The 258,505-nt window shown below is 40.7% G+C and overlaps 2 protein-coding genes across 2 annotated transcripts; one reads left to right on the plus strand and one right to left on the minus strand.

Annotated features, from left to right (window-relative positions):
* Positions 1–8,792: 8,792 nt before the first annotated feature.
* ADAMTS12 (ADAM metallopeptidase with thrombospondin type 1 motif 12) lies at positions 8,793–191,517 on the plus strand. Its single transcript, XM_070935961.1, has 23 exons — positions 8,793–8,919; positions 14,941–15,302; positions 82,141–82,312; positions 111,138–111,334; positions 113,717–113,800; positions 115,274–115,398; positions 122,537–122,686; positions 125,394–125,537; positions 128,289–128,433; positions 135,701–135,793; positions 137,601–137,746; positions 138,706–138,875; positions 140,788–140,921; positions 145,898–146,018; positions 159,315–159,559; positions 161,679–161,820; positions 163,700–163,826; positions 174,257–174,467; positions 180,754–181,788; positions 184,316–184,468; positions 187,946–188,119; positions 189,110–189,263; positions 191,276–191,517. Exons 1-23 carry the CDS (start codon positions 8,793–8,795, stop codon positions 191,425–191,427), a joined length of 4,563 nt encoding a protein of 1,520 aa, XP_070792062.1. The 3' UTR covers positions 191,428–191,517.
* Positions 191,518–199,027: 7,510 nt separating this feature from the next.
* Positions 199,028–236,723, minus strand: TARS1 (threonyl-tRNA synthetase 1). Its single transcript, XM_070938910.1, has 19 exons — positions 236,626–236,723; positions 233,327–233,407; positions 229,234–229,424; positions 226,988–227,111; positions 225,630–225,751; positions 223,620–223,737; positions 221,046–221,110; positions 219,869–219,947; positions 218,856–219,002; positions 217,099–217,197; positions 214,108–214,274; positions 209,529–209,691; positions 209,024–209,161; positions 207,733–207,810; positions 205,208–205,308; positions 204,676–204,780; positions 203,701–203,773; positions 202,218–202,332; positions 199,028–199,513 (listed from the first exon to the last, which is right to left on the minus strand). Exons 1-19 carry the CDS (start codon positions 236,644–236,646, stop codon positions 199,365–199,367), a joined length of 2,136 nt encoding a protein of 711 aa, XP_070795011.1. The 5' UTR covers positions 236,647–236,723; the 3' UTR covers positions 199,028–199,364.
* Positions 236,724–258,505: the final 21,782 nt, after the last annotated feature.

The following is a 258,505-nucleotide window of genomic DNA, read 5'->3' on the forward strand; positions in this document are numbered from 1 at the left end:
TAAAACTAAACAATTAATAACCATTAAAAACTAAAAAAGGGGGGCGGGGTTCACGCCAGCCCTGCTTGCTGGAAAAGAAGAGTTTTCAGGGCTCGGCGAAAGACCCGAAGATCCGATATCCTTCTTAGCTCAACTCTGACCCTATTTCCCCCCCTCCTCTCAAGCTGTGTCATAAATCACGTTCTCCAAAGAGGCACTTTCGCAGGCTGTAGAAAACATGCCTCACAAGCCGGCTCTAGTAATCTGAGATCTAACCTTGGAGGAAGGTAAAGACCCCTTAGAAATGGGGTGAGGTCAACAGTAGACAGTTTAAGGTTAAAGTTTGGGGGGTTTGGGGAAGAAAATACAGAGTCAGGTAGTGCATTCCAGGCATTGACCACTCTGTTACTGAAGTCATATTTTCTTCAATCGAGTTTGGAACGGTTTACCTTGAGTTTGTATCTATTATTTGCTCGTGTATTGTTGTGGTTGAAGCTGAAGTAGTCATTGACAGGAAATACATTGTGGCAGATAATTTTATGTACTATGCTTAGGTCAGACTGAGGTCGGCGAAGTTCTAAGTTGTCTAAGCCCAAAATTTGAAGTCTGGTGGCATAAGGTTACATAGTATGCCCCAAAACAATTGTTTAAGCAGCATCTTTGAACATGTTTCAAATCATGATAATCTGCATGGAGAGAACTTCTCTGGGTTGGAAGAGTTTCAAAGGAAATGCACCCCAGTTTTTCTTTTATCTCTTCCTGTGCAATGAGAAGCAACAGCTTGCTTGGTTCATGTGGAAAGCAGCTTTTGCTGAAATCTGGAGTTATTAAAAGAGGATGTAGAAAAAAAAATCTGGTTTTTCCTGTGATGCATCCAGAAAGGAAAATTGTTCTTCCGAAGTTTCAGTTCTGTAAAACAGTCAATTATGGAAAGTCCTTCTTTTCAAAGTTATAGTTGTTTAAGAAATCCCTTTACCTTTGTGAGTTTATCCATTTCCGCACACTCCATAATTTTTCTAATCACCTTGTCTTCTGATGGTATGTCATTGTTTTTCCAGTTTTGTGCGAAAACTATTTGTGCTGCTGTAATTGTGTGAATAATTAAGTATCTTATTTCTTTTTCATACAAGAAAAAGATGAAACAGAATATTACTTAGTCTGGGAGAAATAGTATAAATGGTTGGAGGAGAAAGGGGGGTGAAAGGAGGATAAAAGAAAACTAAACAATGGTTAAATTAGGTGGAGGAATATGGAAACAAATGGGAAGATATAAATTGTGGAAAGGAAATTAGGTACCTGTTTATGTTAAATGTAAATAAAATATTTAAAGTAAGAGAATATATTATAACGGTATATATATCTATATCTATATCTATATCTATATCTATATCTATATCTATATCTATATCTATATCTATCTATCTATCTATCTATCTATCTATCTATCTATCTATCTATGATATACTAGAAATATATGTATAAAAGATATATTAAGATAAGAAAGAGAAAATGTATAAATATGGATTACTGATGTGAAGATGTTGAAAAGAAGAAGATGTAAATATCTGGTTTTATTTGTTTGTTTTTGTTTGTTTGTTTGTTTTTAAAAAACTGTTTAATAAAAATTATTAATAAAAAAAAGAAATCCCTTTATCACTCTATTCCCGATCTCAAATGCCCACATTCATCTGAATTATGGCCCCATGCATATTAAGCCAACATGACTAAAATGGTTTCCATCCATCGGTATAAGATTTTTGCCAGATGTAAACAAACAAGGGGCTGAAAGTCTGTAGAAATTCTCAGTCATCCACGTCATGGTTAAAGAGCCTTGATAGTACAAGGGTTTAGTGCACCCTGTTATTAACACAGCTGCCTGCAATTTCTGCTGGTTCGAATCTCTCCAAGGCTCAAGGTTGACTCAGCCTTCCATCCTTTCTAAGGTAGGTGAAATGAGGACCCAGTTTGTGGGGGCAATAAGCTGACTTTGTATAAAAATATACAAAAGAATGAAGGCTATTGCTTAACACATTGTAAGCCGCCCTGAGTCTCCGGAGAAGGGCGGCATATAAATCAAATTTAAAAAAAAAAAAATTGGTTATCCCAAAGCTTTTTCAGGAGACAACTGGACTTGCTTTTTTTTCTTTTGAAGACATTTCGCTTCTCATCCAAGAAGCTTCTTCAGCTCTGACAGGACAGTGGGGAATGGAAGAAGCTGCCATATCTTTAGGAATTGTGAAGGAAAGAATATTATAACTGCTGCTTTTTTTATTACAGTAAACCCACTGTACTTTCTGAAATATTATCCCTCCGCATTCAGAATCCTTTCCCATTGGCTATGCTGACTGTGGCTCCTAGGTGTTGGTAGTAAAAACTAGCATCCAGAGGTCCACAGTTACTTCTGCTGTAGTGTAAAGTAATCTTATCTTTTCTTTTATGTACACTGAGAGCATATGCACCAAGACAAATTCCTTGTGTGTCCAATCACATTTGGCCAATAAAATTCTATTATATTCTTCTATTCTAAAGTAAGAGCAAGTTTATATCATTATATTATATCAGATTATATCAGCAGAACAAAGCTTCTCTAAAACCAAATAAGGCAACATTTAATAAATAGGATTAGAAATATAACCAGCTTTGTTTTTCATCCCAAGGGTGGAATCAAAACACAGGACTCAAAGCAAGTAATCAAGGCCCACTGAAATGATTTATTAGACAGTACTACTGGAAAGAGTTCTCCCCCAAAACGAATAGTAGGAGATACACCCCTGAAAACAAAGAGAGGCACTCATATTTATACATCTCAGAAAGGAAAGGAAAATAGCGCAAGCATACATATTCATAAGCAGTGATGGGATTCAGCCAGTTTGCACCACTTTGGGAGAACCGGTTGTTAACTTTCTGAGCAGTTTGGCAAACTGGTTGTTGGAAGAAATCATTAGGGCAGAGAACCGGTTGTTAAATTACTTGAATCCCACCATTGTTCATAAGTAATAACATAATAGATCTCAGGTTAATTCCTGTTTTTCTGTTATCTACACGAAACAATGGTTTTAGTTGGGTGGGTGGGGGCAAAATGCATCTTGAGAATCAGGGGTTGCTATGGGAACGTCCTGATAAAATTTACCACAGGTTGCGGTGAGCTACAAGGGCACATTCCTTACGTCTTAATTTGTCTGTTAAACAGTCCCATTGCTGCCTGTGTAGATTTTGACCTTGAGGGATGCAATAAACCAGTTCAGTTGCTGTGTGTATGGACTTTTAGCTGCTCTATTAAGACAGTACATTGTCCAGGGTATCATAGAGGTACCTTTCATACCCTAAGTGTAACATTATCCCATTGTGACTCTATGGCCCCGTAAACCATTATTTGGGTTTTATCTTAATATTTTATCTCACATATTGTATTCTCCACATACCTTATATATATAGATTTGCTGATGCTTTACTTATAATTATATTCATGCACCTGTGATTGCATGACCTCTTAGGTCATGCAGGAGTGGGATTAAAAAAATTCAGCAACTGGTTCACTGCCCAGTCGTGGCCATGGGGGCACGGCCATGGGGGCACGGCCTACTCGACCTCCTGTACCGTGGCGGAGGGTGGGGTGTTTTCACGCTCCCCAGGCTCCGGAGGCTTTCCTCGAGCCTCCAGGAGGGTGAAAACAGCCTCCCCCAGGGAATCAGAGGTCCTCTGGAGGCCGGAAATGGGCCTGTTTCCAGACTTCCAGTATTTATGGTAGGCCTGTTTTTCACCCTTCCCAGGCTCCAGAGGCTTTCCTTGAGCCTCCAGGAGGGCGAAAACGGCCTCCCCAGGCACCAGAGGCCCTCTAGAGCCGGAAACAGCCCGTTTCCAGACTTCCAGTAGGCCCATTTTTCACCCTTCCAGAGCCTCCACACATGCCCTGCACTTATGTGGCATCCAAAATGGGCCACGTGGAGACTCCTGGGAGGGGAGGGGCTGGGTGGGAGGGATCAGCCAGTCCTTGGAACAACTGGTTCAGCGAACCAGATTAAAATTAACATCCGGTTCACCCGGACCAGTCCTAACCAGCTGAATCCCACCCCTGCTTAGGTGCCACATGGTAAATAAACAAATAAATAAAAACTATTCCATTAGTCTGAAAATTGTTTTTTCCAAACCAATACACCCAGCTCCAGATCAAGCATCTGGAATATGATAACAATAGGTTCCACTCAAGCCAACATGGTCAGTAGTGGGAGATGCTGGAACAGCCATTTGAATGGCCAATGGTTCTTTGTCCTGATCTCAGAATTAGGAAAAGGAGCAGATAGAAGCAAATGCTAGTCTAGAACTCTTGTCGATGTGAAAAGTGCCACTTGCACTCTCTGCCATGCATGAATGTCCAAGACTTCCCTTTCATTTAAAAATGTCCCAATTTTCACGGTAAGCTTGCTTTTATCTCAGCCTAATTAAGAATTGGCACAGCAGAAGGAAGACATTTCTGTTACATAAAGTCAGCAGTCACTGAAAATAGGCAAAGGTATAAAAAAGCAAAGAGTTTAGTTTTGAAGGCGAGGTCCCAAACTGCTTGTTAATGATTCTGGAGAGAGATTCAACAAGACTGAGCAAACAGGGAACTGGGAACTGGGAACTGGGAACTGCTATCAACTTGTTTTAATCCCATTAGTCTAATTTCTTAGTTCGAGTCCTTAAATGTCTATGAAAATGATAGGAGCTTATTAGATAGTATGAATGATTTATAGCAGGAAATTTGGCTTGGCTTTGTGCTCTGTTTTTTTCTCCAGCCACGAACAGAGTTGTAGAAGGTCATCTTTGGGGGGGGCGTGTTTGTAAACTAGAGGTGGTATTCAACAGGTTCTGACCAGTTCTGGAGAACCAGTAGTGGAAATCTTGAGTAGTTCGGAAAATCGGTAAATACCACCTCTGACTGGCCCTGCCCCCATCTATTCTCTGCCTCCTGAGTCCCAGCTGATCGGGAGGAAATGGGGATTTTGCAGTAACCTTCCCCTGGAGTGGGGAGGGAATGGGGATTTTACAGTATCCTTCCCCTAGAGTGGGGTGGGAATGGAGATTTTACAGTATCCTTCCCCTGCCATGCCCACCAAGCCACACCCACCAAGCCACGCCCACAGAACTGGTACTAAAAAATTTGAATCCCACCACTGTTGTAAACACTTTCACAGATATACTGTACTAATGGAAAGCTATATAATAAATGTCTTTAGAGTTTCCTTGAAGGGATTTAAGCTGATAAGCAAGCATGGTTTCTCATTGTGAATTTTATGGACAAAGCATACTTGGTAAGCATACAAGCTTGAGCTGATGATCTCTTGAGTTCATATTTAGAGTGCCGAGGACTGCACTGAATGTAATCTAAATGTGTTGGCAAAGCCAGCATAGAAATGGGGCATCACGTTCACACAAGATAGCAAAGCTGAGGCCTGAGAAAATGAAATCCCGAGCAGCATTTTAAAGGCTGTCTACTCACGTCATTATTGGAGAACTCAACACTCCATTAATCCAACCATATTTTCCATATATGGAAGTGAAGTTGTGCCCTGGTGTATCATCTGTAACAATCCCAGAAGGACCAGAAAAGTAATAAAAACTTGTGAAGTTCGAAAGTTTTCAAAGCAATTTAATTTAATCGCTGGAAAATTAGTCTTCTTCAATGGTTGGTGAAGTCAAAGTTTCACTGAATTGCAGTACACTTTCAAACTTTTTGCATCACTCTGATCTATTTGTGTTGAGATTATATAGATCTAGGTAAGATACTTCCTAAAATTTAATGTAATGTTCAGTCCTTTAAAATCCATTAAATCCCACCAGTGTAAAGGCATATGTCCTAAATCTCCTCCTAAACTATCGCAAGGAAGAGGGCGATTTTCACTTTTGATTATTTCTCTGTTTAGGGATCACCATAATTAACTATTGATGATATTGAAACATATCTGTGGGTGGGATCTGCAAAATATCTCCCACTGAGAAAGTAAGAGTGATGGAGTTTTGTCAGATGCAAAGAACCAGAACAACACAGCGAGCTGATCAAAATGGCTTCTTTATTGTTGCTTACCTACTTCCAAGAATCTCACCAGACTGACTAAATTCTCTTGGGAACAGGCAGATAAAGGCTGCAGGAATTCAGGGTGGGGTGGGGCTGTCTGGCCTCTGTCATTTCCTTCCATGCAAAGACTCCAAGCTCATCAGTCTTTTCACTCCTGTTCCCACTCTAGCTGGAGATTTCACCACACTATTCTCTACTGAATTAGAATGAACACAACTTCACCAGTAGGTTTCAACTGGAAGTTTAACTATCCAAGTTACTTTGTTTGAATGACAAAAACATATTAATCTCACGACACATGGCTAAACTCACCAGGATTTCAATTGCAAAACTGTTAGCATCTTAGACAAAGTCAAATAAAAAAATATTAGAGAATTCATGATAGCTTGGCATCCAGATAAGTCAGCCATCAACAGACACATAGAGATAAACCACATGTACACGCTATTAAAAAAAGACAAAACAAAACTAAGAAAAAACCCAGAAAGACTACAAAGCATCCTCTTCAGTTGCTCACATTTAAATAAGGAGGGACCAGACAAATAATCAGGCAGAAAACAATACAGTAATTAAGAACTCAAGGAAGAAATTCCCCCCCACTCCAAAAGGGAGGTTACCTGGCAGGGTAACCTATTGCATATCAATTGGCAGTAAACTCACACTGATGTTGATGTTGGGTAATGAAATCAGCCAAGTTGGTCTATTTGTTAAGGTAACAGACTAGAAACCAGGAAACTGTGAGTTCTAGTCCTGCTTTAGGCATAAAAACTGGCTGGGTGACTTTGGGCCAATCACCAGGAGATTGGCTAGAACACCAGGAGTTCTAGTCCCATCTTGGGCATGAGAGTCTGCTGGGTGACTTTGGGCCAGTCACTCTCTCTCTTAGCCCAACCCACCTCACAGAGCAGTTGTGGTGGAGAAAATATGAGAAATAAGGACTCTTTGTTTGCTCCCTCGAGTCATTTATTAAAAAATGATAAAAATGAAATAAAGACAAATAAATGTCTGCAAGCAAAACATCTGAGTTCTGGAAGCACCCAGAACTCCAATGCCCACGACTTTTCCTGAGTACAAGCTGCAAAATAAATAAGTTAAAGGAAGGAATATTTTGGTTAAAGATTAGGAAAAATATCCTCCTAGCAGGTGCAGCAATTTGGCAATGAAACCAGGCACCCTTGGTGGGGCCTGGCTTGATATTAATATAATATAATAACAGAGTTGGAAGGGACCTTGGAGGTCTTCTAGTCCAACCTCCTGCTTAGGCAGGAAACCTTACACCACTTCAGACAAATGGTTATCCAGCATCTTCTTAAAAACTTCCAGTATTGGAGCATTCACACATCATGGCTTAGGACCTGGTTATTTACGGGACTGCCTGCTACCACCAATAGCCTCCCACCGGCCAGTACGCTCCCATAGAGAGGGGCTCCTCCGGGTGCCGTCGGCCAAACAATGTCGGCTGTCGGCCCCTAGGGGGAGAGCCTTCTCTGTGGGGGCACCTACGATTTGGAACGAGCTCCCCCCGGAGATACGTAGGATCCCGGATCTGCGCACCTTCTGCCGCGCGCTTAAGACTTTTCTATTTTATCAAGCTGGCCTGGCCTAAATCTTCCCCCTTTTTAAATGTGGAAATTTTAAATTTTAAATTCGTCTTATTATAGGGTCATGGGTAAGGCGTTTTAAATTGGGGAGCCATTTTGGATTTAATTCTGTTTTAAACGTATTTTAATGTTTATATTGTATGTTTTTTAATTTTGGCTGTTCACAGCCCCGAGTCCTTTGGGAGAGGGGGCGGTATAAAAATCTAATAAATAAATAAATAAATAAATAAATAAATAAATAAATAAATAAATAAATAAATAAATAAATAAATAAATAAATCTGGAGGCAAGTTGTTCTACTGATTAATTGTCCTAACTGTCAGAAAATTTCTCCTTAGTTCTAGGTTGCTTCTCTCCTTGATTAGTTTCCACCCATTGCTTCTTATCCTACCCTCAGGTGTTTTGGAGAATAGCTTGACTCCCTCTTCTTTGTGGCAACCCCTGAGATATTGGAGCACTGCTATCATGTCTCCCCTAGTCCTTCTTCTCATTAAACTAGACCTACCCAGTTCCTGCAACTGTTCTTCATATGTTTTAACCTGCAGTCCCCTAATCATCTTTGTTGCTCTTCTCTGCACTCTTTCTTTCAAGAATAATCATTCTGGATATTTTAAGCCGAACTGAAGAAACTCTGCAGCCCTCCTAACTCTGTGTTTCTATGATGCTTTGGATTTTAGCCAGGAGGAAACATTCCCTAAGAATGCACCCCCAACCTTGGCAATTCTGGGATTTGAAGTCCTCCAGGTTTAAAGTTGCCAAGGTTGGAGTCCCCTGCCCTAGAAGACAAGCTGAAATGAGGTGGGTGGGTTTCTTTTCCTTTTTTGGTCCAGCAGCCCTGCTTTCTGCCACATGTGTATGAAAAAGGACTCCCTACCAGCTGCCTCTTAGACCCTCCTTCTCCCCCGAAATCAGACACCAAGACTTCTAATCACTCCTCCTGCCAGGAAAAAAAAAAAAACAAACCCCAACCAACTCTGTCTTTTCTCTTTAAGAACAGATTCTTCTCCTCTCCCTCCTCCACCCCCCCTTTTTTCTTTGAGCATTAATTTTCACCGTCCTTGGCCATACAATGTGACTGGATGCCTTCCTCCCCCCCACCACTCCTTAGTCATTTTTAAATAAAGGAAGGACCGTTTTGGGTTTCCTGCATCCAAAACATGTCATGTACCCAAAGAACTTGGATTGCAAACTTTTCCTTTTGGGTTCACCTCCTTAGTATCCAGGCGTTTTGCTATGCTAGAAATCCTCCACCCGGGAGATTTGTCTTCCCAGACCAGAAGCAAGGTCAGTAGCTTTTTGTTTTGATTTGTTTTGTTTTAAAATTACGATCGCTGGCTAAAGCGGAGGAAAATGGGGCATCTTTTCTTCCACATTCCTGCGCTCTGGATCTTAAGTTTTTCAAAACAAAAGGACTCCCTCAGCAAGTAAGTCGCTAAAATTTCTCCTCCTCCTCTGAATGCATCTAAGTTCTTTGGATTTCTTTGGATTCTGGATTTATTTTATATTATGTAACTTTTTTCTTCTTCTGTAAAAAAAAAAAAAAAACAATCACTGCCCACCACAGCTTGTTAAGTGGAGGCAGAAACATTGTAGAAGATTTAAACCACAGAGACATTCACAAATCATTTCCCCTCCTACAAAATTGGAGCTTGGTTGAAATTGTAATTATTATTACCCATCCTCTTTGCAGCCAATTAACGGGTGACCTTGTCTCTTCCAAGCTGAAATTACAAAATAATTAATAATAATAAATGAAATGCTCATTGATGATCATTTTCCTTAGAAAAATCAGCTTCGCTCCAGAAATCACTCTGAATGGGATTTTGAGCAACTGTTTTTCCGGTTGCTGTTTTCTAAACTCAGACTGAGTTTGAGCAGTTGATTCATCGGTCTTTTTTTTTTAAAGTATCTGACTCAAGGAAAAAGTAATAATTAAGAAAAGGGCTTTTTGTCTTCCAATTTCGGTTCCAAGAAACAGTTTCATTATGACGAAGTCTACAAATTGCACAAATCCAGCAAAAAGCGACGCGAGAGCTGTTTATTGTTCATAGCCATTTTGCATGAACGAGGAATTGTTTTGACATTTTGAGGCCCTCAGTTGCAAGTCCTGGGACTTGCACTTAAAAATAATATGGATGGGGCTGGCTGATATTTTCACAGCTGTTGATTGTACAATGTGAACAGAATGTATGACAGTCAGGTGCTCTGGGGATGTTGCACATTGTAATGGATTTGATTCTGCTAAGAATCATCTGCAAGGACCACTCCATTTCTTGAGTTTCGTACAGGTAATCCTTGATTTACAACAGTTCGTTTAGTGACCATTCAAAGTTACAACAGCATTGAAAATAGCAATAGCACTTCCTTATATACTGCTTCACAGTGCTTTGCAGCCCGCTCTAAGCGGTTTACAGAGTCAGCATATTGCTCCCAACAATCTGGGTCCTCATTTTACCGACCTCAGAAGGATGGAAGGCTGAGTCAACCTTGAGCCACTCAGGATCGAACTGCTGGCAGAATTAGCCTGCAATGCTACATTCTAGCCACTGTGCCATCAAGGCTCCTAAACGGTGACTAAAAAGGTAGCTAATGGCTGTTTTTCAGACTTACAACCATTGCTACACTTTGAACCACGTTGTACAACAGGTCACCCAATGGAGCTTGCGGTCTCTAAAAATGCTAACTGTCCAGAACTCCTGGATGCTCTGTCAGTAATGCCAATATATTAGCAATGTTTACACATGTGTTCTTCAACTCCCAGAATTCTCTGTCATGAAATGTTGGCTGGGGAATTGTGGGATGTGCCAACATTGAAAAACACTTTGTTAGATTTTTATAAAGAAATGTTTCTCAATCTTGGCAGCTCAGGATTAGGGTTAGGGTTTAGGGTTAAGGTTATGGTTAGGGTTACGGTTATGGTTATGGTTAGGGCTAGGGTTAGGGTTAGGGTTAGGGTTAGGGTTTAGGTTTAGGGTTAGGGTTAGGGTTAGGGTTTGGGTTTAGGTTTAGGTTTAGGTTTAGGTTTAGGTTTAGGGTTAGGGTTAGGGTTACGGTTAGGGCTAGGGTTAGGGTTAGGGTTAGGGTTAGGGTTAGGGTTTGGGTTTGAGTTTGGGTTTGGGTTTGGGTTTGGGTTCGGGTTAGAGTTTGGGTTACGGTTATGGTTACGGTTACGGTTACGGTTAGGTGGTGTCAGTGGCCTAAACTGTATCAGCTTAAGCAATAGCAATAGCATTTAGATTTACAGGACTCTCTCAGTGGTTTACAGAGTCAGCATATTGCCATGTCTTAGGTCCTCATTTTACCAACCTCAGAAGGATGGAAGGCTGAGTTAACGTTGAGCCAGTCAGAATCAAACTCCTGGCAGTGAGCAGAGTCAGCCTGCAATACTGCATTCTAACCACTGCACCACCATGGCACTTGTTTTCCTAGGGTAGCCTTAGAAGAAAAAGCAAACTTTATATAGTACAAACTACACATTATGAACTCTTAGAACAAGGGTTTAGCATTAATAGATTAACAGAGTTGGAAGGGACCGTGTAAGTCATCTAGTCCAACCCCTCACCCAAGCAAGAAACCCTACACCATTTCCGACAAATGGCAGTCCAGTCTTTTCTTGAAAGCTTCCAGTGATGAAGCTCCCACAACTTCTGAAGGCATCTTCAGTTGCCTCTGAATGCATTGGCTAGAATGCATAAATGCTTAGATGTATTTCTAATTGAAGGAGCTAATCTATAACTAGCTTACTCTGACTTTTGCCAACCTGCTGCCTTTCAGATGGGATTGGGACTGTAATTGCCAGAATTCCCAAATAGGGTAGCATGCCACTGGGAATGTTGGCAGTTGCAGCCCCAACATATTTGAAAAGCTGCATTAACTTCTGTGCTACACCAGTGGTGAAATTCAGCTGATTCTATCTGGATCGCATGATCTGGTAGCACCAGCTGCAGAAGGCTCCGCCTATCCGCCCGGACGTCATCACATACCATTTTTGACCCTCTGAGCATGTGCAGAAGGCTCTGCGCATGCGTGGAGGCACACGTTCACATTTGCGAACCGGTAGCGATAGTAAGTGAATACCACTCCTGCGCTACACCTAGAAGACTGGAAATCACCATTATTACCAATATCTGGTCCTTGAACTTTTGGGGCCAGCAGTTACTACTAGAGGGTATCAGATAAGAGAATGATGCTCCAAGTAGTTCCTACAGTATGTTGTATGTGCAATACAAATACATACAGATTAGATCTGTTCATAATTTACTATTAATACACATAGCATTCTGTTTACTAGCCTCAGAAGTGTTATAATCATATAGATCAGGGATCTGCAACCTTAAACACTCAAAGAGTCATTTGGACCCGTTTCCCACAGAAAAGAAAACACCGGGAGCCACAAAACCCTTCTCGTGCCTGACTATTTCTTGAGCGGCCACAAAACTAGCATATGTAGTTGAATTAAACGTTCTCTTTTCTTCTGAAACTTTTCTTTTCTTGGATTTATCCATGGTTGTCCTACCAGGGATTGAAAAGCTCAATAAATCGTGTGCTGGTGGGTGTCACGCATTGGCAGTTTTGACGCATATTTTGAGTGACAGGGAGCCACAGCAGAGGGGTGAAAGAGCCACATGCGGCTCCAGAGCCGCAGGTTGCTGACCCCGATATAAATAGAGGACTTGGTGTATCCCTCATGACTGATTTCAACATGTATTTGAAAGTGGGACTAGATGTAAGAAAACAGAAGGAGAGATTCCTTTCTCCATTTCTTTTAGTTCTGATGGTAAGTACTCAAGATGATTTAAGAATAACTCAGCTAAAGAAAGGTTTAGGAGTACTTAGCATCAGTATTCATCTTTGAGCTGAACTCAACCCTTGGTGATTTCACTGGCAACACTAAGTCACTGCCTTGTTTGGAATGTTTCTTTTTATTTCTCAGTCTAGTTCTGGACTTTCACAGTTGTCTCTCACTGAAATATTACTCAAATAGAACCCTGATTACATTAGTGAGATTATTCAAGGGCAACTGGGTGCTCCCATTTTTTAGAAACCTAGCATGAACTACATAAGAGGAAATTATGCAAAGAATAACTTTAGATGGAATTCATCAAAACAAAATGACTTGATGAGGACAAGCTGAAGTTCACGGGGTCATCATGAAAGTATTTTCTTTATATATTTGAAATGAAACTTAGAAACAAAATATTCTCATGATGACCCCATAAGGTTCATCTTGTCCTATACGTTATTTACATTGTCCTTTAGGTAATGTAGAAAATAAAAACAGTTTAAGAATTCATTATGCCAATTTAAAAAATCATTAAAGTAGAAAGTAAAACACAAAACTATTACAAAGCTTGGCTTGTCCTCCAGATATGTTGGCTAGAAATTCTGGAAGCTGTAGCTCTAATATTATCTGGAGGATCATAAGATGAGGTTAGCTGACCTTAAAGAATGAAATATTTCCTAGAGATGAATTCCAGACAATGAAGAAACTATGCTAAAATTAAAGTGTAAAAAGCTAATCTTTGTTACATTGATTATATCCATAATTTATATATTTATCTACCGCATTTTTCGGAGTATAAGACACATCTTTTTTCTCCCTAAAAGGGGGTGAAAATTTAGGTGCGTCTTATATACCGAATGTAGCCCCGCCCACCCACTGGCCCCCACCCTTTGGCTTCTGCCTTGCAGCAGTTACCTCCTTGCAAGCAAACAGCAAGAAAAAACAGCTCCTGTCAGCTTCAGCACAGCCTAATTAGCACAAGTTGATTGGATCGGTGTCCCAACTCTCAGCTGATATGCTCTCAACTGATTTGCACAGGGCTCTGCTGCCTGCTGCAAAGAGGTAAATTGCTGGAGCAGATATTTTTTCCCCTTGTGCTAATCAAGCTATGCTGAAAATGAAAATGAAAGTAAAGCAGGCTGCTTGCTGTTTGCTGCAACGAGGCAAAATTGCTCAGAGGCAGAGGGAGATTTCTTTTTCTTCTTTTCCTCGCCAAAAAAGGTAGGTGCATCTTATACTTTGGTGCATTTTATACACCAAAAAATACGGTATTTGTTAAATTTATTTGCTGCCCATCTCATATCTCGCTGTGAGGCTATTCTGGGCAGCTTACAACAATAATGCAGTGGGGGGGGGAGATAAAACATGTAAACATAACAATAGCAAAGGAATAAAACAAAAATAAAAGATGAAAATAGCAATAACAATAGCACTTAGATTTATATACCACTTCACAGTACTTTACAGCCCTCTCTAAGCGGTTTACAGAGTCAGCACATTTCCCCCAACAGTCTGGGTCCTCATTTTACCCACCTCGGAAGGTTGGAAGGCTTAGTCAACCTTGAGCTGGTCAGAATTGAACTGGTGGCAGTCGGCAGAATTAGCCTGCAGTACTGCGTTCTAACCACGTGAGCCATCACGGCTCTTGTACAATAATATGAAATTAAAGAAGATGGCGGAGCAGGAGCAGGAAACAAAGGTGGGAGGTGGGGTCAGCTAATTAGTCCAATAGCCACCTCCAGTGTGGAACTCTCCAAGGATGAAGTTCAGCAGGTTCTGACAGGTTCTGGAGAACCAGTAGCGGAAATTTTGAGTAGTCCAGAGAACCGGCAAATACAACCTCTGGCTGGCCCAAGAGTGGGGTGGGAATAGAGATTTTGCAATATCCTTCCCCCAGGAGTGGGGCGGGAATGGAGATTTTGCAGTATTCTTTCCCTGCCATACCCATCAAGCCACACCCACAGATTGGGTAGTAAAAAAATTTGAATTCCACCACTGGAACTCTCCCATTTGGTCTCTAGGCCAACTAGAAGACCCAGGCCTTCAGGCCCTTTGGAAGGATAGGAGGGTGGGGGCAAACCTCCCTCTGCGGGGGGGGCAGGATGTTCCAGAAGGCTGGTGTTTCAGCAGATAAGGTTCTTTTTCAGTCAGATTTCCTTGATTCACGGACCAATAATAAATGAAAAGTTTCTGAAAACGTTGGGCATTTAAAAGTAACAACAATCTTGCCTCACAGCTAACTGATCTTGCTTAGGAGCTGCCACATGGCGCCCTGAGGAGAAAGATCTCATTTACCATCGACCTATTGGAAATCAGATCACAATTAATTTATTTCAATAGACATATTTTAAGCAGGATATAAACCCAACATCTCAAACGTGCTTCAATGGTTCAAACATTGACTTTGGCATGGGAATAATGGCATAAATGTTATACACTGTAAATATAATACACTCTAATATTAATAGTGTCACTTTTTTAAAAAGCTAAGTTTTGACTCTCTTTTTTTTTTTATTCCCTAGATCAATTTGTTAAAGCGCTGGAAGATTACCAAGTGGTTAGCCCAGAAAAAGTTGATGGAGATGGACATTTTCTCTCCTACCATTTACATCTCCATGCTTCAAACTTCAGAGGGAAAAGAGACTCCAGGAGAAGGGACAGTAAAGCATATTATAAAATTAGGCACAAAAACAAGGATCTCTTCTTTGACTTAACTCTTCACCGAGAATTACTGTCCAATAATTATGTTCTGGAAAAGCGCTATGGCAACTATCTTGGTGCTAAGATCACTCCAAGCGTAGCCACGTCATGTCACCTTCTTGGGACGGTCATGGATTCTGATTCCCGGAGTGGAACAGCAGCGATCAGTACTTGCAATGGGCTAGTAAGTGACTGAATTATTTCAAAATCTTTATCACCCTTTGTAATTGTAAAAGGAAGATAGTCTGAAACCAGCCCAACCTTAGGAACTATGCATAAAAAAAGAAACTGATTTTAAAATTGACCAAAATAGCATTATAGGAAGAATTACCTGATACCTACAACTGGATTTTGTAGAAAAATTTTATCTTGAGGCCAGTTTAAATTACTGTATTTTTCAGACTATAAGACACACCTTAGTTTTTGGGGAGGAAAATAAGAAAAAAGCTGATTGGGGGTGGATCGGCCTCCTGGAATACCCCCAAATCAGCCGTTCCCAGAGGTGAACTTTAGCAACAGGTTGGTTGGTTGTGAGTTCTGCGCTTTGCTTTTTTTTCAGCCTCTGAAACCTCCGTTTCAGTGGCTTTTTTCCCAGCCTCTCAAACGGAGGTTTCAGAGGCTTTTTTCAGCCTCTGAAACCTCTGTTTCAGAGGCTGGGCGGGGCTACATTCGAACTATAAGATGCACCCAGATTTTCACCCTCTTTTTGGGGGTAAAAAGGTGCGTCTTATACTCTGAAAAAATATGGTATGTTAAGCCATAAGAATTGTGTAAGAATGTGAGCAATTTTATGTACTTGATGGCTGTTGTCCTAGGATTGTTAGACTTTGGGGGCTGGTAGTCATCTTTAAAATTCAGAGAACATCACTGCTTTCATAAAAGCACTGAGGGAGATGAGTGATTTAGAAATAGGAAGTAAAAACAAAAAATAATAATAAAATAAATAATTGTTGTTATGGAAGGGTTTCTCCGGTACTATTAAAGAAGCCATGTGGATTGAGATTGTGAATATATCACATCCATTGGGGGTATTCAGCCGGTTCGGTCAGGCGAACCGGTAGTGGCAACCTGCAGCGCTATGCCGTCCCATTTAGCCACGTTTTCTAAGCTGCCCGCATGCGTGCAAGCCATCTGTACGAGCAAAGCGCATGCGTGGACAGCCGCATGCATGTGCGGAAGGTGCATACATACCTCCCCAGATGCTTGGCAACTGACTCATATTTATGACGGTTACTGTGTCCCGGGGTCATGTGATTACCTTTTGCGATTTTCTGACAAGCAATTCCCATTGGGGGAAGGCAGGTTCACTTAACAAGCATATTGCTAATTTAACAACTGCAGTGATTCACTTAATAACTGTGGCAAGAAAGGTCGTAAAGCGGGGGGGAAACTTAATTATCTGACTTAGCAACATAAATTTTGGGCTCAGTTGTGGTCATAAATCGAGGGCTGCCTGTATTTGTATCAAATATAAGAATAGCTGTGTAAGATTGGAGTGGAATTTCACGGAACCTGTCTTTAGGTGACCAATGAGATAGTTTTTGAAAAACTTGAAAAATCAGTGATCAAAGGCCCAGCTGACCCATGCTTCCAGCTTGAGGCTCAAATGAGCTCTTCGATTTGATGCAATATAGCTTCTATAAATCATAAGGAAGGCTGAGCGCCAAAGAATTGAGGCCTTTGAACTATGGTGCTGGAGAAGACACCTATGAGTACTTGAACCGCAAGGCGAACAAACAGGTCAGTCCTAGAGGAGATCAACCCTGAATGCTCTTTAGAAGGCCAGATCCTGAAGATGAAACTCAAATACTTTGGCCACCTAATGAGAAGGAAGGACTCACTGGAGAAGAGCCTAATGCTGGGAAAGATTGAGGGCAAAAGAAGAAGGCGACGACAGAGAACGAGGTGGCTGGATGGAGTCACTGAAGCAGTAGGCATGAACTTAAATGGACCCCAGAGGATGGTAGAGGACAAGAAGGCCTGGAGGAACGTTGTCCATGATGGTCACGATGGGTCAGACATGCCTTCACAACTAACAACAAGCTTCTATAATGTTATCCAGTCCTTTCTTTATAGTGACTTAAGATCATCCTACCATGTCTTAGATTCCTTTTCTGTTCTTTCCTTTTCTTCTTTTGTTCCTTCTTTTCCTCGTGTATAAGAACTAGAGGTTCTGCTACATAGCTGCTGATCCCTATTTTTGCAGCTTCTGGAGATGTTAGCTCTTCATGGTAGACAAATTTAGGTAACGGGGGTTATGAGAAGTCTTGAAATATATTAAGTTTTGGGGTTTCATAACAGAATATTGAAAGCCTGTCAAAGCTACTCTCAGCTTCAACAGATACCCAACACAATCAAGATAGAATTGTGCTAAGTTTCTTTCCCACACTTTTTACTTTCCCAGGACTCAACGCTCTTTTCTGTAACCGCCAGGCATTCCCTTCCTCCTTCTGTGAGTCAAACCTACATTCTGTCACTGGGACCCATTCCAGCCTTAATTACTGAAAATCCATGATTTCTGTTCTTTTAAGACAGGAAACATGAAAAGTCACATAAGACCAATAGGCTTAACCTCAAATTCCCAAGAAAAAACAAGAGAAGAATAATCATGCTTGGCTCAGTCATTAGACTTAGTCATATACCCTCCTTCATCATCTGATGGATGTCCTGATAGCCAAAATAAGGAGCCAGATTGTTGGGGACAATAGACTCATATTGTAAACTAACCTGAGAGTGCTGTAAAATACTGTGGGGTGGTATATAAGTCCAAGTGCTATTGCTATTGTTTTTGCCATCATCTTTGTGGTTCTCAAGGAAGTTTGTGATGTTTCTGGCTCTACTATAAATTGCTGTTCCCCTTTCTGTCATCTCCAGATACTTGGGGATATAGCAATTGTAATAATCACTATACAGTAAAGGTTCCCCTCGCACATATGTGCTAGTCGTTCCCGACTCTAGGGGGCGGTGCTCATCTCCGTTTCAAAGCCAAAGAGCCAGCGCTGTCCAAAGACGTCTCCATTGTCATGTGGCCGGCATGACTAAATGACAAAGGCGCACAGAACACTGTTACCTTCCCACCAAAGGTGGCCCCTATTTTTCTACTTGCATTTTTTACGTGCTTTCGAACTGCTAGGTTGGTAGAAGCTAGGACAAGTAACGGGAGCTCACCTTGTTATGTGGCATTAGGGGTTCAAACTGCTAACTGCCGATCTTTCGATCGACAAGCTCAGCATCTTAGCCACTGAGCCACCACATCCCCTTTATTGTTATTGACATCATCTTAAATCATTGTTGTTCTTGAGGAAGCTTGTGATGTTTCTGGCTCTACTATAAATTGCTGTTCCCCTTTCTGTCATCTCCAGATACTTGGGAATGTAGCAATTGTAATAATCACTATAGGTATATAGGCATTTGGAGGAAACCTTAACAATACCATGTGTATCATAATGTCATTGTGAAATTGCACACTTCATGTCAATTGTGCAATCATGTCATAACACATGTGACATCCTTTTTTCTCCAGAGATGCCCAGGATTAAAAGTTTGCAGTTCCAACCTATTAGGGGTTGTCAGATTTGGGAAAATGTACCCTTATTTTAACATTGAATGTCAAGGGTCCTTTGGTGGCCATGCATTTCTTTGACAGTAGAGATACCTCTAGACAATTTGGGTTTCTATCACCATAGTAACCTGGTTTATACGCTCTGAAAACTTAAGAGACATGTCTTCTGGGGCAGGAAAAGAAAGACGGAATTTCTCTTGAATTTTCAAAACAAGGCATTCGGCTTGGCTCAAGGCCAGCCAGAATATCTGGAATATGGAGAACGATTTGAGTTTTGGCCTAGTCCGTAATAAAAAAAACGGAGAGAGACTGCGCTTAGTGAGTTGGCAAGCAGCTGCAGCCTGCCAAATTCCAGCCCCAAGTATGTTCTTGATCCTTAGCTCTTCCTTCTTTCCACAGATTAAACAAAGCCAATGTAAATATTTGAGAACATTCCCCCCTCCCTTTTGGCTTCCACCCCATTAGAGAGAAATGAAAAAGCTTTGCTTCCTGGCAGGTCTGTAAAATCTCCTGGAGCTGTGTTCAAAAGCATACTTGAAAAGAGGGCCTGATATGGATGGAAACATCGTCTGTCTTGTTAGCTCTGTACAGGTAACTATCATAAAAAGTATCTGGAGAAAACCTTCAAATAAGAGTATCAAAGAGTTCCGTGTCAAACATTGCCAAGAAAAGGGGCCAGGAACAAAGTGCAATGGCAAAGACAGCCCCTCCCAGTCTGGGGCACTCCAGATGTGCTGGACTACCATTCCCATAATTTTCAAAATAGTTGGAGAAAACTGGCATAAGTTTTATTCTGCACACACCGCAGACTGAATAACCAGGCACTTATTCCTGTCTTCTGTTAGTAACAAGCCTCAAGGTTTTCAAAAGGATTCTGAATAAAACTGAAGTTTTTAAAATTTGCAAGCCAAATTTTTAAGGGTTCAATTATTGTTATTGTTGTTGTTGTTGTGATTGCGGTTGTTGTGGTTGTATAGTGTTGTGGCAATAACCAGGAGACCACAATGCTATTGAAGAGTAGTAGCTTGCTAAGGTACTGTTGTGACCTAGGCCCAAGTAGTTATTACCAGACGGTCATAAATAAACGTATTTTATTAGAACAGCTGAGAATTACTTCATTCTCATCTTAGTCCAAATTAATTCCAAAACAAGTCCTTCAGAAAACGTCCTTCAGCCTTATCACAAAACTTTTTGTCTTCTTTGGCACCCTGCCAGAAGCTTTTCTTGGCAAAGCCCCATGAAGTTCAGAAACAAGAGCCGTTGCTGCTCTTTTAAGCCTTATGGGAGGGCCCAATAATCTCCTGGCCTTACTCCCGAGTCATCCTTTTTGCTTTAGCTGCTCTTGCCTTCTGGCAGTTCTTCGCATGCGTGCACTAGGAACAGGATCCTCCTGTTCCACTGCCTCTCTGCTGTCCGCCTCTGGAGGCTCCGGAGTCCGCACATCGCTGGCAGATCGCCCTGGCCCCATCTCTGCCTCTGATGCAGACCCTCGTCCGGGCTTTCCCCTGACTCCAGGACTGGCCCATTGTCTCCCCAGCCTCCTCACTGTCTGACTCTGCTGCCAGCTCCGCAGGCTGCTGGTGAATCACAACAGGTACCAGCCCTGTTATAGTAGTAGCTTGCCAAGGTACCAGCCCTGTTATAGGAAATGCTTGTACGCTTTCCAAGGAGGCCAGAGGAAGGTAAGCTAGTTTCACACCAGAGAGAAAGAAAGACGAGTGGCTCTTCCTGCAGGGTCAGCCAAGGTCCCCTCCCTTCCCGAATCTGCCTTGCAAGCAGATGCCAGAACAGGAAAGTTCATGGCCATCAGATATCTGCCTGCCTGCACAGAGCACCAGCTCGTCTCCCCACCAAAGTGGTACCTATCTATCTACTTGCATAATTGTTAAGTGGAAAGAAGCTGACGCGAGTGACAGGAGCTCACCCTGCCACACAGTGCTTGGGCTCAAACCGCTGGAGCTGAAAACATCTCCAGCGTCAATAAGCCACTGAGCTACTGCGCCTCTAAAGGGCACAATGTACACATGGCTTCCTTGCATGCTTCTTTGTATCTTTAATTTCTCTTTCTGTCCATAAGAAATCTATTGCTTCTTAGCCTTGCTATTTCTGCTGCATATTTATTTCTTTGTTTGTTTATGTATTTATGGAAATTTATATTGCTGCTTATTCACACATGGCGACTCAAGGCGGCCTTATACAGGAATATAAAAACCTCATATATAAAACAATAAAACTAATAAAAGAGAGAATCATATAATAAATTAATAAAATAATATAATAAAATAACTCCCCACCCACCGCCCCGGCAACAATACATCACACGAGCCATTTAATGTAAGGTGACCAGATTTTAACATTGGTAAAGAGGGACATTGTGGGTGTGGCTTATTTTGTGGGTGTGGCTAGCTGGTCATGTGACTGGGTGGGCGTGGCTAGCTGGTCATGTGACCGGGTGGCCATGGCTATGTCTATAGGGTAAGGTGAACAGATTTTAACATTGGTAAGAAGGACACCATTGTGGGCGTGGCTTATTGTGTGGGCGTGGCTTGGAGGCCATGTGACTGGGTGGGCGTGGCTACCTGGTCATGTGACCGGGTGGCCATGGCTATGTGTATAGGGACTACTCAGAGGGCTGAAAAGTCATTTCTGACAGGTCCTCACACTTTTGACTGGTCCTCACACTTATGACCATCCTCACATTTATGCCCGTGCAGCATTCTTAACAACCATGTCACTCATTTCACAACTGCTTCTCTTCAACAAGGTGACAAGATAGGGCAAAAATGTAAAATGTGAGGACAGTCGTAAGTTCGAGGACTGGTCAAAAGTGTGAGGACCAGTCAAAAATAACTTTTTCAGCCCTCTGAGTAGTCCATATGCACAAAAGGACTAACCAGAGGGCTGAAAAAAAGTCATTTCTGACAGGTCCTCACACTTTTGACTGGTCCTCACACTTATGACCATCCTCACATTTATGCCCGTGCAGCATTCTTAACAACCATGTCACTCATTTCACAACTGCTTCTCTTCAACAAGGTGACAAGATAGGGCAAAAATGTAAAATGTGAGGACAGTCGTAAGTTCGAGGACTGGTCAAAAGTGTGAGGACCAGTCAAAAATAACTTTTTCAGCCCTCTGAGTAGTCCATATGCACAAAAGGACTAACCAGAGGGCTGAAAAAAAGTCATTTCTGACAGGTCCTCGCACTTTTGACTGGTCCTCACACTTATGACCATCCTCACATTTATGCCCGTGCAGCATTCTTAACAACCACGTCACTCATTTCACAACTGCTTCTCTTCAACAAGGTGACAAGATAGGGCAAAAATGTAAAATGTGAGGACAGTCGTAAGTTCGAGGACTGGTCAAAAGTGTGAGGACCAGTCAAAAATAACTTTTTCAGCCCTCTGAGTAGTCCATATGCACAAAAGGACTAACCAGAGGGCTGAAAAAAAGTCATTTCTGACAGGTCCTCACACTTTTGACTGGTCCTCACACTTATGACCATCCTCACATTTATGCCCGTGCAGCATTCTTAACAACCATGTCACTCATTTCACAACTGCTTCTCTTCAACAAGGTGACAAGATAGGGCAAAAATGTAAAATGTGAGGACAATAGTAAGTTCGAGGACTGGTCAAAAGTGTGAGGACCAGTCAAAAATAACTTTTTCAGCCCTCTGAGTAGTCCATATGCACAAAAGGACTAACCAGAGGGCTGAAAAAAAGTCATTTCTGACAGGTCCTCACACTTTTGACTGGTCCTCACACTTATGACCATCCTCACATTTATGCCCGTGCAGCATTCTTAACAACCATGTCACTCATTTCACAACTGCTTCTCTTCAACAAGGTGACAAGATAGGGCAAAAATGTAAAATGTGAGGACAGTCGTAAGTTCGAGGACTGGTCAAAAGTGTGAGGACCAGTCAAAAATAACTTTTTCAGCCCTCTGAGTAGTCCATATGCACAAAAGGACTAACCAGAGGGCTGAAAAAAGTCATTTCTGACAGGTCCTCGCACTTTTGACTGGTCCTCACACTTATGACCATCCTCACATGTATGCCCGTGCAGCATTCTTAACAACCATGTCACTCATTTCACAACTGCTTCTCTTCAACATGGTGACAAGATAGGGCAAAAATGTAAAATGTGAGGACAGTCGTAAGTTCGAGGACTGGTCAAAAGTGTGAGGACCAGTCAAAAATAACTTTTTCAGCCCTCTGAGTAGTCCATATGCACAAAAGGACTAACCAGAGGGCTGAAAAAAGTCATTTCTGACAGGTCCTCGCACTTTTGACTGGTCCTCACACTTATGACCATCCTCACATTTATGCCCGTGCAGCATTCTTAACAACCATGTCACTCATTTCACAACTGCTTCTCTTCAACATGGTGACAAGATAGGGCAAAAATGTAAAATGTGAGGACAGTCGTAAGTTCGAGGACTGGTCAAAAGTGTGAGGACCAGTCAAAAATAACTTTTTCAGCCCTCTGAGTAGTCCATATGCACAAAAGGACTAACCAGAGGGCTGAAAAAAGTCATTTCTGACAGGTCCTCGCACTTTTGACTGGTCCTCACACTTATGACCATCCTCACATTTATGCCCGTGCAGCATTCTTAACAACCATGTCACTCATTTCACAACTGCTTCTCTTCAACATGGTGACAAGATAGGGCAAAAATGTAAAATGTGAGGACAGTCGTAAGTTCGAGGACTGGTCAAAAGTGTGAGGACCAGTCAAAAATAACTTTTTCAGCCCTCTGAGTAGTCCATATGCATTAAAGGATTACAGCAATAGAGAGGGATGAAGGAATGGAAATTAGAGTAGGAGTGAGGGTAAGAGAGGGAGGAAGAGAGGAGGAGAAGGAGAAAGAAAGAGGAAGTAGGGAGGAGAAAAAGTGGGTGGGGGGAAGAGAAAGTAAGAAGGAAAGAAAAGAGAGAGGTGGTAGGTTTGAGGAGAAAGATTGCTGTACAATAAAAAAGATGAAAGGGAAGAAAGCCAACCCCAAGCAAATATAAAGATATTAAGATAAAGAATGAATTGTTAAACTTTAAAGAATAAAAGAGAACAAATATGAATAAATAGCAATAATTAGAAACACACATACAAACATACAATGTATTTTCTTTGAACAGAATATTTGGCTGGTTCACAAATTTAAACAGCGTTTAGTCATTTCAATTAAATTTACAATTTCTATATTTCCTTTTTGCCATATTTATTCCTCATCTATTTTTTAAAAAAACCAATATTACCCTTCATCCTCATCTCTAATCTTAATCAAATTCAAATTTTCCCTTCTATTCTATATTATACCCCTTCCCATTGTCATCTATTTTTATATCCATCCTCACATTGTTTAATTATGTAATTATGTAATACAGTTGTTTAATACAAATTCAACATTTTAATATAAATCAATTAGTTATAAAACTATCTTTTTTGTATATTAATCAATATGAACATGAATATTCCAATTATTTCCATGCAATCCAATTTCTTACAAATCAATTAATTATATTTACCAATAATAATAAACCAAATAATTTCTCCCATATATTCCTCCGAACCACAACTTAACCATTTCTGCTTTCAACACAATATACAATTAATAGTATCTCAATTATTACAATTCCCTAGTTAAATACAGCTTTTTTTCCTTTGTGTTTTAAAATCTTGAACTCTCCTCCTAAATTTCCTATTGTTTGCAGTTTTTCACCTACCTTTTTTGGGGAGGAAAAATAAAAATAAAAATAAATCTCTCTCTGCCTCATTTTGTCACGCTGCACCAAAGACCCTGGTTTCGGTTTCGTTTTCGTTTCTGAAGCTTAGCTAGGGGAAAAAAAAACTGCTTTACACTGATTGCCTGTAGGACGGCCCTTTGAAGCCCCGGGCAAGAGTTTAAACAGTTTTTTTTTTCTTTTAGCCATCAGCTGGGGCTCAAGAAAAATCGGGACTTTTTTGAAACGCCGCGGGACGCGGGACAAATTGCTCAAAAGCGGGACTGTCCCGCCAAAAGCGGGACGTCTGGTCACCTTAATTTAATGGGCTCCATCCCGCTCTGGGTTCCCCAGGCCCGCTGGCAGAACCAGATCTTCAGCGCCTTCCGGAAGACGGTTAGAGTGGGGGCCATTCTAAACTCTGGGGGAATGATGTTCCAGAGAGAGGGAGCCACCATGGAGAAAGCCCTTCTTCTGGGTCCCACCAGGTGTATCTCCCTAGGGCAGTGATGGCTAACCTTTTTGCCATTGTGTGCCAAAAGTGGGGGAACATGGGGGGGTTTCACGTGTGCGCATGCCCACACCCATAATTCAATGCACCCCACCCCCCTGCGCATGCCCATACGATCCCATGGAGCTCCCCCCGCTTTTGATATGCGATGGCACGGTGGGCATGGTAGGCCCATTTTTTGCCCTCCCCAGGCTCCAGAGGCTTTCTTGGAGCCTAGGGAGGGCGAAAACGGCCTTCTCCACCCCCACCCTCCCAGAGACCCTCTGAAGGCTGGAAACAGCCTGTTTCCCGACTTCCGGTGGGCCCGGAAGGCCCAAAAATCAGCTGGCTGGCGTGTGCATGCGCGCTGGAGCTGAGCTAGGGCAATGCTTGCGTGCCCACCAATATGGCTCCACGTGCCATTTGTGGCATGCGTGCCATAGGTTCGCCATCACGGCCCTAGGGGATGGGACCCGCAACATTCCCTGCCTTCCTGCTCTGGTATCACATGTCAGTCACAAGTCTAACAGAGAAATTTAAACCTACAACCTAAATATCCTTGAAATATCTGGGGAATACCACTCCACACATACACAAATGAATACACACGCACACAAATACACACATATAAACATGCATGCATGTGTTCCTCGACATATGCACACCATTGGGACCGGAATTTCCATTGCTAAGTCTAATGAGCTGTCTGATTTTTATGATCTTTTTTGTCATGTTTAAGCAAATCACTGCAATTGTTAAGGGACTTAAGTGATTGTTCACTTGCCCCATTGACTTTGCTTGGTGGAAACCAGCTGGGAAGGTTGCAAATAGCAATTAGGTGACCCCAGAATGATGTAACTGCTGTGAATTCACCTCAGTTGCCAGGTGCCCAAATTTTGATTGCGTTATCGGGGATGCTGCAATGGTCATAAGCACGAGGACTCATCATAAGTCACTTTTTTCAGTGCTGCGTAACTTCAAATGGCTGCTAAACAAAGTCGTGGGCTACCTCCACAACCCCGCATACATATACACACGCTCAAACCTTGATTTAGAATACAGGTAATTCTCGAGTTATGATCACAATTGAGCCCAAAATTTATGTTCCTAAGTGAAACATTTGTTAAGTGAGTTTGCCCCATTTTACAGGTTTTCTTGCTACAGTTGTTAAGTGAATCATTGCATTGGTTAAGTTAATAACATGGCTGTTAAGTGAAGCTGGCTTCCCCCTTGCGTTTGCTTGTCAGAAGGTTGCAAAAGGAGAATCGCATGACCCCGGCCGGGACACTGCAACCGTCATAAATATGAACCACTTGCCAAGCCTCTGAATTTTGATCATGTGACCATGGGGATACTGCAACGGTCGTAAGTGTGCAAAAACGGTCATAAATCACTTTTTCAGTGCCTTTTAAACTTGAATGAATCCCCCAACAGCAGCGCTGGCTGGGGGATTCTGGGAGTTGAAGTCCACCCATCTTCAAGCTTCCAAGATTGAGAAACACTGCTTTAGGGTTTCCTGCCTAAACAGGGGGTTGGACTAGAAGACCTCCAAGGTCCCTTCCAACTCTGTTATTCTATTCTAATTCTATTCTTTTTTTTAAAAAAATGCATATTAGATTTCCTAATTGTCCTCTTAACATCTCTTGAACACCTGCCTAGCCCAGACCCAACGCTGTTAATTCCAGATTATGAAATCTATTTGTAAATCTTCAGTAGGCAGGAAAATAATCTCTCTACATGCTCATGGACACTCTCTGTCAGCACTTCAAGCTGCATTTACTCTAGTGTTGACATAACAAGGAGAGGCGGAGGCGTCTGGAAAGGGACGTTTGACTTTTCACCTACTTATTTTCCCTGGAGATAATATCCCCTAGGAGATGGGATGGGAGGGGGGAAATTCCTTTGAGCTGGAGCAGTAGATTAGGGGTAGAATGACTTGGAAGATGGCCAATGAGTACAGGGGAGTGGGGAACAGAAAGGGAGGGTTTGGGGTCTGGAAGTCAGTGTTGGCTTCGATGGAGTCGGGTGTAAAATGTCGTGCTTAATAAATAGGAGTTTTTCTTGAAAGACTTTGTTTGAAATGCAATTTATTTGAGACGACCTCGAAACCTGACACTCTTGCTATATTAATGAATTCCCCTCAGGTAATCTAGTAGGCAGTAGGACCTGTGTATTTTTCAAGAATTCAATTTGCTAATTAAAGAAATGCACAGTTCTAATATTTCAATGGTTCCCATGTTTCTGTTTCTGTTTTTCATGATAGTAAATGACATTTAACCAATGTTTTCCCTCCCTTCCCCATAGAGCAAGATCGAAGTGGTTTATATGGTATAAAAATGTTAATTTAGTCTTGAAGGAATAATCAGTAAGGGGCTGTTTCCTAGGTAATCCTTGCTTTCTGAGCTAAATCTTTGCAAGCATTTCCTACCCACTTCTGTATACTCAGTAGGCTTTGAAAAGTGGTGTTGAGTGGGGAAGAGAAATCAACCTGTGGGAAGAAATATCCACCTGGTTCAGTTCCAACCTGGGAGAAAGACACTGGAAACATGGAGACTGATTGGAAAGATGATTTAATGATGAAGCAGAACCACCAAGCACATGGTTCTAGTGCAGTTGACCACATGGAGTTGAGAGCGGGGGATTTTTATACCTTCTCTTGGGCTTTGCACTTGAGCTTCCTGTTCCTGTGCAAGAACATGTATTCTATTGGCTGTTGTCAGATTCCCATGGGGCCATGTAGGGGTTACGTAGGGGTCATAGCTGGCTCTATAGGCAAAGTACAAATCCTAGATGTTTGTCTGAGCTACGTTTTGTTGATATTTTTGAGGGTGATGCAATGAAGGGTTGTTGGGCAATTCCTATTATGGTTGAGGTCTAATCCTACCTTTGTTCAGAATTTGCTGCAGGGAATTTCAAAATATCCTGCCTTGAATGGATTTCTGCCTGCAGTATTTGCTTTGCCTATGAATAGAGCTACCTAGATACTTGTCTTCTTTCAATAAGCTCTTTATCTCTTAAGTGCTGACATCTGTTGAGGGCTATTAAGAAAGGTGGGGGCTGCTTTCTCCCTCTAAAAAAACATGTTTCTCCATTTCTCATCCAGGGAAATATAATATTCTGCCTTTTTAAATATTTCTCAAAATATTTCATTCTTCTAGGAGAGTGGTGGGCGCTAACTTTCTACAAACCCCACAGACCTTTAGCCGTAGACCTGCTTCTGAGATTTGAAGGCATGAGAATAAAACCTTGCATGCAACGAGACCGATTACTGTTGGCCCTTACGTGGTTTATATTGTTGAAAAAAGATGAATCCTCTTGAATCGTTTTCCACGGTCACAGCAGTGGTGGGTTTCAGCAGGTTCTGACCAGTTCTGGAGAACCGGTAGTGGAAATTTTGAGTAGTGCGGAGAACCGGTAGTAAAAATTCTGACTGGCCCCGCCCCCATCTATTCTCTGCCTCCCAAGTCCCAGCTGAATGGGAGGAAATGGGGATTTTGCAGTAACCTTCCCCTGCCACGCCCACCAAGCCACGCCCATCAAGCCATGTCACACCCACCAAGCCACGGCAACAGAACTGGTAGTAAAAAATTTTGAAACTCACCACTGGATCACAGTTGGATAAACCATGGAAATTGACAAAGAGGCAAGGGCAAAGGTCACATTCCCTATCTGTCCTTAGACATTTTTGATCATGGAAATGAAAGATTCAACTTTTCTTCTCTTTTTTTGGATCTGTGTCACAGAAGTCTTTGCAACAACCCAACTTTTTTTTTTTTTTTTTTTTGGAAACTACTTTCCCCAGGAGGTGAGAGTTATTTTCCGAATGAAACACCCTTTTCCCTCCCTCTCTCCCTGAAAAATTCAATCCCAGTTCACAACGGTTATCTTGCCATTGTAGCAGCTCCCATCAGGTCTATCTCCAGTCTCAGCGAACAACTTGGGAGCTCTATTAGTGTGTAAGAAAAGAATTATGTGGCTGTGAGCTGTTAGGATTTCCAATTGAGGGTGCAATGCTGAGAGTCGGGTGAGATAACTCTCCACGGACACATAACAAGGGCTAGTAGCTGCAAGCAATTAGGATTCATCCTAGTGCAGGGCAATACCATTTCAAGGCAAGGAATTGGAAGGCCAAGATTTTTATTTTTTTATAAAAAGTTTGTTTTTATTAAATATACAGTTAAAAACATTGGACATAGTGCGACTTCTCTGGTTCCAACATTTTCATCAAATTTTCCCTTACAACAATTATAATTATATATTGTGTATATATACCTTTGTACAATCTATCAAAATTCAGCTACATAAATCTCCTCTTCTATAGAAATTACATTCGACACCAATACAATTCCTACCTATCACATAATACTAACATAATAATTCTTAAACTCTTGATTTATCCATATTTCTCTATCCCAACATTTCTCCTCCTCTCCAACCATTGATACATTTTATTCCAGATTTCGTGATATTCCGTTTCACCCTTGTCTTTGAGTTCCAGAGTCAGCCTGTCCATTTCTGCACAAATCAGTATCTTATTTATTATCTCTTCTTCAGGAGGAAGGCCAAGATCTTATTGTAACATGGTTGGTTGTGCAGCCTGTTTTCTCAGTGGAGAGGATTCTTGGTTCACTCCCCCATCCAGTGATGGCTAACCTTTTTGCTGTCGCGTGCCAAAAGCGGGGAGGAGCGGGGGAGGGGGTCGCGCACACGCGTGCCCACACCTATAATTCAATGTGTCCCACTCCCCCACACATTCACGTGCAACCTTGGTAGAGCCTTGGTAGTACAGTGGTTTAACGCACCCTGTAATTAACACAGCTGCCTGTAATTTCTGCAGGTTCGAATCTTACCAGGCTCAAGGTTGACTCAGCCTTCCATCCTTTCTAAGGTAGGTTAAATGAGGACCCAGTTTGTGGGGGCAATAAGCTGACTTTGTATAAATATACAAAAGTATGAAGGCTATTGCTTAACGCATTGTAAGCCGCCCTGAGTCTCCGGAGAAGGGCGGCATATAAATCAAATCAAAAAAACAAAACAACAACAACAACAACAAAAAAAAACCCGCACTCCCCCTGCTTTTGGCACGTAATGGCACAGTGGGCCCGGTAGGCCTGTTTTTTTTGCCCTCCCCAGGCTCCAGAGCCTTTCTAGGAGCCTGGGAAGGTCGAAAACGGCTTTTCCCACCCCCCCAGAGGCCCTCTGGAAGCCGGAAACAGCCTGTTTCCCAACTTCTGGTAGGCCCAGAAATCCTGAAAATCAGTTGGCTGGCGTGCGCATGCACACTGGAGATGAGCTAGAGCAAAGCTCACATGCCCACCGATATGACTCCATGTGCCACCTGTGGCACGTGTGCCATAGGTTCGCCATCACAGCCCCCATCCAACTTTGGTGAATCCACTGTGGCAGCATAGCAGTGCAATTTGATTTAAAAGACCCAGTATAGGCTTGTTATCATGCTAGCATTAAGAATTTGGAGGGCATCTGAGTTTAGTCACTGCAGCAATTGTAGAAACATAGGGAGTTGCTAGAAACCAATACTTTTATTGTTAGGATGGAGATGTGTGTTTAAGATACAGCTCTGAAGAGGTGGAATAAGGCATTCAAGTTATTGGCTGGCAAAGGTTGACCATTTTCTGTGCTCAAATGTTGGTTCCAATGCAGTGCTAAATGGACAGTGATTCTCTGTGACAGACTCATAAAATATATATGCTTGATGTCTTGATGGCCAAATAAATATAATAATGGTCAAGCCAGTCCGGATCACTCTTTAAAACAGTCTGTGTTTTAAATTAGAAGAAGAAATGAAGGAAAAGTTGATCACCTGGGAGAATCCATCATACATGCAATCTTGCTAGTTAATTCTCTCAGCTGCAGGTTTCCCCCCCAAAAAAAACAATTCCAGTTTTTCCAAGAACAATTCTCTGGTTTCCTCAGGAGAATGGAATTCCTGTATGTGATGGAAAAATCATTATCGCAACTTCTAGGTTTTAGAGAAATTTTGTTAGATAAATTGATCGCATGCACTTCAAGCATTCTGTAAGCCTTGCTGGCATAACTTTTTGCTGATATTTAGAGGTTAGATACAAGTCAGTCAGTTCAATAACTGTTCTGTCCCCGTCTCACACACAGACACAAACAGACAGCCGGGGGTTAAATAAACTGGCAGACAACCAATTCTTCCGATAAGATGCTTGGCAGCAACCCAGTAGCTGCTTGCCAAGAACTTTTACTCAATAAACAAAATACCCACAGTCAAGAATTGTCCAGTTCGTAAAATAAATCCAAGGCCAATAATGTTGTTTCCAAAGGTGCAATGTGACTCGATAGTAGTTAGTTTTGTCCGTCACAGAGTCTGAATGGCCACCTCACCCCCTTTTATATCCTGTGGGGTGTGGTCCAGTGACTCAGCCTAATCTCTGGCACGCCTTTTCTTCTGTTGCGCGCGCTTATCTCTGCGACGCTGCCGAGGATCCAGCCAAGACTCATTACTCTCATCACTGTCCACCTGTGGCTGCGTGGACATGCTTGGCCCCCGGCCCTATCTCTTGCCCTTTGGCGGACACCGAAGGCATTGCCAGAGAGGAGGGTCCTGGAGAGGGAGGCCTTGCCAACTCCTCTCCTTCACTCTCGGAGTCCTCTCCTGCCGATGACACAGGCTCAAGTAACGGAGCCACAACAATAACAAAGAATATGAAAATATCATGAAGGTGAACTTCAGGTTTTTAAGAACTGTTAAGTTCAACCAGTTCATAATTTCTAATCTTTATGACAGTTTTGGAGTTCTACCGAGGACGTCATAATGAAAACTGATCTGGGACTTCATTAAAATTTATTATCATGTTTGCAGGTTCAAATTTGTGAGCATACGGTACATGTTTGCCCCTTCTTATTTCTCTCAGGTACAGAGACAATTAACAACAGATGGTATTGTGGCATTGCTATATTATGTGAACTTATTTGAGAAGAACCAGACAGTAGAAGGAAGTTTGTTTTGTTCACATTTTGTTCTCTGGGTTATCCTCCTTCAAATAAACAAGGGTTCTTAGTTTCCATTATATGCTATATAAAGCATGCTGAGCAGTGGTGAAATGTAAAATTTGTTACTACCGGTTCTGTGGACGTGGCTTGGTGGAGGGTAATGTGACTGGGTGGGAGTGGCCTTTTTTTTTCTTTTAAAAGCATTTTTTCTATAACCTCTTGAGCTTGTCAAAAAAATGCTTTTAAAAGGCTCTGACGATCCCAGCTGAGTGCGTGATCATCAGAGGCTTTTTTTTTTTTTACTTTTAAAAGCATTTTTTCTACAACCTCTTCGGCCAAAGAGCAATTTTATTTATTTACCAGCTGCCAAATTGGTGCCTGTACTTGCATCTGTCAATGTTTCTAAAATACCAAAATATATTTTTCACATTTCTCCTCTAAGTCTGAGCCTTGGTAGTACAGTGGTCTAAAGCACCCTGTTATTAAGACCAGCTGCCTGCAATTACTGCAGGTTCGAATCTCGCCAGGCTCAAGGTTGACTCAGCCTTCCATCCTTTCTAAGGTAGGTAAATTGAGGACCCAGTTGTGGGGGCAATAAGCTGACTTTGTATAAATATACAAAAGGATGAAGGCTATTGCTTAGCACATTGTAAGCCACCCAGAGTCTCCGGAGAAGGGGGGCATATAAATCAAATTAAAAAAAAAATCTGCAGTTCTTTTTTGTTTTGGGCATATTTAGTAATAGAACAATTGATCAGAATCAAGAATGGACACAATGAGATTGCCTATCGATAAGTATCTAGACAACAGACTGATTTTTCCCCCCTAACTGGCAATCAATGAACCTCCTGCTAATAAAACATATTCCGTCACCAAAATACGATAAATTTCATCTATTTTTGTCCATGAAATTTATTCTGGTGTTATATAAAATAGAAATAATAAAGCAGAGGAAAATCTTTTTGCATAATAAGAGGTTTACTTACTTAACAGTGAGTCTATTTATTTACTAAATCCATAACATCTCTCAGAGGCATGCAGATTTTAAAAACAGAACATTTAAATGAAGGAAAACATCCCCCAGAACACAAATATTCAAACTGACTTGTGAAATCCCATAAGAGGCTTTTTGCTGTATAACCTAAAGCCTAGAGGAAACAGCCAGATTTTCAAAGACTTGTCAAATGCTGTCATAACAATATTTTAGGTAAATTATATAATGATACCTGGACTAGCATATATACACCAATATTGTTTTCTCCTGTCCATTAGTGGTGTGTAAATACTTGTCCTTGTTGCAATATTTTCAGGATCAGACTCAATAAATTATATAAGAGTTAAGAGTTCAAATATATTTTCTTTTATTTACATAAGGCATTCTATATTCACTGAATATTCACAGATAGAAGCAAAGAAGAGAGTGTGTGCAGCTCCTTATATATACAATGGGCGGAGCTAGGTATGGGAGTGGTGAAATATGAATACATTAAGAAGTGAAGAATAAATTAACCCCTGATATCCCGTTCATATACTATTTACATATTAGAGAATAAGGCATTTACATGTGACAAATCCCCCTCTAAATGCCGATTCGATATGCTACATCTATTACATTCAGATTCAGAACAATATAATACATATAACTTGGAAGTCAAGTATTTATGTTGTTTAGATGGCAAAGGCTTTGTCAATATGTCAGCTAATTGTTCTGATGTCTCACAATGCACTGCTTTAATAAATCCATCTTGAGATAATTGTCTCACATGTTTAAATTTTATGTCTATATGTCTAGATCTCTGTCCAATAGCGTCAGATCTAGATATTTCAATGGCTGCTTTATTGTCTTCATGCATGACAAAAGGTAGGGCAGGTTTTTTCCAAACATCAGAAATTAGATCATTAAACCATACAAGGTTATTTGCTGCTTTAGATAAACAAACATATTCCGCTTCTGTCGTTGAAGTGGCCACTAAATCTTGTTTGCCAGTGTACCAGTAAACTGGACAACCGTTTAGGAGAAATAAGTAACCAGATGTACTTTTTCTGCATGAAGTGTCTCCAGCCCAATCTGCATCTGCGTAACATGTGAGTTTCGGTTCCTTGACATTATTAGGTTCTAACATTAAGCAAAAATCTAAAGTATTTTTTAAATATCTTAATATTCTTTTAACAGCTTCCCAATGATACATTGTTGGTTTGCTGACATGTCTGGACAATAAATTGAGGGGTAAAGCGATATCAGGTCTTGTCCAATTAGAAATGTAAAGAAGTGAACCTATGATTGATCTATAGAACGTGTTATCTTTGAATTCAGGGGATGATTCATCAGCATTTCTTAGGAAATCAGTTTGCATTGGAGTGTCACAGGGTTTTGCATCATTTAGATTACATTTGTTCAAAAGTTCTATGATCTTATCTTTCTGAGAAAGCTTGAATCCCCTTCTAGTTTTACTAATTTGAACACCAAGATACTTATTTACTTTACCTAAAGATTTCAATGAGAAATGTTCATTTAACTTTGTTACAAATGTTTCTCTTCTTTCTTTATGTTTACCTATATATAAAATATCGTCCACATAGATTAATACAAATTCTATGTAATCATTACCCTTTTTAACAAAGAAACAATTATCAGCAGTAGTAGCATTGAATTCCATAGTTTTAAGTACTTTCACTAAACAATCATACCATCGTTTACCAGATTGTTTTAACCCATATAGACTTTTGTTTAATAACCAAATCTCACCCTTATTTGTGTATTGACTGTGAGGTGCTCTTACATATATTTCCTTATCTAATTTTGCGTGTAAATACGCAGTCTGTATGTCATACTGGAATACATCGAGATTGAGTGCTGATGCTACAACTAGAGCCGTTTTGACACTTTCAGTTCTTACTGTGGGGGAGTATGTGTCAGTATAGTCCTCTGGATATTTCTGTGCATAACCTTGTGCAACTAATCTAGCCTTGTATAGAGTATTGCCTCCCTCTAAATTTTTAATTTTATATATCCACCTAGTGCCAATAATTGTTTTGTCCTTTGGTGCAATTGCAGGTGTAAATACATTTAATCCTTGTAAACTTTCCATCTCTTTTGCCATTGCTAATTCCCACTTTTCTTTTTCTTTAGGAGGAAGTTTTAACACTTCCTCATATGTGTTAGGTGTCGTAGATTCTCCATCCATATGCATTATATAATCTTTGTATTTGTTTGGCATTTGGTTTCTAGTGTTTCTAATTGTTTTCTCAGGTTTACTATTATTGTCATGCAAATATCTTGCTTCCTTTTTTGTTAATGTATCTGTCTTTATTTTGTGTTGACTGTTTGTCCATGTTTTAGTTTTGTTTCTATATTTGTTGTCATTTTGCTTTTCTACAGATTTTTTCTCTTGGGATTTTGTATCTGTGTTGTTGCTTGGGAATATTTCATTAAGATGTATTTTAGACCAGTTGGCCTGTTCATGAAACACAGCTGTTCTGGAAACTATAAATTTGTTATTATTATCAATGAATCTGTATCCTTTTGTACCTGTCTCATATCCCATAAATCTAAGTCTTCTAGACACATTTTCTCCCTTTCTTCTCAATTGTTTAGGTATGTGTACGTCTGCGGTGACTCCAAATATATGCATGTGTGCTAATTTTGGTTTCCTATTATACATCACTTCATATGGTGTCTTATTTACAATGCTGGACCAAGTTCTATTTTGTGTGTAATTGGAATATTGTAGGGCTTCTGACCAGAATTGTTTGCTTAAGCCAGCATCTTCCAATGTGCATCTAATCATGGTTTGTAATGTTGAGTTCTTCCTCTCTGCAATTCCGTTCTGGAACGCGGAAAATGGGCTAGATGTGTAATGTAACATTCCTCTGTCCTTCAGCCATTGGGAGAATTCCTTAGACATGAATTCACATCCCCTATCTGTCATTATTTGTTTTATTTTGATATTGTGTTGTGTTTCTACGCGTTTGTAAAACTCTTTAAATTTCTGAAAGGTTTCATCCTTGTGTTTTAATGTGTAAACAAATCCATAGCGACTATAGTCATCCACAATAGTTAAGAAGTAACGTTTTTTATAAATGATTGATGGAGTTAGTGGACCAACCAGGTCCATGTGTACTAAATCAAAAATTTTGTTAGTTGACCTTGTTGATTTTCTAGGCCTGGGACTAGTTTTTAGTTTTGTAGATTTACATACTGAGCATTCCAAATAGTTTTCACAATTTTTTATTTTAACACCTTCTGCGTGTTCAGTCATTTTCTGTACTACAGGAAAACTGGCATGTCCTAACTTCCTATGTAAGACATGAGCATACTCATCATGAATTGGCTTACCTATTTTTGGTTTTTTCTCATTATGTGCATCCTTGTTATCATGAGCTATTTTACATTCATCATTGTCACTGTTGCTAATGTTTCCATTATCTGGTTCAATACAATCTTCCATATTTGAATCAATGTTGTGTAACCATTTCTCCTTAGTTATTAAATAAGGTAGGCCTCCTTTAATCATTACTGTACCTATATCTGTTTTATTTTTCTCCAAAGTTGCTTTTCCTTTTGAAAACACAATATTAATATCTGAATCTCTGCTTAGTTTTATGGCACTTAATATGTTATGAGGTATCTCAGGTATCAGTAATACCCCCTCTATTTTTCCTAGACCAGGTAAGGTTACATTCCCTCTACCTAATACTTGGACCTTTTCTTGGTTAGCTACCTTTATTACAAATTTATCTTCTATAAATGAAGATAATATATTTTTATTATTAGTGGTATGATTGGTTGCTCCAGAATCAATAAGCCAATTATTATCCTCAGTTTGCTGTATGTTAGTGTTGTCTTGCTTGTTTAGTCCATTTAGTGAACCAGATTTTCTCTCCTTTGAATTATCTCTGCCCCCTCTATACTCTTTGTAATTTGGTGGGCTTCTATATCTATGTCTATCAATGGAAGACTGTCTATAGGTGTATTTGTTTCTGTGTTCTGACCTATGTCTTTCTTTTGTAATTTTGGGACAATCTCTTCTATTGTGTTCCCTGGATCCACAATTGTGGCATCTGAATGTTTCATTATATCTTTCTTGGAAAGCTACTTTTCTATATGGTTTGTGTTCTATGTGATTGTTAGAGCGACTCTTCCTTGAATTGTCTTCAGCTATTAACTTATTGGATAGACTTTCTATGGATAAGTATCCTAGATTGATTGTGTCTAAATGTGACATATAATTGTTCCATGATGGGTCAAGTGAGTTGATGATAACACTTTTCATTGTTTGGTCTGAAATCACCTCCCCCCTTAAATGCAGTTCAGCTCTTATTTTGTTTAAAGATATTAAATGTTCACTTATGGAAACCCCTGGTTTTATCCTAGAAGAAAAGAAATCTTTAGACATTCTTGTGGTGGTAGCTACACTATCACTGTGAAACAAATTGAACATGCATTGAATAATTTCTGAGACAGTCAGATTTTGCTTAATGCTGTGATACATGGCAGGAGATACACTAGAAATTAATAAGAAAAATGCTCTATGGTGTAAGCAGTCTAGCTTTAGAGTCCAAGGTCTTTTTGGGGGATTAGTGATGAAAAACAGTAAGTTTTCTTTCATAAAGACAACCTGGAGCTGCTGATACCATTCTTGTAAATTAATGCCATCTATTCTCAACTTTGGGAAGTCACTGGGCAAGTTTCCGACATTATTAGGTCCATTACTTACAACCGGAGGTAGTCCGTGGTCTTGTAAATGGTGGAAATTACAAAACGGCATGGGAATGCTCGCGATGAGTCTGCAGGGTCCTTTCAGCAACTCATGTCTTCCCGGGCCGTCTGCGTAGTCTCGCGCATGCGCGTTGCTCATTTCGTTCCTGGAGTCGTCGTGAGAGGTTCTCGTCGTTGCGGCTCGCTCGTTCAGCTCCTCCTCAGATGAATCGGTCTCTGGCTCGATCTTAGGGGTTCTGACGATGGCGGTTGTTCTTTTTCTTCTCTTGAGAGCGTTGGTGCTTGCATCGGTCTGCGGTGTGGGACGGTATTTGCAGGGCTCTCTTGGTTCAGGCGTCGGTGCTCTCGTCGTCAGGATGGGAGTGGGTAGATTTTGAGACGTTGGCTTGCTCGTCCGTTTTCTGGTTGACTTTTTGGTAATTTTTAGTTTTGGTCCAAATGCAGCAAAAGCGTCTTCATTGCTGACTTTATTTGAGTATCTGTTGAATCACCTTCACTTTCTGATTCTGATTCTTCTGAGGTGTTTGATTTTTCTTTTTCGTTTTCATTATCTAGTAGTGCCTTTCGCGCCAGAAGTTTTGAATCAAGTTTTCTGATTGGCTCTGCTTCGCTCACTCTGGAGGTCTGTTGAAACCAAGATGGCTGCCATTCAAAATTTTGCGCGGGATCACCGTTTTTCTTCTTTATAGCGTTCTTTTCTGTAGTTGTATCACTTACTATTTTTGAGTCTTTTGACTTTTCGGTAGCAATGTGCTTCTCTCTCGCTGCTCCGCTGTTTTTCAACATGTCTTGGAGGTTCGCGATGAGGCTTTCATCGTTTTTCTGGCTCTTTAACAGTTTTAATATTTCTGACCTGAGTTCGTTGTTTTCTATTTTAATTTCCTCTCGGTCATCATCTTCATCTATTATTTCTTCTTCTTCAGTCGTGTATTCTTCAGATTCTCTCGAAATTGCATTTGTGGACTCATCTATTATTTCTTGATCCGTTTCCATTTCTTTGCTGTATGCCCTGGTGTTGGGCCTATCTCTCTTAGACATATTTAAGTTTTTATTGAGTCAATTCAACCATCCTCTGCTACCAGCTTGTTGCAATATTTTCAGGATCAGACTCAATAAATTATATAAGAGTTAAGAGTTCAAATATATTTTCTTTTATTTACATAAGGCATTCTATATTCACTGAATATTCACAGATAGAAGCAAAGAAGAGAGTGTGTGCAGCTCCTTATATATACAATGGGCGGAGCTAGGTATGGGAGTGGTGAAATATGAATACATTAAGAAGTGAAGAATAAATTAACCCCTGATATCCCGTTCATATACTATTTACATATTAGAGAATAAGGCATTTACATGTGACAGTCCTTTTATTCAGAAATCTATGTAATTCAAGAGAACTATATACCACTAAATCTCTTGTGTCTATTTGTTTGCGACCTTAATTGGGCAAAACGGTGTGTCATAGGGCAACAATTATAGAACCAAGTCACTTCAAATTGGTTAAATTACAGAATGCTGGTTGCTTCAGAGCTGCCATGCTGGGGCTGCTTCAGCACCGCTATTTGACTTTCAAGTTCTTTCAAAATTCTGTTACAGTATTAAACTGCCTCAAAATGTAGAGTAATCCTTGTGGAGTCTGTTTACTGACCTGGCATTTCTACTGATATTTATGCAATGCATGATAAAGATAAGAAACTTGTCATGAAGCCAAGTGGGGGAAGGAAAAAAAAAGAGCAGTAGAGAATGTCATTTCCTGCCACTTAGCACTTCCAGCAAGTTCTGGATTTTAGCAATTTGTCAAACCAACCCAGCGTGGCTCTTTCTAGCTGTGCTCTGATAGATCTCTGGAGAAAACGTTGCCAAGATTTATTCTTTAACTAGAAATATCAGAGCTTGGGGCTGAGATTTGTTTTTTTTTTTAAAATAGCAGTTCAGTTCTTACAGCTGAATTTGATCCATGCACTCCAGAGGTGGGTTTCAGCAGGTTCTGAACAGTTCTGGAGAACCGGTAGTGGAAATTTTGAGTAGTTCGGAGAACCGGTAGTAAAAATTCTGACTGGCCCCGCCCAGGGGTGGGTTCTAAATTTTTTTACTACCAGTTCTGTGGGCGTGGCTTATTTTGTGGGCGTGGCTTGATGGTCATGTGACAATTATTTAGGATTTAGCAGAGGTACTGGTCTACCAGGCTGTACCGATCTACCCATTTATTTTTGCAGGCACTGGTCTACCCATTTACTTTTGCAGGCACTGATCTACTCATGTATTTTTGCAGGCACTGGTCTACTCATATATTTTTGCAGGCACTGATCTACTCATATATTTTTGCAGGCACTGGTCTACTCATGTATTTTTGCAGGCACTGATCTACTCATATATTTTTGCAGGCACTGGTCTACTCATGTATTTTTGCAGGCACTGGTCTACTCATGTATTTTTGCAGGCTCTGGTCTACTCATGTATTTTTGCAGGCACTGGTCTACCTATTTATTTTTGCAGGCACCAGTCTAATGATTTGTTTTCTTTTAACACTGATCAGCTGTAGGGTGGCCATTTGAAGCCCCCTGGCAAGAGTTTAAACAGTTTTTTCCCCTCTAGCCATCAGCTGGGACTCAGGAGGCAACAATAGATTGCGGGTGGGGCCAAATAAAAGGTAAGAATAATGCGGGGGGTGGGGGGGCAGAACCGGTTCGGTGATGTCATATTGTCACCGCTACCGGCTCGGCGGAACCGGGCAGAACCAGGAGGAACCCACCACTGGCCCGGCCTCCATCTATTCTCTGCCTCCCAAGTCCCAGCTGATCAGGAGGAAATGGGGATTTTTTCAGTATCCTTTCCCTGGAGTGGGGTGGGTATGGAGATTTTACAATATCCTTCCCCTGCCATGCCCACAAGCCATGCACGCCCACCAAGCCACACCCACAGAACTGGTGGTAAAATTTTTTGAAACCCACCACTGATGCACTCGTGTTGCCCCTGATTCATTACAAAATATGCAATAGTTCATGTTGGAGAGTTGGTCTTCTTGAAGCAAGATCCCTCGGTAGAAGGTATAGCTTTGAGGTATGTAACTATTCATACTTTTTCCGCTGCTGATTCCTGAACATTTTGGGGTCACTCTTGAAAACCTAAAATGGGAATAGAGGTAATCCTTGATTTACAACAGTTCATTTAGTGTATTCTGACCCAGCTTCCCAAACACGACAAGCCCTCTATATTTAAACCAATGACATTAAAAAAGATTTTGCAAATAACCAAAAAAACAAAAATAAAAAGGAACATCTTACCCAAAGTTTTTTTTTTTTTTTGAAATGGCAGAAGAATTAAATCTATTAGACATCTGGAGATTTCGTAACCCAGAAGAAACAAAAAATACTTTCTATTCCAACCCCCATAGATCCTGGTCGAGAATCGATATGGCCTGGATATATGGAGATTTAGTTAAAGATGTTGAAACTGTAGAGGTAATGCCAAACATCTGGGCTGATCATAATCCTCTCAAAATAATATGGAAAGGGCAAAAAAGAAAGAAACGCAGATGGACATTGAATCCACAAATTTTAAAAGAAAAAGAATATGTTCAAAAGATTCTAAAATAATTGGAATTATTTTTTAGAGACAACAAAAAACACCACACCTCATTGTAAAATCTCTGGGACACTATGAAAGCATATTTAAGGGGGATTACAATAGCATATATTGCAAAAAGAAATAAAGATAAGTGGAGTAAATCAATGATTCCTTTATTAGGAACACTAGTAGGCACAGCAAAGTAAGTCCGTCCGGCCAGAAGATGAATAGTTGTCTGCCACATCTATTCATCTCCATCCCCTCCCTTTTATCCCCAGAGCTATGTTGGGGCTTCGATAGCAGTGATGGCTCTTCCGTCCCAAGGATCGGCCCATAGATTTCCGCTGCTCTCCTCTCCTCTGCCTTCTGCGCATCTGCATGTCAGAACTGGACCCAGCTGTTCCTCCTCTTCCTCATCAGCCACCTCCAGATCTGGGGGCTATTGACTCTCCATCTGAGGGCTGACGGACGGCCCAGGCTCCGCCTCTCTCTCTCTGCCAGCTCTCTTCCCCCTTGGAGCTCTCAGGTTGCCTTGATGCTGACCCTGACTCCCACGCCTCCTCCTCATCTGATTCAGCTGCATCCCCATGGATCACATGATCAAAATTCAAATGCTTGACAACTGACTCGTGTTTATGACGGTTGCAGTGTCCCAGGGTCACGCGATCCCCTTTTGTGCTCCCCTGACAAACAAAATCAATGGGGAAGCCAGGTTCACTTAACCGCCTTGTAACTAATGTAACATCTACAGTGATTCACTTAGCAACTAAGTTGTTAACTTCACTTTACAAGTAAGATTGTAAAATGGGATAAAACTCAATTAACAAATGTCTCACTTAGCACAATTTTGGGCTCATTTTTTTTTTTTAATTTTGATTTATATGCCGCCCTTCTCCGAAGACTAAGGGCGGCTTACAATGTGCTCAGCAATAGCCTTCATCCTTTTGTATATTTATACAAAGTCAGCTTATTGCCCCCACAACTGGGTCCTCAATTTACCTACCTTAGAAAGGATGGAAGGCTGAGTCAACCTTGAGCCTTGGTGAGATTCGAACCCTGCAGTAATTGCAGGCAGCTGGTCTTAATAACCAGCTTAATAACAGGGTGCCTTAAACTCCTGTACTACCAAGGCTCTTGGTATGTCATCTTTATGGTCATAGATCAAGGGCTACCTGTATAATATATCTCTAGAGGTAAGCAGTTTTCACACATGCTCATGATCCAGAATTTTCTGCAGTAAATTCAGGTGGGGGACCTAGATTTGTCTACTGCAGGGGTCTCCTACCTTGGCAACTTTAAGGCTTGTGGAGTTCAAGTCCCAGAGTTTCTCACCAAGCAAAGCTGGCTGAGGAACCCTGAGAGTTGAAGTCCATAAGCCTTAAAGTTGCCAAGGTTGGAGACCCCTGGTCTATTGCAATGTGTAGATTTTCTCTTGGTATTGAACAGATGAGTGCAGAAATGGTCTCTACTCAATATTGTTGAGGATCAAGCATGTAAATTACAAAATGTTACATCACAGGATTAGCATTCAGATTTCTTTCCGTCAAGAATGAAGCACAGCTGCTTTGACAGCTACTGCATACCTGACTGACAGCCCAAATATTTTCACAAAAAGTTGGGATTTAAACCTAACCTTGGGTCTAAAGCTATAATTATTCACTTCCAACAATGTCAGTTCTACGTCAGTTCCTATCAGTTTTAATTTAGCGTTTTATATGTATGGTTAAGCTATTCACCACATCTGATAGGAAGTGAAACTTTTCTAAGTCTCGAAAACTGAAATATTTCCAGGGATTAATGGCCTTATAGAGGATTTCCAGACAAGGCTTTAGGTATGGAATTGCTGTATCTCGTTTATGGAATTTTTATGAGGCATCCAGACCTCCTCATCTTACATTCAGAATTCACTAGTGTTTTCTTATTGATTCCTTTGATTTGTGTGTGTGTGTAGGGAGGGAAAGTAACAGAAAAAAAACCCTCACCATGGAAGGAAAGAAAATAGCTGCATAATGTCTTTAGGTCAATACATTGTAGATAATGTTTGAGTTCCTGAAAACATTTAATTGCAATAGCAGTTAGACTTACAGTATATACCGCTTCACAGTTCTTTAAAATCCTCTCTAAGCTGTTTGCAGAATCAGTATATTGCCCTCAACAATCTGGGTCCTCATTTTATTGACCTCGGAAGGATGGAAGGCTGAGCCAACTTTGAGCTGGTCAGGATCAAACTCCTGGCAGCAAGTAGAGTCAGCCTGCAGTACTGCATTTTAACCACCATAGCTCTTAAACTTTATAGCTTTATAAAGTTGTACTTTATACTGAGCTTATTAAAAAGATTTTGGAGGTAGATTGCTTAATCAATACAGTAAATGTCTATGGAGATTCTCAGTCATCCAGGTCATAGTTGTCCCAAAGGTGTTTTTTCAAGAGGCAATTGGACTTTCTGGATTTTCTTTGAAGACGTTTCGCTTCTCATCCAAGAAGCTTCTTCAGCTCTGACTGAATCCTTCCATTCCCCACCATCCAGTCAGGGCTGATGAAGCTTCTTGGATGAGAAGCAAAATATCTTCAAAGAAAAGCCAGAAAGTTTAGCTGCCTCTTGAAAAAACACCTTTTGGACAATCAATACAGTATTGTATTGAGCCTGAATAGCTCAGCAGACTAATGCATTGTAATTTAACTCCAGCTGTCTGCAATTAGTAAGTTCGAATCTTGCCAGGCTCAGGGTTGACTCAGCCTTCCATCCTTTCTAAGGTAGATAAATCGAAGACCCAGTTTGTGGGGGCAATAAGCTGACTTTGTAAAAATATACAAAAGTATGAAGGCTATTGCTTAACGCATTGTAAGCTGCCCTGAGTCTCCGGAGAAGGGTGGCATATAAATCAAATTAAAAAAAAAAAATTGAGAAGCTGAATTGAGTAATTGGTCTAAAGTTTCTATGTGAGCTGAAGATGAATCAGTTATTAGGTGTGTTGCATTTTAGTTTATGAAACCTTTAAACTTTTCTCTGTAAATGCTTTGAATGAATACATGAAATCCATAAATAAAATATGACATGAGTGGAAGATAGAATGTCAGTATAGGTAGTCTTTGACATACAACCATTTGTTTCGTGACCGAAATTACAACAGCACTGAAAAAAGTGACTTATGGCCGTTTTTCACACTTATGACGTCCTGGGTCTCCGGAGAAAGGCGGCATATAAATTGAATAAATAAATAAATAAATGACCGTTGCAGCATCCCCATGGTCACATGATCAAACTTCAAACGCTTGGCAACTGGTATGTATTTATAGCAGTTGTAGTGTCCCAGAGTCATGTGATCACTTTTTGTGACTTTGTGATAAGTAAAGTCAATGGGGAAGCTAATTTTGTTACTAACTTAACAACTGCAGTGATTCACTTCACAACCGTGGCAGGAAAAATCGTAAAATAAGCAAAACTCACTTAACAACTGTCTTACTTAACCATGGAAATATTAAGCACAATTGTCAAGGACTACCTTTATCAGATTACTTCTTAATGGCTGGGCTGAAATATTATGCTGAATACTAAGTAGCTTGTGATTTTGACTTTGTCAGAAATATGAATCTAGCTCTTGCCTTTTGCAAAGCATATTGATGGCTTAATTATCTAAAGAGTTATTATCTAAATCATTGTTTCCCAAACTTTTGACATATGTGTACCCCTTCTATAATTTTCGTAACGCTGAGTACCCCTCATAAAAAACATATGGTACCCCTGGGGGTACGCGTACCACACTTTGGGAAACACTTAGATAACACTGCGATTCTCCGGCGTTTAAACAGCTCCGCGGCTCAACGTCAACTGTTAATGTTCCCGCAGTTTAAAAATGGCCGAACCCGAGCTGCGCGAAGGATGCGCAGAAGTTCCCGCCATAATGAGTTGCGATACGATGTACGATGGCCCCAGTTCCCGTGTAAAAACTGCGATACGCGCCTATTTCTTTCCTTGTTCTGTGGGCGCAGCTAAGCACGGTGCAGTGGATATTCCCACGTGATCCCCACCAAACTCCGATGCAACGCATACCCCCACCAAACTCTTCCCGTACCCCTGGGGGTACGCGTACCACACTTTGGGAAACACTGATCTAAATTATCTAAATCTAAGGCCACACTTGGAATACTGCATTCAGTTTTGGTCGCCACGAATTAAAAAAGATGTTGAGACTCTAGAAAAAGTGCAAAGAAGAGCAACAAAGATGATTAGGGAACTCAAGGCTAAAACATATATAGAATGGTTGCAGGAATTGGGTATGTCTAGTTTAATGAAAAGAAGGACTAAAGGAGACATGATACTCCCAATATTTCAGGGGTTGCCACAAAGAAGAGGGAGTCAAGCTATTCTCCAAAGCACCTGAGGGCAGGACAAGAAGCAATGGGTAGAAACTAATCAAGGAGAGAAGCAACTTAGAACTAAGGAGAAATTTCCTGACAGTTAGAACAATTAATCAGTGGAACAACTTGCCTCCAGAAATTCTGAATGCTCCAACACTGGAAGTTTTTAAGAAGAGGTTGGATAACCATTTGTCTGAAGTGGTGTAGGTTTTCCTGCCTAAGCAGGGGGGTGGACTAGAAGACCTCCAAGGTTCCTTCCAACTCTGTTATGGTTCCTTCCAACTCTGTTATTCTATTCTATTCTATTCTATTCTATTCTATTCTATTCTATTCTATTCTATTCTATTCTATTCTATTCTATTCTATTCTATTTTTAAATTATTGTAGCTTCTGAACTGTGTGAGCCCAGCCAAGAGTCTTTCTATTTTCTTTCTATAAACAACGCCTTTCTGAAGTTTTTGTTTTGTAAATAAGGGCACCCTGGATCTATTTGAGAATAAGCTATAAGAAGCAGTCTTAACACTCTGCAGTTAATACTGGAGTATGAGAACTATTGAAGCAACTTATTAATAATTCAGTATATTATTCATTTTACTGCCAAGGGGAGGAATGACCCGGATTTGACTGGCTTTCATTAATAATATAATGTTTGTATATTCTTGTAAGCCTCCTTGAGTCGCCATGTGTGAATAGGCGGCAATATAAATTTCCTCAATAAATAAAATAAACATTTGTTCTTGCACTTCAGGCAAATACTATGGACATACTCTCCACCTCATTTATGGCTTTGAGTCTCTGAAAATAATCTGTGTAATTTAGTCTCATACACCCACCAGATATGTTGGAGTTCAACCAGGTTGGGAAAAGCTGGTAGATCAAATGCTCAGTTAAAGTTCCTGGACCTGAAGCTGCCCAGAGTTGCTTCAAGAGTGAGATAGGCAGCATATAAATGTAATGAATGAGTGAATGAATGAATGAATGAATAAATAAATAAATAAATAAATAAATAAATAAATAAATAAATAAATAAATAAATGGAGTAGAAATGATTCCTCTTTATCTCACTGGCAAGCTGGGGTGAAATGTTCCCAGTTTGGACCGGATCACCCGATCCGGTAGCGATAGAGGCGGGTGATTCAGAGGACCAGTAGCAAATATCCCTGCCCCCCCCATTGCCCAGCTGAGCCGCGCAATCATCAGAAGCTTTTTTTTAAATTTTTAAAAGCATTTTTTCTACTACCTCTTCATCCGAAGAGGTTATAGAAAAAATGTTTTTAAAAGGAAAAAAAGCCTCTGCCGATCAGGCAAGTCAGCTGAGATCGTCAGAGGCTTTAAAAAAAAAAGCTTCTGCCGATCAGGCAACTCAGCTGGGATCGTCAGAGGCTTTAAAAGCATTTTTTTACAACCTCTTCAGCCGAAGAGGTTGTAGAAAAAATGGTTTTAAAAGTTAAAAAAAAAAAAGTTGGCCACGTCCACTCAGTCATATTACCCACCACCACCACCAAGCCACACCCACAGAACTGGTAGTAACAAATTTTACATTTCACCACTGCTGGCAAGTCTTGTATAAGACCCATGTTCAGCCATGTGAAGGTACTTATAAATTTTTTAGGGGACTTTCTCATAAAATAATAGCCAAAATAATCCTTCCTTCAGTTTTTGAAGGCCCATGGACCAACAACAGAGACAGCATAATTTTTTCCCATCAAGTGAAGCAGTTAATACATAAATGAGTGGGAAAGCAACAGGGTCTGAAAACAGGCCCTTGCTAAGCAGAGGAATCTGTTTATAACCATCCTGTCTTTCACAGCTGTTTTAGGCAGATCAAGGGACTGATACATGAAATAACATTGTTAGCCAGGATGTGTAAGATGTCAAGCATCACACTAGAAATGAGACATTTAGAGACGTGGATGAAAAGATCTACCTGTCACAGAACTGTTTGTTAGAAACATTTCTAATTAAAAATGACAAGCAAGAAGAAAACAGTTTTTGCTTCAGATCAGTGTTTTTTCAACCTTGGCAACTTTAAGACATGTGGACTCTCGGAATTCCCAAATCAGCATGCAAGCTGGGGGATTTTGAGAGTTGAAGTTCACATGTCTTAAAGCTGTCAAGTTTGGAAATCACTGCTCTAAATGCTAAAACAACATAGGATACGGTTTCTGAATTTTATAACATTAACAGTTGCATTCGGCATTGTAGCACCAAGTGGTTTATCAACATGGTTCTTCATACAAATGGTCAGTTATCAGTAGCAAGAGTGTTGCATAGCCCCCTATCCTTTTCCTAATTTTCTTTCAAAATTAAAGTATAATCCCATTAACCTAGGAACTACTGGCTTTGTGATTACCACCAAAACCTTTCCTGAGTTATCTATGGAGATTCTCAGTCATCCAGGTCATGGTTGTCCCAAAGGTGCTTTTTCAAGAGGGAACTGGACTTTCTGATTTTTTTTTTGAAGATGTTTTGCTTCTCATCCAAGAAGCTTCTTGGATGAGAAGTGAAACAGCTCGGAAGAAAAACCAAGAAGTCCAGTTGCCTCTTGAAAAAGCACCTTTGGGACTTTCCTGAGGTATAAATTCTTTTGTTTTCTCTTCCTGAAGCAGTGCGATTAGACTGAATGTGGAGAAAATAAAGAACAGCATCGACATTCTGTAAACATTCAAACAATAGATGAGCTTTTATTCATAATTTAAAATGGAATGTAAACAGGTTCCCTCAATATTTCAATGTATCTCTGGACTGTCAATCACTGCCTTCCTTGGAACTAAACATAAACCTGTCACTCTCTGACAGATGAAATTTCCTAGCCTGGGATGGCAAGCTTCCTTCGTACCTATCTACACCTCCCAAATTTTTCTCTTCATTTCCCCCTTGCGATTAGGAAAATAAATTAAAAGGGGGAGGGGCTACATTAACCTGTTTTGAGTGAATGTTATAACACCCAATCAATCATCATCATAAGCATTAACTTGGTATATTCAGAAAGAGAAACAAATGAATCAAATTAATTCAGAATTAAACTCCTTTGCCAAGGAGAAATCTCATTCCACTCAGAACTCTTCCTCTTCTTGTTGTTGTTTTTTTAGTTTTCCTTGCATATACAGGTAATCCTCATTTAGACATAGCCTCATTTAGTCACCATTTGCAGCTATGATGATGATGAAAAAATAACTTTATGACCAGTCTTCATATTTATGAGCTTTGCAGGTCTGTAAAATGAAGAAAAGCTGAAGGAAGATTAGAAGCACAGTTGCAGTTCCATTTAGTGACTGCTTTGCTTAATAAGAGAATTTCTGGTCCCAATTATGCTCATTTAACCAGGACTAACTGTACATCACTGGCTTTTTTGGATGAAAATAATGTTTCACAATGTTTTCCCTCCTTTGAGTCATAAGTATGTGCAATACACAAATACCTTTAATGTATTCAGTTTTCTAACTCTGAGATGATAAGTATACAATCAGTCACCTGTCCAAATATTGTCAGATTTTCTCTGGAATCATTAGTTACATGAATTTGCAAGCCTTTCTGTTTTGCAAAGAATTTGTGAATGTGATAGGGATTAAGGGTACAGCCAATCATTTTGAACCATATTTAATCCTGCCTGTAGCTTTAGGTCAAAAGCAATAATATGGGGTATATCTTGAAAGAACTGATTGATCATAGGCATTGAGACATGCAAGATACATCACACCAATTAAAAACCAGGATCCACGAATGCTGGCTGGCAGTCAAACACCACCATCTCAAATCCTTAATTTCTACCCACACCGGCACCAAACAGCATGAGTTCGATTGGAGCAACACAAAGACCATCGACCACGCTACTACACGCCATGCTCGTGAGTTTATCAAAGCCTGGCATTCCACAAGAAATTCCCTCAACAGACTCATTGACCTACAACCAGTCTACGAACCCCTCAGAATCCAAATCAACCACACAGCCAACCAGAGACAGCACCAACCCTCAACCAACCCATGCTATTCCCCCCCACCAGGAGTTCACCTCCCAATGACCATGACCTGAGGTAATCTGACAATATTCTGACAATTTTCCTGACCGTTAGAACAATTAATCAGTGGAACAACTTGCCTCCAGAAGTTGTAAATGTTCCTACACTGGAGGCTTTTAAGAAGAGATTGGATAACCATTTGTCTGAAGCGGTGTAGAGTTTTTTGCCTAAGCAGGGGGTTGGACTAGAAGATCTCCAAGATCCCTTCCAACTCTTTTATTCTATTCTAGTCTGTTCTGTTCTGTTGTTCTGTTCTGTTTGTAATTGTTGATTCACCCAGCACACATTCAAGGAATTGAGCAGGATTCATAATATAGAAAAAATCTTCTTTATCTACTTTATCTAAAATTTCTTTATCAGGAAATTTCTTAGTTCTAGGTTGCTTCTCTCCTTGATTAGTTAACATCCATTGCTTCTTGTCCTGCCTTCTGGTGCTTTGAAGAATAGCTTGACTCCCTCCTCTCTGTGGCAACCCCTGATTCATATAATGTATGAAAATTCCTCTGGTCTCTGCAGTTTGAAGAAAGACTGAATCCCCCCTCCCCCCGGGAACTACAACCTGGTTAGCAGAGGAGGCATCATAGTCTCCATGAGCAATATCAGAGGGAATTATTTCAGCTCTGTTGTCTGTTTTTGTGCCATCTTATAAGAAGTGAGTTGCAAATCATAGGCAGGAGTTATACAACATAGCATACTCAAGAGCCTGAGAAGAGAACAGCTTGTATATAATAAAAACATTATCTTAAATTGTTCCCTTTGCAAGTATAATCACAGGCTGATTTTTCTGTTTTGGTTTTGGATCCTCTCCATCTCATCAGACACTTTTGTTTTAATGATATAGAACTGCCGTATCACAGAATAGCTAATTTACATAACTTACTTTTGTGGTGTGTTCTGCTGCTTTTTCTAATAGCTATTGGTGTTGCCAGCTTTTTAAAAATGGTACCCTATTAAAGTGAGAAGATAAAATAAGAAAGCACATAACGAACTTTTTACATGCTATCTGGAGCATAAAAATACAGTTATTTATGGGAATTAGTACTGCAGAAGGATGATGAGGAGGAGGAGGAGAGGAAGAGGGAGAAGAGGGAGAAGAAGAAGAAGAAGGAGAAGAAGAAGGAAGGAGAAGGAGAAGGAGAAGAAGAAGAAGAGGAGGAGGAGGAGGAGGAGGAGGAGGAGGAAGAAAGAAGTCAATTCTTTTTTTTTCCACTCCCCCATATGTGTTACACATTGCAGCTGAGACTAAATGAAGTGATCAAGAGCCTTAAAATGTCTACTTCAGCCCTGATGGTTGTCATTAAGTTGTGCTCTGTACAAAGATTCATCATTGCTTTTGAGAAATAAGTTCTTTTGTTTTGGATTGTTTTCTCTGAAACCAAGTCAGAAAATGCTGCTAACTATGCCCAGACAGGATGGGCTGTCGCATGAAATCCTGTGGGACCTTCTTTCAGAAGGATGTGTCTCTGAAAATAACCTGTACTTGTCCTGCCTTCAAGAATGTCCACCTATAGAAATGATTCTTAGCTGTATGTGCATTGCCTGAAAATCCCAATGGTTTATAATGCAGAACCCAAAACCCACAATGCAATACAGTTCTGCATAGAATAAACAAGGCTATTAATCTCCTTGGTTGTAAATGGAGTTTTTGTTGGGAGATTCTAGCCTACTTGGGGAGGGATTTGAGGGGGTATTTTGTAGAACATCAAGTCTCTGATATGTGATAAGTAGAGCTCAGCTGGAATTTAGCCCACCACATTAATATATAACAAATTCACTGTTATTGTAGAATTGTAAGGTTAATTCAGTGACAGTTCATAAAAGAAAAATATGCATACCTATGATTAAATGTACCTAGGTGTTGATGATTCATTTGTCTGGCTGGGCAGACTTCAAAAGCAGGAAAATATGTATTAGATTAAACATGTGTAATCAATCTTGGCTTTGCAAGCTCTGTAATCGTCACTTCTAAGCTTCTGAAGGTCCCTCAAGACTTGCTTATGGCAGCAGGCCAGGAGACTCCAGGACATGATTAACTAGTGAGGCAGGTCCATTGCTATCATTTTTCTCCCTTTAGCTTTTTAATAATTTTTTAAAAATATTTTCAATATTTGTTAAAGATGATGGTTTTGGATATTAGTTGTTTTAGTTGTGTTTGTATGCTGCTCGGAGTAACCTGATTGTGAGATGGGCAGCTCTATAGATGAAATAAGGAGAGAACCAACCTAGAAATAAGAAGAAATTTCCTGACAGTGAAAACAATTAATCAGTGGAATGACTTTGCTTCCAGAAGTTGTGGGTGCTCCATTACTGGAGGCTTTTAAGAAGAGATTGGATACCCATTCATCTGAAATGATATAGGGCCGTGATGGTGAACTTATGGCACGCATGTCATAGGTGGCATGAGGAGCCATATCTGTGGGCACACAAGTGTTGCCCTAGCTCAGCTCCAGCATGCATGCGTGTGCCGGCCAGCTGATTTTTGGGTGTTTTGGGCCCACCGGAAGTTGGGAAATGGGCCATTTCTGGCCTCCAGAGGGCCTCTGGGTAATGTGGATAAAAGAAAGGAATCATACAGAGTCAGATACATGAGCTCTAAAGGACCCTCTCTATTCACATTATTATAAGGGGAAGACGTGTTTAGATACATGAACTCTGAGAGACCCTCTCTATTCACATTATTATAAGAGAGAAAAGTGCTTGCTTGGAGATTACATTAAAAGCAGCTAAACCCCATTAAGTGGTAATATATCTTCTGATGAGACCTAGATGTCATGGAAGGACAGCCATATGGAAAACATCTGAGTGACCTCACTGTGAATGACACAAGGATATATATGTTATAAAGAGTTACTTAATCCAATAAATTTACCCAAGGACAGTAGTAAATTTCCCATTAGCAACCACAGCACTTAAGAAAGGTTGTCTAGCTAAAGATAATCTTATAAACTAAAATTAATGATTTAGTAATTAGATGAACATATTATCAAATGTATGTAACCATATAGGGAAAATCGGATGTATGATCTCATGTTAACCATATATGGAAAATGCATGATCTCACCGAATCCTTTGTCTTGGAAATGTATAAAAACAGAGATATCACAGTTCTTTCCTTGTTCAAAGCTTCAGGTACAAATCTGGCTCTGAACCTTGCACAATAAAACTGTCTCTGGCTGACCCAGGAATGTTGTTTGGTCCCTTCATTCTACAACATGGGGGGGGGGGGTTGGGGAAGGCTGTTTTCACCCTCCCCAAGCTCCTAGAAAGCCTCTGGAGCCTGGGGAGGGCAAAAGGCAGGCCTACCGGGCCCACCAGGCCATCACGTACCAAAAGCAGGGGGACCGTGGGGGGGGGGGTCACGCATGCATGCACGGGGGGGGCATTGAATTATGGGTGTGGGCACGCACGCACGCGACCCTCCCGCGGTCTCCCCCACTTTTGGCACACGACGGCAAAAAGATTAGCCATCACTGATATAGGGTTTCCTGCTTGTGCAGGAGATTGGATTAGAAGGCCTCCACGTTCTTTTCCAACCCAGTTATTCTGAAGTTGGAACTTAAATAAATAAATAAATCCCAAGCTTAAAAATGAATCTTAAACTAAGGACCTATACCCTTCATGGATGTACTATCAAGTAATTATTTTATTAGAAATTTTGTTGTTTTTTTCAAGTGACTCAGAAAACATTTTTCCTCCACACTGCATCAGAAAAACAGCCACAAAAAATACCGTTCAAATGAATGACTCTCAAACGTACAGTAGAGTCATAAATGAAATTCTGCGTATGCGGTATTGATTAAGGACATAGTGGAATGATGACATAATAAAGCGGTTTCTCTGATGATAACATTTCTATTGATTTTAATTTGAGGCCAGAGATATTCAAGCCAAGCTATCTGATAGGAATGATCACAAAATTGCTACTTTCTTTTCTCTTTTTCCTTCATGGAGCTGTTGATCCTTTAAGCTAGGACTGGGAAAAATATTCTCTTATGGAATGTTCTGAACTTCTGACACTGAAATATTCACAACGGCCCCTTTCTGAGGTTGGAGTAGATCCATAGTTACAAAACATTCTCTCATGGTATGTTCCGGACTCATAACATTTTGAATATGCCTGTTTTAAGGTCAGAACAGCCTGTTTAGGCTCAGAACAGTTGCATGTAAATAGTTCAATCCAAAACCCAGTTAACTGGCAGCATTTAATCAACTTTGGCCGATGTTAAAAAGCTAAGAAAATCAAATCAGTTTAGTGAAAGGGAGGCCATCAAAATTTTCTTGGTTTGTAGACAACATAGGGAAGTAAAAAAAATGTCCTAGAAGACAATGGGAAATCACTTCCATGTTTCATAGGCATGTCCATAGAATAATCAGGAATCAAATTTCATTTAAGAGAGTTTTTTTAAAAATTATAGTCTCATGTGACAGGTAGAAAGGCAAGTGATGGAGCTTTCATCATCAATGGTTCTCCATATTGAATATGGAATGTCACTTACTAAAACTGCTATGGATTCCATCTGAAAGAGGAATGCAACACAGCGGAGAAAAATGAGCTTTAAAGGAGAATATTTGTGGCTGACGGTTGAAATGAAGGACCCTTGCTATTCTCTGAGCTTTGTTGCAATGAGGGTGGGGTACTTGCTTTAGAAGAAAGAGGGGCACCAAACAAGAAATCAGGTTAAGGTCTACAAAGATCTGATTTGCCGGCCAGTTTGGGAAGCTAGGCAAGTTCTTGTCAGGGTGCTTGGGATTATTTCTAGAGTTTGACAATGTGATCCTTTTAGGAAGGCATTAGAGATTAGGAAATCCATTGTTAAAGGGGATGGAATGTGGAGATCATCAATTGATGGAAGACGGAAGTCTCTAAGTTGCAATTTCCTTTATTAGGGCTGCCCCTGGGTTATGATGGGGAATCTTCTATTCTTTGGTCGATGGCCTTTATCTGGACAGGGTAGATCCATTTGGGTCTCGTATAACAAAGCAAAGATATAGACTTATGTTACATTTTTATTATCTTATAAATTACCACTGTTTCTGCAGAGCAAACTGTTTGGCATTTGCCACATTCTTTTTCAAATCCTTTCCTCATTTATGACTTATGAATTTCCCAGGAACTCGTAGTTTTGCTGTGTGAGTCAGTGGCTTATCAGTCATGGCATAATTTATAGTGACATTCTCATTCTATGCTGTCTCCCTTATTCCTGCTAGTTAACTAGATGTGCACTGTGTCAAAAATGTCATTTTTTAAATAAAAATAATAAAGTTTAGACATAATGCAACTTTATAGTTGTACATACACAAATTCGTTATTGTGCAATAAAACAGATTGACCAGTAGAGCTAACTCTGCAAAACTAATCTCTGTTAGTCTGCACTGCATATTTTTCAATTATACTTCTCAACCCATGATCCATTGGGTCATTCAATCAGAGATATTTCCTTACCTGAATGAGAAACAGAATGACCATAGATGGACAAACAAGCAATGGGAATATGAGCAACTTCTGTCTTCCTGCCAGCTTCCCCACTGACTTTGTGGCAGATATCTTAGAAATTATTCCTCTTATTTGGCTGACCAAAGAACTGGATGCAACATTCCAAGTGTGGCCTTACCAAGGCCATCTTGGCTCATCTGTCAATTGCCAGCACCTCCCAGCCAGCCCTATTTCACCAGCATTTCCCCTGTCCACTGCTGTTAAGAGATTTCAGATTTCAGGCTCAGTTCCAAAGCAGCCAATCGTCACTCACCTATCAGGCTTTGCTGCCAGCCAATTGGGTGCAGGGGACAGAGGTAGGTGCAAAGCGGGTGGAAATATACCCTTCCACTTTCCCTTGCACCATGCAACCCACAGGTTTTTGGGAAGGTAATCAGAAGGCACAGTGGTACTGAAGCAGCCACAATTTCCCCAAATTTCATGCCCATGGGAGTAATGGGTCCTGTCATTCTGTAAATTAGCCCATTTGAGTTTCCTTGGTCTAATAATTGTTGCCCTATACCACCCAATTTCACTTAATTTAAAGTTACAAACAGCCACGAGAACGTTAGCAGTCTATAAATGTAGCTCAGAACTGGGGGGAAAAAACCTGAATTAATTCATTGATTTCTAGACCTTTGCTGGAGGTTAGAAGGGCAGAATGAACAGATCACTGGGTTGCACAATGCAGAATTGCTCTGAGTTGCACAAGGATTTGTTCTAATGATTCCAGCCCAGGCTGTAATATTTACACAGTAATATGAATAATTCACCTGTGGAGTTGTATATACAGCACGAGGAAAGGTCATTATGGGTCCAGAAGGAGACAGAAAGCAAATGGAATTGACATAAAATTAGAGTTATGTTTTTTTTTTTTCTCCAGCAAACATCAGTGGGTAGGGGGAAAAAAATCTGACTGCACATTTTTGGATCAATTAAAACAACAGAGACAACCTCCTTAAAGAATATATACTACTCTTATAGGATATATTCTAGTCTATTGGTAACTAAAGCATGAATAGTTGAAACCAAACTGGTCTTCAGAGGTCAAACGACAACAAATTCATTCCTTCAGTACCGAAGAAAAGTGAAGATGTTTATTTATTTATTTATTTATTTATTTATTTATTTATTTATTTATTTATTTATTTATTTCCAATTTCTATACCGCCTTTCTCCCTGAGGACTCAGGGCGGTGTACAGCCAGAATTAAAAACATGCAGTACAAATATTAAAAACAATTAAAAGATATATAAATTTGGCCCAATTAAAAAACACTACCAATTAAAACATTTAAAAAATTTCTTCTTAAGCCAGCCCGGCTTGCTGGAAAAAATGGGTTTTAAGGGCACGGCGGAAGGCACTGAGGTTTTGGATTCTCCTTATCTCTGGGGGCAACTGATTCCAGAGGGTAGGTGCCCCCACAGAGAAGGCCCTCCCCCTGGGGGTCACCAGCCTGCACTGTTTGGCTGATGGCACCCCGAGGAGGCCCTCTCTGTGGGAGCGCATGAGTTGATGGGAGGTCGTCGGTAGCAGCAGGCGGTCTCGAAGATAGCTAGGCCCTATGCCATGGAGTGCTTTAAAGGTGATGACCAACACCTTGAAGCGTACCCGGAAGACCACCGGGAACCAGTGCAGCTCACGCAGGAGTGGTGTTTCATGGGAGCGCCATGCTGCTCCTGTCACTACCTGCGCTGCTGCGTTCTGGACCAGTTGGAGCCTCCGGGTGCTCTTCAAGGGGAGCCCCATGTAGAGAGTGTTGCAGTAGTCAAGGCGAGAGGTGACGAGGGCATGAGTGACTGTGCACAGGGAATCCCGATCAAGAAAGGGCCGCAACTGGCGAATCAGGCGAACCTGACAGAAGGTCCCCCTGGTTACAGCCATCAGATGTTCCTCCAAGGACAGCTGCCTATCCAGGAGGACTCCCAGATTGCGAGCCCTCTCTGTGGAGGCCAACGACTCGCCCCCAATAGAGTCAACTGACTATATCGGGATGCCGGGAGCCACAGCCACTCAGTCTTGGAATGGTTGAGCTTGAGCCTGTTCCTTCCCATCCAGATCCGCACAGCCTCCAGGCACTGGGACATCACTTCAAGGGTATTGTTGGGGTGGCCTGGGGTGGAGATGTACAGCTGGGTGTCATCAGCGTACTGGTGGTATCTCACCCCGAAGCCACGGATGATCTCGCCCAGCGGCTTCACATAAATGTTGAACAGAAGGGGCGAGAGGACCGATACCTGCGGCACTCCACAGATGAGAGGCCTTGAGGTCAACCTCTGCCCCCCTGCCAACACAAACTGCGACCGGTCGGAGAGAAAGGAGGAGAACCACCGTAACACGGTGCCTCCCACCCCCAACTCTTCCAGCCGGTGCAGCATGATACCATGGTCGATGGTATCAAAAGCCGCTGAGAGGTCTAACAGGACCAGAACAGAGGAGCAACCCCTGTCCCGAGCCCTCCAGAGATCATCAACCAACGCAACCAATGCTGTTTCCGTGCTGTGCCCAGACCTGAAACCCGACTGGAACGGATGGAAAGATGTTATTTTGGTTTCATTATTTTCAGTGTCTCAGAAAATCTTGGCACAATACAAATAAGTGCCGTATTTCTTAAATTTATCTTTAATTTAGAAAATCTCCAATAAAAAGAGCAATCTTCTTATTTTCAGCATAGGTAAATTTATTTCTTAGTAAAATATGTGATATTTACAGGAAGTGCAATTGGAAAGAAAGCTCCTCAGGGCTGGCTCCATTGAACTTCAACAGAAAGAGACTGTAAGGAGCAATCAAAGAGGATTTCAGTGGAGAATGTTTGAAACAGTGGTGGAATTCAATTTTTTTTTACTACCAGTTCTGTGAGCGTGGCTTGGTGGGCGTGGCATGGCTTGGTGGGCATGGCAGGGGAAGGATACTGCAAAATCTCCATTTCCTCCCGATCAGCTGGGACGCGGTAGGCAGAGAATAGATGGGGGTGGGGCCAGTCAAAGGTGGTACTTACCAGTTCTCCAAACTACTCAAAATTTCTGCTACCGGTTCTCCAGAACTGGTCAGAACCTGCTGAATACCACCTCTGGTTTGAAAGCTCTCAAGTGAGGTAGTGTTTTAACTGTCATGAATATATCGCTTGGTCTTTCTAGAATTGTGATAGTATGAGGTAATCAAGAAACATAATTTCCTTCTTTCTGCTTCAATGCATCTTTTAAACCTTTAGCATTCATCATAAGGACCTGAAATGGACTGAAGAACATACAGTGCTTTCTTATAATAGGGTCTTGCATCTTATGTTGTACCTAATTACGATTTGATGTTTCAATACTGCCCTGAGAGGAAAGGATATGGTGTGTTGTCTACCACAGGAATGAAATCCTTCTTCAGTTAAGGATTTTTTGCCTTTCTATTAAAAATACATAATTTGTTCTTGTCAGGTGCAAGGAACCAAGAATGACACAAGGAGTTTCTCCAGAGCAGTTTCTTTATTGTTACTCGCCTTTAGACAAGAATCTTGCCAGACTAAAGTACAAATCTGTGTAAATATTAGATATACAGGTAGTCCTCGACTTATGATCACAACAGAGCCCAAAATTTCTGTTGCTAAGTCGAGACATTTGTTAAGTGAGCTTTGCCCCATTTTACGACTTTTCTTGCCATAGTTGTTAAGTGAATCCCTGCAGTTGTGAAATTAGTAAAACGGTTGTTAAGTGAATCTGGCCTCCACATTGACTTTGCTTGTCAGAAGGTCACAAAAGGGAATCACATGAGCCTGGGACACTGCAACCGCCATAAATATCAATGAATTGCCAAGCATTCAAATTCTGATCATGTGATCATGGAGATGCTGCAACGGTTGTAAGTGTGAAAAACGGCCATGTCACTTTTTTCAGTGCCATTGTAACTTCAAATGATGACTAAATGAACTGTTGTAAGTAAAGGACTACCTGTACTTTGTGAAATGTTAGGGAGGGTCCACCCTGGTTTTTTCCTACCTACCAAAGACTCCACACTGATCTGTCTCTTTGCACCTTGGAAAGGACCCCCTCCTCCTGCGACTGTGGACTAAATTCCACCACAGTTCTGTCTAAAATGGCGTAATCATTAACCACCCTCTGAATTTACAATATGAGTAATACATGTGACTGACTGCAGGGAGAGGAAATTAAAATATGAATGTATGAATCAGGGGTGAAATGCAGCAAGGTTCTGACAGGTTCTGGAGAACTGGTAGCAGAAATTTTGAGCAATTCGGAGAACCGGTAGCAGAAATTTTGAGTAGTTCAGGGAACCGGCAAATACCACCTCTGGCTAGCCCCAGAGTGGGGTGGGAATGGAGAATTTGCAATATCCTTCCCCCAGGAGTGGGGAGGGAATGGAGATTTTGCAGTACTCTTCCCCTGCCACGCCCACCAAGTCACACCATGCCCACCAAGCCACGCCCACAGAACTGGTAGAAAAAAAATTGGATTTTACCACATGTATGTATGTATGTATGTATGTATGAATGAATGACTCAATCAATACTGTAGCTCCTAAAAAGTAAATAAGGGGAAATGGGGAAAATGAAAAAAAAAAAAAACAAAGAGGGGGGAAAGATAATAAAATAAACACACAAAGCAGGCAAGAAGATGAAAATGTTTCAAGAGAAAGCAAATCAAAGAGAAACTCAATCCAACCCTTTTAACCTTTTTGAGATCAGGTGAATTGCTCTAGATACTGTCATCCATCTAGGCCAGTGGTCTCCAACCTTGGCAATTTAAGATTTATGGATTTCAACTTCCAGAATTTCCCAGCCAGTTATGCTGGCTGTGGAATGCTGGGAGTTGAAGTCCGCAAGTCTTGAAGTTTCCAAGATTGGAGAATCCTGATCTAGGCAATAGTTTGTATTAAAACAGGGTTAAGTATTTATTTTATTAAATTCATACAGCCACTCAATTCACAAGAGCCATTCTCGGCTTAAATTTGGTGAAATGTCTTTTATGAATATATGATGTTGATGTTGTCATTAGTGCATATTCTCCATTTTTAACTTCCCTGTATCATTGGTGATGTCTCTTTCTCAATAGTTGTAGGCTGTGAATTTTAGTAAATTGTGATGTTTTCTGTCGATAAATCTTGGAATTATGCGTCTCATTTAATAATGATCATTTAATAATAATCATTTAATAATTTCATAATGTGGTCTCATTTCAAATTTGATTTGTAACATTTCCTGAATGATGCTCTGAATTTCTCTCAAATACTTTTGAAAGTTATTTTTTTAACATGCACCACATATGTTGCTTGTGTTCCAAGGCATTTCAGCATTTATTACTACATGATTTATCTGTCTATATTGCACAGCAAGCTATTTGTTCTGGCTAACAGAATGGATTCAGTACCCAAACAGTAGAACATACATTTTGGAAAGAGTTGACCTAGCTAATAGGTTTCATAGATATTATGGCACAGAGATTCAAAAGAGGACAAACATTTAAATGGGCATACTATAAGACAAGTTTGATGAATATGTGGAATCTTGAAAATATGAGAAAAATAATATATATGAGAAATAATATACAAGAAAAATAATGTCCAAGAATTTCATTGCTGGCTTTTTTTAAAAAAAATGCTTTTTATGCTGAAGCTAATTATAGTAGGAAAAGTCAGATATGCAGATGTGGTTCATTCACATCCAATGAATAGAGATTAAGGACATAGCAAGATTAGGAGCCGAGGTGGTGCAGTGGTTAGAGTGCAGTACTGCAGCTACTTCAGCTGACTGCTAGATCAGCAGATCAAATCTCACCGGCTCAAGGTTGACTCAGCCTTCCATCCTTCCGAGGTGAGTAAAATGAGGACCCAGATTGTTGGGGGCAATATGCTAATGCTAATGCTAATGCAATATGCTATATGCTAACTTTGTAAACCGCTTAGAGAGGGCTGTAAAGCACTATGAAGCGGTATAAAAGTCTAAATAATAATAATAATTAATTTGGTGGGGGCCAGAACATACCATATACCAGTAATGGCTAAACTTTTCTGGACCAAGTGCCCAAAACGCACATGTGCCCGAACCCCCAAAATGCAACATGCATGCAGCCCCCGCACATGCGCCCAGCCCCCTACACATGTGTGTGCTGCCCCCTCCCTGCGCATGCACGTGTGGCCCCCTCCGCACATATCCCCGATGCATGTGTGCATGGCCTCGCGCATGCACCTTGTGCATGCATGCCCTCCGCATCCCCTGCATGCATGGCAGAAACCCAAAGAGCAGCTGGCCGGCGGGAGGCACACGTGCATGCATGGTGGAACCAAACTGGGGCGACAGCTCGCGGGCTGTCAAAGAGGGCACTGCGTGCTACCTCTGGAACGCATCCCATAGGTTCGCCATCACGGCCATATACCTATAGATTACTAGAACAATAAAAACTGACCTCAAAAATGTGGGAGGCCTTCTAAGAAAAATGACAGAATTGACAACACATATACAGAATCAAGGCCACCTGTTAGGCACATACTGTATAAATAAAATCTGTTACTCAGAAATGACACAGAAACAGAACAAATAAAAAATGTATGATAAAAACGGATACAAAACTTCAAAGTAACAGTCACAGTACAAAACTAGGAAGAATGACTTGTAGATTAACATGGACTGATAGAGTCACAATATCCTTCTTGCTGAATTATTAATTTTGTCCACCTGGTGTCCAGACCAAAAGGGCCATCTTGTATTTTAAAATTTCAGAAGGATGATTTGCTGGAACAATAGCTATCGATAAATATGCAGTGTCAATGCAGAAGAACCATTGGTATTCCAAGGAGTTTAGTGACATATTTTGATTTCTCCTTCATTTTAAGAAAAGTCTAGAAATTTAGAGCTTGTTCTGAGCTAACCTGATTGCTTTTCCCTCCTGCTTTCTAAATAAAGGCGAAGGGGAGAGAATCTACATGTAGCTTCAAAGCCTTTCTTGTTGTGAAAGTCTCAGAAGACTTTTCCCATCCCCAGAGTCATATGTGTCAGAGTATATTCATGAACTGGAATAGTAACATATCAGCCAATGAGGGCTGTTTGGTAACTGAAACATAGTATTTGTTGTATGGGACCATAAGAGACAGTTTGGAGCCTGGGTGTGGCTTAACTGTTCTGTATATAAGCTTGAGGGCACTAGCTTCTCTATTCTCCATTTTGCCTTCTCTGTTTTGTGCTGTGTTTGTACTTGCTATTTCTCTTCTCTACAATGTGGAAAAACCTACAAGGGTATTGTATGCCTTGTGTGTTATTATGTATATAAAGACATTTTGAATCCTGCTTAGTAGTCTGCTTGTGTGTGCTGCAACAGACTCTGACAATATGCTACCCATTCAAGGTCAGGTCTTGTAGTCATCTGACCACAGCACGGCCATGAAGTTATGGTGCCAGGTTTTGATAAAAACCTGGGGGGTTGGGGTTGTTTGTTGGGAGCTTCTCCATGGAACCTAATGCTGGGTACTTTGGAAATTGGCAGCCCTTGAAGTTTCTCTGCTATTGTTATCAAGAAACTCCTGACAACCTGTAAGAGATGTGGGCATTAACTTCCTTGGCATGCATGCTTTTTATGTCATGCTTTAAAATCCGTTTGCTTGAGCTAATAATAAAGTTTTAAATCTCTTTATTTACTGGTGTTACTTATTGTCTCTGGATTCAAAAGAACTGATTGCCTGGGTACTTTGTAGAAAGTTAACACCCATCCCTCTCCTAGAAGAATGAAATATTTTGAGAAATATTTTTAAAAAGGCAGGATAAAATATTTCTCCTAAAAGAGAAATAAAAAAGAGACAGAAACTCAGAGCCCCAGCTTCCTGCCCCCAAGCAGATACTGGGGAGGCAGTTTTTAGAAATGCAGATTTGGTAATCCATTCAAGACAAAATATTGTGAAATAAAGGCAGGATTAGCCCTCACTCAAGATCCAAACCAGGACAAAGCCATTAAGCCATAATAGGAATTGCCCAACACCTTTCAGAACACAACTCTTCATTGCATCATATCAGTAGTCCAAACTTCAACCAAACTGGGGAACTCAGACAACCTATAGAGTCAGCGATGACCCCATCATAACCCCTACATGGCCCCATCGGAGTCTGACAACAGCCAATAGAATACATGTTTTTGCACAGGAACAAGAAGTTCAAGTGCAAAGCTCAAAGAAGGCATAAAAACCCCTCACTCTCAACTCCATTTTGTCAGATGCACCAGAATCACAAAAATGTGGTTCTGTTCATTAATAAATAGACCCTATTTCCAATCAGCCTACAGCCTCCATTTTGTCTCCAGTGCCTTTTTCCTGGCTTGGAACCGAACCAGATGGATATTTCTTCCCACAACCTGATCACTGCCCTGACACTTGGCCAAACAATATAATATATAAACTAAGCTGTGTTTTCCTATTTGCAGATGGGAGCACAGCATTAAAAGGGCTAAATTGTGCATTGCGCCGGATTGCCAAGAATATTCCATGAAAACCAGTACAAATGCAGCATATTTACTGCATCTGATTGCAGTTGTTCCTCATTTGTTTTAATAAGACAACACATTTTCTCTTCTTTCCAGATGTTAACTATAACAAGAATAAACGTGTTAAGCATTATTTAAATATTTGAGAATCAAACAACTTCACAAGTCACAATCCAGAGCAGAAGCTAAGAAATTGTCTGGCAAGTGTAATGTTTACCATGGTTTTCAGATTTGTTCAGAACATTACCATGCCTTTCAGATTTGTCGCATTTTCCTGTTTGGAAAGATATGTTAGATTAAGATTAAAGTCTCAGTTTAAAGACATTTCAACATTGATGGGGGAAGACAAAAAAATAGGAGAAAAAGACCATATCCAAAAATATTTTATTTGGACTTTAACTTCCAAACTTTGATTTGGAAAAAAGATTAGCACATTGCTATCATTGTGAATTGTTACAAGTTGATAAACCTTACAAAAACTGTCTGTAGAGATTCTCGTTCATCCAGGTCATGGTTGTCCCAAATGTGCTTTTTTCAGGTAGCACCTGGACTTTTTTGTTTTTTCTTTTGAAGACTTTTCGCTTCTCACACTTTAGCTATACAATTTGGGATGAACACCCTTTGAATGATGTGGGAGTAGGAATGCATTTCCAGAAGAAAAATTGCAGACTAAAGGAACCAGGAGCAGTTCTCAGGTGACCCTGAGGAGAGATAAACCTCCAAGGGCCTCAAAGACCCGCTAAAAGGATGCAGATTACCAGCTGTCTGCAAGGAATATAAATCCTTCCATTCCGCACTATCCTGTCAGACCTGAAGAAGCTTCTTGGAATAAGAAGCAAAACGTCTTCAAAAGAAAAAACAAGAAAGTCCAGTTGCCTCCTGAAAAAGCACCTTTGGGACTTACAGAAACTGGGTCACAAATTGTGTTCTGTGCATAAGACCTTGCAAACTCTTTTTGAAAAAAAAAATGTAAAATTACTCATTGACTATAGAGAGAAATTAGAGGATTAGAGAAATTGCAATGAATGGTTGTAAGTCAAGACTTACCTGTAAAGCAAATTTCCCCTAATATTGTGGAGCGGTGGCTCAGTGACTAAGATGCTGAGCTTGTCGATCGAAAGGTCAGCAGTTCAGCGATTTGAATCCTTAGTGCCGCCTAATGGGGTGAGCTCCCATTACTTGCCCAAGCTTCTGCCAACCTAGCAGCTCGAAAGCACGTAAAAAATGCAAGTAGAAAAATAGGGACCACCTTTAGTGGGAAGGTAACATCGTTCCGTGCTCCTTTGGCATTTAGTCATACTGGCCACATGACCACGGAGACGTCTTCAGACAGCGCTGGCCACATGACCACGGAGACGTCTTCAGACAGCGCTGGTTCTTCGGCTTTGAAAACGGAGATGAGTACCGCCTACTAGAGTCGGGAACGACTAGCACATATGTGCAGGGGTGGGTTCTACTTACCTTTACTACTGGTTTGCAACGGGGCCGTGTGCGCACACTTGCTTCGCTCACGCACACATTCTTCTCCACATGCGCAGAAGCATTTTGATGACATCGGGGTCGGTGGACAGAGCCTCCCACCAGTTTTACTATCAGTTCTATAGAACTGGTGCAAACTGGGGACAACCCACCACTGCATATGTGCGAGGGGTACCTTTATCTTTACCTATATAGCTTTGAGGATCTGCAGATTGGGTAGGCCTTCTGGTTTCATGGTGTTGTTGAATAAAGTGAACAAAATCGGGCAAGACTGAAGTGATGGCAGTGAAGAGTTTTGGAACAGAATTGAAAATAGTCATGATAGCTAGTTGCCAGTTTTCATTTATGGTAGACCATGCAAATGATGCTGTTATTAGGAAGGATAGTAGCATTTGTAACAAAAACTTTAAATCAGGCAGTCAAATCGATATAGTCGATTGACAATCTCCGATTATTTGAAGTGGCCTGTGTTTCTTTGAGATTCTTTTCTTAAGGGAAATTTTTATTGAATCCTCCACTCAATAAAAGTAGAGGAATTTCCTGAACAGCCAGAAATAGGAATAGGAATAATATGTGTAAATTATAAAAGGGAATTTTTATTTCTTTTTGCAAATGTCTAATGAAATTCATGACATGTCAAATCACCAACATATGGTTATCTCTGGAAAAGTTTATTTCATTATCCTAAACAGGAACCATTTTCCGTTAAACATAACGGAAAATTCTGGAAAGTAAACTATTACTTTTCTGTTGATGCTACAGACATTCTGTTCTACACATTGCATGGATTAGTCAATTGCAGGCTATATTTTCTACTTGCCTGCACATCAAATACAATCAGGATAAAATAAAAATACAGATTTTCATCAGAAGCTTTTCAAAGCAGACAAAAGAACCATCCTCTTAAGAAATGCAAATTACTGAAATCTTTTTATATGGGTTATCATGTAAAGTAGGGCCATTTCTGAATACAATTTTTTATTATTATTATAAATGTGCTTTAGAACATAATCCTTTGAGCAATTCAAGGATTTTTAAAAATCTTGTAAAAAAAAAAAAGCAAATAGGAGTTCAGGATAATCAGATTTATTTTGCAAATTGAGACACGATGTAGTTAAATCACAGCTGTTTTTCCTGGGCTATGTCCCAGATTATCTGATAATCATTTGTGAAGTCTGGCTCCATACATCATCTTGGGTGGCAAATGTGCCAAGGATAGCTTTATTTCTAGGAAATCTCCCAAGAGCGACAGTTTAAGGGAGTTTAGGGCCAATCCCCACTAAAATTAAACATTTTAAAAGTTATGTTGATTGCAGAAGAAGACTTTCTTCAGCACTGGAACTTGAGTTTTCATATTTGCCACTGTTATAATTATTTAATTGTTATTTTAACCTAACATTTTAAGTGATGTCCAGAGATTTAAAAAAAAAACACCAAAATGCCCTTTATTTAGGCTTATCCACAAATATGGGTATGAGTGAAATATGAGCGAAAAGAAAAGCAAACATTGGGGGAGAATTCCAGATTTATTTATATCTGCCTTTCTTCGAGGAGGTTAAGAAGATTTTCCTAGAATCCCCTTGTTAGGATATGGTTTGAGCCTAACAAGTTGTCCAGGAAATATATGTGTTCTACAACTTTAATATGAATATGTATTGTGTGACTTTAAAGTTTTCCTGCTGATTCATTGTAATGCTGAGTCAGGCTGTAATTAGATAATCACTAGTTGTAAACGTATTTAAGAAAGGTACTGTAACATATTCAGTTGATGATAAGCTACCATAGTGTGTGGAGTTGCTACCATTGTGCTATCATCGTTGGATGGATCTGCTACCATCGTGGTTTGTGAACCAGAGTGTTATTCTAACCAACTACTGTTTGTGTGGTAAGAAGAGTTTTTGTATCACTGGACTGATTTAACTGGCAAAGACTTGGATTGATTTAAAGACTATGAGATTGTTTTTCCACTATAAAGTAAACTTTTGATAAACCAGTTTGCACATCTCTTATTCATTGCTCTCAGCAACGTTTCTCTATGTTCTACACTCTGCTGGTTGGTAACACAACAATATCCTTAGCACCCCTTTTATTATTCCCATGAAAGCAAATCTGAGAGATGGGTTCAACTTTGGGAAAGTAACCTGGGTGAGAGCCAGTTTGGTCTACTGATTAAGGCACAAGGCTAGAAAACAGGAGACTGTTAGGTCAAGTTCTGTCTTAGATTTAGCAGTCAGCTGTGTCAGTTTGGGTTAGTCTCTCCTAGCCCAACCTCCCTCATAGGGTTATTGCTATGGGTGCTGGAAGAAATGTCCATCTGGGTTCAGTTCCAAGTGGGAAAAAAGACACTGGAAACATGGAGACTGCTTGGAAAGGTGGTTTAATCGTGGACAGGACCACATGGGTTTTTTGGGTCCTGGGCAAAAAAGAGCACATGGAATAGAGAGAGGGATATATTTATACACTCTCTTGGGCCTTGCCTTAGAGTTTCCTGTTCCTCTACAAGAAATGAATCCCATTGGCTGTCAGACACCCAGGGGGGTGAGGGTTTTAGCTAATTTTATAGGTTGTCTGTGTCCCAGGCATGGTTGAATCTTGCTGGGTGATGATGTAATGAAGGGACTTTGGGCAATTCCTATTATGGCTTAATGGTTTGGATCTTGAGTAAGGGCTAATGCTATCATGTCCTGAGGGCCAAGTCTTTTGTGTTGTAGATAAGCTGGCCCAGTCTTTTGTCTTGTAAATAACCAAAGTATCTGCTGGGGGCAGGGAGCTGGGGCTGAGTTTCTGTCTTAAGATTTCTATTTCTCTTTTAGGGGTTTAATATTTCCTAGAATATTTCATTTTTCTTGGAGAGGGGTTGGTGCTAACTTCCTACATGGGGAAAAAAGGAGGAGGAGGGTGTGTTGAATTTGTTTTCTGCTTTGAGTTCTTTGTCAAATACTAAAGGTGGGATACAAATGCATAAATAAAAAACTAGCCCTGAGTTTCCATGCTTGAAGATAAACTTTAATCTAAATTATTCCTGTCTTGGGTCAATAGCTTAATCTCTATGCTACATTAGCTCTTGCAGGTTTTATGTCCTCTCTATCACAGAATCTCTTTTTTGAGTCTAGGCTGCAGTTTCCCAATACTTACCCAAATTACACATATCTAGTCCAAAACCAACTCTTCCTTACTTGCAGGACAGGTGCAATGTTCTTGCATGTGTATTGCAAAAGAAAGATAGGTCTATCAAAAGAAATTTAGATTTACAATCTGCAGTCTCTTCTACAGGTGATCGCAATTGGACTAGTCTTTCTATTGCTAAGCAGAGTGATTGTTAAGCGAGTCACGCCTGATTTTACAAACTTTTTTTTGCCACAGTCGTTAAGCGAATCACTGCAGAGGTTAAATGAATCATGTAGTTGTTAAGCGAATCCGGCTTTCCCCTTTGTCTTTGCTTGTTGAAAGCCATCTGGGAAAGTCACAAATGTTTATCACTGCTGCAACTGTCATAAATACCGTATTTTTCGGAGTATAAGATGCACCTTTTTACCCCCCAAAAGGGGGTGAAAATTTAGGTGCGTCTTATACACCGAATGTAGCCCTGCCCACTCACTGGCCCCCACCCTTTGGCCTGTGCCTCGTAGCAGTTACCTTCTTGCAAGCAACAGCAAGAAAAAACAGCCCCTTTCAGCTTCAGCATAGGTTAATTAGCAAAAGTTGATTTGATCGGCCTCCCGACTCTCAGCTGATTTGCTCTCAGCTGTTTTGCGTAGGACTCTCCAACTTGCTGCAAAGAGTGTTGGAGCAGATTTTTTTTCCCTAGCTATGCTGAAAAAACGAAACTGAAAGTAAAGCAGGCTCTGCTGCAACGTGACAAAATGAGGCAAAAAGAGATTTCTTTTTCTTTTTCCTCACCAAAAAAGGTAGGTGCAAACAATGGGAAATTTAGGGCAAAAGAGGAGAGTTCAAGATTTTAAAACACAAAAGAAAAAAAGCTCTATTTAACTAGGGAATTGTAATAATTGAGATACTATTAATTGTATATTGTGTTGAAAGCAGAAATGGTTAAGTTGTGGTTTGGAGGAATATATGGGGAAAATTATTTGGTTTATTATTGGTAAATATAATTAATTGATTTGTAAGAAATTGGATTGCATGGAAATAATTAGAATAGTTTGGGGGATGGGGCCAAATAAAAGGTAAGAATAATGCGGGGGGGGGGTAGGTTTGGGGGGGGCAGAACTGGTTCAGTGACGTCATATCGTCACCACTACCAGCTCGGCGGTACCAGGAGGAACCCACCACTGAACACAACCCTGATGTGGCCCTCAATGAAATTGAGTTTGACACCCCTGCTTTAAACGAAATTCTGAGGATTATCTGTAGCTTTGACCCATGAGCTTTCCTCCTGAGGCAAAGCTTTGTTCAGTTGATTAGCTCAGTCCTTTAATTCTGTGACTGTGTACATCAGTAATTTTCCTGAAGAAAGATTGTAAATTCATTTCTGAGCAATATTCCGTACCCACTCAGGGTTTTTTTTTTCTCAAACCAGCCAATCTGTTTTCTCCAACAGTATGGCACAGTTCAAGGGGAATATTAACCAAGTCATAAATACTACATGCATTTTGGTTGTTTCTTACAAGTCCAGCACTGAATTCTGGAAAAGTGCCTACAAGCCCATCATCTTATAAACCTTTGTGAGTAGACAGATCTCATTACTGGGGAGGAAAAAAAAAATGAAATATTATCTTCCAAACATCAGAGGGAAAAAAGATGCTAAACTGCTCTAGATAACAAAACCTGCCTGAGGTGAACTTTTTTTTTAAATAAATTACTGAGCAAAGACTAGATGCAAAGCTGAAACAGACTCTTAAACAGAGAAGAAAGTTTTAAATGCCTTTATTTAGATGGCTGTATCTTTGGAGGAGATTTCAATTTCTTTGCATCTGGCCTTGCCAGTGTATAATCTCACAGTTTGTAAAACCTTGGACTTTTGAGCTGATTGAAACAGAGTTTTTTGGCAATTGTGCAAACACATATGACTTTGAACAATCTGCCAGATTGATGAGTGAGCTTGCTGAAAGTCATCTCAGATAGTTTTATTATTTAATAGGCCAAGTATCATTAATGTACATTTCCAGGTGGCTCATATAATTTTTAAAAATGGCAAACTTTTTTCTTAGACCACCTAAATTGGTAACTTAAATTTAATAGGAGGGTCGGTAAGATCATTTTGGGAAGAATTGGACTGATCTGTCTGCAGATGCTCATGTTGCTCCTATTTTTCTATTCCTATTTGCTTTCCACCTACGCTGAGACACACTTTTCCCAGCACAGATTTTTAAATAATAGGATAATCCAATTTCTTCATTTTTAATGGGTGTAGGGCCAGCTCATAAGCAACGTGGTTTGTTGATCGATTAGATAACAGCTAGCAAAACAATCTGAAACCATTTGCAGCAAGTGTTATGGCCTCACCCAGTGTAGATACTCACATACCTAATTTTGCACTTATGACTTGAAATATAGTTGTTTTATCAGATTTGCCCTTTGACTCTTTAATTTAGGTCTCCATTTTTAAAAAATGTGTCCATTGCTAAAAATAGCATACAAAATTTATTATACAGGGTCATATTGCTTGGAAAAATATATATTTATTAATCAAATATATATGCTGCTCATCTTGCTGCCCAAAATGACTGAGAGGCTTATAATGTAAGTAAAAATGGAAATATAAAAACACCTATAAATATAAAACCAAATTAAAATTGCAAAACATAGGTGTGAGTTAGAGTTTTGCTTTATTTTTTAAACATTTGAACTGGCAGAAAATTTGAGTAAAACTAGATTTATTAACTCCTACTAATAGGTAGGAATATCAGTATAAAATTTTAAGAAAGGCATATAGTAAATGTAGAAACTAATGAAAAGCAATTTGAACCCCAAAAGATATTATTCCCTTATTAAACCCATCCAATTGGGTCTAGGACAGTGATGGCTAACCTTTTCCAGACCGAGTGCCCAAAGCATGCATTAACCCCCAAAATGCAATGTGCGCATGCCCCCGCACATGCATGCATGGCCCCCACACGTGGCCCAATCCCCACATGCCCCCATGAATGCACATGGCCCCCGCACACACCACACATCCCGCACATGCGTGCATGCCCCCCGCACACACACACACACAGCACATGCACGGCAGAGACCTGACCACCAGCTGGCCGGCAGGAGGTGCATGCGTATGCATGGCGGAGCTGAACTGGGGTTACGACTCACGTGCCCACAGAGAGGGCACTGTGTGCCACCTGTGGCACGTGTACTCTAGGTTCGCCATCACAGGTCTAGGACAACTCACCATGACTGACTGGTCCTGGCCTACTTACCTTAGTCATTTCACCACAGGACAACTTGCCGTGGAACAACACACTGAGGGACAATTCAACACGGCATAACTCAAGAGAGGGATAAGTGAATTGCAGCAGGCCGCTTGGACTCCACGCTATGGTTCACACCAACCTTGAGGACTTCTAACTCGAGAAGGTTCAAACCTTAAGCAACACAAGGCCTGCTGCAATTCGCTTGTTCCTCTCTTGAGTTTAGGGGTCCTTGGTGCTCTTGAGCGTGCTTGTTTCCTTGCAGAAGTTTCATTACCCTTAACTAAGTAACATCATCAGTGCTAGTCAGATGATGATGATCAGATGATGTTACCAAGTTAAGGGTAATGAAACATCTGCAAGAAAACAAGCAAGCTCAGAGAGCACCAAAGACCCCTCATTTCAACCCTCAGCAACAAATATTCTCCTTTGTTGCTCTCTTGAGTTATCCCAATTCACTCGTTCCTCTCTGGAGTTGTCCTGCAGCAAACTAACCATGGCAAGGCAACTGGGGTGAGTCAGTTGGGGCCGGACAGCCATAGTGAATTGTTCCATTCTACCCAGCTTCTGCTGCAGTCAACCTCCACTTCTGGAAGCAGACTTTGCTTGATTGAAAACTATAATTTTTTTTTTACTGCTTTCAGTTTTTTAAAAAATCTGTCCTTGAATACTTAATCCCCTGTAGGAGATATAAAAGTACATTTTGTATTGCTTCAAACATTTTAGAGGAGATTATGGAGGTCAAATAATGACATCAGCGGAGGATGCAGAACTGAATATTTTGGCCTATTGGTTTTGGGAAGTCAAATAAATGTGTTAAAACGTTTAGAGCCTGTTCATGGATATTTAATTTTAAAATGGAAAAAACTACATTTCATGTAGCCTGGAGAAAGGGAACAAGGAAATAGAGTTACACAGGCCATAAGTTTTCAGTCCCTGGTTCTTGAGTTGACCATAATCATCTCGTTAATACATCTGGTTAATAACTGTATGAAACAAGATGGTGGGCCATTTAATCAATAGCCCTCCACTCGCAACTACAATTGGAACTAGAATTTCCATTGCTAGCAAGGCGGTTGTTTAAGTGAGTCACAGCCAATTTTACAACCTTTTTGCTGTGGTTGTTAACTGAATCACTGCAGTGGTTAACGTGAATCATGAGGTCATTAATTGAATCCAACTTTTCCCATTGACTCGTCAGAAGCCAGCTACGAATGGTGATCATATGACTTTGGGACTCTGGGACACTGAAACTTTTATAATTTCATGCTGTTTGCCAAATACCTGGATTTTAATCAGGAGACTGTGGGGATTCAGCAATGGTCATAAGTGTGAGGACTGGTCATAAGTCACTTTTCAATGCCATTGTAATTTTGTATGGTTGCTAAACAGATGGTTCTAACTCAAGGACTACTTATACATAGCTGCATCTTTGATCCAACAGTACGCTTCTTCTATGCTTACCTTGTGAACCTTCTTCTCCACAGAAATGATTAGCAAACGTCTAACTCAAGCGTAATTCACAGAGCTCTTTGGCATTTCTCTGCTGTAAACTGGTGACTGGGAGTGACGGGTTTTTTTGTGTACCATTTGCCCTATGAATTAAGTAAGCAGTGACAGCTTGTAGACTGAACTTGTGACTGATGATTCAGACAACTCGCTTCCCTTGAGCATATGTGGGCTCAGCAAGAACCAGCGTGATGTCTAAGGACAAAAGAAGACAGAATCAGAATCAAAATAGAGCTGGAAGGGACCTTGGAGATCTTCTAGTCCAACCCACTGCTCAAACAGGATATCCTATACCATTTCAGACAAGTGACTGTCCAGTCTCTTCTTAAAAACCTCCAGTAATGAAGCTGTTGTGACCAACGCCCAAGTAGTGATTACCAAACACAATTTAGTCCTCAACAAACTTACTTTATTAAAGCAGCTGAGAATTAATTCATTCTCAACTTAGTCCAAAACAAAATTCTTAATAATCAGTCCGTTGGCCTTATCAACAACCTTTGATGTCTTTGGGAACCTGCCAAAGGCTTTTCTTGGCAAAACCCGCACAAAGTTCAAGAGTCGCTGACAAGAAACACAGGAATCAACGTTCCTTTTCTACAAAGAACCCAACTTGCTGCTCTTTTAAGCCTTATGGGAGTGGCCAATCATCTTCTGGCCTTACTCCTGAGTCGTCCTTTTTGCTTCAGCTGCTCTTGCCTTCTGGCAGCACTTCGCATGCGTGCACTAGGAACAGGCTCCTCCTTTTCCTCTGCCTCTCTGCTGTCTGCCTCTGGAGGCTCCGGAGTCCGCGCATTGCTCCCAGATGGCCCTGGCCCCATCTCTGCCTCAGACGCAGAGCCCTCGTCCGGGCCTTCCCCAGACTCCAGGACTGGTCCATTGTCCTCCCCAACCTCCTCACTGTCTGACTCTGCTGCCAGGTCCACAGGCTGCTGGCAGACCACAACAGACGCACCCACAATGTCTGAAGGCAAGCTGTTCCACTAGTTAATGGTCCTCCCTGTTAGAAGTTTCTCCTCAATTCCAGGTTGCTTCTCTCCTTGTTAAGTTTCCATCCATTGTTTTTTGTCCTGCCTGCTGGTGCTTTAGAAAATAAATCGACCCCTTCCTCTTTGTGGCAGCTTCTCAAATACTGAAATACTGGAATATCATTTGCCTCCTAGTCCTTCTTTTCTCTAGACTAGCCAATCCCAAATCCTGCAACCTTATATCATCAACGGATTCTGTTCAAGATGCTAATGTTCACCCTTTTAGTATGTTTTAGTAAGGTTTTAGTATGATACATGTTTTTTGTTTTTATTTATAGGCAGTCCTCGACTTCCGACCACAATCAGGATTTGAATTTACATTGTTAAGCAAGGGGTTTAAATGAGTCATGCCCAGTTTTGCAACTTTTGCAACTGTTAAGCAAATCACTGGAGTTGTTAAGTGAACCATAGGATTGTTAAGTGAATCCAGCTTTCCCCAATTGACTTTGCTCATCAGTCACCTGCTGGGAAGGTCACAAATGGTGACACATAATCCCTGGATACTTCAGCTGTCATACATACATGTTGGTTGCCAAATGTCTGAATTTTGTACATGTGACTCTGGGGATGCTCGATGGTCGTAAGAGTGCGGACTGGTGAAAAGTCACTTTTTCAATGTAATTTCAAATAGTCACTAAAAGAATGGTTTTAAGTCAAGGACTACTATATATTTTTTTAATTCTTCTTGCTACAAATCGAATAAAGAAAGAAATGCAGAAGGTCTGAGGTTACCTAGAATCTTAAGTGTCAGGGGGAGAATTGTTCCTGTGCTATCTTTGATGGCTTAGTCAGAATTTCCTTCAGTTTTCCCAATTTTGGAAATTGGGCAACTGTGATAGTTTGGAGGGGCTGTGAAACTGCCTTTTTCTGTAAGAAAACTCTTCTACTTGACCGATATCTTCTAACTGATTCATGTAACTGGCTGGAATATTGATTAAACTAGCCATCCCTAACCTGATGTTTTTCAGGTATGCCAGACTTCACTATTCCCCCTCCACTGTCCAACACACCTAGAAGACATTGGGTTGCAAAAGGCTGGGCTAGTAATTGCCCCTTTTAATTGAATTCTCTGTTTACTATCATCTTCTATAATTTTGTTTCTCCTTGTTCCTGTTTTTTATGTTGTGTTATATACAGTATATGCTTGGAAAATAGTTTAAATAATGAAATGAAATGAAATGAAATAAGAATGAATGAATGAATGAATGAATGAAAGAATGAATGAATGAATGAATGATACTTTATTCTTCACTTGAAGCTCTGATTACTGGTGTATATTATCCTTCTCATCTTTCCTATTACCTATTCCTAGCATCTTATGACTATCACTTTGTTGTTTATATCTTATGATTTATGTTGATTGCTTTTATTTAGTATCTTATGACTATCTTATGATTTATGTTGATTGTATTATGATTATGATTTATCACTTGTTGCTTGTATGTACACTGAGAGCTTATATACTAGAGACAAATTTCTTGTGTGTCCAATCACACTTGGCCAATAAAGAATTTCTGTTCTGTTCTGTTCAGTTCTGTTCTGTTCTGTTCTGTTCTGTTCTGTTTTGTTCCGTTCCGTTCCATTCCATTCCATTCCATTCCATTCCATTCCACTCCACTCCACTCCACTCCACTCCACTCCACTCCACTCCACTCCAAGCCATCGTGGCCCAGTAGTTAGAATGCAGTACTGCAGGCTACTTCTGCTGACAGCTGGCTGCCTGCAAGTTCAAATCTCACCAGGCTCAAGGTTGACTCAGCCTTCCATCCTTCGGTCGGTAAAATGAGGACCCAGATTGTTGGGGGCAAAATACTGACTCTGTATACCGCTTAGAGAGGGCTGTCAAACACTGTGAAGCAGTATATATAAATCTAAATGCTATTGCTATTCCATTCTATTCAATTTCATTCCACAGCACTGACTGGATCAAAGCAATGCTTTATATCATGTGGATTTTTCCAAAAGAGAAACAAATTATGTATATTCTAAGATGGAGATTTTTCTCCAGCCCTGAGATAGACTTTTTCAACTTGAAAAAGGTTGTGACCCCAGTTTGAATGTTAAAATCACTACTGAACATAATGTACACCTGGAAAAGCTTTTAAAGAAGTAAGTAAATAAGGATAAGTGAAAATCTGCACTAGAGAATACTGATATTTCCATTGCTAAGTAATACCCTTGTTAAGTCAGCCATGGCCAAATTTACGACCTCTTTTGCCATAGTTGTTAAGTAAATCGTTGCACTTGTTAAGTGAATCATATATGCTGCAAACATTACAAATACGTGCCAGTTGCCACGTATTGTTGCATATCAGCAACAATTCTGATTGTTGCTGATGTGCAACAACTGTTAAGTGTGAGGACCTGTCCTAAGTTGTTGTTTTTTTAGTGCCTCTAACTTGAATAGCCACTAAATGAATGTTGTAAGTCCAGAACTACCTGTACTTGATAGCTCGGATAATAGAGGAATATTGAGCCACGGTGGCGCAGTGGTTAGAGTGCAATACTGCAGGCTACTTCTTCTGACTGCCAGCTGCCTGTAATTTGGCAATTCAAATCCCACCAGGCTCAAGGTTGACTCAGCCTTCCATCCTTCCCAGGTGGGTAAAATGAGGAGCCAGATTGTTGGGGGCAATAGGCTGACTCTGTAAACCGCTTAGAGAGGGCGGTAAAGTACTGTAAAGCGGTATGTAAGTCTAAATGCTCTATTAAAGCTCTATTTTAGATGACATTATTTGCCAGTATTTCTCATTCTGAAAATGGAGCAAATACTTCTTTTTTTCATTTTCTTTTCTGGCTTGGATTCTATGACTTTGTTAAGTTTATGATGTTCTCATAATCCAGGTCAATTTGTTAGCGAGAGAACAAATTGTATAGAAAACTAATCAACTTCCAAAATAGATTGTGAAGGTTATTACATAGTAAAAAGGAAATATTTGCAGTACGATCTGGCTGGAAATAGCCAGGTAGTGCTTGAATAGGAAGATCGTTTACACTGAGCAGATGTCTTCTTAATTATGACATTTCGGGCTATTCCAGAGGACTGCACCATAACTAATGAATACATTATGAGAATTGTATGCAGCATAAACAGACACCTTTAGCAACTGGGAGTCTGTACAAATTGTACAAAGTGGGTGAGCCAACAAGCAAAAAAAAAAAAAATAGCTGTGTGGTACATTTTTATTGTTTTGATGTGCTGGGTTCTTAATTTAAAAGAGTTTAATTACCCTTTTACTTGTTAATAATCTTTAAAATGGGTCAAAAGAAATATCAGTATGGCCTCAGTAAGCAGACTAATTGAAAAATTAATCCTTGATGTTTTTATATATGAATACAGGTAATCCTCGACTTACAACAGTTCGTTAGTGACAGTTCAAAGTTATAATGGCACTGAAAAAAGTGACTTATGACCATTTTTCACACTTATGACCATTGCAACATCCCCATGGTGACGTGATTTACATTCAGATGCTTGACAACTGTCTCACATTTATGACGGTTGCAGGGTTCACGTGATCACCTTTTGAGACCTTCTGATGGGCAAAGTCAATGGGGAAACCAGTTTCACTTAACACCTGTGTTACTCATTTAACAGCTGAAGCGATTCACTTAACAAATGTAGCAAGAAGGGTCGTAAAATGGGGCAAAGCTCACATAACAAATTTCTCACTTAACAACAGAAATGTTGGGCTCAATTATAGTCGTAAATTGAGGACTACCTGTGCATGGACCTGAAATAGAAGACTGAAAGGAGAGGAAGTAATTACTCATCCAAGCCTGGGAATAGGTGAAGGACTCCAGTTGTGGGTAAATGCACAAAGTTTTTATGCCTCAAAATTGTAAAGCTAACGAGAAAGTTATGGGTTAAATGCCTGCTGCAAGCTGTTTAAAAGATCAAACTAACCACGGTGCAAATGAAGCATTTTTTTTTTCAAATAAACAGAAGACAGCTGGAGTTTTATCAGTGCTGGTAAATCAGAATTATGACTCTCTTAGCGTAGAAAGCCAAGTTAAAGGATCCTTGAAATGCGACTTTCTAATCTCTGTTGCCACACATCCACTGAAGAGAAGTTTCTTCAGAATAATTGGCTCCTCTGAAACTGTTCTCCCGGTTAGAATCTTTTTAAGGAAAAAAAAAAAAATCAGCAAGAATGGACTGTTTTCCCATCTGCTAGTGGTTCTTTGTTTTCTGTTAGAATTGCTTCCAATATCAAAAAGGTGAATTTCATTAAAAGATGAAATTCATTCAAGTTTTCTCAACATGTGGGCAGTTTCAGAGAAAATGCTGAAAATGTTACTGAACAGCTCTACACTGTAAACAAATAGGGAAACAGATTTTAATTGGGCTAAAGAGTTAACAATATAATACTGAAGAAAGTTAGCACCCACCCCTCTTAGAAGAATGAAATATATTGGGAAATATTAAAAAGGCAGAATATTATACTTTCCTGGATGAGAAAAGGAGAAACATGTTTTTAAAGACAAAGCAGCTCCCAGCAGCTCCCTGTCCCCAGCAGGTATTTGGTACCCATTAAGAAAGACTGGGCCAAATTATTATTATAATTATAAATTATAAAGAATTTTATGAGGTTTGAGATAAGTAGTATAAGTGGTTAGAACAGAGAAACAAAAATGTATAGAAATAAAAGTAGATAACTGTAAGAGACACATGACACAGTACTGTTAAAAATGCTTATTGTTATGTAAATTGGAAAGATGGAAAATAAAAATTAAAAAAAGAAAAAAAGAAAGACTGGCCCAGCCTATACAAAACAAAAGACCTCAGCTCCAGAGTGATGGGATTAAAACATGAACCTCCAGGACAGAATAGGATTATCTCTCAGCAGAGCTCACCACATGGCACAACCAAGGCCCTAGATTACATCACCCAGCACAGTTCAACCAAACTTATCTCAGACAAACTCCTAGGATTTACACATGACCCCTACAGCAATCAATATAATACATGCCCTTGTCACAGGAACAGGAAGCTCAAGGCAAGGCCCAAGCGAGGGTATAAATATCTCTTACTCTCCACTTCATGTGTTCAGCTGCCCAGAATCATATGTGCTTGGTGGTTCTGCTTCACCATTAAACTAATGTAGGTAATGCGAGTCCAGCTGGATGATCACTGAAGGACCCTCTTTATTCATAGTATTGTAAGAAAGAAAATGTGCTTGTTTGAGAGAAGCAACTATATCCAGTACAAAGGCAGATAATTTCCTTTGAAGTAGAAACATTCTATAAGAGGGGCCCCTCAGTTGTCAGAGATAGAGACATTTGGTGATATACAGTTTGAAGGTTAAAGAGACCAAGGATGACCACATGAAATATCAACAAGAGATAATTTGAATCTATGCTTCGGTGATTTACAAGAAGAATTATGATTGTTTGGCAAGAATAATATGAAACTTAGTAATTAGAAAAATGTCATTTGATGTAACGAATGTCTGCAATGATAAAACTGCTGAATTCACAGAATCCTTTGTTTGAAAATGTATAAAGCTGGGCTCTCAGGATCATAAGTTTGTTCAAAGCTTCATGTACAAATGGGCTTTGAACCTATTGCGCAATACATTGTCTCTGACTAACCTAGAAAAGTTGTGTTGGTCTAATTATTCCACAACAAAACCATCTTTCAAAGCAGCCTCCATATTTCCAGTGTCTTTCTCCCCATTTGGAACTGAACCTGATGGACATTTCTTCCAACAATAATTAGTCCAGGATTTTGTTAATGAAATGCAATTATAATGTGAGAATATCATAGCAAAAGGGTGGGTTCCACCAGTCCCATTGAGTAGAGCTAATCTAATCCATTGGGGTTTTCTAGGTGTTAGGGACAATGTGACATTCTTGAAAACATGAGCCAACTTTAGCAACTATTTTTTAATTAATTTGCAGGGCAAGAGCAGTGAAGCAATAGTATCCTCAGTCGTGTTGGACTTCACAATCAGATCGAAGCTTGTAAGACCTGCCTTTCAGTTTGGAAACAGATTGGCATAATTCTTCCAAGCAACGTAGTTGCTGCTCAAATACATTTGCTCCAGAATCCAAGCTTCTGCTCTAACCTCCAAAACAGCTAACGTCATCTATCAAATGGGTCCCAGTTTTGAGCTTGTGTGTGTGTGAATATGTATGGGTGTATATGTGCAACTTCAGATTGTTTTATTGCATCCAAATATTATTTGGATGTCATAAATATGACATATCCTGTGGCTCCCGAGGATGTGGACAGGGTTCTGGGTAGGATTAGTGCCGCCACATGTTTATTGGACCCGTGTCCCTCCTGGTTGGTACTGGCCTCCCGGGAGGCTGGCTCCAGGGGATTATAACTGCTTCTCTGAGTGAGGGCGCCTTTCCCGCCGCCTTGAAAGAGGCGGTGGTGAGGCCCCTCCTCAAGAAGCCTTCCCTGGACCCGGCTGAATTAGCTAACTACCATCCGGTCTCCAACCTTTGCTTTGTGGCGAAGGTTGTCAAGAGTGTGGTGGCACGACAACTGCCCAGGCACCTGGATGAAGCTATCTATCTAGACCCGTGCCAGTCGGGCTTCAGGCAGGGGCACAGCACAGAAACGGCATTGGTCGTGTTGGTGGATGATCTCTGGAGGGCTCGGGACAGGGGTTGTTCCTCTGTCCTAGTCCTATTAGATCTCTCAGCGGCTTTTGATACCATCGACCATGGTATCATGCTGCAGCGGTTGAGAGGGTTAGGAATAGGGGGCACCGTTCTGCGGTGGTTCTCCTCCTTCCTCTCCGGCCGCTCGCAGTTCGTGTTGGCAGGGGGGCAGAGGTCGATCACAAGGCGTCTCGCATGGGGAGTGCCACAAGGGTCGGTCCTCTCGCCCCTTCTGTTCAACATTTATGTGAAGCCGCTGGGTGAGATCATCCGTGGTTTTGGGGTGAAGTGTCATCTGTACGCTGATGATACTCAGCTGTACATCTCCACCCCAGACCACCCCAACGATGCCCTTGATGTGATGTCTCGCTGCCTGGTGGCCGTGCGGGTCTGGATGGGGAGGAACAGGCTCAGACTCAACCTGTCCAAGACCGAGTGGCTGTGGCTGCCGGCGTCCCGATATAGTCAGCAGGTGCCATCGCTGACTACTGGGGGTGAATCTTTGCCCCCCCACAGAGAGGGCTCGCAATCTGGGTGTCCTCCTGGACGCATGGCTGTCTTTAGAAGAGCACATGACGGCCGTGGCCAGGGGGGCCTTTTATCAGGTTCGCCTGATCCGCCAGTTGCAGCCCTTTCTGGACCGGGACGCCTTGCGCACGGTCACTCATGCCCTTGTCACCTCCTGGCTGGACTATTGTAATGCTCTCTACATGGGGCTCCCCTTGAAGAGCACTCGGAGGCTCCAACTGGTCCAGAATGCAGCCGCGCGGGTGGTTATGGGCGCAACCCGTTGTGCCCGTGTGACACCCCTCCTGCGCAAGCTGCACTGGCTCCCAGTGGTCTTCTGGGTGCGATTCAAGGTGTTGGTTACCACCTTTAAAGCGCTCCATGGTATAGGACCCGGGTACCTTCGAGACCGTCTTCTGCCACCAATAGCCTCCCACCAACCAGTCCGCTCCCACAGAGAGGGTCTCCTCAGGGTGCCATCAGCCAAGTTATGTCGGCTGGCAACACCCAGGGGGAGAGCCTTCTCTGTGGGAGCCCCAGCCCTGTGGAACGAACTGCCCCCGGAAATACGTAAGATCTCCGACCTCCGGGTGTTTCGTTGCGCATTGAAGACCCTGTTGTTCCGCCAGGCCGGGCTATCAACATAATAGTTTTAATGGGGGTATTTTAAATTTTTGGGGTTTTAAACAGGCCAAATTTATTTAATTATTTTAATTTTTAATCATTGTTGTGTCTTGTGCTTTTTAAATTGGCTGTACACCGCCCTGAGTCCTTCGGTAGAAGGGCGGTATAGAAATAAAATTATTATTATTATTATTACTATTATTATTATTATTATTATTATTATTATTATTATTATTATTATTATTATTATTTAATCTTTAGTGAGATTCACAGCCTTTGAGGCTGGTTAATAGCTCAGCAGCTCGAGTCCTAACCAAGGACCTAGGAACTGTTAAGGTATCATCGGAGGATATAAGCTGTTCCGAGTAAGGTGGTTTTTTGTAGAGTCAAAATGTTCAAGTCCGGCAAATTTAGAATTTCTAAATAGCAGGGTAGCCCTTTGGGTATTGGGTATTGGGTATTATTATTATTATTATTATTATTATTATTATTATTATTATTATATGATTATGTATTAAATCCAAAAATTTCTTCTTAGACTGGTTACTTCCACTTGCCTGATGGAGACTACTTCATTGAACCAGTGAAGAAATATGAATCAAGAGAAGGGGCACATCCACATCTAATCTACAAGACAAATGACGTCCAGAAGACTCTGCCAAAACAGCAGGACTCCTGGACAGATAAGCGACGGAATTGCGGGGTGAATGGTACACATGTACTATATATGCTTTCAAAATGTGTTTCTTGATAATCTACTTAAAATGAAGAAGCTAAGAACATCTCCCCCTCACCTTTACTTGCATTTTTTTTTTTTTGCAACTGATTGGTTTCCTGTTGCAACTGGAAGCAAAAAACAGGTGATGTACTGGCCTTGAGAGGAAGAGGGATACCTGGTTGTTTTTCCCTTCTGCCTCAAGATTGGTGCTTCTGATTGCAATTATTTATTGACTCGTTTAGCTTGTTTGTATGCGGCTCCAGTCATAACTAACTTACCAGTTAGAGCAGGGTGTCAAACTCAAGGCCTGCAGCCTGGATCCGGCCCACAAGGTGTTTAGATCTGGCCAAGGGGCAGAGGTGAAATTTGATGAGTTTGGACCGGCTCAGGCAAACTGGTAGGGACTATTTGAATCGGTTTGCCAAACTGGTAAAAGCCACTTCTGGTTGGCCCTGCCCACGCTGACCTGCTCACCACTCACCCCTTCCGGCTGCTCGACCCATTCAACATTAAATGCTGAAGCAGGAAGAATCTGAACTTTTCTCCCTCCTTTCACAGCGGAGCTGCTGCAGCCAGTCCTTTTAAGGTAGTCCCTGGGAGAGAGGGAGCCAGGGTGGGACCGTAAAGGGAGCAGCAGCTCCGCTGTGAATGGAGGGAGAAAAGTTCGGCTTCTCTCTACCACAGCATTCACTATGAGCCCTTCTGGTGCTCATACACACATTTTTTCCTCCCAGGTTCTGTGGGCATGGCTTGGTGGGGAATCCTGTGACTGAGTGGGCGTGGCCATGAGTGACATAGAGTTAGCCATGCCCACTCAGTCACAGGAAACCCCCACCACCAAACCACGCCTACAGAACTGGTAGGGAAAAAATGACACATATTAAGTGGGGGAGGGAAGGAAGAGAAATCATTGTCCCCCAGCTACGATGCTCCAGCTTTTTATGTGTCAGATTCCTTCTGAATTTAATCATGGGCAACATCTGCCAGCACCAGCTGTTCCTTTCTAACTGCCTGTGGAAATGAATGTTTTGCCTTGCATTTGTGCAGGACATCTAAAGTTCCATTGCCAAATGAAATGTTGAAAGCTAGGGACTTAAAATCTCAGTGTTCTAAAATGAAAGAGAGAATTCTGTGGCTTGTTAATATACATGCATTTTTATCCTAGTTCTCAGGAAAATGATAAATTATTTCACTTATCAGAAATGGGGGCAAGATAAGGATACTGAGATATTAGTACAGGGGTGTCAAACTCTAAGCCCGCGGCCCGGATGTGGCCCGTGGGGTGCTTAGACCTGGCCTGTGGGGCCACCCTGGGAACAGTGAAGGACTGGCTCACGGTGCCTCTGCCACTGAAAATGGAGCTCTGGAGGGCCACGCGCGGCTCTCCCGAGCTCGGTTTTTGCTGGCAAAGCACTTGGGCCTCCACAGGTGCCTCCAACACGAGTAATCCTGGCCACGCCCCCACTCCCCCTGAGGTCAAACACAACCCTGATGTGACCGCCAATGAAATCAAGTTTAACACCTCTGTATTAGTACATCCTAAGCTTCTGATAATTGAAATATTTTTCTTGATAGCTCACTTTCCTTTCTTATGCCACAAAACCTATACGTAGTAGAACAATGCATAATTTGTTCCCCCTGCAAAACTTCGGGTGAAGTTTTCAGGGCCCTCCAGAATTTTGCTGTTAAATAGTATTTTTTAATACGACAAAAGAAAAACTGATGACATACAGTATAGTCATACTAACTGTGTATATGAGTACTATATGAGTGATTTTAATTAATTAAAATAATTTGTTTATTCTTCACCGATTTCTTGGTTCAGGGAGTATAGCTCCCAGTGGTGATGGAAATCCTATCTGAAGAAGTTGAGCTAAATGGAGGGGTTCAGAAAAAAAATCAGCTTGGTTTATTGAGCTAGCAAAATAATGCAGAGATTGCCAGGCTATTAGCAAGCAAAAGCAAAGTCTTAAAAAGATTACACAAAATTCTAAGGAATGTAGGATGATTGTGATCCTGAAGGTATGGAATTGAGGGCTATTATTTTTGGAAGCGAGAATGCCAGATTGCCCAAGGAAGGGAGGTCACAACTCATAGGCACCGGTTTATCAAAGTCATAGATACCCTATAAATTATCTGCTCATGTTGTTGTAATAGTGTGATGCTTTTTGTTGTCTAAGCATAGAAATTCAGAATGCAGGATAACAGAGTTGGAAGGGATCTTGGAGGTTATCTAGTCCAACCCGCTGCTCAAGTAGGAAACTCTATACCAGGGGTGAAATGTAAAATTTGTTACTACTGGTTCTGTGGGCGTGGCTTGGTGTGTGTGGGGGGTAATGTGACTGGGTGGGCATGGCCAACTTTTTTTTTTATTTTAACTTTTCAAAGCATTTTTTCTGCAAATGCAAAAAAATGCTTTGAAAAGCCTCTGCCAATCAGGCAACTCAGCTGGGATCGTCAGAGAGACTTTTAAAGCATGTTTTTCTGCAACCTCTTCCGGGGAAGAGGTGGTTTAAAAAATGCTTTGAAAAGGCTCTGACGATCCCAGCTGTGTTGCCTGATCATCAGAGCCTTTTCAAAGCATTTTTTTAACCACCTCTTCCCCGGAAGAGGTTGCAGAAAAACATGCTTTGAAATGCCTCTGAGATCCCAGCTGAGCCACACGATCATCAGAGGCTTTTTTTTTAACTTTTAAAAGCATTTTTTTCGGTGGAAGAAGTTGTAGAAAAAATGCTTTTAAAAGTTTAAAAAAAAAAGCCTCTGATGATTGTGCGGCTCAGCTGGGCATGGTGGGGGGGGGGGGGCACAGGGATTTTTGCTACCGGTTCTCCGAACCACCCGCCATCATCGCTACCGGATCGGGCGATCCAGTCCGAACCAGGAGCATTTCACCCCTGCCCTATACCATTTCAGACAAATGGTTGTCCAATCTCTTCTTCACCTTCACCTTCAGTGATGGAGCACCCCCAACTTCTGGAAGCAAGTTGTTCCACTGATTAATTGTTCTAACTGTCAGGAAATTTCTCCTTAGTTCTAGGTTGCTTCTCTCTTTGATTAGTTTCCATCCATTGTTTCTTGTCCTGCCTTCAGGTGCTTTGGAGAATAGCTTGACTCCCTCTTCTTTGTGGCAGCCCCTGAGATATTGGAACACTGCTATCATATCACCCTTAGTCCTTCTTTTCATTAGACTTGACATACCCAATTCCTGCAAATGTTCTTCAGATGGTTTAGCCTCCTGTGGCCTAATCATCTTTGTTGTTCTTCTTCGGACTCTTTCTAGAGTCTCAACATCTTTTTTTATAACGTGGCAACCAAAACTGGGTGTAATATTCCAAGTGTGGTCTTACCAAGGCATTATAAAGTGGTACTAACTCGTCACATGATTTTGATTCAACCATGTGAAGTGTTGGTACTACTTTATAATGTCTTGGTAAGACCACACTTGGAATATCCCCCCCCCCGCCAGTTTTGATTGCCACAATATAGGAAAACTGGGTGCAATATTCCAAAGGCCTGAATAGGTTTATCTATTTTTATAGATTTTTGTCTGAATGAGCATAATTCATCCCATTATAAAGTGGGATGAAGAAAAGCAAGCAGAAGATCAGGACAAGAAAGCAAATCAGAACTGGAGCAGGAATGGGGAAGTAGCTAAAAGTCAAGGTAGGGAAGGCAATCAAAAACTTCAAAAACAAAGTTAAAATGAGGAAGAGCACAAAATACTGCAGGACAGGAAGCCTTTTATAGTCTGTGTTGCTTAGAAGAATTGTGTGAATGATGGGAGCAATCAGTAAAGGATGTAAATTAGTTTGACCGAGAAGCACCATGATTCATGTTTTGGGACACCTGCATGTTGATGGAACACCTGCTGGTTTTCTGTTTCCCTCCCCAGTGAACTTTTGTACTCCGACAATGTGAAAATAAATAGAAAAAGCGTCTAAGAATCAGAAGGATAAATGTAGCTTCGGTGATACTGAAATGGAGTGTACCAACTGTAATTATAATTTGGATTTTATTATCCCTGGGTCCAGCCTGGCTGTGACATTAAACTATGTTTTTGTCATTTCTTAGATTTATATTCTGCCTCCCAGAACTCAAGAGTGTCATATGTTTTTCCTCCTATTGGCATTTGATACAATGCCAAAAAGAAGATTTCATTTGACTAAAATGAGTGCACTCTGGGAAGAACTAGATCAGGGGTGTCAAACTCAAGGGCCAGGGGCCGGATCCAGTCCACAGGATGGTTAGATCTGGCCTGCGGAGCTGTCCTGGAAACAGCGAAGGACTGGCCCACGATGCCTCTGCCAGCGAAAACAGAGCTTGGGAGGGCCACACGCGGCCCTCCCCAGCTCCATTTTTGCTGGCAGAGGTTTGCATGAGGCCGTCGCAGCCGAAAACGGAGCTCGGGAGCCCGTTTTCTCTGGCAGAGCACTTGGGCCACCACAAGTGCCCCCAACACGAGTGACATTGAGCTGGCCACACCCACTCTGACCACTCTGCCCTCCTGAGGTCAAACACAACCCTGATGCGTCCCTCAATGAAATCGAGTTTGACACCCCTGAACTAGATGGAGTAACTGTGGCCCTAGGCTTCACCTAATCTTTCTGTATATCTGCTCCAAGCCTAATATTTCTTTAGGTGTTCCAGCTTAGTTGTGGAGCTAAGAGTGGAAAGACATGATGGAATTGTAAGGATTGCCTCTCCTTCCAATTTAAGAAAGTAAAGACTCTTGAAACGTGGTAGTTCAAAAGGATCCTTTTATTAAGCAGAAGTGATAGCAACCAAGTTAAAGCAAGATCTGAATACCCTTAGGCAAGACAAGTAGGATTAAAGCAGTGGAGACCCCTCCCTTTAAGTCAAAATGCAGATTTTAGCCAATACACAAGTGTGAAGATGTTTTCTTTACTAGTTTCCTGAGAACCTGAACAAACATATATTCACACCGTTATCCTTTAAAGTGAAACAACCCACATGGCTATCATAAACATTCCTCCACGTTAATAGGATCTCAGGGTTCTTTGGCTCCAGGATATAGGTTGTAAAATATCTGTTGACACAGGCAATGCTAGTGATTCGAATCCAAGTCTCCCCCTTCTGCCAATTGATTGGCAGTATCACTTTTAGTGTTCTGACAGGAATGCTCTCCAGAGTCCCAGGAGAAATGGAGTGTGTTCCAGAGGAGCAAAAGACAACACAGATTAGATAGTTTGCGTGAGAGAAAGAAGGTGAAGACAGCTACTCCCTAATAATTCCCAGAATATATGTTTTATGGGGCAAATAGTCTGCTTTAGTGTGGCAAGATTTTGGCCTATATGTGAAGAACACTTAGAAGAACCACAGTGTGTCTTTTTTGAAATTTGGAGCCTGACCAATGATAAATTCTTCCTATACGTGATAATTAATTATGCACAGATTATAGTAGCTTTCACCTTATTCAGTTTTTGCTATCAGCTTCTTATTTTTTTTCAGGATAAAAGCAATACATTTTGTGAAATTAAGAAGGCAATTTTATGGAAGGAGATGGAAGCGTTGCCATTTGGAAGATGTTTTTGTTACTTACATTTCTTTGCAAGATGACTAAAATGGATTCCTGTGTGCAAGTTGTTGTCCGTTGCCCAGAAAATCTTACATTGTTTATACCTATGCATACTATGGGAGCGTGATGGCTTACCAGTTAAAGACACTGAGCTTGTCAGATGGATTACAGGGTCGTTAAAAGAAAAAAATATATCGGCTATCAAATCAGTTTAGATTCTAGTGCCCACATAGATATTACAAATGTTTTAAATGAAACAGTAAGAAAATTAAAAGGTGAAACTCAGTAAAGAGAAAGTATGGATGTAAGTAAGTTATAACTAATACTTATATTCCGTGCTTATACCTATTACTTACTGCAATTTTATAATGCAGCATTGTACTTAGACCCACTGTACTTGTTCTTGATACAAAGCAAGACCAGCAGGGTTTGCTTTATAGGGTAGCAAAAACTGCATGAAGTACTATTCTGCCTATCTAGTTATAAGCAAGAACGTGTAGGTGTAAGTGTGGGATGCAGGCACTTTTTTGGCTATGATAGCAGAGCTCCACCGTACTAAAAATTGAACAGCTGCTGCTATCTTTTGTGCAATGTCAGATCCTTTGTAGCTGGCACCAAGCAGATCCCAAGTTGCAAATTGGTCTTGTGCCTCTTCCAAAACCTGGCTGTGTCTATAAGAAATTCTTGTTGGATTATGGTAGATATCCATAGACCTCTCCCCTTCTGAACATGTGATGAATAAGATGAGAGCCAGGAAATTAGATATAGGGTATGATGGGTTTTGGAAGGGCAGAGATGAGAATGACCAGGAGCTAGTCCATGGGGTACAAGCAATTTTGCACACCCATGCACTTTCTTTCTCCTTTTGTGCAAGGAAGGAACTATCATGAAATAGTCTGAACTGGCCACCAAAGGACTTCTCAGCTTGTTCCCCAAAGGGGCAGAAAATTATTCTTCTATTCTTGCACCATGGTAGCACAGTGGTTAGAATGCAGTACTACAGGCTAATTCTGCCCACTGCCAGGAGTTCGATTCTGACCGGCTAAAGGTTGACTCAGCCTTTCAGTCTTTCGAGGTCGGTAAAATGAGGAGGTGGGGGGGGCAATAAATTGTTTAGAGAGGGCTTTAAAGCAATATGAAGGGGTATATAAGTCTGATTGCTATTGCTATTGGAATTGGAAATGCATATTGGAATATGCACCGTTTAGGATACCTGTTCTATTTTAACTTCTAGACAAAGGATGAGGAGTTCAAGAAAGTTTCCACTCCCAAATACCAAAATATCTTTGGATACTCTGCACTGTAATTGGTTTGAGGCTTGAGGTAAATAAATTATTATTTCATCTGAAGGAGAAAAATGAAGCCGGCATTGCTCTCGGCTCCCCCGCTGAGGAGGCCTGGAAACAGCGAGATGATGTACTGTATAGACACCTGTTTTATCTTTGTATAGATTCTTCCCAGCATGATATACTACTAAAAGCTGCTAGTTGATTAAGTGTTTGATTTTCAGCAAGCTAAAAACAACCTTTAATTTAAAAATTCTGCTCTGCCCAGCATATCTTCCCTCAAAAGATCTTTCTCCTCTGTTTCTTCCCTGCCAGTTCCCCCTCCCCCCACTTTCTTGGCGACTTGACCTTGGATTCTCTTGTCAACTTGAGCCCTGCAGCAAAGCAAGAGGCACTCCAAACAATAAGGAAAGGCAATTATTTTATTTTATTGGGTGTTGTTTCTGGCATTAAACCAAGCAACCAGAAGCATCCTCCCAGAAGTTAGTGCTTTTGGAGTCTTGCTATCTACAGAGCAATGAATTGTACGTCGATCTAGGTCTTAACATTGACCATATAGTTTCCAGTCTTAATTTTTTGGCACCTGCATGGCTGTTGCTCCCCAAACTGGACATCTGTTTGAGAAATGGAGACATGGTCAACAACAGCTGGCTGGAATTAGAGCCAAACTTCCGTTAAAAAAGTAGGAACAAGGCAGTTCTGCTAAACAAGCATCTCGCTGGCTACAGGGTCCTGACAAAGAGCACAGCTGATTGTACTTCACATTTGGAGGGATTAGGAACAATAATTTATAATCTGTTCCTATGAATTCCTCTCAGATCAAGGGTAGAGATATATGTGGACCTGTTACAGGCCTCCTCCGTTTCTATGAGACTATGATTCTGCTGGTAGATTCCTCAGTGATTTGGAATGCAGGGCAAATCTTGGTTAGAGCTGAAAGGTCATTAAAAATATCATTTTACTGATTATTAAAACATTGACCTTCTTACTTGGAGTTTTCTCCTTCCAGGAAATTCTAGCTTTAATGCTCTGGGGAAATTAAGTCTCCTTGTTTTTCAGTCTCAGCCCAGGAACTTTTCTTTCCATTTCTTCTTCCGGTTCTGCCTTTATATTATACAAGAACCAATTTTTAATTGACATGGCAAGAATGCTATGCACTGTTGTTCAGCAACATCTGGTGAACATGGGTGCAATCTCAGTTATGGAGGGCGATTTCTACCATTCTCCTGGCTGCGAACTCCATAATGACAGTTTCTACATACATTGGAACCTGTATGTCTATGGAGATTCTCAGTCATCCAGGTCATGATTGTCCCATAAGGTGTTTTTTTCAAGAGGTAACTGGACTTCCTTTGTTTTTCTTTGAACTGAAGAAGCTTCTTGGAGGAGAAGCAAAAGGTCTTCAAGGAAAAACAAAGGAAGTCCAGTTGCCTCTTGGAAAAAAACACTTTTTTCTAAAAAAAAGTCGTTGTTACTTCCTCTGCGTAACAACGACAGCTACTGACTGGATCTCCAAACTCGACATTAAACTCTGAAATGTTATTTCTGTTTTCCTCTTAGGTTTTCTTACTGCTGTTTTTCTAATTGTTTTAACCTGTAAAAATGAAGTGTTTTAATATTGTGTGTGACCAGCCATATGCTAAATAAATAAATAAATAAAAAAGAGAGAGAGAGAGAGAGAAAGAGAGAGAGAGAGAGAGAGAGAGAATAATTTTTGCTTTCAGGATAAAAACTTCAGAAAGTTAGTTTCAAAGCAAAGAATAAGTTTCTTGCTTGAGACTGCTGCAGCTTTATTATGGATTAGAATGGTGTGGAGACATCAATATTCCATAAAATAGAAGCAAGTATGAACAAGTATGCTGTGTACTTGTTAGAGATGAAGTGTATTTTCCACTGATGCGCTTTATAAAGAGCTCGTTAGAGAAAAATAATTATGTACCCTTTTTGGTTTTGTTATATCTTAGGCTCATTATTTTCTCGGTTGTTGCATTCTGGACAGAAAGTATTCTCTGTCCTGTTTCTTTGGCTTCAGTCTTTGTCCTTCTCCCCGAGTTCTTTCTGTGTTGAATTATATTTGATTCTGGGTTTTTGGGTTTGGTTTTTTGTTTTTGTTTTTTTGCAAAAAATTAATATATAATTTATAAATCATTTATAAAAAAGTGAGAAAAATAAGTTATTGGGACAAAAACCTAACAGGCAAGATTGCTTAAGCTATACATTATTAATCAATGATTAAAATATTTTAGAAGTTAAGCATCATTGTTTTTAAGTTAATGTTAATGAAGTTCCAACTTTTGCCCTCTGGAAGTGTGGAGGATTAATAGATCCTCACTGATGACTGGGAATTCTGAGAGTTGTGGTTCCAAAAAGATTGGGGAAGGCTCTGGTGTACTCCTCTAAACAATGAGCTTGTGATGTAGTCCAGATTCCCAGAATGGAGACACTGCTTTCCAAAGGACCGAGAGATAGCAAAGTCTTCCTCCTGCTGTCATTTAGATACAATGCCAGTGGTGGGTTGCCCCCGATTCGGACCGGTGCCCAAGAACTGGGAGTAAAACTGGCAGGAGGCTCCGCCCACTGACCGGGACGCCATCATAGGTGATCTGTGCATACGCGCGGGCACGATGCAAACCGGTAGTAAAGTAGAACCCACCCTGTACAATGCCAATAAAGAAAGATTAAAATGCATATTGAGAAGAACTACTGAATATGGAGGGATTGTGGCCCTAGGCTTCACCTAGTCCACTGGTGTCAAACTCGCAGCGTCACATTGCTGTCACGTGACATTTCACGACTTTTTTTCCTTTCACGGAGCGTGGCCTGCATGTGACTCATCTGGCCCGCGGGTTGCCAGTTTGACACCCCTGAATTAGTCTTTCCGGATAGCTGGTACAAGCCTAATGTTTCTGTACATATTCCAACTTAGTTGTGCAGCTAAGAGTGGAAAGACATGATGGAATGTTCTCCAGAGTCCCAGGACGAATGGAGTGCATTCCAGAGGAGCAAGAGACGATGCAATTTAGATAGTTTTCGTGAGAGAAAGAGGGTGAAGAGAAATAGAATAGACATTCTATTCCCAAATGGAATGGAACGGAATGGAACGGAATGGAGCGGAATGGAACGGAATGGAATAGAAGAGCTTTGTTTGCCAAGTGTGATTAGACACACAAGGAATTTGTCACTGGTGCAGAAGCTCTTAACGTACATGCAAAGCAACAGAGTAACAATAATTATATGATACCAATAAAAGGGGGTAGTTGAGAGGACGAGAATAATAATAATAATATTATAGCCACACAACCAGGGGTGGGTTCCACTTACCTATTCTGTCCCCCGTCCTCACACAGACAAATGCAATATCAAATACGCCTGCCAATAATTTATTGTATAAACAGACCAGAATTCCTGGCAGACGAGAGTTCTGGCAGCTAAGTGTAAAACACCTGCCCGGTCCAATTAGTACTCCCAAAAAGCAGGAGAGGCCTTATCTGCAGTCCAGAGCGACAAATTATCCACAAGAGTTTAGTCCAAAATATATCTGAGCCGAAGTGCAGGTTTCACGATGTGACTCTTTAGAGTTTAAACTTTTGTCCGTCACAAAGCCTGCCGAGTAATCACGCCCCCTTTTATCCCTTGTGGGGTGTGGCTCAGTGACTCAGCTCAATCCCTGGCCCTCCCACGCCTCTTCCTCCGACGCTGCCTGGGATCAAGCCAGGATTCATCATTATCACTCTCTATCAATGGGTGCTCTGAAATGCCTTCCTCCCGGCTGTTCCTCCTGGCCTTCGGATGGAATCTGAGGCATTGCCAGAGAGGAGGGTCCTGGAGAGGGAAGCCTTGTCAGTTCCTCCCCTTCACCTTCTGAGTACTCTTCCTCCATGAGGACAGGCTCGGGAGTCGGAGTCACAACATTACCTTTACTAGTGGTTCACAACGGGAGCGTACGTTTTTCTGCCCATGCGCAAATTGTCCATTATGATGTCCGGGCGGGTGGGCGGAGCCTCTCGTCACCATTACTACCAGTTCGCAACTGAACCGGGAGCAACCCACTACTGCACACAAGATAGGTAAATAGACATAAAACAATACTGTGTGGATTGGGTGTTCAGCAGAGTGATGGCACGAGGGGAAAAAACTTTTCCTGTGTCTAGTTGTTTTGGCATGCAATGCCCTATAGCAGCGTCCCAAGGGGAGGAGTTGAAACAGTTTATGTCCAGAGTGTGAGGAGTCTGTAGATATTTTCTCAGCCCTCCTTCTGACCCTATCAATATACAATATACATGTTTTTCTATGGAAGGCAGGATAGTTTTACGTACAAGTAGTCGGCTTTAATTTGGCAAGATTTCTGTCTATAGGTGAGGAACAAGAAAGGAAATTATTTAGAAGCAACGGTGTGTCTTGGGTTTTGGAGCCTGCAAGAGCTTGAGGAAAGAAAATCTAATGAAATTAGTCCAAGTACTGTGGTACTTGAACACCCTAGCAGAAGAAAGGGTTTTTAGGAGCAGCTGAAGCATAAATTATTCTAGAGTTTTTGTTCTAAAAGGAGAAAAAAGGATGCAGCCGCCAGGCTACCCATCTGTTGTTATTTTTGTCCCAAGACTGATGATTCAGATTTATTCCATATGCCTCATTGTGTTGCATTGCTATATGGCATCTCAAAATAGGAACATCCCTGCCTACAGATTTTCCCTTTCCCGGCTGGTTCCCAGAATAATATTTTAAATTTAATTGAGACATGCATCCCTGCAGTCACCAAAAGTTGAGTTTAATATGAGGAAGTCTTGGTTTGCTGGTTGTTTGAAACAGTTGTATATCCTCCTTGTGATGCTTAGTTATTGTGTTTGTATTTGTTCTGGCCAATTCTTTCAAATGAGAAACTCCACCACCTGAAACTTCATCCTGTTTTAGTAGACATTCAATATAGTCATCTACCCGTGATTAGTGGGCAGCTACAGTCCTTTAAACTAGGGGTCCACAGCTTTAACGGGAGATGGAAAGCTTCACATGACCTTTGAATGGCATGTTACATGGTGGCCGTTTCAAAATAGTTGAAGCCATGATGACATTTTAAGTCATTATTTTAAAATGAATGTAATGCTATTAATGTGATCACATTTGATGTTTTTGAGTCATTTCCCTTTTGCCATACTAAACATTACAATTTTGTGGAGCTGTTTGAAAGGGATACAGGATGTCATGGTATGTGGGACAGGCTTTGGGAGGTGTTGCCAAGGGAACAGCGAGTTAAGAGACAGCATAGCGGTATCTGGATAACGGGTGGGGTAAGAGGCTCAGAAAAAAACGTCCCTAATGTCTTGGCCACTAAAGGAAATGGGGGTGGTGAGGTGGACTGTACTTTCAGACTTGCAAGATTTTGTTAATGTAACTTTACTATGAAATTGAATTAGCTCATCTGGTTGGGATTCCTGTCTCTTTTACCCAACGAGGTCAATGTCAAACTTGCAAATTTGAAAGTACAGTCCTCCCCACCTACCCCCTAATCTCCTCTACAGATGAATATTTGCATGTTCATCGGATCATATTTCCTAGTTTTTTTTTTGTTTGTTTTATTTATATGCCGCAATGCGGCATACAATGCGTTAAGCAATAGCTTTCATACTTTTGTATATTTATACAAAGTCAGTTTATTGCCCCCATAATCTGGGTCCTCATTTTACCTACCTTAGAAAGGATGGAAGGCTGAGTCAACCTTGAGCCTGGTGAGATTTGAACTTGCAGTAATTGCAGACAGCAGGTGTAAGTGGATGTTAATAACAGTGCTTTAGTCTGCTGAGCCACCAGAGCTCTTTAGTTTGGTAATGAAATGTCTGCAAAAAGATCAAGATAAGGGAACAGCCAAAACTCAACAAACAGATCAAGAGAAGGGAAAGAAAAAAAGGAAAAAAAGCAGTGCTCAGCAATATATTCCACACATTTACAGCTAAATTAAAATGGGGTCTTGGTGTTATCTGAATTTTCCCATCGTCATCCAGCTTTCCTTTGGTGAACCTCATTATTACTTTTTAGCATCTGCATTTCTCCTTCTAAAATGAAATTTGAAATCCCTTTACTGTGACTGGAAACTTCATCCATCATTATTTATATTTAAATATGAACAAATGAGCAATGGTTTTTCTATAGGATAACTGCAAAAAAACCACTAATACAAAGCAAAGAGTTCTTGGATCATAGCAAGGAATATCAAAGAGTGAATGATCCTTGGTGAACTATAAATCTGATCTTACCCAGTGGCTGTCACTTCTCTCTCTTTCTAGGCACTTTACTCTAAAATTCAAAAGCAAATAAAAGAATCAAAAGATCTCAAACACAGTCAGATTCTGAAGGCAGTTACAGCATTTGAAAATAATTAGAACTTCAGGACAAAGCTTGACTAAATAAATGTTTGATCCTGTTTTTAAAGATCACCAAAGAGTATACTACTCTTATTTCAATAAATAGTATATAAATGATAAACTGAATGATGTAGAAGGCTTGACTCTGAATTTCCAGCAGACAAACATGCAGATGATCTGCCCGTTTAAATCAATCACTTAACCTAAGCCAATCATTTAACTTAAGAATCAGGTGGATCAGTGGTTAGAATGGAGTATTGCAGACTAATTCTGCCAACTGCCAACAATTTGATTCTGACCGGCTCAAGGTTGACTCATCCTTCCATCCTTCCGAGGTGGGTAAAATGAAGACCCAGATTGTTGAGGGGAAAAGGCTGACTCTGTAAACTGTTTAGAGAGGACTGTACAGTACTATGAAATGAAATGGTATATAAGTATAAGTGCTATTGCTATTGATAGTTTAATAGAAAAATCATTCAGAAGACACAATTATAATATCTTAGCTTTTAAAAGAGGTTATTTAAGATAACAAGTTCATCAGATGGTATAGGGCCATGATGGGCCATGATGGCGAACCTATGGCACGCGTGCCACAGGTGGCATGCGGAGCCATATTAGCTCAGCTCTGGGGCGCATGCACGTGCCGGCCAGCTGATTTTCGGGCCTTCTGGGCCCACCAGAAGTAGGGAAACAGGCTGTTTCCTGCCTCTGGAGGGCCTGGGGGCGGAGTGGGGAAGGCCCGTTTTTCTTTCTTACCTAGCTCCAGATCCTCTCTGTGTATCTGGGAAGGGCGAAAACAGCCTTTCCCACTCCCTTGGAGGCCCTACGGAGGCTGAAAGGGCCCATTTCCCAACTCCCGGTGGGACAGGAAGTGACATTTTTATACTATAGGGTTTCCTGCCTCAGCAGGGGTTTGGACTAGAAGACTTCCAAGATCCCTTGCAACTCTGTTGTTCTGTTAAATGGCTATTTCTAATTACATAGCTGATGTACTGTAATGTACAACTGTTTATATTTATTAACTAATTATTGAACATATGTACATAATATTCATTCTTATGTGTTATAAATTCATGCATTAGCCAAATTTATATGAAGGAAGTTCTAAGATTTATTTGCATAGATTAAGACTTAGCTCTTGATCTCAACATTGCAGCTCAGTGCTATTTTGTATGAAAATCTATGGCATCTGGAGGCAATTAAGATGTTTGATCTTGGAGTATTGGTTCATTGGCAAGATGGTAAAATAATTTCTGTGCCTAAAAAGCCCCAGGAATTGGGTTAAAATACTGCTCAAATTCAGTTGCAAATTACAGACTAAGAACAGGTAACCGCTGTGGCTATAAAGCGGTTATATATGGGATGCAGAAACCCTTGGGTTACTAAAGTTCCTATCTCCCCCCCCCCCCGAATATTAAAGATATAAAATTTAGAAAATTGTTCTAGCAGTGAAAGAAAGAAATCTGGTCAATAAAGCACGACTCACATAATATTTTAATAACTTTAGTAGCATTGCTCCAGGATTTAAGATTTTAAAATCATATAGTCCAAAAAAATAAAATCACATATGTTTTGAGGTGTTCACAAACTCATTATGTATGGTACTCTTTGTCTTCTATCTCTATTTTTTCCTTTAGAATATTTGATTTTCACAGTAATTCCATGAAGTTTTGCCCTGATATGACTGATGATAAACTTGGCTAACTTAATTGTTCATAGCCCTGATTTAATGAAGATCATATCCCATGTTGCTTTTAAGATTAATGATTAATAACAAATAGTAATGTTGTTGTTGTTTTTGTTAGTTGCGAAGTCATGTCCGACCCATCGCGACCCCATGGACAACATTCCTCCAGGCCTTCCTGTCCTCTACCATCCTCTGGAGTCCATTTAAGCTCACGCCGACTGCTTCAGTGACTCCATCCAGCCACCTCATTCTCTGTTGTCCCGTTCTTCTTTTGCCCTCAATCGTTCCCAGCATTAGGCTCTTCTCCAATGAGTCCTTTCTTCTCATCAGGTGACCAAAGTACTTGAGTTTCATCTTCAGGATCTGGCCTTCTAAAGAGCAGTCAGGGTTGATCTCTAGGACTAATCCATGCAGTAATCCATGAAGGGGATAGTAACATTGGAAAGCTTAAATAGAACTTTCTTGTAGGTAGATAAAAATACCTGTTAAAGTTATTTTTTCCCATCTTTTCCACTAGCAATGGGGGAAAGGAGGGGAGGGAGGGGAGAGGAGAGTGGAATGGAGGAGAGGAGAGGAGAGGATTCATTCCCATTTGATCAAAATTAGTTGGCAGAGTTTGTGAACATGGAACTCATGGTTAATAATCATGCTTCAGATTGTATCATAAAATGTTAAAAGTTTCACCATGAAGTAAAGATAACAATCTTTATCCCTGAATTGGTTCCTTCAAGCAGAGTCACATCGCAAGAAATATCTTAATGATATTTTTTCAGTAGGAGTAAAATTGGAAATGTGCTTCCTAGCTATGTCTATTTATCAAAGAGGCATCAGATTGCCATCAATGTCACTTCCCCCTGGGTAAATGTATAGTACATGTCAGTGGAATAAATGTGCAGCAGTTTACTGAAGATACATGGCTCATGCATATCCATTTATATATATAATTGGGAGGAATAACCAAAGTAATGAATATATTATAATAAATGAATTCTGGAAACCAGAGAAGGTCACCAAGTGGGTGGATATGCAAATGTGAGAAAGAGAAAATGTTTTACCCCTGCAAACAGAGTGTTAAAACACACTGTTAAGGGTCCCCAGTTACAGTTTTGGTAGCACCAATATATAGCCTGCAGGTTGAAAAGCAATAGGGTGGGAAGGAAATTAGAGGAATTTCAGTGAATCACCAACAGTGGCATCAATGACTTTTCTTTGCTATTAGATGGCTGCTTGGTATTTTTCCTGCCCGTTTCTGTTTTTTTCCTTTTAAAAATGCCTAGCTGTGGTTTCAAAAGAGATGGGAAAAACACATGGAAAATAATGCAAATTGAAAATAGTAATGGTGACAATCTAATAGAGTTGTTTTCTAACATTGGGACTTTAAGACGTGTGGACTTCAACTCCCCAGCCACTAATGGGTTAGGGTTAGAGGTTACGGTTGGCTGGGGAATTCTGGGAGTTGAAGTCCACATGTCTTAAAGTTGCCACGATTGGGAAACCATGATCTAACAGCAACACTAGTTTACACAAACACATGTTGTCTTTCTTCCTTCTGTAGAAAGTTAGCACCCACCCCTCTCCTAGAAGAATGAAATATTTTGAGAAATATTAAAAAGGCAGAATATTATATTTCCCTGGATGAGAAATGGAGAAACATGCTCTTGGAAAGCAGCCCCCACCATTCTTTTTTTAAAAAAAGTTTTTTTATTTTATAAACAAACAAACAAACAATACATAATCAACATTCAATATATCTTCTGAATACATCTTTTAAGTCTTCTTTTTGCTCCTCCAATATTTATCATATCTTAATGTTGTAAACAACCAAACAAATAATACATAATCAATCATTCAATATATCTTCTGAATACATCTTTTAAATCTTCTTTTCACTCCTCCAATATTTATCATATCTTAATATTGTCATTCCCTTTATTATAACATTTCCCCCATTTTTCTTACTTCTCTATTAATACCTTGATCTATCTTTTAATTATATTAAAAATTAGACAACCATTTTATCCCTACACAACCTTCAACCCCCCTCCCCACCACCACCCCCGACTTCCAAGAGCAAAAACAGGGTATAGCATTAAACTAAACATAAGCTAAAATATACTAACTTGCTACAAGATTCAAAACTCCCTCACCCTCTTTAACTCCTCTTTTAAAAATTGTTCATCAGCCTCCCCTTTTAAAATTCTAATTTAAACATTTTAAAACTTTCTTTAAAGCATATCTTTTTAAGAAAAAGAAAAAAAAAGAAAATATTATTTTGCATCCATTCAATTTTAAATTAACCATTTTAGTATTTCATTAAGTTCTTTTTTCTTTTTCTCAAAAAAAATACTTCAATAAAATATTCTTTAGAATATAACCTTAAAGATACTATTAATCCATTGAGTTTAGTTATTTCTAACTCTTAAATTCATTCTTCAGAATATCAGTTTCAAAACTTTCAGAAAACTATCCATTAACTTTAAAATTAACCATTTTAATACCACAATCATTTTTTTAAAAAGCTATCCATTTTTAGTTAAACATTTTTGCTTAAACTTAAAAAAGAAATGCTAATTTCAATAGACTTTTCAAATTTGTTATTAAGATCCTCCCCAAAAGAAATTAATCTTCAATTCTTCCTTTCTTTCTATATTTTTTCCAATCCTTCTTCTTCAATAATACTTTCTCCTTCAACATTGCTCCTCCCCCTGCTTTTATTTTCGAAAATTTTTGAATGTAGATTTGAGACTGATGCATCTTTGAAAATCGCTCTCTCCTAAAAGTTATCTCCTTCATTATGAAACCTTCATTTCGACTCTTCCTGCTTATTTAATCAGTCACTTCCTTCCTTAAAAATTGATTCTGTCTATAAAACCAAGAATTGTCATGATAAAGTTTATCAGTCTGCAGGAAAGAGTCTATTTGCTGCTTTTCAGTTAACTGCATAAAAGCCTCTGCCAAAACCTCCGTTTTCAATGTGCTAACTTCCATCGTATTCCTGATAGCCTCTTTTCCCTGAACCAAAAACAGATTAGTTTGATTTTCTTCCTCTTTTCCAGCCAGCAAATCATTGTTGTTGTCCAGATTATAATTTTGAATAGTCCTTTCAATTGATTCCAGTATAGCAGAAGTATAGAAATTTAAAAGTTCTTGTAAAACCTCTACAGTCACAACCTGTGAATTTGCTGGCTCATATAGTAATGATCCTCCATCCTTGATGTCAGCCATATTTCAATTCCCACTTTAAGTTTATTCAGCTATCAGGTCAATAAATCCAATAATTTTCCACACAATTTAGAAGTATAAAGTAGTTGAGGTCAGTACCATAGTCTTTTTCATTTCACTAGCACTTTAAATCTTTTTCTTGCCGCGTAATCCGGTAGCTTTTACAATGTTGCATCTTTAACGATCACTTTCACTTGTAAGTTTCGTTTTAACACCCTTAAGCGCCATCTTTTTTCTTTCTTTTAAACGGAGTTAAAGTTTAATACTTGCATTTTCTGTTCTCCTGATTTGCTCTGCCAGCATCCAGGTTCAAATTTTCTCATAGTCCTTAAAATTGCACTACTAGTGTGGTCGCGACCCCTTGTTCTGCATACAGCAGAATTGTCCCAGATCCGGAGCACTGAAGGGCTTTCAGGGAGCTCTCACCCTGCAAACCCCAGGCTTAAAAAAAAAAAAGCCTGGGGGTCTAGGGGAGCTCTACCCAGACCTTTCTGCTCTTCTCTCCCCCTTTTTCCCTGGGGGAGAGTTTTGAGCTGCTAAACAGCTGATTTTTGCTGTTCTAGCGGCAAATGGAATCACGGGGCTGGAGCTCCTAAAGGAGCGTCCATTCGGGGAATGTGGAGCCACCGGAAGTCCCAGCCCCCACCATTCTTAATAGCGCTCTGCAGATGTCAGCCCTTAAGAGATAAAGAGATAGCTAGCCCTTTTCATAAGCAAATTCCCTGCAGCAAAGTCTGAATAAAGGTAGGATTATCCCTCAGCCACAATAAGAATTGCCCAACAAGCCTCTTCATTGCATCAGCCCAAACCTCAACCAAACGTAGCTCAGACAAACTGCTAGGATTTATACATGGCACCATGGAATCTGACAACAGCCAACAGAATACATGTTCTTGCACAGGAACAGGAAGCTCAAATGAAAAACCCAAGAGAAGGTATAATACTCCCACTCTCAATTCCATGTGGTCAGCTGCCCAGAACTACCCATTTGCTTCTGCTTCCTCAATAAATGGATCCTCTTTCCAATCAGCCTCCAGTCTCCATTTTGTCTCCAGTTCCTTTCTCCCAGCTTAGACCTGGACCTGGATATTTCTTTCCAAGCACTTCTGTCGCATGAAATGAGAGTGAAGCAGGAATGATTTAACAACCTCATGAAAGGAGCATTATGGGAGGGAGGAAGCTGATCTACTGATGGATCTACACATATTTCTAAAAGAGACCATAATATCTTCTACCCTGCAAGTAATAGTTAGCCTTCGTGAACCTTAATTATGATTGTTTTATTCTCCAAGAAAGTAAGAACTTGTCAGAGACTGTGGACCAAGATCATCTATTTAAGTGAGTGAATAAAGTGTGACTATTTCATTACAGATACCAAACATTTTAAGTTTAGAACATACTCTATTCATTTAAACATTTAAAACACGAACAACATCTGACATCTACTTAAAAAAAAAAAAAAAACTTCAAGGAAATTTTTTCCCTTACATTCAATCATGTCTGATTTTTTTGGAGACTGCCTAGACAAGTCACGCAGACATGATCTATGTGATTGGTAAGATCCACTTTGATATCAATCCATCGCATGTTGTAAAATTACAACTATATCCCCTAATGGAAAAAAGTTACAAACAATTGCTAGATAGCATAAAAAAAATTAACTTGCCAAGCTTCACACACAATTTTAAGCTGTCCTGAAGACACATGACCTCACCAGCAAACATACAGATTTAACAAATATTCGTGCTTTACAACAATAACACTCCCTTCCTACTCAGGTCATTCAGTTGTTGATGTAGTTACACTGCCATTTGTCTTATTTTTGCACACACCTTATTTTTTTGCACATCTTATTTGCTCCATAGCCTTTTTTTTCTTTCAAACAAACTCTCTGCTTTTCCAGACACTTCAATGGCAACAGAAAGATTAATCACAAATATTTAACTAATGAAAGAAAGGAAAGGAAGTCTGTAGGCACTTTCCCTCCCCCCCCCCAGTGTTTTGTTGTTATAGTGACAACACAAGACAGTTTTGTTGTGGGGGAGGAAGCAGAGACCGTTGGGCCTTTAAAAATAAAGTCTTAACATAAATGACTGGAATTAGTCTGCTAAATGTACCGTTTCAGGATAAGCCGATGTAGCATTATATATATATGTCAACTGTGAAACAGGACAACAGCATACCTGTGAATATTAATTCAGGAATAGGAAACAGCGAGAATGGGATTGTTCTTGTGCCTTGCTTATAGGCTTTTCTTAATTAATTTTTTGTGATAGAATGCAGTGAGGAGGTGGCTTCCCAGGAGGGATGGGCTGAGTTTCAGAGGAGTAAGAGGCAACTCAGCCCAGATATGGTGTGTGAGAGAAAGAGGGTGAAGACAGCCCCTCCCAAACAGTTGAGAGAGTATATTGATATTGTAGATGGTGTTAATGGAGTTTTTAGTCTGGCAAGTTATGTCTATACAGTAGTGGCCAAAATTGTGCAAACCTTTTGCGAAAAGTGTATTTTTTAGGTTTGATAGCTAATAACACCACTTTTTTTTTTTTTTTTTTTTGAGTTTCAAGATAATCATATTCCACTGCTGGAATGGCCTGGGAATAACCCAGACCTTAACCCAATTGAAAATCTATGGAGCTGACTAAAGAATCTTGTTAGTCAGAAGCAATAAAACCCAGCAATAAAACCCAGTTAATAGAAGCAATCATTCAATCTTCGTTTCACATTGTAACAGCTGCAGAACTAAAAGACTTGGTTCACTCCATGGGAAGACGTTGTAAGGCCGGAATTCATGCTTAAGGTTACCCAACTAAGTATTAATTGACGTGATAATTTTTGTATATCTCGTTTTTTCTACGTGTTTCACTTTTCTATAGGATTTTCCTATAGGCTAACTAGACTTCAGCCTAGGGCCTCAAGATCAAGATGGGCCTACATTCAAATTGTTAGCAAAATTAAAATTACACTTTCACTATAGGTGAAAGGGCCTCATAAGTGGAATAGCCTAGGGCCTCTTTTCATCTAAATCTGGCCCTGCATTCTTGATTAAATTATCTTTCCATTGATATATAATTTTATGGTACTACTCCAAAAAAAAAAGTGGCGTTACTAGCTGGTTTTAGAAAATACACTTTTCCCAAAAGGTTTCCACAATTTTGGCCACTACCTGTAGGTGTGAAATAATAAAGAAGGAACTCAGTTTGGAAGAATTGCTACCTGTATTTCTTGGTCTTAACATTATTTGGCTCTTGCAGAAAAAGGGATGCAGGGCAGAGTGTAGCAATCCCCAAAATGGGAGTATTCAAAGACTACACTGGTGTAAAACTGTGCATACAATTAATGGTACTAAATGCAAATGTATAAACCAGAGGTCTTCAAACTTGGCAGCTGTAAGACTTGTGGACTTCAACTCCCAGAATTATGCTATGCTGATTGGAGAATTCTGGGAGTTGAAGTCCACAAGTCTTAAAGCTGCCAAGTTTGAAGATCTCTGGTATAAACCCTACAAACTTTTAAAGTGCAGTACATCTCATGACTCAACCTTCTGATGGGTGGGTTACGCACAAGACAAGGCAATTAAAGGCCAAAGAGATGAACAGTCAAAATGTCTGAGGTGCACCTAGAAGTGGTATTTCTCTTCTCTCCTTCCTGTCTTTTTCCATCTGCTCCTTCATGTCCTAAAATGTCTTGCTGTGCAAAATCAGAATGGATGCTAATGAAGTCTTGAACAAGCTGCAATCAAGATATTTGCCGCCTGCTTGAGGGCCCTATTTCCATCACACAGATGCTTTTCTTCAATGATTAGAAATGATTCTCCTGATATCACCTCTTTCTTCCAGAACAATTTCTTAGCAGAGTTTATGGGTAGTCTTTGTTTAGTGACTGCCTTGTTTAGCAACTGTTCACAATTTTAGTGGTGATGAAAAGGTAATTTTGGGACCAGTCCTCCCATTTATGACTTTCCCAGGTTTGTAAAGCAAAGGAAAGCTGAAGTAAATCATAAGGACAGTCATGGTTTCATTTAGTGACAGCATTGTTGAGCCCAATTGTGGTCACTAAATGAGGAATACTTGTAGTAAGTTATACCCTAGCTGCTAAACATTGCTAGCTTCAGAAATTCTATTCCAGAAAATTGTGCCATTAATTCAAGATCAGAATGCATTGAAAGACACTTCTCTGTCTCATCCTTTCTCTTTCTCTCTCTCTCTCCCTCCCTCCCTCCACCCACTATTCCAGCATTAATGCCTATTCTTTGCTGGTCAAGCTGCTGGTCTCTTTCCCAAACCAGACTGAATAGCTGCAGAGAGAAGTGAGACTAAATAGGAAGAGGTATATCAGCAGTAGACTTTAGTAACCATCAGAAAGCACATTGTTGTTTTGTTGTTAGTTGCGAAGTCATGTCCGACCCATCACAACCCCATGGACAACATTCTTCCAGGCCTTCCTGTCCTCTATTATCCTCTGGAGTCCATTTAAGCTCATGCCTACTGCTTCAGTTACTCCATCCAGCCACTTTATTCTCTGTCATCCCCTTCTTCTTTTGCTCTCAATCTTTCCCAGCATTAGGCTCTTCTCCAGTGAGTCCTTCCTTCTCATTAGGTGGCCAAAGTACTTGAGTTTCATCTTCAGGATCTGGCCTTCTAAAGAGCAGTCAGGATTGATCTCCTCTAGGACTGACCGGTTTGTTCGCCTTGCAGTCCAAGGGACTTGCAGGAATCTTCTCCAGCACCATGGTTCAAAGGCCTCAAATTCTTTGGTGCTCAGCCTTCCTTATGGTCCAACTTTCACAGCCATACATTGCAACTGGGAAAACCATAGCCTTGACTCTACACACTTTTGTTGGCAGGGTGATGTCTCTGCTTTTTAGTATGCTGTCTAAATTTGCCATGGCTTTCCTCCCCAGGATCAAGCATCTTTTAATTTCTTGGTTGCAGTCCCCATCTGCGGTGATCTTGGTGCCCAGGAAAATAAAATCTGTCAATACTTCCATTTCTTCCCCATCTATTTGCCATGAACTGAGAGGGCCGGTTGCCATGATCTTAGTTTTCTTAATGTTGAGTTTCAAGCCAACTTTTGTACTCTCCTTCATCCGCGTCAAGAGGCTCTTTAGTTCCTCTTCACTTTCTGCCATTAGAGTGGTATCATCTGCATATTTGAGGTTGTTGATATTTCTCCAGAATAGCTGCAGAGAGAAGTGAGACTAAATAGGAAGAGGTACCTATATCAGCAGTAGACTTAAGAAGTAACCATCAGAAAGCCCATTAGTCACCTAGTAAATGGCCTTTACACTGAGTCACATTGCCATCAAGCAATAACCTCCATGATGTTCATTTTGAAACCAGCCAAGGAGGTAGCTAGCACCATAATTCACGGTGGTGAATTTCAAAATTGAATTGTGCGTTGTGTAAAAGAAAAAGAAAATCATTTTTTCCCGTTTCTTCCAGAATTCAAATTTCATTGGGAAACCTCTGATTTTAATAGATTGGGAAGGGAGAAATAGCTCCTCCTTGTTCCCTTTATCCACAGCATGCATAATTTTGTACACTTCAATCATGTTACCTCTCATTTGCATGCTTTCTAGATTAAAAAACCCTAAACGTTGCAACATTTTCTCACAGAGAAGCTACACAGAGAACTTCATAGGTTACTTTACTCATGCAATAGGTTACTCATGCACTAGTCATCTCCCGTATTGACTACTGTAATGCTCTCTACATGGAGCTGCCCTTGAGGACCACTCGGAGGCTTCAGCTGGTACAAAATGCAGCCGCACGGGTTGTGATGGGAGAATCCCGATACTCCCATGTAACACCTCTCCTGCGTGACTTGCATTGGTTGCCGGTTGCCCTCCGGGTGAGATTCGAGGTGCTGGTGATGACCTATAAAGCTCTACATGGCTTAGGCCCAGGATATTTGGCGGACCACCTGCAGCCAGCAACAACTTCCCATCGCCCAGTTCGCGCCCATAGGAACGGCCTGCTCAGGGTGCCGTCGGCTAGACAATGTCGGCTGGCGGCCCACAGGGGTAGAGCCTTCTCTGTGGGCGCGCCCACCCTCTGGAATCAACTCCCCTTGGGAATCCGGCTGGCCCCTGACCTTTGCACTTTCCGCCGCAAATTAAAAACTTGGTTATTCAAGTCTTCCGGCCTGGACTGATGGGGTTTTATATGGGTTTTTAACTTTTATCTGGTTTAATTAGGTATTTTAACTTTGTACTGTGGTTATTGTGGATTTTATTGTTGTGAGCCACCCTGAGTCCATTGGAGATAGGGCAGCATATAAGTTAAATAAAATTAAATAAAATAAATAAATAAATAAATAAATAAATAAATCAATACTTTAACTTCAAACATCTTTTGATTAAAACTAATTCTCTCTTGATTTGCAACAGACTCAAGCCATTAGAGTAGTCTACAACCAGTTACGGTGATGTCAAATGGATGAAAACTTGCATGACAATGTCATTGTGCAAGTGGTATGATTTACATACTTGTATTATGTAAATAATCTCATTTGCGTGATGATCTCATCAAACATAGATCTTCATTTTGCCTACCATTCCTTTCCTGCTGGCATCCTTGACTACCGTTGACTCAATTAAGTGTGATATAAGCGTGCTGTGCAATCCAGCTCACCAGAAGTACCGTATGCCTTATATTAAATTCATGGGAAGGAATGGAAGGCTTAGCTTCATTACTTAACAAATTCTGTTCCAGCTGAATGAGATATTGTGCCTTTTTAATAATACACAAAGGTTATTAAAGTCTGGTGAGGAAAAAAAAAGGCTTTTGTGTGAAATATTTGATCTCGCAGAGGTGATACATTGAAAATTGTTTAATGATTTCTGGTAATAAAAAAAAAAAAACAACCCTGGAAATGGAAAATTCATTTTATTTTATCTTGTCAGGTTTCTTTATTTTTCAGCTTACTGAGCAGAATATAATTGAGAGCTGTAGTAAAGTCTGCTGAAATTCAAGCCAGATCTGTTCTTACTGAAAAACACCTGTGTCTAAGCGTGAGGGTATAAGATCTGTGTGAAAGTTTTTATCAGGATTATTTGAAGCATCCAGTGACTTTGGAGTTGAGGCTTCTTCAAATGTTAGGGGTCCTTAAGGGCATCTGAGCTGGATTTGTTTTCTTACAGATGTTTCATTATCCAAACTAAGTAACATCAACAGTGCTAGATGTTACCTGAGCAATAAATATTCTCTTTTATTTTTCAGAAGTTGTAGTTTGCTAGATGTGATTGTACAGCCATAGCTACTGAGCAGGGGTGAAATCCAGCAGGTTCTGACAGGTTCTGGAGAACCGGTAGCGGAAATTTTGAGTAGTTTGGAGAACCAGCAAATACCACCTCTGGATGGCCCCATAATGGGGCAGGGGAAGGATACTCGCGCTCCATGGCATGGGACCTGGGTATTTGCGGGACTGCCTTCTGCCGCCGATAGCCTCCCACCGACCAGTACAGTCCCACAGAGAGGGACTCCTCAGGGTGCCGTCAGCCAGGCAATGTCGGCTGGCGACCCCCAGGGGGAGGGCCTTCTCTGTGGTAGCTCCTGCCCTCTGGAACGATTTGCCCGCGGAGATACGAAGGATATCGGATCTCTGGGTTTTTCGCTGTGCCCTAAAAACTTTTCTTTTCCAAAAAGCAGGGCTGGCGTGAATCCCCCCCCCCTTTTTTTTTAGTCTTTTTAGCTTTTTAAATTGTCAAATGGGTTTTAGTTTTCAATGTTTTTAAATTTTTGGGCCACAGTTATTTAATTCTTTTAATAATTTTAAATTTTGTATTGATATGTGTTTTATTTCTGGCTGTGCACTGCCCTGAGTCCACTTGGAGAAGGGCGGGATATAAATTGAAAAATCTCCAACCCCACCCCACTCCAGGGGAAGGATATTGCAAAATCTCCATTCCTACCCCACTCTGGGGCCAGCCTGAGGTGGTATTTGCTGGTTCTCCGAACTGCTCAAAATTTCCGCTACCGGTTCTCCAGAAGCTGTCAGAACCTGCTGGATTTCACCCCTGATCCTTAGGCATAAGACAGTGCTGTGGGAATTAGGTATTTAGCAGAGTGGAGGAAAACTGTCTCAAGGTCTAGTTTTGGCATGCAATGCCCTACAGTGGGGTCATGAGGGGAGGAGTTGAAACAGTTTATGTTCAGGATGTGATGGGTCTGTAGTCTAAGGAGATTCTCAGTCATCCAGGTCATGGTTGCCTCAAAGGTGCTTTTTCAAGAGGCAACTGGACTTTCTGGTTTTTCTTTGAAAATGTTTAGCTTCTCATCCAACTCAAGCAGAAATGACTCCCTTGTATATAATATATCACAAAACAAGGCAGCCTTAGAAACTTGAGATTGGTTTTTAGGGGGGGGGGGGGAGTTAAGAAGTTACTTTAGAAATAAAATAAACTGTTTAAATAAACATAAGCAACAATCTCTCACGTCTCAAGAAAAGGACAAACTCCTAAGTAGTGATTAATGAACAGAGATAAGGGAAGGGAAGGGAAAAGAAAGCTAATAAAAGTTCCTCTTTGAAGATGGTTTATTATCATGATGGTTGACTCAGCCTTCCATCCTTTCGAGGTAGGTAAAATGAGGACCCGGATTGTGGGGGCAATAAGCTGACTTTGTGCAAAAAGAACAACGCTTAGGGGGGGCCGAAAGCCCTACTAAGCAGGTATATACAAAAGTATGAAGACTATTGCTTAACGCATTGTAAGCCGCCCTGAGTCTCCGGAGAAAGGGCGGCATATAAATCGAACCAATAAATAAATAAATAAATAAATGTTATTTCAACATTTTGCTTTTCTATTTCTATTTTTTATTTTTGCTGTTAGCTTGAAGAATATAAAGTGAACCTATGTCACTTTATGTTTATTACAAAGTGTCATATTATTTTAAAAGGGAAATTGTTCCAGCAGCTTTGCTGGGCATATTTGCTCCCTAAATTTTATAAGCGGAGAGCAAATATAGTTGCTCTGATCAGGCTTTGTTTCTTTCAAATAATCTTGCCTGCTTCAGTTGTCTCATGGCATTGCTGAGAGCCTCTACCTCTCTCTCTCTCTCCTGATGTTCTGCTTACGGAGATGGAGATGAAGATGAAGAAGATGAAAGTGTTCTTTTCCTGTGTGTGAAAGGGATGAGTGAAGGCAGGGGTGAAATCAGTGGTGAAGTCCAAATTTTTTTACTACCAGTTCTGTGGGTGTAGCTTGGTGGGCGTGGTGTGGCTTGGTGGGTGTGGCTTGGTGGGCGTGGCAGGGGAAGGATACTGCAAAATCTCCATTCCCACCCCACTCCAGGGGAAGGATATTGCAAAATCTCCATTCCCACCGCACTATGCGGCCAGCCAGAGGTGATATTTGCCTGTTCTCTGAACTACTCAAAATTTCCACTACCGGTTCTCCGAACTGCTCAAAATTTCCACTAACAGTTCTCCAGAACCTGTCGGAACCTGCTGGATTTCACCCCTGGGTGAAATGCTACCAGTTTGCACTGATTTGGGCGAACCTGTAATAAAAAAAAAAGCTACCAGTTCATCTGAGCTGTTCCCCCCCCCTCATTGTTCTACTTACCTTGTTAAGCTTTCTTTTTCCATGTGAAGCATGTATTTGGTGCACATGTGCGCGCGCAGCATGCTTTTGACATGCACTGCACATGTGCACACACATGCATGCACACAATGCGCATTTGGCACCACCACACATGCGTGGGCAGAAAACCAGTGGGTGAAGGGCATCACCTATCATCTAGCTAACTATATCCTATCAAGAGAAGGGCCAGAGAGCAAATGGTCTCTGTTATGTATTGAATATATATGTAGTTGTGTTAAGTCCTGCTAAAATGAAACTAATCTTTAGATGACCCTAACTGTTAACGCCAACTCTTGTGGAGGGAAACTTAGATCATTCATATTTGGGCGAGCTTTTTCAAGTATTATGATTGGTTAAGGCCCTGTGGGCCCAGAGTATAAATTACAGGGATTTGCCTGCAGTTCCTCAATTCCAGTTTTGAGTCAATAAATGCTGTTGTATCTATTATGGTCTGTTTCTTGCCTGCTGAAGCCCACTACACAATAGTTTCTCTGGTCGCCTGGGAACAAAGAGCAGGAAAAAAATGATCATGGACAAGCAGCAGGAAGAATGACAGAAAAAGAGGGGATATAAGAATAATTCAGATTCAGGTTAACAGAGTTGGAAGGGACCTTGTAAGTCATCTAGTCCAACACCCCACCCAAGCAGGAGACCCTACACCATTTCTAACAAATGGCAGTCCAGTCTTTTCTTGAAAGCTTCCAGTGATGAAGCTCTCACAACTTCTGAAGGCAACTTCTGTTCCATGGGTTGATAGATCCTTAATTTTCTTTCTACATCCAGCTAGCCTTTCTGATCAATAGTTTTTGTGATGTTGAAGAGTTAGTGCCACCAAAGACACACTTCTGACAACATGAAGATATTCCCAAGCACTGGATGGAAGAAGCATCTGGTTCTGGATTAGAGTCTTGTGAGTCTAGGCCAAGGATTATGGGTCTGTTCCTGCCTTGTCAAAGTTCTGAGGTCTAGAACTACTTACACCGATTCTTGAGACATGTTCTTTTGGTTGTTCCCCATGTCTTGAGGTAGACTTTTGACCAAACTAATCCATGTAACATTATGTGCCTGCGAGAAAGAGAAATCTGTTATTGATGCTACCTTCACAGAAAGTACATTCAACACTATTTGATTTTTTGTTTGTTTGTTTCAGAAACATCCATCTTTTTCAAACAGCAAGAACTTCGAAGGATGAAGTGGGAAAGGAACCGTGTGATGCCAAGAACAACCTATCGGCGTTCTGTCAGTAGAGAAAGATGGGTGGAGACTTTGGTAGTTGCTGACAGTAAAATGATTGAATACCACGGAAGCGAAAATGTGGAATCCTATATCCTCACTATCATAAATATGGTGGGTCACATAATTTGTTTCTATTGGAGTGGATTTGATTTTGATTTGATTTTGATTTTAATTCTATTTGATTCAGTTCAATGAATGTGATTATCCCCTATATTTAATTATTTTCTCCTGTCATCTTCAAAACAGAATGATGCTTTTGTGGAAGCACAGTCCTTTATCCTAAATACGCCTGAAGAAGTATGCCAAATACAGATGGGGAAAACTGTGTAAAATTTGACTCAAAATATTTTAGCAAAAGCAGCAACACTTCCAGTTCATCTAAGCAACTTAGTCCTTATCCATAGCAACCAAAACAAACTCTGTATAAGTTTGCCTTGCATTTTGTTTAATTTGCTTCAGTTATTATATGTTCCAGTAATTCCCACTTGACATCTCAGAACCTCTTCCTTTTCCTTTTGTCTCTTCTTCTTTCCCCAGTCATATTTAGTTTATAAGTTCTTTGGAGAAAGGAATTATCTTTTGTTAGCTGCCAGATACTTTGATGTTGACTGACGGTGTTCATGCAGGGGTGAAATGCTACCGGTTCACTCCGGTTCGGGCGAATCGGTAGTGATAAAAATTACCGGTTCAGGCGAACCAGTAGTAAAAAAACCACTACCGGTTCAGCTGAACCAGTAGTTTAAAAATGATAATCTGAACTGGTATTTCCGATGATCAGCTTTGCTGCACGGTTTATATTCACTAGAAAGCAGGAAATCCTGCTTTCTAACGAAGCTAAATCACGCGGCACAGCTGTTCCTCCCCACTGTTCTACTTACCCAGTGAAGTCTTCTTTTTCCGCACGAAGCATGCATTTGGTGTGTGTTGTGCATGCGCGCATATGTGCTTTTAGCGCGCACTGCACATGCACACCCGTGGTGCACATTTGGCGTGCACCACGCATGCGCAGACAGCAAACTCGTGGAGATCCACGGAGGATTTCACCACTGTGTTCATGGGACTGAGGAACATGTGTCCAAAAAAGTCAAGATGTTGTTGTGACCCAGGCCCAAGTAAATAGTAGGAAAATCAGTCAGTGAAAAAACAAACAAACTTTCGAACAGCTGAGAATTACTTCATTCCCAGTGTCATTCAACTAAATTAAAGCAAATTCCTCCCAACACAAATTCCTCAGTCCTATCGCAAACATTGGTCCAATTAGGCAAACTGCCTAACTGCCTTTCTTGGCAAACGTTCAGAAATCACGGATACAAAAATAAATACAAGACGTAGACGAAGAAGAAGACAAAGCTACCAGCGTTGTTTTCCGGCAAAGTCCAAAGGCCGTTGCTGGTCTGTTTTAAGCCTTATGGAGGGGCCAATCATCTCTTGGCCCTACTCCCAAGTTGTTCTCTTTGCTTGAGCTGCTCTTGCCTTCTGACAGCTCTTCTCATGTGTGCATTAGGAACAGGCTCCTCCTGTTCCTCTGCCTCACTCCTATCAGTCTCTGGAGGCTCTGTGTTGTGGCCCGCCAGCGGCCTGCATGGATTGTGGCTGATCCCGACGATGAGGAGGCTGGTGTGGTGTCGCGCCAGCAGCCTGTGCAGCCGGCACTCGAGTCGGACAACGAGGAGGCTGAAGAGGATGTGGTGCCAGAGGCAGAGACTCAGCCGGGGCCTTCAGAACCTCCAGAGGCTCCTTCAAGTGAAGAGAGTGAAGTGGAGGAGCCTCTTCTCAATGCTTGAGCACGCAGGGCTGCCAAAAGGCAGGAGTGGCCACTCAGGAGGAGGTCTCCTGGAGAGTAAGGCTTGGGGTTAATTGGCCACTCCCTTAGCCTATTTAAGTTTGCACACAGATAGCAAATGTTGCTGGAAACAACGTTGTGGTCCTACGCAGAGCAATTTGAGAGTGAGTTTTTTGTTACAATTTGGTTTCTGGGCTGATTGCCAACCCTTGTCCAACTTTGTTTAATCTCTGTAATTCATAGCAGGCTGATAAGGACATTTGTGGTTAAAGCCTGCATTTTGAAAGGAGCCTGTTTGTATTAAACAGAGTTTTTGGAGCTGTGTGTGTGTGTGCTACACTTCTTGGGACCCGGAGCTGGGGCAGAACACTCTGGAGTCCGCACCTCAGTCCCCGATGGCCCTGGCCCCATCTCTGCCTCTTGACGCAGAGCCTTCATCCGGTCCTTCCCCAGCCTCCAGGACTGGGCCATGTTCTTCCTCAGCCTCATCGCTGTCTGACTCTGCTGCCAGCTCGTGGACCACAACAGATGTTGGCCACAACCATGCAATCAAAGCACATTTAAAAAAAAAAAAGGTGGAGGTTCAATAGTAGGACTGTGTCTGTCATCTTGACTTCTTTGACACTCCTCCATAGAGACCTCGTCACTATTAGGAAAAAATATTGAAGAAGAAGAATCCGCTAACTTCATATTGCCTGGCTTTGATTTAGGTGGCAGGATTATTCCATGATCCGAGCATTGGCAACGCGATCCATATTGTGCTTGTTCGGCTTATTCTTCTTGAAGAAGAGGAGGTAAGAACTTGGTCTCCCAATTAATCCTTGCCTTGGTCATGTCATTGAAGGGAGACGCTTGAAGGAAAGAGCAAGTTTATAGGGCCTTGCAAAAGAACAGAAGGGTTCCTGCTTGGTGAAATTCAAATTTTTCTGTGGGCGTGGCTTGGTGGCCGTGGCAGGGGAAGGATACTGCAAAATCTCAAATCCCACCCCACTCCAGGGGAAGGATATTGCAAAATGTCCATTCCCTCCCCACTCCAGAGGATGGATATTGCAAAATCTCCATTCCCTCCCCACTCCTGGAGGACGGATATTGCAAAATTTCCATTCCTACCCCACTCCGGGACTAGCCAGAGGTGGTATTTGCCGGTTCTCTGAACTGCTCAAAATTTCCGCTACTGGTTCTCCAGAACCTGTCAGAACCTGCTGGATTTCACCCCTGTTCCTGCTATCTGAACTTCACAGGGCATGATGTTCCACAGGTCAAGCATTGCACCAGAGAAGTAAGGCATGAATGACCATCACTTGGGCCTCCGGTTCCAGAAATGGGTACAATTGGAATACAATAGATCTAGGATCTACTCAGTCAACTTTTACAAAGAATCCAACTTTTTATTTTTCCTCTTCAGAAATGCACTCTGTAGAAGAAGAGTTAGTATTGATTCCAACATGCCTGCTTTCAAATAAGATAAAATGCTATAAATTTATCATTATGCTGCACCTATCCTTTGGTTTAGGGATAACATCTGTTTCAAAGTAGAAAAAATAATAATGTTCTCCCCAGTGGTGAAATCGAAAATTTGTTACTACCGGTTCTGTGGGCGTGGCTTAGTGGGGGGGGTGTAATGTAACTGGGTGGGCGTGGCCAATTTTTTTTTACTTTTAAAACCATTTTTTACATGTAAAACCATGTAAAAAAAATGCTTTCAAAAGGCTCTGACGATCCCAGCTGAGTTGCCTGATCGTCAGAGGGTTTTTTAAAAATCCTCTGCCGATCAGGCAACTCAGCTGGGATCGTCAGAGCCTGGCTCCTCAGAGTTTGGCTCGTCAGAGGCATTTAAAAGAAAAAAGCCTCTGATGATCGCGTGGCTCAGCTGGGCATGGGGGGCGGGGGCAGGGATTTTTGCTACCGGTTCTCCGAACTGCCTGCCGCCATCGCTACCTACTCACCCGAGCCGGTCCAAACTGGGAGCATTTCACCCCTGGTTCTAACTTAAGAAAGATATTGCAGTTTCTTTTTGTTTTTTTCCCCATCCTGTGAAGACTTTTTCCTATTGTATTGGGTTTTTTTTTTCTCCCCTGATCTATCTTCACTAATAACCCCTTTTTTAAATCACATGCCTGGATTCAATAAATTACTATTATAATCATGTCTCTCACCTCATGCAATGGCAATATTTATTAAAACTAAATTAATTTGCCAGGCTTTGTAATTATTGCAGATACTGATAGGCTTCTGACAAGATAATTCATTTCCCCATCTATTTATAGCAAGGACTGAAAATCACCCACCATGCAGAAAAGACTTTAGCCAGCTTTTGTAAATGGCAAAAGAGTATCAACCCGAAATTGGATACAAACCCACTTCACCATGATGTAGCTGTACTTCTTACCAGGTAGAATATTCTCCTTACATATGGGGTTCTTGTTCTATTTCTGAATGAGATACGGGTAGTCCTTGTTGGCGCAGAGCCTTGGTGGCGCAGCAGACTAAAGTGCTATTAAGTAGCACCAGCTGCCTGCAATTACTGCAAGTTCAAATCTCACCAGGCTCAAGGTTGACTCAGCCTTCCATCCTTTCGAGGTGGGTAAAATGAGGACCCAGCTTTTATACAAAGCTGACTTTGTATAAATATACAAAAGTATGAAGGCTATTGCTTAACGCATTGTAAGCTGCCCTGAGTCTCTGGAGAAAGGGCAGCATATAAATCGAACCAATAAATAAATAAATAAATAAAAGGTGCTTTCTTTTCAGGAGACAACTGGACTTTCTTGTTTTTTCTTTTGAAGACGTTTCACTTCTCATCCAAGAAGCTTCTTCAGCTCTGACAGGATGGTGGGGAATGGAAGGATTTATATTCCTTGCAGACAGATGGTCATTTGCATCCTTTTAGCGGGTCGTTGAAGCCCTTGAAGGTTTATCTGTGTCCTCAGGGTCACCTGAGTAGCTCTCCTGGTTCCTGTAGTCTGCAATTTTTCCTCTGGAAATCCATTCCTACTCCCACACCACTCCAAGAGTTTTCATCCCAAATTGTATAGCTAAAAGTCTGTAGAGATTCTCAGTCATCCTGGATGACTTTTAGCTATTCAATTTTGGATGAACACCCTTGGAATGGTGTGAGAGTAGGAATGGATTTCCAGAGGAAAACAATTGCAGACTACAGGAAGCAGGAGCACTACTCAGGTGAGCCTGAGGAGACAGATAAACCTCCAAGGGCTTCAATGACCCTCTAAAACTGTTGTGACCTAGGTTTACTGAGTCATTACAAGACACAAATAGTCCGAAATAAACCTAGTTTATTGTAACAGCTGAGAATTACGTTCATTCCCAGCTGAGTCCCAATTAGTTTGCAAAACAAGTCCTTCGGAAGAAGTCCTTCGGGATAATCACCAACCTTTATCTTCTTTGACACCCTGCCAAAGGCCTTATTTGGCAAAGCTGCACGAAGTTCAGAAACAAACAAGAGATGCTGACTGGAAACGGAGTTAGCAACGTTGCTTTCCTGCAAAAAGGCCCAAGTGCCTTTGTTTCTCTTTTAAGCCTTATGGAAGGGGCCAATCATCTCCTGGCCTTACTCCCGAGTCGTCCCTTTTGCTTCAGCTGCTCTTGTCTTCTGGCAGCTCTGTGCATGCGTGCACTAGGAACAGGCTCCTCCTGTTCCTCTGCCTCTCTTCTGTCTGACTCTGGGGGCTCCAGAGTCCATGCATCCCTCCAAGATGGCCCTGGCCCCATCTCTGCCTCCGATGCAGAGCCCTCGTCCGAGCCTTCCCCAGACTCCAGGACTGATCCATGTTCCTCCCCAGCCTCTTCACTGTCTGACTCCGCTGCCAGCTCCGCAAGCTGCTGGCGGACCACAACAAAAACAGGGGTGTCAAAGTTGCATCGACATGGCATTGTCACATGATGTATCATGACTTTTTCCCCCTTTGCTAAACCGGGCGTGGGCGTGGCCAGTGTGTATCGCATCCAGCCCACAGGCTGTGCATTTGACAGCCCTGCTCTAAAAGGATACTAATTACCAGCTGGCTGCAAGGAATATAAATCCTTCCTTCCCCCACTACCCTGTCAGAACTGAAGAAGCTTCTTAGATGAGAAGCGAAACGTCTTCAAAAGAAAAAACAAGGAAGTCCAGTTGCCTCTTGAAAAAGCACCTTTGGGACAACCATGACCTGGATGACTGAGAATCTCTACAGATGGGTAGTCTTTGACTTACAACCACAATTGAGACCAAATTTCTGTTGCTAAGTAAGGCAGTTGTTAAATAAGCCATGCCTGATTTTGCAACCTTTTGTTTTTTTGCCACAGTTGTTAAGCCAATCACTGGAGTTGGTAAGTGAATCATATGGTCATTAAGCGAATCCAGCTTCCCACATTGACTTTGTTTGTTGGAAGCCAGTTGGGAAGGTCATATGATGCTGCAGCCTTCATAAATACATGCCAGTTGCATTCATGAATTTTTATCAAATATCCGTAGGGATGCTATGAGAGTCATTAGTATGATGACCTGTTGTAAGTCACTTTTTTTCAGTGTCATTATAATTTGTTAAACAAATGGTTGTAAGTTACTATTTAGCTTTTCAGAAGAAACAGGAGTAGGGAAAGCTGGATTTCTCAGTAGAATTACTATAGTTGAAAGCAGCTTTATGGACTATCTAATGTTTTGCCTCATATACTTTTATGTATTTTACAATACTTTGGTACCTTACTTGAGCCAAGAACTATGCAAAATTGGATAACTGAATTCCACACATCAGAGGAGAAATTTCCCAATTCTTTTGCTTCCAAATATACAAATGATCAAATGAAGTTTGCCAAAAGAAGCAGTCAGGCTGCTGCTTCTGGTAAACCTCATTTGATCATCCGAATTACAACCTCTAGTATCCTTCACCATGACTATTGTGGCTGGAACTACTGTGGTTCTATAACATCTGGACAGGCACTTTTTCCCATTCTTATCCTAAAATATCCTTATTCCCTTCCTACTTTTAATTATGAGTGTGTGTGGCTTAACGATGCCCTTGAAGTGATGTCCCGGTGCCTGGAGGACGTACGTATCTGGATAGGGAGAAACAGGCTCAGGCTCAACCCATCCAAGACCGAATGGCTGTGATTTCCGATGTCCCGATATAGTCAGCTAGTGCCATCGCTGACTATTGGGGGCGAATCATTGGCCCCCACAGAAAGGGCTCGCAACTTGGGTGTCCTCCTGGATTCACGGCTGTCTTTAGAAGAGCACTTGATGGCCGTGACTGGGAGGATTTTTCATCAGGTTCGCCTGATCCGCCAGTTGCGTCCCTTTCTAGATCGGGACTCCTTACGCACGGTCACTCATGCCCTCGTCACCTCCCGTCTGGACTATTGCAACGCTCTCTACATGGGTCTCCCCTTAAGGAGCACTCGGAGGCTCCAACTGGCGCAGAGTGCGGCCGCGTGGGTGGTAATGGGAGCGACGTGGCGCTCCCATGTAACACCTCTCCTGTGTGAGCTGCACTGGCTCCCGGTGGTCTTCCGAGTGTGCTTCAAGGTCTTGGTTATCACCTTTAGAGCGCTCCATGGCTTAGGACCTGGTTATTTACGGGACCACCTGCTACCACCAATAGCCTCCCACCGACCAGTATGCTCCCATAGAGAGGGGCTCCTCCGGGTGCCGTCGGCCAAACAATGTCTGTGGGGGCACCTACTATCTGGAACGAGCTCCCTCCTGAGATACGGAGGATCCCGGATCTGCGTACCTTCCATCGCGCGCTCAAGACGTTCTTATTTCATCATGCTGGCCTGACCTAAGTCTTTCCCCTTTTTAAATGGAAATTTTAAATTTGGTTTTAAATTATTGGGGTTTTAAATTTGTCCAGCCAAATTATTTAATTCGTTTTATTTTATTTTAAATTTTGTATTTATATGTTTTATTCTATGGCTGTTCACCGCCCTGAGTCCTTCAGGAGTAGGGCGGTATACAAATTCAATAAAATAAATAAATAAATAAATAAATAAATAAATAAATAAATAAATAAATAAATAAATAAATAAATAAATAAATAAATAAATAAATTACAAAGATCCGTACATCAAAAAGTTGTTCCTTTGAATGTCACCTCTTTTTTGAACGTATGAGGTAGTCTTTGCTGTGCCATTCTGTTGAGACTGTCGCTCTTTATGCATACATTTGCAGCAGACGGAAACACACTGTTCTCTTTTAATCATTCTTTCATTAGAATGATTGCAATATGACACTGTACATGTCTCTTGTGTTATACTGTATTGGTGAGAAAGAAATAGTTGTTGTTGTTAATTATGAAGTCATGTCCGACCCATCACGACCCCATGAACAACATTCCTCCAGGTCTTCCTGTCCCCTACCATCTTCTGGAGTCCATTTAAGCTCATGCCTACTGCTTCAGTGACTCCATCCAGCCACCTCGTTCTCTGCCGTCCCCTTCTTTTGCCCTCAATCTTTCCCAGCATTAGGCTCTTCTCCAGTGAGTCCTTTCTTCTCATTAGTGGCCAAAGTATTTGAGTTTCATCTTCAGGATTTGGCCTTCTAAAGAGCAGTCAGGGTTGATCTCCTCTAGGACTGACCAGTTTGATCGCCTTGCAGTCCAAGGGACTCGCAGGAGTCTTCTCCAGCACCATAGTTCAGAGGCCTCAATTCTTTGGCGCTCAGCCTTTCTTATGGTCTAACTTTCACAGCCATACATTGCAACTGGGAAAACCATAGCCTTGACTATACACACTTTTGTTGGCAGGGTGCTGTCTCTGCTTTTTAGAATGCTGTCTATATTTGCCATGGCTTTCCTCCCCAGGATCAAGCATCTTTTAATTTCTTGGCTTTGCATTTCCTCCTTTTTATAACCACATTCTTTTTATGTGTCCCCTAAATAATAGAAACAAGGAGAAGGGGCTATTGATTGTACCATATCCAGAACCTATGTGGGGTTGTTGTTTTTTTGTTGGTTCTTTTCTTCTAATTCTTAATCCTCCTTTCCATAACATTCAAGTATCATTCGCTCTTATCCTCTCTTAAATCAAAAGAGTAGGAAGGGGACATTTAGGCTACTCAATCCTACCTTCAGCTCGATTCAGGAATCTAAATTAAAGCATCTTCAACAGCTTCTGCTTGAATCCATTTAGTAACCGAGAACTTGTCATATCTCCAGCTCATTAATTCACTGTCAAACAACCCTTACCCTTCAGTTTTTCCCCCTAACTTTCTCTCAGTATTTGCTCATTTGAATCCATTATTCTCTAGCTGTCATTACTCTGCTAAGCACTAATTTACCAAAACACCGTTTGGCATATTGTCACATCGTCACCATCACGTATAAGGCAGTCCCTATTATACCTGTCTGTCTTTAATCTGTTCTAGATTGGGTGGTGATGATGACTGCTTATCCACCCATTTGGATGACAAATTCCTCTCCCCCCAAGCTTTGGGATAGGGTGAGGTTAGAATGGAAGAGAATGTGGGGGGGTTGCATGAGAGAAATGTAGGCTGTGGTTTTTCTATCTTTCAGTATATTAGTTTCATTTTTTTTTTTAATTTGATTTATATGTCACCCTTCTCCGGAGACTCAGGGCGGCTTACAATGCGTTAAGCAATAGCCTTCATACTTTTGTATATTTATACAAAGTCAGCTTATTGCCCCACAAACTGGGTCCTCAATTTACCCACCTTAGAAAGGATGGAAGGCTGAGTCGACCTTGAGCCTGGTGAGAATTGAACTCGGAGTAATTGCAGGCAGCTGGATGTTAAATGCTGCCTTAGGAGGCATTAGCCTCCTACGCCACTCAGGCTCTGTTTTTATTTTAGATGTGTCACTTTATTCTTGGTTGTAAGCTGCCTGCAATTATTTTAGATGTGTCACTTTATTCTTGGTTGTAAGCCACACAGAGGTTGGTTTAAGATCTTGGGGGGGGGGGCTGTGCAAATGTAATCCATCCATCCATCCACCCACCCACCCACCTATCCATCCATCCATCCATCTTTTTGGCAGTTCCCCAAACACCCATTCACCTAGAAAGATGGTGGGGGGAGGAAACCCCAAGTTTTCAACTCCCATGCATACAGATGTATTGTCTGACCTGGTCATCAATAATTAAACTAATTTAGCATGGTCAAGGCTATAAAATTACCTCAGAGTAAACCAGTTCCTAGATAAAAGATTATGCAGGATTTGTGGTGAAGATTTACATTCATATCTCTGGTAATTTCTGGATTATATTTCCTAACTTTGCACCAAATTATATTCAAAAATCTTAACAAATCAGAGCCTAATCTACTAAAGGACATAAAATGAAGGGGAAATGTTTTTGGAAAACAACTCCTGTCCTTCAAAACTCTTTCCCAGATAGATAAATGCAGAAGCAAATATTTTTGGTTCTTAATTATCAGTGTTGTTTGGCTACAGTAATCACAGCGCTGTCTTGCCTGCGACTTTTCCCACAACAGTGCTTGTTAACAATAATTGCGCACTTTTGAATACTGCTATAATGACCTGAAATCTGTGACTCACTTTGCATTTTGTAAAAAGATGATTCCATATGCTATAATGCCTCATTTCTAATTTAGGAAGTTATAATTCAGCTTCTGAACACAGTTTATGGTAAGGATTACAAAGAATGAGAATAAAAATATTGTTAGACCTTGGAAAATACTGACCGGAGGGAAAAAAGCTGTAACAGATGCAGAAGGACATTTGTTAAAAAAGTTCATTTAGGGCGACTAATCATGGAGAGAAGCAACTTAGAACTAAGGAGAAATTTCCTGACAGTTAGAACAATTAATCAGTGGAATAACTTGCCTCCAGACGTTGTGTGTGCTTCAACACTGGAAGTTTTTAAGAAGAGATTGGACAACTATTTATCTGAAATCATATAGGGTTCCTTCCAACTCTGTTGTTCTGTTATTCATATTAAATAAACAAGAGTATCTATGAGATTATTATTAACATTTTTAAAAATTTCATAACCCCTTCTCTTTCTTTCTATTATTTAGGGGACACATAAAAAGAATGTGGTTACAAAAAGGAGAAAATGCAAAGCCAGGAACTCTGGAGGTTGAACCTCTAGATTTCTGATGAAATATGAATCTTGGTAGATCCCCAAAAGTGATGTTTGCATCAACCTCTAAGAGCACTAAAAACAGTAGCCCTATGTTCTGAGTGTGGGATTACCTCACAGATGAAATCCAAATTTTTTTACTACCAGTTCTGTGGGCGTGGCTTGATGGGCATGGTGTGGCTTGGAGGGCATGGCAGGGGAAGGATACTGCAAAATCTCCATTCCCACCCCATTCCAGGGGAAGGATACTGTAAAATCCCCATTCCCTCCCTACTCCTGAGGGAAGGATATTACAAAATCTCCATTCCCACCCCACTCTGGGCCAGCCAGAGGTGGTATTTGCTGGTTCTCCGAACTGCTCAAAATTTCTGCTACCAGAACCTGTCAGAACCTGCTGGATTTCACCCTGGATTACCTTGAATACACAGGGTTTTGTTTTGTTTTTTTAACATCAAGCTTTTTTGCTGTGGTCACAGAAAAGACATTTGTGCCAGCATGAATCAACCCTGTGAAACCTTAGGCTTGTCCCATCTCTCGGGAATGTGTCAACCACATCGGAGCTGTAACATCAATGAAGACTCTGGCCTACCTTTGGCCTTCACGATTGCCCACGAACTTGGACACAGGTAAGAATAAGTTGGAAGTCTTGTGGAGGTGGGGCACAATTTTCGAAGTATAAGATGCATTGGAGTACAAGACGCACCTTAGTTTTTGGGGAGGAAAATAAGAAAAAAGCCGATTGGCAGGTGGATCGGCCTCCCGGAATACCCCCAATCAGCTGTTCCCAGAGATGAATTTTAGCAACAGGTTCCTTGGTTGTGAGCTCTGTGCCTTGCTTTTTTTTTTTTTTTTTTTGCTTTTTTTTCTGCCTCTGAAACTTCTGAAACTCTATTTCAGAAAAAACTTTTCCCTGCCTCTGAAAGCCTCCGAAACAGAGCTTTAGAAAAGAAGCCTCTGAAGCTCTGTTTGGGGGCTTCTTTTAGTTTCTGATGCTTTTTTCAGCCTCTGAAACCTCCATTTGAGAAGCTGGGTGGGGCTATATTCGGAGTATAAGACGGACCCAGATTTTCACCCTCTTTTTGGGGGGGAAAAGGTGTGTCTTATACTCCTAAAAATATGGTAAATAGATTTTTTTTTAATTCATCAGGCAGAAATTGCATAAGACTAAAGGTACACAAAACAAAGTAGAAGATAATTAGTAAAAAAATGTTATGCCTTCTCCACTTCCCTTCCATTTATTACTTCAACTGCTAACCCACTACCTATATATTTCCACTTTGAACTTTAAACATATTGGAAGTCTTGATAAACAGAGGTGTCAGTGGAATCCTTGTTGCTCTCCTGGCTTGATTGTTTTCTTGCAGATGTTTCATTACCAATCTAGAGAAACATCAGCTGGAAAAGGGAGTGGAGTTTGGTCTCTGTTTATATACAAGTGGATTGCCTTGTCAATATGGGTGAGAAGCAGTGGTGGGTTCCAACCGGCTTTACTACTGGTTCTCTTTGTGCACGCGCTTTGCGCAAGCGTGTTAGAAATATGCCCAGCTGAGGTGAAGCAATCTACTCTGCCGCACCTATCAGCTGGGCTAAAAAAGAAGAAATAAAAGGTAGGAATAACGCAGGGACAGGCAGGAGGGCCCAGCTCCCGGACAAAGAGAACGAGTTCGGTGATGTCATATCGTCACCTCTACCGGATCGGCCGAACCGGGCCGAACCAGGAGGAACCCACCACTGGTGAGAGCTATCTTAGCAGTTCATCTCTTGGCTAGCTGCATCTGGTTTAACCACAAGGAAATGTTCTCTGGAACAATCCCATTTGGTCACAGTGGTTACTTGGGAAAAGGAGTTAAGAAAGTGCAAATGAGCAAAATTTACCTAGAGGCTAAATCATACGATGAACAGCTAAGGGAACTAGGTATGTTTAGCCTAATGAAGAGGAGGCTCAAGGGAGACATGATACTAGTCTTCTAACACTTGAAGGGTTGTTTATAGGAAAGATGACGTTAATTTATTCTCCATCGCTCCTGAAGGCAGAACAAGAAGCAGTGGGTGGAAGCTTGTCAGAGGGAGATTCAACCTGGAAATAAGGAAGAATTTCCTGATAGTGAGATGATTAATCAGTGGAACAGCTTTTCTCTGGAATTGTGTTTGTTCCATTGTTGGAGATGTTCAAGATTGGACAACCGGTTTGCCCGGGATAGCATAAGGACTCCTACCTTGGGCAGGCAGTTGGACTAGAAGATCTCCAATGTCCCTTCCAGTCCTATGATTCTCTATGAAATAAACTAACCATTTTATTTATTTATTTATTTATTTATTTATTTATTTATTTATTTATTTATTTATTTATTTATTTATTTATTTATTTATTGGTTTATATGCTGCCCTTTTCCAGAGACTCAGGGCGGCTTACAATGCGTTAAGCAATAGCCTTCATATTTTTGTATATACCTGCTTAGTAGGGCTTTCACCCCCCCCCCCAAGTGGTGTTCTTTTTTATACAAAGTCAGCTTATTGCCCCCACAAACCGGGTCTTCATTTTACCTACCTCGAAAGGATGGAAGGCTGAGTCAACTTTGAGCCTGGTGAGATTTGAACTTGCAAATTGCAGGCAGCTGGTTTTACTTAACAGTGCTTTAGTCTGCTGCACCACCAAGGCTCTTAATATTAACCATTAATAGCATTATGTAGCATTATTGATAATTAAAGTGTAGGAAATACAGCTTTTATTTCATACTGTACCACCAGGATTGTGCTGATTCTATATGTTCCCTTCGTGTCCTTATAAATAAAAGGTCAGTCCTTTTTTTTTTGCTATATCATCCTTAAAGGATGTTAGGAGATTCTTTGAATCATTCCAATATTTGCACAGCCTTCTTTTTAATTTAAAAACTGTTTGCCATTATGAATTGCCTTTAATGTAATCTGTTAATGGTAACCAAAATATATCAAAACCAACTTTTTCTATTTACATAACTCTCTTCATCCATTCTCTGAAATTCAAGTATTATTTTTTTTAAGAAAACGCAAACAGGATGCTAAAGAGGGTACCCAAACAAATTGCAACATCCAACAACCTGCAACAGGTTTTTCCTTCTTTAGGTTATTTAGGATCAGGTTAAGAGAATCGCCTGTGGGCGGCAAAAAAATTAAATTACTTTATTGTCATTGCACCTCGTACAACAAAATTAAATGCTATTTTCAGTGCACATTGTACATAAGAAAACTATAATCAATCAATCAATCAATCAGCTGTCCTGTCCTCATAAACTTCCATGGCAGAACTTTGTTTTGAGATTTATTTATTTATTCCTTGGGTTTCCTTCTCTTCAGTTTTGGCATCCAGCACGATGGAAAAGAAAATGACTGTGAACCAGTGGGAAGAAGGCCATACATTATGTCTCGGCAGCTCCAGTATGACCCCACACCACTTACCTGGTCACGATGCAGCAAGGAATACATCACCCGTTTCTTAGAGTGAGTCAAAGTGACAATTTGAAAAATGGAACAAAATGGCTCTAAGCATCTTTCAGCTACCTTGGTACTCATATATTGGGCTATAGGCTTGCAGATGGATAAAGGTGGGTCTACAAATATAATTTTAGGAGCCAGTAGGGATTTTTCTAGAGTTATACTGTAAATCTTGTGCTGACATAACAGTTCTTAAGTCAGGCTTTACACTGTCTCAGTGATGGTTGGATAATATATGTACTATATTATCTTGAATATACTGTTAGTCACTACAGGTAATAATTTAGGGATCACAGTTGGAAGGAGCAACTTGGTTGTTAAACAAAGTTGCTAAGTGAAACAGTGACTGTGCTTACAATCTTACTTTGACTTTCCTTTGTTTTACAGACCTATGAAAGTCATAAATGTGAGGATTGATCACATTTCTTCTTCATCACTGCTGTAACTGTGAATAATCACTGTACTAGGCAGCCAGTTGGTGATAGAGAACCAATTGTTATTGGAATGCTCCCTTTGTTGATTAATCCTACCTGTCTTATTCTGGATAAAAACTAACCCAGCTGTACTCTGTGCTATAGAATAAACCATTTCATAATAGGGTATTTCATGTGCAAAATTAATTTCCCCTGCAATATCCCACAGAGTTGGCCTCCTCCGGGTCCCATCAGCTAAACAATGTCGGCTGGCGGGTCCGCGGGGGAGGGCCTTTTCTGTGGCTGCCCTGGCTCTCTGGAATCAGCTACCTCCTGAGGCCCGGACCGCTCTCACCCTATTGGCCTTCTGGAAAATGGTGAAAACCTGGCTTTTCCGGCAGGCTTGGGGCCGTTGATCTCACCACTGTGATCTTGCGAGATCCGGTCATGAGCGGTGTGTATGGGTTTTTTTAATTTCTTTTAATGTATATTGTTTATACTGTCTTTGTTGTAAGCTGCCCAGAGTCCTCGGAGAGTTGGGTGGCATAGAAATACGAATAATAAATAAATAAATAAATTTTAATTTCGAAATCGTCTTGCTACCCTGTTTCCCCTAAAACAAGACATGCCCTGATAATAAAACCAATTGGGCTTTTGAGCGCATGTACTAAAATAAGCCCCCCTGAAAATAAGCCCTCCCCAAAAATTAGCCCTCCCCAAAAATATTTAAACGCATGTGCAGCTGGTCCCTGCCATTTCCTCTGGTTAGGGTTAGGGAGACAGAACTGGAAATCAGGTAAGATGGCAAGAGGAGTCCCGTCTTGCTCCATGTGCCCAAAATAATAAGACCTCCCCGAAAATAAGGCCAAGCACTTATTTCGGGGTTCAAAAAAATATAAGACAGGATCTTATTTTCGGAGAAACACGGTAGGTAAAGCCACCTAGACTGCAAATGCCACGCTTTTCTTAGGTATATGAAATCCAAGATCACATCAGTGGACTTCTAACTGTATAAATTCCTCCTATTTTCCCACTGTAGTTCCAAAATCATCTGTCAAATGCCTTCCAGATTGTTGAGTGATGCACTAGAAGACATTCTGAGAATTCTTCTAGGGCTGCAACAGGAGTAGGGTAACACATCCCTGCCAATTTCACTGATGCAATTTAACACTCTGTTAGATTAGATCCTGTAACAATGAAGGTCTATCTTGCTGACTGACAAGTGATGAACTATAAATCTTATTTCACTGATATCATGTCACCTTCTCCTCCTCCTCTTCCACCTCTTGTAGTTATCAATGATTCCAGATAGCAGGCAGTGAAATAACAACACAATTTTTAGGACTTTCCCCTCTTCATCCTTTTTAGATGATTCTCCCCACTCTGAAAATGTATTTAGTTTGTGGAAACTTTTATTTAAATGTAATATTTTACTTAACTGTCCACACCAAATAGGTGGACATTTGTGCTGTTGTTACTTGACTGCTTATATGGCAAGGGCAGCAGTTGGCCAATCATGGTTAAACTCAAAATAGCTAAGTAGGGTTAAGCAGTTTTCATATATGGAAGACATGGTACTGAGAAGTCTGAGGGCTATAGGCTAGGCTGGGTAATTTAAAAAAACATCCTTAAAAAAAGAGCAAAGGCAAAATATTTTCATCCTGTTATCAGGAAAACATGTGGATGTGTCCATAGGTCACCACGAGTCAAGCTTAATTTATTAGAGTCTGATTTTAATTGACATTGAATTTTGCTGATGTGACCTTGGAGCAATAGAGGAGGCCATAAAAGGGCTTGGAGTTTTTATCTACTGCTTTAAACAAAATATTCCAAGAGCAACATTTCCTCACATGCCTCTTAAATCACATCATCGTACTCTGAATCATCTCATTAGTTTATTAGAAAATGAACTGATCAAAACAGGATGCTCTGTTGAAGCTGTTGCCTGACCAGCACTGAACAGAACAGTATCTTCACCTCCTACACGCAGTTACATATAATATTTTTTGCAGTAAGGGATCACAGGAGCCATCCTGGGCAGTCTGGCTTGGAAGGATTCCTCCATCATCAATTTCTCCATTTTATTATTTTTATTGTAAGTACTGGATTAGCCATTCAATCAACTACTTCTTTAGTCTCCACCATCTAGTAGGTGTGTGACTTGTAACACAAGACATTTAGAAGGAACCAAGTTAGTGGTTGACAGAGAAGATAAGGAGTGGTTGATATTTCTGTCCTTCCTTGAAATACGATGATATTTTATTATAGTTGCCTCACAATAATACTGAACGCTCCCTTCTGCCCTCATAATTTGTGAAGAATTAATCCTAGATGTCCATTTCAGCCAAGGATGGGGCTTTTGCCTGGATGATGTTCCCAAGAAGAAAGATCTAAAGCCACCATTCATTGCACCTGGAGTCATTTATGATGTTCATCACCAGTGTCAGTTACAGTATGGACCCAATGCAACGTACTGCGATCAAGTGGATGTAAGTTCATGTATCCAGTATTGATGGGGATTGTCATTTAAAAGAAAACAGGAATGATCATATTTTATTCTTACATAATTGATATAGCAAATCTCTATACCTATACCACTCACCTGCGTGACTCTGGTTTACAACAAAACCATACAATCATATTAAAAAACGTAGTTCAGGGGTGAAATGCTCCCGGTTCAGACCGGATCACCCGATCCAGTAGCGATGGCAGCGCGTGGTTCGGAGAACTGGTAGCAAAAATCCCTGCGGCCCCCCCGCCCCGCCCAGCTGAGCTGCGCAATCATCAGAAATGCTTTTCAAAGCATTTTTTTCTGCAACCTCTTGGCCGAAGAGGTGGTAAAAAAAATGCTTTGAAAAGTCTCTGATGATCCCAGCTGAGTTGCCTGATCGGCAGAGAGGCATTTTTTAAAAAGCCTCTCTGACGATCCCAGCTGAGTTGCCTGATCGGCAGAGGCTTTTCAAAGCATTAGAAAAAATGCTTTGAAAAGTTAAAAAAAAAAAAAGTTGGCCACGCCCACCCAGTCACATTACCCCCCCCCAAGCCACACCCACAGAACCGGTAGTAACAAATTTTACATTTCACAAAAACAAAATTAAATACAGAATCAAAACAAAATTAAAAATGGAGCAGTTGAAAAGTTGAAAAGGCGGAGGGAGCACTTTCAAAAATAACCAGCCCAACCATGCTTAGTACTAAAGAATATGAGCCAGCGGTGTGCTGCAGCTGCCAAAAAAAAAAAGCCAATGCAATCCTAGGCTGCATTAACAGAGGGTTAGAATCAAGATCACCTGAACTGTTAATACCACTGTATAATTCCTTGGTAAGGCCACACTTGGAATACTGCATCCAGTTTTGGTCACCACGAGGTAAAAAAAGATGTTGAGATTCTAGAAAGAGTGCAGAGAAGAGCAACCAAATGATTAGGGGATTGTAGGCTAAAACATATAAAGAACGGTTGCTGGAATAGGTATGTCTAATTTAATGAAGAGAAGGACTGGAAGAACAACTTGCTCGCAGAAGTTGTGAATGCTGCAACACTGTAAGATTTTAAGAAGAGATTGGACAACCATTTGTCTGAAATGGTATGTAGTCTCCTGCCTGAGCAGAGGGTTGGACTAGAAGACCTCCAAGGTCCCTTCCAACTTTGTTATTCTGCCATGAATACCAAACCACATAGAAATGTTGCTTCAGAACAGTGGATTCCAAACTCTGAAGCAGAAATTTCCTATTGCTTGTGAAATGTGGCAATTGTATAGCCAATACAAATGCCAGATTAGAGGAAGCCAGTGTCTTGAGTAAAATATGCCTACATATCTGCCATAGGATACATGTGACCGAGGGGTGAAATGTTCCCAGTTCGGACCGGATCGCCTGATCCGGTAGCGATGGAGGCAGGTGGTTCGGAGAACCGATAGCAAAAATCCCTGCCCCCCCCCATGCCCAGCTGAGCCGTGCAATCATCAGAGGCTTTTTTTCTTTTAAATGCCTCTGACGATCCAAGCTGAGTTTTTTAAAAACCCTCTGCCAATCAGGCAACTCAGCTTGGATTGTCAGAGCCATTTAAAAGAAAAAAACTTTTTTTCTTTTAAATGCCTCTGACAATCCAAGCTCTGATGAGGCTTTTGAAAGCATTTTTTTACAACCTCTTTGCCGAAGAGGTTGTAGAAAAAATGGTTTTAAAAGTTAAAAAAAAATGGCCACGCCCACCGAGTCACATTATCCCCCCCAACCGATAATAACAAATTTTAGATTTCACCACTGATGTGACCTAAAGTGGATGAATAACGGGGCGTCTCAGGGTTAGAGATAGTCTCTCAAAGGTATTTTAAAAGAAGGTAGAAGTAATGAAACATACGGCAAATATTCAGTTTAACTGTTTTTATCCCTTTTAATTATATATGAATTTAAAATAACATAATGCAGGTAGTCCTCAATTTATAACTACAATCGAACCCAAAATTTCTGTGGCTAAGAGAGCTATTTGTTAACTGAATTTTGCTCCATATTACAACCTTTCTTGCCACATTTGTTAAGTGAATCAATGCAGTTGTTAAGTTAGTAACATGGTTGTTAAGTGAATCTGGCTTTCCCATTTTGCTGGTCAAAATGTTGCCAAAGGTGATCAGTACACTGCAACCGTCATAAATATGAATCAGTTGCTAAGCATCTGAATTTTGATCTCATGACCTCGGATATTCACACTTGGCCCTAAGCGTAAAAAACAGTCACAAGTCACTTTTTTTCAGTGCAGTTGTGACTTTGAAGGGTCACTGAACAAACTGTTGGAAGTCAAGGACTGCCTATATTTTTACCTTTTCACATGTTAGGTTATATATATGTCCAGATGGAGTCTGATTTAGTTCAAATCTGAACTATTTAACCATCATGTAAAACGATAATGTAAGAAAATATTTGAAAATCCTTCCCTAGCAATATTTTTGGATAATTTTAAAAAACTGGAAAAGGGCATATGGGAAAAAATGAAAAAGAAGATATTTGTTTTCTTCCTACAGTTTTTCGGTGCTTTCAGCTCCAAATGGGACATTGAGCCTTGAGTTGATGGCCAAGATGGGGGATTTTCCCATTAATCCTACCGACTTGAACTAGTAGCCTAAAGTCATAGAAAGCATTCCCTTGATATCACAGACTGCAGTACAAAATTGGCTTTGACAATTACATTATCTGTTTCTTTGTGCCTTTTAGCTACTGCCTTATTTCCTCACAAACTCCAGTTGTACGAAATAGCTTTGCAGGTAATAAAATAGCAATAAAATAAAATCATATTTTAAAGCTCCATTAAGTGATGTGACATTCCAAAATCCTACCATTAAATAATAAGAAAAATATGCAATCATTACATACCGATGTCAGCCTTTCAAAGAAGACTAGGTCACCAGAGTTATAAATGAGAGGTATAAATGTTAATATTACTTTATTAAAAGGTTATTGTAACATAATCTTCCAAGTCTGAATGTTCTTTCTCCCTCGATTTATCTTTATTTTCATGTGAACCAGAGAGGGACTGAGGCACTTACTCAAATTTTTTTGTCCCAGATTTGGATTTCTTTTATCTAACTCTTGTCTTGGCTGCAGCTCTTGCTCTGATCCATAACATTATTCCTATTGCCTGTCATGCACTCTTAGGAGTCTGAATCCGAGAGGGAAGACGAACAGCTGACAGAGAGTGAGAGAATGACTCTGTTGGCTGTGGAGGAAACTGAGGAAGAGCAAAGTCAGGCTGGGCAGAGCAGGGGAGAGGTAGAACAAAGAAGAGGGGGTTCAGATGAAGACCAAGGCCCACCCCCTCCTCATCCTAGGACACGCAGGGAAGAATGGAGAAGAGAGCAATGTGGGTTGTGTGGCTTACGAGGGAGGAAAGGGCCCCGATTCCAGTGGTGAAATCCAATTTTTTTTACTACTGATTCTGTGAGCGTGGCTTGGTGGGCAGGGCTTGGTGGGTGGGGCAGGGGAAGGATACTGCAAAATCCCCATTCCCACCCCGCTCTGGGGCCAGCCAGAAGGTGGTATTTGCCGGTTCTCCAAACTATTCAAAATTTCTGCTACCAGTTCTTCAGAACCTGCTGGATTTCACCCCTGCTCGATTCCCTTCACAAGGTACACCTGGAGATGGAGTTTAAAGGAGAGGCAAATGAGGGGGGGGCGGTTGTCAGGAACAAACGCTGAGTTCATCTTGTGTTAACTGCTTTATCTGAGTTCCTGGCATCCTCCCAACTGGTTTGATTTACTGCCATGCTACTTCATTTCTGGAACTCCTTATCTTGCTTGCCCTGCCGGATTAATTACCTTATCTTGCCTTGTTGGATTTATAGTTGGAAGTTTTCTGTTTATAATACTTAGACTGGAGTATTTTCAGCCAACGGCTGTTACAGTTTTGTGAGAGAGTTCTTCTCCAGACCGGAGAGTAAATGGGACATTGGGGGCAAAGTTGGAGTTAATAAATTATCTCCACACAAGGGGATGCCTCTGGCTCTTGAGTTGGTCTCCCAAAGACCTTCCATAAGAGTCAAAGGGGGGAGAATGACAGCCATTCTTGTCTCAGGAGTGGGTCTGCCCCAAAGAATGCCCAATGTTGGGGTCTCTCCCACCACATCTGCTGGTGATAGGAGCCATTAGTAAGTGCTGTCTGGACATCTGGATTGGATAGGCAGAGGCTCTTTGGAAAATATGGTCTCTTAGATATCCAGGTATTGAACAGGGGTGGGATTCAAAAATTTTAGCAACCGGTTCTCTGCCCAGTTGCTGGATGGGCGTGGCCATGGTGTGTGGGGCCTACTCGGCTTCCTGCACCAGGGGGGTGGGGGGGGTTGCCCTCTCCAAGCTCTAGAGCAGTGGTTCTCAACTTGTGGGTCGGGACCCCTTTGGGGGGTCGAATGACCCTTTCACAGGGGTTGCCTAAGACCATCGGAAAACACATATTTTCAATGGTTTTAGGAATAATTTTATGGTTGGGGGTCACCACAACATGAGGAACTGTATTAAAGGGTCACAGCAGTAGGAAGGTTGAGAACCACTGCTCTAGAGGCTTTCCTCAAGCCTCTGGGAAGGCAAAAATGGCCTCCCCTGGGCTCTGGAGGCCCTCTGGAGGCCGAAAACGGGCCTGTTTCCAGACTTCCGGAACTTCTGGGAGGCCCGTTTTTCGCCCTTCCAGAGCCTCCACACGGACACTGCACTTACCTGGCATCCAAAACAGGCCATGTGGAGACTCCTGGGAAGGGCGGGGCAGGTGGGCAGGGCCAGACAGTCCTTGCCACTACCGGTTCAGCGAACCAGATGTAAAATTAGCATCCGGTTTCCCTAAACCGGTCCGAACGGGCTGAATCCGACCCCTGGTCTTGAGCCATATAGGGCTTTGATGATAGCAATCAGGCTACAACAAACCTGAATTGTACTTACAAATACAGTAGTTCCAGGGCAGTTCCATTAGCAGTGATGTCGTATGGTAGAACCAAAATCACTTAGATTTCTGACTGGTCTTCAAGAGCAGTTCTATTTGAAGTTAATTACAGTAACTTTAAACCTCAGCAACATTAAACTGCGAAGGCTTCAACTGCCAGAATTCACTGGGGAACATTGCAGTAGCCTAGCTGGGAAATGAGAAGGGTGACTCACTCAGGAAAACTCGTTTGCCGTTTATAATCCTCTGCTTCCTACAAAAGATTTTCTGTGCTGTTCTGCAATAATGGGAAAGCATTAAAACCAAAATTAAAACCCAGTGGAAGAAATATTTATTAATGTTATTATTATGTGTGATTTATTCACACCGTTCTAAAATCTGAGACTACGTACTTTAGATTATACAGGAAATAGCGGGTTTTGTGTGTGTGTGAAAGATGCTTAATAAATCAGCGTAGCAGATTAGTGAAGGTAGAAAGCAATTTCCTCAAGGACTTGGCAAAGTATTAGAACTAAATAAGCAACAAAATAACGACGACTGTACAATGAGCAAAGAATCCTTAACATTTGTGTGCATGGTGGAAAACAAAACATTTTGATAGTAGAAATTGCTGGCATGTGATCAGCAATTTCTACCATCAAGATGTTTTGTTTATATATATGTAATATACATATAACATTTATTAGAAAAGTGATTGATACCAATTGAAATAGGGTAGTATCAATTCTTTGCTGTTTCGTCTTATTTCAGTAGAGATGAGGTCTATCCATACTGGATTATTACACCACAATTAGTTGAGACCTGTGTCAGCTCATCACTTTGAAGTTGAGGAAATTGTAAGAATTGGACATTTTACAGTTTACCATTTTTTTTTAACTTTCATAAAAATAACTACTTCTTAATTTCTTCCCAAATTTCTAGGCAGCTAGATCGCACACTGCTACTTCTTTCTCTCACCAAATCCTTGGGAGCAGTCTTAAGGCAAGCCAAATTGTAACGGCCTTCACTTCTGCTTCCTTAAAATGCTATCACTGTCTTAACCTGACCTGTTATAGGTTTGGCAACAGTACAAATGCCTTCCTTTTCTGGAGGACTGCCTGTCTCTTTGGATGCCATCTAGGGTTTGCCCAGATTTTTGTGGTCCAGGGTTGAGAGCCACCGTATGCCAAAAAAAGGACTGGTAGAAGGGAGGAATCTAGTATCTTGATGACTATGTTGAAGACAAGATAAAAATTTTATGCTTGCTGTTTTTGACTAAACTACTCTGAGAGAGGAAAAAACCCATCAAATTTCTCTTATAGGTCAGGGCCTGGAATTAGGAGCTGAGGGTGTAGGCGAGACAAGGAATCCCTTCACTGAGGAAGCAAGCACAGCATTTCAAAACAAGCAAACAAAATTCTAGCTTAAATTTGTTTCAGCTACAATACTGCCGAGCCAGAACTTCCCAACTTGTTGTTATTGTTGGAAAGGGTCGTTCCGGATTCCTTTCAAACTGATGTAAAATCTTGATGCAGAAATGCCCCCTATTTTCCATTCTGCTTAGCTTAGATTCAGTGATTTAATGGGATGAGAAATGTTTTCTCCCCACTCCACCCCTTTCCGTTAATGAGATGTAAAATACCTTCATGGACTTTTCTAGATTCCCCAGAGTTCAAGAAACTATGTTTGCTGCTCAACAGGAAATGAGTATAGGATTGGAACAAAATGCCATGTTTTCTCTCCTGGGAGTTTATTCTGTTATTCATTTAATAAATCTACCAAACGACTAAGTTTAAGAAATAATTGTCTCCTGTGCAACTCCTGAATGAACTGAAAAGCACGGATATCTTCAGACTTCAAAAAAGTCAAAATGGTGACTATGATTGCACAATCAAAGACACCCCCCCAGCCCTTTTAATGTTTATTGCACATGTTGCATGCATGTAATAAAGGGCCAGGGCTTGGAGTATATAAACACATCTGTTATTGTTATTGTGACTTTTTTTGACCCCAGTTGACAAGGGAAGAACGCTTGGTACAATCAGTGGTGGGTTGCTACCTGTTCACACCGGATCAAGCGAACTGGTGGTGGCAGTGGTGGGAGGCTCCGCCCACCCGCCCGGATGATTCTGCACATGTGCAGAAGTTTTTGCGCATGTGCAGAAGCATTGCGCAAGTGCGCGAGCGCCCATGAGCAAACCGGTAGTGAAGCGAACCCGATTGCACCTCTGGGTGCAATACTGCTTCATTGTTTTTTGTTCCTACATTTATTAAAGGATAATCCATGCCATTCTCTTGGGATTCCATAAAGTGTTTATTGATGTATGTTATTATTACATTTCCAATTATTGTTCTTTCAGAATATTTGCCAGACCTTGTGGTGCTTTGTGAAGGGTTCTTGCCGTTCCAAACTGGATGCCGCAGCAGATGGGACAAGATGTGGGGAGAATAAGGTGATGATAAGATGGAGAAGACAAAAATGGGAAAGGTAGTTGGGTCTCTGTCTGATTTTTATTAGTGCTGCGAGAATTCAAGCCAAACCCTGGTGGCCTCTTATGCAACATGTTCTTTTCCTGCGTCTAAACTTTGCTTTCGTTCAACATTTCTCCCAACAATATCTCTGCTGTGAGTTCAATCTGAAATCTTGATCCTCGTCTGAGTATTGTCATTTTCTTCACTGGTGAAGCAAGACCTTTGCTCTCTTTTTAAACCGGTGCCAGATCCTCCGTCCTTCTGTAGGAATATAAATTCCTCATTGTTGCAGATCAGGGATGTGTTTTTGATATGCCTTGTAGCAGTGACAGCTCAATGAAAAAGTTTCAGAATCTCGCCTCCGTTCCAAGCATTTATTTGTGTCAAATGCAGAAGTATTTATTTTTGCAATATAAATGGTGCGTTCTCCCACCAGTGTTCTTTTCTTTGCCTTTTCTAACTTTTTCCCCTAGTTCATCCTTTTTATTGCAATAACTGACTCTCCCCTATCTCTGGAAGATCCAAGTTTGTTTTATACCTGAGCAGATGAATTTTAATACTTTGTGTCTACGGGATTGTTCACATAAAATATTCAATAGGTTTTTCCACAGGAACTTTGATTTATTCAGAGTCAATGGATGCGGACTATTCTTATGCCAAGCTATGCCTTCATTTTATAATGAATAGAGTCATTTCTCTAAGATGTCTTTCAGATGCATTCAAATTTCCAAGTGGCCGCAGCCAGGGTAATTCTAACACATCAGAAGGACAGCAGGTTAGGAGAGACTCATGCACACATATGTAGTTTGGCAGGTTACATTTCAGAACATTTTCTTTTTAAAATTAGATCAATTCATCTTGTACTGAAGAATAGAATTACATGAACAGAACTTTTAACAGTTGCAGAAGGCTTGAGTACCTTTGAGAACAGGGCTGAACTTTTTCAAAAGACATTTTGGAAGGAAGGAAGGAGAGGGAGGGAGGGAGGAAGCAAGGAAGGAATTTGACTTACCCAAGGGAGGTGAAGTGAGGGGAGGGACAGAGGGAGGGAGGAAGGGAGGAGTTTGATTTACCCAAGGGAGGTGAGGTGAGGTGAGGTGAGGTGAGGTAAGGTGAAGTGTGGAAGGAAGGAAGGAAGGAAGGAAGGAAGGAAGGAAGGAAGGAAGGAAGGAAGGAAGGAAGGAAGGAAGGGTTCCTGCTAACTGAGTTGCAACTGTCTATGAAGATTCTCAGTCATCCAGATCATGGTTTTCTCAAAGTTGTTTTTTTTCAAGAGGCAACTGGACCAGAAAGTTCAGTTGCCCCTTGAGAAAAGCACCTTTGGGTAAGTTACAACTAAACAAATTGTTGAATAATATATCTTCTCCAAAATTTTCTGGCCACAAAAGTCTATGTCCTAACCACTCTATATACTTTATCCAATTGATTATGCAAAGTCTGTAACTGGATCTCCCATTTTCTTTTCAAATCCCTAACTTCGTCAAAAGTTTGAGGGAGGGGATCGCGTCCCTCTTCCACCATCCAATATGCTATGAGCTAGGCCAGGGTGAGGAAACCAACAGGCACAAGAAGGATTCTATAATCCTTTTCCCGCAGCCTCTGGATCAGCATGGCACACCTTACACCTCTCCAGTTGCATATAAATAGTTGGGCTCAACCTTGGCTTTCAATGAAAGATGAATTCTCTTAGGCCAGTTACCAAGGAGCTGCTGTGGTAGACATGTATTTTCACGCCAAACTGGATTTCCTCCCCTCCTGACCAATTGCATTTGCTGCTTTATTATTCAGTGGTGCTTCTCAGGTGAATGTATAACGGTGGGCAAGAGCCCTGAAGCAATTAATGGCGCGTGGGGATCCTGGTCACCCTGGTCACACTGTACTCGGACATGTGGAGCTGGCATTCAGGCAGCTGAAAGACACTGCAATAACCCAGAGTAAGAACATTGAAGATTTCAATCTCTTTATAACCTAACAGTTTGGTTCCAGAGTACTTAAAGAATGGCTGCATTGAAGGGTGGCATTTCCTGTCTTTGGAGTGATCTCTATAGAGCAGGGCTGTCAAACTTGTGGACCATGGGCTGGATGCGTCATGCGCTGGCCACAGCCATGCCCGGTTTAGCGAAGGGGAAAAAAGTCCAGATACGTTATGCAACACCACTGTGACGATGTGAGTTTGACGCCCCTTGCTATACAGATTCTTTTCCAAGGTTTCATACCGCAACTGTAGCCTTTTGCAAGAGTCAGTTATCTTTTCTCAGCATGGAGGAAAAAAGGGAGAAAGAAGAAATATATGAAAATGAAATATATGAAAAAATTAGAGAGAAAATGCCTAGAAAAAAGATGAAATACAAATCTAAGAAACAAGCAGAAACTGAAAAGTTTCTTGGAAGTAATTTGCTGTTGTGAAAAATGAAGAAAGAGATTATAGTTTGATTCAGAAAGCATCAGTGTGGTACAGTGGTTGGATTCTGTTAATGTTTATTATATTTTATTTATTCATGTGTATTCCACCTTTATTATTTTTACAACTAACTGAAGGTGGCAATGATATCCAACACACCTTCCTCCTCCTATTTTCCTCACAAGAACAACCCAGTGAGGACAATTAGGCTGAGAGAGAGTGACTGGCCCAAGGTCATGTCAGATTAACGCAAGAAGTGACAGTTTTGGAAGATATTTTCAAATTTGTATCAATACCAGCAGTTCTTATAGCAGTTTTAGGAACCAGTGAGTTTAACTTCAATGTAATTTCTTTTCTGAATTTATCTCACAGTGTTGCTGTGAGGATAAAATGAGAGGCAAGAATTCTGTATACATTTGCCTCTTGGGAAAGAATGAAAGGATGAAAAAAAAGTTTGATTTCTTTATTTAAAAGTGACTTCTTCATTTTTAGGCCACAGTTTGGAGGGAAGTATTGCACTGGGGAGAGAAAGCACTATCGTATGTGCAATGTTAAAGCGTGCCAAAAGTCGACACCGAATTTCCGACAAATGCAGTGCAGTGAGTTTGATACAGTTGCCTACAAAAATGAATTCTACCAATGGATTCCAATTTATAATACAGGTAAAAAAGGGAAAATAATCTGCTAAGAATCTGGATAATAATCTGGTTAACAATCTAGATTTCGTTTAGATGAGTGTTTTCTTGTCAATACAGACACAGTTTATGAAAATACCTCAAAAATATTGGCACTAAAGAATGGTTCCTTTAGGAGAAGGATACTGCTACTACAGGTAGTCCTTGACTTGCAACCTCAATTGAGCCCAACATTTATGTTGCAAAGCAAGACAATTATTTAGTGAGTTTTGCCCCATTTTACGATCTTTCTTGCCACAGTTGTTAAATGAATCAGCAGTTGTTAAGTGAACCCGGCTTCCCTGTTGACTCTGCTTGTCAGAAGTTCGCAAAAGGGGATGAAATGAACCCTGGACTCTTCAACCATCATAAATACAAGCCAGTTTCCAAGCATCTGAATTTTGATCATGTGACTGTGGGGATGCTGCAATGGTTGTAAGTGTGAAAAATGGTCATAAGTCACTTTTTTCAGCGCCATTGTAACTTCGAACAGTCGCTAAATGATCTGTTGTATGTTGAGGACTATCTGTAGTATAGAGCGGACTACAGTCGAGGTTGCTCCTTCCAGCCAATAATCCACTCCTTCCTGGGGTGGATTCTTAGATCCAATGGCTAAAATGCCTTCCTGGGGCAGCTCTTTGCCACTACCCATTTTGGTTATTCTTTCTTTCTTTCTTTCTTTTTTGGTTCTTCCAAAAGAACCAAAAGCTTTGGCAAAGCCAGCAGTCTTTCCTCTTCTTTGCTTTTTTTACTAAAAAGGAATATAATTCTGAGAGCAATTTCAGTATTTCGAGATACTCTGTACATTCCTGTATTTTGGGTTGCTGACTTCAAAGGAGGAGAGGAAAAAAAAATATATTGACATAGGGGGCACTGAAGAGAAATGTGAGTAGGAGGCAAATTAATGAATATGAAGGATAAAAGAAAATTACATGCTTGCAGCGGAGTGCATAAATGCCTAAAAGCTAATGTTGGGGCTTAAGCTAAAATTAACACTTCCTGTCCAGTAACAAAAAGAAAAACAGTTTATGACTTCTACTGGTCAATTATTGCATTTTCAAAGTATGGACATTTAAGCAGTAAAAGTTAAAATTCTCAGTCTGGTTTCCCGCTAATAATGTTTTTGGCCCACAAACGCAGCTGAGAATAAATAGTTTTGGAAGGTATTTACAAATATATGTAAATATCAGCAGCTGTTATGGCAGTTTTAGGAACCAGCATGGCAGTTCCATTATATAAAATGACTCATGCCAATTGTTGGTTTTGTGAGGTAAACCTGACTCTCTTGCTCCATCCCCTATCTACCTAAGGGCTATGTTGTCTCTTATCTGAGAGCTCCCTTGGCAACATCTCTGCCTAATCTCCCTCCCTCTCTTGTGTCTTCAGTTGGAACTGCCACTATCTGAGTCCCAAGGTCTTCCTCACATACCATTACAATGGTACCTTGGTACTCAACTGCTTAGAAACTCATCAGATTTGGTACTCAAAGCATTTTGATGTGAAAGTTTTGTCCCGGTATTCATTGCTTGATTGGTATTCAACGCACAAGCTAGAACTTGTCAGTGTTCGGTTGCCTTGTGACTCACTACATTATTCCTTATGGGCAAACATTGATTGTATTCATTGATTTTGGCATTCATTGCACCTCCTGGACCCAATTAAGGATGAGTACCAAGGTACCACTGTACACCAATTTTCCTGTATCTGTTGTAAAGTTTCAGTTAGGAACTGCAAAAAGACTGGAACGTAAATTCATCTGACTTTAGTTGGCCGAGTCACTGAAATATTAATTTTTACAAACAGCTTTGAATCTTTAGTATCAAATGAAAGATCCTATTAAAGCCTTACAATGGGACTTTAAAATATGCTTTATTGATGTAATATTTGGGATTTCTCCTAGCTAATCCCTGTGAGCTGCAATGCCTTCCTACAAACCACCATTTTTCAGAGAGGATGTTAGATGCTGTAATTGATGGTACACCTTGCTTTGAAGGAAACAGCTACAGAGACGTCTGCATTAATGGCATGTGTAAGGTATTGGGTATGTTTCCTTCTCTGGAATCTTCATGGGACTTCAGATTTGCAGACTTGCAAAAATGAGCCAGGCAGATTGCAGCTTTATATACTGATGCCAGTTTGTATGTCAGTGGTGGGAAACGTTTTGGTGGCCAAGTTATTATCTGGGAAGTGGATGATAAGTCAATATGATGGGTGGTGGTAATTGGTGTTTTTCTTTATCTCAATGTCTTTTTTATTTCAACATGGGTGGTAGGGAGATATCATTGAAGACCATACCTAGAGTACTGCATCCAGTTTTGGTCCCCACACTATAAAAAGGATGTTGAGACTCTAGAAAAAGTGCAGAGGAGAGCAACTAGGATGATTAGGGGACTGGAGACTAAAACATATGAAGAGCGGTTACAGGAACTGGGCATGGCTAGTCTAGTGAAGAGAAGGACCAGGGGAGCATGATAACAGTCTTCCAATATTTGAGGGGCTGCCACAGAGAGGAAGGGGTCAAGCTATTTTCCAAGGCACTTGAAGGTCAGACAAGGAATAATGGATGGAAACTGACCAAGGAGAGATTCAACCTAGAAATGAGGTGGAACTTTCTGACAGTGAGAACAATCAACCAATGGAACAGAAGTTGCCTTCGGAAGTTGTGGGAGCTTCATCACTTGAGACTTTCAATTTGTCTCAAGTGATGATGACTTTCAATTTGTCTTGGATTGCCATTTGTCAGAAATGGTGTAGGGTCTCCTGCTTGAGTGGGGGGTTGGACTAGATGACCTATAAGGTTCCTTCCAACTCTGTTAATCTGTTAAACTTTGGCAGTTTTACTGTCAAGATTCAGCAAGCTCTGGAGATTGAAAGTTGCCCATCTCAGCTTCTTGGCTCTTCCTGGATAAACTACCCAAACTTACACATTTCTGCTTCACAGATGGGAGACAGTCTAAGAATAGGATTGGGTGGCCAGGATCACAAAATCAGACATTCCTAAGAAGTCTCTAAGGGGCGTGCATAAGAGCACCAGCGTGCCTACCGTCCCTGTCCTAATGTTCCCTTTAATTGTACTCATTTTATGTATTCAATTCATGCTTATATTTATATATATTATCTAATATGTACTTGACAAAATAAATAAATAAATAATAATAATAAAAAAGCTGAGGATCATTGAAAGATAAGGTATTCTAAATGCTGGGACTGTATCACTGTATTTGGGTGGAGAAAGGATCAGAAGTGAAAGCTGTTGGCAAAATAACATACTTCATATGATCACAGTGCTTAATCCCAATTAGTGGACTAATATGCATACTATGGTTTCCAATGGAGACAGCCCAGCAACTAATTTAGAGAGTGCCAAATATAGTTACAGATATTCCAATGAATTTATCATTGGTAGGAGGATTGAAAAACTGAAAATTTGAGGACTTATGTCCATGAAATATTTAGTATCAATAATGTGGCACATAAGGCTGATCTTAATATCTCCATAATCATGATGGGAAGATGTCTTAATAGCTGTTTAAGTAGATCATCGCTTCATCCTTTCTTTGAAATTCATTAAGGAAAATAGATTTCATAGGAATTGGTCCACAGGGCATAATCAGATATTTCTAATTGATAGTCTAACTCTCAAAACCATTTGACATTGCTTGTTCAGTGGAGGTGGATTTAATTAGATTTGACAGATTGGATGGTTTTAAGAACTGGATGGGAGTTTTCTTTCGCACCAATAAATTGCAGAAAACTCTAGTGGTGCAAATCGTTAAGCCTTCTCCGCTTCATGATGTTCCATTTCACTCAATAAGTTTTTGATGGCCCCCAAATAATGGGAAGGTTGAGTTGAAGCTCCATACCCATCAAATGTTACCCATGTCTGCTGAAAGTGGCAAAATATTTTATGCTAGCTGTGAGAAATTCTATTCTTCTAATTTCCCAGACTAGCATTTTCCTGATGACCCAGAGAGGATGTCTGCCTATTTTTGTCATTGCAAAACCACCATAATAGTTCTAATAATAATACACACATTTTAGAATGATGATGACTGTCAAACAGAGTAAGAGTTTCAGACTTCTTAATGGAACTGCAGAAGCATAAATCTGGAAGGCAGTTTATAATAGCAATAGCACTTATATACCGCTTCATAGTGCTTTTACAGCCCTCTCTAAACGGTTTGCAAAGTCAGTATATTGCCCCTAACAATCTGGGTCCTCATTTTACCAACCTCAGAAGGATGGAAGGCTGAGTCAACCTTGAGCTGGTGAGACCCGAACTGCCAAACTGCTGGCAGTCTGTGATCAGTAGAAGTAGCCTGCAGTCTACTGCACTCTAACCACTGCGCTACCGCAGCTCATATAATAATCATAAATTTATTTTGTATGATTTCAAGTTGTGATATTGGTAATGCTTACTGAGAATAAAAGGCATTCTCTTAAGGTCAACCCATAACTGTTCTTTGGTTTGAAATAATGACTTGACATCTGAATAATCTAGTAATTGACACAAACTACTAATTCAAGTCTTTATGAACAAATGCTAATGAGTCAAGAAATATCTCACAGCTGGTAAATTATTAATATAAAACCTGCTATATTGGACAGTCTAATAATTTGAAATTTCAGGGTCCAGTCATTAAACCAATCAACAAAAGCTCAGAACTTATTAGGCAAAACTTGAAAGGTTTTGTTGATTTTTATCCCTAAAAGTATATATGATCTGACATGAGAAAGCTAACATTTCCTGCATTCTTATCTGAAAGCTGATGAGAGATTAGCTTTACAACCTAAAGTCGATTTCATGTGAAGGCATCAACATTTTGCAAGTCTACCCTTTTTTAAAATTAAGTTTAAAATTTTATGGCGGCCATCCTGGGACATCATAGGAAGATACCTCGTGGCTTTTTTTATTAACTCTGACCATATAATATTCCTGGAAAGATGAAAGAAAGAAACTGTGCGGAGATAGCATTATACTTCTGACAGTATATAGCCAGTATAGTCCTCACAAACCCAGTCTGAAAAAGCCTCAAGAAAATGAATGGTTCTCTTGTAAATCTCTTAGGATTTAATGAAAATGTTTGAAGCTGCAGATCACTAGAAAGCCAAATATCTGTTCAAAGAGAAAACAATACTTTGGCCCTCTTGAAAAAGTACAAGAACATAATAGCAATAGCAATAGCACTTAGACTTATATATTGTTTTACAGTGCTTTACAGCCCTCTCTAAGCGGTTTACAGACTCAGCATATTGCCGTTAACAATTTGGGTCCTCATTTTACCGACCTCTGAAGGACAGAAGGCTGAGTCAACCTTGAGCCTGGTGAGATTTGAACTGCCAAATTGCAGGCAGCCGGCAGTCAGCAGAAGTAGCCTGCAGTACTGCACTCTAACCACTGTGCCACCATAAGAATTTGTCTTCTTTTTAAAAAGGTCTTTCAGTAGCATTTTTTTCATTCTACTGTGAAAAGTGAGACCCAGAGTGATATAATGGTTAAAGTGCTGGACTAGGAGTAGGGTGACCCAGGATCTAGCCTTTCCTTAATTATGGAAGCCACTTTGGATCAGTCACTCCCTCTAATGAGAGCCAGGTTCAGCAACTAGGGTCTATGACAGGGGTCAGCAACCTGCGGCTCTGGAGCCGCAAGTGGCTTTTTCATCCCTCTGCTGCAGTTCCCTGTTGCTAGTCAGCTCCACAATTGATAGGGCTTTTGGTTAAGACAGGTAGAGGAAAAAGGACGCCGTACTAGGAGGAAACTCTATGGTGGGAGAACCAGACTTCCAGTCAGCAGAAGAAAAAGGATGCCACACTAGGTGGAGTCTCTATGGTGGGGGAACTGGACTTCTGGTTGGCTCCAGAATTGAATGGGGGGCTTCCGATTAGGACCTTTGTGGCTCTTTGAGTGTTTAAGGTTGCCGACGACAATTCACCACAGCCAACTCACTGCAAGACAACTTGCCAAAGCCATCTCACCACAGGACAACTCAGTGCAGGACAAAAATTACAGTAATATCAAAGAAATGGTGGAATAAAATCATTAAAAGAAAGGATGCAAAAGGAGGGACAGAACAAAATGTGAATGGCAAAAATTAAAATATTTTTTTATTTATTTTAAATAATTAAATGGAATTGTTAAATTGTCCCACAGCAAGTTGTCCAATGGCGAGTTGGCCGTGGCGAGTTGATTGTGATGAATTGGCTGCAAGTTGTCCATGGTGAGTTGTCCATGCTGAATTGGCTGCAGCAAGTTGGCTGTGGCAGGTTGTCCCATTCCCCAGCAACTAACTGTCTGAAGAACAAAGCCCCTCATCGCATCATCTGCTGGTAGCTTCTCTATGTAAACCACATGAGTGCAATGCAAAGCAAGGAAAGCTAAACGAGACAAACATTAAGAGCAACATATTGCATGAGAACGGATAGGGAAAAAGTAGGATAGTTTTTCTGCAGGATGCTACACAGCACCAATAAAAGAGAATATCTACAGCTCAGGGTCCTTGGTGCTCTCTGAGCTTGGTTGTTTAATTGCAGACATGTCATTACCCAGATTAGGGAACCTCATCAGTGCTAACATCACCATCAATGCTATACACATTTCTGAAGTTTGCTTGAGTTTGGCAAGTTCAAAATCAGGAAATAGAACAGGACCATCTGCAATATTTTCTCCAACATACTGACACGCTTGAACCGGTCAGAGTGGTGATGGACTTGGGAGAAAGTTATTTGTCTTCATCAGTGCTCCTTTAAACATATATGAGCTCCAGGTCTATGCAGATTCTCAGTCATCCGGGAAAATGGTTGTCCCAAAAGTGCTTTTTCAAAAGTTCAATTTGCCTTTTGAAAAAGTACCTTTGGGATATATATGAGCTCTATGGGTTAATAGGATGTAAAGTTAAGAGTAAAGTTATTTTTAATTTATACGTAATTGATACTTTAAAGAAAAAAATGCATGTATCAATCCTGACAAACGCATGTAACATTTATTCTGAAAAAGGCTCTTTTTCTTTTAGACTGTTGGCTGTGATTATGAAATCAATTCCAATGCCACTGAAGATCAGTGTGGAGTTTGCTTAGGAGATGGATCTTCTTGCCAAACAGTGAAGATAACATTCAATCAGAGTGAAGGATTAGGTAAAGAAACTTTCCCTCACACTATCAATTCACTTTACCCATTTCAAATATTCTGCAGAAAAGTATGAACAACTAGTCCAAATCTTGAAAACAGCCCAGAGGAAAGGTAGGAAAGTAGTATTTCTATTTGTTTTTCTCCCCATCTTTCCAATCAGAGACTCGTATTCTTCATGAAAACCATTAATGTTCAAAAACATTAGATCAGGGGTCTCAAACTTAATTTCATTGAGGGCTGCATCAGGATTGCATGCGCAGTTCGCACCAAAAGGAGGCTTGGGAAGGTAAGTAGAATAGCTGGGGGGGGGGGTGTCACAAGTAAATGCCTTATCCTCCATTATGTAAATAGTATATGAACAGGATATCAGGGGTTAATTTATTCTTCACTTCTTAATGTATTCATACTTCACCACTCCCATATCTAGCTCCACCCATTGTATATATAAGGAGCTGCACACATCCCTTCCTCGCTTCTATCTGTGAATATTCAGTGAATATAGAATGCCTTATGTAAATAAAGAGAGATATATTTGAACTCTTAATTCTCAAATGATTTATTGAGTCTGATCCTGAAAATATCGCAACAAGCTGGTAGCAGAGGATGGTTGAATTGACTCAATAAAAACTTAAATATGTCTAAGAGAGATAGGCCCAACACCAGGGCATACAGCAAAGAAATGGAAACGGATCAAGAAATAATCGAAGAGTTCACAAATGCAATTTCGAGAGAATCTGAAGAATACACCACAGAAGACGAAGAAATAATAAATGAAAATGATGACCAAGAGGAAAACAAAATAGAAAACAACGAACTCAGGTCAGAGATATTAAAACTTTTAAAAAGCCAAAAGAACGATGAAAGCCTCATCGCGAACCTCCAAGATATGCTAAAAAACAGCGGAGCAGCGAGAGAGAAGCACATCGCTACTGAAAAGCCAAAAGATTCAAAAATAGTGAGTGATACGCTTACAGACAAAAACGCAGTGAAGAAGAAAAACGGTGATCCCGCGCAAAATTTCGAATGGCAGCCATCTTGGTTTCAACAGACCTCCAAGGTGAGCGAAGCAGAGCCAATCAGAAAACTTGATTCAAAATTTCTGGCGCGAAAGACATTACCAGATAAAGAAAATGAAAAAGAAAAATCACATACCTCAGAAGAATCAGAATCAGAAAGCGAAGGTGATTCAACAGACACACAAATAAAGTCAGCAATGAAAACGCTTTTTGCTGCATTTGGACCAAAACTGAAGTTTACAAAAAAATCAACCAGAAAGCAAGCAAGCAAGCCAACGACTCAAAATCTACCCGCTTCCATCCAGACGACGAGAGCACCGACACCTGAACCCAGAGAGCCCTGCAAATACCACCCCACACCGCAGACCGATCCAAGGACCAGCGCTCTCAACAGAAGAAAACGAACAACCGCTATCATCAGGACTCCCAAGATCGAGCCGGAGACCGATTCATCTGAGGAAGAGCAGAGCGAACGAGCCGCAGCGACGAGAACCTCTCACGACGACTCCAGGAGTGAAATGAGCAACGCGCATGCGCAAGACTACGCGGACGGCCCAGGAAGACATGAGACGCGGAGAGGATCGTGCAGACTCGTTGCGAGCATTCCCACGCCGTTTTGTAATTTCCAGCATTTACGAGACCACGGACTACCCCCGGTTGTAAGTAATGGACCCAATAATGTTGGAAACTTACCCAGTGACTTCCCAAAGCTGAGAATAGATGGCATTAATTTGCAAGAATGGTATCAGCAGCTCCAGGTTGTCTTTATGAAGGAAAACTTACTGTTTTTTATCACTAATCCCCCAAAAAGACCTTGGACTCTAAAGTTAGATTGCTTACACCATAGAGCATTTTTCTTATTAATTTCCAGTGTATCTCCTGCAATGTATCACAGCATTAAGCAAAATCTGACTGTCTCAGAAATTATTCAATGCATGTTCAATTTGTTTCACAGTGATAGTGTAGCTACTACCACAAGAATGTCTAAAGATTTCTTCTCTTCTAGGATAAAGCCAGGGGTTACCATAAGTGAACATTTAATATCTTTAAACAAAATTAGAGCAGAACTGCATTTAAGGGGGGAGGTGATTTCAGATCAAACGATGAAAAGTGTTATCATCAACTCACTTGACCCATCATGGGATAATTATATGTCACATTTAGACACAATCAATCTAGGATACTTATCCATAGAAAGTCTATCCAATAAGTTAATAGCTGAAGACAATTTAAGGAGGAGTCGCTCTAACAATCACATAGAACACAAACTATATAGAAAGGTAGCTTTTCAAGAAAGATATCATGAAACATTTAGATGCCACAATTGTGGGTCCAAAGAACATAATAGGAGGGATTGCCCTAAAATTTCAAAAGAAAGACATAGGTCAGAGTATAGAAATAAGTACAACAACAGACAGTCTTCCATTGATAGACATAGATATAGAAGTCCACCCAATTATAAAGAACATAGAGGGGGCAGAGATAATTCAAAGGAGAGAAAATCTGGTTCACTGAATGGACTAAACAAACAAGACAACACTAACATACAACAACTAGAGAATAATAATTGGCTTATTGATTCTGGAGCAACTAATCACACTACAAATAACAGTCTTCATTTGTGGAGGATAAATTTGTAATAAAGGTAGCTAACCAAGAAAAAGTCCAAGTAATAGGTAGAGGGAATAGCTTACCTGGCCTAGGAAAAATAGAGGGGGTATTACTAATACCTGAAATACCTCATAACATACTTAGTGCCATAAAACTAAGCAGAGATTCTGATATTAACATTGTGTTTTCAAAGGGAAAAGCGACATTGGAGAAAAATAAAATAGATATAGGTACAGTAATAATCAAAGGAGGCCTACCTTATTTAATAACAAAAGAGAAATGGTTACACAACATTGATTCAAATATGGAAGATAGTGTTGAAATAGATAATGGAGACATTAGTAACAGTGACAATGATGAATGTAAAGTAACTCATAATCACAAAGATACACATAACAAAAAAAAACCAAAAATAGGTAAGCCAATTCACAATGAGTGTGCTCATGTTTTACATAGGAAGTTAGGACATGCCAGTTTTCCTGTAGTACAAAAGATGACTGAACACGCAGAAGGTGTTAAAATAAAAAATTGTGAAAACTATTTGGAATGCTCAGTATGTAAGTCTACAAAGCTTAAAACTAGTCCCAGACCTAGAAAATCAACAAGGTCAACCAACAAAATTTTTGATTTGGTACACATGGACCTAGTTGGTCCACTAACACCATCAATTACTTATAAAAAACGTTACTTTCTAACCATTGTGGATGATTATAGTCGCTATGGATTTGTTTACACACTAAAACATAAAGATGAAACTTTTCAGAAATTTAAAGAGTTTTACAAACGCATAGAAACATAGCACAATATAAAAATAAAGCAAATCATGACAGATAGGGGATGTGAATTCATGTCTAAGGAATTTTCCCAATGGCTGAAGGACAAAGGAATGTTACATTACACATCTAGCCCATTTTCCGCATTCCAGAACGGAGTGGCAGAGAGAAAGAACTCAACATTACAAACCATGATTAGATGCACATTAGAAGATGCTGGCTTAAGCAAACAATTCTGGTCAGAAGCCCTACAATATTCCAATTACACACAAAATAGAACTTGGTCCAGCATTGTAAATAAAACACCATATGAAGTAATGTATAATAGGAAACCAAAATTAGCACACATGCACATATTTGGAGTCACTGCAGACGTACACATACCTAAACAATTGAGGCGAAAAGGGGAGAACGTATCTAGAAGACTTAGATTTATGGGATACGAGACAGGTACAAAAGGATACAGATTCATCGATAATAATAACAAATTTATAGTTTCCAGAACGGCTGTGTTCCATGAACAGGCCAACTGGTCTAAAATACATCTTAATGAAATATTCACAAGCACCAACACAGATACCAAACCCCAAGGGAAAAGAACTATAGAAGAGCACAATGACAACAAGCATAGAAACAAAACCAAAACATGGACAAACAGTCAACATAAAATAAAGACAGACTCATTAACAAAAAAGGAAGCAAGGTATTTACATGATAATGATAGTAAGCCTGAAAAAACAATCAGAAATACCAGAAATCAAATGCCAAATAAATACAAGGATTATATAATGCATATGGATGGAGAATCAACAACACCTAATACATATGAGGAAGTGTTAAAACTTCCTCCTAAAGAAAAAGAAAAATGGGAATCAGCAATGACCAAAGAGATGGAAAGTTTACGAGGGTTGAATGTATTTACACCTGCAATTGCACCAAAAGACAAAACTATTATTGGCACTAGGTGGATATATAAAATTAAAAATTTAGAGGGAGGCAATACTCTATACAAAGCTAGATTAGTTGCACAAGGTTATGCACAGAAATATCCCGAGGATTATACTGACACATACTCCCCCACAGTAAGAACTGAGAGTATCAAAACAGCTCTAGTTATAGCATCAGCACTCAATCTCGATGTGTTCCAATATGACATACAGACTGCGTATTTACACGCAAAATTAGATAAGGAAATATATGTAAGAGCACCTCACAGTCAATACACAAACAAAAATGAGACTTGGTTATTAAACAAAAGTTTATACGGGTTGAAACAATCTGGTAAACGATGGTATGATTGTTTAGTAAAAGTGCTTAAAACTATGGATTTCAGTGCTACTACTGCTGATAACTGTTTCTTTGTAAAAAAAGAGTGATGATTCCATAGAATTTGTATTGATCTATGTGGATGACATTTTGTACATAGGTAAACATAAAGAAAGAAGAGAAACATTTGTAACAAAGCTAAATGAACATTTCTCACTGAAATCTTTGGGCAAAGTAAATAAGTATCTTGGTGTTCAAATCAGTAAAACTAGAAGAGGATTCAAACTTTCTCAGAGAGATAAGATCATAGAGCTCTTGAATAAATGTAATTTAAGCGATGCTAAACCCTGTGACACTCCCATGCAAACTGACTTTCTAAGGAATGCAGACGAATCACCCCCTGAATTCAAAGATAATACATTCTATAGATCAATCATAGGTTCCCTTCTTTACATCTCCAATTGGACTAGACCTGATATCGCTTTGCCCCTCAATTTATTGTCCAGACATGTCAGCAAACCAATAATGTACCATTGGGAAGCTGTCAAAAGGATATTAAGATATTTAAAGAATAGTTTAGATTTTTGTTTGATATTGGAACCTAATAATGTCAAGGAGCCCATCCTCACATGTTACGCCGATGCGGATTGGGCTGGCGATACTTCATGTAGAAAAAGTACATCTGGTTATATATTCCTCCTTAACGGTTGTCCAGTTTACTGGTACACTGGCAAACAAGATTTAGTAGCCACTTCAACAACAGAAGCAGAATATGTTTGTCTATCTAAAGCAGCAAATAACCTTGTATGGTTTAATGACTTACTTTCAGACATTTGGAAAAAACCCACTTTGCCTTTTATCATGCATGAAGACAACAAAGCCGCTATCGAAATATCTAGATCTGATGCCATTGGACAAAGGTCCAGACATATAGACATAAAATTTAAACATGTGAGACAGTTATCTCAGGATGGATTTATTAAAGCAGTACATTGTGAAACATCAGAACAAATAGCTGACATATTAACAAAACCTTTGCCGTCTAAACAACATAAATACTTGACTTCTAAGTTATATGTTTTATATTGTTCTGAATCTGAATGTAATTGGTGTAGCATATCGAATCGGCATTTAGAGGGGGATTTGTCACAAGTAAATGCCTTATCCTCCATTATGTAAATAGTATATGAACAGGATATCAGGGGTTAATTTATTCTTCACTTCTTAATGTATTCATACTTCACCACTCCCATATCTAGCTCCACCCATTGTATATATAAGGAGCTGCACACATCCCTTCCTCGCTTCTATCTGTGAATATTCAGTGAATATAGAATGCCTTATGTAAATAAAAAGAGATATATTTGAACTCTTAATTTTCAAATGATTTATTGAGTCTGATCCTGAAAATATCGCAACAGGGGGAATCAGCTGTGGCGTGCAATCATCTGAACCTTTTAAAAACTTTTTTAAAGCATTTTTACTACTGGTTCAGGCGAATAGGTAGTAAAAAATGCTTTAAAAGTGTAAAAAAAAAAAAAAAGCTTCCTACGATCACAGCTGTGCTGCGTGATCATCTGAGCCTTTCTTTTACTTTTTTAAAAGCATTTTTTTACTACCTGTTCACCCCAACCGGTAGTTTAAAAATGCTTAAAAAGTAAAAAAAAAAGTTCCGATGATTGCACCTCGCTCAGCTGATTGCCGGAACTTTTTTTTACATTTTTTTACTACCGGTTCGGTGAACTGGTAGCATTTTTTACTACCAGTTCAGGTGAACTGGCCCGAACTGGTAGCATTTCGGTATAGTCCTGGTATGGACCTGGTATAGTCCATATAAATACATGGATCCAAAGACTTCTTTGCAGTGCAGGGATTCCAATAAATGAGAAGGGACAGAAACCATACTAGCTGAGTTGCCCCATTAGAAAAATTCTCAAATTCTGAAGAAGCATTCTTTTTATCTGGACTAATTAAAGGGTCCTAAGTAAAGCCCTTCTCTCTTGGGTACCGGTAGTCCTCAACTTACAACAATTGAACCCAAAATTTCTGTTGTTAAGTGAGACATTTGTTAAGTGAGCTTTGACCCATGTTATGACCCTTCTTGCCACAGTTGTTAAGTGAATCACTGCACCTGATAAACTAGTAACCTGGTTTTCAAGTGAATCTGGCTTCCCCATTGACTTTTTTTTGTCAGAAGGTCACAAAAGATGATCACAAGATCTTGGGACACAACAAAGGTCATAAATACGAATCAATTGCCAAGCATCTGAATTCTGACCATATGTTCATGGGGATGCTGCAAAGGTCACAATTATGAAAAACAGTCGTAAGCCACATTTTTCAGTGTCATTGTAACTTTGTCACTAAACAAACTGTTGTAAGTCGAGGACTACCTGTATATTATTTTGACTTTTTAAAAGTCGGCAGGTGCAGAGGGAATGAAAAGCTGGAAAATGTGAAGCAATGTTTTTAACGGTAGGTTCCTAACTATGAATCAAAAGGCATTTTGCAGCTATCTTCATTTATTCTCCCCCACCCCACCATGTGGATTTTCTATAGTTAGAGAAAGAGTGGAACGCATGATGGGAGACGCTGAAAGAATTAGAGCAAAGGGCTCTACCGTTTGACCCTGTGCTATTTGGTGAACCAAGCACAGTAATTACAAAATAAACGGCTTATTTAGAAATATTTCTGAAGGTCCAGTAGTCCAAGCAGTCAAAGAAATGCATTGAACGGAAGCATTCAGACAAGTATGAATAAAATTGCAGATCCAAATCTTATCACATTAAATGAAGTGCATTAAATTAAGCAAAGCTTTATTACTGCCCCGTAATTATGATTAGGATTTATCTTCCAAGAGGGAAAAATAGCCCATAATTACTAGCTTTTAGAAATGGAGGGTCTTTGGCATTACTACTTTTCTCTTTTGATGAGGATTTGTCAGTTTCTCTTTGCTGGTCTTTTGCAATTAGATTCTTGGTTTATTATTATTATTATTATTATTATTATTATTATTATTATTATTATTATTATTACTACTACTACTACTACTACTACTACTACTACTACTACTACTACTTTATTCATTAAACATGAAACTCAGTCAACTGAACATTCAAAAATGCATCACAAATACCATTGACTGGTGCTAATGGTTGATACAAGTTGTTGCCAGCGTCCTAGGTATCAACCAAGTACCTTCTTAAGATGTACGATGTTCCAAGTAGCAGTTCTGCTTCATTTAATGTGATAAGATTTGGATCTGCAATTTTATTCATACTTGTCTGAAGGAGGGAGGGATCAAAGGTCAGCCAAAGTGATGCATACCTGCACACAAAAACACACGTTCTGTGTGTATGTGGGACACAGCAGATCTGATCAAAATGAGCTCCACTGAAAGAATAACATGTTCTATACAGATAATCCTCGATTTACAACAGTACATTTCATTCAAAGTTACATCATCATTGCAAAAAGTGCTATTTTTCTTTAATTTTTTTAAAAAGCAAAATGTGACATTGCATTGTGGTTTAATTTATGTAGAAGACAATTACATGCATAGCTACATCTGGATAGCTCATGGGTGATAGGGTTTGTCTCAATTTCTGCACAGCCTGAAAAAGTAGATCTTTATTCATTATTCTATTACAGCATAAAAATGGAGACTTTGGTTGAGAATATTTTATGTATATCATAATTTGCTGGTGCAGACTTAGACATGTTTGATTGCTAGTATGTCCCAGTAGATTTCAGGTTTCAGCCTCAAACCATTTTTGAAAGATTACATGCATATTTTATTGCCTTCCCTGGCAAAGTGTTGTGAAACCTGGATGAGACAACAAAATAAATTCCACTGAAATAATTTGCTATGTTGGACCAGCACTAATTTGGGAGGCAAATGGATGTATATTTTATTATGTTCTGGCAACATTATGTAAATGCTTTGGTGGAAAGATGTAGACAGCTATAGATCAATTATTTATTTGTTATCACATTTCATTATAATTAAAATAAAATAATGAGGATATTCTTTGGGGTTTTGACTGAAGCTCTCGATGTCTGTTACATGCTTTATTGCAATATCAATTCAGATTAGCCATAAAAAAAATTAACTACATGATCTAATGATGCAAACAGACAAAACTGAATAGCAATGCAAATTATTTCCTTTTCAAGATTTTCCTGGAGTTGAGGATTACGGTGTGTAGTGTACCCATTCTTATGTGAAATTGTTAAAATATAAATCAAACTAAAAAGTATTATTTATTTTTTAGCACCCATACATTTCCATAAGAAATGCAAATACATAGGTGATCACATTCAGTTTTTCCTTCAGGCTGACAGCTTGTTGACAGCAAGGCCATAAAACAAAACCACTTTTCCACCCACTCTTGTTCCCACAGAAAACCAAAACCATTACCCCTATCAAACTTCCTCAAAAATTCAAGAGATCCCAAACTGGCTGGGGAATTCTGGGAGCTGAAGTCCATGTGTCTTAAAGTGGCCAAGCTTAAGAAACCCTGAATTAAATCAATGCTTCTTAATCTCAGAACATTTAAACCAAGGGTCAGCAACCTGCAGCTCTGGAGCTGCATGTGGCTCTTTCATCCTTCTGCTGTGGCTCCACAATTGATAGGGCTTTTGGTTAGGACAGGTAGAGGAAAAGGGACGCTGCGCTAGGAGGAGACTCTATGGTGGGGGAACCAGACTTCCGGTCGGCTCCAGAATTGAATGGGGGGCTTCTGGTTAGGATATTTATGGCTCTTTGAGTATTTAACGTTGCCGACTCCTGATGTAAGCTATGTGGACTTGAACTCCCAGTCCACAATTGAAGTCCATACATTTTGTCCTATAATCTTACTGTTATTATTAAACCGTACTAAATCTCATTATTATTTAAACAACCAAGCTACTACAGGTAGTCCTCTACTTATGATCACAGTTGAGCCCAAAATTTATGCTGCTAAGTGAAAAAGTTGTTAAGCGAGTTTTGCCCCATTTTTACGACTTTTCTTGTCACAGTTGTTAAGTGAATCACTGCAGTTGTTAAATCACTAACCTGGTTGTTAAGTGAATCTGGTTTCCCCATTGACTTTGTTTTTCAGAAGGTTGCAAAAGGTGGTCACATCATCACAGGGATACTTAAACCGTCATAAATGTGAGTTGCAGCTGTCAAGCAACCGAATGTAAATCACGTGACCATGGGGATGGTGTAACAGTCATAAGTCTGAAAAATGGTCACAAGTCACTTTTTTCAGTGCTGCTGTAACTTTGAATGGTCTCTAAGTTAACTGTTGTAAGTTGAGGACTACCTGTATTCATTACAAGCCACTGGGCCTACTGGGATTAATGTCCCCAAGTGGTCAATAAGAGCTCTTAATAAACTGCCTGTCAACCCTGAAGCTATCCTGACTGAAGTCATTTTGAACCGCTTCAGTGTTGCCACACTGGAGCTGAGGGATAGGGAGGGGGGATTCAAGATAGTTGGGATTCTGTAGCCAAAACAAAATATTTTCTCTTGGGAACCAAGGACATTCTCACACCTGGTCGGAGGAAGGCGGAGTGATGTCACCACGCAACCAGATGCACTGTGATTGGACCACGTGACTGATTGTTTTGAGAAAGTGACAAACTTTTACTTTTAATTACTATATTTTTCGGAGTATAAGACACACTTTTTCCCCCATAAAAGAGGGTGAAAATGTTGGTGCGTCTTATACACCGAATACAGCCATTTTTGGCCTTCTGAAGCCCCACCCCGCTCATCCCATTTTTGCGAAAAATGGGCCCGTTTTTGCAAAAAAATGGCAGAGGGTTTGGGAGCCTGCAGAGTGCTCCTGGGGGCTGGGGGAGGGCAAACACACCCATTTTTAAAATGTTTTCACATTTTTGTGGAAAACAGGGCAGCAGAGGGTTTGAGAGGCCTGCAGAATGGTCCTGGGGGCTGGGGGAGGACAAACACTTTTTTTTCTTACTTACCCCTTCGAAATCTTGGTGCATCTTATACACCGGTGTGTCTTATAGTCCAAAAAATACAGTAGGTGAAAACCGCAGGAACCTTCAGAATCGGTTTTCACCAGATACGTGCCAATAGCAACTGCAGTGATCCACTTAACGATTGTGGCCAGCAAGGTCATAAAATGGGGCAAAGCTCACTTAACAACTGCCTCACATAGCAACAGAAATTTTGGGCTCCATTGTGGCCATAAGTTGAGGCCACCTGCATTAAATTTGATTTCAAACTTGCCTATAATATTAAATGAGATTAGTGATGTCATCCCATTCAATAGATAAATATTAAGAGTAATTAGTTCCTTATATATTAGGGGCTACATAATTAAACATAAGATATGTATTACAGTTTCAATACCTGCTATCCCACCCAAGAAAGATGTCTTTGTAAGCATTGTCTTTTTCTTAATTTTTTTTTAAAAATACAAATAATACAAACATAGTACAGATACATCTAAATACAAAAAAAGAAAGAAAAAAAGAAAAGGGAAAAGGGAAAAAAACCAAATATTACAGTTTTACACATCCACTTCCCAGAGACCATATTTTCCCCTTATATTTCTTTGTCTATAACAACTAAAAGATATACAATATATTCCAATTGTGCCCTTATCCCCTCCAAAACAACGTATATTCTTGAGTAGGTTTATTCCCTTTGCCTTCCACCAACACTGATTTTATAAAATCCCCCCATATTTCATTATAATTGTTTGCTTTGATCATCCCTTTTCTAAATTTAATTTCTGTTGTTAATTTATCATTTGTTGCCATACTCCAAATTTCATTATATCACTCATTTCTTTGAATATCCCAATTTCGTCCCTAATATTTAGCCATCACTAATTTAGCTGCCGTCATCTTTGTAAGCATTGTCAAAATGTACCAACAACCCTTTCTTTAGGCTTATTCATCCAAGCCCTATTAAATAGGATGGTTTTCATTTGATGATATGAATAGGAATCGCAGCTTTATCCAGAATGCCAGCTGAAATTTGTTGTACAGCTGGGGAAATTATCCATATTTTCAGCTATTGTTTCTTTTCTGTCTGATGAAAGCTATCAATTTCTCCTTGAGAAAATGAGGGAAGCACAGAAGCTTTGCTACAAGGCATTTTTGGGGAAAGAGCATGGAGAATACTCAGTGGTGGGATTCAAATAATTTAACAACTGGTTCTCCGCCTTAATTATTTCTTCCAACAACCAGTTCACCAAACTGCTCAGAAAGTTAACAACTGGTTCTCCCAAAGTGGTGCGAACTGGCTGAATCCCATCACTGAGAATACTTATCCATAACCAAACACCAATGTTTAACTATTCCAAAGTTTATTGTTGTTGTTAGTTGCAAAGTCGTGTCCGACCCATTGCAAGCCCATGGACAGCGTTCCTCCAGGCCTTCCTGTCCTCTACCATCCCCCGGAGTCCATTTAAGCTCACACCTACTGCTTCAGTGACTCCATCCAGCCATCTCTTTCTGTGTTGTTCCCTTCTTTTGCCCTCAATCTTTCCCAGCATTAGGCTCTTCTTCAGTGAGTCCTTCCTTCTCATTAGGTGGCCAAAGTATTTCAGTTTCATCTTCAGGATCTGGCCTTCTAAAGAGCAGTCAGGGTCGATCTCCTCTAGGAGTGACCAGTTTGATCACCTTGCAGTCCAAGGGACTCTCAGGAGTCTTCTCCAGCATCATAGTTCAAAGGCCTCAATTCTTTGGCGCTCAGCCTTTCTTATGGTCCAACTTTCACAGCCATACATTGCAACTGGGAAAACCATAGCCTTGACTATATGCACTTTTGTTGACAGTTATGTAAGACTTTAGTTTGGTGCTTATGGAAAAGGGAAAAGAAAAGTTATGTAGCTTCAGTTTGTCGTTCTCGCCATTACCTTTTATCTGTGGGTTTACAGCTGTTTTGAAATGAAATATATCCAGTATTGTTCTATAAAACTCTGTACTGATAGTCCTCAATTTAGGATGATAGTTTGGACTGGAACCTTCTTCACTAAGCAATGCAGCCCAATTTTATGACATTTTTTTGCCATGGTTGTTAAGCATATCGCTGCAGTCTTTAAACAAATCCAACTTGCTCCATTTACCTTGCTTGTCAGAAGCCCAGCTCACAAATGGAGACCAAACAATCCCAGGACACTGCAACCTTCATAAATACATGTCAGTGGTCAAGTGTCTGAATTTTGATCACAGGGACACTGTGATGGTGATAAGTGTGAGGACTGCTTGTAAGTCACCTTTTTTCAGTGCTGTTGTAACTTAAACAAATGGATGACTGCCTGTAAGGTAAACTTGAAGGACCTTTAATGTATGTGTTAGAAATTTCTGGGCCAAAAATCTACATAGAGGTGTACATACATCCATTACAAAGAAGATGTGAAGAGTTTCTTCAATTAAATTTCATTAATAAAATTAATATTTTAATATGTTAAAAACATCCTGGACTGCTACATGGGACTAAAAGTGCTAGAGGTCAATATTGCTCACCTCTGTTCTAAGCCAAGGTAGGCTATTTATCGTCTTTTGGACCTTACAAGTCCCAACATTTTGGACCACTCGATGATGTCCGCTGGGCTTCAAGAACACCTGGAGATGTTTTTAAATCCATTTTGTCTTCCTCACGTAGGTTACGTTGATATTGGCCTGATTCCCAAAGGCGCAAGGCACATCAAAGTGGTCGAAGTGTCAGAAGCAGGCAATTTCCTTGCGCTTCGCAGCGAAGACCCTCAGAAGTATTATCTCAACGGAGGGTTTATTATTCAGTGGAATGGAAATTACAAAGTGGCGGGAACAATATTTCAGTATGAAAGAAAAGGGGATTTGGAAAATCTCACTGCTTCTGGGCCCACAAACGAATCCTTGTGGCTGCAGGTATGCCAGCGTGTCACGTGATGGGTGTGATGCAGACTGTGAATGTAGTACAGAAAGGGAATGGTCAACATTTGTAACCTTTCTCATGTCACATGCTTTTGCTGCTGCAAATAAACACGTTGGATCCAATGTGTTTCCATTAAGGTGCATCAGGCTTTCTCTTCGTTGGGGACTTAGCAAAAATTGTCCACCCATAATACCTTAACTACTCCTTAGACTAGACTAGGGTGGACAACTATCGGCTGTTTATGACCTGTTGACTTCAACTCCCAGAGTTTCTGAGCATGAGATCTGAAGTCCACAGATTGTAAAGAGGCCATAATTACCCACCCCTTGACTAGACATGTGGGCTGAGAAGGTTTTCTAGAAAACAATCCTAGTCAATTTCTGGTTAGATTGTCTCAGTCTACTCCTACTAATCTGTCATTCTTCTCAATCTACCACCAGAGCCAAAGATTTGATTCTGTCATGTAATTGTGACTGCCCTAGATCAGTGATGGTTAACCTTTTTCGTGCTGAGTGCCCAAGCATGTGCCCAAACCCCCAAAATGCAATGTGAGCACCCCTGCATATGCACCCTGTGCATGGGTCTGCATGCGCCCCCCCCCCCCACGCCCCATTTTGGCTTCCAGGTTGGTGCAGGAGATTTTGTAGGCCCAATCTGGAAACCAAAATGGGCTGCGGGGGTGCCGCGGGAGGCTCCCCTGCACCTCGTTTTGGGTTAGTCCTGCATCAACCTGCACCCCCGTGCATGCGCCATGCCCATGTGTGTGCGCGTCCCCTGCATGCGCCCATCCACCCACGCATGCGTGGCAGAGACCAAAAGGTCAGCAGGCTGGTGGGAGGCGCGCACGCATGCACGGTGGAACTGGGCTGGGGCGACAGCTGGCGTGCCTGCAGAGAGGGCTCTCTATGCCAGCTGTGGCACACATGCCATAGGTTTGCCATCACGGCCCTAGATGTATTTATTGATCACATTTTTCTTATTTGGAAAACAACAATGACAAGAAGAAGATTTTGCAGCTGTAGAGCATATGGCTGGCAGATTTAATTAGATTATCATTCCCGGGGCCTTAGGGAAAGGATTGTAGGTTTCCCATCTCTTTGACTGAACACATCAAAATATTTCAGCTGCCAGATCTGGGAGGGAGGCAAAAATAAATGGAAGCAAAGAAATTAGAAAACTGTCATTCTACCTTGTTGCCAGAGATAGTGAGAAGGCTGGGAAGAAGATAGGAGGAACTCTAGACACAATCCACAGACGGGAAAGGAAATTGTTAGCAATTTACATCTACACTAGTCAAGATGGTAGCCATGACAATGAATCTGAAGCAGGGGTGAAATCCAGCAGGTTCTGATAGGTTCTGGGGAATCAGTAGCGGGAGTAGTTCCGAGAACTGGCAAATACCACCTCTGGCTGGTCCCAGACTCGGGTGGAAATGGAGATTTTGCAATATCCTTTCCCCAGGAGTGGGATGGGAATGGAGATTTTGCAGTATCCTTCCCCTGGAGCGGGGAGGGAATGGGGATTTTGCAGTATCCTTCCCCTGGAGTGGGGTGGAAATGGAGATTTTGCAGTATCCTTCCCCTGCCACACCCACCAAGCCACACCACGCCCACCAAGCCATGCCCACAGAACTGGTAGTAAAAAAAAATTGAATTTCACCACTGGACTGAAGTGGTGTGCATTAAAAATAGCTGGAGCTTCAATCACAGTGCTGTGGCCACCAGCTTGGCATTTTTAGTATACTCTGCAGATAACTATAATATATCTACAGTTCATACCAGCATGCAAGAAGCCTGGTGGGAAGAGATTAAAAATATTCAAAGAGATTTCATCAATGGGCATTTGTATTTATTATTTCTACCAAACTGGTAGAGGACTGCAGTGACTCCTGCAGTTTTCAAGTTTAATCCATTACCTTTAATTCTTACACCAGAGCAGTTTTTTAAGGCCTGGATGGTTCTTGCTTCCTTGATTGTGATGTGTCATGGGTGGCGTAACTCTTGGCCTACTGGATCTTTGGAGCCCCAATCTGGTAGTCCTAAAAACAGAGAAGAGTAGAGAGTATTCTGGTTTGATATTTTGTGATTGAAATGTACAATAAATGTTGTTCAGCTCCTTTTTCAAGAAAACAACCCTGGAATAAAATATGAATACACTGTCCGCAAAAGCTCAAGTTTGGAAAATGAAGTGGAGGAGCCTGAATACGTTTGGAAATATGGAAAGTGGACAAGTTGCAGTGTAACTTGTGGCAATGGTAAGAAAGCACAATTTTCCAAGTCCCTTTCCTCTCTCTCGTCATCTGCTTTGGTCTCCTCATTCATTGTTCTAACAATGTACCGACTTGGGTATACGTAAATTGCCTCAGACTGGTGATTATATTAATAGTTAATTTATATGCCCTTTGAAAGGCCACCAATAAAATCAGCATACAGAAAACTATTTTGTGTGTCTACTAATCATTAATTAGTCAAACCTCAGGCAAACAATGGCATTTTTCCCATTCCAAGTAATGAAAGCAGTGGGGGGTTTTGCCCTAATTTAATGCAGAAATCACACTGTGCAATTAACAATCTTTTCCCATTTAAAAACAAAACAAAACATAGACATCTTTATATCAGCTCTGTTCAAACTAATAATAATTTATCAAGTAATTGCTGGAGGTGACCCCTAGTTGCTTCTGTGGAATGATTAAGGTAGAAAGGGAATTTCAAACTTGTCAGTTAATTTATGATAATTATCCATTCTTCTTGAGTAATTCTTATTATCAACTCAGCCTGTTGAAAACAGTTTCTATGTACTGGTCTGGTCTGAACTGAACTGAAGGAAAGAAGAAGGATTTGTAAGCACCGAAATTATGAATCTAATCAACAGCAGGCCTGTTGTACATAGAGTACATAAATACTTTAGATAAGAAAGGAGATAAAAGTGCCTCTAATATTTACCGTATATCTATTGTCATTAGTTTACAGATGCAGAAAACTGATTAATGTAAAGTTAAATTCCAAGAGGATCAATGTGGGTTTGCCTAATCTGATGACTAAATTGAGTTGTATTTTGGTTCTGCATTTTCCCAGTCAACGTGGCTAGAGGAGTATTTTGAGGAACTAAAGTCCCACGCATCTATAAGGCAACTTGTTTATGTTCTTCTGTTTCCTCTCTTACTTTCATTTTTCTTTTCATTTCTCTTTGACTTTATTCAGGAACCTTCAGAAACAAATGCATGAGTATAAACAAAGGACAAAACTGTAGTTATAGTATTGAGATATAACCAAGGCTGATTTTAGCAGAAAGGTGCCTACATGGACTTCTCAACAGCAGGGCATTCCTACACTCTATCATTTGTGGGGGGGAAGTCATTGTAGAGCATCTCACTGATCCTTTCATATTGGCAACTTCTCCTATTTGAATGAAAAATCCATAATGTGGATGACATAGGGACATATTAGTAGTAGTTTTTTAGCTGGAATGCCAAACTATAGTATTAACTACCATTACAGGGGTGACATAAAAGCAGTGTTCCAATATTTGAGGAGCTGCCACAAAGAAGAGGGAGCCAACCTATTCTCCAAAGCACCAAAAAGCAGGACAAAAAGCAATGGACAGAAACTAATCAAGGAGAGAACCTACCTAGAAGTAAGGAGAAATTTCCTGAGAGAACAATTAGGTGCTCCAACATTGGAGGTTTTTAAGAAGACAACCATTTGTCCAGAATGGTATAAGGTCTCCTGCTTGGACTAGAGATTTCCAAAGTCCTTTCCAACTCTGTTATTCTATTCTTTAAAATGCTCTGGGACACACAAATTCTGCAATGATATAGGTAAAGTCCACTGGAGTTTGACATTCAAAAAATATAAATAAAAAGAATAAAAACTGGCAGATGCCAATATCTACTGTCTGCATTTTGTAGACAGCAGAGATTAGCATCTGCCAGCTTTTCTTGGCAGTTTTGAACATTTGGTGATGGCAGGTAGCGTTAATGGCAGGCAGGATGTTCTCCTGCAAAAAACTGTGTACTCAGCAGATTCTTAGCAGTGATAAAGTCTAATATGAGCTACTCCATGAATCAAAATGTTTATCTTCTTAAAGATACATCTAAAGATGAAGTTCAATTTTTTTTTTCATTTTTCTTGTAGGGTTTCAGCGACAGATTGCCCATTGTGTGAAAAAGGGGAAGAGTATGGTGAAAAACCTGTTTTGTGACCCAGAAACACAACCCAAGGCAAAACAGAAAAAATGCATTGAAAAAGATTGTCCACCAAGGTATGCATGAATATCATACAGTGGTCACCAATCTTTGTGGCTTGGCAACACGGCTGGGGGGGGAGGGGGGAGAGGGAAACCAGGCACACACACCAGCCCACCACTCATGCAAGTTGAACTGTGTGCATGTGACCCAGTTCCAAACAGGCCATGGCCCAGAAGTGGGCCATGGTCCGGGGGTTGGGGACCCCTGATATAGAGGAAGGTATTTTAAGATAATGATGACAAATAAACTATATTTTTTTCCATCCCAGATCATATATGATTAAAGGAAAATAACTATCCAAATGAAAGAAATTTTAAAATATGTGAGAAAGATCAGTAATAATATGAAAATGGGTGAGCAGAGTGAATCACACAGTAGTGTTTCAACCAGTATTCCTTAACTCAACTTTTTATCAGTTTCTGTCTAAGTCAACAATTTTCTGAGGCAATGATACAGAATCTGCACTCATTCCGACAATAAAGGAACTAAAGCTTTCAGGAACCAGCAGGATCTATCTATATAAAAAGGAATGTATATATGTATGTTCCAGCATAACTCTGGAACACCTTGAGCAATTTCAACCAAACTTGGTACACGGATGACTTACTATCTGGAAACAAATACTGTGGGGGGTAGGACACCCCTGGTGTGTCTGTGTGTGTTCCAGCATAACTCTGGAACACCTGGGCTGTTAAGGAGAGTGAGTGCAGTGTCCTATAGCATCAATTGTTTGTGATGTCAGTTCCTTCGCAGCTTCATCTGGAAAGGCAGCCGTGACATTCTTCCTCCAGTGGAGCAATGGGGAAGCACCTGATGGATTTGGGGCAAAGTGCCAGGATCGTAGACAGAGCAGGAAAGAGGAGAGCATGGGAGGGGGAAGGGAGAGGGCAGGGACGATGGACATGGGAGTAGGGGGAAGAAAGGCCCCTCTCAATGGCTCCCTGTCAGACAAAGGCTTCGATGTCTATAAATACCCAGGTGTTGGGTTACCAGCCAGTCAGCAATAAAGGGTGATGGACAGCAGTGTCTACAGGGAGGGACTCAAAAAGTTGAGAAGAGATAGTTGCAATTGTGCACTTGAAGTCCCATCCCTTTGTGTGTGCATGTGACATTGACACACACAAAAGGCATGTGCTGTGATTACTCTGCGCAAGGGCCATACTGATTTTTTTTACCCCCATGGAAACCCCCAGTGACAGATGCTGTGCTTTAATAAATCATGTTTTATAACTTCACCAATTCTCTCAGTTTCCACCCCTGCAGCATGGCATATCTTAGGAGGTTGTTTGTTATAAGCGAGGTGTTGCCAAAGTACCATCTATAAAACAGTTTAAATTGTAAACATTCTTAATGTAAACATTGGCTTAATTTTCTTAAGATTCGGGGTTTTTTTTAACAGAGATCTGAAGTGAAAACTCCACGTTTTTGCATTCTTGAAAAGAACAGATAAGATCTCAGAGAAGGGGTCTGTGAGATTTCAGCAGGCATTTTTGGCAGGGCTATTGCTGATCTGAAAAAGTTGCCCAACCCTGTTTGCAACATGAACTGAGATAATAAGTGAAGGACCTTAAATTGAAAAGTCATAAATCATGTGATCTATTGGTGCAGATTGTGGCATTTCTCACAGAGAGATAAAGTCCTTTCCCCCTTGAATCAGACGTAAGGAAAAGAACCTTTGAATAAACCCTGAAGGTCAGCCTTCATTATCACCATTCTGTTGTTCAATGTCCTTTCTCTGATTAATGTCCTATTTGCATATCTAAACATTCCAAGTTCTGACAAGGCCTACCTGAGCATGCGCTCAAATATTCCTCCTGTCAGAAGACTAATTTGGGGTTCCAACTCAAGCCGGGATTGTGCAAGAATAAATAAAAATGAGATCCAGACGGCTGTGAGAAATGAAGAAACATTTATTCCTAAAAGCAAAGAGTTTGTCTTTAGGGGCGGCTACAACGACATATTTTTATAGAGGAGCTTGTCCCAGTGTGGAAATGTCTATGTCAGGAGTTAGCAATCTTAAACACTCAAAGAGCCATTTGGACCCATTTCCCACAGAAAAGAAAACACCAGGAGCCACAAAACTCTTCCCGTGCCTGACTATTTCTTGAGCAGACACAAAATTAGCATATGTAGTTGAATTAAATGTTCTGTTTTCTTCTGAAACTTTTCTTTTCTTGGATTTATTCATGGTTGGCCTACCGGGAGTTGAAAAGCTCAATAAATCTCGTGCCGGTGGGTGTCGCAAATTGGCGGCTGTGATGCGTATTTTGAGTGACAGGGAGCCGCAGCAGAGGGGTGAAAGAGCCACATGCGGCTCCAGAGCCGCAGGTTGCTGACCCCTGGTTTATGTGCTGATTGCAGGGTGACACTTGAGGTGTGTGCGTGTGTGCGTGTAGGTATATCATCTGTGATGCTTATTCTTGCGAACATGCAGTTCCGCTGAGAGACTTAATTTAATTAATTCTATTTGTGTTTACAGACCTTATCCTTTGATATGTGGATTAGGTCTGGGTAACTTATTTTGAGGAAGTTTGAGTCAACAATTTTCTTCTGTTTGCTATCTTTCCTTGATTAACTTAGTTTCAGCTTAACTGTCAATTATCTAGTGGAGATGCTGATTCTCACTCCATTGTGGATTCTGTTAATGTTTTAAGGGAAGATGGAAATAGTATAAAGAATATATAATAAAATATATTCTGATATAACACTTCTTACACTTCCTGTGTTTGAAGCCATCTTAGTAGCTAATGTCTGACTAAATAAGTTCTATAGCAGATGTCAAACCGGTCTGAAGATCTGTTCTGGGGAACTTGTCCTGATCCCTTCAGTTTTGAAATTTCTAACTACCAATCACTTTCTTTCAATCAGAAATACTGACTGACTTTCTCACAATATATTTCCCTAATACATGTAATTTGAACATATCTCAAATCAAATTTCCTAGTACATTATTTCAATGCAACAACTCTACTACATATTTCCATACTTTCCATAACTTTCCACGTATTTCCCTAATATATATGATTTCATATGCCTCTTTAGAAATAATTCCCATAAAATTTAAATGTACTTTCTGTGTAGGAAGGAGGATTGCAACCTGCATTTGTTGTTGTATACTCTCTTTGCTATGAACTTTCAACGCTCAGAGGGGATTTCATTGTCTAAGAATGTTAATCATGATTAAAATAACTAGCAGATATTTTTATGATGGCTCCTGCTGCTTTTGCAGAATAAACATTGAACATCTGCTGCAAGAATTTACAGGGTTTTCTGCCGCTGTAACAACAATGTATGCTGATCACATCTCACTGGGTGGCCATATCTGGAATGCCATTATAGTCCCTGTAAATAACATGCTTGTTCTTTAAAGCATAAACCACAAAGTAGCTATAATTAACCTGTGCTAATTATTTGGGCACTAACGGTATAATCTTATTTGAAAATTAATGGCCTCTATGATATGATATACTGACCAAAAAAGCTCAGAGGCATCACTGCATAAAGTTCTAGAATCACACACACACACACAAAAAGTTAAATTTTTTTATTTAATCAAATCGGGTGAAATCTAAAATTTGTTACTACCGGTTCTGTGGGCGTGGCTTGGTGGGGGGGGGGGTGACTGGGTGGGCGTGGCCAACTTTTTTTTTAACTTTTAAAAGCATTTTTTCTACAACCTTAAGAGGTTGCAGAAAAAAATGCTTTTAGAAGCCTCTGACGATAGGCAACTCAGCTGGGATCGCCAGAGGCTTTTAAAGGCATTTTTTTTCTACAACCTCTTTGGCTGAAGAGGTTGTAGAAAAAATGCTTTTAAAAGTAAAAAAAACAGCCTCTGTTGATCGCGTGGCTCAGCTGGGCATTGGGGGGGGGGGGATTTTTGCTACCGGTTCTCCGAACCACCACCCGCCATCACTATCAGATCCAGTGATCCGGTCCGAACCGGGAGCATTTCACCCCTGAATCAAATTCATATAACCGTAATCTCACAGAAGGTAATTCTGAGCAGCCTACAGTAGAACCAATTATTTACATATATTATAAAACCAATTAAAACAAATGAATTATTAAAATCAAGAATGTCAAGAGAGTCAAGATCAGAATGTTGCATGTGATGTAGTTACGGCATGGACTCTCTGCTATCAAGAGATCTATGGGCCTGATTGGGGGAAAAAACATGTTTTGAGAACTTTTGAGGAGGACATAAGAGCTGGGGCTAATTTCATCTCAGAGAAGATGATATTCCGATAAGGAGGTGCTGCTACAGCTCCCAAGTTCTGCCAGATGTAATTTTTTAGATAGGTCCCTCAGCATGTCTTTCCTGCTGGACCTGATGGGATGGATTGATGTAACTGGGAAGAGATGGTTCTTCAGATAACCAGTCCCCATGCCATGTAGGCAGTGGTGGGATTCAGTTGGTTCGCACCGGTTCGTGCAAACCAGTTAACTTTCGACAGCTCGGCAAACTGGCTGTTGGAAGAAATCTCCTTCCAACAGCCTTTTGTTTTTCTCACCTTACAGGTTAATCCTGTCAGGAAGGCAGGAAGGAGGCATTCCAGTGTCCCTGTGTGTGTTGTTAAGTGTTTTCCAAAACTGCCTCTGGGTTAAGCCTTGTTACATTGCAGCATCCCCACATTCATGAGAGGCTAGGCGAGACGAAGCACCCCCTCAACATGAGTGACATCGAGTTGACCATGACCACCCAGTCACATGACCACCCAGCCACACCTACCCATTAGGACAGAGAACCGGTTGTTAATTTATTTGAATCCCACCACTGTATGTAGGGCTTTACAGGTCAAACCCAACATCTTGATTTGGACCCCGAAGCAAACTGGAAACCAATGTAGCTCACGGAGCAGAGGTGTAACGTATGTCCTGCTAGAGGCACACATAATTGCCTGTGCCACAGCATTTTGTCCCAGCTGGAGCTTCAAGGGCAGACCCACGAAGAGCACATTATAGTAGTCCATTTGTGAGGTGACCAAGGTCTAAGTAACTGTGACCAAAATCTCATGATTTGGGAATGGGCCAACCGGTGCATAAAGGTCCTCACAACCACAATTGTCACCTGCTCCTCAAGCAAAAGTTGTAAATCCAGGAGAATATCCAGGTTGGGCACTGGGTCTATTTGGGATTGTGCCACCCCATCCAGAACCAAAGATGGTAAAGTCCCAGATTAAGGAGGCTCTAAATCCTAACGACACTCAGTGTTGCCAGGGTTCACTAGAAACCTGTTGTTCCCCATCCAAATACTCACAACCTCCAGGCACCAGGACAGGACATCAACAGTATTACTTAAATTGCCTAGGGCAGAGAGGTACAGTGGAATATCACTAGTACATCAAGTTATACTTTAATGCAATGTACTGTAGATGTTTACACAGGGATTCAGTACAATTTAAGTACTTAAATTAAGTACTCTTACTCTCTTGGTAAGAGCCTTGGTAGTACAGTGGTCTAAAGCACCCTGTTATTAAGACCAGCTGCCTGCAATTACTGCAGGTTCGAATCTCGCCAGGCTCAAGGTTGACTCAGCCTTCCATCCTTTCTAAGGTAGGTAAATTGAGGACCCAGTTTGTGGGGGCAATAAGCTGACTTTGTATAAAATATACAAAAGAATGAAGGCTATTGCTTAGCACACTGTAAGCCGCCCTGAGTCTCCGGAGAAGGGCGGCATATAAATCAAATTAAAAAAAAAAAAATTGTTCTCAAGTACAGTACAGTTAAAATAGCAGTTTTAATGGTTTAAGGCATTTTGTTTTGTCCCTGTCCCAATTCTGCTATTATGCAAAAATTCTGGGTGATGCACAGTACACAAACAATTAAGTCACATGAATACAAGCACAATAAATCCCAAATAAAAATACCGGTGCCAAAGCACCTCATACAGTCTTTGCCACAAATACGCCAATATTGAAATGTGTCAGAAACCCAAGCAACTAAACCCCCAAGTAATGGACCAATTCTGTTGCCGTTGGGAAAATGTCTACGGAGATTCTCAGTCATACAGATTATGGCTGTCCTTCCCATTCCTCACCATCTAGTCAGAACTGAAGAAGCTTCTTGGATGAGAAGCAAAACATCTTCAAAGGAAAACAAGAAAGTCCAGTTGCCTCTAGAAAAAGCACCTTTGCTTTTTGGGAAACTTTGCTGTTGGGAAACTGCCAGCTAGGCTGGAAAGAGGGGTAGGTCATGCATGGGCTTTGCTTAGAGTCCTTGGCATCCTAATCTCTCGCCCACCCCCCATACACCAAGATCCATGAAGTCTGATCTGGTTGTTCCCAGGGGAAGGCAAACAGACTGGCGAGATTCTTATAACTTAAGCAGGATACAAAAAAGCTGTTTACTTTAGCTATTTATGAATATCTCTGATTGCTTGCTTGCAGTTTGACAGTTGCTCACATTTTTGGTGTTTTTTTATTCTTAACTTGATTTGAATTGCATAACCTTTAAGAATAGGGACATTTTAAAAACAGGGCTGTGTTCCATGCAATATGACACGTGTCTAAGTTCACTGAAGAACATTGTCAGCAGAAGTAGGATCAAATATGACATGTTTGTTTGTAGGTTTTTTGAAATGCAACTTTCTCCTATGAGATATGTTTTAAAGGTAAAGGTTCCCCTTGCACATACGTGATAGTTGTTCCTGACTCTAGGGGGCGGTGCTCGTCTCCATTTCAAAGCAGAAGAGCTTTGACTAAACGCCAAAGGCGCAGGGAACGCTGTTACCTTCCCACCAAAGGTGGTCCCTATTTTTCTACTTGCATTTTTTACGTGCTTTCAAACTGCTAGGTTGGCAGAAGCTGGGACAAGTAACAGAAGCTCACCCCATTACGCGGCATTAGGGATTCGAACCGCTGAATGCCAACCTTTCGATCAACACGCTCAGCGTCTTAGCCACTGAGCCACCACGCCCCAGAGATATATTTTAAATTAGGTTTATCTAGATCTGGCACAAGCATCCTGGTAACCAGTATATGATCATAAAGAGATTTTAAAACCCAAAATCATTGCTGCCAACTAATAATTGTCCTGATTTTTATAGCTCAGATCTGCTCTCACAGGGAGAGCAGATCTGGGCTATGCAGTTGGGAGCAGTAATGGCTTTGGGTGAATTAGCCAAATTTTAAGGTTTTGAAAGCGAGGCTAGAGCAGCTCTGTTTTCCCACACAGAAGCTAATATACAAGAGGCAAATCGTTGGTAAAAGATTGGCTTCCGAACATGTACAGATTAAAAAGGTTTAAAGCTTAGCATTAATATATGGAGGTGGATTAAGCAAACTTCTTAGAAAATGTCAAAGGTATAGCGTATTATAATTAATCATCTATGCCGAAGCACTTTCAATGTCCCATTGCAAACCATCTGCATGTGAAAATGAAGGCTAAATTATTTTCAGTCTGCATTTCTAAATCTCATTGTTTCTAAGTCTTGCTTTCTCAGTGCAAATTGCAAGAATATATAGAATCACTGGGAAAATATACAAAGTATACCATAATAGAGTATTAGCTCCAATTAAATGATGTCAAAAATTGGGTGGACTTTTCATCTTGAGGCATTGAACAAAATCATAATTTATGAATTTGCTCACCACATTGTTTCCCCTTATCTTGGATTCTAAGTAAAATTGACTGATTATTGCTGTTCCTTAGGAAGGAGAATATAGAACTATTTTAGGATCTAGGGTCCCATTTTGCCTTTATTGACTGTACCACAGAAAAATTAAGCAGCATCAGAACAAAGTCATTGTTGGGCGTAGGACAGACAAAATACATGCTAGAATAGGGCAGACTAAACTGTGTGTGTGTGTGTGTGTGTGTGTGTGTGTGTGTGTGTGTGTGTGTGTTTGGGGATACGCCAGTGGTGAAATCCAATTTTTTTTACTACCGGTTCTGTGGGTGTGGCTTGGTGGGTGTGGCATGGCTTGGTGGGCGTGGCTTGGTGGGCATAGTAGGGGAAGGATACTGCAAAATCCCAATTCCCTCCCCACTCCTGGGAGAAGGATATTGCAAAATCTCCATTCCCACCCCACTCTGGGGCCAGCTAGCGGTGGTATTTGCCAGTTCTCCGAACTACTCAAAATTTCCGCTACCGGTTCTCCAAACTGCTCAAAATTTCTACTACTAGTTCTCCGAACTGCTCAAAATTTCCGCTACCGGTTTTCCGAACTGCTCAAAATTTCCGCTACCGGTTCTCCAGAACCTGTCAGGACCTGCTGGATTTCACCCCTGGGATAAGCCATACTTTGGCCAGTATAGCACAAGCTTAACTAAAGTCCAATTTGAACCCAAGCATGCTCATATTATTCTATGCAAGCTCAGATCTCTAATCTAGAGACTACCTTAAAAATAGTCTGTAGAGATTCTCAGTCATCCAGGTTATGGTTGTCCCAAAGGTGTTTTTTCAGGAGGCAACTGGACTTTCTTGTTTTTTCTTTGAAGACGTTTTGCTTCTCATCCAAGAAGCTTCTTCAGCTCTGGCAGGATGGTGGGGAATGGAAGGATTTATATTCCTTGTAGACAGCTGGAATAGGAATACCAATGGAATCCTTCCATTCCCCACGATGCTGATAGAGCTGAAGAAGCTTGGACGAGAAGCAAAATATCTTCAAAAGAAAAAACAAAGTCCAGTTGCCTCTTGAAAAAGCACCGTTGAGATACCTTAAAAATACTATTCCCCACATCCTGCTAACTAGAAATTATATACAACATACTATTATATACCCAGGGTTCCTCATTTTATAAAACACAATCTTATAATAATACACTAGATATGCTATATCTCCCCAAATGTAATGATTTTCTTCTGCCATAATAACAATTGAAGTTTGGTGGCAACTTTTGGAGGAGTTGTTTCTCACACAGTGTGTGCACTTTTGAATGTAGATTGTACAAATGTTGTGGAGAGTAAAAGAGGAGGATATTGATGGAGAGAGGGGAGATCTGTTACCACAGCAACCAGGAGTGAACCATTGCTTAAGCCCAACAATGAAGGAGAAATGCTAGAAAAGATCTTAGACAGAAACCTCCCTAACTCGTGTTATTGTAAATAGGAAAGTAAGTGATGCATGATTAGACTCCAAAGATTCCGTTACGGTAGCGTAGTTTTAGTCTTCCTGCTGAGCTAATTTTCTGGACGGGCCTATCTAGCGGGGCTGAGGTAAAAAAATAATAATGCAAAATAATAGGTACAATTCTAGTAGGAAGCTGCTTCCAGTGGTAATAATTGGGAGAGTGGCTAGCATTTCTCCTAGCAAATTAAAGATTGCTATTAAGGAAATGCTCTTGCTGAACTAAAGTTTTGGTCGCCACGATGTAAAAAAGAGGTGGAGACTCTAGAAAGAGTGCAGAGAAGAGCAACCAAGATGATTAGGGGACTGGAGGCTAAAACATATGAAGAACGGCTGCAGGAACTGGGTATGTCTAGTTTAATGAAAAGAAGGACTAGGGGAGACATGATACCAATGTTCCAATATCTTAGGGCAGTGATGGCTAACCTTTTTGCCGTCATGTGCCAAAAGCGGGGGAAGCACTGGGGGGGGGGTCGTGCCCACATGTGCCCACACCCATAATTCAGTGCACCCCGCCTGCACCCCTGCGCATGCATACGCAACACCCCTGCTCTCCCCCCGCTTTTGGCACGCAAAGAGGCTTTCTTGGAGCCTGGGTAGGGCAAAAACAGCCTTCCCCATCCCCCCGGAGGCCTTCTAGAGGCCAGAAATGGCCTGTTTGCTGACTTCTGGTGGGACAGGAGAGCATTTCTAGGAGCCTGGGAAGAGCGAAAATGGCTTCCCCACCTCCCCAGAGGCCCTCCGGAGGCCGGAAATACCCTGTTTCCCGACTTCTGGTGGGCCCAAAAATCAGCTGAGCTAGGGCAATGCTCACGTGCCCACCGATATGTTATGCGTGCCATAGGTTCGCCATCATGTTCTTAGGGGCTGCCACAAAGAAGAGGGAGTCAAGCTATTCTTCAAAGCACCTGAGGGCAGAACAAGAAGCAATGGGTGGAAACTAATCATGGAGAGAAGCAACTTAGAACTAAGGAGAAATTTCCTGACAATTAGAACAATTAATCAGTGGAACAACTTGCCTCCAGAAGTTATGAATGCTCCAACATTGGAAGTTTTTAAGAAGCGGTTGGATAACCGTTTGTCTGAAGTGGTTTAGGGTTTCCTGCCTAAGCAGAGGGTTGGACTAGAAGACCTCCAAGGTCCCTTCCAACTCTGTTATTCTATTCTAAACTAGCATGAGTTTACTTTTATCCCATAGCCCAATTTAAGGGAATAAAATGTGTTGAAAGCCAGCTATTTAAAATGGAAAAAAAAATCTGGGCTCAGAATATAAGTATTTCAGCCATCCCTTTGCGCTGCTTCCATCATAATGCTCAGATTTTGACTTTCAAATTTCACTTCACGTTCTTTGTTCTCTTTTGGCTTTTTCTCTTCAGATGGTGGGCAGGGGAATGGCAGAAATGTTCCAGCACCTGTGGCCCCACAGGGGAAAAAAAGCGCACTGTTCTTTGTATCCAGAAACTGGGATTTGATGAGCAGGCTCTGCCAGCGGAGGAATGCCAACATCTGCTAAAACCAAAAACTCGCCTTTCATGTAATAGGGATGTCTTGTGCCCATCCGACTGGACTGTAAGCAATTGGACTGAGGTAAATTTGTAAATCAGCTTGGCTCATAAGAATTTGGGGCAGCTTAGAATTGGTGTTAGCATTCATCTTTGGTTTAGATCAGGGGTCTCCAACCTTGGCAACTTTAAGACGTGTGGACTTCAACTCAAAGCTGGCTGAGGAACTCTGGGAGCTGAAGTCCACACGTCTTAAAGTTGCCAAGGTTGGAGACCCTTAGTTTAGATTAAGCAAGAGATATGTATTTAGACCATTTTTTTCTCTAGGTCTGTGAAAAGAGCTATTTTCCTATTGTACCTTTAGTGTATATGTTTATTTTGCATTCAGGAAAAAATTGGGCTTTGAATCCTGCCAGCTACTTGAAAAACTGGAGCCTGGTTTAGCTCAACAGACAGAAGCACTATAATTTAACACCAGCTGTCTGAAATTAAAAAGTAAGATCGAATCTCGCCAGGCTCAAGGTTGACTCAGCCTTCCATCCTTTCTAAGGTAGATAAATTGAGGATCCAGTTTGTGGGGGCAATAAGCTGACTTTGTATAAATATACAAAAGTATGAAGGCTATTGCTTAACACACTGTAAGCCGCCCTGAGTCTCCGGAGAAGGGCGGCATATAAATTAAAAAAAACCAAAAATACAAAAACCTGAAACTGCCGATTCTAAAACCAGTATATCTGAATTCCCATGGCCTTTAAAATAAACTAAGCAAGAAATAAATAATATTTTAGCAATCAGGATGATCACCCTAACTGCTTCCTCATCTTGAAAGTATAAAGGATGTGAAACCTATACTTAGCACAATTAAGGAAAAACAGAATTAAATCTCAACTCTCTAATAAGAACACAAAAAAGAAAAATACAGCCATGTCTATGATGTCCTCCCACAAATACTTAAATGTGCCTCCAGGCATTTAAGTTTAGTCATTCTTGATTTAAAAAGGTTGGACTAATAAAACAATTAGCCCTTTAATTGTCCTTTCTCCATCTGTCATGTGCTAAACCAGACTTCCCCAACATGGATGGACACAGCATAGACCCTGGTGAGAATTCTAAGATTTGAAGTCATGTATCTAAAGCAGAGGGACGCAGTGGCTCAGTGGCTAAGATGCTGAGCTTGTCGATCAAAAGATCAGCAGTTCAGTGGTTCAAATCCCTAGTGCCGCATAATGGGGTGAGCTCCCGTTACTTGTCCCAACCTAGCTTCTGCCAACCTAGCAGTTTGAAAGCCTGTAAAAAATGCAAGTAGAAAAATAGGGACCATCTTTGGTGGGAAGGTAACACTGTTCCATGCACCTTTGGCATTTAGTCATGCCGGCAACATGACCATGGAGACATCTTTGGACAGCGTTGGCTTTTCGGCTTTGAAACGGAGATGAGCACTGCCCCCTAGAGTCGGGAACGACTAGCACATATGTGCGAGAGGAACCTTTACCCTTATCTAAATCAGGGGTCCACAACCCCCAGGCTGTGGCCCACTACTGGGCCTTGAGTCCTTCGGAACCGGGCCACAGAAGTGCTAGGTGAGCATCAGAGGTGGTGCTCAGAAGGTTCTGACCAGTTCTGGAGAACCGGTAGCGGAAATTTTGAGTAGTTTGGAGAACCGGTAAATACCACCTCTGAATGGCTCCGCCCCCATTTATTCTCTGCCTCCCGAGTCCCAGCTGATCGGGAGGAAATGGGGATTTTGCAGTAACCTTCCCCTGGAGTGGGATGGGAATGGAGATTTTACAGCCCTGCCACACCCACCAAGCCACACCCACCAAGCCATGCCTACAGAACTGGTAGTAAAAAATGTTGAATCCCACCACTGGTGAGCATGCACACGTGTGCGCCTTCACTTGTGCAAGCAGCGGGCAAGGGCATGTGCGCACGTTCCATTTTCACAAGCGGTATGTGCATGTGCCCTCCGCTCAGGTGAAACAATCTCCTTCCCCTTCCTCCCCCCCTCCCCCCCGGCTGGTATGCAAAGCCAGAAAATTTGGGGAACTCTGATCTAAAGAGCATCTACATTGAGAATGGCTAGGCTAACATTTCAGAGAAGAAAGGACTGATTATTATTATTGGTTTATTGTTTATTGGTTTGATTTATATGCCGCTCTTTTCCGGAGACTCAGGGCGGCTTACAATGCGTTAAGCAACAGCCTTCATACTTTTTTATATACCTGCTTAGTAGGGCTTTCGCCCCCCCCCCCCAGCGGTGTTCTTTTTTATACAAAGTCAGCTTATTGCCCCCACAATCCGGGTCCTCATTTTACCTACCTCGAAAGGATGGAAGGCTGAGTCAACCTTGAGCCTGGTGAGATTTGAACTTGCAGTAATTGCAGGCAGCTGGTGTTACTTAACAGTGCTTTAGTCTGCTGCGCCACCAAGGCTCTAGTGTGGTACTCCTGAAGCCAAGAAAAAGCTGTGATGTATTTCTGGTGGTACTTGCTGTATTTGTTATTTCCATGTCCAGTGAAATCATGGGCAAGTTGAGAGGTCATCAGCCTCTGTTTCTTATAAAGTATGAGGAAGGAACCATTTCGTCACAGATATTCAATAATTATATTTCAAAATGCACCTACTATAAAGCAACTTTCCTCAATGTGCTGCTCTCTAGGTGTGATGGGTTTCAGTTTCCAGAATGTTTCAAGCAATACTGTGATTTCATCTCCTAGAATGTTGGTTGTCCAAAATATATGGAGCATATCAGATTGAAAAAAAGACTACACTAAAACAGGTGTGGGCAAACAACCAGCATCTGGAAAGTGTTAGGTTTGCTTCTGTTTTTTGTTCTAGAAGTCTCCTGTCAGAGCCAAACACAAAGTAGTGATTCACAGGCTAGGCTATAACTTAATAAGTTATGGAGTTCTTAGTGCTCTCCAAGCTGGGTTATTTGCAGACTTTTGATTACCCAACTAGGTAACATCATCAGCACACTGATACATTGTGATGCATTGAACACTTTGCAATCCTGAGCTACATATATTCTCTTAAAAGTTATGTAATCTTCAACCACATACTTAGTCCAAGAATTTCTTTTAAGTTCCAGAATTGAAAGCACAATCATTTCACACCAAAATTAACTCATGATTTCTTCCTAAAATTTTCATCTGGAATGAGAGTAGGGCAGGAGTGAAATGGTCCCGGTTCAGACCGGATTGCCCGATCCGATAGAGATGGCGGCGGGTGGTTCGGAGAACCGGTAGCAAAAATCCCTGCCCCACCTCCTCGTGCCCAGCTGAGCTGCGCGATCATCAGAGGCTTTTTTTTTTTTTTTTTACTTTTAAAAGCATTTTTTCTACAACCTCTTTGGCCGAAGAGGTTGTAGGAAAAAAAATGCCTTTAAAAGCCTCTGGTGATCCCAGCTGAGTTGCCTGGTTGTCAAAGGCTTTTAAAAGCATTTTTTTAACAACCTCTTTGGCTGAAGAGGTTGTAGGAAAAATGCTTTTAAAAGTAAAAAAAAAATTGTGCACCACAGCTGATAACCCCCCCCTCCGTCACATGCTCTTCTACTTACCGCTTGGCGTGCACTGCCCATGAGCACCTCACATTTGGTGTGTGGTGTCCACTGCGCATGCGCAGCCAGAGAACCAGTAGTAAACCAGGAGCCTGGATAGCTCAACAGACTAAAAGCCTGTTATTAACATTCAGCTGTCTGCAATTATTGCATGTTCGAATCTCCTCAGGCTCAAGGTTGACTCAACCTTCCATCCTTTCTAAGGTAGGTAAATTGAGGACCCAGTTTGTGGGGGCAATAAGCTGACTTTGTATATAAATATACAAAAGGATGAAGGCTATTGCTGAGCACATTGTAAGCCGCCCTGAGTCTCCGGAGAAGGGCGGCATATAAATCTAATAAAAATAAATAAATAAATAAAATAAATAAAATAAATAAACCAGTTCAGATTTCACCACTGGAGTAGGGCAGTTGTTAAAAAAAATGGCAGGCAGTCCCTGGGTTAAGAACAAATTCAGTTCCCTAACTCTAACTTAACTTTGTATGAAAGTTGAAACTCATACAGTGCATATTAACGGACTGCCTATTGTTAAAAATGGTGTGTAGTGTTTTCTCTTCCTCAAACCGCTGAACCATTGAAACTGTACAATGTTTTCATAAACCACTGAAAACAGGTTAAGAATTAAGAACAGGTTATTAAGAATTCTTGACTTCAGTGGTTTATAAAAATATTGTCAGGTTTCGGTGTCGTCTCAAATAAAATAAATTGCATTTCCAAACAAATAGTCTTTGATGAAATCTTTCATTTATTAAGCACGACAATCTGTCCCCGATTGTGGCGTAGCCAACACTGACTTCCTGACCCCAAACCTTCCCTTTCCGTTCCCCAATTCTCTGCGTCTCATTGGCCATCTTCCAAATCACTCTCCCCATATCTACTACTTCAGCTCCCAGGAATGTCCCCCCTCCCATCTCATCTCCTAGGGGATAATATCTTCAGGGAAAATAAGTAGGTGAGAAGTCAAGCGTCCTCTTGCCAACTGCCCCTTCTCCTTCTTATGTCAGCACTAGAGTAAATGCAGGTTGAAGTGCTGAGAAATATTGTAGAGCTTCAGTGGTTCATCAACTCAAGGAATGACAATGTTATCATTTTTAGTAATAGGCAGCTCATTTGTATGTATGAATTATCTGTAAATTGAATGTTCTTAAGCTGGGGATTGCCTATGCTAATAAAAAACCCCTAAGAATTGGAAAACCCATTAATTAAGGAAGAAGGCAGAAAAAAAATGAAGATTGGCAGTTTGTGTCTTCGGTATGTTTGTTTCTGATGTCTTTTGCATAAAGACATAATCAAATATATTTATAGCCAAATATGAGAAAAGTATATTTAAAAATGCTCATTTTATTAGGGGATGAATAATTAGTATTTAAATTTAGGCTTTCATGCAGATTTAAAAAGCCAAAAAACTTCAACCTAGAGCCGTGATGGCGAATCTATGGCATGTGTGCCACAGGTGGCACGCGGAGCCATATCGGTGGGCACACGAGTATTGCCCTAGCTAAGCTCCAGCGCGCATGTGCGCGCTGGCCAGCTGATTTTTGAGCCTTCCGAGCACACTGGAAGTCGGAAAACAGGCTGTTTCCGGCTTCCGGAGGGCCTCTGTGGGGGTGGGGAAGGCTGTTTTTGCCCTCCCTCAGGCGCCTAGAAAGCCTCTGGGGAGAGCGAAAAATGGGCCTACCTTGCCTACCATGCCATCACGTGCCAAAAGCGAGGGGACCGTGGGGTGTGTGTGTGTGTCGCGCATGCATGCATGGGGGTCGAGGCACATTGAATTATGGGTGTGGGCACACATGTGCGCGGCCCCCCCACATTCCTCCCGCTTTTGGCTCGTGACGGCAAAAAGGTTAGTCATCACTGACCTAAAGCAAGGCTGTCAAACTCCCGGCCTGCGGGACTGGATGCATCACATGTTGGCCACGCCCACGCCCAGTTTAGCGAAGAGAAAAAAGTCCCCATACGTCATGTGACGCTGCCGTGACGACATGAGTTTGACACCCCTGACCTAGAGTATAAGAGTAAAACAGACTTAGCAATGACTATGCATTGAATTGGCCTGTCTCTGCCCAATAAAACCAAATATGCCTCCTGCTTTAAAAATTAATTTCTATGCAGTTCTTTAATTAAAAAATGCTTAAAGGTTTGCTTCCTCCTGTTATTAAGAAACCCTCTTATACTTTAGCTGTTATTAGTATTATTTAGCTGTTTTAACCCATACAGCTTCAAGCTGCTTTTTCTTCCCTTGTATAATAAATTAAATGAAGCATAACATTGGATATGATTTCATCAATATTCTTCTGCTGATTGATTTTATACAACCCATCAAGTCTCTTCTAATTTCTAGGCAAATGAAAACTTGAGATCTGGAACAAGTTAATTAAATGTTATTTTCAGCTAATAGCATTGGTGAAACATAACATCTAAATTAAGGATCTTGTGCATCAGTAGAGCATATACCTTGGGAAGCACCTCCAGATGTGGCTCCATTGTTTAATGCCCGCTTAAAATGGATTGCAACTAGGCTGATGATCTGTTCAGCAATGCCTAATAGACTTCCAAATTCATAATAGACGCTGACATATCAGAAGGATATTACTACGGTATATGTATTTTCTTCTCAGCATGCAGTAGTTAAGTGTTATTTCAAAATATCCTGGGCAAGGCCAGGTGTAAATTAAATGATAGATTTCACGTTCAAGATTCAAATGGCTTCCTTAGCTAGGTTCACACATTGCATTTAAAAAGCAAGTTAGGTATTTTATTTGGCTCACTGGAGTGGGAGGATGAGATATGTAAATGTGGTTTATTTTGCAGTGTACAGTTACCTGCGGTGGAGGAGTACGTACTCGTTATGTCACTTGTACCAAAAACAATGGGGAACCATGTGACGTTTCGAAGAAACCCCATTCTAAAGCTCTGTGTGGTTTACAGCAATGCCTATCCACTCAAAGATTGCTGATGACTCGTTTCAAGTTCCATAATGGAAAGATTATTAGACGAATAGGGGCTATTCCCAGAAGAGGCCCTTCAAAAAAATTGGCCACGCCAGAACCATTACCAAGGATCCCTTCAACAATAATACCCAGGCTCAGAAACATCACTTTGATACCCACTTCTGTAAGTCTTGTAAATTCTTCTCCAAATGAAGACTTGGAAGTAAAAAAGTTGCAAAATAATTCCATTCACTCAAGCATGCCCAGCAACTACTCCTCTGTAACTAGTGCCAACAGGGCATTGCAAAACATCACTCACGGACCTCTCCTAACCGCTTGGAACATATCTTCAGAAGGTAGCTCCATAAACAAGGATTCCTTTACCATTGACCCCATGTACAATCCAAAGACTAATTATTTAATGGAAGCAAATGACACAACACCCAACAGTACTGAGGGAGAAATAAAAGACTACATTCAGACTGAAAGACCAACAGAGAGGTTCCTTACATTCACTACAAGCAAGGTCTCACGAACCTCATCTACATATGATCAGTCTAATAACCTCAACCCATTTTCTGTTACCCCCACAAGAGGAACTGAGGTTTCATTGACAACGACAGATCTCAAAGGTCTTCGTGTACAAATAAATTCGCCTGTGACATCAGATCCCATTATGGAACAACCAACACTAGAGAATAAATTAGAAGAAAAATCTGCGGATACAACCCCATCAAAGCCCTCTTTCAGTGAAACGACCCCTTGGGCCACGGAAAGTCCATTTGTGCGAGACACCACGATGCCAAAGAACAGTGAGAATGTTTTCAAAACGAGGTTACTAAATGACTCTGATTCAGATTCAAAATCCAGAAACGGGCATATCAATGCTTATTGGTTGGTGGGAAACTGGACTGAGGTAAGTATTGTCTTATGTTGTTTACAACTATCAATGCAATATGGAAAAAGCAACCATTTTTGCTTTTTTTTATTATGCAAAGGTTTATTTATTTATCAAGTTTAGAAACCACCCATTTTGCTCACAGAGCAAGTCTGTGTGCAATGTTTTGCATTTAAATGCTGGAAACTACGTATTAGGTAACAAATTATAACTCTGGGAAAATCCGGAATGCTGCTGTCACAAAGAAATTCATAATACTTGAGAATGCTACAGAGCAAGGTGAAATTGATTATTTCCTATGCTGCACTTCACTGCAAATGTGTCAAATTAATTAATAAAGTAGCATGGAGAATTTCAAGGCAATTGAATAGTGGTGCACAGCTGTTGCTTATCTCTTTGAGGCTTTAGAGGCTTTAGAGAAACTTAGATTTAGAATAACTTTATTGTCACTTTAAATGTACACTAATTGGCATACATTAAAATGAAATTCCATTGCATACAGCTCTCAAAGGGTCACCACCTCCAATATACACTACATGAACATGATAAAAGTATAAATAATTAATTAAACAAACAAACAAACAAACAAACAAACAAATAAAAAAAGAAAGAAATATGTATATATCCACATACATTATATGACACAGAGAAACAACTCAGTTTGGATGTATAAATGTACATGGCGAGAAAAATGAATTTTGCAAGTTTACCAGATGGATGACATAGGGAACAAAGCTGTTCCAGAATTGGTAGTCCTGTTAGAGATACATCAAAACTTCCTTCCAGAGGGGAGCAACAGAAATAGACCCTAAAGTTGGTGTGTGGGGTCTCTAACAATGCTTGAAGCTCTAAGTACATACCGCTTATAAGCAGTATCCTGAATAAAGGGAAGCAAGCTTCCTATAATCTTCTCGGTTGTCCTCACCACTCTTTGTATGGGCTTTCTATCTGAGGCACTGCTACCACCAAACCAAAGTGAGTCAGTTTGTTAAAATGCTCCCAATCGAGCCTCTGTAAAAAGTGGACAGAACAGAAGGAGAAAGATGTGCTCTCCTCATCCGACGCAGGAAATGGAGACACTGGTTTACATACTTCACTAAGGATGATGTGTGAAGAGACCAGTTCAGATTGTTAGTTATCTGCACCCCCAGATACTTAATACTGTTGACCACCTCTACAGCTGCATCCTTGATACTGAGTGGAGTATGACCATGCTGACAAAACAGAAGCTCCCAACCATATTTATTAAGGCAAGGTACCAAAACTACCACATTTGATTCTTTGAAACTAACTGCCGTAGACTTCAACTTAGATTTCAACTGGCATGTTTCAACTTAATTTCAAATCAAATGAATATTGCCTTCCAAGTTTTCTTCAAGCTAGAAAGAAATTAAGCTGAATTTTCATTGAGTAGCATATTTAGCCTAGCTTCAATGGAAGCAAAAGCATCCTTGAAAAAATTAGTTGGAGGATAGACAGAATACATATGGCAAGATGAACATTTTCATTTTCTATTAATTCAACTGAAGATTCTCCTTTAGCAACACCTGTCACTCAATAACTACTTCTTAATTTACCTCAACAGTACTTGGAATGAGAATTGCCAGACATATAGACTGATTTCCTCCGAGGCAAGGACACTTGAGATCACATTGCTAATATGGAAAAAGCAAAGAAAACAAATGTCCATTTTTGCTTTTTTGATTATGCAAAGGCTTTTGTATTTGTAGACATCCACAATTTGTGGATAGTGCTTAAGAATCATAGGTATCATGGGCCCGTCTCATCTGTCTGTTGAATATATATGATAATTGGGAAGCAACAGTTTGAATAGAATATGGAGCAATTAAATGTTTTAGAACTGAAAAAGAGTATACTAAGGTTGGGTATGGAGATTCTCAGTCATCCAAGTCATGGTTGTCCCAAAGGTCCTTTTTTCAAGAGGCAACTGGACTTTCTGGTTTTTCTTTGAAGACATTTCGCTTTTCATCCAAGAAGCTTCTTCAGCTTCAGAGCTGAAGTAGCTTCTTGGATGAAAAGCGAAATGTCTTCAAAGAAAAACCAGAAAGTCCAGTTGCACCTTTGGGAGTAAGATTGGATAGTGATCCCTTACTTATTTAATTAAGAAGAGGGGGTCCAATTTATTCTCCAAAGCATCTGAAGGCAGAACAATGAATAGAAACTAATCAAGGAGAGAAGCAACCTAGAACCAAGGAGAAATTTCCTCACAGTTAGAACAATTAATCAGTGGAACGACTTGCCTTCAGAAGTTGTGGTGTTCCATCACTGGAAGTTTTTAAGAAGAGATTGGACAGCCATTTGTCTGCAATAGGATAGGACTTCTTGCTTAAGCAGGAGGGTACACTAGAAGATCTTTTCTTGAAGGCCTCCAATGATGGAGCACCCACAACTCCAGGAGGCAAACCATTCTATTGATTTTTAATGTCAAGAAATTACTGTCAGGAAAAATTAGAAAGTCTGATCTCTCATTTCTTTCTCCTGCACCCTTAAAAAATGGCAGCATTATTTCTCTCCAATTTTCCAGTGTTCTACCACATGTGGTGTTGGGGCCTTTTGGAGACCCGTAGAATGCAACACCAAGAATGAGTCTGACTGCCAGCACATAAAAAAACCCGATCCAGCCAGAAGATGCCACCTTCGGCCATGTGCTCAGTGGAGAATAGGAAATTGGAGCAAGGTAGGCCCACTGTGATTTTACATATTATTTATTGTGGACTTCTGCTTTTTGGAAGCCAAAAGAGTTTGTTTTCTGACCCTGAGTAAAAGTATTTACTCTTTTCCGTAAGCAAGTAATGGAGGGAAATAATACATTTTAACATATCCCTGAAATGCATAATTTCTCTTACTCTCAAGTTTCCCAGTGTTATTATACCTGAATAAGGTAACTGCCACTGGTAAGATTTAAAATTTAAATGTAAAGAACATTTCCAAACATTGAAAATGAAAATAATCAGAATAGTTATACATTTTCAAAGCTAATTGTGAGATAGATCTCTTTCCAAAGAGCATTTCCTATTCATCTTGGCTATTATTATTTTTCTTACCAATTGGGATACTTCAAAATTAAACATTTCATTAGTTAAATTTCAACTGTTCCCCACATATTGTTATTCCAGGCTCTCATCAAAAGTAGATCCTGGGAATAATGACATTGGTGAACATATTCTTTTTAGAATTTCCACAGAAGTTACAATGTTCAACTTGAAGAAGTTAGAGACGGGACTTGGGAGGGTGGAGTTTCTGTTCTTCAAGACTTGAACTTTATGTGCTTCTCATTCAGAAGAATCCAATGTACTGTTGGAAGAAATCTCCATCTGGGTTCAGTTCCAATTGGGGAAGAAAGACACTGGAAACACGGAGACTGCTTGGAAAGATGGTTTTTAATGGTGGACAGGACCATATGGTTTGAGGTCCTGGGGGAAAAAAGGGAAGAGATGTGAGTCTCGTGGGTTATATGCCTCTCTGGGCTTTTGAATTTGAGCTTGTAGTCTGATTGGTTGTTAGATTCCCATGGGGCCATGCAGGGGCAACTCCTGCGTCCCAAGCTTGGTTGACTCTTGCTCGGTGTCCTGAGTCCCAAGCTTGGTTGACTCTTGCTGGGTGATGATGTAATGAAAGCAGTGGTGAAATCCAAATTTTTTTACTACTGGTTCTGTGGACGTGGCTTGTGGGCATGGTGTGGCTTGGTGGGCGTGGCTTGGTGGGCATGACAGGGGAAGGATACTGCAAAATCTCCATTCCCACCCCACTCTAGGGCTAGACAGAGGTTGTATTTGCCAGTTCTCCGAACTACTCAAAATTCCCGCTACTGGTTCTCCAGAACCTGTCAGAACCTACTGGATTTCACCCCTGAATGAAAGGGCTTTGGCCAATTCCTACTATGACTCTGCCTGAAGGAGGTAGATCTTTGTTATGTAGAATAGACTGGCCCAGGCCTTAATGGCCCATTGACAAAGGTGGAGGGGGGGTAAGTTTCTGCCTCCTTTTTAGGAGAAATATTCTGCCCTTTTAATATTTCCTAAAATATTTCATTTTTCTAGGAGAGGGGTGGGTGCTAACTTCCTACTGTATCTTGTTTTAAGCAACTCCAACTGCAAACACATACTTCTCACCTTTTCCTCCCTGACAGAATTCAGTGCCGTCTTGAATGGTGCTGTAGAGCTGAGCGGCTCAAGTTTTAAATTGTCAGGGTTTTTTCATCAATTGCCTCTCCTTCAGAAATCTAGCTTCTTGGAAAACCTCCATAAGCCGGCTGTCTTGCTTCCCGTTATTTCAGACCTGAGCTGCAAAAAAAAAAAAAAAAAATCCAGTTGATCATGAGGTGATTCCAAAGAGCTAATGTTTTGTTTCCTTTTGCTGCCATCAATTGGTTGTTCTAGATTTTTGTAACCCCAGATTTGGTGGCCCTAACTGCAGTCACGCCCTCTTGGCCAATCTGATTTTTTCGTAAGGCAGACTGAAATCCTTCCTTCAAATTAGAAAGCTGGAAGATTTTTGCCCTCTTACCTAGGTTGTTATTGCAATGTTGTAGCACCTGCTTTGGTACCTTGGTTCAAGGAGTCCTAGATTGTTCTGAGGTGTTGAGGCTCTGAGGTATCAGGCCAAACAGACTCCTTGCCAGTCCAAATACTTTGCTTTGAGGCAGATGTGTCCAACCTTGGCAATTTTGAGACTTGTGGACTTCAACTCCCAAAATTCCACAGTCAGCCATGATGGCTGGGGAATTCTGGGGGTTGAAGTTCACCAAAAATTGCCAAGGTTAGACAGATCTGCTCTAAAGGGTCCTTGTTCAGAGCAAGGTATCGTGGTAAAATAACATGGTGGCCAGGTTGGGTCTTTTGCAGTGCCTCAATACTGTCTGCAGTCAGTAATGGGCTAGATAAAGAATAACAACTTGAAACTATCTAGACAAGATATAAAGGTAACAGTAAAGGTTCCCCCTCACACATATGTGCTAGTTGTTCCCGACTCTAGGGGACGGTGCTCATCTCCGTTTCAAAGCCAAAGAGCCAGCGCTGTCCAAAGATGTCTCGGTGGTCATGTGGCCGGCATGACTAAATGCCAAAGGCGCACAGAACAGTGTTACCTTCCCACTAAAGGTTGTCCCTATTTTTCTACTTGCATTTTTTACGTGCTTTCGAACTGCTAGGTTGGCAGAAGTTGGGACAAGTAATGGGAGCTTACCCCATTACGCAGCGCTAGGGGTTTGAACTGCTGAACTGCCGACCTTTCGATCGACAAGCTCCACATCTTAGCCACTGAGCCACCGCATCCCCATAGACAAGATAGAGGTGTTTATTATTAGGAACATAAAGGAGGTATATCTGCCTGTTCTGAATATTGTGGGATAATATTTTCCCAGAAGGAGCAGATATGCCATTTGGGCCATGCTTTGGGACCTGAATCTCTGTCTTCCTTTCTCCTTCCAAGATTATGGCTAATGCCAGAACTGCATTTCATCAACTTTGGTTGATATGACAACTGTACTGTATGTCTTTCTGGAAAATAAATATTTTAAAATTATGCTGCTGTAATAATCTCCAGAGTCAACTGTGGTAACACACACTCTTCTGGGAGAAAAGATGTCAGCTGGTAGACAACATGGTCTTGGGAAGAACATAAGCTGACCACATTTTGTCTGTGCTTAAAGCACTGCCAATTCATTTCTCTGGAAAATACAAAGAAATCATTATCTTTAAAGCTCTCCATGACTTAAAGGCTATTTGAGGGAACGCTGCTTTCTGTATGAAAATCCATACCCAGTTCAGGAGATTTGTTCACAGTTGCCGCAAGCGGCAATTTTGTTGAAAATTTGCTGCTCCGGCTCTTTAGCACTCTCCATTGGATAGAGAAACATCTTTTTTGGCTTGTTTTTTAAGCCTCAAAGTACATCTTTTCAAATTAACAGATTAACAGAGTTGAGCCTCGTGCAGATGTTCTAGTCATTTGTTTCCCTTTAAAGCTACTCAAACAGCCCTTTTAAAGGAGTTCAAAAAGGATTCCTCTCTGTCTGGACCTGGACAGCAAGAGAAGTCCTGTGGAGCGCCTATTTCTGCATGGCATCACACAATTGCCCGGTGCTTTAGAAAACAAATGCCTCTCAGGGATCTTTGAAGCCACAGAGGTTACCTTTTTGCCCTTGTTCCCTACACAGTGCTCCTCCAGCTGTGGAGGGGGTTTCAAGACCCGTGATGCGCATTGCATTGATGTGCGAGAAAAGAGAATCCTGAGGCCGTTCCACTGCCAGGCCGTGCAAAGCCAGCCAGTACTGAACATGAGCTGTAACATGGATCCATGCTTCATGTGGCACACAGAGTCCTGGAATGAGGTACATTGCATCATTCTGATTATTTACTGTACTTTTCGGCATATAAGATGCACTTCCCTCCCCCATTAAAAGTGGGTGAAAACTGTGGTGCGTCTTATATACCAAATGTTGCTGAAGCCCTGACCACCCGCTGGCCCCCACCCTTTGGCCATTTTCGGCCTCAGCGTGTCACATTTTTGGCCTCCACACGCCCTGTTTTAGACCCATTCCAGGCTGCGGGGATCGCCACAGCACATCATCGCCGATCGCCGCCTCCATGTGTCGTGTTTTCAGCCTCGGTGTCGTGTTTTCGGCCTCCACACACCCAGTTTTTGGCCTTCATGCATTGCATTTTTGGCCAGTTCCAGGTGGCAGGGAGTGGCGGTGGCAAGAAGCAACTTAGAACTAAGGAGACATTTCCTGACAGTTAGAACAATTAATCAGTGGAACAATTTGCCTCCAGAAGTTGCGAAAGCTCCAACACTGGATGTTTTTAAGAAGAGGTTGGATAACCATTTGTCTGAAGTGGTGTAGGGTTTCCTGCCTAAGCAGGGGGTTGGACTAGAAGACTTCCAAGGTCCCTTCCAACTCTGCTATTCTATTCTATTCTATTCTATTCTATTCTATTCTATTCTATTCTATTCTATTCTATTCTATTCTATTCTATTCTATTCTATTCTATTCTATTCTATTCTATTCTCTTCCATTCCATTCCATTCCATTCCTTTCAGCTACTCTGATGGGATAAGTGGCAAGACCAAGAGCATCTTGGTTTTAGGAAGGGAGGGAAGGAAGGAAGTCACAGGAGCGGGAATGATATAGGAGTTCCTGTTAATAACTTCCTGGTCCAGAGCTGCAGAGTTTTCCTCTGGAATGTCTACTAAGTCAATAATTAGCTTGCAAAGCTTTTCCAAGCTAATTATTGTGAGGACACAGGGCATGGTGCTAATTCCCAACTAATGAAACCTTTGTGCTTGGAATGTGTGCTTGGTCATTCAAAATGTCTTCCAGTGCTCAGCTTCATGTGGAGGGGGTACTCAGAAAAGAGCAGTGCAGTGCATCAGGGTGGACGACCCTGCGACCAAGGAGGAGAACCGGTGCGAGCAGGTGACCAAGCCTCCAGATTCTCAGAAATGCAACCTACAAAAATGTGTGGAAAATACTGGTGAGTATATTCCAGCAAAGATCTCTCTAAGGAAACTATCCCGGGTGCAAAATGGCAGGCAGTTCTATATTACAAGCTGGTCCATTGTAGAGTTTCTGGCGTTGCTCATTCCAAAGAGCAAACAGTTTCATTTGTTGATATATTTTTGGATTAATCTCTGACTTTTAGGATGGGGAGCAATCTCAAGAAAAGGTTATTGGAATATGTATTTTTAATATATGTGGATGTATTTGCATGTCTAAACACTGGCTGTGTCCATAGAACTTGGTTATCTAGGCTGTGGAAATAGCCCATTCACATTATATGTCTGAGTTCACATTATATATTAGATCATAAATTAGCCAAATGGGATCGGTTTTCATAACACACTAATAACTCCCCTCAACTTTAACCCATTGAAATTAACCAAGTGTACATATCGTGGTATATTCACTAGTTCTGAACTATTTGAGACAAAATATCAGAAGACCTGTTATCATGAAGTAGATGCTTCACAACAGATTTAGCTAGCATAAAATGAGCATTTGTAAATGTATTTTGCACTCATTTGGGCTGAAAAGGTATATCACAGTGGTGAAATCCAAATTTTTTTACTACCAGTTCTGTGGGCTTGGCTTGGTGGGCATGGTGTGGTGTGGTGTGGCTTGGTGGGCGTGGAAGGGGAAGGATACTGCAAAATCTCCATTCCTACCCCATCCTGGGGCCAGCCAGAGGTGGTATTTGCTGGTTCTCTGAACTGCTCAAAATTTCCGCTACTGGTTCTCCAGAACCTGTCAGAACCTGCTGGATTTCACCCCTGGTATATCACAAACTTCCTAGAATTACAAATACTGAAGGAGAATGATATTCTAATGTACACATTGATTAATCCAGGAGGAAGCATCAGATTTCCACAAAGAAAAATTTCATTAGACACATCTTTCCCAAACAGCCTGAGAGCACTTACAGAAGCTGTTTATTATTATAATAAAATGGATCATACGTTCATGGCAAAAACTAATCAAGAGCAAAGACATCCAAAGAAATACATGCTATTACAATAGATTGCAATAATAAATAGACTTTTCATTTTTTCACAACCTCTCTCAACCTGTCATCCTCCAAATCAGAATTTTCAATTTTCCCACATCCAGCTGGTCTGAGATATTTCATTCCTTGCGTTGAATAAGATTTATTTATTTATTTATTGCCTCACATATCCTGTCATTTCATCTTCAGAAGCTGGTTTGGACCAACAAATGATTGTTTTTCAACACTAAGCATTGTCAACTACAGATAGTCCTCGACTTATAACCAAAATTACACCCAGAATTTATGTTGCTAAGCGAGACAGTTCAGTGAATTTTGCCCCATATTATGACCTTTCTTGCCACAGTTGTTAAGTGAAGCACTTCAGTTATTAAATTGGTAACATGGTTGTTAAGTGAATCTGAGTTCCCCATTGACTTTGCTCATCAGAAGGTCGCAAAAGGTGATCACAGGACCCTGGAACAAGTGGGGACACTGCAACTGCCAAGCATCTAAATCTTGATCACATGACCCTGGGGAGGCTGCAACGGTCATAAGTGTGAAAAATGGTCACAAATCCATTTTTTCAGTGCCGTTGTAACTTCAAGCACACTAAACAAACTGTTGTAAATCGAGGATTACCTGTTTATTGTCACAGATTCCAGATTGGTGCAGATTCCAGAGTGGTTGTATACACATTAATTCCAGCTAGAAAAGTCTTTTATTACAAACATTTGTCACGAAAGATTACCTGTCATTTTTTATTTAGAACCATTTAATTTATCCTATGCCTCCTATTTCTTTCTTAATCTTCTATTTTGCTTATGCCTCTCTATTCTTCTATCCTTCCTCTAACCTTTTCTAAGTTCTAACTATCTGACTCTTGATCTTTACTTTCTGTTTATCGCTGGGTGTCTTTCATTTCCTCTCTGATATTTTGTCTTATCTTAACTCTGTTGCATGAAACCCCAGTAACTTCTTTTTGTATTCATACACATTTACAGGCTCATCCTGCAGCAAGGACAGACTATCCGTGAACTTCTGCGAGAAGGTGCGAGATATTGGCAAATGTTCTGCGCCCTCAGTGAGGATTCAGTGCTGTCAAACGTGCAAAAGATCCTTGGCTGTCAACGCAATGGGCCGCAATAAGAATTAACCAAATCTGAATCATTATCCAAATAAAAACTGAACTTGCTAAGATGGACTTTGGAAATAAAGAAAATTCGTCTACAATTTCCAGCATGCTCTATGGACCTATAATTTAAACCTTCCCAGAGGCAAGACGGCCTCTTCAAACATTGGACATCATTATTTTTGTGTGTTCTATATATTATCCTTATTTTTTTCTGTACCTGTTGGCAGTTCCTTTAATTTCATTTTCCTTCTCTGGATCACTCCCGGCTCAAACTTTCTGGCCCACTTTAAATAGGTTTTCTTGCTTTAATGAATCAGTTTTTATGCTGATTTGACAAGAAAGCTCTACTGGAAATAGAAAAAAGATTTTGATCTATATATATACCCAAGTATGGATCTTATTCTGCTTTAAAACAGTCATCTAAGAAAGAGGTTCATTAACATACAAGTTATCATTGTCATCCATTGACTTAAACATCCCTTTTTCAAAAATGGTCATTTTTGAAGCTACAGTTGTAGAACCTGAGGCTCTCCAGATATTTTTTGAATTCAGCCTGCATGGCTTATATCAGGGGTGTCAAACTCGATTGCATTGAGGGCCGCATCAGGGTTGTGTTTGACCTCAAGGGTGGGGCAGTGGTGAAATTCAAAATTTTTACTACTGGTTCTGTAGGCGTAGCTTGGTGGGCATGGCAGGGGAAGTATACTGCAAAATCTCCATTCCCACCCCACTCCAGGGGAAGGATACTGAAAAATCCCCATTTCCTCCCCACTCTGGGGCCAGCCAGAAGTGGTATTTGCCGGTTCTCCGAACTACTCAAAATTTATGCTACTGGTTCTCCAGGACCTGTCAGAACCTGCTGAATTTCACTGCTGGGGTGGGGGGGCTTGGCCAGGGTGGGCATGCCCAGCTCAATGTCACTTGTGTTGGGGGTGAATGACACTGCTTTTTAACACTGCCAGTGAAAATGGGCTCCTGACCTCCGTTTTCAGGTGCAACGGCCTCCTGCAACCCTCTGCCAGTGGAAACAGAGCTTTCACTGGCAGGTGCATCGCGGGCCGGTCCTTTGCTGTTTCCAGGGCGGCCCCATGGGCCAGATCTAAGCACCCCACAGGCCGGATCCGGTCCCCGGGCCTTGAATTTGATACCCCTGACTTATACTAAAAAAAAAAATTGATGGAAGGTTTTCAGACAATACTTTCCCTTCCTAGGATTCTCCTTCTGAAATTCTACATGTGAAGAATTGTAAAAGTTGCTATATTTGTGTATAACAGATTTATACCTCTAGCTGAATTAATCAATTTTGTTCTTCAGTATGGTGCTATTATACCATGGTGCTAAAACCTACATGGCATCTAAAACATTCTTTTTACAGCTGGGTTCAAAGAAGATACTAAGCCAACGCCAAGTAAATAATATCCATTGCAATGGATGAATTCAACCATCACCATTTATAATCCTGGAGTTTTGATCTTAGCATGTCAACCTAGCTAATTGTGGTATAGCGGGGGAAAAAAACAGTTAAATAAATCATAGCTTAAGGTAGTGGGTGAAACCAGTGTTGCAAACATGTACACGTTTTTTGTATAAATGAATGGATGGTGTAATCTTGAAATTATGTTTTATCAGGGTGTTGCTGTGCAATGCTGGCTGTATTGCTTTTTTCAAAATATTACTTGATATATTTTGCTAAAAAGGCTTTAATTTGTAAACGAGGGAAAGCCGTACGGCCCCTTGGTCATGCTTCAAGTGTGTCTGCTTCTTTGATGCTGCGAAGGGTTTAATTGGATTTCTACATGAAAGGCTGTATGGTGAATGGCATTGGTTCGATGCACATGAACAAGTGCTTTGAAGGTCAACAGGTAAAGTCTTTCTGTTCACAGATAATGAGCTGCATCTAGCCAGCCAAAGATGAGAGCAACTGGCTTGTCTTCATCAGACACTCTTGGTTGCCCAAAGCTATCAAACATTGTTCTGCCCTAGCTATGGACCCCAAAGAACGCAGCACACACAAAGTCTGTTCAAACCTTAATTTACTAAATAAACCAGTTTTTTACAACAATGGCTGTTAATTAACTGCATTAATAGCTGCCAAGAATTCAAAGAATAATACTGAAAGCTTACTGTGTTTGGCAGAATGCCCAGAAGCAATTTGCAGGAAGCTGATAAGATAAGCAAGACAAGACACGAAGGTATGTGAACAAAGTTGTTCCCTGCAAATTGCTTCAGTCAGCGTTCCTCCTTAAATAGGCTAAGGGAGTGGCCAATTAGCCCCAAGCCTTACTCTCGAGGAGACCTCCTCCTGAGGAGCCATTCCTGCCTTTTGGCAGCTCTGCGCGCCCGTGCATCGAGAAGAGGCTCCTCCTCTTCTTCCTCTTCACTTATGGGAGCTTCTGGAGGTTCTGAAGGCCCTGGCTGAATCCCTGCCTCTGGCACCACATCTTCTCCAGCCTCCTCATTGTCCGACTTGAGTGCCAGTTGCACAGCACAGCACCACACCAGCCTCCTTGCTGTCTGAATCAGCTACTAGCTGCACAGGCCATGTACGGGCCACAACAACATAGAGGCCTAAAGATGCACTTGAAAATGGTCGTAATCAATTTCATGGCATTATAGAGTTGGAAGGAATCATCTTCCAATTCAGAGTTCTGCAATATTGAAACTAACTGCCCAATCTTTTATTAAAATAGGCAGATAGATTGTTCCACCATTGTACATTTTTGTTATAAAGGTAGTCCTCGATTTAACAACAGTGTTCAGTGACTGTTCAAATTTACAACAGCATTGAAAAATGTGGCTTATGGGCTGTTTTTCATAGTTACGACTTTTTCAGTGCCCCCATAGTTGCGTGATCAAAATGCTTTGCCACTGGTTCATATTTATGGCTTTTTGTCATAGTTTCTGTGGGCATAGGGAAAAAAAATTACGATCATCTTCCCTACAGCTGAACTTGAACACAGCTATCATGCCTCCCCTTACTTTTTTCTTCAAACTAGGACATCCCAGGTTCCTTCAGCCCTGTATTTTTCAACCTTGGCAACCTTAAGGTGTGTGGACTTCAATTCCCAGATTTCCCCAACTAGCCATGTTAGCTGAGGAATTCTGGGAATTGAAGTTCACATATCTTAAAACTGCCAAGGTTAAGAACCATTGCTTTAGCCTGTGCTCAGAGGCCATGTTCTTAAGTCTCATTGCAGTCCTCTGAACCTTCTCCACCTGTCAATAGCCCTCTGGAAAAGGAGCATTCAGAATCAACACAGAATTCCAATTGTGGTTTCCACAATTTGAGTAGTAGTCCCACATTTTTGATACAAAGCTTCTTCCAATTCTGCCAAGAATTGTATTTGCCCTTCTACCAGTCTCTTACTAATGAGTTATGTTCAGCTTGTGGTCAAGCATTCAAAACAATTCACCTGTCACTAACTCTGGAAGAAAACATCAAGTAAGATTTGTTGGATTGGACTGGTATCTGATTTCCCACATTCTTCATTGAGATACCTGTATAAGATCCTCAACCCTCAACAGCCTAATCAACCCACAAGAGGACCACAGGAAAACAGTGTATTGTATGTATAAAATCTAAAAGGCTAATAAACCTAACACTGAAAATACTAGTCACACAAAACACACATAACTCAGAAATACACACACACACACACACACACACACACACACACACACACACAAACCTAAGTGGACAAACATAAATATAGTAACTCAACAGACCATGGCTGGAGTCAATACTTCCTCTTTCCTTTTTTGCTCCCTCCCTGCTCTTCCCCAATTTTCTCCCAATTTTTTGGGAGAGGGTTATGGCCACTAGGAGGGGGGGAAAAAACCAATTTGATGATGCGTAATAAATCAAAGAGGACACGGTGGCTCAGTGGCTAAGACACTGAGCTTGTCGATCAAAAGGTTGGCAGTTCAGCGGCTCGAATCCTTAGTGTCGCATAACGGGGTGAGCTCCCATTACTTGTCCCAGCTTCTGCCAACCAGCAGTTCGAAATCATGTAAAAAATGCAAGTAGAAAAATAGGGACCACCTTTGGTGGGAAGTTAACAGTGTTTCGTGCGCCTTTGGCGTTTAGTCATGCCGGCCACATGACCACGGAGACATCTTCGGACAACGCTGGCTCTTCAGCTTTCAAACGGAGATGAGCACCGCCCCCTAGAGTCGGGAATGACTAGCACATATGTGAGAGGCAAACCTTTACCTTAATAATTATCAATCATGGTTTTTACTTGCACAAGCCTTAGATCGCTTCAACCATAATTGAACAGTGTTATCAAGATTCTTCGGTCACTAGTTTCGGGAGAATTTGTTCCGCAGGTCCACTTTTTCGCCTTATTTGCAGGAATTGTCCTGCCATCTATTGGCCAGAAAGAACAGTGAAACCTGGAAGACACGTAGATTCATACCAGTGATTTCAAGGAGTAGTTAAATGAGCACCATTTATTCATAGGCTGTATTTTCAGTAATGTTGAAAATAGTATTCAAAAGGCTCCCATGATAATATAGTGGAAATGGCCTTTTAGAAAGACATTAATTTTCTTGAATCAGGAAAGAATGTCAAGTGATCTGACTTTATCCCTTTTTCTACCAATACAACTGCAAAAATATTCCCTTTGGAGATCTTCCTTTCCACCAAGGAAAACAGAAGACTTTTTATTATAAGAGAACCCTTATAACTGGCTTCTTAGAATCTCAGTGCTGCTTCTGCCCAGATAAATTGCATTAAAAGAAATGCAACTGAAAAATGGCTAAGATCTCTACCAGAAAATCCCGTATATTCTCAGGATTTTGTTGAAAAGCAATGACAGTTCAATTTACAGCCCAAATTGAATTGTGTTTCCTGCTTTTGGGGAGGGGGGGGCTTGCATTAAATACATATATATAGCTTTTGTATATAGCTAATCCTATTCTTGCTATTCAAGTAAAGCTTTAATATATGTAATTGCCGTTTGCTACTTAAAATTCTGTTTCCCAGCTTATAAAATAGAATAGCATTTTTTCCTGCTTAATTTATGAAGTGCTTACATCTGCAAAGGTTTACATAGGGGGCAGATATATTACAAGTATTTTATATGGTCATGCTGGAACATTAATTGTGATGTGTACGTTATTTCCTATCTATGTCCAAGGGAAATGTAGTCTCTATTTTTTGCCTGTCGTCTATCCAGGTTAAGACTCCCTCCCCTCTTTTTCTATCTTCCAGCCTTTTTCTTCAAAACTTTACAGATGAAAGCAAGTCAGGGATCATTCTTATAATTTGCATCCTAATGCAGATTATTTTTCCCTTTCTTGAACACAGAAAAGCTATTTTCTACATACTTGTCAGAAGATTCAATGAAATTTCTTGTCTTCTGACAGCATGGAGAAAGCTGAAGGGAGAGTTATGAGTCACTATGAAATCACCAAATAGTACATCATGCCTGAATAAGTAGTATTATCTGTGGGTGGTGATCTTGACTCTCTTAATTAAATGTTTGTTCCAGATTTCAGCATTTACATTGTACTAGTGTAGTCATGGACCATTGGCAACTGAAGACTACATAATGTGCGTAAGATGCGGAAGTAAAGCACACGTGCATGCACGCAAACTAACTGGTGTCCAAACGGAAGGAAAAAAATCTCTAGTATGCAACTCCTGCCCATGAAACAGCATCCCCAAGAGATTTACTGTATATGGTTCCCACCTGAGAAAGTTCTGAAAATCAATGAATCCTTGGCTGTTCTCCCAGGCCTTGAGGTAGGGTAGAAGTTGCCCCTTGTAGGTTGTCATATTGCAATTTAGAATCTGTCTTCTGCACACTTATGAAGTGTTCCTTTTTAAAATTATTGCTAAACCACTCACGTCATTTGAATTCAAACAGCCATTGAGCTGAATAAGTAAAATAAATAAATGCAGAGCCATTTTGCACCTCAAGGATTGCTACTGTAATATACTTTCAGCCCTGTGTATTGTATCATCATCATCGTTTAACGACCTCATAATCCCTTGCAGGGTAGAGTCTGGGCAACTGAATGGAGCTGGCAGAGTGTTTTAATGGCCGGATGCCCTTCCTATCGCCAATGTGGAGTTTTGTTCAGCAGATATATTCTCAGTGTGCCCAGAGAGAGAAATATCTGTCTTTACCTAGGATCAAACTCAAAGCTGCCTGATTGTGAGGTGAGAGCTCCACCTCTAGGCCACTGCACCACTCTAATGGAGAAATAATGTATTTACTGTATTTTTCAGAGTATGATACACCTTTTCCCCCAAAAAAGAGGGTGAAAATCTGGGTGCGTCTTATAGTCCGAATGTAGCCCCGCCCCGCCCCGCCCAGCTTCTCAAAGGGAAGTTTCAGAGGCTGAAAAAAGAATCAGAAACGAAGCTTCAGAAAAAAAGCCCCCAAACAGAGCTTCAGAAAAGAAGCCCTCAAACAGAGCTTCAGAGGCTTTTTTTCTGAAGCTCTGTTTCGGAGGGTTTTAGAGGCAGGGAAAAAAGTTGTTTCTGAAGTTTCAGAGGCAGAAAAAAAAAGCAAAAAGAAAAAGAAAAAGAAAAAGCAAGGCACAGAGCTCACAACCAAGGAACCTGTTGCTAAAATTCATCTCTGGGAACAGCTGAGTGGGGATATTCCGGGAGACCAATCCACCTGCCAATCAGCTTTTTCCTTATTTTCCTCCCCAAAAACTAAGGTGTGCCTTATACTCTGACGCTGAGCTTGTCAAATCAAAATGTCGGCAGTTCAGCGGTTTGAATCCCTAGTGCCGCGTAACGGGGTGAGCTCCCGTTACTTGTCCCACCTTCTGCCAACCTAGCAGTTTGAAAGCATGTAAAAAATGCAAGTAAAAAAGTAGGGATCACCTTTGGTGGGAAGGTAACAGCGTTCCGTGTGCCTTTGGCATTTAGCCATGCCGGCCACATGACCACGGAGACATCTTTGAACAGTGCTGGCTCTTCGGCTTTGAAACGGATGAGCACTGCCCCCTAGAGTCAGGAAGGACTAGCACATATGTGCAAGGGGAACCTTTACCTTTACCTTGTATCCAAAGGGAAGAAACTGAGGCCCCTCACCCAATTGGTCAGTAGCAGGAAAGCTCAAGATATTTAGAATAGCATCTTAAGAGCCTTATCAGGTTTCTGTTCTTTGGAAAATTAGGAAGTGTACTTCTTTCAATTTTCCCCAAATGACATTATAACTATTATGTTTCCCAGCTCACGTCATGAGCTTTCCTAAACTGAAGACCCATAAATAGGGCTGCGTCTCCCACTCTGTACTGCATAACATCAGATAAATGCAGGAGAAACAGTTAATGATGGCTGAATAAGCGGAGACGTCATTTATTCAACTTTAAGCAGGATGTGGATCCTATTTTAAAACTCAGAAGTGTATGTAATCTAATCATTTACAATGGAGCTGACCTGACACAGGAAAATATTGGGACAGTTTGATGTTCTGTATTAGATGATATTGTAAATCAGTGTTTGTCAAACTTGGGAACTCTAAAATGTGTGGCTTTCAACTCACAGAATTTCCCAGCCTTCTTAAAGCTGCCAAGTTTGACAAACTCTGTTGTAAATGAAACAGAAGAATGAACAGGAACTGCAAAGCACCAAAGAACACACAGGCACAATCTCTTTGTCGAAAATCAGAAGGCATTTTTAACCAAATTTATTCTGTGAAGAAAAACACTGAAGAGGTTTGATCTGAATCCCTGATTAGCCTTTACATGGTGCCTTTGTTCTCTGGATCTTAGATAGATCATTTCAGAAGCTTTTATCCAGTTGCTAATCAAAATAATCCCCCTCATCATACAAAGATTTTTCAATTTCATCTCTATCTGAATTCTGAACCTATAAATGTGTTTGATTTATTTCAAAGACAGGATAGTGCAAAACGTTTATCCCTCAAAACTAACGTAGGAGAGAACGAGAAAGCTAGCTCTAATGGGAGGTAAAGAAGGAAAGGATTTGGTTAAAATTCTTCTTCAGCATTTTTGCTGTGGCCACACTTCAGCTGCAGCAGCCTTTCTACTGTTTCGGGCACAGTACGTTCACCATGAATCTTATTGTCTCTCGTACGGATATTCACAGTCCCACAGGCCTTCTCTTTCTCACCAACAACTAAAAGGCAGATCGAGAGGAAGAAAGTGAAGAAAAACAAGTCAACATCAGAAAAGTAGATGCAATACATTACTATAAAATACTCAAGAACGATGGTGCCTTTATTAGAAAATGCAGAAAATGATCATTGTCATGACCAATATAACGGTATGGAAAAATTATAGGGTTTCCTTCTATACCAGGGATGTCAAACTCAATTTCATTGAGGGCCGCATCAGGGTTGTGTTTTACCTCGTGTGTGTGTGTGTGTGTGTGTGTGTGTGTATGTGTGTGCGTGCGTGCGCACATGGCCAGGGTGGGCGTGGCCAGCTTGAAATTCCTCATGTTGGGGGCACCTGTGGTGGCCTGAGCGCTCTGCTAGCGAAAATAGGCTCCCAAACTCAGTTTTCGCCCGCGACAGCCTCCTGCAGCCCTCTGCAGTGAAAACAGAGCTTGGGGGGAAGGGGGGAACCGAGTATGCCCCCATGAGCTCCATTTTCACTGTTAAAGGGCTAGAGGCCATTGCAGCCAAAAATGGAGCCTGGGAGGGCTGCGCGTGGCCTCCCGAACTCCTTTTTCACTGGCAGAGGCACCGGGGGCCGGTCCTTCACTGTTTCCAGGGCAGCCCCGAGGGCTAGATCTAAGCACCCCGTGGGCCAGATCTGGCCCCTGGGTCTTGAGTTTGACACCACTGTTCTATACATTTCTAAATATGGTGTATGGAAAAAAGTCAGTCTTCGGCATCAAAATGAACTGTCTGAGGAGGATTCGTGGGGAACAGAGTAAGGAATCTATCAAGATAATTCATACAAAGGAGCACTGTAAAATATTGACAATGGTCATTTGAAAAAAAGCACTGAAAATTAGAAGATTAAAAGTTGAATGAGATCAGAATTAGAAGTTTCTAAATTAGAAGATTAGAAGTTAATTAGAAAGTGCAATTAGTAAGTTCGAATCTTGCCAGGCTCAAGGTTGACTCAGCCTTCCATCCTTTCTAAGGTAGGTAAATTGAGGACCCAGTTTGTGGGAGCAATAAGATGACTTTGTAAAAATATAAAAAAGTATGAAGGCTATTGCTTAACGCATTGTAAGCTGCCCTGAGTCTCTGGAGAAGGGCGGCATATAAATCAAATTTTTAAAAAAAATGAGATCATTTAATGTAGTGTCTCTCAAACCTGGCAATGTTAAGATATGTGGGACTCCAATTCCAAAAATTTCCCAGGCAGAATTCTAGAAGTGGCAGACCATACATCTTAAGAAATGCCAAGTTTGAGAAACACTTTTAAATAATTTCATTAGAAGACTGGAAATAAAATTGTTTGCTTAAGGGGACAATGAACAGTTTCTGGGCATTTTATCAGGAGCAGTTTCTATCAGAAATATTTGGAATTGCTCTATTAGTGTTTCTCTGCCCTCCTGACTCCTCTCTCTTCTTATGACAACTGCAATATAGATATGTGACTCAAAAGAAATCTACAGAACAGCATGCAGAAAAACCACTGCTATGACAGAAATAGCATCAATTGGATTTCATTACCAAATTAACAGCAGGAAATCGACAACTGTTTATTGTGCATTTAAAGGAGGTTTTGCATGCTATTTGCATTTCAAAGCATTTACACAAAAGCAAAATAGATGCAAATTCATGAAGTAGGACTGGCCTGTGTATAATTGCTCCCATCTAGCAAATAAAGGCATGAGGAAGGTGTTAAAATAGAAAGGAAAAACCATATAGTAACAGAATAATAGACAGAATAACAGAGTTGGAAGGTACTTTGTAGGTCATCTAGTCAACCCCCCCCCCCAGGAGGAGACCCTACACCATTTCTGATGGTGTGTGTGTGTGTGTAACAATTGTGTTTGATGAGCTTTGCTGGCTGAGGATCTCTGGGAGTTGAAGTCCACAAGTCTTAAAGTTGCCAAGGTTACAAAAGACCCGCCTGGACTATTGTAACACTCTCTATATGGGGCTCCCCTTGAGGAGCACCCGGAGGCTCCAACTGGTGCAGAGTGCGGCCGCACAGATGGTAATGGGAGCGACATGGCGTTCCCGTGTAACACCCCTCCTGTGTGAGCTGCACTGGCTCCCGGTGGTCTTCCGGGTGCGCTTCAAGGTTTTGGTTACCACCTTTAAAGCACTCCATGGCTCAGGACCTGGGTACTTGCGGGACCGCCTACTACCACCAATAGCCTCCCACTGGCCGGTACGCTCTCATAGAGAGGGGCTCCTCCGGGTGCCGTCAGCCAAACAATGTCGATTGGCAGCCCCCAGGAGGAGAGCCTTCTCTGTGGGGGCACCTACTATCTGGAACGAGCTCCCCCCGGAGATACGGAGGATCCCGGATCTGCGCACCTTCCGCCGCGCTCTAAAGACCTCTTTATTTCACCAGGCGGGCCTGGCCTAACTTTCTCCCTCTTTTTAAACAATTTTTAATATTTTTTAGTATTTTTAATATTTAAAGTTTAAATTTGTTTTAAATTGATTGGGGTTTTAATCTGTCTGGGCCAAACTATTTAATTCAATTTTATTTCTGCTTTTTAAATTTTGTATGTATGTATTTTACTGTTGGCTGTTCACTGCCCTGAGTCCTTTGGGAGTAGGGCGGTATATAAATCAAATAAAAGTAAAGTAAAAGTAAAGTAAGGTTGGAGACCCCTGCTTTAAAGCAGATATTGCTCAAATGGAGCTAGACACATACACACACTGCACAGAGACACTTTTTACCTAAAATAAAATTGTACTGGGCAAGCTGAGCATTTCTGATCTTCTTGTTCAGAGTGCAACCAGGGTCCACGTCAACGTCTGCCATTAAACCAGCATCATGGAACTGTTGCTTCACCTTTGGGAGAATCAAATCAACAATGTTTTAGACAATGCTGGAGGGAAAGGCGGGGCTTTGCAGTTCTCCAAATCAAAACAGCAAATTTTGCCCCAGAAATATAACATTTGAATAGTCACAGAGTCTGTAATCAAATTAACATTTAGAAGTTAAGCCCTACAATATTTATATAGTAAGTATTCGGATAACATGTTTTTCAAAGATACTCAGATAGATGCAGACATGAAAACAAATTGCGATTCTGATCTAAATACATTACTCAAGAACATAGCAATACATGCAATACATACATGCAGAAACACGCATATAACTGCACAGTCATAAACAAAACAGTTTTCCTCCCATGCCATCACTGCTAAACAACTAATTCCCAAAACACTGTCTTATGCCCTAGGATATCAAACCATGTAGTAGGGTTGTAATATTATTATTATTATTATTATTATTATTATTATTATTATTATTATTATTATTATTATTATTATTATTATTATCCTTCTTGTCTTTCCCATTACCTATTCCTTATGATTATCACTTGTTGTTTCTATCTTATGATTTATGTTGATTGCTTTTATTTAGTATCTTATGACTATCACTGAGTGTTGTATCTTATGATTTATGATGATCGTATTATAATCATGATTTATCATTTGTTGCTTGTATATATACTGAGAGCTTATGCACCAGAGAAATTCCTTATGTGTCCAATCATACTAGGCCAATAAATATCCTATCCTATCCTATCCTATCCTATCCTATCCTATCCTATCCTATCCCATTCCACCTATTCTATTCTATTCTATTCTATTCTATTCTATTCTATTCTATTCTATTCTATTCTATTCTATTCTATTCTATTCTATTCCATTCCATTCCATTCCATTCCATTCCATTCCTTTCCTTTCCTTTCCTTTCCACTTATTCTACTCTATTCTACTCTACTCTATTCTATTCTATGCTATTCCTATTCCATCTAAAACCCAAGCAGAACAGTCTTTAATCACACTTAAATAGACAAATCTCCCAAAATATTTCTCTCTATTGGACAGCTAGCTTAGTTCCCCTTTGACAGATGTTCACTTTCAAAATAGATTTGTAAATAAGGAGCTAAACATTGGCCATACATACAAAGAGTCCCTTTGCAATGCGAGTGATTTGCATCTGTTCTTGTGTGGGTTTTGTTTACATGTCCTAAAAAGATTTTTGGACTTTAGTCTCTGACGACATAAAATCCATTTATGCTGCCCATAAAAAGCAAAGACTGTTTTTTCTCCAAGGAGCTTCCCATTCTCTTTTTGGATATGTTCACATCTTTAGGCATTCCTAAATTGACTTTGCCTATAGGACAAAATAAAAGTTAAAACTTACCTTTTGTGCATATTCATCACATGTTGGTCCAACTGGTATTACCATTACTTGCTGAGGAGATAACCAGAGGGGCCTTGGACAAAAGAGAAACAACAGACGTCACTGCTATATGTTTAAAGACAACAGCAAATTCCTGCTAACTTTAGGGGGGGGCTAGCAACAATGACCTTCTGCATTGCTATTAATTGTAAGTATTTCTTAGAAACTGTACACAGAATGGGCTTCAAAACTGTGCATTTCTTACAGCATCAGAAGAAAAGAATTCTTCTTCGTAGCTCAGAATAGGTCAGATCCTGATTTAGGATTGCTATTATGGGGGAAATAGCAAGCAGGGACATTATATACACTACCTGGAATTGTATGGAGTACAATCTAAAAGTCTGTAGAGATTCTCAGTCATGGAAGGATTTATTGTCTGCAAGGAGTATAAATCCTTCCATTCCCCACTATCCTGTCAGAGCTGAAGAAGCTTCTTGTATGAGAAGCAAAACATTTTCAAAAGAAAAAAAAAACAAAGTCCAGTTGCCTCTTAAAAAAGCACCTTGGGGAGTACAATATAATACTAATGATAACTGACAGTTGTGATTTCCTATTTTTGTGAACAGGTAGTCCTCAACTTATGACTACAATGAAGCCCAAAATTTCCGTTGATAAGCAAGACAGTTGTTAACTGAGTTGCACCCCATTTTACATTTTTTTTTGCCACAGTTGTTAAGTGAATCTGGGTTTCCCCCATTGACTTTGCTTGTCGTAAGCCATTTGTGAAGGTTATACATGATTATCACATGTCCCCAGGACAATGCAACTGTCATAAATACATCCACTTGTCAATCACCCAAATTTTGATCACTTGAAATAGTAAGTGTGAAAACCAGTCACGAGTCCTGTTTTTTTCAGTGCTGTTGTAACTTTGAACGGTCACTAAATGAATGGCTGTAAATCGAGGACTACCTGTATAAAATAACAATACAATACCATTTGCCTCCATAGTTTTCAGTTAGGATAGCAATCATCCTCTCCACCGATCCCAAAATGGCACGATGTATAATCACCGGTCTCGTTTTGTCATTGCCATCGTGGCTAGAAGATAAAATTAAGTGTAATTTTCAAACCCGGTTAACTAGATTAGAATTATAAAATGCAGAATAAAATCACAGGATCTACTGTATTTTTCAGAGTATAAGACGCACCTTTTTTCCCAAAAAAAGAGGGTGAAAATCTGGGTGCGTCTTATACTCTGAATGTAGCCCCGCCCAGCTTTTCAAATGGAAGTTTCAGAGGCTTTTTTTCTGAAACAGTTTCAGAAGTTTTAGAGGCAGAAAAAAAAAAAAAAAAAAAAGCAAGGCACAGAGCACACAACCAAGGAACCTGTTGCTAAAATTCACTTCTGGAAACAGCTGATTTGGGGGTATTCAGGGAGGCCGATCCACCTGCCAATCAGCTTTTTTCTTATTTTCCTCCCCAAAAACTAAGGTGCGTCTTATACTCCGAAAAATACAGTACTTACCTCATGTATGTGAGGTTAAATCTCAGAGGGAGCTGGAAATCCAACTGGATAGTGGCACATTGATGGTACCTCCCGATGGCATCTTTGATCTGGATATCAATCTTTTGGGGGGTAAAAAAGGAAGAGGATGAGACAAACAAACATGGACAGGATTCTTACAAAAATTGAAGAAGTGAAGAAGCTTCTTGGATAAGAAGTGAAATGTCTTCAAGGAAAAAATAAAGGAAGTTCAGTTGCCTCTTGAAAAAAACCCTTGGGACAACCATGACTTGGATGACTGAGAATTTCCATAGACACTTACAAATATTCTTTACAGCAAAACACTTTTAAAAATTTCTACTCAGTTTGAGGCAGCATCTCAAACTGACAGCTAACAAGCCCTACCAATGAACTACTCTGAGGAAAAAGGATCTCTGGATTATGTTACTTTTCAGTACAGGTAGTCTTCGACTTATAACGCTTCATTTAGTGACTGTTTGAAGTTATAAAGTACTGAAAAAGCTGACTTATGACTGCTTCTCACCCTAACGACCACTGCAACAACTAAATGATCAAAATTCAGACTTGGCTCATATTTATGACCTTTGCTGTATCCCGGTGATCATGTGATCACTTTTTGCAACCTTCTGACAAGCAAAGTCAATGGGGAAGCAAAGTGAAACCAGATTCGCTTAAGAACCGTGTTACTAACTTAACAACTGTAGTGATTCACTTTGGCAAGAAAGTTTGTAAAATCGGGCAAAATCCACTTTGTCTCATTTAGCCACATAAATTTTGGCCTCAACTGTGGTCTTAAGTCAAGGATTACCTATACTTACCTCTGCTATGAGAATAGAGACACTGACGTATATAGAGTCTGTAGTTTGGATATATGATGAATCATATACCCCCCAGCCTGGCCTTTAGAGAATATATTTTGGATGGTGTGGCATTTGCCAGAGTTTTAGACACATTGACTGTAACTATATTTTTGTTTCATTTCAGCCCACACCAAGACCTGCAAGCTTCAGTAGTAGCTGAATTTTTTTTTGCTCACTCAAGCTTTTAATTCTAAACGAGTCTGCTACTATCCCTTGTTGCCTTGATTTTTTAATATGACTTAATTCCACATTTTAAAATCCTATTTTGTGCCTAATTTGGAATTAGTGTCATAATGAAAAACATCCTCACATTGTCTAATAGTCCGCTGAGGAAAACGTACCTTGTTGTCAAAAGGAAAAACGAACAAATGAGCTTTTCACCGAGAGACTAGCTTCAAGATTATCCTCCTGCTTCTATTACATCTTGATTAACTTCTTCATTAAAAAATATGGTGCCTATATCTGTCTTATTTTATTTTATTTATTTTATTTCATTTCACAATCATTATAATCAGCAGCTTCCTCCCAAACCAAGCAAAAGGTTTCCTAAGGTATTTCATTAGGAATTTGTTTACCATCCTGCTTTACAAACTAGTTCACCTTGGTACAAATAGTGCAAAGAATTGTCTTTGTCTCTAAATTACACAGAAATGGGTGTGTTCCCCTCATTTTCATTTTGCAAAGTGTCAGTGAAACGCTATCAATCAGATCTAACATTTTTGTTCCAAGCACCGTACTTGTCAGGCCCACCAAAACCAAGAACGATACAAAGCTGAGTTGTTTATTGTTTCCTACAGACATAATCTTGCCAGATGAAAGACTATCTGCATCTACCATATATACTCTAAGAATGATTAGGGAGGGACTGTCTTCACCATTTCTCTCATATAAAATATCACCACATTGTATCACACATACAAATCTGATACATGCAATTCTTCTATATACAATTCTGTTTAGCTAATAGTCTAGTCCAGTGATGGCTCATCTTTTTGTCATTGCGTGCCAAAAGCAATGCACGCGCGACCCCCTGCATGCGAGGCAGAAATGCGAAAACTAGCTGGATGGCGGGAGGCATGCGTGCATGCGTGGTGGGGCTGAGCTGGGGTGACGGCTTGCGTGTCTGCAGAGAGGGCTCTGCATGCCACCTGTGCCACAGGTTCATCATCATGGGTCTAGTCCAATGTTTCTCAACCTTGGCCACTTGAAGATGGACTTCAAACTGTGTGGACTTCAACTCCCAGAATTCCCCAGCCAGTGTTGCTGGCTGAGGAATTCTGGGAGTTGAAGTCTACACAGTTTCAAGTGGCCAAGGTTGAGAAACACTGATTCCATTCCTCAGATCAACTCCCCTGATAAGGATTACTTATTCAACAGGCAAAGAGGAAGGCTAAGAATAAATGAGCTAGCTTGTCACACAGCTACACCAACCTGTCCCGATTTTACGGTATACAGGAGTGAGTAGAGAACTTTTCTTACCCTCCTGCCTGAATATTCTGCTAAATAACTGCAGAGCCCTGAAGAGAATTATGGTATAATGGGAGTCAAGCACAGCTAAGTGAACAGTACCCAGTCCAAAGCTTCTCTAATAAAACAAATTACAAAAGCAATTTCGTGGAAAATGAAACAGTATTTTAAAATGTGCTCCTAAGGTGATTTACTAACCTTCGGCCCATAGAAAGCTCCATCTCCAGGGTTCAGTTCCCATTTCTCGCCAAACTCATTCAGGCTATTTTCAAGTTGCTAGTGGAAAATGATATGCCAAATATTAATAGATTTGTTCAAAGCCAAATGATTGGTTGTTTCTCTTCCTCACAACAGAAACGTTAGAGGACTTTACGTCTTACTTTTGTGAGTGTGTGTGTGTGTGTTTGTATAGCCAAGTCAGTGGCTATACAGTTACTTGTTTTACTTTCTTAACTGCCTTGAGTTTCAAGAAGCTGGCAATATATAAAACTCTGTATCAGTAAATACGATTTTCACCAAGCTAGGCTGAATCACAGTGCTATCCTATTATCTGGAAACTCTCTTCTTTCCGATCTCAGAATCCCTTAAAGGTAAAGGTAAAGGTTCCCCTCGCACATATGTGCTAGTTGTTTCCGACTCTAGGGGGAGGTGCTCATCTCCGTTTCAACGCTGAAGAGCCAGCGCTGTCCGAAGATGTATCCGTGGTCATCTGCCCGGCATAACTAAACACCAAAGGCGCTCGGAACGCTGTTCCCTTCCCACCAAAGGTGGTCCCTATTTTTCTACTTGCATTTTTTACGTGCTTTCGAACTGCTAGGTTGGCAGAAGCTGGGACAAGTAACCCTTAAGGTGCACTAAAAATATGCTGAGCATCAGTTAGTTATATACTTAACTTGTGCTTTTAGACTAAATTTATGAGCCACTAAAACTATTTTCCCTGGAAATGTATTCTGCAGTCTGAATTTACTAGGTAGCAGAACCATTTAAATGGTTCTTTAAAGTTAAAAGTTAAAAACCATTTAAAGTTCATGGCAGCCTACGGCCATGATAGCCAAAGATCAGAAGGAATCACCTCCGTGCTACAGTTCAGAAAATTATATGCCTTTTAATAAAAGCTGTCAGTTCAAAAAGTTGTGCCAAATTTGTTCAGTTCACAGGGTCAGTCCCTTTTGCCCTCCTAAATTTTGTCCCCCTCAATCCTCATGCTAACAGCTCTTTCCTTTCCTGCTGCCTCTAATCTATATGGAACCTGTGTATCTAAGATTATTGAAAAAAAATCCACATAAAGAATCTGTTCTTTTTTCATCCCCCTTGAGAAAGGTTATTTGAGGACATCAGGGACTGCAGATTCCGTACAATTTAACCCCCAAACTACTAATTGGAAATTATATATTTGGATACAGCTTTCTTAGACTGATTTATGTTGTCCCACTTACTACATTATTATAGGAAATAAATGAACAAACCACTATATTTAGGACACAAATACCTTTTCGGCTTCATTCCACACTTCAATATCTCCAAGGAACTTTTCGGGACGGGTAGAGAGGTGAAGTTTGAAGGAAAAACCAAAAACTTCATACACGGTGCGCAAAAATTCCAGGCAACTTTTGATCTCCCCTTCAATCTGTCCATGAAACGAAAAGACCCAACGCGATCAATATCCATTCATTTTTACAACACTATCTTCCTTAAATTACCCTAGATCAGGGGTGTCAAACTCGATTTCATTGAGGGCTGCATGACAGTTGTGTTTGACCTTGGGTGGTGGGGTGGGGCATGGCCAGGATGGGTGTGGCTAGCTCGACATAACTCGTGTCAGGGGCACCTATAGTGCCTGCGGTGCCTCTGCCAGTGAAAATGGAGCTCGGGAGGCCGCGGGCCAGTCCTTCGCTGTTTCCAGGGCGGCCCCACAACCCATCCTAAGCATCCCATGGGCCAGATCCAACCCTCAGGCCTTGAGTTTGACACCCCTGCCCTAGATCATTTCCCACCTGGTCCATGGCACAAAATATGTGAGCGTCATCTTGCTGGAACCGCCTCACTCGGGTGAGACCGGTTAGTGTCCCAGACAGTTCGTTACGGTGCAGAACTCCAAAGTCAGCCAGGCGCAGAGGCAGCTCCCTCCAAGATCTTGGCCGATGATCAAACATAAGACTGAAGAAAGTAAGACAAGTAGTTGACAACTGACTGGGATTATATTGCTGAGAATAGCCAGATGAAGAATCAGAAACAGTCTTGAAAAACAGATGCTTTTCTACAAATCTGCCAAGTTTCCCCAACCAGACGTTTTCCAGACAGGTTAAGGACTACAGTTTCAGGATTTCCAGCTCAGCAAAGAAGGACATTTTATAATTCCTTCTAGCTACCACGTTTGGCCTGAAGACCATGCTTGCTTTTCAAGTGGTACCAGTACTCTAAAGACCATTCTCTAACAACACAGGTACAGTAAGACAAAGCCCATGTGTGATGAATTTGAATTTACATGCAATTAATTAAATACAATGAATATGGTTATCCTCGTGGTTTTGATTCTCTCTCCTGTTTCATTAAACAGTTCAATCTTTGGCAGGCTTTCGAGGGGTGGTGAAGCTATGCCAAAGATTAGTAAAAAAAAGGGAAGGCGAGGAGATTTCAGGATCAGTTTTTATCTCTGCTTTAAGAGTTTCACATGAACTAGCAAACAAGCTGGCATTGTAACTGGGATTCAAACAAAGGATCATAACATGATGAGAAGCTTCGGAGAGAGTGCTAATATAATGTCGCGTGGTAAGCAATGCTTGGGGTGGGATTGAGCGCCCAGGTTTAACACCATCACTTCTTCAGTTTGCATAGTAGCTATACAATCCCCCCCCCCAAAAAATATTCTACACACTTGAATTAAGGACGTGCCAGCAGGTGCTTAATTCAAGTGCTTTGGAATGGGTGTGGCATGCTGTCACCACCTCCTCAACTCAAGCACGTAATTTCTTACTCTTCACACCCAGGAAATCACTCAGATGTTTGAAAAAGATGCAGACAGGTGTGACATACAAGCCCATGGCTGCTCTGAAGCATCTCTGCAACTTTGGATTTGAAACACTGTGTCAGCACTTCAAGCTGCATTTACTCTAGTGCTGACATAAGAAGGAGAAGTGGAGGCGTCTGGAAAGGGATGTTTGACTTTTCACCTACTTATTTTCCCTGGAGATAATATCCCCTAGGAGATGGGATGGGAGGGGGGAAATTCCTTTGAGCTGGAGTGGTAGATTAGGGGTAGAATGACTTGGAAGATGGCCAATGAGTGCAGGGGAGTGGGGAACGGAAAGGGAGGGTTTTGGGTCTGGAAGTCAGTGTTGGCTTCGATGAGTTGGAGGTAGAATGTCGTGCTTAATAAATGGGAATTTTTCTTCAAAGACTTTGCTTGAAATGCAATTTATTTGAGACGACCTCGAAACCTGACACCCTGCACATCTCTATGGTACATCTACAGTGTAGTAGTGATCATTGACAGACATATTACAGACAATCCTCAAGTTGCAACCATTTATCACTGAAGGCACTACAGCACTGAAAAAAGTGACTTATAACCATTTTTCACACTTATGACCATTGCAGCCACCCTACGATCAAAATTCAGGCCCTTGGTAAATGGCATATATTAATGACAGTTGTAGTGTCCTGGGATCATATGATCACCATTTTTAATCTTTCCAGCCAGCTTCCGACAAGCAAAATCAATGGGGAAACCAGATTCGCTTAACAACCCCATGATTCACCTAACAACTGAGGGGATTCGCTTAACAACTGAGGTAAAAAAGATCGTAAAATGGGGCACAAATCATTTAACGACTGCCTTACTTAGCAACAGAAATTTTGGGCTCAACTGTAGTGGTAAATTGAGGACTACCTGTACTGTACGTCACTCCTACCTCATGTAGAAATTAGACAAGGACTACAACAACAGGTAGTTCTCATTTAGCAACCACAAATGGGAGCAGCAACTCTTGTTGTTAATCAAGACAGTCATTAAAGGAGACATCACATGATGGCAATAGACTTATTTATAACCTTACTTCTGCAGCAGTTAAGCGAGTCACCTATGGCCATTAAACAAGACATCATGTGATCATGACTTGAGATTTTATTGCCAGCTTCTCCATCGACTCTGCTTATTGGAAGCCAGTTGTGAAGCACGCAGTGTTCACATGATGGCAGAACATAGCAATAGAAATAGCACTTAGACTTATATACCCCTTTACAGTGCTTTAAAGCCCTCTCTAAGCAGTTTTCCAGAGTCAGCACGTTGCCCCCAACAATCTAGGTCCTCATTTTGCCCCCCTCAGAAGGATGGACGGCTGAGTCAACCTTCAGCCTGGTGAGATTTGAACTGCCAAATTGCAGGCAGCCGGCAGTCAGCAGAAGTAGCCTGCATTACTGTATTCTAACCACTGCACCACCTGAGGTTCATTGCAATGGTCGTAAATGCCTGTCGGTTGCAAAGTGCCCGATTCTTGATCATGTGACCACAAGAATGCTGCAATGGTCATAAGTGTGAGGACCTGTTGTAAAGTTCTTTTTTTTTTTCCAATACCGTTGTAATTTCTAAACAGGACAGAGATGAAGCAAAGTCTTTTTGTAATTTATTTTAGCATTCAGAACAAAAACCTGACCTTTTTTTAAAAGCATCTTTTCCCTTCTTCCCGACTCAAATTCTACCTTCTTGAATCTCTGCTGTCCTCATTCATCCTACTAACAGATTCTCAACATGTTACCTTTATCTTTCCCATTTAAACTATATTACATATGTGGCAGTGGTGAAATCTAAAATTTGTTACTACGGGTTCTGTGTACTACGGGTTCTGTGGGCGTGGCTTGGTGGTGTGGGGTAATGTGACTGGGTGGGTGTGGCCAATTTTTTTTTTAAACTTTTAAAATCATTTTTTCTACAACCTCTTCAGCATTTTGTAAAAAAAATGCTTTCAAAAGGCTCTGACGATCCCAGCTGAGTTGCCTGATTGGCAGAGGCTTTTTAAAAAAGCCTCTGCCAATCAGGCAACTCAGCTGGGATCGTCAGAGGCATTTAAAAGAAAAAAAGGGTTTTTTCCTTTTAAAAGCCTTTGACGATCCCAGCTGAGCTGCACGATCATCAGAGGCTTTTTTTTTTTTACTTTTAAAAGCATTTTTTTCCCGAAGAGGTTGTAGAAAAAATGCTTTTAAAAGTAAAAAAAAAAGCCTCTGATGATTGCGTGGCTCAACTGGGCATGGGGGGGGGGGCAGGGATTTTTGCTACTGGTTCTCCGAACCACCCGCCTCCATCGCTACCGGATTGAGCAATCCGGTCCAGACCGGGAGCATTTCACCCCTGGTTTGTGGCAATCTATAGGCAGATTTATAAACACAAAATCAGGACGATCCCTTCTGTTGACATTTGTCTGTTTTCCAAAGGTATCAGACAGAAGGGAAGCAGCTAGCCAAGCACAGCACCAGAAGGGGTAGATACAGTCCATGTTTACCTAAACAGATATGTGTCAGTTACTAAATTGATCGCAGCCACAGCAACGAAGCATTGCCATATGGGCTTTGGTGACAAATATCTGCAAGCATGTTCCAAGAGTAAGGTATAAAATTCTAGACCAGTGTTGGCAAACCTTTTCGGTACGGAGTGCTGAAACCGGAGCATGCACGCATGCATGGGGGAGCACCGGAAACCGGAAGAGCAGTTCCCCGGCGCGCACACATGCGTGCCTGGGAGCTGCTCTTCTGGTTTCCAGCGCTCCCGTGCGCACAACCAGCTGGCCGGCATGCATATGCATTCCAGAATCCAGAAGAGCAACGGGCAATGGCTGGCGTGCCCAGAGAGATGGCTCTGCATGCCACTTCTAGCATGCATGCCATAGGTTTGCCATCACTGTTCTAGACCAAAGCAGAATAAAAAGGTAAAGGTAAAGTGTCCCCTCGCGCATATGTGCTAGTCGTTCCCGACTCTAGGGGGCAGTGCTCATCCCTGTTTCAAAACCGAAGAGCCAGCGCTGTCCGAAGACGTCTCCGTGGTCATGTGGCTGGCATGACTAAATGCCAAAGGCGCACGGAACACTGTTACCTTCCCACCAAAGGTGGTCCCTATTCTTCTATTTGCATTTTTTACGTGCTTTTGAACTGCTAGGTTGGCAGAAGCTGGGACAAGTAATGGGAGCTCACCCAGTGGTGAAATCCAAATTTTTTTACTACCGGTTCTGTGGGTATGGCAGGGGAAGGATATTGCAAAATCTCCATTCCCTCCCCACTCCTGGGGGAAGGATATTGCAAAATCTCCATTCCCACCCCACTCTGGGGCCAGCCAGAGGTGACATTTGCTGGTTCTCTGAACTACTCAAAATTTCCACTACCGGTTCTCCAGAACCTGTCAGAACCTGCTGGATTTCGCCCCTGAGCTCACCCCGTTACGCGGCACTAGGGATTCGAACCGCTGAACTGCCGACCTTTTGATCGACAAGCTCAGCGTCTTAGCCACTGAGACACCGCGTCCCTTAAAGCAGAATAGGAAGGGGAAAAAAAGAGTAATTAATCTAAAAATTGGCACAAATCCAATACCAGTGTCCAGGACAGTTCATGGGCTTCAGAGCGAAGATCTCCTTTTCCACTTCAAACGAAAACATGTTGTCACTGTAATGCTGCCAATGGCCAGAGGTCACCCAAAGCTTGCTGTTGTAGATGTTTGGAGACACAACTTCTTGGAAACCTCGTTTTCGATACTCGCTCTGTGAGAAATCAAAGAGTCAGAGCTACATTAAGCAGAGAGAATCACACACAGGTAGTCCTCGATGTATGACCATAATGAGCCCAACATTTTTGTTGCTAAGCAAGACAACTGTTAAGTGAGTTTTGCCCCATTTTATGACCTTTCTTGCCACACTTGTTAAGTGAATCACTGAAGTTCAGTTAGTAACATGGCTGTTAACTGGAACTTGACTTTGCTGGTCAGAAGGCCGCAAAAGTTGATCACATGTCCCTGGGACACTCCATCCGTCATAAATATGAGCCAGTTGCCAAACATCCGAATTTGGATCATGTGACCATGAGGATGCTGCAATGGTCGCATGTGTGAAAAACGGTCGTAAGTCATTTTCTTCTGTGCTGTTGTAACTTCAGTCACTAAACAAATGGGTTGTAAGCCGAGGACTATCAGTGCTTAGTTAAGCAATTTTCTGCTAATCACTGCAGATACATTCTTCATTACAATCAATAAGCCAGTCATTAACATATAAAAGAACTGTGCATCCTTTTATCATGACCAATGAGCCATACTCAGAATTAAAACAATTAAATATACAGGTAATTAGTCCCTGCTTACCTTACTATCTCATTTAGTGACCATTAATAACAGTATTAAAACATTTTTGTGACCAATGCTTTAAGCCATAGTCACATGATCACCATTTGCTTGCTTTCCAACCAGTTTTGTTTTGTTGAATAGGCAAATGGAAAGTCACATCATAAGCCTGTTAAAGTCACATGATTTTCTGCTTTGTAATTGAAGCACTTAATGACAGAATTGCTACCACTTGTGGTCATTAAGTGAAGACTACCTGTACTATGGTAATCAGGGATGCATTCTTTGAAGGCATGTCTTCACTGCTGCTATAGTAAATTTGGCCACAGTATTAATACACCAGCCTCATCTTTCTATACTTTTTCTTTTTACATTTCTATTTACATTTTCCATTAAATACAACACATTATATAAATAACAAACAAAATATACAAGGCAACACAACAGAAACCAACAAAACTAGCATATCTATAAACAGTACTTTGATAACCTCGGTACTGTATATCTATATTATAATCCGGAGAAGACATAACATCTTGCATATCTTTATAAACCAATTAGGTCTATCTGACCTCGCTTTACTTGTATAATATAAATTTCTCAGTACATATAATTCCTCTTCTAATTTGGGTTATATTTTCCTCTTCTCTAGCCACCTATAGAATTTTTCCCAAGATAAACATACTTGTGTTTGATCTCTATCTTTTAATTTTTTGGTCAACTTATCTGCTTCTGCACAGTCTAAAATCTTTTTTATAATAGCTTCCTCTGATGGGATATTTTTATTTTTCCAAAGTTGAGCATATGCCAATCGCTGCTGTGATAATATGTAGTGCAAGATACCATAAATCTCTTTTAATACTTTCCGGTTTGGAGCCGAGCAGGCATGTCTCTGGTCGCCATTCGATCTTTTGATTTAAAATATCATTCAGCCATTTTTTTATTTTCCCCCAGAATTCTACTGCTTTCGGGCACGACCATCACTGATGGTACTGACCACCACTATACTTTTTCTTGTCTGCCTCTGAGCTCCTTGGCTTCTTCCCACTCTCGCCCCAAACCATTTCTACCACATCTATGCTTTGGATCAGACACGGACTTCCTCAAAAAAATTATTCTACGCATGGAATAGTTTATGCATGGAATACTTTGTATATTCGTAATAATCACATATTCTGACAGTTCAGCAAGTATTACCAAGAACAATTAGAGATAATCACCAGCTCTGTTCTATAATCATCAGAGGTATTAAAACATGCTGGCTGGGGAATTCTGGGAGCTGAAGTCCACACAGTTGCCAAGGTTGAGAAATAGTGGTCTATAGATTGGCTAGACATTTAATCAGATCCAAATTACCATATTTTTGGCTATAAGACACACTTTTTTGTCTCCCAAAAGGGAGTGAAAATGTTTGTGTGTCTTATAGACTGAATATTGCCGAAGCCCCGCCCACCCACCAGCCAATTTTTGGCCTCTGCACGCCCCGTTTTCGGGGCTTTTTTAGGCCTTTTTCAGGCCCATTTTTTCTGGTCTGTTTTCTAGGCTTTTTTGGCCCTTTTTTTTTTGGAAAAAAACAGGCCAAAAAAGCCTCGAAAATGGGCCGAAAAAAGCCCCCAAAATGGGCCCAAAAAGTCTTGAAGATGGGCCAAAAAAAGCCTCGAAAACGGGCTGGAAAAAGGCTGGAAAAGGCCCCAAAAAAGGAAGGCCAAAAACGTTTTTTGTTCTTTACCTCTTTTAAATTTAGGTGCATCTTATAGTCAGGTGTGTCTTATAGTCCGAAAAATACAGTAATAGAAATGTATGTAAATGAGCCGATTCTATTGTTCACAAATTGCCAATTGTCAAGATACTTGAGCCGCTCACTGGAGCACTACAGACTTGTACATCTTGTGACCTATCAAGTCAAATGCCTTCTAGAGCTGTCCAGGCTTATGAAATAGTCTAAAAATAGGGTATTTTATTCTACCTTTGGAAGGGAATACAGGAGGCACCTTATATTCTTTGCCTGTTGAGTGTATTGTGATATTAGCCACAAGCTGGATATATAAATGTCCAGCTTGTGACATCTATAAATGGACATCTATAAATGCATTAACCAAGGTAACGTGATTAGTGTAAACCCGAACATTGTGTAGGAACTGTAATGCAGCCAAGGTCATTTCTGCTGCAGCAAAAAGGCATCCAAACTTCTATATGAAGAATTGAAGCAAGGAGTGCTGCTGGTATCACAGAGATGAATTGTTATGACTCACCCTGATATATTCTATCAGTGTATTATAGACGTAAGCGCCCTTCGGAAGGAAGAAACAGCTACCAGGACTGAGTTCGTGGAAGAAAAAGAGTTCTTGATCCTTTGGGATAAAAAACAAAACGAGTTTTCCTATTTCTTTCCTTACAACAGTTGCATTATTTTTGGAGAATATTCAGATGAACAATTCCTTTCCAAAATCACATTAATTGCTTAATTGATCATCAAAGACTCTGAGTGTTCCCACAAACTGCTAAAACCAAGTACATTACGAATAATAAAATGTAATTAAGGAACAAGTAAAACCACTAAAAAAAATCCCTTAAACCAGAAATAAAGTTGGCAGCATCCCCAATACTAACAGGCTACACCCTAAAACCAAGGCTTGCAACCAGGCTGAAAGGGATACAGAGAATCTGCTTCCTTTCTCCAAAATCTTCCCCCAAAAGGAGTGATTGGAGACCGGATAGAAGTTACTCAACACAACAAGGATAAGAGATGATTTCTTTAGAGGGAGGTGCGTTATGGCTTCCTTCAAAGCTGCGGTCGCAGTCTCCTCCCTTTAAAAAGCATATCTCACTTTCGACCTTCCTCCCTGGTTGTCTGAAGCAGCCAATAGGAGCAAAGGTCTACCCCACGTTACTAAAAAACCCTGTTTTAAGCTTAAGAGAATCTCGGGTGGTTTTTGCAAAATGTCACATTAACGGAACCTGATACCCAGATTTTCAAGTACACATGGCTTTTTTCCTGAGAACAGAAAATAAAAAGTAACTTCAATTTACATTCCAACAAAGATGAAGAAAGAGAGCTCACTGCAATTATAAAGGATGCAAGAAAAAATGCATTATATTCATCTTTTGCCCCTCTCTGTAATAATCATAATATGCACTCATAGTTTTTATAGCATCTGCTTTCAGATATACTATTATTTTATATACCGTGTTTCCCTGAAAATAAGACCCTGTCTTATATTTTTTTGAACCTTGAAATAAGCACTTGGCCTTATTTTTGGGGAGGTCTTATTATTTTGGGGTGCATGGAGGAACCCAGAGGAAATGGCAGGGACCGGCTGTGCATGTGTTTAAATATTTTTGGGAAGGGCTTATTTTCAGGGGGGTGGCTTATTTTACTGCATGCACTCAAAAGCCCAATTGGGCTTATTATCAAGGGATGTCTTATTTTAGGGGAAACAGGGTAGCAAAGAAGAATGAGAAATTGGTTTTAAAAAAAACATGCACTATAGGTAGCCCTCGACTTACGACCACAAGAGCCCAAAATTTCTGTTCTTAAGTGAGACATTTGTTTAGTTAGTTGTGCCCCATTTTACAACCTTTCTTGCCACAGTGGTTAAGTGAACCACTGCAGTTGATATCTTAGGCACCTGGTTGTTAAGTGAATCTGGCTTCCCCATCTGACTTTGCTTGTCAGGTCGCAAAAAGTGATCACATTACCTTGGGACACAGCAATGGTCATAAGTGTGAACCAGTTGCCAAACATCTGAATTTTGATCAGATGATCCTGGGGATGCTTCAAAGGTCATAACTGTGAAAAATGGTCATAAGTCACTTTTTTCAGTGCCATTGTAACTTTGAATTGTCACTAAGTGAACTGTTGTAAGTCGAGGACTACCTGTATTTGAGCAGGATGCAGTTAAATGTAATTGACAGAAACATGTGAAAAGACAGAGTCTCCTGCAAACTGATCCCAACCTCAGGAGAAATATTTCCTCGCGTACTTGAGTGGGTGAGAAATTCCTCTTACCCGTCCAATTTTCCTGTGATCCCGGTTCTTTGCCTCTTCTTGGAACTTTTCCCATTCTTTCAGCATTTTTGCATCAGGGAAGGAGATGCCATAAACCCTTTGCAAGGTTTCCATATCAGACTTTCCTTCCCAATAGGTAGACGAATTCTGAAGTTATAGAAAAGATTCAGTAACAAATTGTATTATTACAGAGCAACTTTGAGTAATTAGATTTCACAGGAAACCAATGCTACATTTTCAGTCTATGTTTAAGTGTATGCAGCATACTTTATTGCGGTCATAGACCAAAAAAACCCAAAACATCCAAGACACATAGCTGGCACACGACCAGACTAAAGTGCAAAACGGCAATGAGATCAGTGGTGGAAACCACTCCCTCAAACTCGCAGTTCATGTATTTTAAATTTTAGCTCCAATCTATATGGACTATAGTCGATTAAAATTGTACATAGGTAGAAAATACTATATTTTAAGCGTATGTTATTTGTTACAATTCAGAAATAATTTAGGATATCTTATGATGTGCAAATCTATAGTAACTCTTAAATAACATTTTGATGGAAGGGAACACGAGGACATGTAAATTAGTGTGCAACAATGAACACAGCTACCAGTTCTGAAATAACCATGGGATGAGTTTGAGAAATATTTTAAAGTAAACTACCGGTACTTTTTTATTACAGCTGCAATAAGCAAAAATGACAAAGAAGTTCAATTTATTCCCATATAAGACCTGCTGAGTTCAATGAAAGCGAAGTACGCCCAGGTGTTTTAACAGTTATATTGCTCTTCTTCATTTCAGTAAGAGAGACAGAACTTTTAAAAACATTTTTACACTGCAATGATTTCAAACTAAAAGCCAATGATTCTACTAACTCTAAACAAAATCAACGCATCTTTCCATGGAAGTTTTGACTCGATTTTAAAAACTCAACCAGAAAAATTGCCCCAAAGCTCGTCATGAAGATCTAGCCACATATACTATAATTACAGGATGAAATTTAATTTCTTACCTTATGTATTTTTAAGGCTTTTATTTTCCCAGTATGCCTGACATGGGGCCCTCTACAAAGATCAATCAAAGGGCCACACCTAAAAGGTAATGATATGGTTCAGTTCCTTGAAATTGTGTCATAAGCACGGACTTCTTATTTTTAATTAAAGGAAAGTGAATGTGCAGCAATCAGCCTCTAACAATATTCTTATAAAATAAAACAGTAGACTGCTATAAATCAGGGTTTTCTTTGGAACTGTGCCCTCCTGCCCAGAAAACAGAGAAAGGTAAATGGTCAGACAACATCTTGAGGGATCACAGCAGTGTTTCTCCACCATAACAGCTTTAAGAGGTGTGGACTTCAAACTCCAGAATTCCCATGGCTGGCTGGGGAATTCTGGGAGTTGAAGTCCACACATCTTAAAGTTACCATGATTGCAAAACAGTGAAGGTATGCAATGGAGATAAATTGTTCCAATTAGCCCCATTCCATATAGTGGTGTTATGACTGGGTAGACACTCCATGGTAGGTATTTTGTGGAAGGGCCTATAACAGTGATGGCTAACCTTTTTGCCATTGCATGCCAAAAGCGGCGGGGGGGGGGGGGTTGCACACATGTGTGCCTACACCCATAATTCATTGCGCCCCACCCCCTGTGCATGCGCATGCATGTGCAACCTGACCCGCACCCATACTTTTGGCACGCGATGGCACGGTGGGATTCGAAGGTCCGTTTTTCGCTCTCTCCAGGCTCCAGAGGCTTTCTAGGAGCCTGAGGAGGGCGAAAACGTCTTTCCCCACCCACCCCCGGAGGCCAGAAATGGGCCGTTTGCCGACTTCCTGTCGCACCTAGAAAGCCTCTGGAGCCTGGGGAGAGCAAAAAAACCGGCCTCCCCGCCCCCCGAGGCCCTCCGGAGGCCAGAAACAGCCTGTTTCCCAACTTCTGGTGGGCCCGGAAGGCCTGAAAATCAGCTGACCGGCACGCGCATGCACGCTGGAGCTAAGCTAGGGCAACGCTCGTGTGCCCACCAATATGGCTCCGCGTGCCACCTGTGGCATGCGTGCCCTAGGTTCGCCATCACGGGCCTATAATATATTCTCCAAATTACAAGTGGGGCAATTTTGTTTAAAACTGGGGACTCTACAGTTAGTAATAGAAAATCCAGGCTAGGTGGGTGTTTGCCTTTTGTTTTACCTGTATACAGTAGTAGTTGGAGTGGTGACTTTTTCATTTAAGATCCGACACTTGAATTTATTGTACTGTTTCAAAAGACAATTTTAAAAATATATAGAATTAATGTTAATTTTAAGATACAATTTCTTGTGCCTGTAATTTGATGTTGAAGCAAACATTCTTCTATTTACCCATAAGAAACATATCTTTCTATTCTTTGAAAAACAGCCAATTGCATCTGTGCTTTCCCCAAAACTTCCACTATGAATTTAATCATGCATTTCTTCTTGCATTCCCTTCATACTAATGTATTCCAAAGGCCAGGAAACCATTAAGATTCTCACTTAATGTCTCAGAACCCAATGAGACAGCATTGCAGGGGTAGTCCTTGACATACCACTGTAATGCAACCTGTAGATTATGGTCATACATCGTAACAATTGTAAAGAGGGTTTTTGCTATAGTTTGCTGTGGGTGTGGTTTTGCCAAAAACTGGAAGTGCTGGTTTTCAGCAAAACCATCATAAACCGTGGTCGCATGACTGCAAGATGTTGCAAACAGCTGTAAATGCAGCCATATTGCAAGTGCCCAAAGTTTGATCATGTGACTTCTGAGTGGGCCTAACCATCAGAACTTCAAATCTGGGTCCTAAGTCCCCCTTTTTGGGATGACCAGAACTCTGAACAGTCACTAAGCATTCTGTTATCCAAGTAGTTGCAAATTAGGAGGTTGTAAGCAATAATTGTTGTTGAAATGTGTTTGAATATTAGCAGCTCAGGTTGGTAGTTAGGCTGTTGGTTTGCGCTCCAAGCTTGGCAATTTGATTACAACTGTTTCGACACCATTTGGGACATCGTCTGTGCACTTTGAGTTGTGTCTCAAACTCAAAACGCACTGACGATGTCCCCTCGAATGGTGACAAAACGTTTGCAGCCAAATTGCAAAGCTTGGAGCTCAAACCAACAACCTAATAATTGTTGTCCAATGTTTCCTACTGGAAGTCACTTCACAACTTTGAAAATGAAGGGGATGAATATATAAAGCCATACTGTAGTGTTTGCACAGAGGAGGTTCATTAAGGGGAAGGTTTATTAATGGGAAAGACTGAATTCTGACCGTATTTCCTGCTTAGATCTCTGCAGCTTTCTTGTAAAAACCAGTCCTGTGTTTACACTTAATTTAAAAGCATCAACGCATATTAGGTTTGCGGAGTGGTGCGGTAGCCTAGAGGTGGAGCTCTTGCCTCACAATCAGGAGGCTGTGAGTTTAATCCTAGGTAGGGGCAGATATTTCTCGCTCTGGGCACAATTATATCAAATTATACAAAGCTCGGCACTGGCAACAGGAAAGGCATCCAGGCAGTAAACACTCAGCTCCATTCAGTTGCCCAGACTCCACCCCCCAAGGGATTATGGGGTTGTTAAAAGAAGATGATGATGAAGCCATATTAGGTTTGCAAAGTGAGGATTCTATATTTGATGGGAAAGGGGGATGTATAAGCCAATAAAGCAGGATTTACAACCTTGGCAATTTTAAGACTCATGGGTTTCAGCTCTATGGCTGGCTGGGGAAGTCCACACATCTTAAAGTTGCCAAGGTTGGAAAACCGTGAAATAAAGAAAGGCCTATTTTGCAGACATGACATCCCACATTCAACATGGTGTCTAGAAATAATGTGATTTTTCTGATGAGACCGGTCTATCAGGGCAACCTGGTCTACCAGTTATGGGACAGAGCACTGCTTCCGCTTTCACCTTTCAGCCCCAATTCAGGAGTCTTCACAGGCAGTTGCTTTCATGACAAACTATTTTTGTGTTGAATTTATGTTTTACCAACAAAGAAATAAAGGGAGACGACAAAGCAAGGAGAGCCCGTGGCTTACCAATTAATACATCTACCTAATATGCAAGTAGCCTGGGTTTGAATCCCAGAAAGGTATGGTTAGCTGATGAGAGCTAAATAGCTTGAAATAGATCTATACGTGTCTCTCTTTGGGGACGCGGTGGCTCAGTGGCTAAGACGCTGAGCTTGTCGATCAGAAAAGTCGGCAGTTCAAATCCTTAGCACTGCATAACGGAATGAGCTCCCATTACTTGTCCCAGCTTCTGCCAACCTAGCAGTTTGAAAGCAGGTAAAAAATGTAAGTAGAAAAATAGGGACCACCTTTGGTGGGAAGGTAACAGCGTTCCATGCGCCTTTGGCGTTTAGTCATGCTGGCCACATGACCACGGAGACGTCTTCGGACAGCGCTGGCTCTTCGGCTTTGAAACGGAGATGAGCACCGCCCCCTATAGTTGGGAATGACTAGCATGTATGTGCAAGGGGAACCTTTAACTTTACCTTTAGTCTCCCTTTATTTCTTTGTCAGTAAAACATAAATCCAACATAGAAATAATGTAATAGTTTAAACAGAGAAAAAGGATGGATTCAACCAGCCTTTGGTGACACTCAAAGTTACAAAAACTAAGATTCTAAAGACACCAACTGAATCGTAAAAATCATTTGAAATATGTCATATGATTAGAGGTGTTGCAAAAGTACCTAAATGCTCCTGTAGTAACTAAAGTTGGCATGAGAGCATATTTTAGGGTCTACCTTAAACATTTCAAGTAAAGTTTCCTTCTTAATTTCCAGTCGCTCAAAAAGTTGTTTCTCTTTCATGATTTTCTTGCACAAGACTTCAATGGCAGGGAAGTCATTGCTAGACACACCCCTGAAACAAACAAAGATGTATCAATATCAATTGCACTTATTGTTGTCTGACCTCTGGGTTTGGTTGGGGTTTTTTTGCTTCTTATACAGTCATCACTAAAAGCAAAGTGCCAGATCAAGAGGGCTACCTTGCACTGAAGGGGGAAGTAGAAAGAAAATCCTTTTAGTTTGAAAACCTCCACCAACAAAGCAACAGTGTATATTTTATTTTAAACCTTTTACAGGCAGCATCTGGTGAAAAACCAGAAACAATAAACTTTGCAGATAAAAGTTTTATAACCATTTAGTAGAAACTGAAACCCTTATTAAATTATTTAATTATTGAATTATTGAATTAAAAATAAATTATTAAATGGCCCATGCAGAAAAACTGAGTCAAAGTCATCAAAAAGATGCAGAAATAAACTCACAGCAGTTCAAGGAATCCCCTTCTAAGAAAGGCACAGAAAATTTCTGAGTTGCTAAGTGTTTGTAAAGATTTGCATAGGTGAATCTGAAGAACTCATGTTGGAAGCCTATTCAGGTAGTCCTTGACTTACAATCATTTACTTAGTGACCACTTGAAGTTACAACAGTGCTGAAAAATTACTTAAAAGTGGTCCTCTCACTTATTACCAACAGGGTGTTCCTGCAGTCATGTGATTGTAATTCGGGAGCTTGGCAATTGTCACACCCATTATCAATAGTTGCAGAGTCCTGTAGTCATGTGATCACCACATGGAACATTCCTGGGGTGTGGCCAATGCCAGCGGCAGCACAGCAAATGGAAAATGTTGATATCTCAGCTGCTTTAGGGGATCCCCAGGGATCATAGCTGTCCTGTAGGGACACTGAAGAATGGAGGCACAGGCAGGCACGAACAGGGAAGCCGCAAGTTCCCTGACGTGTCTGCAATAGCCTCCGACCCAGCAGCAAGGGAAGACAGTCATTAGGAACTGTCACAAGCCGGGCCGGCCACACGATAAGGAAAAGAGAACGTGGGCTCATCTGGGTGAGAATTTGTGGTCTTGAAAACAAGATTCCTTTATATATTTAACTCCTGAACTTTTAAAACTATTTTACTTGAGAAAATTGGCAGAGAGGGGAGGGAGTAGAAAAAGGCTACCTCCCCATTTCCGGAACAGCGGCGAAGAAGCGGAAGCCATTAATAAAAGCTAATTAACAAAATCTGAAAAAAGTAATTTAACAAACTGAAAGCAGATTGGGAAAAGAGGAATTTTTGGCTAATGAACGGTAATTTGAAAAGTTGAATTTGGAGCTTTGAAGCTGTGGGTTTATTTTTTTTTTTTCTCCTTTAAGACTATTTTGGATTGCAGAGGAAATTAAAGAGATATATTTAATTTAATTTATAAGGAGCCTGGATAGCTCAGCAGACTAATGCATTGTAATTTAACTCCAGCTGTCTGCAATTAGTAAGTTCGAATCTTGCCAGGCTCAAGGTTGACTCAGCCTTCCATCCTTTCTAAGGTAGGTAAATTGAGGACCCAGTTTGTGGGGGCAATAAACTGACTTTGTAAAAATATACAAAAGTGTGAACGCTATTGCTTAATGCATTGTAAGCCGCCCTGAGTCTCCGGAGAAGGGCAGCATATAAATCAAATTAATATATATATATATATATTGGACAAAGGAAAAGATGAGAAGGGAGTGACCTTGGGATGTTTTGGAAACTGGCAAGAAGATTTTAATAAGAAGTGGTTTTGTGTCAATGAAAAGCCACATTGCTTAACAATAAATTCTATTCCCTCTTGTGGTCATAAGTCAAGGACTACCTGTCTTTACATCCTAATCTTATTCATCCAGGAAAATGGGATTTACCTTTTTCTCCTTGTATAGATACACACACACACATACAATCACACATACACAAACATATACAGACAGAAAGCTTACCCATCTTCAAGGAACATATCATAGTAAAATCCATTCTCTATTGGTGGACCATAACATAAGCAACCACCGTATATTCTTTCCATGGCTTCGCCCATTATGTGAGCACTAGAATGCCAGTACACCTAACAGGGGGGAAAAGACAAAGAGAGGAGATCAGACCTGTATTTGTAGACTCCAACTGCTATGCTGTCAAATTTAAGTCTGCCAACATAATTTCCTACCTGAGACATTCGTGAATTATCAGACGTATAGTTTAATGTTAACATTACATATATTTTAAAGTTTTATTGTGTTGCTTGGTTGTAAGCTGCCTACAGTCACCTCTAGGTGTGATGGGCGGTATATAAATTTATTAAATAAATAAAACAGTACAAATCCGTGTTTCTCATCTTTGGCAACTTTAAGATGTGTAGGCTTCAACTTCCAGAATTCCTCAGACAGCATGAGTTGGAGTTTGAAGTCCACACACCTTGAAGTTGCCAAAGGTGAGAAGCCTTTGGTATGAACCTTACCACAGAATTAACACAGTCTATTCTCATTGACAGAAAACAACAGCAACAGAAAAACATGAAAAACCAAGGCCAATCATGCTCACCAAATTTATTTATTTATTTATTTATTTTATTAAATTTCTATACCGCCCTTCTCCCGAAGGACTCAGAGCGGTGAACAGCCACAAGATAAAACACAGAAGTACAAAAATTTAAAATAGATTAAAAACGAATTTGGCTGAATTTAAAATACCCCATGATTTAAAACAGATTAAAATTTGTATTTAAAATTTATATTTAAAAGGGGAGAAGGCCAGGCCAGCTTGATGAAATAAAAAAGTTTTAAGCGCGCGACGGAAGGTGCGCAGATCCAGGATCCTCCGTATCTCCGGGGGGAGCTCGTTCCAGATCGTAGGTGCCCCCACAGAGAAGGCTCTCCCCCTAGGGGCTGCCAGTCGACATTGTTTGGCCGACGGCACTCGGAGGAGCCCCTCTCTATGGGAGCATACTGGCCAGTGGGAGGCTATTGGTGGTAGCAACCTTTCCTTCTTTAGACTTCAATAACACCCAAAGTTCTCTTTCCTCTCTATTTGTACTACAAACATTGATATGTTGTTTATTTACTGTATAGTCTGCTTTCAATCAAGTTTGGGGTTTTACTGAATATATTAAAATTAATCTTTGGGGGAATATATTAAAATTAATCTATATGACAAGTAGATGGTCATATAGAAGTACACCTCGGAAGCCTCTCCATCCAAGCACAAACTAGGCCTTGCTTAGCTTCCAATCCTAGTAAGGTTAGCCAGGTGCTCCTACAGTACCTGCTGAGGCTGTTCCTTTAATACAATTGAATTGATAACTTACTGCTTGAGCTTCTTCATCATCAAATTTGAGTAATTCCAAGGTACAGTCTTTCTCCAGAGGACGATCAAGATCCCAAACCATTTTATCCACTCGAGCAATAACAGTGTTGTCAGCTAAACCTTGACTAAAAGTATGAAACAGTAGACATTTAAGTTGTTGGTACATATTAACACATTTTTTATAGCTTGTTTATTCTCAATGGCAGCAGAAAAAAAAAATCCCCAAACTCATTTTCATTATTTAAATATTATTTTACAAGGCAATATATACCCTGATGTCAGGGAATTATTTATGTGTATTTTTGGGTGTATCTTTTTCTTGTACAAAGGTATTTTTGGAACATGCAATGAGTCAAATTTTGAACATTTATTTTCAAAACAAATAATTATATAATAATAATAATAATAATAATAATAATAATAATAATTTTATTGTCATTGTACGTGTATACACAGTATACCCATACAACGAAATTCACTTAACATCCAAAGACCAGGTCCAACACACATAACAACCCCCAAACACACTCCCACCCACCAATTTATCAGAATAGGACTACTCACCTCATTGGATGTCACAAACCTGAAAGGTGAGAAATGGCAACAAACGGCCTATGAAAACCAAGCAACACTGCCATGAAAAATACTGAGAGAATGCATTGAACAAGAAAACAATAGAAAGCATTTTACAAGCTCCAGGGACACTTAGAGCAGGGGTCCCCAACGCCTGGTCCGTGGATCAGCACTGGTCCACAGCATGCCAGAAATCTGTGCACGCAAATCACCGGATGCAGGCAGCACACAAAACCACACCCCTCTGGGCCATGGAAAAACCTTTCTCCACAGAACTGGTCCCTGATGCCCAAAACGTTGAGAGCCACTGACTTAGAGTGTCCCTTTTGTTCTGTTACTCTGAACAATGGTTTTAAAGGCTACGTTTTAATGTCTCCTTGTATGTTTGTGACATCTGATGAGGCGAGGAGTCCAATTCTGATAAATTCCTAATAATATACTTATTATTTGACAACTTTTAAAAAATCATAACATTTCCTAAAATACAAATAGGCCTGAACAACTCTAATTTGATAAGTAAATTCTACTGTGACTCTACACTAGCTAATGTGTCTGATTTCATATTAAATTAGAAAGGAGAATAGCTAATGCATAAAATATAAAATAAAGTACATGAACACAAAGCAACATCTGGACGATATATTCGGCAACACCTAATTCACAGGCTGTTGTCACATTTCTGATCTCTTCCTAACTAGAACGTCAGAAATGTCCACATGGCATCTACAAGATTAAAAAACAATGTATTGTATTTTTCGGACTATAAGATGCACCGGAGTATAAGACGCACCAAGATTTCGAAGAGGTAAACAAAAACAAACAAAAAAAAAGGTTTTCCCCTCCCCAGCCCCCAGGAGCACTCTGCAGGCCTCCCGAACCCTCTGTGCATCCCGTTTTTTCGAAAAATGGGGCATGCAGAGGGTTTGGGAGGCTTGCAGAGTGCTCCTGGGGGCTAGGGAGGTGAAAAACACAATGTGTGGGGGGTTTGGGAGGCCAAAAATGGGTCCTGTTTTTTGCAAAAATGGGATGCGCAGAGGGTTTGGGAGGCCTACAGAGTGTTCCTGGGGGCTGGGGAGGGGAAAAAATGCTCCCATTTTTGCAAAAACAGGCCCGTTTTTGGCTTCCCAACCCCCCGTGTTGCATTTTTTGCTCTCCCCAGTCCCCAGGAGCACTCTGCAGGCCTCCCAAACCCTTTACGCATCATTTTTGCAAAAAACAGGATGTGCAGGACGGAGTTTTGGGAGGCCAAAAATGGCTGTATTTGGTGTATAAGACACACCAACATTTCCACCCTCTTTTTTTGGGGGGGGGGGGGCGGCTGTGTTTTATACTCTGAAAAGTACGGTAGCTAGATTTTTTTAAATTATATAATTTGTCTTATTTTAATGTCCCCTCCCCCTCAAAATACTTATCCTGCACTGTACAAAGTGGCACAGAACACGTAGATCTTGTATTAAAATTGCATCACTGCGTTATGTTTAAATGAAAAACATTAACATCGGTTTATTCCTGTGTACAACATGTAGAGAAGCCATTAAGATGTTTTCTCAATACAGGAAAATGAGGTGCTATAAAGAATGACTGAGAAGAACATGGTTAGGACCTGATTAAAAATTAAATGCACACATCTGTGAACTATAAATGCAATATGAATTTTCTAAAGGTAAAATATACCTGATTCCACAGGCAATTTGGTAGGGTGTGGTCTTCCAGGATTCAGCATCAATTTGTTTGCCATCAGGTAAGGTTACTTTAATGGGCTGGCTGTCTTTAGCAGCCCGCTCTGCCAGAAGAGCATCATGTTCTGCTTTAAGTTTACGGTACATTTCCAAGCGTTGGTTAATGTAGTCAGGCCATGGACTAAGCTGCATGGGATCAAGAAAGGTAAAGCAAAATGAATATTTTGGAGCCTCCTTTATTAAGTACCTTCAGTTTCCCATATCGTCTTTATTCAGGGCAGTCTAAAGAATTTTATATATCAATAAAGGAGAATTTTTGTAGCTCGGGGTTGAAATGAGGGGGTCCCTGGTGCTCTCTGAGCTCGGTTGTTGTCTCATAGATATTTCATTACTGAACTAGGTAATATCACCAGTGCATCTAGAGCTAAGATGGCGAACCTATGGTACATGCAGGGTGGATAAAAATCAATGATTTTTTTAAAAAAAAAATCAAAAAAATCAGATTTTTTTAATTTTTATCGAATTTATTTTAATAAAAAAACTTTTGGGGTAAAAATCTATCGTAAGATAGTTTTCTATTTTAGATACATAAATAATTTAGTTTATTCAGCATGAAATGGAGCTTAGTTATGTAGCATGAGGCTGTATATTCTGCAACACTGGGACTATCGGTGAGTCAACAGCGGGTCAAAGGAGTAGCAGAGATGACAGTTGCTCTTTAAAAATTATGATTTAAATCAAGTTGATTTAAATCAAGCCTTTTTACTAGTGATTTAAATCATGATTTAAATTGTGATTTAAATCAACTCGATTTAAATCAAATCCACCCTGGGTACATGTGCCAAAGGTGGCACGCAGCGCTCTCTCTGATGGCACGTGAGCCGTTGCCCCAGTTCAGCTCTGCTGTGCATGTGCGTGCACCTCCCGCCGCCCAGCTGGTTTTCGGGTCTCTGCCGTGCATGCGGGGGGACGGGGCACATGCAAGGGGTCATGCGAATATGCGAGGCACATACACGGAGACTGCGCGCGCATTGCATTTTGGGGGTTCGTGTGTGTGTGTGTTTGGGCACACCCATACACGCGCTTTGGAAAAGGTCCGGAAAAGGTTAGCCATCACTGATCTAGAGCTTGGTTAATGAAACATCTGCAAGAAAACAACCAAGCTCAGAGAGCACCAAGAACCCTTCAATTTTATATATCCCTCTTCCCCAAAACAGGAGAACTTTCAGTAAGTTTGAAAGAAACCTTGAGGTTTATGGTGCTGGTTTATGACGCTAAAATAATTTGATTTGAGGTTTACAAAACTTCCAAGAAATAATTAACCGCAAGAATGATTCCTCCCTCCACCCCAAAGCTCTATAATAACTAACTGTGTCACTGAGGGCAGTGGACAACAGAATGCTGAAGGATTCTTAAAAGAGAACTGGAAAAGTGATGCCCCAATGAGCAACTTCTTATAATGATTTCATGCATTGTGCATAAAATGTTTCAATAGTGTTAAATGCACTAAAGACATTGAGTATGATTAATATGAATGTTTGTTTCTTTCTATTCACCAAAACAGCCATTCTTTCAGTGGCAACACATCAGTTAGTTAGAAATCTTTGTAATATGTACAATCACACATTGAGTTTAACTAAATAAATCTTCTGTACTGATAAGAACAAATTGCTAAGTAGCAATTGCTGGAAGAAGTCTTGAATTTTGTGTGCGATATTTCCAAGTTTCCTAAATTTATTCGGTCATCTATCCTGTTTCCCCCAAAATAAGACATCCCCTGATAATAAGCCCAATCGGGCTTTTGAGCACATGGCAATAAGGCCAAGCCCTAATTTCACGATTCAAAAAATTATAAAACAGGGTCTTATTTTCGGGGAAACATGGTAATGATGGAAACAAACTTTGGGACTTACTGTTTTGATCCAAGAAGGTTGTTTTCACATATTATCTAATAATCCCCAGGGCCGGATTTTCCTATAGGCTAACTAGGCTTCAGCCTAGGGCCTCAAGATCAAGAGGGGCCTACATTCAAATTGTTAGCAAAATTAAAATTACACTTTCACTATAGGTGAAAGGGCCTCATAAGTGGAATAGCCTAGGGCCTCTTTTCATCTAAATCCGGCCCTGATAATCCCCCCGAGACATATATTTAGAAAAAGAAAGGATCTGTGTATTCTGGGAGGAACAGGCTCAGACTCAACCCTTCCAAGACCGAGTGGCTGTGGCTTCCGGCGTCCCGATATAGTCAGCAGGTGCCATCGCTGACTATTGGGGGTGAATCTTTGCCCCCCCCAGAGAGGGCTCGCAATCTGGGCGTCCTCCTGGATGCAAAGCTGTCTTTAGAAGAGCATATGACAGCTGTGGCCAGGGGGGCCTTTTATCAGGTTCGCCTGATTCGCCAGTTGCAGCCCTTTCTGGACCGGGACGCCTTGCGCACGGTCACTCACGCCCTTGTCACGTCCCGGCTGGACTATTGTAATGCTCTCTACATGGGGCTCCCCTTGAAGAGCACTCGGAGGCTCCAACTGGTCCAGAATGCGGCCGCGCGGGTGGTTACGGGCGCAACTCGTTGTGCCCACGTGACACCCCTCCTGCGCGAGCTGCACTGGCTCCCAGTGGTCTTCCGGGTGCGATTCAAGGTGTTGGTCACCACCTTTAAAGGGCTCCATGGCATAGGACCCGGGTACCTTCGAGACCGACTTCTGCCACCAATAGCCCCCCACCGGCCAGTTCGCTCCCACAGAGAAGGTCTCCTCAGGGTGCCATCGGCCAAGTTATGTCGGCTGGCGACACCCAGGGGGAGGGCCTTCTCTGTGGGAGCCCCAGCCCTGTGGAATGAACTGCCCCCGGAAATGCGTAAGATCTCCGACCTCCGGGTATTTCGTTGTGCATTGAAGACCCTGTTGTTCCGCCAGGCCGGGCTATCAACATAATATTTTAAATTGGGGTATTTTAAATTTTCTGGGGTTTTAAATTGAGCCGAATTTATTTAATAATTTTAAATTTTTAATTGATGTTTGTCTTGTGTTTTTAAATAGGCTGTACACCGCCCTGAGTCCTTCAGGAGCAGGGCGGTATAGAAATAAAATTATACTTATACTTATTATACTTATTTCCTTGCAGTGTACAGCACATTTCAATTAAGCCACCTTTCAAAGCTAGATATATATACAATTTTTTATGTATTTTTAAAAATTACATGAATAGACCTGTAGAAATTAGGCCATCAAGACCTAATTGTGTACAGGAAGTCATCATTTAACTGCTGCCTTGGTTAGGAACCATTTGCAGTTACAACAGTGATGAAAAAGTAACCTTGCGACCAATCCTTGCATTTGTGATCTTTACAGGTCTGTAAAACAAAGGAATCCTGAAGTAAGATCATAAGCATACCATAGTTGCTTTGCTTAACAATCAAGTTGCCAGTCGCAACTGTGGTTGCTAAAACTAAGACTACCTGTACAGGTATCTTCTCGTAAGGTTCTTAAGATAAGTTGAGGCAGTTATGATTGGGGAAGGGAGGAAGAAAACGGAAGGAGAAATTAACAGTTGTTTTTTATTGTTTTGAATTGACGACAAAATCATGAGCAGAAAAAGTAGATGTGTAAGTATAATATTTAACGAATTCAAGGACATTTAATTTTCTAAATTTTCAAGGTCCAAATATTAGTGACTGTATAATATTTAATGCAGGGGACATGGTGGCTCAGTGGCTAAGACCCTGAGCTTGTCGATCGAAAGGTCAGCAGTTCAGCGGTTCGAATCCCTAATGCCGTGTAACGGGGTGAGCTCCCATTACTTGTCCCAGCTTCTGCCAACCTAGCAGTTCGAAAGCATGTAAAAAATGCAAGTAGAAAAATAGGAACCACCTTTGGTGGGAAGGTAACAGCGCTCCATGTGCATTTGGTATTTAGTCATGCCGGCCACATGACCACGAAAACGTCTTCGGACAGCACTGGCTCCTTGGCTTAGAAACGGAGATGAGCACCGCCCCCTAGAGTCAGGAACGACTAGCACATATGTGCGAGGGGAACCTTTACCTTTACCTTTAATATTTAATGCATGTGTTAAATAAAGATGAGACGAACCTCAGAGCGACTGCTGTCACCAGTTCCTTCCATGTGTTTCTTCTCTCCATGAACTTTCTTCTTCTCCTTCCCAACAAGAATCTAAAACAACAAATGAAAGTGATCAAGCCACATAATTCAAAGTGTTCATAAATCAGTTCCCTGTTCAAAAACACTAACAACTTCAAGGAATTTTTTTTTTACTAATGAAATGAACAGTACAAGTGCATGCTAACTAATATAAAACCTTAGCTATTTTCATTAGCTAGGGAAAAAGACACTCATTACAGATATGAATGTGCAGTTCTCACTTTTAAGAAGTCCAAAGAAAGCGTCCGTTAATTCTAATCATGGCATCAGTCAGAAACTCATGTAGAAAAACATTTTGTATATTGAGGTAAATCTCAGTAACCAATCTGAGGGTTAAATTGTGTCCTGATTTTTAATTTATTTATTTATTTATTTATTTGCTCAACTTGTATGCCACCTTTCTCTGAAGACTCAAGGCGGCTTACAATGCATTTAAAAACCATATATAAAAACATTAAAAATTAAAACATTAAAAACAATTAAAACCCATTCACACCATTCATGGCCGGATCTTGCCAGATAGCAACAGCGAGATCAACGGCCCCAGGCCTGCTGGAAAAGCCAGATCTTCACTGCTTTTCGGAAGGCCAATAGGGTGGGGATGGTTCGGATCTCAGGAGGTAACTGGTTCCAGAGAGCTGGGGTAGCCACAGAGAAGGCCCTCCCCTGCGGGCCCGCCAGCCGGCACTGTTTAGCTGACGGGACCCGGAGAAGACCAACTCTGTGGGATCTTACCGGTTGCTGGGAGCTATGCGGTAGAAGGCGGTCTCGAAGATAACCTGGCCCTGAGCCATGTAGGGCTTTAAAGGTAATAACCAACACCTTGAATTGTGACCGGAGACCAATAGGGAACCAGTGCAGCTCGCGGAGAATTAGTGTAATGTGGGTGTACCTAGGTGCACCCACGACAGCTCGCGCGGCTGCGTTCTGGACCAACTGTAGTCTCCGAACACTTTTCAAGGGTAGCCCCATGTAGAGCGCGTTGCAATAATCTAACCGTGAGGTGACAAGGGCATGTGTGACTGTGAGGAGAGCCTCCCGATCCAAGTAGGGTCGCAATTGGTGCAGCAGGCGAACCTGTGTTATATATTAATAACTTCATATAAAGATTATTAGAACAATATCTCAACTATCACATTTGAATTTTCCTTGTTCTAACATAAATAAAAGAATATCTATAGATGGGTCTTGAAATCTTTTGAGTATTTAAGGTGATGTAAATGAGGTTCAGATAACTTTAACTCTGAACCCAAGTATAAAAATGGCCAGGTTTGGGGAGATATGGTGGGTTACACTTTAGAGTAATGTAATTCTGACAGGAGATGGGGAATTGTGAGGCAAACCCTGTTGCTTTTCTATATGTGTGTGCAACATCAACACATATACAAAAGGGTCAAAGGCAGTATCTCAATGTTCAGTCTGATTGTGATTGCAGATTTAGGCATCTCCAAGTCAAAATAATGTAAAATAAAGAAAGATATGGAAGTGAAATAGCCCCAAAGAGGAGGAACTGGATTAGACAGTTAGGATATTGTAATAAGCTAGGCCAAGGAAAACTGAAACTGACAAACTGCAGAACTATTCTTGATGTCTCTAACTTTATAGGAAGGGGCCAGGAAGTTACTGAAACTGATAACAAAAGCCGGGTTGAAAATATTTTGCAATTCAGTTAATGAAAAAAATCAACATAAAATAGATGTTGCAACTTTTCTACTGAACATGAATAATCAACTCCAACACAATTAGAAATAAAATATATGACTTATCTGACGTGATGGCAGGAGACTGGCTCTATTTTTAGCCACCTGTTCAACATTTTATTTTATTTTATTTATTTTTATTTTATTTAGTTTGTCGATCATGTACTAGATAACAAGTATAAGTACAAACATGGACATGAACAAGGAATGAGTACATATATTATTATATAATATATAACTGGAAGTTATATTTGAATGATGTAGGAAATGAGATATAATTCTGACTCTAATTTACAGATCATATTTATATCCTGGAACAATCACATCTTGAAAACCATAGTTAAATCTCATTTTTGATGTCAAAAATGAGAGTTAAATGGGGAAGAAGAAGAAGAAGAGGAGGAGGAGGAGGAGGAGGAGGAGGAGGAGGAGGAGGAGGAGGAGGGTGAGAAGGAGAAGGAGAGGAGATCAGCTTTTTCCATTCACATCTGAGTTACTGCAATATATTTAGCACTACCTAAAATTGCAATTAAAACACCTCTCAATTTGGTCCAGACGCATTAGCTGCATCTAAAACTTTTGAATTACCGGTAGCATAAATAAAATATTGGAATTATTCCAATCAGAACAAGGAAATAAACTATATGTTGCATTGAGATACAATCTGATCACCATGGAAATGTATACACAATAGTTGACCACATGATTTCCCAAAAAAGCTCACCACCCATCCTCGAAGAAGAGAAAATGAAAGTAGGAATAAATCCATAGGGAGAAAAAAAATCATTGAATAAATAAAATTAAATTAAAAAATAGAAGTCCTTTCCCTTGATTTCAATCATTCGAAATGCTACTTGTCACCCTAATAATAATAATAATATACATAAGATCCCTAAAAAGCTCACCACCCATCCTCGAGGAAGAGAAAATGAAAGTAGGAATAAATTCATAGGGAGAAAAAAATCAGAATTAAATTAAAAAATAGAAGTCCTTTCCCTCGATTTCAATCATTTGAAATGCTGCTTGTCACTTGTCACAATAATAATAATAATAATAATAATAATAATAATAATAATAATAATAATAATATACATAAGATCTCTAAAAAGCTTACCACCCATCACCCGGGAAGAGAAAACGAAAGTACTGTTAAGAATGAAACTCAAAGGGAGAAAAACAAAATGACATTTATTTCAATTGATCTCATTTAGACGTGTAGGCAAGCATTCATTTAGACGTGTAGGCCAGTCTCTCCCCTCCGGCATCTTCCAACCTGCCCCACCTGCCTGATCCTTGAGCAGCCTTATGGGAGTTGTAATCCAGCACACTGAGAGCTCAGGAGCAAAGGGGAGACAAGGGAAGGCGAAGGAGGAAAGCGATCCTAGGAAAAGTCGCGCCGCCGGTCCGCTTTACCCAACCAGCGTGGACGCCTTTTGGAGAGCCGGCGCGTTCTGGAAACCCAAACGAGGCCGACGGCGGGCAGCCCCGAGAGGAGCCGGGAAAAGGACGCTCAGGGGCTGCTCTGCTTACCTGCTGCTCGGCCGCTTCCATCCCTCCGTCTATAGGATGAGCCTGTCCGCAGGTCCACTGTCAAGCGTGCCCGGGAAGCAGCAAGGAAGCGCCGTCCGCTTGGCTGATGCAACGAGGCGCGCCGGATTGCGCGCAGCTCTCCGCCCCTCGGAGGGACTGCCCTGCATGGGCGGAGTTTCGGGACGGTGCACGGCCGGGGCCGGGTGGATGGGGCCGGCCTCAGCAGCAGTTCGGGGAGCGGCCGGAGAGTCCCCTGTGTGGATCCCCCGCCTTGCAAGCGGCGTCCTCCAGATGGGTAGGAGTGGCGTTCCCAGGATCCGCGAGCGCGCAGGCAGCGCTTTTCTAGGGTTGCGCTTCTCGCTGCTCTGGCGGGCGCCGGGTTGGCGCTTCTCCGTGCTGAAGATTGAGGAACAGCCAACGTGCCGATGGCAGAGAGCGAAAAATGCCATTTCGACTGAAGGACGAGGTTGGAGAAGGGGTGAAATTCAGCAGGTTCTGGAGAACCGGTAGCAGAAATTTCGAGCAGTTCGGAGAACCGGCAGATACCACTTCTGGCTGCCCCCCCCCCAGTAGGGTGGGAATGGAGATTTTGCAATATTCTTCACACAGGAGTGGGGAGGGAATGGGGATTTTGCAATATTCTTCACACAGGAGTGGGGAGGGAATGGGGATTTTGCAGTATCCTTCTGGAGTGGGGTGGGAAAGGAGATTTTGCAGTATCCTTCCCTTGGAGTGGGGTGGGAATGGAGATTTTGCAGTATCCTTCCCCTGCCACGCCCATCAAACCACACCACACCTACAGAACAGGTAGTAAAAAAAAATTGGATTTCATCCCTGGGTTGGAACACACACAGGTGGTCCTCAATTTAGGACCACAATTGAGCCCCAAATTTATGTGGCTAAGTGAGACATTTGTGAAAGTGAGTTTTGCCCCACTTTACGACTTTCCTTGTCACCTTTGTTAAGTGAATCACTGCAGTTGTTTAATTTAATAATCCAGTTGTTAAATGAATCCGGCTTCCCCTTTGACTTTGCTTGCTAGAAAGTCACAAAAGGTGATTGTCATAAATATGAGTCAGTTGCCAAGTATCTGAATTTTGATCACATGACCATGGGGACGCTGCAACAATTGTAAATGTGAACAATGGTAATAACTCACTTTTTTCAGTGCTTTTGTGACTTTGAACAGTCATTAAACGAACTGGTGTAAGTAGAGGACTACCTGTAATGTTTTCCATAAAAGTTTGGGTGGATGGGAGAGGGCTGTTAGATCTTTCTCCACAAAATGCAGCGGAAAATTTGTTTTCTATATGTCTTTGCCTCCATCTAGTGGCCGCTGGGATTTTTGCAGACCAAAACTTATAATTACAGGATTAGGATTCCATAGACCTTAATTTATCCATTTAAAATAATTAACGATGGAGATCAAAGAAAGAGAAGACTCGGATTATTATAAAGTGTGGAATAGGTTTTATACATGGTTGGAAAACAGAAATCAAATTAAGAAATAAGAATATAAAGTGAAATTTGATATTAACATACTGGATATAAATGTAAATAATGTTCCTGCTAACAAAACAGTTAATTATGAATATTTAAAAATAAAGAGAAGGAGCGGGAGGATGAAAGCTAAGAGTAAAGACAAAAGTCAATGCAGAAAGTTGTAAAATTGTATATATCTGTTGTTAGTATTGTATTTTAATATCTGATGTGTGTGTGTTTTTGTTTTTTGTTTTTGTCTCTTGACTTCTTTTGCTATTGTGTGTTTGGTTTTAAAATGTAAAATACTCAATAATTTTTTTTAAAGGATTCTATAGACCTGTGTTTTAATCTTTGCAACTTTGTGGATTTGTGGATTTCAGTTCCCAGAATTTCCCAACCAGGCAGGCAAATAAGCTGTAAAAGTCCAATTTGTTATCCCTCATTATTTATTGGACCACAAAAAGTTGGCCTGAAAGTAAAAGGAAAGTGTTAGGAAATTTCTCCTTAGTTCTAGGTTGGTTCTCTCCATCTCACCCTGTACACAGAGTGACAACTTCAGATTGTTTCACATACGGGCTAAAAAATGAGATGAAGACAATATTGTGCTGCTAACGGGTTGCACAGAAATTTTATAACAACTTGATATTGCTGCAATATCCAAGCATGTGATGAGGGACTTGTAATAAATCAGACGCTGTTGTCTAACTCATGTAGTGAGTCACATCCAGTACACATCCAGAGTTGTGAAGTAGACCATATCACAATGCATTTATCAACTGTAACCTAAAAGCAAATAGCATTGTCGTTAATCCAAACTAGATTAGATGAATTAAAAAGCAAGAACCAAGTTCATTTTTCACTTTAAATACTTTAAATACGGAATAGGCAGTGTTATTGGTGTGCAAATAGATACTTAATTTTAAAAATTGCTGTTTCACTCAAAACTGTTTAGTTATGATTGTGGAACAACAAAAATATTATAACCATAAAAGTGATTCTGTAAATTAATCATCTATATAGTACGCTCAATTTCAATGAACATCTTCATAACTATTTTCTTTTTTCCTATGTTATCTCTGTTCTGTTTATACTTATAGAAATGTGATTTTATGTTTTTGAACCTAATGAATCTAATGATTAAAAAATTGAGTTCGTATTTTCTGTTTTTTGGGTTTTTTTCTTTATTTTTTCTAATAATTCATTTTTATTGTATTTTGCAAAAGTATTTGTCTATGACAGATTAGAAATTAAGCAAAAAACCTCTGATTTTTCACTATATATAGTTTGAGAAGTGCTGCTTTAGTATATTGTTGCTGAATTTCTGTACATATTAATGAGTAAGAGTAGAACATAGCACAACAGTTTTTCAAGAATTTTCTTTCTTTTTTTTGAGAAAGCAACTTACGTATAATGAAAAAAACCACAAGAATCAATTAATTAAATCCTCTCCTAAATTAAATTCTCTCTTTTCCATCCAAACACTCATAGTCAAAAATATATTTTTCTTCCGACATCTAGATAGGCAATATCTCTGTGTTACAAGAAAAAATGTTTTTTTACTCAGACTCAGTATGGTAATTCATATTTGGTTTGGAAAAGGACTATTTCCTTCCTTCCTTCCTTCCTTCCTTCCTTCCTTCCTTCCTTCCTTCCTTCCTTCCTTCCTTCCTTATTTTAAAGAAACATTAAATGAATTAGGTGGATTTTGGAATGGAGTATATTGTAAACAAATCTGACAGAGGCAAAATATTATTTAGCCAGAAGATGGCAGCAAATTTACATGTTTCAGAAGAATGCCTTTTTTTTTTTTTTTTAAATGACCATGGTTGTAACAGAGACAACATTTTCTTTTTCCATTCACAATATATCTAATAAATAGTGACCAGATTTGAATAAATGTATCCTTCAATAGTAGGGGGTTTTTTTATGCTTTTTGTGAAAAGGTTTGGTTTTTTTATTCAGAACTATTTTCCACATATTTAAATACCAATGATTCAATAAAAATGTACTTGAATTTACCAGAGTCCTTGCAATAACAAACCTGATAAAGTAACATCAGGAGGTGACTTACTTTTTATTTATTCTATTTATTTCTATTATTCTATTTACCGTACTTTTCAGAGTATAAGACGCACTGGAGTATAAGACGCAGCTTAGTTTTGGGGGAGGAAAATAGGAAAAAAAATATCTGCCTATTCATCTGGCTAGGGTCCTTACTCTGGTCAGCTTCAGCACATTAGTTTGCTGGTTTTTTTATCCCCTGCTTGGGGATAAAAAACAGCTTCTAAGGCACAGCTGAGAGGAAGCAGCAATGAGAAAAGCAGGCAAAGCACAGGGAGGGGGATCGCTTCACTCGGCTAGCGCCTAGTTAGGGCTGAAAAAAAGCTTTTAAAGAACAGCTGAGAGTCGGAGCAAAGCATGGGGATCGCTTCACTTGCTAGCGCCTCATTAAAGCACAGTGGAGAGTTGAGGGAGCAGGCAAAGTTGGGAAGATTGCTTCACTCGCTAGTGCCTCGTTAGCACCTTGTTAGGGCTGAAAAAAATCTTCGAAAAAGCTACATTCGGAGTATAAGACGTGCCCAAATTTTCAGCCTCTTTTAGGGGGGAGAAAGGTCCATCTTATACTCCGAAAAATATGGTAGTTTATTTATATATCAAATTTGAAGACCGTCCATCCTCCTGAGGGGTGTACGATTCTGAGGGGTGTACAATTAAAATATAAAAACCAAATGAATAATTGTCCCAAAGGTGCTTTTTCAGGAGGCAACTGGACTTTCTTATTTTTTTTTCTTTTGAAGACGTTTCGCTTCTCATCCAAGAAGCTTCTCTGCTTCTTGGATGAGAAGTGAAACTTCTTCAAAAGAAAAGAAACCAAGAACGTCCAGTTGCCTCCTGAAAAAACACCTTTGGGACAACCATGACCTGGATGACTGAGAATCTCTACAGACTTCCAAATGAATAATTATATTCCAGTACGGCTTTTAAGGCGCTAACTAAACCCAAGTTTGCATACTCCTTTGCAAATAACAGAATAACAGAATTGGAAGGGACTTTGGAGTTTTTCCAATCCAACCCCTCGTTTGAACAGGAAACCTTATACCATTTCAGACAAATGGTTGTCCAATCTCTTCTTAGAGCCGAGGTGGCGCAGTGGTTAAGAGTGCAGCACTGCAGGCTACTTCAGTTGACTGATAGTTGCAGTTTGGCAGTTCAAATCTCACCGGCTCAAGGTTGACTCAGCCTTCCATCCTTCCGAGGTGGATAAAATGAGGACCCAGATTGTTGGGGGCAATATGCTGACTCTGTAAACCGCTTAGAGGGGGCTGTAAAAGCACTATGAAGCGATATATATAAGTCTAAGTGCTATTGCTATTGCTACTCTTAAAAACTTCCAGTATTGGAGCACTTACAACTTCTGAACACAAGTCAGTGATTAATTAAACCACTGATTAATTTTTCTAACTGTCAGGAAATTTCTCCTTAGTTCTAGGTTGGATCTATCCTTGATTGGTTTCCAATCCATTGCTTTTTTTCCTGCCTTCAGGTGCTTTAGAAAATAAGTTGAACCCCCCCCCCCTTCTTTGTGGCAGCCCCTTAAATATTGGAACACTGCTATCACGTCATCCCCAGCCCTTCTTTTCATTAAACTAGACAATTCCTGCAACTGTTCTTCATATGTTTTAGCCTCCAGCCCCATAGTCATCTATGGTACTCTTTCTAGAGTCAACATCTTTTTTATATTGTAGCGACCAAAACTGGATGCAATATTCCAAGCTGCCAAACAAGTTGGGAGAGCCAGATCTTCGGACATTTCCAGGAGTCCAGGAGAGTAAGAAGGTTCTGTTCTGGACTCTACCAGTCAATATTCTTTAACTGATGGAGTCCGTAACAAACCCTCCCTGCCTGACTGGGTGTGACAGGCCAACTTAGTGGGAAGAAGACAGTTCCATAGAGTTTCATGCTATGTAGGGTTTTAAAGGTCATAACCAACACCTTGAATTCAACCCAAGCAAACTAGCACCCAATGCAGCTCACACAGCATGTGCCATCCTTGGAGCACTCAAGATTGCTCAGACAGCTTAATTTTTGATACCTGCTGAAGCTTCCAGATACTTTTCAAGAATAGCCCCACGTAGAGTGGATTGCAACTGATAATCTAATCTTGTGTAGCTTCTTCTCTGGTAATATTGAACTGCAAACTAGGGCATACAAAACTTTTGCTAGACCAATTCTCGAATACAGCTCATCTGTCTGGAACCCACACTGATTATTGGACATTAATGCAATCGAACGAGTCCAGAGATATTTCACGAGAAGAGTCCTCCACTCCTCTGCTCGCAACAGAATCCCTTATGCCACCAGACTTGAAATTTTGGGCTTAGACAATTTAGAATTTTGCTGTCTTTGGTCCATCCTAAGTGTAGTACATAAAATTATCTGCTGCAATGTCCTACCTGTCAATGAATACTTCAGATTCAACCACAACAATAAATGAGCACACAATAGATACAAACTCATGGTAAAACGCTCCAAACTTGATTGCAGAAAATACGACTTCAGTAACAGAGTGGTCAATGCCTGGAATGCACTACCTGACTCTCATAGTTTCTTCCCCAAACCCCCAAAACTTTAACCTTAGACTGTCTACTGTTGACCTCACCCCATTCCTAAGAGGTCTGTAAGGGGCGTGCATAAGCACACCAACGTGCCTACCATCCCTGTCCTACTGTCCCCATTTATTCATATCCATTTCCTGTATTCATAATCATGTTTATACTTATATCTGTTATCTAATACATGCTTGACGAAATAAATAAATAAAAATAACAATTATCTTGTACCAATGTGTGTGCCTTAGAAAGTATGGGCTTTAGACTGTTATATTTTGATTATAAAAGATCACCTCAATGAGCAAAAAACCCCGATTGTGTTGAGTGCATGGATGCTATTTATTTGACAAAAATGATTTCTGTTTATTAATTTCTGAGACATACACAAGTATGCATTTGTGCCAGTTTTGAGGGACAGCAGTGATATTTACACAATCCACCCAGTGAGTGGCACCAGGGGAATAAAAAAATAGCCCAGTTTGTCCAGGAGAAACCACAGCTCGCAAGCACAAGAAGGGGCAGCGTTTTGTATAGGTGAAATGTCCTGGGTCAAATCCTTGGGTACAGACTGGCACAAGTACGAGACTGTATCTGTTTCTCCTACTTGGGGATCTGGTTTGTTTGGTCTCATGTTAAATTTACTTAAAAATTGTGGTTGGAAAGATCGACTGGAATTAGAATGTTATGGAGTTCAGATTCTTCTTAAAACCAGCTGAAAAGAAGCCAGCCATGAAAATACAATCCAAAGTAATTACGGTGTGAAAAGTAGAATTTACTGTGCCAGAAAAAGGCCGAGAGCTTGAAACGAGAGTAATGAGATGTGGAAAATGGAATAAAAGATCACAAAATTAGTATGGCCTGTACAATTTTGAAGACACTCCATCCCCCAAGGAATGGCAACTATTTCCATTGTTAAATTCAATTTATAGATCCTAGGAGGGGGAAAAAAAACTCTTCTAGCAACTGAAGCCCATTTAAGCACATAAAAGCAAATTAATGTTTCCAATTGGCCTTTCCAGAATGTGGACATCATCAGGAGATTCAGAAATAAGACCTGATGGCAGATTGGCTTTTCAAACCCAACAATTAGTTGGTACAATTGCAAGATTTTTGGCATAAGGAAATTAGTTACTTCCATATATGTAATATTTCAACAATTTAATCTGAGATATATAATTTCTTGGTTTGGAAAGATTAAAATTAAATTGGGGGGGAGAGAGGGGTTTTAGAAAACCCAGAGTAGTCTGAAAAATGGAGTGTATGTGTTCTGTAGGATTAGGAATCACTGTCGGAGTTTTATTCTCAGATTAAGCACAGCTTTCTTAACTGCAGTGAACAAGAAAAAAAAAGAATGAAGCTAAGAGCCTGTGATATAATGTGGTATATTGGATCTTAAGAACTGTGGTGGCGCAGTTAAGAGGCCTGGTGGCGCCTCTTAAAGTGGTTAAAATGCAGTATTGCAGGCTAATTCTGCTAGCTGCCTGCAGTTCAATTCTGACCAGCTCAAGGTTGACTCAGCCTTCCATCCTTCCAAGGTAAAATGAGGACTCAGATTATTGGGGGCAATAGGTGGACTCTCTAAACTTCATAGAGAGGGCTGAAAAGCACGAAGCAGTATATAAGTCTTAAGTGCTGTTGCTATTGAGCCAGGGTGGTGCAGTGGTTAGAATGCAGTACTGCAGGCTACTTCTGCCGGTTGCCTGCAATTTGGCAGTTCAAATCTCACCAGGCTCAAGGCTGACTTGGCTTTCCATCCTTCCGAGGTGGGTGGCAATATGGTGACTCTGTAAACTGCTTAGAGAGGGCTATAAAGCACTGACTAGATGGCTCAGTGACTAAGACACAGAGCTTGTTGATCAGAAAGGTTGGCAGTTCAGCGGTACGAATCCCTAGTACAGGTCTCCTACGTGAGCAGGGGGTTGCACTAGATGACCTCCAAGGTCCCTTCCAACTCTGTTACTGTTACACTGTAAAGCGGTATATAAGTCTAAGTGCTATTGCTAGGGTATCTGCCCTGTGGACTTGTGGACTTCAGCTCTCAAAATTCCCCAGCCAGCATGACTTTTCCCTACGAGAGTAACCCCAGAAGACAGGAAAAGTGACTGATCTAAGGTCAACAAAGAGATGTTGTCTCCTCTTTTCCCTAATCTTTTGGGAAAGATTGGGAGTGGGATGGCTCAGTAGTTAAAGATGTTGAGCTTATCAGCTGGAAAGCTGACAGCCTAGGTTCGAGACCTGAGTGCTGCACGACAGGGTGAACTTCTGTTACTTGCCCCAGCTCCTGGCCCACCTAGCAGTTCCAAAGCATGCAGATGCGAGTAGATAAATAGGTACCATTTCAATGGGAAGGTAACAGTGTACTCTGCCCCTTTAGCTTTTAGTCATGCTAGCCATATGATCACAAAAGTGTCTTTGGACAATGCTGGCTCCCTCAGCTAAGAAACAGAGACGAGTACTGCCCCTTAGAGCCAGACATGATTGTACAGGGGAAACTTTTACCTTTACCTGGGATAGATTCAAATTTCTGCATGTGCCATGCCTCATTTCTAGCTTCGAATTCTTTTACCATCCTAGAACATAAGCCTCAACTGAGATCCCAAACACACAAATTCCCTGGCCGTGTCATTTTGTTATGACTGCCCTCTACATAAATGCTATTATAGAAGAAAAGAAGAACAACTGTTCGCAAGAAAGGAGAAGGAATGGCAGTATCTTTGCCTGCTGCATTAGATTAGAGGAGGAGAGGAGAGATGATTAAGACCAAGCTATATATTAACACTACACACCAATGCGTGCCATGGATTTATGTTCTAAATGAAAAGCAGCCTTAGAGGAATGCAGTTTTAAGGATGTGTGTGTTTAGGGACAGATTCAATTCTTTCTCTCACGAACTGTTCTGATGCTCACAATAGTCTGTGAATTGTTTTCCTTCTTAAGAGGATGCCAGAAGAGCGCTCACAAGCAAGATTCAGCATCTGGAACCCCCAAAGATAAAAATAGCTGGAAGGAAAAATCAGAGTGAAAAAATAGATGTATAAATTCCACAGGCTGCTGACCAGATCTTTGTTTGTTGTTGTTTTTTTGCTTATTTATTTAAATAAAAATGGCCCTCTGAGGCTTTATTGTACACATTTGTGCCACATGTAGTTTGACTCCTTCTGTACATCCCTTGTTCTTCTTTAGCTGACCCCATTCCAAACTTCTAAGAATGGTTGAGGAATTCTGTCTTCTGCCTCCCACACTGATGGCAGCATGTCTTCTTATCTTCCTTCATTTTGGCTGAACCAGCTTCAGGCAGGTCACTTCTCAACATCCTTCCCTCTTCCAAGCCTTTCAGCTCCCATCCTAACCAGGACCAGAGATACTGAATTGCAATCTCAGATAGGTTGATGGTACCCAGAACTCTGATAAGTGAGCCTTGGTAGTACAGTGGTCTAAAGCACCCAGTTATTAAGACCAGCTGCCTGCAATTACTGCAGATTCGAATCTCACCAGGCTCAAGGTTGACTCAGCCTTCCATCCTTTCTAAGGTAGGTAAAATGAGGACCCAGTTTGTGGGGGCAATAAGCTGACTTTGTATAAATATACAAAAGGATGAAGGCTATTGCTTAACACATTGTAAGCCACCCAAAGTCTCCAGAGAAGGGCGGCATATAAATCAAATTAAAAATAAATAAATAAATAAGACTTTGTGTTGATACCTGTCTTTGGTGGGCTGTCATTACCTAATTTGTGCCCTTAATACAAGACTGTATAGTGGCATTGTGGGAAATGAAATAGCAGCATTCCAGGGAAGGACTCAATGCTGCCATTTTCATAGGTTTTCATAAATTTTCATAAATGGAAATCTACAAATATGCCAATGGTCACAACAGGCTAATTTTGATGCCCCCCTCAAAACTTGCACAACCCAACACCTCACCTGCCCGCTGCACAGATTGCAATCCACCGATGAAATACCCTCTGAGATTCTTCCAAATATATGTTTCACAACTGATGAAAACTTCAGTTGTTCTCGGGTTCCAAAACTTAAATTGGCAATGACAGCCACGCCAGAAGACTTTGAATTAATCCTCTGTCATGGTCACCAACTTCACAGGATTATTCTGAAGATCAAAGAGGATAAGATGACCACCTAGCCATTTTAATCACTCTTGAAATAGAGCAGAGTAAGAATTCTGTAGAACTAGTTGAGCTTCTGTCAACATGAGTTGTTCCAGTTATAAGTCATAAATTTCCCTACTGCGTAAGAACTGCCACAGTGTTTTTATAAGATGACTGATCATATATATTATTCTCCTTTATTCCCTTCCATTTTAAAGTAGTGCCTTGTCTGTGCATTTTTGTTGTAATCTATTTTTCTGAGTAAAAACTTCTCTCCAACCTCACCCCTGAAAAAAACCCAGCATTTTAAATTAACAAAGGAGCAATAAAAATAAAAGAAAGGGAAGAAAATATTTCTTTATTGGAAAACATCTGTTTGTCTTTAATGTGGTATAAAAATTTGCAAGGCATCCCTAAGCGATGCTTTCTGCATTTATAGTTCCACTTTATTTTCCATCCATCTATAGGACTTCAGGAATTCTGCTGCAAATACAACAACTGGGTTTGTAGATGAAGTTTGTTTTCACTCTGACCTAAATTTCAGCAAGAATTAGGAAACCAAATTAAAGAAAAGCATCTACAGAATGGCACATCTGTTGAGGCTGCCTAAGGACATTTGCATGATAAATGTTTACATGTTTTTGGACATGGGAATTCTGCAGCGAAGCGGGATGTCTGACTCTACATGCCAGTGCCCAGAATGTTTTCTCAGCTCATAGCTGTTAGATTGTTGTCTCCAAACTCTGGATAAAGCAAAAGTTCAATCTTGTTTGTTTGTTCAAGGGGGGCACAGAATGCATCTCAATAGTAGAACCACTTTAAGTATTTCTTACGTGGTTGCTCACACAGAATATTACCGTGAGGCAAGACATACAATTTCAAATTTTGTTTTACTGGGTTTCACCTAAAATTCACATCACAAGATCTACAAAATGACTAAAAGACAAGGAACAAGCCATCTGTTTACATGTCCCTTCTTGAATCAGCAGCAATTTGATCCACCTTTGTTCCATTCTCATTTTCATTTATGTAAACATTTTTAATAGAATATCTTTTTTATATAACAAAGTCAAACATTAAAATACAAACTGACATGAAAGGGAAAAAGGAGAAGGAAATAACAAAACACACTTAAAAGGACCAAAAAAAAATAATAATCAACAAACAAATTTATAACAAAGTTGAGCTCCAACTTTCTTTTAGTCCAGAGATAATGACAGTTCAACAACCTCTCTCTAAATTTAAGCAAATAATGCCAATATTTTAAAATACTAATAATTAACTTTCTAAAATTCCCATATTCATAACACGCCCTTCTCTTAATTTTAATCTAACAGGTAAATAAATTGTCAAATGTGAATAACGTTATATTTTAAAAAGCTACAATATTTCTCTAATCCAATCCAATCCTCAAATCACAAAGTCAAAAGAATGGAAAGAAATAGGAATAGAACAGAATACTTTATTTGGCCAAGTGTGATTAGACACACAAGGAATTTGTCTCTGGTGCTTAAGCTCTCAAATGTACATACAAAACAACAAATACACAATAATGATACCAATAAGAGAAGGTAGTAGTATATAAGATTTCTCCTTGTCTTTCAAGAAATATAACCAGTCTCCAAATCACAAGAAATTTAGTTAAATTACTATCTCTAAGCAGTCAATTTCACCACCTCTGCTAGTTCCAGGATGTAAAGTATTTTTTTTTAATTCACATATTGCACATGTGATAGTTGCACCAAATTAGAAGAAGATGCTATAACTTCCTCTTTTCTTACTAAGGCCATAACCCAACATATAATTACTAGGAAATGTGTTCCTGTAAGACCATCTTTAGGATTATTCTATGGACAAGTAGGTGTTTGTGATCACATTTTGTGATCCAAAGTGATGTCACTAGAAAAGTTCAGATGAAAGTTGTATAATCTCATTGATTTACACTATCTGGGACATTGTATACATATTACCATGTTTACAAGATGACATGTTTATAGCTTTGGAGTGGATGAACTCTTAGATTAATAAAGGATCCCAGTTCTATTGCCAGGATGAATAGGAAACAGATCTCATGTGGTCCTGTTGCTATATTGCATTACGTATCTGCAAGCTAAAAATTTCAAACTTCTTATTTGTTTTAACTCATTATAGTCTTCATATTCAGGTCCACCATCTTTGATGAGGTTGTTGAAGAGATTAAATGTTGGAAAGATAGATAGATAGATAGATAGATAGATAGATAGATAGATAGATAGATAGATAGATAGATATACCCTGTTTCCCTGAAAATAAGACATCCCCTGATAATAAGCCCAATCGGGCTTTTGAGCGCATGCGCTAAAATAAGCCCTCCCTGAAAATAAGCCCTCCCCAAAAATATTTAAACACATGTGCAACCGGTCCCTGCCATTTCCTCTGGTTTCCTCCATGTGCACCAAAATAATAAGACCTCCCCGAAAATAAGGCAAGTGCTTATTTCGGGGTTCAAAAAAATATAAGACAGGGTCTTATTTTTGAGGAAACATGGTAGATACAGATATAAACTATATATTAACTAACTTTTGGATTAATTCTGTAAAATGAATCAAAGAGATAGAAACAATCAGCCAAAGAAATTAAAGGCAAAAGATAGAAAATCAAATGCATCCATCCACAGCTTTCTTTTTCTTCTTAACCCATTCAGTCAGGACATTCCATACAAGAGCTTGTGTATGTATGTATCAGTGGTGGGTTGCCCCTGGTTTGGACTGGTTCGCAAGAACCGGCGGGAGGCCCCGCCCACCGCCCCAGATGTCGTCATCGGCGATCTGTGCATGTGAGCATGCATGTGCGATCCCGTTGCGAACCGGTAGTAAAGGTAAGTAGAACCCACCCCTGGTATGTATGTATGTGTATGTGTATGTATATGTGTGTATTTGTATGTGTATGTGTATGTGTATATGATGTATATGTATATGTATATGTATATGTATATGTATTTATAGGCACACAGTGGCTCAGTGGCTAAGACGCTGAGCTTGTCAATCAGAAGGTCGGCAGTTCAGCGGTTCGAATCTCTAGTGCTGCGTAACGGAGTGAGCTCCTGTTACTTGTCCCAACTTCTGCCAACCTAACAGTTCAAAAGCACATAAAAAACACAAATAGAAAAATAGGGACCACTTTGGTGGAAAGGTAACAGCGCTCCATGCGCCTTTGCCATTTAGTCATGCTGGCCACATGACCACGGAGATGTCTTTGGACAGCGCTGGCTCCTCGGCTTAGAAACGGAGATGAGCACCACCCCCTAGAGCCGGAAACAACTAGCACGCATGTGCGAGGGAACCTTTACCTTTATCCTTACTGTATAGTGGGAATTCCAGTATCATGACATGCATGATCAAATTCTCACGTTAGATGATAGCAATACATGTTATTCGTGTTAGGTTGTAGTCACCATGACATACAATGTATAAGAGATGAAATTCTTCAGATTCCAGACAGTGTTGTCCTATAAATTTCTTCTACTATTCTGCTCCTTTAATCTGTCCCAGGCCTAACATTGATTGCCCAACTCATTTAATGGTTGTAACCAGTGGTGGGATTCAGCCAGTTCGCACCACTTCGGGAGAACCAGTTGTTAACTTTCTGAGCAGTTTGGCAAAATGGTTGTTTGAAAAAATAATTAGGGCAGAGAACCGTTTGTTAAATTACTTGAATCCCACCACTGGCTGTAACCATTCATTTCATAGCCACTTAAATCCTAAAATCCTGTGGTGCTTAGCCAAGCCAGAGAAATCCCAGAATTTTCTACAGAGACTAGATGGCTGGGAATTCAATCATTAGATAATGTGATCCCCAGAAGGCTTTCTATTAAAGGCTGTTAAAGCAGTTTTTTTAAAAAAAAAATCACATCCCTTTTATCTCAGCGTTCCTTACATTTCTTACTGTCTGCCTTTAGGATGAGCATTTGTATTGAACTAAAATATTTTCATTTGCATTTCCAGTGTAGCCAGAGGCATTTGCAAATGTGGTGGAATAGGAATTGTGATGTGACATTGTGGCACAAGCCTCCACTCTTTTTATATATACATTATATGATGTAACACACCTATACGTTAAGAGTAAAGTCTAAGAAGATAATAGCAATAATGCTTAGACTTATATATTGCTTCACAGTGTTCTACAACCCTTTCTAAGCAGTTTACAGAGTCAGGATATTTCTCCCAATAATCTGGTAATTTCCTAGATAAATCCGTGCAGTTATCTTGGCAGAATTTCAGAAGTGGTTTGGCATTGTTTGCTTTCTAAGACTGAGAGAGAGTGACTGGCCCAAAGTTGGTTTCATATTAAAGGCATGAAACCTTTAATATGAAACCAACCATGAATTCTAGAATTCATGGTCTTTGCCATAGTATTATGTTTTGTTTTTGATTGACAAATTGATTGACTGATTGATCTGGGTGTTACCTAATTTCCAAATAACCCTGATATGATTTAGAAGTATTAATGTGATTGTTGTGGTCCACCAGCAGCCTGCAGAGCTGGCAGCGGAGTCGGACAGTGAAGAGGCTGGGGAGGAACATGGACCAGTCCTGGAATCTGGGGAAGGTCCGGACGAGGGCTCTGCATTGGAAGCAGAGATGGAGCCAGGGCCATCTGGGAGTGATGCATGGACTCCAGAGCACCCAGAGTCGGACAGCAGAGAGGCAGAGGAACAGAGGAACAGGAGGAGCCTGTTCCTAGGCTCCACGCACGCAGAGCTGCCAGAAGGCAAGAGCAGCTAAAGCAAAAGGGACAACTCAGGAGTAAGGCCAGAAGATGATTGGCTCCTCCCATAAGGCTTAAAAGAGAAACAAAGGCACTTAGGGCCTTTTGCAGGAAAGCAATGTTGCTAACTCTGTTTCCAGTCAGCGTCTCATTTGTTTCTAAACTTAGTGGGGCTTTGCCAAGTAAGGCCTTTGGCAGGGTGTCAAAGAAGATAAAGATGGTGATTATCCCGAAGGACTTCTTCTGAAGGACTTGTTTTGCAACTAATTGGGACTCAGCTGGGAATGAGTGTAATTCTCAGCTGTTACAATAAAATAGGTTTATTTGGGACTGATTGTGTCTTGTAATGATTCAGTAAGCCTAGGTCACAACAATGATACCTGTTTTGACACTGAGAAAAAACTTGGGTTTTGCCAACCCGTCTAATTGTAATGTGAGTTAATTCTTTAGAGTTGACTTCTAAAGATTTTTAGAAAGGCTTACCAGTTCAGTATTAATAGAGTCAGATTAAGCGGGGGGGGGGGGGAATAAAAGGCAAAAGCATTGTAATTAATCAAGTGAGCAGGAACATATTTCTCTTCTCATCACAAACTATTCATCACAGAGAAAGTAATCTCCTGTTTGGTTTTCAATATACGTTTATAAATCTGATTGTCTCTGGGGCCTGTTTTCTTGATTTAAGAGACACAAGACTAAATTCAATTGTTGTGAATATTTTTTTACTAAGGCGGGCTATAACAGAGAATCAATCACGGATCAGCAGTGTGAATAACAGAATAACAAAGAGTATGTGGAAGCTGCTCAGAATGGCGCGGCCCAGTCCCCACTCGCCACGGCCGACTTGCCAGCGCCAACATATCGCAGACAACTCACTGTGGCCAATTTGCTTGCGGCAACTCGCCATGGGACAAGAGTTACACTAATATTGAAGAAATGGTGGAATGAAATCGTCAAAGGAAGGATGCAAAAGGAGGAACAAAATGAAATGGGAATGACAAAAATTAAAATATTTTTTAAATTATTTGAAATACTTACCGTATTTTTTGGAGTATAAGACGCACCGGACTATAAGACGCACCTATCTTTTTTGGTGAGGAAAAGAAGAAAAAGAAATCTCCCTCTGCCTCTGAGCAATTTTGCCTCGTTGCAGCAAACAGCAAACAGCCTGCTTTACTTTCATTTTCGTTTTCAGCATAGCTTGATTAGCACAAGGGAAAAAAAAATCTGCTCCAGCAATTTTCTTACTTGCAGCAAGCAGCAGAGCCCTGCGCAAAACAGCTGAGAGTTGGGAGGCCGATCCAATCAACTTGTGCTAATTAGACTGTGCTGAAGCTGAAAGGAGTTGTTTTTTCTTGCTGTTTGCTTGCAAGGAGGTAACTGCTGGGAGGCAGAGGCCAAAGGGTGGGGGCCAGTGGGTGGGCGGGGCTACATTTGGTGTATAAGACGCACCTAAATTTTCACCCCCTTTTAGGGGGGGAAAAGGTGCGTCTTATACTCCAAAAAATACGGTAAATTGAATGTTTAGGTTGTCCTGCAGTGAGCTGGTCTGGCAAGTTGTCCCATTGCAGCTCAGAACAGAACAAAAATAATTATCTAATGAAATGTCACAGATGTTTATGGAGTTATAGTAACAGGTTGCATAACTGATGTTTGGGGAGAAATGTTAAAACATGTTTTGCTATAAAGGAGGCGTCTCATTCAAACATTCCTGGTTACTGTGCTAAAATTTTTACACCATATGTAGTATATTGCTTCTTAGTGTAAACTACACATACATGCACACAAACACACGTATATCCATACAGACAGACAGACAGACAGTCCTTGACCATTATTTAGTGACCATTCAAAGTGACCACAACATGTATTTTGGACAGCAGCATGCCAAGGACACGTGATTACCATTTGTGACCTTCCCAGCCAACGTCTGACAAGCAAAGTCAATAGGGGAAGCTGGATTTGCTTAACAACTGAAGTCATTTGCTGAACAACAATGGCAAAATGGATGTAAACTGGGTTGCGACTCACTTAACAACTGGCTTTGGAAATTCTGGTCCCAATCTGTGTTCCTAAGTCAAGGGCTAATTGTACTTCGATCTTTCGTATTTTCACATTTCATTTCCAGAAGAACTTGTATTTCTTTCAAAATAAAATCCCCGTTCCTATTTTTCTTGTAGCCGTTTTGCTTTGGAACATATACAGGCGGACTTGCTCACACGTTTGTGTTCATGAATAGAAGGGAAATACACATAGGTATCTCTTCTGTAAAAAATAATAGAATAATAGTTGCTTAGGGAAGCGGTGGTTCAGTGGCTAAGAGGCTGAGCTTGTCAATCAAAAGGTCGGCAGTTCAGCGGTTCGAATCCCTAGTGCCGCATAACGGGGTGAGCTCCCGTTACTTGTCCCAGCTTCTGCCAACCTAGCAGTTTGAAAGCACGTAAAAAATGCAAGTAGAAGAATAGGGACCACCTTTGGTGGGAAGGTAACAGCGTTCCGTGTGCGTTTGGCGTTTAGTCATGCCAGCCACATGACCATGGAGATGTCTTCAGACAGCGCTGGCTCTTCGGCTTTGAAACAGAGATGAGCACCGCCCCCTAGAGTCGGGAACGACTAGTACATATGTGCGAGGGGAATCTTTACCTTTACCTTTAATAGTTGCTTTTCCTCTTAGCCTTCACTTTCCTCAGCCTGTAGGTGGAGCTCTTTTTCAGCAAATTCTTAGTTTCTTTGACATGAAGAATAAATTTAACATCTCTTGTCATATGAAAGAATGCTATACATTCCAGGAATAAAAGGACTGGACCTCATCACTTTGAAGCCAATGTCTGCATTCCTCTCAGTTTTAAAACCATCTGGACGACACTCACTGAGCACTAGAGTAAATATAGAGTATGCATCAAATCAGGATGCATAAAATACATTGATGTAGTGGTTTAAGGCATCAGGCTACAAAGTGGGAGACCGGGAATTCTAGTCCTTCCTCGGGCACAAAACCAGCTGGGTAGCCTTGGGCCAGTCTCTCTCTTTCTCTCTCCTAGAAAGGAGGTGATCAATTCATGTGGTGAACATATTGATACTCCTGCCTCCTTTGCTCCCCACAACAACCCTGTGAGCTGGTTTGAGCTGAGAGAAAGTGACGGGCCCAAAGCCTAAGGAGAGACTAGAATTCATACCAGTGGTGGGTTGCTACTGGTTCGACCCGAACCGGGGCGAACCGGTAGCAGCAGCAGTGGGAGGCTCTGCCCAACCGCCTGAACATCATCAAATACGCTCTGTGCATACGCACACATGGCGCGCACGTGAGCGAACTGGTAGCAAAGGTGATACCCACCCCTGATTCATACCCTCTTGTGTTCTAGGCCAGGCCCTTAACCACCACAACAAACTGGTTTCTCTAATGCTTTCATACTTTGATTGACAGACTGATCAAATGTATACACTGCCCAGCTCACTGTTTAACATACAAGCAAATGTGAAAGCTGTTCAATGCAGAAGATTGAACAAAGGAAGAAGACGTATATGTATTTAATTTGCACCCCACTTTTCTGCCTTGGAATTCAAGATGGTGCAGCTTAGAAACAATGTCATTGAGTCAATGTCATTTCCGTCTGATTTCTCTTTCCGTGCTTTCTGTTTCTCTGTCTGTGTGCATTTTTGTACATGATTGATTGATTATGTGCCATCGCATCATTTTAGAATAGAATAACAGAGTTGGAAGGGATCTTGGAGGTCTTCTAGTCCAACCCCTGCTTAGGCAGGAAACACTACACCACTTCAGACAAATGGTTATCCAACATCTTCTTAAAAACTTTAGACTAGATATACCCAGTTCCAGCAACCATTCTTTATGTTTTAGCCTCCAGTCCCTAATCATCTTTGTTGCTCTTCTCTGCACTCTTTCTAGAGTCTCAACATCTTTTTTACATCGTGGTGCCCAAAACTGAATGCAGTATTCCAAGTGTGGCCTTACCAAGGCATTATATTTTCATCTACTAGCGACCACAAAGATATTCTCCACAATGACTGTTCCTAACCGGGCCCTTCAAGTCTCTCAACAGTGCAGCCATGGTCACTATAACTGAGTCCATCCACTTTGTTCTTGGTCATCCTCTTCATCTCCTTCCTTCCACCTTTCCCAGCATTACAGTCTTCTCCAGACAGCTAGTGGTTGTTGGGGTTTTTTTTTTGCATAACGTGCCAAAGTATGATCATTTGAGCCTAGTCATTTGTGCCTCGAGTGAGTACTCTGAATTGTTTCGTTTGATGATCCATTTTTTGTACATGCTTTCCTCCATTTATGTCATGCTGTGTACACATTGCTATGGTCCCTACTTTTTTGTGGTACGTTTTGCGTCGTAAACCGCACTGCAGAATTCTAATGAACACATATTTTGGGTTGGATATCCAGGAAGACTGACACCAGTATCATTGGCATCCTTCAGTCTCAAGAGACTATGGTATCGTGCTCTGGAAAGAGGTCCTAAAACAGCATCTGGTATGAGTAAAAAGGCCAATTCAAGAGTGGCAATCCCTTCCACATTAAGGGCAGATACCTTCTGTCCCCTGCCCAGCCCCCAGATTTCGCTGGTTCCGGGACTGCCTCTTTTCCTCAGCCTGCCGAACAAGTGTCTCTTCGAATTGGAGAAGGCCATGCTGAGTCTTTAGCCTCCAAGCTGAACGATCAGAGGTCAAGGTTTCCCACTTGTTAATGTCCATTCCCAGGGCCTTTAGGTTCCTCTTGCAGATATCCTTATATCGCAGCTGTGGTCTCCCTCTAAGGCGCTTTTCCTGCACTAATTCTCCATACAGGAGATCTTTCGGAATCCGACCATCAGCCATTCTCACGACATGCCCCAGCCAGCGTAGACGTCGCTGTTTCAATAGTGTATACATGCTAGAAAGACACCAGCAAATGTTTAGAAAAATTCAGATTAGACAAACACTCATTAGACATTAGACATGAGACATGCTGTCTCATCCTGTGGCTGAATTTCTCATCCATTCCGAGTATAGATAACATTCCTTGATAATTTCTCACCTAGCCACTGAGTAAATTCTGAGATGCTTAATGTACGTGAACTTGCCCTATTGAGTCCATTGCTGATGACAAAAGAGCCCCATTCAATCAAATTAACACAAAGAGGGAGAATACAGATTATCTTTGATTAACAACCATTCATTTAAGTGAGAATACTTTTAACCAGTATTCTCGCTTAACAATCGTCGGAGCATCTCCACACCTACAGGATCAAAATTTGGATGAGAGTTGGCAACCAGCATGTATTTCCAACCGTTGCCATGTCCCAAGGTCACTGGTTGCATTTTGGTGACCTTCCCAGCCAACTTCCAACAAGCAAAATCAATGGGAAAAGCAAGACTCCCTAAACGACCATGTGATTCATTTAACAACTGCAGTGATTTGCTTAACGACTGTGACAAAAAAGATTGAAAAATTAGGTGGCACTCCCTTATCAACCGCCTTGCTTAGGTTAGGAACAGAAATTCTAGTTCCAATTGTAGTCATAAGTCGAGGATTTAACTGTGGATGGTGGTATCAACACTCAATTTGATACAGCATTTAATACCAAATGCAGCAATTCCTAGAATGTTGATGGGATGAGCAGTGTACAAATGAAATAAAATAAACAAGTTAAATAAATAAGTCACATATCCACAAGTGAAGACTTTCATACTTGAGGCTTCAATCTTTTGAATCATTAATGCAGAAAAGGGGAGAATGCAAATTAACATCTGGGGACAATTTGCATTACAAACAACAGCAAAAATGCATTCCAGACAAATTGCTCCCACCCGCCTTTGATAATTAAGAGAGAGCTAATAGAGTTATATTTCCCTTGACCTTGGAATATTTCAGAGTTATGTGAAAAATGAAAAACAAAACCCAAAACAAAACAGCCACACAGACACATCCAAATAAAATTGTTTTACATAGCCCAGACAAGCAGTCTGGCTCGGGTTAAACCTATATCTGTCTGAAGTTCCATAGGTATATGAGATAATACGGTACCAGAATGAATAAGTAATATTTTCCCCTTGGCATACGTTCAAGAGGGGATCGAGAAAGTCAAGATGGCGGCTACGACCATGTGATTGAAGGTGCCTCTACTTTTTCATATGTTTTGTTCCTCCCCCCCCCCCAAAAATAATAAGGCTATTACTTTCTGGTTTCTTCCATAAGTGGCATTCACAAGTCCTTATTTCTATGTATTCGCAATACTGTAAGGATATTACTGTACTAACTGGTTTTTTTAAAAAAATAATAATAATCATTCATGCTACAGAAAAATTTGAGTGATACATAAGGGATGGGAAAAATCTGTCAAATCTGGTTTCCTTCCAGTTCTCATTTTGTTCATTTCATCCCATTTTCACTTCCATTTCAATGTTTTCTAAAAGTTCCTGAAGAAAATGGCTATCTTTGTAACATGCCTGTTTTGGTACACGGTCCTAACCTGCACATTTTTGCAAACACTTTCTCATAAACCAGTACAGCAAATTGTGCCTGGGGTTATTGACCATTTATGTCACAGATGTTAAGTGAATCATTGCAATGGTTAAATGAGACATGCTGTTGGTAAGCGAATTCAGCTTCCTGCTCCCATTGACTTTGCTTGTTGAAAGGCTGCCCATAAGGCTTTTTTTTTTAGTACCAATGTAATTTTGAACAGTCGCTAAACAAATGGTTGTAAGTCAAGGACTACGTGTACATGTGTGATTGCTTGATGTATTTAACATGAAAGGATGAATTAATTGAACTTCAGCACTGCACGCTTTAATAGGTCTTTAGGAAAATAGGGCAAGTTTTTAATATGAGATAGCAGCTTCATTCTCATCCCCGTTAAGCTGAAATTCCTGATTTGCAATGTTTTCAGAGCATGCACTACATGCTGCTTTAATCAAAGAAAGTAACAGGAAGG

This window comes from Pituophis catenifer, unplaced genomic scaffold, assembly GCF_029215685.1.
Source record: "Pituophis catenifer annectens isolate HBS135680 unplaced genomic scaffold, rPitCat1.0.hap2 SCAF_2, whole genome shotgun sequence".
In the NCBI taxonomy this organism is placed as follows: Eukaryota; Metazoa; Chordata; class Lepidosauria; order Squamata; family Colubridae; genus Pituophis; species Pituophis catenifer.

Excerpts from the sequence above, each read along its gene's own strand:
- ADAMTS12 (XM_070935961.1), top strand. The coding sequence starts at position 8,793 with ATGTCATGTACCCAAAGAACTTGGATTGCAAACTTTTCCTTTTGGGTT. Across the intron at positions 140,922-145,897 it reads GCATTAATGGCATGTGTAAG|ACTGTTGGCTGTGATTATGA; the intron begins GTATTGGGTATG and ends TTTTTCTTTTAG. Across the intron at positions 146,019-159,314 it reads CAATCAGAGTGAAGGATTAG|GTTACGTTGATATTGGCCTG; the intron begins GTAAAGAAACTT and ends TTCCTCACGTAG.
- TARS1 (XM_070938910.1), bottom strand. The coding sequence starts at position 236,646 with ATGGAAGCGGCCGAGCAGCAG. Across the intron at positions 233,408-236,625 it reads TGGAAGCGGCCGAGCAGCAG|ATTCTTGTTGGGAAGGAGAA; the intron begins GTAAGCAGAGCA and ends TTGTTGTTTTAG. Across the intron at positions 217,198-218,855 it reads ATCACAGGAAAATTGGACGG|GATCAAGAACTCTTTTTCTT; the intron begins GTAAGAGGAATT and ends TTTATCCCAAAG.